Source organism: Falco rusticolus, chromosome 5 (genome assembly GCF_015220075.1).
Source record: "Falco rusticolus isolate bFalRus1 chromosome 5, bFalRus1.pri, whole genome shotgun sequence".
Lineage (NCBI taxonomy): Eukaryota > Metazoa > Chordata > Aves > Falconiformes > Falconidae > Falco > Falco rusticolus.
The window spans coordinates 81,068,055-81,356,198 of record NC_051191.1 but is presented as its reverse complement, the minus strand read 5'-3'; the positions used below and the strand labels follow the sequence as shown (position 1 = coordinate 81,356,198).

The window sequence follows — 288,144 nt, the reverse complement described above, 5'->3', positions numbered from 1 at the left end:
CCCAGCTCTGGACACATGCTTAGGTTCATGTCGCGATGGAGGGAAGACACAGTCACTCAATATGAGTGATCAGCAGACTTCATTTATTGTACCTTACAGTCACCTTTTATGCCTTGTTATAATTAGCTCATACATATTACAAAAGTTAAGCTCATTATGGGTTAGTTGCCTAAATACCAAGCCCGCCCCTAGTTTCTCTTCTGTAGTTATCTGTTCCCACCTGCAACATTCTTTTCCCACCGAAATCTTCCTGTTACTGTGTAACAAGGACAGCCAAAGACAGTGTATTTTGCTTTACTTCAGATAAGCTGAGAGCGATGCGCATTTTTGTTCAGCCAGCTGGACGATGTTTATGTGAACTTTTTCAGCTAGCCAGTTATCCACAGGTTCAGGCAGCTTTTTATTTTTCCCTCAGCATTTTGCAGTGAAATATTTTCCCTCCTTTTTTATTTCAGTCTCTGCCTCTTTATTAATTAATAGCTTCTTAATTAAGCTTCTTGTATTTGTAACAAATTTATCCTAAACTGTGTTTTCCCCTGGGAAATTACCAGTGCAGCAACCCCTCCCATCGCTCTCTTTCCTCTTTCTCGTTCTCTATTCCACGCCCCTGGGATCTCCCATCCTACTGCAGCTCTGGCTGCTCTCCCCCCCTGTCTCCTTAGCCAGGCCTGTGCAAGAGGAGGCACTTGGTCCTCCTGCTTCAGACAGTCTTCCTTGCTGGGGAAAGGAGGCTGCAGGGGACAGATGTCCAGACATGGGACCTTCCTTTCCCTAATTAAGTTCCCACTGCTAGGTGCTGGAGGATGTACCAGCTCTCTGGTTTTAACCCACTACTCTGAACACAAAGAGAAGATGCTTTTCCCACAGAAGGCAAGGTAACTCCTGGGTAATGGTCCCCTAAACACAGGAGGAAATCAGCCCCGACTCCCCTTCCCTTTGCTGGCTGTCAGAGCACAGCACTGGGGAAGGACAAAAGGAAGTAGGGGAGAGCATCCCAGCAGCAAAAGCCTCAGGGAAGGAGACAGTGAAAACCAAAATCTATCCATGTTACATCAAACACCTTGTGCCAAGAAAAACTTTCAGGTCAGGGCAACAACACGTGAGACAAAGCCAAGCTGCCACAGCTCAGTGAGGACTCTACTTTGTTTACCCAACCTGTAAGTGTGGACTAGACGGAGGAAGGGAGCAGGAGGAGAGGCTGAAGCAGTCGGGGTTACCCTGAGTCCCAGGGCACAAAGTGAAACCACTGCTTTGCAAAGCAGAGAATGTGCCACTTGTTTTTTGTGCTGCAGCACTTAGAGCATTTCCAAGCAAAACACACGTTGCTTTCATACGCCAGCAGATCATCTCTAGAGCATTTTCTAAACACATTTTGCACATTTCTCATTAACTGCTCACGGGTGGTGTCCAGACTACTAAAATGGCAAACTTTGATCTCTGCAGGACTTGACATTTAACTGCACAGGCTGGCAAAACTACAAGCAGATAAGCAAGCTACAAAGAACCCTCACTACTACACGTACCAGAGGACCTGTTTAGGCTCTCTGCATTCAGCCTCCCTTGATCCACTACTGATAAAGATGCAGCTAAACCAGGCACAATGCCATTTTGTTTCTGTGGCACAGAGTTGTGAAGTTCTTTAGGCCTTGTTTCTTGCATAAGGAGTAAGACAGGTGGCTGTAGAGAAGTTTAATGCTGCTGGGCATTTAAAGCAATCATTCATGATTGCGGTTTCCTGTTTGGTACCAGTGATGATTAACGAGTCCAAGCCTCTCCTCCCCTTCCCTCAAACAGTTTTTGCCTCTCATACTGACACAGCTGTTTGTGTGTCTGCAGAGTGGATTGAATCAGGAACTAATCCGGCTAAAAATAACCAAAGCTAGACTGGGGGACTATTACTCTTCAGCCACTGAAACTTTCCAATCTGTATCATAAAGCAGTTGCACACACGGTTGCACTGGCACAGTGAGCAGAGCACCGGAGTAAACGACCCCAAGGACACACAGAGGAGGGGATGAGGGACACTCATGCTGCTTTTGACAGAGAAGCAAGTGGAACCATAACTTCAGTGGGATAGTACAAACCTGGCAGCTCCACTCCTCAGTGGTACTTAGCAAGAGATGAGCACTGATACCAGCTGTGTAATGTACATTTGGAAAAGAAAAGATTCATAAGCCTGTCCTCCTCTGGAAATATTTGCGTGCAAAAAAAGGTACATTTCTGTTTAATGCCTTTTTTCTGCATTCTCTTAACTCGCTGCTCCCCCAGGGTTGCTGTTTCACACTGCAGATTGCACGGTGGCAATACCAGCTTAAGGAACTGCTGAGCTCTTCGGATGTTTGTTACCACCAGCCCCAGACTGCAATTTTCCCTCACTTGTGCCAACCCTGCTGTTTGTGGAGCTGTGCTGAGCGCTGGCAGGGAAGCAATCCAAGTTAAAAATAACCCAGAGGGTGGCTGGGGATGGCAAGAGCTTCAGCGATCCGATGTAATCACAAATCAGTGAGACCTGTTCACAACTGCAGGAACTCATGAAAGCCCAGCCTCAGAGATACCTATTTACTACAAGAAATACGAACTTTTCAGCCAGTTGAAGGAGCCCTGTGAATGAGGAGGCAGGAATCCTTCACCCATGTTCACAACGAACAAGAGAGCAGCCCTCATGGTGCACAGATGCCAGCACAAAATGCCTTCACACAAGCTTTACTTCAGTAGTACTTCACGTGACAGTTTTACAACAAAAGCTAATGGCAGTATACACTGTTCAGCTGACGTATGGCATTTACTCTGTGGATTAGGGAGAAAGTTACCATGATTTTTAAGTGCTGGAAGGATACTGCAGATATGGGGGCTACGCTAGCGCCAAGAAAGAGAATAGAAGAGTATTCTTTGCAGACATGAATCTAATAGCTTCATGGTACAGAGTGATGTACCAATTTGTGGATGTATTCCAGAACTCCTCTTCTTCTCAACTCTAGAAAAACAATACCACCACTGTGATGCACCAGCGCTAACCTATGTGATCACAGCAGAAGTGACATGATTTTCACCTACCCATAGGCTTGGAGGGGAACATCTGTAATTTGTCATTCTCCCTTATATTCCAAACCATACCTGTGTTTCTTCTGGCTTCTCTCTTCAGTTCATGGTTCGTGCCTCCTGGGCTGAGTATTTTTAAATACCCGTCATTTCCTTTTTTCTCCCCCTCCTACTTCTGACTTGGCACTTCACTGCTTCCCTCCCCAGGAATGCCCCTGCTGGGAGCTGGCTGGCTGCAGCACTGATGGCAGAGAAACTGAAGCATCAAGAGCCTCAGAGCCTGAGGAATTTCAGGATCTTCCTAGGTTACATTTCTTGAGAAAGGAATTGACCCTTTCTTCATGTGCATTAGTGGCTCTGTACACACCAAGGTGGAAGATGCAGCTGAAGCCCACCGTTACATCAACATTAGCAGCTATATCACATATTATCCAAGTGAAAACCAGTGCCTGAGGCTTAGGGCAGGATGTGGCTGCCCTAAGGCAGACTCTGAATGCTTTCAGACCAACCTCTGTGCTCAGAATAGGCCTGAGACATAACATCACTGTTGACGGTGCCAGGGAACTCCTTCTATTTCAAGGGTCCTGAACAAGTACCATCATATTTTGCCATGTTCTTTCACCTTTCTAAAAACATGAGGACTCATGTTCAGTGATTGTAATCCTTCTTTGTCTAGACATGAGGCAAAATATTCTGTTCTGCTCCCCTGCCCCCTGCATTCCCATTGTTGCTTCTCTTCTTGTGATCATTGTTGAAAGATCTTCCCGCTCCCCACCCCTAACAGAGCAGCTTGCGGTTCCTGTTTGACCATAGGTTCACATAAAGGTTTGGTCATCTGTCCAATGAATAGGGAAGATGTCTGCAATTTCTCTAATGCATACTATATGTAAACCATTTTCCTGTTTTGCTTGGTATTTCTGCCTGCCTGAAGGCGTAGAGAGAAATCAAAGGTCAGCTGTTAAAGAAAGCAGACAAGAAAAGAAAGCAGTTGACCAGCAAAAAGGCATATTCTTAAGCACAACAGCCAGGTGCAGAGCTGTGGGAAGCAACTTCTCCGGCCCTGTCCTAGAAAAGACCTTCAGTTAAGGCTAGGAAAAGGCAAATTAAATGACACAGGCCTGTCAAGAGCTCTGCCTTTGGTAAAAGTGCACGTGTAAAGATGCACGTTCTATGTGATTTGGGGTAAGCAAGGAGAGACTGCCCTTTTTTGAGGGGAAACCTTGACAGAATAGGGACTGACGGAGAGAAGCCTCCTCTGTGGTTCTGTGCTTAAAGATGGGAAAGTGCAAACACCTAAACCATAGCTAGGCTGAGTTCAGCAGTGTTGTGGTGAAGGTCAGCTTGAAGTAAAGATGAAGCAGGCAATGGCCCAAAGCAACCTACGATCAGCAGCAGGACAATTGCAAAAGCTCTGGAAAGCAAAAGAAAGAAGTCCAGATATGAGGGAGCAATTACTTGGGGGCTCTGGAGAATGGTGACCCTTTTCCCATGCAGCTGTTACCACCTCCAAATCACCTCATCTTCCCAGCAGCACCAGGAAATCCAACTCCCCAGTCTTTTTTCCTAGCTGCTCAGCCCATTTCAGCCTCTTCTGCTTACCCTTTCCCCTCACATGGTGGCTTCATTCAACCATTCACTTTCGCAATGCAAAATGCCTTGTGACACCTTTACTTTGGCTGTGTTGCCATTTTTAATAAAGCCATGCCATTACCCTTACCCTATACCCATGCCCAGGGCAGGGAGATAGTCTTGTGCAGGCCAGTTGTGCTTGCACTATTACCAGAGAAACCTTTCCAAGGAAGCTTTGTCAGGGGTCAGACCAGCTGCATTTCAAAGCAGCTTGCTTGTCTGGCCTCCTGAGGCTTGTTGCGAGTCCTGTGAGTAGCTTTGCTTTTTTGGAGGAAGGTTACTTCAGTCAATTCCTTAGGGCTGTGCAGCCAAGGTTTGCTGCGGTGTAGCAGAGTTATTTTGAACTGCCCGGGCATATGGCTGCTCAGACAAGTCTCTTCTAAGCAATGCTGATCTTTACATCCAAGAGAGCTGTGCTTTGCAGGGTGCCAAAGGGAAGGAAACAAAGGGGTTTGCACGACTTTGCACTCTCTTCATCCATGAGGATGTTTGGACCTAGTATGGCCTGCTTTAACTGGTGGGTGCTTTCACTTACCCTTAAAGAATTACTGTGCTCCGACCATCCTGTTCCACCCCCCACACTGTGTCCCCCAGGCACAGAGTCAGCTCTCTGCAGCTACAGATACCTCCATAGCAAGCCTCAAGAAGAAAAAGGAAAATTCTGTTTCCCCTAGGAAGCTCCTGTGCTCGCTGGTTTTTAGGCTCACACAAATGAGTGTCCCAAGCAGGCCAAGCCCTTGAGAAGAAAATGACAGTTGTCACAAGTCCATCAGGACTGCAAAAGAAGTGTTATCAGGTGGATTCATGTGTTTTCTACTAAGAAAGCCAGCAAGCACCTGAATGAGGAAAGGGATGGCTGAGCCATGGACCAGCCTACTCAAGAGATGTATCAGGTTTGGCACGGAAAGGCTCAAGGCCCTTCAGAGCCTGGGACATGGGGTCACAAGCAGCAAAAGTAGACTACTCCAGCAATGCTTCTTCTGGCCTCTGTTTGCTCCATTTCCTGTAATACCCTGTATCTTCCTTTTTTTTGGAGGTGATGGCTCCTGCTGTTGTGTCTCTGGCTATTCAGAACCAGTGTTGTTAGGGTAAAGGGGAAACAGGGCCAGAAAGAACAGTATGCTGTGCATCCAGGGGCATTTTTGTTTGCTGGTGTGCTGTTTGCACGTATGCTTTCAAGATTACACATAAAATACTTTTTACAATTTATTACACACACAAAATATCTCTTGTCCAAGGTCAAAATAAATTCATTTTCCCAATCATAAACAATGAAGCAGAGGAATGTAAAAGAAGCTGTATTTCAGTCATCGCTATTACACATATTTTTTCAGCAGGAGAACAGAAACCTGGATCCCATATAACCCAGGTGACAGAACTGGGTAGGTACCTCGTCAGAGCAGCTGCAGCTCTGCTAGAACCAGGTTCATCTACCAGCAGGACAGTGTGTCATTGCAGAATAAGGTCCTGCACTCTCTCATAAAGGAATGGTGAGCACTGTGTGCCATCCTCTGGCTTTTCAGATTCACATTATTAAGACGAATTCTAAGAATACCCCTCACCTATGGAATCTTATTTGCATTGCACAGCAGCTGTGTAAGTAAGTCATCGCTCTGTGAAGGATGACACATTATTTCCAAACCTGGTCCTGCCAGGGGCCAAGAAACTGATGCTCAGGAGGTCACTCTGGGGAGAAAGAAAGAAAAAAACATGGGCTAACGAAAAACACTAGGGTGAAAAATTTTATTTCAGAGATGTCATTCATCCATTTGTCTATCTTGGGTATTTCTAATGTGCCATCGTCTCACTGTAGTATCTAAGCACAATTAGCACAACAGGAATTTACAGTATTCTACAGAGCTCCCCAGCTGGTAGGAGGATCTGGGCACCAGCTGGTGACCACGGGTCTGGGATGGAGTGTGCTACAGATGGTCTGCTGGAGTGATAGTAGCTAATTACCTTTTCCTTTTTCCAGTAGTCTCCCACCATGATCCTGGGGAGGAGACAGCTGGTAGAGAAGCCAGTGAGCTAGCTGCTGTGGAAGTAAACCTTCTCGTTCTTGAATTTTTGCACATGCCCGTACCTCTGTCTTCTGAATGTGACTCATGAATTTGCACTGCCCACAAAACAATTAAATTCCTGGAAGAAGAGGAACATACCCTGTAACTTCTGCAACAGCAAAGGAAGGGTGGTACCCAGATTCTTCTCTCCAGCTAGATGATCACAAACAGTAAAGGGCAGACAGGCTCGGGGAAGTGAATTATTTCAGCCAAGTGACACTGAACAGAGAAAACTAACAGTGGCTGTGGAAAGGAACTCCAGAAATGTGCTTACACTGATGAGCAATCCAATCCTAGCTGCTAAGATACTGCACTGGCAATGTGCTGCGAACCCTAAGGCCACTTTGATTTGGCATACAGTTTTAAGTTCATAAAGATCTTAGAAATAAATGCAAGTCAATCCTTTTGATTTATAGAGCACTGTTAAGTATACACAGCACTTCACAAAGCATGTAGGAAAGAAAAGAAATGCTCAAAGGACTGCTGCAAAAGCATATTCAGGGGCAGCTTGCTTCTCAAACCAGAATCTTGATGTAAGGGTTTCCCTCTGAGTTGAGCTCAGCTATGTGCAGATGTAGGTTTGATTTCATTGCAACTCTGTTCAGATAGCCAAAAGAAAAGTTGCATTCACATGATGCCTTTCTCTGGCAAACAGGGTTTCTTAGCCAAACAGTTTTAGTGCTGTAGATTACCTTTAGGGAAAGTAATCTGCAATGGGACAGACCCACATCAGTTCTACAGCTGGACTGAAGCACAACCTCTGAATTTGGTTAAAAATGAGCCTACAAACTGAGGCTTTGTAGTATCCCTTCTGAAAGTCTGCTAGCAAATGAAAATCTTGATGCTTCTGGAACCAACCTGATGACCCTTAGTTCACTTTCCAGAAGTGGAACTGAAATTGAGAAGTCATTGGTTTGAAGCTGTTCATAAAAAATAAATAAAAAAAAAACAAAAAAACCCACAAACACAAAACTAAAAGCAAAAATGGGCATTTGCAAATGAAGGCTTTGGTTCCTGTGTAAACAAAGCCCACCCCATTTCTGAAAGCTCCTTCTACTTCCCTGAGCAGCTGCAAATAAAGGTGCCTTGTTCCTCTAGGAGCTGCAAACAATTTCATGCTCCCCCTACAGCTCCTTTTTATTAAACTGTACGAAAATAACATTTTATCAGCAGTTAAGTGTCAAGAAGTGGGGCTGGCAGAAAGGATCCCTGCAATCCCTTGGAGAGTAGCAAGGTCTGTAAGGCAAGCCATTCACAAGCATCCCTGGCCAGCAGCTGCTCAAATCCATGGATCTTCTTAGCATCTTTATTTCCTTCATCTCTTCCCCACCACAGCTCTGGTCCTTTCACTGGCTTCAGTCTGCATTCCTTTTTCCAGAGACCTACTGAAGCCATGGAGCCAGTTGCAGGATTAGTAAGGTACACTGCAAATCAGAAATCTTTTCTAAGCTCCAGCAGTGCTGGTACCGCCACTAAAACGATCAGCAGCAAAACAGCCAAAAATATAAACAATGTAAAGTGTTGCACTGCAATTCCTTGTAGTTAAAACCATGAGGGGGGTACACCCTACAAATGCCACTGACATGTACCTGTGTAAAACAAGGGGGAGAGCACTACACTGAATGACATTTAGAAGTCACTCCTTGCAACCACAGAGGCCACACATTTTTTATAGATATATAAATAAAACAACTCTATTCCAGATCTTATACACACACACACGAAGTAATCAGTGTAAAACTGAATGTCCTGATATGAAAAATCAGATGTTTTGGTAAAAAACCTATTTCTCCCAGCTTGTTATTGAGAAATGCTAGGATATACAGTATGCTTAGCATTCTGAGAAGTACTGATATGGCGAAGTTCGTACAGCTGACCATTTTGACTACTGCCATGGTGTGTGCACACATGATCACTCACATGAGTGTGAAGATACATGTAGTATAAAAGCTAGTTCACACGTATGTGACTACATACATACGGATCTTATTCATACACACGCACACACACTGGTCAAAATAGGACTTGAGAAATACTGGTATGGAATCAGGTCTGTCCTAGTACACTATTGCTTTGTCCCATTTTGCAACTGTATCTGTAAACCCAAATTCTGTAGAATGAGGAGGCTACCAGCACAAACTCACAGGTGACCTCCACACACCTGTCAAGTTGCGTACCACGGTTTTAGCAGCACAAGTATAATTATATTTTTTTATTTTTAAAGCCTTCAAGTATGATAGTTTTCTACATCAGTTACCCACCAGTTCTGAGATCCCAGAACAGGCCATGCCCCTATCCTACAGCTCCCTCATTTCTTTCATCCAAGCAGCATTTGCAGAAAACCTTTGCAGGCATGCCTTCCTTCTCTGCTCAGGGTATGCCTACACGTTCCTTTCACAAGCAGACTCAAGTGGTCTTTGCCTGTGCTTCAAGTTGGCCCACACACTGTGTACACATAATGCAGTCTCCAGCTTCTCACCAGGACTTACTCAGCTTTAACCTTCCTGACTGCTGTATGAGACACAGAGCTGGCTTTGACCACAAGCATGGTGAGCTTCCACAGACCTGTGCGATATTACATAGGTCACATTTCATCTGAGAGTGGGACAAAGCCCCGTAAGGACCTCATCTCCCATCTTACTTTCCTTGACATGACTACACATGCATACGTTGCATGACCGAGCAGGTTCTCATCATGTGACCTGACATCGTGTATTCTCTCCTAAGGCTCCCAGGCAGACAGACACCTCAGACGGGGAGGTGGGAGAAAACATCTGCACTTATTCATTTGGCAGATGGCATCCAATCCTAGTACCAGGGAAAGAGGATGACGAGGCCTTGGGATGCAGAACTACCCATCACAACCACTACACACCTTCTGTCTATGCCCAAAGTGCACTGGGAGGATGAGGTGACTGAAAAGGGCAACATGGGCCAAAGGCATTACCCGGGCCAGCAGCCCCAGTGTAGTCACACTCTTGTCCGCCCCCTTGTCCCTTAGGCACATTGTGGACAGGCCTGGACCAGGAGTTCCTTCCTAGATCACCCTCAAACCACACCTAGGGATGCTGCCTACCACACATGCACCCGCTGGTGTGAGACTAAGTAAGAGTTACGACTGAAGCTCTTCCCACAGTGGGAGCACTTGAAAGGTTTCTCCCCAGTGTGGGTACGACGATGACGTATGAGGGTAGAGTTGTCACTGAAGCAGGTCCCACACTCGGCACACTTGTAGGGCTTCTCTCCAGTGTGGGTGCGACGGTGCTGGACAAGGTGCGAGCGCTGGCTGAAACTCTTCCCGCAGTCAGGGCACAAGTATGGCTTCTCACCTGTGTGGACACGCCGGTGAATGACCAGCTTCGAGCTCTCACTGAAGCACTTGTTGCAGTCAGCACACTTGTAGGGCTTCTCACCCGTGTGGAGCCGCTGGTGGGCAATGAGGTTGGAGCTGTCGCTGAAGCGCTTCCCGCACTGGGGGCACTTGTAGGGTTTCTCGCCTGTGTGAAAGTTTGCGTGGCGGAGCAGGCCTGAGTTCTGGTAGAAGTTCCTTCCACACTTGGCGCAGACATAAGGCCTCTCGCCAGTGTGGTTGCGCTGGTGCTGCACCAGGTGTGTGCTCTGGCTGAAGCTCTTCCCGCAGTCCTTACATTGGTATGGCCGCTCGCCCGTGTGGACACGCTGGTGCTGGATAAGGTGGGAGCGGCGGCTGAAGCTCTTGCCACAGTCAGCACACATGTACGGCTTCTCCCCAGTGTGGATCCTCTGGTGCCGGATCAGGTCAGAGCTGCGGTTGAAGCTCTGCCCGCACTCGATGCAGATGTAGGGCTTCTCTCCCATGAATGCTCGCTGGTGCACCACCGTCTCCTTACGCTTCCGGAAGCCGCAGCGAGAAGTTTTCTCCGGCTCCGGCTCTGGGGGGAAAAAGTCTGGCCTTGGATGGGATGCTGCCCCGTCGCAGCTTGGCAGAGAGGCTTCCCTCATGAAAAAGTCCGAAATGGCCCCAGGGGGCTCAGCTGCCTGCAGCCCATCTGGCTGGAGATCCCCCTCATTCTCGCTCATGCTCCCATCACCTGCCAGGACAGAGGGACAGTCCAGACACCACCAGCGCGGCCACCCGCGGCCCGCACCCCCTCCTCCCCCCGCGGCCTGGCAACCGCAACGGCCCCGCACGGCCCCCGGCCAGATGCTGCCTCCCCCCGCACAGCCCGTACCGGCTCCGCCGCTTCCCGGCGACAGGCGCCGACGCCGGGACCGGCTCCATCCCCCCCCGGCTGTCACCCGCCTGCGCGGCCACCCGTCACCCCCGACCGTCGCGGGCGCTGGGCAAGGGGCGCCCGCCCGCAGCTCCCCCCGCCGCTCGCTCCCCCTGCGGGGCTGGGCCGGGGCGCGGGAGGCCGCGGCGCCGCGCCGGGGGGAAGGCGCTGCCGGCAGCGAGGAGGAGGCGGCGGAGCGGCGGAGGCCCCCGGCCGGCCCTCCCGAGCCCCGCCGCCCTCTCCCGGGGGCAGCACGGTGCGGGAAAACCAACCCCCGTCCCGGGCGCGCCCCCGCAGCCCGGCCCCCGGTCCCTCGGCCGCCGCGGCCCGGGGCCGGCGACCCGCCGTGCCCGCCTCACCTCCGCCCGGCGGCACGGCCCCGGCCCGATCCGGGCGGGGCGGAGGGGGCGCCGGGCGCAGCCCCGGCTGGGCGCGGTGCGGCCACCGGCCGCGGGGAGGGGACGTTCCCCGCGCGGGCCCGCCCCGCCGGCGCTTCCTGCGGCTCCCGGGAGGCGGCCGGCCGGCCTCCGCGGCTGTAACCCTTCCGGCCCCGGCCCCTGCCCTGCGCCGCTCACCGCGGCAGCAGGAGGTGCCCCCGGCCGGGCGCGGGGCTGCGGGGGGCCCCGGCGGGCAAAGCCCAGCCGGCCGGTTGGGCCGGCCCGGGCTCGGCCGCCGGTGGAGCCCCTCCCCGCCCGCGGCGCCGGCCGCTGCCGAGCCGGGGCGCAGCTCGCCGCCGGCCCCGCTCCCCCCGGGGCTGTGCGGCCCGCCCCGCCCCGGCCTCTCCCTGCCGCTCGGCCCTGCCTGCCCCCGGGTGTGATCCCTGCGCCGGGCCCTGGCGCCGTGCGGGGGTGGGAAGGAGCGAGCAGAGCCTGGAGCGGGCCTGGCCGCGCAGCAGGGCCTGGGGGCGGCTGGGGCGAGGCGCGGGGCTCGGGGCGGCGGGCTGGCAGGGAGCGGCGCACCGCGGGCCTCGCCGGGCTGGCCTGTGTCCGGCCCGTGCCAGGCTGCCAGTGCCTGCAGTGCTGCCCGCGGCGTCGCCTCTGCTCGGCGGCCTTCCCTTATGCTGCCACCTTTTTCTGTGGCCTCAGATGTTGTTTTCACCCTGGTGTATCTTTGTGCCACAGCTGTCTCTGTTTTCTCCCTCATATTTCTTTATGCTGGTTCCAGAATAAAGAGCAGGCTCTGGGGTGACCTTATTGTGGCCTTGCGATATATGAAGGGAGCTTATAAGAAAAGCTTTTTACCAGGGCCTGTAGTGAAAGGACAAGAAACGATGGTTTTAAACTGAAAGAGGGTAGATTTGGATTGAACATAAGGAATACATGTTTTTATCATGAGGGTGGTGAGGCACTGGAACAAGTTGCCCAGAGAAGTTGTGGATGCCCCATTATTGGAAGTGTTCAAGGTCAGGTTGCATAGGGCTGTGAGCCACCTACCTGGTGAAGGATGCTCCTGCAGGACTAGATGATCTTTGAAGGTCCCTTCCGACCCAAACCATTTGATCTGAAAGGTGTATGTGTGTCTCTTCTCCTAGATAACAAGCGACAGGACAAGAGGAAATGGCCCCAAGATGCACCAGGGGAGGTTTATGGTGGATATTAGGAAAAACTTCTTCATTGAAAGGGTGGTTAAGCACTGCAGGCTGCCCTGGAGATGGTAGTATCACCATCCCTGGAGGTGTTTACAAACCACGTGGTGGATTTGGCAGTCATGGGTTAACAATTGGACTCAATGATTTTTAAGGTCTTTTCGAACCTAAATGATTCTATGATTCCCGAATTCCAGCACCTGGTGCATTCCCATACTGCTCTATAAATGAGGAACAGTGGCTGTTTTGGTGAAAGAAAACTCAGAGCGCATAGGAGAAAATAAAAGCATTTTGGATTTGCCAAAAGGTAAGAAAGAAGCCTAGATTTTCATAAGACTTTCATGCAGTTGAGTCACATCATGTGGAAGTACTGAGTCAACCAAGAGGAGGACAGGACACACCATTCTTTGGCTCAGGATGCAAAGATTTGCAGAACCTGAACTGACACTTGTCTCTATGCTTAAATACTGACATGAATATTCATTAAAAATTGTCTGTGATTGTTAAATAATTGGAGTTAAATGTTAGAGTTTTCCACAGTTATTCAAAGCAGAAGGAACAAAAGACTTTTATGCTTTGGTGGCCTCGAACACACAACTTTTCCTTCTGATCTGATATGGTAGCAAAACAGTTCTGTAGTTCCCACCATGCACTCTGAATTGTTTTCTGACGTATTTCCAGTCCCTTTTAAACAACTCTGTCTAGTAACTGTTCTGCAGACCTTATACCCAAATGTTGCTTCATTGAGATAAGTGGTGCTGAGGAGAATTAGCTATTGCAAGAGAGAAATGAAGTTGTGTAAATAAGAAAAAGTGTTTCATGAGCTGGAAAAACAAAAGGAAGGACCAGTGAACTACATACCCACAGAGTGCCTGGTATAGTCAGCTGGAGGAGGAGAAAGCGTTTGCTAAAGTCTTTCACAGGGGCTGTGAAAAATAAATTTTCAGGAACAAATAGTAAATGGGAGAAATGTGGTAGTGATTGTGTGCAGCCTGTTCTTTGCAAGTTGGAGATCTGGTACTTGGAATGTATACCTGGAAAATTATTAGAGGTAGGGAAGATGGAACATGGGATCAAATTGTCAGTAAGGCAGCTGTAGGAGTGCAGCACAGAGGAAAGTTACATTAATATGTACGTGCCGATGCAAAAGAAGATGCTGATCTTAAGGCAGGACAACATCAACCTCACAGAGAGTAGAGGCACAAAGGAGGTGGGTATGAAAAAGAAAGAGGACCTACAGATGTCTGTTGCTCAGAAAAAGTACTTCCATATCTTTGGAGTGGCATGGCTGAAGGAAATGGAAGTGAAGCCTGGCAAGTCACTCACTGGGTAAGGAAAAGCTGGGAAGATGGCCAGGGACGCATTGCTAAAGCTTTGAAACACAATACAGAGGTGAGCATCATCAAAATAACCGCAATAAAGCTGGAGGATGACAGCCGAATGGGTTGTTGTGAACAGCTTATAGTACTTTATTTCATACAAACCAGTTTATAATAAGGATTTTAATCCTAGTTTAAATCACCAAGTGAGCAAATTTGAACTGAATAAGCAATGTTAATCATATTTTGTAGGCATACTTTTCAAGGGTTTTCTTCCCTACAGGAAAGATTGATTCTCATTGCTGAACGTTCAGAAATCTTAAACTAATTCAGACAGTAACCCTTTTTTTGTTAGTGAGAAGAATACACTACATATACACACAAGTAGTTCTATAAATTAACATGCATTTAATTATTTATTTAACCCACAAATTTTCAGTGTCATGATTTTGTAAACTGTTGAATTACACTTCCTATTTATTAAATAAGTCCTCTGTTATTCCAGACTTGACAAAATATTTGGAAATGGAACAGTGGAAAAGAAAAAACTAGAATTTTCAATTTGTCTTGTAAGTGCAATATGATGACTAGAGTTAAGAAATGTTTTATGTTTAAAGGTGAGATATTTATTAAACAAAGCTTAAGAAAGTGAGATAATTATAATAAATCCCACACCTAATGATAATTCAGATTGGAAGGGGAAACTAAGCTTTCTGGCTTTAATATTGTCTAAGTTTGTGGATGATTTTCTTTAAGTCCTTGGCAATAGGTATACTGTGCTTCAATTTATTTTTTAAGGTAACTTAAGCCAAATTATTTTCATAGGTTACTGTGAATCTGAGCTTTAAAATGGATGGCCGTCTTCTCATCATTCTCATCTCATCTATAATTTAAATAGATGTAACTGGGGAAAAATACACAATTTTTTAAAAAATAAATTAAAATAGTTCTAGTTTAAAAAAACAAAACCAGAACCACTTAACAACTTGGCTGCTGCTCATGCTTTCACACCATTCCTTTCCCAGACTGTCTCCCATTTCAAGTGTTCTGTGTCCTCCAATACATTGACAAATAACATTCAGCCTTCTAATTCCCAAACTGAATTGTCTTGTTACTAAGATAAGGTTTTACAGGAGGACTGGGTCACAGATACTGGCTTCTTGATAGCTCCCCAAGTTCTTCCTTCCTCTCCTTCTCCTTTGAAATGCTGTGCAGATTCCTCCGTCTTTCTTTTTAGCAATTCATGCTGTGTCATGTGTACCAGTCTGTGGTGGTTTGCTGTGTTTCCCAGGGTGTGATCCATCACAGGTTTGTGGCCATCAGTTACATTCAGCTGTGGCTCTCCAGGTCTCTCAGACCTTCACACAGAGGAGCAGGAACACTTGCTCCTTACCATAAGGTGGAATGAAAAACGTGCAATTTTAGTCAGTATCATCCCATGCAGTTTGAAATGTGGAATCTCCCACACAGTAATAATCTTGTCATCTACAGTCTTGATGACTGAGGGTCTTCCTTGTGCTTGGGTTCAGTTTTCACATCCAGAGTTTAGCTGACATCGTTATGGACAGATGTAGCTAGTAAATGATTGCCAGCTGTGTAGATGTCTTATGCAGCTCAGGATTACAGAGTTAATTTTTGATCTCACAGGCAATGAACCCTCCGCACTGGATACATCAGGTGATTTTTTTGTTGGTCCTGGTCCTTATTATTGCTCCACTCAACTCTGCTCCTGGAATATGGACCTGGAGCCTTACTGTGCAGTAGGTGAAACACTTCACAGTTGTAGATGAGTTATATTCTCAATCTTAGACAAGTTACTCCTTCCCTGGGAGGTAAGGAATGTGGGTTTTACTAATACCTAACTAGGGAACAGAGACTAAGCTTTAGTTGCACCAATCAACAAATGGCAGATGGTTAAATATGAGTATCTCTGGCACTACACAGCTTGTGCAAGGTACCACTGGCAGGGCAGAAAAACGAAGCTGGCACTCCAGAGCCTGTAGGGAGCATCCCAAAACACTTCTCTCATTTGTGGATATGAGTATTATTATTAGTGAATCAGCCTGTGCCTTTTCTGTGTGAGACTTGTGGCATGTATCAATAGTGCTATAGTCCTGGAGAGCGAGTCCCCGAGCAGGGACACTGACACGTACCCATCAGTAGGTACTGCTAAATGAGTCAGTTGATTTCTCACCTAAACTGTAAGCAGATCCAAATATAGCTGAGCACAGGTGGACAGTGTGCTGATGGTTCTGTAAGCAGGTCTGTGTGTTCAAGTGTATTTGCATGTAACTAACGTAGTGTGTGTTGGCACACGGATTTATGGGCTTCTGTCTTCACTGGAGAACCTGGGAATGAATCCTACTCCCTCTTTTTGTTGAATAAATAAAGAGAAGGAATGGGTAGTGGAAGTCAGGCTTTGTATAGTGTCACTAAATACCTGTTTAGTGCAGGAACTCCCTCTCTCTCCTGTATTTTGGTCCCAATTCAGCCAGAAAAAATTGATTATCTGGAATTGAGCAAACTTTGAGAAGCATTATCTGGAGAAGACCTTCCTGGGACTTCAGACATGAAATAGGGATGCATCTGCTAGATTAATGCTAACAGCACAACTCCGTTTTTCTAATATATATGTGTGTGTGTGTGTCACAACACATCTTTGCAAGTTACATGCTCTAGTATGCAGGTGCAAATGAAGATGTGTCACTATTTCAGGTCAAGGCTTTGTTGGGCTAGACTGTGACTTCAAGACTGCATTACCATCTACCCTGTCAGTGATTCTCTGTCTCCCCAGTCATGACAATGGCTACACCAAAATCAATGATAGTTTCAGATAATTCTCCTTTCAATCACTTTCTTTAAGCACAAAAGAAGAGGCCCTTTTGCTTACTCTGACACTAAATCAATTTATTGGCTTCTTTACTGGAAGGCTGGCAAAGGAGTTGTTTTCTGGTCTTTTATTAAAAATACTCCTTTTATTAATGTAGATTATAAATCCAATTATATCCTGGTCTCAGGACATACGGGGTAGGTGTGGAATGCTAGTGCATCCCTGCTGAGAAGCCAAAGGATTCTAAAGGCTTTAGATCCCTGTGTCCCCCTGAGATTTACCTGGAACATGGGATGACTTCTGGAAACCTCTGAAGTGCCAGACTTAATGTTTTCAACACAGGGGAAATCTTACCTGGCTTTTCAGAATTTACCAATGTTTTCAGAACCGCCTGGCTTTTCAAGTGGGACATTTCAGAATTATGCCATGACTTTGGCGGGGTTTTTTTTCTGCCAGACCTGGCAAGGCTGAGAGCAATTGTCTGCCTGCGTTTGACTGAAACGCAGTTTCCTGGATTGCCCAGGTGGTGGCAGATGTGGAGGAGATGAAATCAGTCTTCAACCTGTTTTGCGATGGAACCGAATTGTTTCCTGCACGGGTTAAAGACGCCCTCTTCTGAGACTGTTACTCTTTCATACCTCTGAAGCCATTTAAATGGCTTTCATTTAAAATGGAAAGTCTCTGCTTTCAAGTATAATTAGTTCTTAACACAAGTGTTATCTGCCATTATTTTTCTTGTTAAATTTCTGCTAAATCAAAGTTTAATGACTTGTTGGGGAAGGGTTTTTTATTAATTTGTTGACTTATTTAAACCAATGAAGTGCTATTGATTTACAGAGTGTGTTGTACAGAGGTAACTCCTGCATCTGTTGTACCACACAGAAAACCCACAGATTGTTTCAAAAATTCTGGTGGGTCAGGACTTGCTCCTAGAAGGAAGTATCTGTCCATTGGTGCTGGGAATGCTCCCTGAAGCTTTTAAATGAGAACTTCCCGTGTAGCCACACAATCTTCTGGCCTCTGGAGCTCCTTGAAGAAGTAAGTTCTTGAAGGCAGAACTTATTATATCTTTCCGCATTTTCACCTTCTTCCCACTACTGAAGTTCAGTCAAATCTGCAAGGCTCTGGTATCCTTTGTCAATATTTCCATAGATTTTCAGGTGGTACCAGCAAATTAAGTGCCACAGGGTTTTGGGAGGGAGGGTGGGCAGAAATGATGACTGTGATAGTTTGACTTCTTGCTTAATACATGCCAAGGAACTTCTTTGTATTAGTTTGTTCTTCAAACCCAGCAGCTAATCTGTTATTGCTGTAGTAATTGCTTGAGTGACAAATATGGGGTAAATATTTTGAGTATCTTTGGTTTTATGCAGTGTTCCCTGTTTTATGCTTCTGTGGGTTATGTTAGCCATTTCATCCCAGCATCGCCACTGGAGCTTCTGTTCTGCCAATATTCACCATGGCTTTTGAAGTCTTCCTGAGTCTGTGCTTCCCATGATAGATTCTCCTATCCTGTAAATGTGGTCTACAATCACAAAAAATCAAATCCTTTGCGTCTGAGAAATTAACTTCCTTATTCTTCCTTGAAAAACAAGAAAATCCTCAAAACCAGGGAGTCTGCCAAACTCCAAAATGCATCTACAATATACTACCAAAACCAAAATGCATGAAGTAAAAATAAATGTGGTGAATCACACTTTAATCCTAATCTTAAACCCTTTTGATGCTTTTCCAATTATTTGCACATTACAATTTTTCAAGTGTTTTTAAGTACCGTTCTTGGCATCCTCAGTTATTCTAATAGCCACATTGTGTATAGCCATGCTTTGTGTAATTCCTTAGTTTCCTTGGGAATGTGGTGAGCCTTTTTTTGTCCTGGATGATTTTTGAAAGCTGGAATTTGGGCAAAATGGCAAAACCATGCAATAAATCATGCTAGAATTTATTATATACAAAACTGCTTTCCATTTGAGGGAATTGCATTAATTCTAGTCTAGACTGATAGTTATTTGTGGAAGGAAACAGCTTTCCATTTTGTATTTGTACAAGACCAGAGTACAGTCATGTCTCTGTCCAGTACGAGGTCACCGAAAAGCTATTATAATACAAATATAGTACAATGGTAGGGCTCCATCTGCTGGTCTTTGTCATGCATTACAGCTAAAGTCAGACCACTGAATTTTAAAGAGGAAAAAATTATTTTGGCCATAACTTCTGCATCTTCATTTAAGGAAAGAAAGGACTGACACAATACCCAAACTGATAAATCTGTTATCCTCTGGTGACCTGACAGATGCCACTGAGGTCCTGGGCACCTCCACACTCCAAACAGCTCTGCACTGCTGAGATGGAAAAGCAATCAGTTTGACTTTTCAATGGGGAAGATAGTAAGTTGCAACAGTTTTGTCTCCATTCTGTATTTAAGCTCTGTGTAAGCAAAGAGCAAATACACAGGTCTTTCCCTCGCTGTTGTTTTAAGCTTTATGTGGGTAGAAATGTAACAGTTTGTAGGTTACAGCAGGACAGTCTCTGGGGGTTGTACTTGGGGCATTATTATGGCCGTAATTATTTGCAGGTCACCCTTGGCTCTGTTCTCTGACAGGTCAGTCAAGATGTCTACTTAGACACTGGCTGCTTTATTTCTCCCATAGTAAGTGTTTGCCTTTCAGAAAGAAAGAAGGAGGGAAGAATAGGCTCCTGTAGAAGAAGGAAGGATTGTCAGAAAGATTTAGTCTTCCTCTGAACTCTTGCCTTGAGAGTAAGGTGAACTGACACTTCCTGGGAAAATTTCTTCATTTTTTTCTTCCCCCTGAAGATGAGGGCAGTAAGAGATGTGGTAGGAAGGAGTGGCATCTAAGTCTTGTGGCCTTTGCAAGAAAATACAATATTTTTATGTTTTAACTTAATTTTTTTGAGTTATGTGATTATCTTTTACTCTCAGGTATAATAACAAAGAGAGTTTTTACAGCAAGTATTTCTGTTTCTAAAAGCTGTTTTAACAAAACTGAAATAGTTTTTGGAATGTATCAGTTTTGACAGACTATAACCGTCTTTTGGAAAGGAACAGCTGTTGAAAGCAAACAGAATATTCTGTTATGATGTGCATGTGGAGAATATTTTGTTTCCACATTCAGATTGTTCACTGAGCTCTCGATCTGTGTGCACATGGTATGGAAATGAGGGCCAGTGAAAAAGAACTGAGGATATCCCTGGATAAAATGGTGAAGCATAACTATGGGGCAATTAAAGCTGTGCAAAAGGCCAGCTTGTGGGAAAACTGCCGGTGAAGCTCAGTACCCGGAGAACCCAGGAAAGGAAGGAGCAGAGCCACAGTGTCACTTCTCTTGCCCTTCACTGCAAGCCTGGAGCATTCTATTTGCAGCACGACGTGCAAGTCTGTAGAACACCACTCATCCAGGCATGTTTTGGAGGAAGTGTGTGCTGTTAGGGAGGCGTGACTAACTCAAAGAGCTGGCAGAAAGGGTGAGGAGCACAGCACCCAGCACATGCCTTCCAGCATGTTTCCTCACCCACAGCTTCTGCCTGCTGGCAAGGGAGCCCACGGGGAGGGGAGAGGCACTGCTGGGTTGTTAGGTCCTGAAGCTCCACGTGAAAGAGTGATCACCATGTCCATCTCTCTGTTGTTTCAGAAATCTTGAGTTTCAGGGCCCTCTCTTTGCAGCAGTAGCTGCTGCATGTTCTCCATTGGTACAGGGCAGCTCTTCCTCTTCGCCTGCCTTTCTCACCTTGCCAAGCTGCGTCTGACGTGTGGAATCGAGCCTTACAACTTGAGGAGAGTTATAAAGCAGGTATGTTTATTGCTGCACCGGGTGCAAGGGGGATCGCTCCTCCTAACTTGCACACCGTTTCAACAAGCAGTCCGATATTTATTATACAAAGTCATGCATATACATAAGGTTTCCAAACCTTATTCAGAATCTCCTCCCTCTGGCGCCTCTTCAAGATGTACTTTTCATCTCCTTGGGCAGTTACCTGAAGTTATTGTTTGTCTTTGCATACATTAGCAGTCTTTGTTATTGAGTTTCTGTTATCTTAAAACATCTGCTAGCTAACGATTAGTCCACTCTAAACAATCAAGATAATACATGGCCACTGGGCTGGTTTTAATCTATAGCAGCATGACCCCCAGGCAGGGGATGCACCTTTGGGGTGGGGGCCGTTTGAGTAGGAAGTCGCTGATCTATTACTACCACAATTATTTTACCCCAGAGCACGTCCCCGTCAGACGGCTCCTTCTTTACATTCTTGTTGAGCTCATCTACGTTGGTACTAACTGTCCCTTCTTAAAGTGCTAAGCTCCCGCCCTTCCTTCTTTCTCGGGTGTTAATGTTTCTGTTAGCTATGCAGTTCCTGTCTGCAGCAGAGTTTTAGGGGGTTTTCACTCTATCACATCCCAGCAGGCACAGAAGCCTGTGGAGAAAAGCTAGCACTTCTGCTAGGGCAACACTCCATCCTCAGTGGGGGTGCGGAGCCTTGCTCCTGCGCTGTGCCGTCCAGGTGGTGAGTAAAACAGTTCCCCTCTCACAGTGATGCCATGGCGAGGGCTGGATGGGCCCAACGGGTAGACGTGGCCAGAATGCAAGGCAAAAGAACCACAAAGTCAATATGTTGTCCAAAAAGCAGGTTTGTGGCCTGGCGTGCAATAAGTCAATCTTCATACATCAGGGAGACGCTGCTTATTTACTTCAGGTTTGTACAAAGTTTGGGGCTAGGTGATATTCCACAAAGCAAAGAGGATCTTCCATGATATATTTATATGCAGTTAGTAAGTTTCCAAATCCATCCTCTTTATGCTGATTGATTAGTAATTTACATGTAATTATAATGCGGTTGCACAACTATTTCTATTGTCACTCACGCTCAGGGGAGGGGTCTTCACCAGGCCAAAGGTCTTTTTGACCTAGAGGTGTGATTTTTAGTGTTATAACGAGGGTAGTTCAGTTAGGCATACACGGCCTTGAGTGTTCTTGCCCAGCTGGCAAGGCACCCTCAGAGTATCCTTATTAACTGCTTCCTCAGGGCCTAGCTGCTCCGGGCGGCCCTTGCTCAGACGGCTCAGCGGCCAGCTGCCTGCTTTCCCGCTGGCAGCCTGAGCTTGCCAGCTTCCCGCGTACACAGTACACCTTGCACGAAACCATCAGACCGCCTAAATTTTCCGAGTTACCCTTCAACAACCAGAGCGCACCGCGGCCGCGCCGCGGGCCAGCTGAGAGACACCCCCCGCCCCGCGCCTGCCGGGTCGGTCCGAGGGGCAGCCGCCCCGCCTGGCCGGGCAGGTCCCCGCTCCCCACCTCCCGGCGGCGCCGACGAAGCTGGGCTCCCCGGGGCGGCTCGGCCGGCACGACCGGCAAGCGCTCCGCTGCCGGTCGCTGCGCTCCCCTCGCCACGGAGAGCCCGCAGCAGGCCCGGCGGGGGCGAAGGCCGGGCCCTGGCGCGGCAGCCGGGCGGCCCGCGGGAGGGAAGGCGCGGGCCCGGGGCGGCGCCGGGAGTAGGCCCGGGGTGGGCTGCGGTGCTGCTGCGGGAGGGGGCGGAGGGGCGCTGGAGGGAAGGGCGAAGCTGTTAGCTGGGAGGGGGCGGCGGAGGGGGTGTATTAAAGGTTGGGAAGAAGGACGAGCGAGGGATGAGGGATGAGCAGGGCTCCGGTGCCAGCAGCTAAAGCAGCCCTCAGGGCACAGCTTGGCGCTGCAGGGGAAAGAGGTTGGAAAACATTGCTTTTTCTCACACAGGCCTCCACCTTGCAAGTCACCAAACTTCAGGTGTTTACAGCAGATTCATCTCTCTGTTTAGGTGGTGTCCACCAGTGAGTGCAGGTTTGCCCATTTTTAGGCAGCCAAAATGTGCTGCACCTGTGTCTGCCCTCCCTGCCCCTCACATCTGTGTGGGGAAGGTTTCACACTCCACGTCTCCTCTCCTTTTCTAGATGGAGCCAGAAATAGAGTCTGTAGTCCTTCCCCAGGAACCTGGGATGAGTGATATTGCAGGAACAGGTGAGTTGTGAACTTTTCTAGTTAAATCCCTAAATAGGGAAGCTTGAGGCTCCAAGTGGTGCTGGGGACGTTGTGTTCCTTCTCAGCTGGCTGCTCTGCCCTGGGTTGTTAGGATGGTATGGCACGCTAGGCTGGGGCAAGGCCGTCAGTGCTATTTTACGTTTCTTTCTGCTGTGGGTTTCTAGAAACTGTTCTAAAATAAGACAGTGCAGTTCATCCGAAGTGAAGGAAAGACAGTACACTTCTCTTTTTTCAGGCTTTTTCGTGGGTGAGTAGGGTCTGAGGGGGTTGCACAGCCACATCTGAAATGTGTGACTCCCCAGAGTCAGCACCAACTGTGGATGGGAATTGGAGGGGTGGTTCAGTTCCTGTGGCAATGTATTTGGGAGAAAAGGGACATGTGGCCTATCAAAAAGTCACTCTTGCTTTAGCAGCTTGATATCATTAAAAGCTTTGTCTGATCAGCAAGGCTGCAAGGTTCTGTGAGAAAGACACCGAGGTTAAAGAAAACAGGATCTTTGACAGTTAAGCAGGCAGGAAAACAGGAGCTGAGTTGGGAGCTGATAACCGCAGGAATGTCAACAATTTTAAAGATGGGACCAACCTCTTGTATGCTTTTAACCAATTAGTATCTGTATAGCAGCATTTGAACAGTGTATGTAACCAATAGAATTAAGGTGTGATGTGTGTACGAATATGAAAATTGTATATAAGCTTGCCGAAACTTAAGTAAAGCGTCTTCAACTAGGATCATATTGGTAGGTCTTTGAGTCCATGATTTTGCTCCTGCAAGTTCCCATTTCAGTGTTAGACTTGAGGTCCCTGCATGGGCCTCTGGGAATAGTCAGCTGCTCGATTGTAGAGTGAGGGAATGACTGCTCCTGCAGGAGTAGCCTTCATCCTCCTGGATGCAAGCTACTTCTTGGGTATAATTCCTTAACGTAAGAAATGAGCTCCTCTCCCACATTAAGTATTTGGTTTTTTTGTGGTATTTTTTGATTGTTTGGGTTTTTTTTTTGGTTGGTTGGTTGCTGGTTTCTTTTTTTTGTTTTGTTTTGTTTTATCACAGGTATTTAGATCTTGGCAGTTGTGAATATGGAGAGAGCATTTTGTCTCTTCAAGGGCATGTTACTTAAAAACTGTATTATTGTATTCCTTGATGTCATAGAGGTGGGACTGGAATTGCACTGCAGGGTTTTACTTTGAATGTAGAAATCCTAGGGGGTTTTGTTAGAGGAATAATCGAACTTGATGTATTAAATGGAAGTATATGTAGCGTAACTGAATATTTTTATGCTAGATCAGAGATACTAATGGTTAAGTCCTTTATTTGAAAGAAATCAAGCTTGGATAAGTGTGCATGCCAAACTGATGTAAGTGTAAGATATCCAAAGCTTACCGTGGGGTTCATGATCATACATACTCATTTGTGAAATACATAGGTTGCATTCCTTAGGAAGGAAGGGGCCATGTTTGAATGTTTCCTGTGAGCTTTTTTGGAATACAATGTATTTTAGCTTGTCACTACGAGAAAAGTAGGTGTTATGCTAGATCTAGATATGAAAGAGGTAGTAATAGTTAATTGGCAATTAGTTTTTTTATCAGTAACGATTTAACTCCTTTGACTTATGATGCATGAATATATGGTATCCTTATAATAATTAAAACTGTTCTTGTGATAATTAGGGATAAAAACTGACATGCCCACCTGTAAAAGAAGTAATTTCAAAGTTTTCAGTAAATACTAATTAACACAAATGAGAAACAACCTAGAACTCCTTGTTGATTTTGCCTAATGAAGGTTAAGGGGATGACTTCTGTGATGAACCATCCCCACCCAAACACACAGCTTTAAAACGGAGTGTTAATACTACTTTAGCAGGCTGGAAGGCTTTTTAGCAAAGTCTGCAGGAATAAATAGCTGGGAGTAGATATTTGTGATGGGTGAGATGTTCCAGCGTGTTCTCTTTCCTTCCTTCATTTTGACAGTCTTCCTTTGTCATTCCCTGAGGGGAGGAAGAACAAGGAAGCAGGGAGGGGAAGGAGAAGAGATAGGTTTCTCACCTGTTTTTCTTCCCTGTGCCACTTCTTCTTTTCCTTCTCGGCTCAATCTTCATTATTTCCCTTCCTCTTTGGGAAAGGGCAGTTGGGTACAAGTTGATGCTAGGCCTGAGAATCTTGTTATTTTACAAGGAGCAGCTTATCTGTCTTGGGGAAGGAGGAGTGTCAGGTTGCTCTATTATTCCAACAGGGGACTGCATTTTGCCTGACAACGAGGAAGAGAGAGGCATCCCCGAAGACCTTAAGCAAGATGTACTGTCTCAGCTACCTGAAGCCCACAGCCCAGACAGGGACGCAGCCAGTCTGCAAAGGCAGCAGAGGGCAGCCTGTAATAAACCCCCTCACCAAAAAAGAGGCTCCAAGAAAGCCCTCATCGCTGATGGCCAGAAACTTCACACAGAAGAGAAACCCTACAAGTGTACGGAATGTGGGAAGGACTTTAAAGGGTACTCCAGGCTCCTGAACCACCTGCAGACCCACATGAGAGAGAAAATGTTTGAGTGTGTAGAATGTGGGAAGAGCTTTAGAAGGAAGGGCAACCTGGCTGTGCACCAGAGAGTCCATACCGGGGAGAGGCCCTATGAGTGCAAGGAATGTGAGAAAACCTTCTGCAGTACCTCAAGCCTTATTGCTCACCGCAGAACCCACGCAAAAAAGAAAGCCTTCGGCATCATGTGCAGGAAAAGCTTCAGTGGAAGCAAAGCTGTCTTCCAGCATCAGAGAGGCCATGTGGATGCAAAGCCCTGTAGGTGTACCAAGTGTGGAAGTAACTTCTCTCTGTGCTCAAACTTCATCAAACATAAACGAATTCATTTGAGAGAAAGACACAGTGAACACATAGCAGGTAACTGAATTAAGATCTGTTGAGTTTTATTTCAAGCTGTACAGACTCACAGGGGATTATCAGGTAACTCTGGTCTCTGTTCTTAAACACTTCTCCCTCCATGTGGATTTGGGTGGGGTTTATTTTTTCCCCTTCCTATATAATATATTTATCTCTGTCATTTGAAGAAGTGCCTTGAAAATGCCAAAGTTGAAATTTAGACTTTGCAATGAAGGTTGCCTGGGACCTTAGACTCTGCCAACTCTCAGATCCCACTAGTTCCTGCTTCGTAGTGTTGCCTGATGTCTAGTTGTAGATCCGCTAAAGTGTTTAGCCAACAAAATACTAAGCTTAGTGGAGTGAATCAGGGCCTTGGTAATCTCTAGCAGCTAATTTTTGTTGTATGTGGATACTAAATGAGCAACTTTTAGTTATTTGCAGTGGAAAGTCTGCTGGCCATCACTCCATAATACTCTTAGCATAGAACAAGCTGTCAGGCAGGGTGACTGTTTAAAGTAGGGAGTTTTTCTGGATTTTGCAATATTTCATGTTCTTGTAATAACCAGAAATTCTGGGATAAAAACTGACGTGGTTTTTTTCTGTTGTTGTAGCTTTTCATGGACAGTCCTTTTATACTTGGTCAAAAATGTTTTAATTTTTAACTTTGGGTCTTGCCTAGCCACCAATAGAATTGTTCTGGGTGTTGGGGTCATGACCACCAGAACATGTAACAGCAGGGCAATTAAGACATGAGCCCCAAATGAGAAGGTGTTTTGTGTGTGAGTTTTTTATTTAATTGTTTTTCCTCCTGAAAAAGTGTCTGAGCAGGAGAGCCTTTCATCTTAACAATGGAAATAATAATGAAGTTATAATGAATAATGATGAAGTTGTAATGAAATGGCAAAACTGAATTCTTAAGGTAGGTTTTGAGACCACTCAGTCCACAGGTACAGAAGGTGGCCTAGTAACTGCTAATGAGCCCTAAAGATGGGACCTTATGCCCGCACTTTTTTCTTGAAGGCTTTTAATGGTTTTTTTAGATTTAAGACTTTGTAATTAATAAGAAAAAAAAGTCTCATCTTTAGCCTGGTAGTTGGCCAATAATTAATATCAGATCAGCGTAATACTGTACCAGCTTCAAAAGGAAGTGTGGAAACTTGTTCTGAAGTAACTATTAGCTACTGCGTAATTGTAACAGAAGCTCCTAAATAAAATTACTTTTATGATCAAACATATGCCACATTGGCCTCACAATGTGTGGATTAGGAATGAAACTTGAACTCTGTATCTGATATATTGTCAAAGAAGAGGTTTATGTGTTTAACTTAAGTATATTTTTACTAAATCTCAGCTGCTCTTATTCCTTAACAGCTCCCTTGCTCCAGCTTTGCTTCCCACCACCACCCCTCCCCCCCAAAAAAAAGGTATGGGGGAAGCAAGAGGAAGGTGTCTTGATTGTGATAAATCCTATGTCTGTAATGTTTCAGGGAGCTATATCTGCCAAGTTTTCGTTCTGGTTTGGCTTAATTTGAGCCAACATGTGATTTAAACTTAAAACTTCATTAACATGTGGGTGAGAGGAAGGGTTGTTACTGAGCTGTCTTTTCCTTGTGTGAAAGCATATGCCCTAGCAATTGGTGATAAAGTGGGCTCTTGACTTACGCTATCTTCCTTTTAGATGCAAACAATTCTGGGTTTACATCTCTGCATCATAAAGGAGAGCAAAGGTGCAGTGCAGAGAAATGTGAGACGGGTTACTTGACTTTTGTTCTTGAAGAGTGTAAGTATAAAAAGGCTTCTAAACTGTCATGCAAACTATTTTTACATAGCAAGCGTTAACATTCTCTTCTCTCTGTACAGTGAAGAAAACGAGGGAAAATATGGATATGCTTCTTCTAAACCAGCAGAGTCAGCTGCAGGTCCTGCAAGAAATTCAGAAACAACTGAATATACTCCTTCCAGGCAATGATCTCATTAATTCAAACGTCTATAGTTTAGGACTTATGCTAGGACGGCAGGCAGCTGCAGTGGCATCTCTTTCTTTTCCCCTTCTTAATCCCAGCAGTCTTCTCCCTGAAAATGCCAGTCTCTTATCCCAGTCATCTGCTCCTGGAATTCTGCCTCCCACTCAGCTCCCGGTCTCTCAATATCCTGCAACTTCTACAATTTGATCAGCTTTGTGCTGTGAATGTGTCCAATGTAAACAAATGTGATACTGTTTTATACTGTTTTCTCACTCAACATGTGATGTCTGTGGTGTAATGTTGAAATTGTAGTACTTGTGAAGATGCTGACCATAAGTGCTCAGACTTGGAATGATACATGCCTCAGATGTGTTGGCAAACAGCATTTGATGAATCCACTGGCAAATCTTTTGTTGCAGCTTGCAAACGTTTCAGCCAGTAATGTATTTTGTCAGCGCAGTTCAAGAGATCTTTATCACTGGGTGTTAAGTGTAACATCCATGTATAAGATAATGCATAAACCTGAAGCATATTTTTCTACTTGATATGTTTTTAATATGTACTTGGGCACTTGGACCTCTTCTAATGAGCTGAAGCTAATAATAAAATCATCAGGGATGCTTTAATAAACTCCTATTAAGTCTGATTTTTATAGAGGTAAGCAACATGCTTATGTAAAGGTGCTCAATTTAACTGCACCTCAATTTCCAGCATCCATTTGCAAAAGCTTGCTTCATTCAAGGAGGCTTTAAATTAGGTGACCTTAGCTTAGATTCTTAGGCCAGCATCACTACTAAAACTACAAAAAGATATTTTCTGGTTTTTGTTTAAAATGAACAAACAACTTTCTGCTGCCCACCCCCTCCACCCCCCCACGCCTGCTCCCCCAAGGGAAAAAAAAAAAAGGAAACAAAATGCCACCATTCAGGTCTACCTTGCTTACTAGGAGTTTAAGAGGAAAAGCAACATTTGTTTATAGGACACTTGTTCTGTTGTTCAGAGATGAGCTCACTTGAGTCTGTTTTAGATATTCTGTCATATTCTATTTGGATTATTACTGTTGACTGTTATGTATTAGTTCATTCGGGGACAGGACTGGAATAAATTATCACTGTTTGGGGAGGAATATTGAGCAGCTCAGGTGCACCATCTTGTGAAGTCTGTGGAGGAAAAAAAATTCTACCGCCCCATTCCTGTAGGACTCTGACGTGGGGCCTTTTAGGGCTATGAAGTACAGTTTCAAGAAGTGTTGGTCCTTTCCACATCATTGCTTCTATCAGTGACACAGGCTAGTAATAATGTTGGAGCCTTTGAGCTTCAAAATTGCAAAAAATCTAACCGATTTACCTTTGAACAGCTGGTGGGATAAAGAAACGGGCTTGCGCCTATACCAAACAGTCTTTCTCTTGAATGGACGTTGTGTTTGTGCATCCTTTTAACAAGGCATCATAAAAAACCACTGTTGGTAATTAATAACATATGATTTAGATTTTAAGAATTTAAGAATGGGAAACGCTGCTTCTCTTAAGAAGTCATCTTGTTGTAATCTGTGCAATGATGTCAGATTCTGGTCCAAAGATAAAACTCTGGGGTCAGGTATGAATCTGTTTGTGTGCATAAAGACTGAAAATCGCACACTGGTTCTTACCAGATAGGATTTTCTATTAGTCTTAGCTCAGTAGGATAGTCACTTAAGCCAAGCTGAGAGGCCTTAAAGGGTGCTCCTTCAATGTGAACTTGTATTGAAATGTTTGGGGTGTGTTTTCTGTCAGTTGAGCATATCGGAGTCATGTGGCTCTAGATTTAAGAGCTCCAATAACAGTTGTTAACATTCTATGGAAACTCTGGGGTATTGTTTATAATTACTTGGATGTTTCATTTCATGTTGCTTAGAAGCAGAATCCCCTCTTCAAAGTAATGGTTAGAGTTTGTATTTTAGTGGGTTTTTTTAAGATGTTCAGTATTAAAATGTTGCATTTTTGTTAGAAATGAATCTTTGATGAGCTTTTGTCCTTTTTATAAAAAGAGCACCAGTGCTTAGACTTTGATACTTGAATTGGAGAACAGTTGCTGAAATGTATACGCCTTCTCTGGCTCCTCCTGCTTTTCTCCTTCTATCTTCTCCTTTCCCTGCATGTAGGCATCTCCTTACATTTCTGTCTTTGGAAACTCCTAAAAAAGAAAACATAGCTAAGTCTGCCACTTCTGCAACTTAGACCAGGTAGGAGCAATCTCCTGTTTGTGTTGTTTGTGTTGTTTGTTGTCTTGTTTGTTGGGTCCCATCTGAACTTGAGGATAAAGTCCTGAAATACCTCTGAACTGCAGATGTACTGGGGACTGGAAGAAGTGTTGATAAAGAGAAGCATAAACAACCATCGTACTTGTTATTTTTGGGTTACTTCTCTCTCGCCTATGTAAGTGAGAGTGGATGCCAGAAGTCTTTTTCCTGCTATCCTCCAAAGCACTTGCGTGGTTCTGAAAAGCACCTCTAATGCTAAAAATAGGCCTATTCCTAGGTGGGATGGGGCTTGGAGGCTTCTTGACTATATTGGAAGGTATCTAGAATGCTTCTTGCCTCCTTTTCTTTCTTGCAGTGCTCTGGCAATGATATAAAAGGGCGTGCAGGGCAACATCTGATTGCCTACCAGGAATACTGCAGAGCTTTGCAGTGTCCAAGAATATGGAAGAGGATACCAGAGATACTGCCCTGGTGAACTTTGAGTCTGTGGTCTGTGCAGGTGTATTTGATGCTGGGGACTGGAGAATGTGTAGACAAGTGAAAGGTAATCTTGAGGAGGTGTGAGATTCTCTGACAGCTGTCAAGTCCTAGGACTGGAAGTTTAGTATCTTACATCATGTCCATCTGCTTCTCTAAGGCATGTTAAAGAACCCAAACCCAACTATCTGTACACAAGGAAAGGGCTGGAATTCATTCCATGCTCACAATGTTGGAATTCTGCAGGCAGGAAAATGCAGTCCTTTTTACAATCTGTCTTCTGAAGAAAAGGTCTGCTAAAACATCCTGGTTTTAGCCACGTGAAGGAACTGGGAGTCTAAGATCATGTATCTGTATTTCCATCCCAGGAACCTGGCGCTAGTGAGAAAGTATTTGTGAATACAAGTCCTCTCTGCCTCAGCACTGTTCTTATGACAAACCATAAATAGCTTGCTCACAGCCTCTGAGAGGTGGGGATTTGGTGTTTTTCTCCACCTCGTTCTTCCACGATTAACTTGTGTTACTCTGCTCAGATCTTACTGTTTCAGTTCCTGCAATGATTTTTTTTTGTTTTGTTTTGTTTTAAGCTTTTGGATTTTTTTGTAAAAACACCTTGTAGTTGCCCAACATCAAGCAACAAATCAGTGCAAATCAAAATTCAGTGCCTAGTAGAGACAGTGCTGTTTCCAGAAAAGTATCAGAGCAGAGCTGCCATGGGTGTGAAGTCCTTAAAGAAGGACTTGTCCTTGAGAAGAGGGGTGTTGTGTCAGAGTTTGGAGACAATTTTCTTTTGTCCAGGAGTCCTCCTTGGTGAAGTCCACTGCCCTATCACCAATGACACTAGTACCTGCAAGAAGGAGCATGATCACTCAGCAGGCCTGTGCTGAGTAATCCTGCTGTACTGTCACAGGCAGCATAAATACCGTTGTCAGTGCAGCAGAGAGCGGTACCTAGCTGACCTAAATGTGTCTCTGGACCTGTTTTGTGCAGGAAGGTATAAAACAGGTAGAGGAGTGACAAGAAGAATGAGACGCTGTGGGTAGAGTTGTAGCAGATGCAGAGAGGTAAAGACAGGAAAAGTACCGAATACCAATACTTTTAAAAAAATTCAGCTGATTATAGGAAATTATTTTTATTTTTTATTTTTATTATTTTTAAATATTTTTTAAGTAATTATTATTATACTACAGTCTTTTCATTAATCTGATAATCTGGTAGTCTTCTTCACTGTGGGGCAGCTCAAGAATGACCTGCTCTCTGATACTTATTTTGGACTAGTTGGGGACTACTGTTGTCATTTTCTTTATCAAGGCTCATTTGCAAAGTGCCAGAAGCATATTAATCTTTCAATCCCATTATCAGTTTCCCTACCTGCCACACCTCCTGCAATCTTAGCATGTTGTCTTCCTCCAGATATTTGGAAATTGCAGTCTCAGCTAAGTAAAGGTGGCAGCAAGATCCTTAAGCATGCTAGATTCTCTCTGGGTACAGAGTTACCTAACAAGGGAAAAAAAAAAAAAAAGTAGGTTTAGCTGCAACAGTAATGGTTTTCTGTGATAAATTAAGAGTTTACTCCGGAACTTGTTAACAGCACTCTCCCTGATTTCATTCCTAAACTCTGTTGTTAAGATCAGTGGATAAATTCCATCAGTGTTACACAATCCCTTGGTGACTTATCTGGAAATCGGAAATAATGTTAACACTAACCTCACGTCATTGCATGTCTACATTTTACTTGTATTATTCAGACTGGATATTTTTTACCATACTTAGTATCATGCTCACGGACAGTTTTCTAATGAAAGCATAGTTTTTGATGTGACTTTTAGATATTTTTTTCATCATCTGCAGAAGACAACCTTGTTAGTCCATGTGAACTATACTCCAAGAAAGACATGCCAAAGCAGGTACCAGATATTTTTGAGAACCTTCTTCAGTTGTATATTCTCCAAGATTCTTCAAGAACTGCAACACCTTTGTCTTTATTGGTATCTGTCTTTAGGGGTTCTTAGAGGGGTTTTGCTGCTGTCCTTAGGGGTTTTTTTTTTCTTGAGTTACCAGATTTGATTTCACCTTTATAAATAGTATGCAGGATATGCATAAAAACTCCACTAAGTTTGGCAGAATCTGATCAGCATTAAACTACTGTAGGAAGAAGGTGGTGCATGTCTTATGATGTAACTCTTTATTATTCTTTATTCTTTATAGATATTCTAGCTAGGTGTTACAGTGCATTACTTTTTGTTCCTACTACAGTAAAAATAGCAACTGGTGTGCCCCCTCTTTATAAACCCTACAAGTACTTAACAAAAATAGTAGTTCTTGTTTTGAAAAGAAAGCCATTCTTTATGTATTTGTAAAAAAACCCATGAAAAATAAAGCAAATCTGGGAAAATATGCATGTTCCCTGTGTGCACAACAAGGCAAAGAAAGGAAGTGTGGGAAGAAATGGGAGAAGGCAGCGTAGGAAGAGCAGCCTCAAGAAGCCTTAGCTATGTTGGGAGAAACGGAAGAGGAGATGTATATTGTATTCCAAAAGCTGAAGAAGGAGAGTATAATGACTACAAAATACTTGCTCAGCCAGCTGATAGTTCTGTGTAGGTAGCCTTTCTCCTTGATGCCCGCAGAATTCAAGCTGCAGGAGGTAGCACTGTAAGAAAGCCCTGGTGCTTTCAGCCCACATCCTCTTCCCCTGTTCCTGGCAGCCCCTTCCCGGTTCCCTTAGCAAACAGCCTTAATGCCTAGCCCGTCTCTTGGAGTCCCACCAGTCCCCCCACAGTTCACTTGCCCTCGTGCCCTTCCCCTTCAGCACTGCAGCCTGGATGGTCACCCACAGGTACCTCTTTCTATGTTGGGGCTGGCCTGGAAACACACTTAAGTGGGCAAAGCTCATGGTTGTGAGAACAGGAACAGCTGGGAACAAAAATCCTCTCTGTGGCTGCAGAGCTCTGTGGTTTAACCTTTTCTCAGCGTGGATATTAAAGTATGCAGAAAACGTTTCCAGTGGCGGGCAGGTTTTCGATGTTCATTGCAACATGAAAATATCCTGTTTTCCTTAGGACTGTGCAGGAAATCCTGAGGATCTAACCTGTGAGGGCTCTAGGTATAAAGCATGCAGAGCTGGGGGCTACTTAAAAAAAAATAAAATAAATTGGTGTTACATTAAGCTATTAGCATGATTTTATGCATTTAGTCAGTGCTTGGATGCATCTGTTTTTATTTTTTCCTGCTGACTTGGTTTCTGTACTCAGAGGCCTACTGTTCTCTGAATAATTATTATTTATAAATGCTAGCATAGCAAAGAAATCTTGTTTGCCTGCTTTTTCCTCCAGGTGTGTAATCTTAAAAATACTCTGTAGCACCCCTTTCAGTAATAAGGCTTCATTATTATTTAAGTGTCTTCAAATGCAGACTTTAAAAATTCTAATTTCACTGCTCTGAGAGCAAATATTGAAAAGACTTCTAAACAGACATATTTTTGTTGAAGTTTATGTGTTCATAGAAATCAAAACTTTTAGAAACAATTTAATTTAAATGAATCTCTGTGGGAATGCCAAGAAGTTTCAAAATCCGATTTCTTCCAGCATGTCTCCCTGACGGCTCGGCAATTGTCCTGGGATTTTGAGTCCCTCTAGCTCAGAGGTGCATGTTTGGATGTTCTTGTGTCTTACACTGTGTCTTCTGGTCTGTCCAAATTTATTTTTAGATCTGCCTTCCCCAGTTCGATCTTTCTTCCCATATCACTCAGATTCCCTTCTTGGCTCCCCAAGGCAACTTTGGGGTCCTTATCTTCACTTACAAGGTAATAAGGATCCTTAACTCTTAATTCTGAAGCCTACGGTTGCAGCTGCTGGAGGGGTGGGAATGTAAGGGTGAGTTTGGATATGGACAGAAATCTTAGTGGGTGTAATTATCACAGCACAGAAGCAACTGAAGTGGGTTAATGCATTGCCCTGTCCCTCTCCTAGGAGGTAATTAGGTGCCAGATCCCATCTGGAAGGCAGTGAAGGCTAGATGCATCCTTGACTGAGCACCTGGGCTTCCTTTCTAATCTGGCTGCTCTGTGCTTTGGGAAGCTTTGCACCATTTTGTATCAGCACAGCTGAAGTTGTATGGTTTCCTGGACGAGAAGAGTCTGTACTGAGGCCATGTTTGAGCTGTCAGGGGGCCTACATTGCTGTTCAGTTACTGAAAAAGTCCCTTCCATCCTCTACGTTGCTCATTTTGAGAACTTGTCTTGCAAGGATCTGTTGACAGACCGTTTTGTGTGAGGCGGCTGAAGTCAGTGATGGAAGGCTTTTATTTTTGCTGATCACATTTATGCAGGATTCCAAATGGTATAAAATACGCTCCATTTTGCCACTTCAGCTCTGCCCTTCAGCAGGGTCGCACGTGTATGGCTGTGGCATGCTCCTAACAACGCAATTGTGGCAGTCAAGCTCCTGCTCATTGAGCTACAAGTTTTGGTTTTGCCGCATTTCTGGAAGTGCTTGGTCCCCGTATTTCTTCATTACTCCTGGTTACCATTGGTTTAGCAGATTCCTTTCTTCCACTTCTCTTCAGTTCCAAACCCACCTTCCGTGTCATTTGTTTGTTGCCGTTTGCCTTGTAGTATTTAGTCTGTAAGATTGCCAGAACGTGTTTAAACAACAACTCCAAATAAATAATTGTTGACCATAGTAACATCCTCTGATAATGTTTTAGGAGCTTTTCTTTGTCTTTTGTTCATGTGAAATTACTCCTATTTTTATTTCTCCTTTTTGTATGCTTTTATGAATCCATGTATAATGAAATCTTTAGAAAGTAATAAGAACTGCAAGATAAAAAGTCATTCATTTACAGTAGCCTCTTGGAACCAGGCACAACTAAAATGGGAATGAATAAATCAATAATCCAATAGCAAGAACTGTCCCTTGTACTATCACCCTTTAAATAGATCTTTTCCCAAAGAGCAATTAATATTTTAACAACTGAAATGAGCATAGAAGCAGAGCTGAAGGAACTGCAAGCTTAAGTTAGGGAAGTTTGGATAGTCATTGGGATTCTAGAGCCTTAAACAGGCAAAGTATTGTTCCAGATAATAATCTTCCATCTGCAATACATTCCTCTTGCTTGTGTGTGGTAAGGGGTGGTTGTTGGTGTGTTTTTGTGTGTGGGGTTTTTTTTGGGTTTTTTTGTGTGTGGGTTTTTTTTTTTTTTTTTTTTTTTGGAATAGGTGGAGCTTGAGAATTTTAAGTGGGTCAAATAAAAATCTAATTATCTATCACAGTCAGGTTTCATTTCATGCACTTCTTTCATCTCTGAAGCACAGCTGTTTATCAGCATCCATTGACTAGGAAAAAAAAAAAAGAAACTACTTGCTTTCAGGCCTTTTCTAACAAAAAAAAGGCAAAACAGCACACAAATTCTGGTTTTACTTTTTTTCTGCTTATCTTTAAAGATATTTACCATTTCCACTGTGTCATTTCACACACAAGTATCATCTTTTAAGTGACTGTTATACTTTACATCTATAATTGTGTTTTGACATCTTTCCTTTCCTGCACATTAATGTTTCTGTTGAAATGATCCCAGTACGCATTTCATGGTAGCAAAGTGCTTGAATACTTAGGGCTCAGCTATTTTAAAAAGTGAAGCTATTTGAAAACCTCATTGTTTTGCCCGTGTTTTAACAAGGGCGTATCCTCAAGAACTCTTCATTAAATACTTCCAATGTTCCCGTGTTGTGGAGCAGGAATCTCCAATATTTCCCGCGCGGCTCTGTGTTCCTGTCTCTTTGTCTAACACACCTGATTTCAGTTTCCTTCCCGATGCACTTGTTTTCTGTCCCCACTGCCCTTTTTTCTTCTGTCTTGGTCACCCCGTTTCCCTCACGGTTTCTGAATGTCAGATGTCTTGCCTGACTGCTGTCAGCTGTTCAGCTTTCAATCACAGTTTCTCTCTTTGCTGAGCACATCAGTACTGTCACCTCCAAAGGCTTGAACTGAGAGGTAAGACATGGGCTTTTTGGGAAAGACAGCAGCCTAACTAGGCAGAGGTGGTAAGACTGCTGGGCAAGCACACGAGGGAGGTTAGCAGAGCGGGGAGAACGGTGGGGTGCTGTTTAGATTCAGCTGCAGCAGTGGATAGCCTAGAGGACAGGTTGTGATACAGTTATGCTCACCAGCAACATCTTCAGCTTGAAGGACTGGTGGCAGGCACATGCTGGCAGTGTTGGTGGGACTCCCTCATCGTGTCCCCAGAACGACATTGATTTGGGAAGCGGAGGTGGAAGATGATTTGCTCAAGTGCAAGGCTGCAATTCAGAAAGACCTAATGAAGCTAGAGGAATGGGTTAACAGGAACATCATTAATGAAAAAAATGCAAATGCAGTGTTTTGCACCTGGGATGGACCAACCTCGTGCAACAGCAGGGACCTGACTGGCTGTGTAGCAGCTCTGATGATAAGGTCTTTGCCAGGCCTGGGGGACATGAAGGATAACAGCTTTGTGGCCCCCTTCAGCACAAATATAGCCAGTAGATCCAGGAAAGTCATTATTCTTTTTTGACCTGGCACTTGTTAGACAGCATCTAGCATGCTGCATCCAGTTTGGGGGCCCTTAGTACAAGTAATATATTAATAAACTTCTGTGAGTACAAGTGAGGTCCAGAAAGGCTCCATAAGTGACCTGTGTGGAGAGGTGGAGGGAACCGGGCTGGTTGAACTGAGGGAAGGGGTGGTGTTGGGGAAGGCATAGGAGAGACCTAATAAGCAGCCTTCTACTACTCACAGGGTATTGAGAAGACTAAGTGAGAGATAATAGTCATAAGTTGATACAAGGGATGTTCCTACTGTATGTAATGAAAGTGTCTTACCAGGATGATAAAAAAGCTTAGGAACAGGTTGCCCAGAGAGGTAGTGAAGTCTCCATCCTTTGAGATTTTCAGGACCTCACTTTTGACAAAGCTCTGAGCAACCTTTTCTGAACTCAGTGTTGAGCCTACTTTGAGTAGGAGTTTGGACTAGAAACCCCCTGAGGTCCCTTTCAACCTGAATGACTTTGTGTGTCTGTGAACGGGAACACCTCACCTCATAGCTGTGGTATATCCATTACCATAGTATCTTGAAAACCTCTGTAAAATAGACTTGGAGAAGACACTGTCCAAACTCTAGGAAAGGAGCTGTTGCAGTGATCTATCAAACTAGCACTGGCACAGCCATTACTGGTGCTGGAATCCTTATCCCAGACCTGGGTAGGGATGTAATAATTCTGGGGCTATTGCTGGAAATGCTGTGGGCTACAGAAAATTCTAAATGAATCTAGCCTATAGGTATTGCAGTAATGAGTGTTACAGAAAAACTGATAAATTATTTTGTTGGCTTAGCAGAATCTGAAGTGCGTGGCATGATAACTTGTAAGACCACATGTAGATAATAGAGGTGCAAAATAGATTTTGAAGAGTTTTCTCATTCATCCATCCACCGAGTTCACTGAAGAAACCAGTGGTTCTTCATGCAAAAATAGTACGCAAGTAATTAAAGAGCCTGTCATAATACATCGATTGGATAGAAAGCTTTGATGTGGCATTTCATGATTTTAAATTCTTGAGTCTGGAAAACTAACAGTGTTCATTTATATAAAACCCTTTCAAAATTATCTCTGAAATTAGCCTAATAACTCTATATTAGATACCTGTGCAAGTATTTTTTATTTGAAAGACATAATTTTCACTAACTTAAGTAGAAGCCCAGTGTTCCAATTTAACCCGCATATTCTGAGTTCTAACTACCCCTGCCGGCTGCAGGGATTGCAGCCTTACCACCTTGTGGTCAGTTGCCGTTTTAAAGAACGTATTCTGTATGCCATCCTTCAAATCATTAATGGTTCTGTCAAATCCTTCTGCTCTGGGGTAACACATAGTATAGTTTCCCAGGCTAGCGTTGAATTGCAAATAAATATTATGATTTCCTGATGCATTTTGTATTAATTTTATATTATCCTTGCCTCAGCTTATTCATGAGAATAATCATGTGCGATAGTATCAAAAATCATTTAAAGCATAGACTGTATGCTTCATACCAACTTCAACTCCTCCGGTTTTAACAATGCTTCTCTATTGTAAGAGAAAACTTGATAGGACATAATTTGGCTTTGGAAATCTATGCTGTCTGTTGTTAATTTCCCTTTTAACTGCCATGTGACTGCTAAGTCTTGTTTCAGTATTGTTCTTGTATTGAATCAGGCCAACTAAAATTAGTTTCTAGGTTCTTCCTTTTCCTTTCATGTTTCCTTCAGTCTGTCTTTTCCAATCTTGCCCACTTTTCCTGAGCTGTCCATGACATCCACCAGCCTACCTCAGCTTGCTCAAGCCTACAGGTAACATTGACAAATCTAACCTAAGTATTCTGTAGCTTCTTCTCTATCTGTTCTGACCCAAGTTCTTACCTTTTAGTTGCTGATATTAATTGTGTTAATTATGTAATTTCTGCAGTTCTTTCTAGCAAAGATACAGATCTCGATTTTTTTCTTTTCTTTTCTGTTGATGCTTCCCCCATCTCACCGAACAGTCAGCTCTTCCTATACTCATGTCTTCCGATCAATAGTATTACAGACTGTTTTCACACTCTTCTACTTTATAGCTATGTTACCTTTTGTTGCCTGGCTGTACTTGCAGTTAACTTTTTTTTTTTAAAAAAAAACATTATTTTACATAATCTGACCTACTTGTCACCTCCTGTGTGGCTCCTGTTTGTGACTTCAGACCAGTGGGAAAAATCTGTAGCTTGTCAGATTTACTCTCTTCACCTTTTGTCCTTCCATTGGTTTGAGATGGCACATACTTGCACACTTAATGTCACTTAAGAAACTGCTAATCTTTCCCACTGCCTGTTGTCCAAGGATTTACTTGCCTTGTGATTTTCCTGTCAGTTCTCTAAGACTGCAAATAACTAATTTCTGGAAATAAAGTGTCCTTTATTGTTTCCCTCTTTCCATTGGTTCAGGCATGTTTCCAGATACCACTCAGCAGCTCTATAATGGTTGTAGTGTAGGCTTAAGAGGGACAAATACTACTATCCTGTGGTGAGGGAAATGCAACTGATTTCATATGCCTTGGAAAATGGAAAAAAAAAAAAAAGTCTAGGTAATTTTATGGTACAGTGCTTAAAGACAACACACAACTGTCTGTCTAGCAAATGCAGTGTCCAGCAGCCAACTTCCAAGACTTCATACGAAGATATAAAATCTTTCCATGCTGTAGTGGTTTGGTAATCATTGTAGAAAGATGGAAACAAAATAATGTGCACTGGATTCTTTTCATTTAGATATGTTTGAGTTTTAAATATTTACTTCAAGTATTTCCTGTGTTGTTATTTCGCTGTATGAAAATACTTGTGTGTGCTACACCTGCTGTACTTTCCCATATCCATATTTGTATATTCATTTTCACGCAGCCAAATATTCAAATGGCAATATCTTTAAATATATTCCTCAGGCACTTACACCACGTTGTTATATTTAGAGTCACTCCACAGAACATTTATAATAACGTGTATAAAATGCTTTCCTTATATCTGTTTCATAGGGACCTCTTTCAAAATAATACACAATCTTTCCAGTGGCAATTTTTCTGTCTCCAGTTACCTTTCTCAGTTTGTTTTATATATGATCTGCACATACAAATAAAAAGTTAGAAAAGAGGGAAGCTAAGCAGCAAAATAACTATTGCTACTGAACATACTTAAATTCTTTTCCCTTGCATTTTAAAGCCACTGAAGCAAGTCAACGTAATCATCCTTGGTTATTTTAAAATTAAAATATACTGTTTATATAATAATGGCCAATACTAACATTACCTGATTTGTTCACAAATGTATACAAAGTCTGTCTTATAAAGGCAAAATATAGCCAGACTAGGAAATAGAGAACTGTCAAATCAAACTTGTTATACATGTTACCACAGATGGACAGAACAAAAACCAATTTATCAGTAATTTTGCTGCTTCTGCAGCTGTCAGGCTCAGAGTTGTCAACCCTGGGGTGTTCTCGCCTGCTTTATTTGCAAAATATATCCTCCTTTTACCATCCTGAACTGGACAAACTAACTTTTCAGAAGGTTGCTTTCTGTCCAGCTGTTCTTAAATACTTTCAAAATGCTTTGGAGAAAACCAAAAGGGCTCCAGCTGCCTTTTGGTAAGGAAAAGCTACAGGGAAAGAGCCTGTCATGATTCATCTCCTTGCCTTTTTTATTTTGGCTTTTCTCAAGTGTTCAGATCACTGGCTCATAAATAAAAAAATTGAGACTGGTTTGGATTCCCAAGGTCTAGAATTTTGAATAAGGAAATGACAATTTTTGGAAATGTTTCATGCTTCAACTTCCCACTTCACAAATGTATTTTTTTAATGTTAAACACTTTTAAGCCCTTAAAGATACAAAATGGTATTTCTCATTCTTTAAAAAGTGCTAACTTTTTTTTTTATACAGTGACACAAAACTTCAGACCTTTAAAAATAGCAGAACTAATACTTCCATAGCAGAAAAATGTAGTCTTATTTTATTAAAAAAATAAAGCACTTATGACTAGAAAGTTCAGTGTCTAATTGCTACTGTACAAGGCAGCATTATCATTAAGTTAGGAATTACATCAAAATCAAACAAAATGTGAATATTATCAGTGTCTTTCTGTAATTTTGCAAACTAATACATTAATTTATCCAGTAATAAATACATATTTATTTTTTTTTAAAATCGGCTAGGTCTTTTAAATTATGATCATTGACTATTCTGTTGGCATTGTTGTGACATTGGTATGATGTTTTTGTGAGAATGGTGATTTAGGTTTTGTTTCACAGAAAACATTTTTTAAGTTTCTTCCCACCAGCCATGCACAGCTCTTAAAAAAGAAGAAAAAAAAAAGGGGGGGGGGGGGCACAATCACCAAATAATCCTTGTCATAGACCAAGTAATTCATGCCAAATTTTAAGATTTTGGAAGGCATAAAGGACTGTCGCATCAGGGATTTGATTCAGTTCGCACATTTCTCCTTTGCAGTAAAAGGAGGATGGTGAGCAGCCTTTGCTTTGGTAGATATGCATTTTATATAGCACAGAAACATAATCCGTTCGCTGCTGAAGTCAGTGGGAATTCTGCCATTAAAATGTAACTGCATTAAGTGTACATGGGTTTCTGATTACTTAGCTGCCATCTGGAGAAAAAACAGCTTAAAAAAAAAATCTGACTACCTTTCACTGTGTGTACTCTTTAAAAGTCCTTTCATGATAAGTTTTGAAAGATCATTTCATGTAGTTGCTTTTTATAGTAATCCCCTTTTCTGCTGAGCAAGAGAATGTCTCTGAATATTACTGGGATTAAAAGAAGGCTCTTGCTTAACTCATTTTGTAAGAATGGTATCCTCTATTTCTTATCCCTTGGTAGTTCTGTGTATCATTAATACTCATCAATCATCCTCTGTCAGCTGCTGCCCCTTTTCTACCTTATCACAGGAAAAGACGACACGGCGTTTTCCTATTCCATGGCTTTCCTTAGCACCAATTCAGCCACGTTATCCTTTTGCTGTATAGATGAGGGCTAATGTAGGATATTAGCATAACTCATTGTAAGAATTTATGGAAATGGGAAGGTGTTTTTCTGTTGGTTTTGTTGGCTTACTTTTTTTAATGAACTCTAAGCAATTTGTTTTTACCCATTCACATGAATTCTTGCATGGATTTAATTCACTCATACTCACACACATGTACTCACAAACACCGAAATAGATGTGTGCAAGTGTGGCCTGGCCCAAACAATGTGTGCAGCGTGGAGGCAAAGGGATGGTGGACAGCAAATTCTCATCATGTCTTTTGCATTCTTGAGCAGAAGCGAGGAGTACACTTTGGACAAGCCTTTTGTTCCCTGTGGCAGTGGATGTTGTCTGGGACCTTTTCTCTCATTTTGTCTCACTTCTCATAAGTCATAGGCAGAATTCTTGAATTTGATAGTTATCCTGTTTCCTTATGTGGGTATCTGATGGATCCAGTACTGTTCTCTGTTTTCTTGTTACCTTCTCAAATTTATCTGCAGATAAATTTGTTCCTTTTGCTGTCATTTGCATGAAAGCACACAGATGGCACTCTGTATAAAAACACAATAAATGTAAAAGAGAAGGCATTTTTAAAGGACCTAAAATGAAACAAATGCACACAGTTTTAAAAGTAATTTTTTTCTAGAAGTGGCATTGTGCCTTGTTACCATGCATATTTCTTTCTTTTCATGAAGTGGTGGCAGTATTGGCATGTAGCCTTAGGAATGATGCCAGCACAGAGATTTACATTTTCTATGAAAGGGAATGATGGGTTCTGATGTAGTGATGAGATGTGCACACTCGTATCTATCTACATCATGTTGGTCTTCTTCGAGAACCTGACTGGTTCCAATAAATTCTTTCTTGCAGCTGCTTTGTGGGCAATACTATGATGGTGACTAGATAAGAATATCATCATGTCAAAGCAGGTAGATTTTGATCTCAACACCATTAAATAGCTTGGTCCTGGAGGCTGGAGAATTGTGGTGAGTCCTAAGACGTGTGGGACTCAATTTCTTAAGACATATGATCGGTTAAAAATCTTACAGGCAATGGACAAGGTAAACATCTACTGTTCTCATTTCTCTGTTAACCAAGAAGTTGAGAAAAGCCACAATGTCATGGCATGTAGGAAGAGTCGGCTTAGGGACTTCTAGATTAATGATTGTAATATTCTAGTGGATTTTCTGGACAGTTAAACTGTGCCCTGTAGGTTCAGCATCCTGAATTGTGGCCTTCTCAAGTCAGTTTCCTCAGTGCAGGGCCATGTTCACAATCTGATCCATTTTTCTTCTAAGGCTCTTCCCTGCCCTGACGTGTTTGCCAGTTATAAACTAGACTCCTTTCCACTTGCATGGGCAAGTCGGGTTTCGTTTGGATAACCGAAACAGAGCAGAGCGTGGAAGTGTTCCCACTGCCCTCCGTGACCTCCCATTCATCATGATAGGTGTTTCTGGAGGAGGATGAGAAGATGCAAGTCTCCTGTCTCTGCTGCACTGCAGTGGCCCAAGCCCACCTGAGGAAGGTAGCTGCTTGTTCAGGACAGCTATCTAAGGGACTTGGGCTGACCAGCATCTACTGTCTGGTGCAGGAGGCCAGTTACCAAGATCATTTTCAAGACAAAACCTGCTGAGAACTCCACATGGAAAACCTAGACCTTTTGCTGAACCACCGGCAGCAGAAAATGACAGCAGTTGCCACACTGTCACGTATGTCGGGACAGCCAGAAGACACTGTTGTGGAGGGTTTCCCTCCACACAATTGCAGTGGTCACAAATGGGAGTTAAGCAGGCTCAGTGGCAAAGGCTCTTGAAGAGGAGACCTGGAAATTTAAGTCCTGCAGTTCCTCTGCTTCCATTCAAGTCTGGTGTCTGGACAGGTCACTTATAGGGCTTCAAGTGGGTGATTTTTAGATGTGCTGAAATTTAGACATGCAGCTGCCCATCTGGCATCCTTGCTTAGCGAATGCCTCATCTGGAAAATACCTAAACTCTGTAGGAAACCCATTAAGCAGTTACTGAAAAGAATGAGTAAATAGTAGCACAGGCTCCTTGCTCCACAGTATCTGAAGCACTGAACCACCAAGTTTTGAACGATACCTGCCGCCTTCCTACTTTCCTTCCTTGCTTTTCCTATGGATCCCTGCTGGTGGCATGGTGACACAGATTTTCTGTAAGCCTGAAATCCTATCCCATCCCTCGTCAAGATCAGTTGACAGGAGGTTGTGTAGAGTGAGTTCGTTCTTTGAAATGTCATTACAACATCTTTCTTTGGGATTAATTCAGTCTTTAAAATAAATAATGATACCGGGTGGTCCTCAGCAGTGCTTCTAATGTGCTTTATCAGTCCAGTAGGCGTGGAGTAGAAGCAGCAGAGCAAGAGATGACAGCGTGTTCTAAGAACAATTAAAACATTGCAGATTCTCTGCCTAGGGGGAGGATGATAAATTACGTACATCCACTTACCATATTTGCCATAACTCAATCCATAATAATTCAGCTTTTTATAAGTGATTAGAGAACAAGAGACGGGCTTTGCCCCAGAGCAGTGTTCTTCTGGCAGTGAACTCGTGTTCTTACTGAGGTTTTTACCTGCAGGTAGCAAAAGATTCTGTTTTCCTTGCACCTTCGCCTCACTGATGTACAGGTAAGGTTTAATCCCAGTTGGCTGGTCACCCACTGCTATTTATTGCCATCCTAAAAGAATTTATATGTACAGGCTTCCCCCCCGGTTTCTTTATAAAATTAAACTCTGTATTTTTTCATACAATATTTTTATTACAGTATTTTGACTTTTCTAGTCAATAATTAATATTTCTAAGTAATATTGTTTAAAACTTAGTTCTTTGGAATACTTCTGTGGGGTTTTTGTTGTTTGGGGTTTTTTTTCTTTTTTTTTTTTTTTTCTTCCCTAAAATTTGTTTCTCAAACCTATGGTTCTGAATTTGTGTCAGTGAATGAGTAGAATTAGTGCCCAGATAAGGAACATTTGCTTCCAGCTTTGCTAGGGCCAGAGCTTGAAGGATTGTTCCCTCTTGTTTAGCTGAATGAGAAATTGTGGAATTCATGGATAAACTGGTTCTTTTTACCAGGAGGAACAGGTAAAAATTCTTCATGTTGTAACAAAATGAATTTTTGTTCTCTGTGAGGGAAATGATTCTTCAATATGTAAGATGAATTGAATATAATTTTTACAGTACTAGGCACATTAATTAAAATAATGAAAAAACAATAATGCAACTATGTATATTTGGACACTTAGGAAAAGTGGGGTATGTAAGGATCTGTTATATAGAAGGTTCTGTGTGTAAAAAAACCAAACAACAAATGCCAAACCCGAAATGATCTAAGGCATATGACTTTGATGATAATTTTATAGTGGTGACTGAATGAAGAGTAGTCTTACAGTTTCTGTAAGTCTTACCAGAGAATTGTGGGGTTAGAAAGGTAATTTCTGCCAGGGAAATTTGATTTTTTTTTTATTTGGAATGCTGCAGGCTAGATTTTATTGTAGAAAGTAATTAACGTATAAAGATCTTGTAGTTGTGCCATATAGAAAACTAGAAAAGGTTTAAGTTGTCAAAATCAGTGTGCTGAAGTGAATTCCACTGTTATCTAGGGATAAGTTTGTAATTAATTGTTTCATTTTATAATGACACATATGCAGATGTTCGTGAAAATAGATAATTGCACAGCTGAAAGGTGTGATTCTGACAATGATAAAACACCTGTACAACATGAGATTTAACACCTGGCTCCCCACAGTTGTGCCACTCAGCCAGGGCAAGTGTCACGCCCCTAGTCACGGCCAGCCTGGCAGGAAAGCAAACATTTGGGTTTAGCATCTTCTGTCAGTACTGAGTGTGCGGTTCCGTCTTGTCTCAGTTTTGGAGCTTGTCCAAGCCATTTTAGCCTGTAAAATCACGTTACTTTGCAAATGCCATCTCTTAAGAATGATACTTAAATATGCACTGCCTACGTGCTGAAAAAGGTATTGTTCGGTCGGTTTTTGCTAATGGCAGTGATGACTGGATCTTCCATTACTTGTACGTCTCAGAGCCCGGTTAGAGAAGCCTGATCTGTCTTCCCATGAGAATGCTATTTCTGTCTCTCTGAATTTACCATGAGATCTAAAACTTTGCTCTGGTATTTTTAAGTGTAACTGGTGTAAAAAGGTGTGGGTAGTGAGCATCTTGACCTCTAACTTATGTTCCTGCATTTTTTTGTGTGTAACTATCTTGGTTCTTTACTTGATCGTGGAAGACTGCCAGTGCATGCAGAGTCAGAGGGTTCATGCCCATTTCTGTAACTGAGAAGCAAGTAAAAATGAAATACGTGTCTAGTTTAGTAAAACTTTCCAACGCCTCAGTTCCATATTTATCATAGAACATAGTGCTTCCAAATAAAATGCCAATTGCTATAATAAAACAAATCCTGACAAACAACTTATCAGCAGAGAATTCTTGCTTTACATACCAAAACATATCTGCTATTTTGTATTGCTCGTTGGCTGCTTTTATACGGCTTTCTAAGGCTAAAGAATCTCTTGTTTAGAAGAAATTCTAATAGAACCTAGTTTTAATGCATATTAGATCTAGTTAATTCTTTTGCTTTCTTTCATGTTCTTTATTTTGGGCCAGCAAACATGCGAATAAAGCCTAGGAAAAAGATTTTTTTTAAAGTCTTCCTAGAAATATTAGATTTACCTTAATGCTAAAGATTAAAAAATAAATAACAATAATGTAGCTATTGCTTTTATTATCCCACCTCTGGGACTGTCAATTTATCAAATGCCTAAGCTCGTGTTCTCTCTCCCAGCTTTCTCCTTCCTTTTGCTATTACTCATTAAAGCTTTTCAAAATCTTGCTGATGGAGGGATTGTTTGGTCGTGAATCAGGAAAATACCATCACTTTCTTAGTTTCATCTTGTTATCTCTCACTTTCACTTTTTTCTTAAATAAATCTTAATATATAGAAATTTAAGAATATGGTTTGATTTTTAAACATCAGCTCCTTCCATCCTAATCTTCAGCATCTTTTGCACCATCCTCTTTTGCTCACTGATGTACAGACCATTTGATCACGTCTAGACCTAACAGGGTATATTTTGGGCTGTTACCACTGAGCCTCAGAACTAGTACTCATAACTGAAACCTAGTAATGGAATAGGCTATAGTAACAACAAAAATATAAATATGATGTTGCTTCTGCTGAAGTTCTCATTGAAATAAATTAAAACAAAACAATGTTAAGGTGTACTATGTTTGGACAAAGCACCTGGAGTTATTTCTGATAAAACTGCTTGTTTTACCTAATGGTATTGTACACGTTAAATGTTTTGGTGGTAATTCAACAGTTCTTTTCATGTAGCCGGTGGACCTGAACTTTCACTAGCTGTTTATTGTTTAGTATTTGTTGTAGTATTAGGCTACCAACCTAGAGTTAAGCTTGTTGTAGCTTGGATATTTTTTTCCCCTGTCCTTTTCTTTTGTTCATTTGTTTGTTTGTATCCCTCTTGCCCCAGCGATAAGCCAAAACCTGTGTAAATCCACTTAGATCCAACAGATCGAAGCAAAATCTGGACCGGCAATTCACTGCCTTACTGATAAGTTCTCCCAGAGCCTTTGGTCTTTGATAGTTTTGATCACAGGCTAGAAATCCTAGCTCAAGATCCAGTTTTACTTTGTCCATCTCCATCCCTGCAAACAGTATTTCAGAGCAGATAAGGCTGCACGCACAGTATTGTCAGAGAAGTTCTCAGAACTTCTGATAAGCAGGCTCCATCAGCTAAGGAACTGAGCACAGCATGTTATATTGATTCTCAGGCTTTGTGATGAGAAAACTTTTTGATCCCTTGAACACTGTACTGACGTATTACTTGATATCAGTAATTATGCTGGTAAGGGAGGCACTGGACCACAAAAAGATAGGTAATAATATATAATAAGGTGATAAGTGTAAAAGGACTATGTCTAAAATGTTTTTCTCTCTTTTGTTTACCAAAATAATATATACAGGACCAAAAATGCTTACGGTATAAAAGTAAGTAAAATACAGTAAATGGTTGGTGATGCAGTATTTTGATTTGAGGGGGAGGGTTAGTTATCCCCTGGTTATGCATTATTAGCATATTTTAGAAAATGGGAAGCTTGTATTAAAATCTGAAGGTTGGAAATAATTTTTGATAAAAGGATTTTTCCTGCTAAAACCTGAAATTAAAACCTTCCGAAAGAGAAATTGTGTCAATTACTGGGAAAAAAATAAAATAATCCTCTAATGTTTCAGTTTGTGTTCTGCTATGTCTTGTATGAGTTCCTTAACTCAATTTCACATATATTTCAGCAAACCAAAGGAAAAAGAAAACTGAGTTTCATTGAGTTTCAGGCTGGTTCATCCAGCCTGCCACACCGTTTCTTTGCTCTCTGGTTGAACTGGTCACAAGGAGATTCTTCTGCTTGGTGGCCTTGCCAGCATCCTGGGCTGAGCCACCATCCTCCCTTGTTGCAAAGGATGTTTAATTGACCTGAACCTGGCAGTCAGTGATTCAAAGCACAGACTCAGGGAAGATTTTAAGCTGATTTCTGATCTCAGGCATATGTTTTGACCCTTACCTCAATGGACATGGGACAACCTGGGTCTTTTTCTTGGGACGACTCCTAAGTGACCGTGTAGAGCTCCACAAATGGAAGGTCTGTGCATGGTGGGTACAAAAGGCACTCCCTGTGAGGCTGTCTTCTAGGGAGATGAGCTCTGTGCTCCCGGTGATGTGCGTGGAGATGTGCCACTTGGCTCCTGAGCAGATCCACCGGGCAGGGGGGCATCAGATGAGTCTGGAGGTGGAGCAGGGTTAGCAGAGCAGAGGTCTGGGCAGACCCAGCCTGGCGCAGGTGGTGCTGACTAGGGAGGGAGAAGACCTTTTGTGTTTTTTGGGACTATTCCTGGGGTGAGGTCCTTATAATGGTGGGAGGAATCCTCTTAGGCTGTGTAGCTGTTGGTCATGCAGCATGGGGTGAGTCTTTCTGTTTCTCCTCTCTGCTGGCCTTTCCCTCAAGTGCCCTGGTTCATCTGGCCTGCCACACCATTTCTTTGCTCTCTGGTTGAACTGGTCACAAGGAGGCTCTTCTGCTTGGTGGCCTTGCCAGAATCCTGGGCTGAGCCACCATCCTCCCTTGTTGCAAAGGATGTTTAATTGACCTGAACCTGGCAGTCAGTGTTACATCCATCTGTACATCTCTTGGTGCTTGTGGTTTGAGATGGGACTGGAAGGGCTCCTCAACCTGCCCCTTCTCTCAAGAGAAAGAAGTTGCCCCCATCTCCTCAGCTACTCCCCACAGTATCCACTACCACTGCTGCAGCTGATCATCTCCACCATCACCAGCAGCTAGATCACAGCCTCAGACAGCCCCACAATGGAAGGGCCAAAGCTGAATGGTACATCTCCTGGTTTCAATGTGGTCCCCATCTCACGGCCGTGACCCTTGTCACTCTCACAGTTCTCCACTCCATCCCACTTTATTTCTCCAGAAAGAGACCTGGCTTCCCTTACTGCTACTTTGCATGTTTTGTTCACCTCCCCCTTCCCCTTGTTTAGTTAAAAATTAGGAAGGCTTCCCTGCCTTTCGTATTTATTATTTTTTTTTTTTTGAAGTAGTAGCTATATTCCAGCCATGCTTTGTTTCCCGTTTTTGATAGGCAAATACCAACCCATCTGGCTGCCTTTTGGAAGACTCATCTAGGGGAAAGAGCAGCTGCTCAGAGGCACCCCAGAAGTTCACGAAGCAGCACTGAGCCACGCGAGGGGAGCTTTAAGCTAACCCTTCCCCAGGCTGGCACAGCCCCACGCCAGCGAGGGCAGGCAGTGTTCCTTTGGGAAGGGGCTCCATGCCTGTAGGGTGGGTGGTGGCAGGAGGGCTGGGGGGGGGGCGAGGGGGGCTGGTGCGTGTGGAGCTGTGCGGGCTGGGGAGGGACGCATCTGCAACAGCGCGGGCACGAGCAGCTTTGCTGAGCACTGTCATCTCCTGTGGAAGAGAGCAAGGATTTGTGCTTGGCCCGGAGTGTTGGCTGTCAACAGCAGCTAAGCGCAAGCTTCCCCATGAAGGACGTGAGGGTAAAAGGGGGAGGATAAGGGAGAAAAGGGGTAATGTGGGAAAATGAGAGGGTTTGGCACTGCCTAGGAGTTTAATTTATGATCTAAATGTTGGAGTACAGTGTGTGCTTTTCAACTTTGTAGATGACATCAGGCTGGCAGTGAGAGCTAAAACATCAGAGGATGTGATTAGAATTTGAAATGACCTTGATGAATTGGGAAGAATGCCCTGAAGACCTCGGGGATAATTCAATACAGAGACACTCAGGCTTGGTGCTGAGGTGGAAATAATGAGCTGCACAGCTCCAGGAGGGGAGTCGAGGTAAGGAGGCCTTGCAGTGGCTCACAAGGGAGAGTACGTGACCAAGCTGGAAAGAGAGTGTGATGGAAGGGGAGAAAAAACCTGGGAAGGTGATTAAAGTGTTTAGTGACTCAGGGTAATCTGAACTGAACAGAAGCTAACTGTTGTGCTTGGCTTTCATCTTATTTTCAACATATTGTCATCCCACAAGCTTTATTATGAACGTAAATGGGTGGTAGATAAACTCAACATAAACTAAATCCTTTTGCAGGTGATGTTGCACCGTGGCTCAGTTGTATCACAGAATTCAGTTTCGCCAGGGTTAATTCTCGGTCATAAATATCTGACCGGATTTACAAAACAAAAAAATATTCCTTTCACAGCAAAGGAGAAACTTTAAGCCTCTGATGCCTTTTTCCCTGGTAATGTAATTAAAAATATGAATCAAAACCTCAACAAATACAAACCCAGTGCAAGACTACAACATATTTTTCAGGACAGCATACTGGGAATGTGTGGCTCAGACTGCCCAGAAGCAGCCATTTGACTGACTTGTTGGGCTAGATACAAATAGATGTAATTTTCTTTAAAGCTGCTGCCTAGCTAGTTACTTACGCATGTGAATGTCTGCTAAATCCCAAAACTGGCTTGTGAGGTTTGTCTAAGGGCTCCCCGTCAGAGGACGTGGCCGTATCTATGAGAAGTCACTTGTGCAATGCAGTGAGTAACTTTGAGTGCTTTTGTACTGGGGGACTGTGGTATTTGGGAAACGCAACCCTGGCTACTTCCCAGACAGCAGATCGGTGATGTGGAGTAGAGTCACAAATAAAAAGGGTTGCATGTCCTGCACAGCTCCCTGGAGGTTCGTTTCTGCTGCTGAGGCAGGCAGCTGGCTTTCTAACACCCTACGCAATCAAAGAGGGCAAGGGCTGGAGGGGTGGGCTCCAGGAGCAGAGCAAGGGGTTTGGAGGATGTCTCTTCTTCCTGTCCCTCTCTGTGGCACTGCAGGATATAAAGGTATCTGGGCCCAGAGGAGAAACCTGTGTTTTCTAGCTCCCCTTCCTTCACTGTCAGCTTGGATGGATGAACACATCCATGTTCCCTAGCAGGTCTGGGAGGAGTTGTTCAAATGTGTTTGGGACATAATGATGCACAAAATTACAAATCATCCCGTGCTTTGACTTGCTTATAAATGAGTTGGCTTTCATATGAAAGCAGTATATTTAGGTTAGTGCTCTGCCAAGCCAAGACCAGGGTTTACCGCCAGCAGGGCTGAGGGCTCTTTTAGCACGAGGTGGTACAGCCAGAATCGCACCGCGGGCTGGCCCTGTCTCCCGTGGGGACTGGGCTTTCTTCATTAACCTGTGTGGGAGCAGAGCTGTGCTAGACCCGGGACGGCTCATGTGGAGCATCGGCAGTGTGGCTATAGGGCAGATAAACAGCGTGTATGGAGGCTTCCCAAATCAGTCCTTACGTACCATTACAAACCCCAGAACCTGAAAGGTTTTGTTTATGACACCTTGCTCGCCAGTGTCACAGCTAATCAAAGGTCTGTTGTCCGGCTGGGGTTATAAACTGGCACGTGAAGTCTATCTGTGTCACTTGAGTTTAATACTAAATGAAGCTGTAAGTTATAGGTACTATGGTAGTGTATATCTGCTTTCTTTCATTCGAGCAAGATGAAAAATTTGTTTATTTCTCTCTTTTACTTTCTAACTTACTGTGTTTGGCTTTGCTTTAGTGTAACTGTTCTCCCAGCCTGCAGAGTGTCAAATCCCTCACTTAAGCCTCACTCGCCATTTCAAGCTAGCTTACCTTGTTAGTCTGTTCACTGCTGAATTTGCACTCACTGACTTAGTCTTTTTTAGTACTTTTCTTCAAGTATCCTATCTGGCAGCCCTTTATTTATCAATGAAGTTTCCGCAGAGGTGTTAAGTGGTAGCAAATTTTCTGGAGACCTCCATAGGCAACTGACATTTCTCTTTTTCCAGACCAATCGTCACGTCAGCCTCTGCTGGCAGGGGAGTAAAAAACTGTGCTAAAATGATCAATAATCATGAATTGTGAAGGCAGGACTAACTGAAGGAAAAATTTCCCCTTACACTCAGAGCTGCATAAACATAGTCATTGGTGAATAAGTTACTCATTCACACTTCCAAGTAGCCAAACTTTTATTTATTACTCTACAGTTACAAACTCTAGTTTTTACCATCTATAGTTGTAAATTTTTCTTCAGTTCCTCAAGTTCCAAAACATCTTCATTTTTGACAGCCTGAGGCAATGAGGAAGAAGAAGATACATTTCAATCCACCTTCCTTTCCCAGCAAGATTGTGCTATACTGTAGGTTTCTATTGCTTTCTTGTCACGATGTGATGGGCAGGGGCACTGGGGTACTCACCCATTCTTTTGGGGGGTTTTCAGTGTCTTGTACAGCAGATACTGTCAGAAACAGTGCCAAGGAGCAGCATTATAACTAGCAAAATATTTGCCTTGCATGCCTCAAATCTTGCCTGTTCTCTTGATTACATTTACTGATCTACATACCAGCACCACCTCTTCCTACAAACCTGTTTACTATTTTTGCTGGCATTTTCATCAGCCCTTCTTTCTCTAACCAGTTTATGTACATTTAATCCAATTAATTATGTTGCACTTCGGCAGTAGCTTTCCCTAAGTACCTTCCCAAGCCAGTGGCTCTCCAGGGGTTGTGCTCTCTGGAGTGGTTATGAGCCCAAACAGCTCAGTTGGAGAGGAGCTTGCAGTGGAAGTGAATCAGAAATACAGAAGTCTGGTCAGCAGCTGAGGTGGGAATTTCTGTCGAAAGCCCTCTGCAAAGCGCTCTGCATACTCTGTTCAGGGAAAATTGAAGCAGGGTGGATTTAGCTGAGCAGTAGCATTCAAAGTCACTTTCTTCCCTAGCCCCAAATCTAGTTATGGGCAGACTGCTCTCTGTGCAGGTAGACTTGTCACTTGTATCCATGTGCCTGCAATCCCTGTCAGCAGACCTTCATCTGTGGTGTTCTCTTTTCACTCCCTCCTCTTCCTTAGTGGTAGTTGAACACATGCCGGGACACAGACAAGGCCCGTGGGTAGAGATGCAGAATAATGGTGTTAAGGCGATTTGGTGTATTTTCCCCTGTTGTGTTTTGTTTTGGCAGCCTATGGAAATCACTGCTTAGGTGGCTTTTCAAAGGCAGCTTCAGAGTTATTGCCTTGATGATGTCTTGCCTAATCTTCATTCTGAGTAATTTTTATAGAATATGCATTTCTTTGATGCGTACTTTTGATGTGGTTTTTACATCTGGGTCTGGTGAAGCTCAGATGAGCAGCAGCATAGTGTGTGTTCTTTCCCTGGAAGAAGCAAGTCACCTCTAAGGTTGCAGTGCTGGGAGTCAGGAGCATTTGTAGCATCAGGTCACTTCTGGCAAGAGAAGCAGACGAGTGTGTGCCCCTTTCAGAGCTTTGAATGGGGATATGGGTTAATTCAACTGACCTGCAGGCAGCTGTTCTTCCTTTGCTTTGGTATCCCATTCAATAGGTAGGGCATGAAGGCCGGAGTCCAAAAATCTACTTTATTACTGTGCCACAGCACTTTTCAGAGCCAAATTCTGACTCAGGCAGTTGTGAAGTGGGACCTGTGGCATCTGTTCTTAGTGAACACGAGTAACTTCTGGTTGTCCTGAGTTGAGGGAGGCGGGGACAGTTGGCTGGGATCCCTTCCCTTGAGACCTGGTGCTTATTCTGTCATCTAAGCTACGGGGCATCAGCTAAGGATTGGTTGTCCTACATTACATAATTTTCCTCATCCCTGTTTTGCTTCCCTTAGAAAATGAATAATAATAAAATTTCCCTGGTTTATGTAATTGACTATTTGGCTTGATAATACTATGTCATCAGAATGTCAGTAGAAAAGCTTTAAATACTGAAGTCCGCAGGTTGACCTTTAAGTCTTTGTTCTTTAGAATGAATTTGAACCTTCTTGCTGATGGCTTTAATTCATTGATGCATCTTAGCGGAAAATTGATTTTTTTTTCCTCCCTAAAGATCACATTTACATAAAAAAATGGGAAATGATATTTTAAGAAAATATTTGCTAACAAAATGGAAACAGTGTCTTTGATGTATGTCCTGGATTTCAGGATTTGAAATAATCTTCATTAAGGAAAGGCTCATGGTAATGCTGTGACTTTTTCCTCTCATTAAACCCTGCTATGTTGCAAGGAAGTGAGAGATGATTACTGGATATTATCTATTCTTGCTTCAGAGAAGACCAACATCATGAGCCGTGGTCTCTATCGATAATTTTCAAAACTAGTAGGGCTGAAAGCTTATCTTTCACTTGGTATCTAAAAACAAACAAAACCCAGAAACCAACAAACAGGAAGTCCTCAACATCCTTCTCTTTTCTTATCGGACTAGGACATGTAGTATAAATCTTACAAAGCCTAGAGTGAGACTGACAAAATGCTGTTCAGATGAAAGAGCATCGTTATAAAGTCAATACCAAACGGCACTGAGTGCCACCAGCTTGAAAAGAAGAATGAAATAATATTTCTGTCTAATCTGAATAGCATAGGTCAGGTTTTGTTTTTCATGCTAAATTCTGTTAGGCAAGACTGGAATTAAGGTCACTGTGGCCACAGCAATGCAGAAGCTTATGCAAAGGTTGAGAAATCGTCACTCTTATCTGGCATCCTTCAATGCAAACTGGGACAGCTCCCCTCTTCTTTCTGCCCTCACCCCTGCTTTGGCTTTACCCTACGTCAAATAGCTATGGACAATCAAGTGGATATTCTGGGGACTGAGAAACGTCAAACTCAACCCTTTCTTCTCCTCTCACAGTGAAGCTGTGACGAGCCAGTTTCCTTTTAATCTTGGCCCACAGACACCTCAGGGCCTTTCTGGACCCTCCTCTATTTCTTCCTCATCTCTGATACGGAAATCTTCTTATCGTAAAGGAATTTTAATCAAAAGGGTTTGGGAGATGTGTGTGGGGTGAGGAAAGAGAACAGATTGTGAGGAGGGAGGCAATTTGGGAGCTGCATGACTTCTGGAAGAATGCGAAAAATGTGACATTGGGGTAGCAGTATCGTTGGGGTTGGGGACAACAGAACGAGAGACAAACTGGCTGGCTGGGCAAAGCAGCGCCTGTGGGTTTGGCTGTAGTGGTGGTGTGGGTCAAGTTCCCTTGTCTGCAGCAGTGGATTAGACCTGCAGAATTTGTGGCACCCACACTTTACACACATGTTTTTATGTCTTTTTAGCCTGTGTTGTTGAGAAGAGGTCACTGCCTGTATTTGCCAGCACTCTATGTGCTGCATGTTCCACGAGACCACTTCTACCACGGGGTTCAGGAGAAATCAGCCATCTGATGATGAGGAACATGCTGCTTGCATGATTGTTTACATGGCAGGAAGAAAGACTTCTCATCCAGAATTAGTCATGCATGCTAAATATCACCTCACTTTTCATGTCTTTTTTTCAGTTTGTATGGTTGGTTCCGTTTTGCTTTTATCAAGGTATGTAGTTTCTCAATTAACAAAAAAAGAAAAGCCTTTTGGAGAAATCTAAAGGAAAATATATTTGCAATTTGGTGAAATGAGTCCAGGATGATAAATTTTCTACAAAAAATAAGATTTTTGGAAAGGAGTTAGTACAGTGATCTCTTGACAAAAACATTTTTATCAATAATACATGGTGAAAATATTTCATAGTGTGCTTTTTGATAAACAATTTTTTTGAAAACTAACAAACTTGTTTTTTAAAAAAATTATGATAATGAAATGCTTTTTTTCTTGAATAGCGTTGGACCAAAACTGAAAAATACTAATCCATCCACATCTACCATCTCCAAGTCTTGGTCCCCCATAGCCCCGCTGGAATTTAGCAACAGATGTTTTTGAAATACATTTTAACTTCTAGCATTCAAAATACTGTCTGGGGAAAAAAAAGCTAAAAGTTTTGGTCACTGAGTATGTATGATTTGAAAAATTAGGTAAGATATGGCCTACTTTTATACTGAAATTAAGGCAGCTCTGGCTACATTTTCTGTTAAATTAGTTTCCCATTACATCTATTGGCAGTGCATAGCATACCACTATTTACAGCATGCTTGCACCTTGCTACCCACCTGTTGCAACTAATTGTAATGGCGATTGATATTAAAACTCTCTTCCTCTCCCTTACCAGAAGCCCAGCCATACGGGGATTTGGCCCTACTCAGATTAGATCTGCCTCTTTCCTCCTTTCCAAAATTGTATGCGTGTGTCTGTGACTTGTATATTCATTCATAGATATATAAATGCCAAAGATTTTGACCAGTCCTGTCTTGAGACATAATATACGTATTATTTATTATACATGTGTATCTAGAAATATATGCATACATATACTTATAACATTAAAAGTTTCTGAAAATGAGATTACTGCAAGGCATTGCAGTCACTGGAATTAAAATGGAAGTACTGACACACAGAACAATTACAGTTTGTGCTCAGTGCTCAGGGTGTCTGATCCCGCTGTGATCCCGCTGAGCACTGGAAGAAGCGCAGGTAATCCTGTCATGAATCTTCCTGAAGTGTTGGGGAATGAGCCAAGATCTAGCAGGCCAGCTAGGGGGAATGTGAGTGGACTGGTGCTAGGCTGTGCTGTGCCTATGTACTTGAAAGCAGAATTGCTGGAGCAGCCAAGGGAAGGGAGGTGTTTTCATTTCAGGCTCTTCCAATGCAGATAGCTGGAAACATTTTCTAGACTAAAGCTTTAATGATAAAATACAAGCAGTGGCTGGTATTTTTTTTTTTTTTTTCCTTTCTTGAAGAATTGATAGCTGAGACCTCAGAGGGATGTGACATTCTCTTTGTCCACAAATACACTGACAGAGTGCCACCTTCAGACAGTGTCTTTGCATTGGGCACCTTGAGATTTTTGACTGTTGAAGTTCCCAACCGTGAAGATTTTATTTCAGTAAGAAAGAATTATTCCCCCCCCCCCCCCCCCCCAAACTGGAAAAGGCAACAACTGTTCTACTTGTAAAACAAACAACTTTCAAGTTACTCCTGCTCTCTGTCAAGGTGATTTCATTATCTTACTGTGCTGCTGCTTCCAAATGGTTTTGGAGACATCATGTAAAGCACAGTTGTCATAAAGTCAGAATGTTCTTGGCAATCCTGAGAATTGCTAGGTTAGGTTTACCCAACAGCCTGAAGCATTGCTGTGTACACTTCTTGGAAACACATATAAACCATGATTATTTCTCACCCTTCCAGGCATGCCTATGCAATAACATTTTAAAACTTTTCTCACCTTGTGCTGAGGTCTTGAAATAAAAGCATACGATACTTCTTGAGACTTTAAAAGCTTTTTATGCCAGATTAATATTATGGAGCATTATGGTATTCATACCAAGTGTAAATTCACATCCTTATCTACCTTGTAAAACTAAGAAATTGGGGTAATATTCTCAGGTGCAAATGGGATGTTGTTCAGGAAGTTGGTTGGGTTATTACCAACTTGTCCTTGCTGAAGACCTGTCCCTATCGCTTTCTGGAGGACACTTATCAGAGATGGACCCTTCCAGGTCCTACGTATCCGGGTTAGAGTCTTATAGGCACTGCTTTTAAAAGCGTGGATCGCCCCCTCCTTGTTTTCCCTCTCCTTGCCTGTGCGGGCAGCTGCCTGTAGGTGGGGCTGCCGGGCCACGCAGGCTGGGACACCGGCAGCTGTGGTACAGCTGTGGTACAGCTGTGGTACAGCTCTATACAGATGTGGTATTGATGCAGCCTGTTCTGAACTGCGAGTTCAGCAAGATGGACAGCAAGTAGCCATCTCCTTTAACAACTTAAGGGATGCAAAGTGACCATAGGTTTAAAATATTTTGTTTTATTAAATGTTTAAAATAACATAAACATCATATTAACAATTTTATGGCTGAGGTTCTCATAATTTGTGACTTTACCATTTTATATGATTCGAGAGCTCAAAAGATTACATCTTAACATTAGAAACTTTGTAATTAAGATTTGTAACAGTAAGTGGTCTTGTAGCTAACAAGAGAATAGAAATAGCAGATAGAGCCGTACAAACTTTGGAGAGTGGAAGAGTACAGATTTTACTATAAACTGGGGTCTGCTGAGATTATGTAAAGACAAGAAACTTTTTATAAGTAGTTTTCATGTTAATCTGAACAAACCAACTCAATTCATAGTTGACTTTCAAGCAATAGAGAAAAGTGGGATAGTACATCTTTAAATTATTCCCCAAATACCTATTTTTTTTTTTTTAATTCTCTTAAGTTAGTCTGTACCACCTTCATACTGATATTTAGCACCATGTAATGGGATGTTCACCATTTAACTTCTGGGGAATGTACAGAATGTTATTTACTCTGCACTAGAATAAAGGGTCCAATTGTAATATAAGTTCATCCTTGCTTTCTGCGGCAGAACATCAACGCTGGAAAAGCAACAGCATGCTTTCAACCATGAAGCTGTAGCTTATTTACAAACAAAAGAATGCCCCCCTCCCTCTTTTCCCAGTTGCTTATTCATGAGGATGATTTGAGTAATAGTACTACAGGTCAAGTTTCCTTTACAATGGAAACTAGGGTAGGTTTTAATCACTTCATCTTAAACTGAATTGGAACAGTGCATACCAAACAAGTACAGCCTGGCATTTCAATATGAGCTCTACTACTTTTACCATCTCTGTATGTTGTATGAGAAGGCTGGTGCCGAAAGATGTAACTATATACACAGGAATATATAATAATGTTTTCTTAGAAAATGTAAAATAACAAATTTCTTCAGGAGGTGGGTAATGGGCCAACAACCTGTAATATACCAGTATGTCTGTTAGCCCCTGCTGCCTCTACCAAGAAAGAATTTTATTTTCTTAACAAAGTTGTTGGGATAGAGGGTGGAGGGGTAAGAAATTTTTTTTTTTTTTTGGTAACAGACATGCTGGAGATAAACAGCTTTGGTAGTCAGTCAAAAGGCAGTTTAAACTCAGATTGTGGATGTTGGGTTTTTTTTTTTTTTGTTATCACAATTTAATTTTTAAAAAGCTACTTCTTAATTGCAAGCTTATGCCCATTGCTCTTTAACAGTGAAATGATATTCAGTGTATCATTGCTTTTGCACAGCAGTTCACAGCTATAGCCTACAGACTAGTGTATATGCACAGTATTAACAAAACATTAGTACATTGGGTTCAGCAGTGGTCCATGTTATTTCTGTAGCAGCACTGCAGGCTTCTGACACCGCGAAGGGGCAGATACACTGCAAGTTCATAGGGTACAAATAATCCCATTATACTGTCTTGTGGCAGGTATTTTCTTTTGTGGTGGTGCAGAAGGGCTGCCAGTATTGTTCTCTATGCTGCCTGTTGGTAGCTGGGGGAAGGATTCATTATGTGCTATTACGAGACCAAACTGACAACAAAACGCTGATGGCACTCTTCCCCCACTCCTTGGGAGGCAGAGTCCTCCGAGTTTGGCAGCTCATACTTCTCTGGTCCCTTGAGCCCCCTTTGCTTGGTTGAGCTGGATGCTCTGGGCCTAGCAATGCTTCTGCTGCCCATCAGCAGAGGCTGCAGGAATGCACCTCCTTCTCCTCTGTCCTCCCCACAGCCCCCTGACCATGCTGCCTCTGTAAGGGGAAAAAACCCAACCTCGAGTCCTGCTTCAACCTTTACAGGTATTAAAAGCTCTAGCCTTCAGCCATGAGTAACACCCGCTCCTGAGCTGTTCACGTTGATTTGTGCATGGTCACCACAGGGCCTCCACTTCAAATTAATAACAACCGTATTTGGCTTTTCTTTTTGTCAAAAGCTTGTTGAGTATACGTGAAAGAGCAAGAGAGAGAATAGGGAAGAAAAGACATGGCTGTCACTCAGTGTCTCTTTTAGATATTTTCCCCAAGGCTTGGGGTTTTTCAGAGCACATACAAATACACTGAGGAGCACATAGTAAAATATCAAAGATAAAGTCACTGTTTGAGGTGAGAACAAGTACTTATGCCAGGTCCAGCTGTCCGTGATGACAGTCCCGACTGGCAACCAAAGGCCGTGGCCACGTGTCAGTCTCTGCATTGAGGTTTTTCGGAAATATTTCTGTGGTTCAGACAATCACCTGAAAACACCTCAAGCCACAAGAAAATGGATTCAAGTTTTGCTGCATGTTATGTCTGTGTTAAGAAAAGCTTGATCCCTGCCCAGGCAAGGCCAGAGCTCTGGAGCCAGCTGCTGGCAATGCCACGTGGGCTATGAAAGGTCTCCAGAAGGGCTTACACCATCTGCAACGGCTATGGTTCGACAACATCCCAAGCAGTTCTTGCTGCTTTTTCAGGGCTGCATAGTAGCTTTGCTGTGGCTGTTACCTTCAGCAGAATGTTGAACAGTTTTAAAACGCGATACCACCATTGTTCTGAGTGAAACCCTGAAGCATCTTTTTTTGCATGTGCAGAAAACAGGTCTGGATATGCTCAGGTGAGCAAAGATGCATCTCAGACTTGTTGGGACAATACAGCCTGTGCAAATAGCTGTGAATGCCTACAGGCATAGGCGAGGAATGCATGGCATGACTAGCATTGGGGAAGAGAAGGCAGGACACTTTACTCATAGTAGACCTAGCTGATGTAGACAAGACATCGTAGGTGTAACAGGTCTGCAGTATTTGACTTTTCTGTGAGACTCAAGTTTTTGTCTGTCACGTGCACAGCATAAGACTTATGATCCCCTTGGCTGTTGCTTCTCATTGTACATAAGGCAGGCACTTAAAAAGACTTTTAGGGTATGAGTTGAAACTCTTTCCTCATTTTTTAATGGGATTTTGTTTCAAAATAATCTGCAGTGTTGTTTTGTTATGTAGCCTTTCCTATGAGAAGACTGGAAGCTGGCTGATGACCTGATTATGTACTTGGGGGAATGCAGTCTTCCTAGAGGAATCCGTACAGCAACCTGCCTCACCCTGCCAAGGTAGCCACAGTCTTTGCATCAACAAGTTAGCAAAGCGTAATGCAGCTAACCTTCACCACATACACTGCTATGGAAGCACTATACATGAAAGGTCTGGTCCCCAGTACCCGAACCTGGAGCTCCTAGTTTCCCAGGCAGCAACACCTTGCTAATGTGCAATGCACAGCATGCACTGCCGGCTGTCTGAAGTTGGAAAACACATAGCTAACAACCAGCACAGTTTCATTTTGAAAGTACATTTTCAAGGCAAGAGCTTAAAAATTTTGCATCTTTGCAAACTGGGTGCTTGACCTAATTAAGCGTAGATCAGAAGTAGTGTGTGACAAACACAGGAGCCTTTGCTAGGGAATGCCAGAGCCCTGCTGTTGTGGACACCATGTTTCTGGTCGGGTTCTGTTGCAGACATCCTTTGGCAATTGCTTGAATCTAGACCTCTGGGGCATACAGGGCAAGATTAATTCCTTGCACCTTTAGAAATACTTCTGAACTAGCTTGGAGGCCTAAGATATAAATATACTGTCATCATAACTTGCTTTTGCATTCACTGCCAAAAACAAGTATACTTTTTGAAGAATGTCAGCTTTGTAAATACTCTGCTATTCTTGGCTCTCAAAAGAGCAACTGTGTCATTTTTTTTTCCCATGTAGCATTACTTTTCCAGACAGCTAGGATGATACAAGACTAGAGCAACTGGATGCTGCATTGTTTCAAAAACTAGCTGCTTTTAAGCCTGGTAATCGTAAAGTGCTTATTCAGTGTTATCTGAATAAAAAATATTCCAATATTAGATGTGACTTTGAAAATCTGATAGCATGATAAAATTGTTGCTGTTGCACTGAGGCCGTTGTTGCACCAGCTACTTTGAAGAAGGCTCTCTTTCCCCCAATGGCATTCGTACTTCAATAGGTGAAACAAGTATCTCCAATAGCCATAAGTGTTTGGAAGGTCCTTGGGTTCCTTTCTAAACAACAATGTAGGACAAAACGCATTGCCTTCACAGTGCATGACTGTTGTTATACAGAAGTCATAGAATCATAGAATTGCTTAGGTTGGAAAAGACCTTTAAGATCATTGAGTCCAACCATTAACCTATTCTCAGCAAAAACAAATCTCAGACTTTTTAAATTCCTAATGACAGGAGTGGCAGCAGAACTGGCCCAATGCGTTCCTCCATACATATCTTTACACTTTCTTTGCCAGTGGAAGTGATCAACTGCAAAGTGATGTAGCTGTAATGAAAGCGTGAAGGACAGCATCAGGCTGTTTTTGAGCTACAGGGAGAGAGGTTTTCTGCAGACAAATCCAAGGGGGAAAAAGACCTTGGAAATAACAAAGAGTTTCTGAATTCTTCTTCAATCTTTTAAGAAGCCTTCTCTTCATTCTCAGATTAAATACAGCATTTTTCAAGCCAAAAAAAAAATTCCAAGCAAACGTGATAAATGCAAGAACAGGGCTTTTTAATAGATTGCAACCTTAACCACAGAGAGAAAAAAAACCTCTCCATAAGAAAGCAGCTTGTGAGTGGGTAGAGTTAACACAGGTACATGAATTCTATGTCTGTCTTCAGTTATGGCTTGAAAGTATCAGTCCTCAGTAGCAGTATAAGACAGGATCTGAAAACTGTTCAGTGTGCTCACTGGCCCAGTGTAACTGGTTGTTTTGTCCCTCTAAGTTTTGAAAAACTGAAAATGTGAAATCATGTTTTTTAATAAGGTACCATTTCACTGAATGAGAATGAAGGAACAGCCTCTTTAGGAAGACCTTTTACAGGTTAATTTCCTTAATTTCCTTGGCTGGGTCTTCTCTGATGGCATCCTTTTTTGTCCAAGGTTGTATGCTTTAAATTTGCCTCTTTTGAGGAAGAGGATGGGATTAAGATAGCCTAGGTAGTACGTGGGAAGACCATGACTTTGGTTAATCCTTACTCTTGCACATGAGACTCTAGATGAATGGTTCCAGCTTGACCTGTTCCTAAAGCTTCAGTTATGGCTTAAAAAATTGGCCTGGTCCTATGGAAGAAAGACCACCATGTATTAAAGCATTAGGTAAAACTAAAAAGGTGAACATAACAGTGCACAGTAAATGCAGGCTGCTGTTGGAGGGAGTGGGTTTTTCTGCTACTTTCAGACCCCGATGCCCACAGTTGCTGATTAGGAGGAGATGGAGGTCCTTCTGGAAGAGGCTGGCTGCTCTGATGGATGGCTTCAGTGCCTGAGGGTGCTGGATGCCCTGAAGTAGGAAAGGAACTTGTAGCAGAGGCTCACCACAAAGTACCAGATGTTTCGAGCCATCTGTGACCTTGCAATGAAAATGCGCCAGATGATCACAAGGAGGGTGGTGTTGAATGCATATCGGATGTTCCTCAGCCTGAGAAAGAGAAAGAGGCGTCTTGGGGAGGAAGACGAAAACAACAAAAGGCTTACCAGCTTGCTTCATTTGCTACAGGTAATTTTGTAATAAATCCTGTTTACCAGTGGCCCTTGGGCTTTTTGCCATTTCTATTTTAGTGAAAAACTTGTGCCTAAGATGTCCCTACTGTCTTGCAAAAGCTACGTTGAAGTCAGAGTATAGCAAATAATTATTGGGATAGGTGGAATACCTGTATTGCAAATCTCTCTTGTTCTGTTCTGGTTTGAAATGAGAGCACACAGAAGTCATACTGAGAGTTTTTTCTTTATGATAGTCTAGTTCCAACACTTTCTGTTCTGTTTGGGTGTGTTGGCTATTTTTTACTTTGCAGGATTGGTACCAGGCTAGAGGACCTTTGCAGCAGCTGATGAATAGTGTTCTCCTATTTGGGTGAAACCTTGCCTTTAATGACAGTTGTCAAAAATGGTCTTCACTTTTGCAGTACTGCAGCACTGGGGTTTTGGAGGGCGGGGGGAGATGGAGTTTGCACCATATATTTAAATGGTATTAATGGAACTTTAAGATGCTAATCATTCTGTCCTCTTTCTCTCAAGCAAAAGTTTCTGCAGTTCTCAGTTTCTCAGTGTCCAAGGGACAAAAACTTTGTACCTAATGTCCCCAGGACTGGTTTAATTTTTGTAAGAGTCTGCCTGTTTGGACTATGAGGCAGTTATGAGCCTGTTACAGAGGTTCTTATAAATCCTTTAAAATGACCCACGAATAAAGAACTTGTTTAGGATTCCTTGCTATGGCAACAGCCTGTTTTATGCTTCTAGCATTTAAAGTACACAAGACTGGTTTTCTTAAAGGAAACAACCAGTTTCTTACTCCAAGAGAGCTGCTACTTCTCCTTTTGTCTCCACTTCTCAGTAAAAGGGCTGGAGAAGAAGAGCATAATTTTAACTGAATAGAAGGATAATCTCAAATGGCTCACTGAGACTCTCTTAAACTGTCACCAGGGATTAAATGCATAAGCTCTCCACTGATTTTGAAGATTTTTTGCCCATTACCCCCAAGGAATTAGAAACTTTGTCTTTAAAATGAAATATAAAATCATAGAAATGCTTAAAGCTTTTATGCAATATCTTTGAATTACTAAAAACTTCCAGGAACATCACCAAATTTAATCCCGACCCTTATTTTGTTATTGTAATTCTGAATGATCAAGGTCATCTGTATCCACGTATTCCTCTTATGAACTGTAATTTTGTTACTTGGTCACCTGCTGGGAAGGTGTAATAACTACCTCTAATTGTTAGTGTCATCAAAAGCCCTCCTTTTCTTATGGGGTGGAAAAATGAAGTACTGACAGTCCTCTGCCATAAGAAACAAATTATGATATGTTTATATCCACATTATTCAACAGTAATTACTGCAAGGTAACTAGAATAATTTTCCTCAAAAGCTGTTCAAGGTAGCCAAGAGCTCTTGTCGCTGAGTATGACTTACTTTCGTAAGTGCTGCTTTGCTGCTGGAATGCCAGCCATATCCTCATTTAGCAAGTACTTCTTAGCACCTAGGCAGTAGCTTTCAATGTATTCTGACCAGTGCAGCTGACGAACATCAAAGTTGTATAACTGGGATTTAAAGACAAAGAGCAGAAGTTATTTTCAGGATTCAGACCAAATTTACTTTAAGCATCAATTCTTTATTGACCTCCATTCCTGTCTGAAGTTCTTAAAGCCACCAAGTTTCCAAGAAGATGTGGGCACTAACAGACTATATTTCACAGCTATCAATTAATGTCTTACCCAGCTGGGAATCTGGGAAAAGCAGGCAGAAATGTAGTGCTAGCTGGCAGAAAATAGAGGTAAGTTTGTCTTGCAGGTGGCAATTTTTGCATAAATACAAGTATTTGCACACATACGTACGCACACACAGTTGTGGAAGAAAAATGACATTCCACTCAGGTGAATGGATTCATATGAAAACCTCCATGCAGTTTTCGATGTGTCACTAGAATTATATGTAAATAAATGAACTGGACATTGAGTCAATGCGTGCCTCTACGTCAGTACTACTCTCTGCTTGGATGCCTTCTCTCATGGCAGCTAGACCGACAGAAGTCCAAGAAATGGGTTACTGTTGTGTTTGGCATAAAAAAAATATCTAATTTTAGAGCTAATTACTGCAGTTAGTTTCAGATGCTTGTACTGGAAAAACTGTTAGCAAGCTCTCAGGCGGTTGTCTGTCTATTTGAGCAAAGAAAGGATTTGTAAAGAGGAAGAGGTTTTGTTGTCAAGATTTATTTTTTTTAAATGAATGAGCGAAGTGAATGGTATTTTTTATTTACAGGGCCTTAATGGGAAGATACTCAGAAAAATACCTTCCTTTAACTGCCGTGCCCATCCAGGCCATTGGATGTGGTCTAAGTGCTTTGGTATCAGACCAGCAATAGCTTGGGCAGAGAGGGGTTAGCTAACTCGGTCTAACACAGGGGGCTGGCTACTGTGCAGATCCCAGCGTCTGTCAGATATGTATAGCCAAGTGTGCTGCCCACAAACTATCTAGCTTGAGCACTGCTCCCAGTGTGGCACCACTGGATGCAGTGCATCTCACAAAGTTCTCATAAGCAGCTTGGTAAGCTTGAAACTCTGTCTAGCTTGCACTCAGGCCTTGATGCTGTAATTTTTTATATGCCTCAGAACTAGCTCCTATCATACTATTTAGGTTCCCTCTGCATCTGCTGTAGTCAGAGCTCTGCCACTGCCCTTACAAGTCAGAATTTGCTACATGCACTCCCTCTGCAGACTAGGGAATAAAACTCTTGATTCTGCTACTGGGAGTCTGTGCAAGAATTTTATGATGTGACTGAGGCCAATTTGATGTGAACACCTGTGTCTCTTTGCAAGGAGATACTGACCAAAGGTGCATTCAAGCTTGTCACAAGTCTACTTTTTGTATTCATTCAGTTTTTCAGTTGCAATCCCATTCCTAAGGAGTATTTCAAACTTATAAAGACTACAACATATCTTTGGGGACTTGAATAAAACAGGAACTTTTATTATATTGTTCAGTGAAAGACACTATGTGTTAACTAAATTTCCCTGTGCAGTGCCCGTTAAAACCAATGGATGAAAATGTCAAATTTCCATCTAGATCACCCACCACAGCTGCCACGTTAACTGGAAAGAATTCAGTGATTGACCTGACAAAGAGCAACACACCTCAGGAGAAAACATTCTCCTGTAATAAATGGAAGGTTTCTGAGAAGTGATTTAATAAAACAAGGAGGAAATAAGTTATTACAGGTTAAATTCAATTCCAGTCATCTGAATGTCATGTGATACACCAAAAATAATTGCTGCAGATGAACAGAACTGGAGATTAGTAATCCATATTCAGGACATACCTTTTTATCCTCTGTGTTAAGGTGACTCATTAACATATTCATATTATCTGAAGACCAGTCCCAGGACTGAGTGGAGAAATACTGCAGGAGCAGCATAGACTTGTGTAGTCGATTGATAATCTTCATCATTCTGCAAAACAGGAGGATTGTCAGAGGTGGAGAGGATTTCTGACCTTATGCAAAACCTGTTGATTTGCTCTGTAGGTGTTTTCACCAAGCCAGATGAACAGGCATTGCAATTCCTCATCAGCACTGCAAAGGTACAGAACCTGCTCAGCAAGTCTAACTGCTCCAGCGGAGGTCTCCAGTTAACCAGCTTCTATTAGCGGCCTAAACGTGGATGCAAATATGCATTTCCCAGGGCAGAACTGATGCCTAACTTACTGGTCTGAACCAAACAAGGGTTGGAGGCCATATCTACATCATGTACCATGTACGAGGTGAAGAGCCCATTGGAACTAGTAGTGAGCCTGCACAGCACACTGCAGACCCACAAAGGTATATTGCTTGCTTCCTGATGTGGAGACCTCTCTTTCTACCTGTCTCCTGCTTTCAGCTGGGATAGAGTTAATTTTTCTTTCTAGTAGCTGGTACAGCACTGTTTTGGATTTAGTATGAGAATAATGTTGGTAACACACTGATGTTTTGCTGTTGCTGAGCAGTGCGTACTCCAAGTCAGGGACTTTTCAGCTTCCCACGCTCTGCCAGTGAGCAGGTGCACAAGAAGCCGGGAGGGAGCAGAGCCGGGACAGCTGACCTGAACTAGCCAAAGGGATATTCCATACCACAGAATGTCATGCTCAGTGTATAGACTGGGGGGAGGTGACTGGAAGGGGCCAGTCGCTGGTCGGGGACTGGCTGGGCCATCGGTCAGTGGGTGGTGAGCAACTGTATTGTGCATCACTTGCTTTTCTCGGGGTTTATTCCTCTCTCTTTTTACGTTTTGTTATTATTATTTATTATTAACATGATCACTATTATTTTATGTTATATTGTTATTATTATCATCATCATTATATGTTTTATTAAACTGTTCTTACCTCAGCTCATGGGTTTTAACTTTTTTTCCAGTTTTCTTCCCCATCTCACCAGGGCGGGGAGTGACCGAGCGGGTGTGTGGTACTTAGTTACTGGCTGGGGTTAAACCACAACACTACCACACAAGTTCTCTAATGTTCTCAAGCCTGAGTTGGCTCCCAAAGCAGAGCTTTGATTTTTGGAGCTACCTCCAGTACAGAGGTGACTGCATCTGCAGCATGGACAAGCTCTGAAGTAAGTTGCTCATCTTCGGTTTTTCAGATATAATCATAGAATCGTAGAATGCTTTGGGCAGGGACATTAAAGACCAGCTAGTTCCAACTCCCCTGCAGGGACACCTTCCACTAGACCAGGTTGCTCAAAACCCCATCCAGCCTGGCTTTGACCACTTCCAGGGATGGGGCATCCACAACCTCTCTGGGCAACCTGCTCCAGTGTATCACCACCCTCAGAGTAACAAACTTCTTCCTAATATTTAATCTAAATCTACCCTCTTCCAGTTTTAAAACTGTTTACCCACTACCCACGTCCCCCCCCCCCCCCCATTACTACACTCTGTGATCCCCCCATTACTACACTCTGTGATAAAGAGTCCCTCCCCATCTTTCCTGTAGGCCCCCTTTAAGTACCAGGTCACTATATGGTCTCCCTGGAGCCTTCGCCAGGCTAAACAACCCCAACTCTCTCAACCTGTCCTGACAGAAGTGCTCCAGCCCCTGATCATCTTCATTGTCCTCCTCTGGACCTGCTTGAACAGGTCCACGTCTGTCTTATGTTGGAGGCCCCAGAGCTGAACCCACTCCAGGTGGGCCCTCACCAAAACAGAGTAGAGGGGGAGACTCGCCTCCCTCGACCTGCTGGCCACGCTTCTGTTGATGCATCCCAGATGTTGTTGGCTTTCTGGGCTGCGAGTGTACATTGCCAGTTTGGGTGATTACCCTGACCCAAGTGCAGGACCTTACACTTGGCCTTATTGAACTTCATGAGGTTCGGATGGACCCACCTCGCTGGCCTGTCAAGGTCCCTCCCTCTGGACAGCATCCCTTCCCTCTAGAATATCAACCACACCACATAACTTGGTGGCATGCTTTTTGTATCTCTGGGCTTCTTTGATCTCTCTTTCTCAAAAAAAATTGTTTTCTCAGCCATTCCTCTCCCTGTATAATACAGTGGCTGTTTGGAGTGGGTTTTGTGTCCTTCCTTATACAGGAAGGGTCTCATAGCATGCACTCCTGGTGGATGACCTTGAAAATCAGCCAAGTCCATAAGCTTTGGTTTTGGGTGGATGGGGAGCTGTTTGAATGTCTTCCTGGAGTGTGAGTGTCCCAGTAAAGATGAAAGCTGCTTCAGGGGCACAGCTACTGTAACGGTGACTTTGGTAATGTAGGTTCACATCTCTCCTCTGCCTTGGCCTTTTTTTGTTACTCATTTTTGTATATAAAAGGGATGCCTACCTTGCAGGATTATTTTACAATTGTCCCAATGGTCAGGAGTACAAAAGGCCTGCGGGAGGCAGTTTTAAAGTGTGATGTACAGTGTTCAGTCCATTTTGAGAGAACACCATGTTCTCTCAGACTAGATAAGGGCAAGAGAAAGCACTAAAAGGCTGATTTCTGTGGAAAACAGAGCTATTTTCATGAGAAATTTTGAGCTGCCCAGAGGGTAACACAGTTGCTGTGACAAATAAAAGGCAGCAGTCTGGGGAAGAATGGTGCCAGGCTGGCCTCTCCCCCTGCAGATGTGACTGCCACGACATAAGCACTAAGCATAGCAGGAAAAGACACAATGAGTACATCAGTTCAGAGGAGAACTGCACAGCTTACCCAAAGCGAATTGAAAAAGCACTAAAACCTTACACAGGCACTCCTACTCAGAATTAAAGTGGTTTTCATTTTAGAAGCAAAGCATACCATCAGATTAAGGGAACCTTTATTCCGAATAATTATGTGCACATTGATTGAATGCAGTTTATCTAAACGACTTTAAAATTGCTTCAGATTAATCTTCCTGATTGTGCCTGTGTAGGCAAGTCCTACGGGTCAAAGCTTTGCAAATATTTTAGTACTTTCTAGGAACTTGGGAAACAACGTATATGGCTAGATTGCAAGGATCTGAAGTTGCCCCTCAAACTGGCTTCCCCAAAGCCATCAGTATCTTTAAAGCACTTAAGGCTAATGGAATCTGTCATCAAAAAATGATAAGAGAATCAACTGTGTGTCCCTACTTATGTTCTGAAAATAGACTATCCACGTTGCCTCCTGTCAATGTAGGCAGAATAAGCTCTGACTGTAGATCTACCCAAAGCAACGTATCTGGGTGGCTAAAAGTATGGGTCAAATAGAGAAGTGAAGCATCTGAAGAGCCATGTATGAAAACTGTGTTTCATGTTAACTGACTGAGCTCAAATGTTATGACCACATTCAAAATATTGACTGCTTTGGATGAAGGAGTGGTCTACTGAAAAACATCAACTGAGTAGAAATGTGCTTTTCTTCAGATTTCCTATAGAAAATCTTATTCTCCGCTATGGAGGAACTGACAGGAAGAAATCAAGTATTAGCTGTCATTGATAGCCTGATTAATTACATTTCAGAAACGTATCTTGTTTTCTAGAAAACTCTTTACAGCAATGCTTTATTTGCTCCCATACTGAGCCTTGCATGCGCAGATTCTCAGGTGTGACAGATTGCCCCAGGAGGCTACTAATGGTAGAAACCACATTATTTTCTAAGTCATGGATGGATGTGCAGCAATAACAGTAAGCCGTTTAGGGCAATTTTGCTAGACATCTGGCAATTTACTGAAATGATCTAACACTTAAAGTTAACTTCTCAGGAGAGGCATTATAGGAAAGGCTAAAGCTGAAGGAGAGGACTCTTGTACCTAGCCTTTGGTAAACAGGGTACTGCATGCGGTTACTACAGGAGGAACTACAACCAAGGTCCTCTGAACTACTCTGCAATTCAAATTATTGAAGGTCATAGGCTGGTCCTGAATAAACAGTAGATTTGCAGAACCATAACCAGCTCCCAGATAGCCTATTCTATATGATAACCCATCACCTTATGATGAGCTGAGTATGGATACAGTAGAGAACTGAAGTTTGGGTCTTGGTCCTGGCAAAGAACTTTCTCCTTTCTGCTTGCAAACCTGGCACAGGGTCATGGAGAAAATTCAAGAAACTGCCATGAAGATGGCTCGTACTTCTATAGAGGGAGCGATAAATAGGAAGAAAGTTAAGCCTAGCTGCTTTCTCTGAAGAAGAGGGAAAAATTAAAGGGAAATATTAAAGCAGGTTCATTGACACATTCAACTTTTTTTTTTCATTTGATGTGGCCTTAGACCACAGATGTCTTATAGGTAGCGGTGAAGAAAAGAATGAATGAGCTGCTACTATGCTTTCTACCACACTGCAGCAGTACCTGGATGAGCTTATGTAGCATGTAAAAAGAAAAGGGGAATTATAAGAAAAAAAAGATAAAAGACTTGGTGAGCTCACAAGTTCATTGCTGAGCCATGTTCGCTCAGGTTGCAAATCTTAAAGTTCAGAAGAAGATATCTTTCTCAGCATGAGTTCATGCTGAGCTCTATTTGAAGTTTAAGTACAGTATTACAGCCAATGTCCATTTGGCTATTTATGCCAATCAACTTTATGAAAAGAAATGTCAATAGTAATGGCAACGCCAAGACCTAACTGCTGCTTATTTCAACAGTTAGCAGATTCCAAACTGTTCTTGCTCATACTCAGTTTACTTCTATTTCTAGATTCCTGGATAACTGGAAGGTTTTTTATGGACCAATCCCCCTGGGTAGCAGAATGTCAGAGAGAAATCAGAGTAACACATCAGCCAGGGATTTCCCTGCAAACAGCTGAAGCCAGCTTTCTAACTAGCAGAAGAGCACAGAACAGCTGGTATCAACACAGTGCTGTCATACCGTTCCTGTGTTGCACAATAAATTCTCCTCTGTGGTGGCAGGGAGTAAAGGAGGATGTTGGCCAAGTTAAGTTACTTACACCAGCATCCATTCCACCCACACGGGACATGCGTGCTGCCTGTTCCTCCTAGCCACGACATTGCCAAAGCTCAAATATACTAATTGCAATGATAAACTGCCCTTGTAAATACAATTCAGGATTTATTCACACTCAGAAACCACTGCTTCCTAGATTTCAGGGTGCTGAGCCAGTGCTGCCAAATGATAATAATGCATCTGATTTATGGGGAAAAAAAAATATTAGCTGGAGTGTTCTAAACCTTGCAGGTTTCAAGTCCTTATGCAAGCTCACAACAGATAGAAGCAACCACATCAGAAAGTTGCAATAGCAGAACTCTTGCTATACAGAGGACAGCGTAACTACCAGTCCTCCTCTTCTGTCTTGGGAACCTCTGAGGTGTAAAAAGTTGAATTTAAAAGATGTGCTGTTTCCCAGGTACTGGAAACGGTGGGAACCTTAGACTACACTTAGCTACAGCCGTGCGGTTCCTTTTCTTTTTTGGCAATTTCCTCCAGATGAGGAGATGGGAAAAAGACCAGGGACTCCAGGCTGAGGCAGCCAGGTCTCAGAACTTGTTAGAGGTCTGCTCTCCATGACAGTGGCAGATGTGCAGGAGGCTGAAAGCATGTGTCTTCTTACCTGGGCTTTCTCCCCGTGAGCCTCATGTACAGGTCGTAGAGGATGGCCGGTGCCTTGTGACTGACGGTTATCCAGTACTGATTTATCAAGTAGCTGGAAGTCAAATGAGTGTTGGGTGTTCGGAAGGCCTGCTCCAGTGGGTTCCTTTTAAATGTGGACATAACATACTGCTCTGTAAAGGAACAGGCATTTAACTTAAAGTCAGGCACTTAATTTCAGTTGAGTTGGGCAAAACCATACCAACGTGCTGCAGTAAAGCCCAAGTTACAGTGCTTAATATGTTCAACCTACAGTTCTGCTAACTATGTAACCACCGGTTGGAATCATCTCACGATCCCTTCTGGCATTAAAATTGATTGCCATCTATTGCCTATTAGAAACACAATCCGACTCTAGACTTCATAGTGGCACACAAAAACTTCCTTATCAAAACACCAAAACGTAACGGAGGAACAACAGGCAGTGGAAGCCTGAAACACTTCAAAATAAGGTACCGCAGTTTTGCTTTCACCTGCAGTGTATGCAAAAGAAATTGATAAGTGCTAATATATCTTCAGATCACTGAAGGCAAACTTTTATCTGCTAGCATAAAACAAAAATGACATTTCTAGTTTCTCATTAAATTTTCAAAAGGGCTGATGTCAATATTAGTCTGAGTCAGGGACAGGTTGCTAGCACTCACAGGATGCTGCTTCCAGAAAGACTTTGTTATATCCTTTCAAACCACATCTGACCCACAACACCAAATACCTCAGCCTGTTTTCTGAGGAGCTCTGGATGCACTAAAGCAGCAAATTGCCATGCATTAACTTGAAAACTAATGGTAGGGCCGTAATCTTTCATTCCCTTTGAATGTTAAGGCACGAAATAGGTTTGGTCTGATTCTGAGCTCTTGCTGGAACTGTGCCACAGAAGTGGCATCTAGACATGCATATCTGGGGCATTTGCATACTGCAGAGGCTTAATAGAAATGCAGTAGTTGAATATAAGGCTATCATCCTAGGGACTGAAAAACAGATGGTGCTCCTATTTCTGAGCACCAGTGAGCTCAACAAAGAAGAGTATGTGGGCTTTCTTTACTTTTTTAAAAATGAATTTGAGAGTTATGACATCTATCTGTGTCCATATTATAGTTTACTTTCTAAGCTTATGTTACAAATAGAAAATCAGATGAGAATTTGCAAGTCACAAGAAAAATCCAGATCATCCTCAGATAAGCAGATTCCAATCATAATATTCAGACAGTTACTGTCATGTATCTGTGGTCGGCTCATTACTGCACTTCAAGTAGTGACTTTTGCTGTACTCATTCTAAGTAACAGCAGTTAGAGGACACTTGTTAGCCACTTAGCTGCTAAGTTTAGACAACAAAGAATTTTACAAAATACAATTTAGTTTTAGTGCAAGTTCATTGTTGTTTTTGTGTCCCATATGCTGCAAATGTAGTGGCTGATAAACAGCTCCCCTGAAACTCATCTTGCATCTGAATAGCTGGAACTGACTGCCATCCTTTCTGTTCCACGTGGCCACACTGCAATGATGTGGTTATCTTGTGGTCATCTTGTGGGCTGCGGTATGGAAATCTTATCCTTTGCATCCTTTGCAGCACGCTCTCTCAAAATGGCAAGGATTAGCAAAAAACCTCCTATTTAGTCTTTCCCCTGTAGTTGTGCCTGGCAGGGAGGGCTTGCTGGAGCAGTTTCAGTGAAGATTTGGAAAGGTGTTTACTCCTGGCAGTGGAGTGGCGATAGGCAGTTTGGGATGGGCTAACTGAGAAGGAAGCTGCTGTCCTGACCCAGCTCTTGGCACAGTTTGTGTCTAGGCAGTGCGTGAGGAGTTTCTTTCATCCGTGTTAGCAGCATGGCCGTTTACTACAGTTACACTTTGACAAAGTCACAGCTGACTTAAATACAAATAGATCTGCTTCCAGGTTGGAGAGGGCTGTATATCTGTGCCCATTCAAGTAGCTCATGAACCAGGAGAGCAATCCCATGAACTCTGCTGCTCCTCCCCTTAAGGAAGTTTCTCCAACAGGCACTTTAAATCCCAGTTTATTTACAAACTCTAATCTGCTTATCAATATTTAAGTTCATTTAGTTTCATTTGGTCACTTCATTTCCTAATGGAAACCTATCAGTGTAACTGGGAACCACTGATATTTTGGCATTGTGATAGTTTTGTTATTGTCTGCAGCAAATATTTATAGCTCTGTTTACTCATATCGTGATGTTAATATATGCAAATCTAGTTTTCAGCTGTAAATTGGTTGAGAAGGTTTCCTTTTGGAAACATGTTAAAGACATTACTGCCTTTCTTTTCGCTTTGCATTTTTGGCATCTTTGGCCAGGATAGCAAGAAAGAACTGATCAGTAAGTGGAAAATGCAGACCACTGGGTGTACACCAGATTCACACAAATCAGCAGCACCCTTATCGTCTTGGTTACTTCAGGCTTGTAGCAGAGAATGCAGCTGTAGTAAAGGAGCGACAGTATTATGCTGTGATACTACTTGGTGTGAGAAGCACATATGTCAAGAGCAGGTATCTGCTGAAAACTCAAGAAAAATTCTGAAAGTCAGGAATGACAGTGGTTTTGTTCTAGAATGCAAATAAAAAGGCAATGAGACCAACTTGACTTACTGGAAGGACATCAGGAAAACACCAGTGTTGCGTAATTTGGGACTGGTATGGAATGGAATTTGGAATGCTACGGGCATTTTCTTTACGAACCTGCCTTACCCTGACTTGCACCGACTCAGCTCAACTGCTCTGTCTTCTAATTTCTGGGAAGTGTTCAACTTCACAAGCATAGCAAATCTCCTACGCTCCAACAGTTTGTTTTGGAGGGAGAGAGAAAGAATCAGACAGACAGACGGGTCAGGCCGGTAGAAAACCCCAAACCACAGACATCACCTCTAGGAGCTACTGAACCAATTTAGCAGGTGGGTGGTCTTGCCCCTGCACAAAAACACAGCAGCAATTTCTACAACCCAAAGGCAGATTCAGAAGAGGGAGAATCAGACAGTAGTCTCACCTAGGCAGACTGTCAAGGATAAGTTTAAATTAAGTTTTCCCACACTGGACACCGTTTTAAAGCCTGCTTTAAGGTTCAGTTTTGAGCAGAAATTGCAAAATGTACTTCACAAAGTCAGACGAGTACCTACATTGCAGCAAAGCAAAATACGCTTCTTCAGATTAATACTCAGTTGTCTGACCACAGCAAAAAGCAAGGAAAATAACAAGAAAGTAAGAAAAAATCTCAGGGCATAGCATTATTTGGAAAAGAAAGAAGTCAGTTAACGTTCCTTTTAACACTAGAGGTTTGTCTGTATCTGGAGATCTGTAGAATAAACTGGTTTGCAATGGACGTTTAAACATAAGTTTTTAAGTAGACATATTTTTCAAATAATTATCTTCTAGATCTCTTTCACCTCCCTCCAAACTCATCACCTTTGTACTCAAAATGTCCCCATCTCAGTCAATTCTGTTCCCTACCCAGGGCATCCTCAGCCCACTTCAGTCTCAATTTCGCTGTTCAATTTTTCTCTCCTTTCCTCCTGCAGAATCCCTACTCTGCTGTCTTTCCCTGTCATTCCTACAGAATGACTACAGAAGATTTTAGAATTACATGTATTTACCAAATAGAAATTGCTAGGAGACTGAATTGAGAATTCAAACTGGATGGCTGCAGTCGTAACATCCTAATGCGATAAAACTTTCCCAAACTAATTTCTTAAATCATGCAAAAAAAAAAAGCAAAATTTTGCTCTTTGATACTCTATCCTAATTCTCTGTGGCCTGCTGCTCTCAGGAAAACTGTGGGTACATGTGGTAGAAAGAGGTCCACAGTGTCACCCAAGGAGAAAATTTTGCCTTCAGTTCCATCACACAGCTCAACTGCTTATGCAAGCTGCTGCTGCACCCGGGTGATTTCATTGCTAAATCCACTGCTATAAGCGAAGTAACAGAATAAAATCAATTACAATGCATTAATACATTGCTGTTTCCATCAGTAAAGTTACATTGAAAACAAGTTAAGAAAGGCAGACCTCAGGTAGTAGTACTACGGTGGCTGTTGCCTGAAGTAGCAGCCTGTGAAGAGCTTTGCATTTACTCCTGTGAAAAAGCCACAGAAGATCTGTGACTAAACACAACATTATCTCTCCCACCAAAAAAAAGCCAGGAACTTGGTGTGACGTTCTCACTGCTCAGCCGATTGCTGAAACGTCTTCCCTGCTCGATCACTGATCAATATCATGGTTAGGACATTAATAGGATTTTCAGACAAGCTTTGTTCTGAACATGCAGTTATGGTCTGATTCTCTACTGACTTACAGTTTGCCTACTTAAATAATGCAAAGACAAATGTAAAGCAAAGGCTGTTTAGAAGTTAGAAGTCCATGCACGCACTGACTGTATGCAGTATTTTACAGTATACACCTGAGCAGAGTTCTGCTGCTTGGCTTCAGCATCAGTTTTCCACTGTAAAGGTGTCAGGATTTGTCTCCTTTTCTTTCACCTCTGCCTTGCCTCAGAAGCACATCCACTTGAAGAAAAGTCAGCCACAAAAATAATTTGAATTCTTCCACTGATAAAATTCATGATCAAAAGGGAAACTGTTCTTGAAGCGCACCCGTCATTTCAAGGTTTGCCTTCTCAAGTCTACACCAATTATTTCTGTTCAGAATTTTCTGCACAGAAAGAGGAAGAAATGCTACTTTGCTTCCATAATATACTAGTTTTGATTTACTATCAAGGTTCTCCAAGTGATTTCAAAGCACAAAAACAACCTCAAACCCAGCAACCCCAGCAGCCAGAAAAGGAAGATGTTGTGTTAGGGCTACACAGAGCATCTTCTCATAGAATTAAGGGGCTGGTTCTCCATTCCTTTTCCCACCAGCGCAACACCTCAGTGCAGCACTTTGCTGGGTTGTTCTGTGATTACGCCCACAACGAAAAGCGAATCGATGCTTTCCTGCGCTGAACGCCCAGCACCAGGAACTTTGCCCACAGGACCTCACTGACTGCAGCTGGGTCTCCCACATGCAGTTTGAATGGCAGATGCTGAATGCCACCTAAATATAGGAAACCACCACTTCAAAGCCTGGCTGGGGAATGCTATTGACGTTTGACACGTTCTAGATTTAAATTAGAACTTACCCATTTCTCCCCAGAAGAAAGGGTTGATTCCGCCTGTTGTGCAGTTGTACACCAACAGGTTTTTTGGTCTGGAAAAGAGAAATTATTATTATTATTATAAGGTTTGAAGAAAAGCACCGAAAGCTTTATTAATGGAGCATGAAATCTAACAGCCCAAGAAACAGTAACATCAGCTTATTTAAAAAAATGCAGAAAAGTGCATTTTTCATAAATATGAAAATACAGTATAAACCACAATTTTTTTATACCATTTTTATACCATTCAGTCAGATTCTGGAAAGCGTATGTGATTTGAGAAAAATCATATATCACTTATAAAAAATAAAAATAATAAGGAAAGCATACATACTGACACATTTCTGGGTTTTTTAAAAATAGTTTATCTGAATATATTGTAAATAACAGGCCCAAGGCAACCTCAGGGACACACTGTGTATTTTACAGTCATTTACTTAAAGGATATGATTTGTGCTACTTTCAAACTCCATTTGTTAGGGTGGTGATTACGAATCCATTTCAACAAAATTCTCATTTTAATACCAAATAAAGTTTGATGTTATTTGGGTGTGGAACTTAACGTAGATCATACTGCTTTTCATTTCTTCCTTTGATATAAGGCAAGAATTAGTCAAACAGCTTTTTCGATCCCAGCCTGCCTTGCCAAGGGTGCAAGTGATGCCATCAGCACAGCATTTTTCTTACAGTACATCTGGAGCCATCTGCCAAAATGCTAAAAGAAGTGAGATCTGGCCTTGAACAGGGGCTGGCAGCGTGGCTGGAGGATACAGCACCTCAGTGCTTCTAGGGTGCACGTGGTGCTCAGAGCCGGAGCCACCGGAGGAGGCTGCCCATGAGGAACCTCTCTTTTACAAACTCCTGTGACTGAAGAGACTGGGAGACAGAACCCCTAAACCTGCGACAGAAAATCTCACACAGCAAAACTTGAAAATGGCATTTGGATAGTGAACAGTTTTAATGGTGCTTTTTGTAATAATGCTTTGAATTCATGGCATTTGGCTGTATACTGTCATTATTACTAATTCCTAGCAGACTTCTAGGGATGGTTAGGACTGAAAGACATGTGTCAAGCTCCGAATCCATGATCTCCTGTAACCGAATTGCTGAGTGCAAGTCTGATAGAGTGTTGAACATAGAAACGCCCAGTAGTGCTTAATGTGGGAAACTGCGTTATACAGATCAATACAGCAACTCACTACAGACTAAATCTGCAATATGTACCCATACCAAAATCTCACGTAGTGCTGAGCTACGCCCATGGCCTGATGGAAAACGCACTGATGTGAAAGTGCAGGCTTCCACTTACTCCATGGGTCAGGCCCATTAAACACCAAGGAAGAGGATTTCTCTGTTTTCCCAGCTTCTAGTGAAGAGTCTCTCCTTGTTGGTTTTTTTTTTTTTTTCCCATTCTCCACCTTCCAGCTGAGTTGATGGCCTTGGTAGTGTAGGGGTTTGTACAGCTTCTATTTCTATGCTATGTAATGAAAATTGCAGCTCTCTGCTAAGTTTTAGAATCTAATTTCTGTGGGTAATGTCAGCTGCCCTGAAGGACACTGACTTTCTTATTAGATGATTTGAAAAAAAATAATCATAAACCACACATGCTGTTCTTCAGGACAGCACCTAAACCCAAAATTCTCTCAGAGAAATCAAATTTACAGAAGGCTCAGGCTCTTGATTTTTGTATACAGATTGCTGATCTTGGGGTTGTGCCCAGCTACACAAAGCTTTAAATCAAGATCCTCAGTTGCTCCTTTAGCCTAATAATTATTTGTGTGGGAACCAGACTAAAACTATGTATCTTTTGCCAATGAAAAGTTAGAAAACATGGCCCTTCTCCCACCACGGCCAGAGCTGGGAATTCTACCTGTGGGCTGATATACTGCTCATCAACATGTGCTCTTCTCCTTTTCCAGCTTTATGGACAGGCCATAGCCCTCTTCATCTGGAGGCTCTCAGAGGTGTGTGGGTAAGGGGAAGCTGTATCTATTTTTCCCAGCCTGTGCTGCTGTGTCTGATGCTGATGGAGGGGGAGAAAAAGATGAGAAAAATAAATCTGAAGAGCTGGCGAGCTGCCTTTTAAGAATCCCTGTATTTAGGGTACTGTACACAGCTCTTCCCTACTCTCAGCTCAGAGGGCTTATTCTGTCTTTTCCATGTAAAATATTTCTGCCTTTTATTTGCCTGGTATTGATTTCTCAGAATGACATACACCTCCAGAATAATTCATGTGGATTACACTCTACCACTTCCTACCTAACGATTAAAGATCAGAGCTAGAGGTTCACAGGGAAAGATCTTAAATCCTTAATGTCACTTATACATACCCTTCTCCACAATGCAAAGAATAGGTTTTAGATCCTCTCCCCATCATATGAGCCCATAATATATTTATATTGTGCAGCATTTTCCAAGGAACACAGGCAGAGCATTTTCACCAGGAAAACTCTGGAAGACACTGGAAAAATGACTTAATGCAGCTGCCTGAGAAAGGAGGCCTGAAAAGTAGCTGCTGCAAAGCCACAGTAAAGTTCTTGTCCTTCAGAAAAGTCACTTCTGAGAGACAGACTTGTCAGCTGAGCCTATGTTGTACTGAGAAACAGATCTCACCTGCAGCTTTGGAGATTTCCTAACTCTAAACCCCTGCCTTTATTGCTTCTGCTGTGCTCTTAGCCCTTGCCGACATGGAGGAGGAAACCTGAACCAGAAAACAGATCAGCCAGGCTCTTGCACAGGTTTTCCATTAGCTTCTGGTTCCCTTTCAAGTCCTGGTGCAGGCAGGAAATGCCCAAGCCCCGCAAAACAGGAGCAGCTGCCCACCTGTGCACGGCAGTGTACCACCCGGCCGCAAGGGTGAGGTTGATGGCGACGTCTACTGGAATCATATCGGCCACCGCTTCGTTGTTGGCGATGACAGTCCGCAGAATCCCTTTGCCTGCCTGTGGGACAAAGGAAAACGGTCACTAACGTAAGGCCATAGTGAGATTTGATCGGCTTGGACTGAGGACAGACCATCACATTAGCAGTTTTCAGGCTGGCACCTGCTGCAGAAGATTATTTGGGTTCTGTGAAAACAAAGATGGATCTCAGGCAGATCCCACTGTTCTGTGTTTTCAGAGGATGTCTAAAACATGATAACATCTGTGCTGTGTACAAGAAAAGCTGTGACTTATTTAACTCAATATGAAAAAAATACCTTAGGAAAAAATGTATTTGAATTTACTAAAGTAAAATTCCCAGTGATACCTGAAGTTACATTTTTGTAAGTGACACAGGCAGACAGAGGGCTGAGTGTCCCTCAAAGACAGCAGTCACTTTGGAAATGATACCAATAGGCTTTTTGAAAAGTTTACTCCATTTCCTTTGGATGTATTCACACTCTTCTCTTTTACAAAGCTGTGTCTGTTAAGCCCAAAGATACAGTTGAGACACGGCCCCTGCCTTGAAGAGATTGCAACCCAATGACAATCAGGAGATTAATGAGTGAAAATACAGAGTACTGACAACCAAAGAGAAGAGGCAGACAACAACAAAGAATAGAAGATTTTCATTTTGCTTTGGTTGGAAGTACCAAATTTGTCAGGGGATCAGGCTTCCCAAAATATATATATTTAACCTGAATGCTTATCAAGGGTTTTCCTTGATGACCAATTAATCTTTGGAGGTTCCACAGCAGACACACGGCAACAGATGGCAAAAACATGGCAGACTAAATCAGGGAGGACAATTCAATAATACAGAAATGTAGAGGTGAAACAGGGTGAAGGAACTTCACCTAGTGTCAGGTATGAGGGCTGAAGGGAGCAAATAAGAAAAGAAACCTCCAATGGCAGAGTCAAGGTTGCAATCAAGTTACCTAGCACGTGAGAAATAAAATGCAATGATGCTGAGGACCCAGTGGAAAAGCTAGGAGGATACAAGCACTAGTGAAGCAAGGAAGGAAAAACGCTCTTATAATTTAGATCCATGCAAAGCCAGAGGGAAGGACTCAGTGACGGGGCAAAGAATATGCTCTACAGATCCATGAATATTTAAAAGTTAGGGCAAAGGAAATGTTATAGCATTTATTTTCTTACAACCCAAGACTCCCATTTCATGATAAAATAGCTCTCCATCAGTTAAAGACAAAGTTTTACTACAGCAACTGGACAGGAAATGCCTAGTTGTGGAAAAACCCTTGCCTGAAGTCTGGGGAGAAGAAAGATGTGATGGAAAAAGCATTTCAGACTTGATATCAACTTGTAAAGTACACACCACTGTCTACACCATCACTGGGGGATTTTAAGGGACACTGCATCCCCCTGTTTGGGAGGTGTTTATCTGGGGTTTGTTGTTCTGTCTCTCTCCCCCTCTTTTCCCCTTCTTATAATCAGACGGTTTTGTTACACTTCATAGCTTGCAAGTAAGGCAATACCACTTACGACTGATTTAATTTTCATGAGCTAAGACTCCTGAGCAGTCACATCTCATCCTTTTTTGCAGCTGGCAGAAGGATCATAGACTGAGACACAGGCAGCCGTGTAAGCTTCCCCACACAACTCCATCCTCCTCAAACCTATGGCATGCACTTAACTTCTGCTGTCCTAAGCCCAACCACAGTTATGCTTAGACATTTAAACCTTAACTTGCAACAACACTATGATTTTTCTGTTGTTGTTCTGACTGGTGGTTTTTTAAAGAGAAAAAAAAGAAAGTAGAATCAAAGGTGGTAATCAAGCTCAGCCATGAGTTTTCCACTGCTGTGTACACATGCCCACTAGACACCACTGCGTGATAAACTATCACGTGTTCACAGGTACACGAAAGACATTTTTGAGGTCTTCAAAACTATTAAATCTGATGGATGTGCTGCAAACTTGCCTGTATTCAGAGAAGCATGCGATGTTTGTGTACACATGAATGAATTAGAGATTTAATATATTGTGTATTTTAGTAAAGACTTCAGGTTTAAGTGTTTTAAGTTACTTTTTTACATTGGAAATGGTTTGGTACTTAATTACCGGGTAAATATTTCTATTTATGATTGCCGACTTTTTTCTCTTGAGTGAAATAGAAGCTATTGTAGCTAAAGCCTCCAAAATCATTTCCCAGTCTGAGTCTGACATTTCTGGACAGACTCCCAGATGAGGCACTTTGATGTCAGCCACTGTCCGGAACATGAATTACACCACGGTTCTGCCCTACAGCTTCACTGCCTTGCAGGGAGGAAGGTCTTTACATATCATATGGAGCAGCGAGACAAAATGCGTCAATTACAGTCCAGTGAAAATGTAATTAATTTAATTTTGTTCTTAAATCAACAAAGTTTCTCCCTACAGCAGCTGGAGCAACTGTAGGTAAAATAATTATATAATCAAGAACAACCCGAACTCCCATACGACATGAATATTTAAAGGAAATATATCTATTTATGGAATGAAATGATCAGTCAAATATTGTAGTGGTAGCTGAGGAAAAAAAAAAAAAAAAAAGTCTTTGCAAGGTTTGGAGTTTGGATTCTCCCCTGATGATCCCAAAGATCATCTGAACCAAATCTGAATCTGGAGGTTGTTCTCCATATAGGATAATCTTTGGGTAGAAGTTGAAAGTGAGTACTTCGGTATTGGGGGGGACACTATTAAAAAAAAACCAACCAAACCACCAAAACACTTCCCTTTCACTTTTTCCATCCTTAATTAAGGCAAATAAAGCTACTTGACTAATAAATACAGTTTGAAATAACAGCTGGCCATGAGAGCTGGCTGTAATCACACAACTTCCAGGTAATCAAACTAATTTATAACCTGGATTTCAAGGGCTAATTTTCAAACTGCCAAACAGGAATTACTGATTCACCATATACCAATACATTAATTCAAACCATGTGTTGTTTTTTTTTTTTTTTTTTTTTCCCTCAGATGACTGAGCATCTCTTGAGCTCCCTAACAATAAATACTTTTCACTTCCAAAAACCTAGCATCAGTCCAATCAAGCTCAGTAGCATCCAGAGACAGTTCAAGACAAATGCTGTGTCAGCACTGGCAATTCCCCCCTCACTTCTCCACACCACAGGGACTCTGCTCCTGACTCGTGCCAGCCAGCACTGCTGCCTGCAGGGACAGAGAGCTACTGGACACAGACTCTACAAAGTCTCTACACCCTGCACCTATTGTCATTGCTTTTTGTCTTTTTTTTGGTTAAGTCTTGATATAGTTACATATCAAATTGTCGTGTTTCATCACTGGAGAGCTCAGTGCAGGTGACACAAATTTCCTTGTCTCTATTTCTTATATTGAAGAACCTCAGAGCTTCAAACCTGAACCAAAAATACTACCTCTATTTCAAAACTATTCCAGTGCAAGTCAAAGCTTTTACTCAAAAGGGTAGTTATTCACTACAGTGATCCTAGAATTTCAAAATCTTTCCTTTCCACAGAGTTAATCTGGAAATAAAGACACAACCTGGCATCTGCATGTGAAACCTGGTCTTCGTGAAACGGCCGTTAGGTTTGCTGTTGCATTTGGTAAGGTTAGAAATTTTTTGCTTTGAAAAGTAGAAAATATTAGTTACTGGTATGAGTGGCAAAGGATAACTGTATAAAACATGCAAGCTCTAGTGTAAGTTCCTGAAGTGAACACTATTGAAAAAAGACTGAAAAGGGGGCAAAATTTCCCAATACTTAACCATTAGTGTTATATACTTGTTGGCAGATTAAAAGAAAAGAAAAAAGGAGGGGGGAAAAATGCTTTTTAAAAAATTAAAGATTTAATTGGCTTGTTTTTATATGGCTGAAAGCATATGAATTTGGCCTGTGTTTCATAACATACTGGCATATGATACACATATGACAGACAGCAAGCTGCTGTAATTGTTACTGAGGTAATTCACTTCTGGGGAATGAAAAGCAATGCGATGAAACTTTTTTGTATAACATCTTCCTTGCAAATCAATTCTAGACAATTTTTTGTGATGGACATCTTTAGTGCTCAAAAGTAATAAAAAAAATATATCAAAAATCAGAGATACCACTACAAAAATTAGAACCTGTCACATGAAAATCTAAGGAGTGGATCTGCAAAATTAAGGAACTGCAAAAACTTTCTTTATCGTGATGATGACAAGACATCATGAAAGAACACAGAAAACAGCACAAGATGCAGGGAGTAGAGCAGAGAGGCGGTACAAGCTTTATAAGCAGTCAGCAATGAGTAAGAGGTTGATAATTATTTTAAAGAAGCTGTGACATGAAGAGAAGCTAATAACACGTTGTGAACACAAGTGATGTGTTTGGGGGCTCTTGAATCTCTCCGAAACATTTAACTATGGTTTCAGGTAAAAGCATTAGCTGGGATATACCCACTACTTTCACTGGTCCTGTGGATTCCAGAAGTAACTGTAATAGTTACTGTTTAAGCTCTACTTCATGTATAAATGAGCTTTTCTAACAAGATGATATTTGGGTTTTATTCTCTTCTCCTAGGATTGTAGACTACTAATCCTTTTATACACTGCATCACACCGATTACAATGTAGTTTTTACAAAGTAATCGAGTTGGACGAATGTTACATGAACAAAAATATCTGCCCATAGCTATACAGCAGTAAGCATTGACAGACGGACCTAAGGCAGCAATTTGAGTTCAGAAAAGAAATGTAAGCCAAGAGAAAAAGGTATGCAGCTTTACTGATTTCATTTGTTAAACTGTAATGATTGTTTTCATATTACAGGGAATCTTTTATCAAGTTATTCATTATTTATCTTATGGGTTTGTTAGTCACCATTTTGCACCATAGTTATTTACACAAGTGTTAAGCAAGAATATGGTGAACTATTGATGTAACTGGCAGAGTCTGTATTGATGGTTACGCGCATTATTTAGGTGTACTCTGTACATGCAGAAATCCTGTATATAGCAATGGCAAATGAGACCCAGAATCTTTGTTATTGAGGAGTGGTCACAAACTATAGCAGTGGACTTAGAAACAATACATGTGAAAGGATAAATGAAGCTGCCTCCTATTGACAGTATGGTAATCTGGCCTAGAAAATTAAGTTCTATTATAAGATTCAAGCTTTGACATCAGTGAGTTATCCTAGTTTCAAGAATGCCTCTTTTGCATTTTCTTTGACAATTTGGCCAAATTTATCCAAAACTTTAGGTTTTTTTAGAGTTTTTAGAAACTGCAATTCACATTTAGCGAACCAGCAACATGAATACTCCCTCAGTGTCCTTTTTTGAGTGCAGCATAAACAGACACTCTTCTGGGTCCTACAGGCACATGGATGTATGGTAAGCGTGTGGTATCTTTCTACCAGATTCAGAAAATCACTATGATTCTTTTTTGCATACAATTTCTAAGAGGGGCTGTAGAGTAACTTCAGAGTTGCTATTTTAGTAACGGACTCCACTTTAAGGGGAGCTTAAAAAGTAACTAGACATACCGCAACAAATATTCCACTTGTCCCATTGAAGCTGTCAATCCAACCCTGCAAGAAAGAAGAATGATTACTATTTCTTTCGATGATATATTGCTTACACAGGCTTCGAAATGGTGAAAGGGTTATAACGCTGTGGTGTAGACAAAGAAGCAATGAGACACCAGTTAAGACAGATGCCAGCCTATCTGGGACAGCTGCCAGGAAGCTAACCAGTACCAAGTACCTAATTGATTTTAAATAGTGGAGACATTGTATGATACCTCATTCTGTCTGCAATTACCCGTCAACAACAGAATCTGATTTTGTTTTTAGAAACCACTTCTTTCCTATATGACTTGGCTACAGGAATAAACTCTGGCTTTAAACACTGCAGTGCCTTGGTGCTGTCACACTTGCTGAAAACAGGCAGCGTGTTACATACCCTCCGACATACAACACACAGATGTCACTGAGACTGATTTGGTTACTCCAGCCAAGTTCTAAGGCAAGGAAAAACAACAACCCCCAAAACCACGCCACTTTTGAATCCCATCCTACCTCACATCAGGGAAACTGCCACTTGTGGGAGCTGGAGTTAAGAGCAGTGATGAGCTGTCTGACCTGAAGCAGGTTATGACACCTGACAGAGTTCACTCTGTCTTTCAAAGATGGGGAGCTTGGCCCAGAGCCTTGGCTATATCTCAGCCTGTTTGGCACACTTTGAGCTTGAAAGCCAAGGGTGACTTGATGTTGCCTTTCCAATTTGGCTGCAATGTTAGGGCACACTATTCCTACCAGTATATTTAGCTTAGTGAATTATTTCAGTCCAAAAGTACAGCTGCATTTAATTACTGTGTGGCTGACATTTGTATCTGCAACAGGCCCATACAAGCGTCAATCCAGTGAATCCAATGACTGCCAACATAAGACAGAGATACTAGGTAACTGCACATGACATTATCAAATGCTTTCATGGACCATGTGAAGTCTAGGGTGCTCATCAGGACCTCATTAATAGAATGCCTAAACCACACAAAGACTCAAACCAGAATGCAGCAGGACTACAGCTGACCCTCAGATGTTGTGTTTCCCCAGCTAGCACAGAAAGTCCCCTGTGTGTCTATCTGGGCACGATCCTCTGCGTGTAAGACTGTCAGTTCCAAGTCCAGCATTTTGCACCGTTATTATCCCAGCTCTTGTTACTATTGCTTAAATGTGTTCTTTGCACTTGGAGCCAAGAGTCTTTCCTGAAAATGCTGATAGAGGCTTCCTGTTCTACTCCAGCACTGGTCCACCTCCTCCACACACTCGCCTATGGACTGGAGTACCTGTTTCTCAAGCGGACTCTGCTACAAGCAGGGAGAGATGCCCGACAGTACCGCAGCTCCAGCTGTATCAAAGGGCTCTCAGTAGGGATGTGCTATGTATTCATGCTTACTGGGAAAGGCTCATGCCAGCTAGCTCCCACGATGGATGGCCTGATGATAGCAATGTTCAAGTTTCCTTTCTCTTGCTGAATCAGGTATTCTGACAAGGCTTTGGTGTAGGTGTATGTGTTGGGCCAGTCCCCAAGCAGCTTGGGTGTGATGTCTTGAATGATGGATTCATCCAACCACCTACAGGAAACAAGGAAAATGTCATTATCCGCCGTGCAGAGAGAGAAAAGGCTGAGGCAAAAAGAGACCAGTGAGACAGGAATCCTCACCTGAAACAAAGAATAAGCAAGTCAAAGCCGTTTAAGACAAAGCAGGGAGCAACTGGTTTGGATTTAAAACATCTCTTTGGGAGAAACATTACTTCTGTCTTCAAAGTGCAAAACATGGATGACCTGGTGAGCTTCACGCTATGATGTCCAGATCAACTTCAGGTCTACACAATCTCATGTGCTTTATTTTTCACTACAATCTGTAATATAGCCATGGTCTACAGATTGATGGAGCTTTTCAGCCCAGCACTCTCACTACATAGCACTCATCCTTAGCCAACACAGTCCCTATATACTCCCAAATAGGTTTCAGGAGATTCTTGGTAACCTTGAGTTACTGAGTCGAGTAGGATTACAAAGTTCTCAAATGCTAGAACAATGTACTACAGAGATATTACTCTAGTAGGACTATTTACAGTGTTAAAAGTTCCTTCCAACTGGTTTTCCACAGGCTTGTCCACATAAGAAATTAAGAAACTCAGTGCTGCTGCTTAAAAAAATGCCCAAACAAACCAAAAAGACCTCACTGAGGTGTGTGTGTGGTTTTTTTTTTTTTTTTTATATGTTATTCAAGTATCTAATCCATCAGAAGTAGTTTTGCATATACCTTCTAAAAGGTGGCCCTTACCACCGTGGTGCTGCAGCAAGGGCTCAAAGGCTCTTCCCTGGCACACCACCAAGACTTTGCCGGTCCTGCCAGCACTTGGGTCTAAAGGACAGGAACTGGCTGTACTGCCAGAGCACTTGCACGCTGCTGCCAATCCCCAACAGGCTTTCAGCAGTCTGGTGTTACACCGCAGAACCAAAGATTAACTCCTCTAATCCAATTTGTAATTAAGTCAATGGATTTATAGCCCAGACTGCATGGGTGCACTCTTCCCAGGGGCATCATAAGGATACTGCTTCCTGCGGATCCTTGCTTCACCCCTCCGTATCTTGAATTTCAGAAACAGGTGGAGGTCAAAGGGAGAGGAATAAGGTGGAGACTGTCACACCTGAAGAATTAATTTATCATATTGACTTAAATGTGCAAACACCTGATGGCTCAGGTGGCACACTGCTTTTCAGGTGACTCTCCTTAGATACAGATGGAAGCATTTCAGGAAAACTGTTGTATGAGAAAATATTGATTCACTGAAACTGCAAAACAGTTTGCAGAGGAGGGTTAAAATCAGTCAGTCAGTTTTAGAATGAGTTAAAAGGCATCTGACAGTTTTTAGTATATAGATTTTTACATATATATATATATAAGCGCCTTATAGAGGCACAAATACTTTCCTTTGCAACCCTAGTCCCATGCTTTAGAAATAAGGCAGAAAAATTATTTAAGCATAAAATATGAAGTAGAATTATGCAGAGGCTACAAGCATAATTCTACAATACACAATATTGACTTAATTTACAAAGTCCATTTAGGCAGCCATTGAACCCAGCTTCCTCAGGGTCTCAGCTAAATTGCCATTGTTTGAATCTGTCGTGTAATTAATTACCAGCCTACCAAAAGAAGATGTCTGTTTCTGCAGAGCCTGGAGGAAGACTAGGTTCATCTGGGAACTCAGATTAAGCTGCATGCAAGTATTTTTTCCCTTCTCTTTCTTTGTGTGTTAACTTTTATTGGAATAATAGGGGCTTACAGGTTAGCATTCTCACAAAGCAAAGACAGGGGCAGAAGTACAAGAGGAAGCAATTTCTCCTTGCCCTCATCCTCCCAGACAGGCCTCTGCATCACTTTAAGTGATCATCAAGAGGACCATACTCCTGCATATCTTAAGGGTACCATCCTACGTGGTGATCGGATCCACCAGCATTACAATCACAGCAGCAGAGCTGACAGTTCAGCGAGGCAGACCGCTCCTGCTCCTCTGTGACCTACTTTGAAGATTTTAAAATGCCAAATCACAAAGCTACTGCTTTTGCTCACTGCTGCAACTGCCCCATAGAAACAAGAGACACAATTAGTAACCTCTTCTTTCACCACATATATGCACCAAATTACTCTGCCATAGGAAAACATAATTTCCTTTGTTAATCACTTTGTATTAATAAAACAGTCTCTTGTAAGTGGTGATTGATCTACATTTTCTGCAATAACAAAACCAGTTCTGCTTCAGCCCACACTTCACTGTGTGCTGTGCTCCTTACCTCAGCACACCCTTCAAAGCTGATTTCCCTCAGCTTTAGATTAAGGCAAACCTTGCTTGATGTGGCAGATTATATGTTTCCTCTATTGGCCCGCCAGCACTTAGAAGTGTGACTTTTGGTTTACGCAGATTAAGCCTAAGGCTTTACTTGCAGGTTAAATATCAAAATACTGGAAAGCAGAAATATAATAGGGCAATAAGAACAGGAAAAGAAACAGCTGGGAGTCCTGCTTGGGATTTCAACTGGATAAAGAATCATAAGCATATTTCAAGTGCATGGCCAAAAGCATCATTAAACACATCTGTTACTGCATCCAGTTGTGTGACCAAGCCTCTTAATGCACTTGCAGAAGAGCGCTTTAAAACAAGGGATGTTTGTGAAATGAATCTTTCACAGCTGGCTGACATAAAACATGACCTGTATTTCTTCCCCCTTTTTGAAGAGAGTTTGTATTTCCGTGTCTGCTTTTTTCCTCCTCCCCTTTTTGAAGGTAAAATTCTGGTATCTGTTAATCTCCTTTCTCTGAAACCTTCTGTACCCAGATACCCACATATTACTTCTTCAGCTTACATGGTGAATAATAAAAGGTGCATCTCCCATCTTCTCCCAATTGCTTTGTCTTCTTTTTCTCTTCCTCCAAGTAATCCCCTGCCTTTCATTACCTCTCACTATCCCATTCTGCCTGTATCATGTCATCCCATCCCAAGGACCTTCCCAATCTTGCTCCTTCATATGCTCTGCAACCCCACACAGCTGTTTCATATATTGCCTTTGATTTGCAGATCACCTTCCAAATCAGTGATCCTGGAGACAAGTGATTTTCAACAAGGCCCACCTGATTTCAATGCCTGGGAAAGCAGTGGTTGCCTTTGCTGTGAGCAAATATAATGCTACCTGCAACCACAGTAAAGAAACACAGACCATCCTAGGTGAGGGTATGCTGTGATTTCTATGTTATTGACAGTACTGGGAGGTGGTGAATTTTTGGAGTATGGGACATAGAACAAGCAGCAAAACAAATTGAAATAACTGGTCAAAAAAAAAAAGCAAGAAAACCCATCTCTAATGTGGGTAAGAAAAACCAACCAAATATACCACCAAGATAAACACATCTGAAAGCCCATCCTCTGTCACTCAACCTTTCTTTCAAACATTCTCTCTGCTGCACATGCAAGCTATGATAAATAAATTTCTAGTGTCTTATACAAAAGCAGCTGGAGTAGCAACCTTTGGGGTAGCCAGGCACTACTGCACATTTCTGATTGGCATTCAGTTCTTCCCTGGAGTCTATTTTTATTGGAGTCATCAACCCTAATTGTTGTCAAAGTTGCAAGCAATGGTAAGCTTTTTGGGGCAGTGAAATGTAATATTGATAGTGATGAACTCCAAAGGACATTGTAAAACTGAATCAGTGGGCAAAAAGGTGGCAGGTCAGAGTCACTGTAAATAAAGATGTGGTAATGCATTTAGGGAAAAGCAGTCTAAAGTGGTTTTAGAGGTTGCTAAACTCAGAACTGGCAGTTGCAGCTCAGCAAGAGCTCTTGGAAGCACGGCTGACAGCTCTATGAAATCTCCAAGTCAATGAGCAGCAGCAGACAAAAAAAAGTCAATGAAATGTTGGACATAATCAGATACTGAGAACAAGACCAATGGTGTCATTTGAAGCTGTTTAAATAAAACTTTGAGTGACCACACCTTGCGTACTGCATGCAGTTCTGTCTGGCCCCTGCACCTCAGGGAATAAATGGAGTTAAAAAAAGGCAGGGAGGAAGGGCAACTAAAATCAAGCAGACAGATATGTTGGCATATGAGAAGATATTAAAAAGGCTGACACTCTTCAGTCTCCAGAAGAGAAGGTCCAGGGTGAATGCAATACAAACTTACAGAACCGGAGAGGCAGAGAATAGGGCAAATCCTGCAGATACTGCAATGCTAGAACTATGGAACATGCTATGAAATTGCTAGCACGACAGTTTGAAACAGGGAAAAGAAAGCTTGTCTTTACACGGCAGTTAGTAACCTTCTGGAACCTGCTGCCACAGGCAGTCGCAGGGGCACAGGACTAGAAAGTTCAAAAAGAATTGAACAAAGTAGTGGATTAAAAAAGAGATCAGAAAAGAATAGGACCTAACACCCCTCAATACAACAGTTCTGGTTTCTGGGAGGCTACAAGGGAAACGGATTGCAAAAAGTATCCAGCCTGGTGTACTTACTCAGAACAGCATCTCCCAGTGCCACTGCTGAGGGCAAAATACTGGGCCAGACAGTCCACTGCTCTAATGCACTATGGCATTTCTTATGTTTTTATCATGCTCCACTTGCTGAACAAATGATAAATGATAGATCACTACTAGCTGGAAGTAAACATATCCAAGAATATGGGCTACTGGAGAAATTCAAATTTATACTAAACTTTCTGGAGTAGCACTCAGTGAAATTATTCCTTTAAACAAATATTTTTTTGAAATACAAACCCAGTGATTCTCCAAAGGGACATTAATTAATCTCATCTCTTATTACCCTATATCAAGGAGAAGAAGAGATTTTAATCAGATCTTTGGGTTACTAGTTCACAGGTCAGTTGCTTATATCACACAAGAGAAATACCACTAGAAAATAAATGAAAACACAGTTACAGCTGTGGGAAAATTCATCTAAGGAGAAGGTTTCCCGGGGCCTTTATCAGCAGATTTTGTTATTTTTTCTAATTAGTCTTAAGTAAATTCTGTTAAACCAAGCTTTTTTGTTGTTCCTTCAGAGTCCTGGATTCCTCCCACTGAAGTCTCTAAACCAGCCTGATTTTGACTCATTTCTGTTTAATATCACAGGACTGTTCAAATAAGGGGAAACAATGTTGGGAAGCTGAAGAGATAAAGAAACAAATATAAGATATATGAAAAATTTCATTTCTTACTAAGGTAGCAAGCAACAGAGCCGAGTCTTACAGAAAGCAGCGACACAGCATTCACTCCTCATAGTAAATACACTAGCGCATAACTTAGTGCTGGACTTTCATGAAATCACAGTCCTTTTAAAAATGGTGTGTGAAAAAATTTAGAGGTAGCTGAAATCACAGGGTTATTAAATGTGGTTTATGCTATTGCCCAATACCTTTGCATTTGGAAAAAAGCTCAACCAAATGTTTACAAAGCAGCAGTTGACTGCAGCAGCTCTCTGGATACAAAGGCTCCAGAGCAGAGTCTATTTCTTCTGTTTTCATAAAGACCCAGTAAAGCTTGTTTCAAGACAAAATCCAGAAAGGACAGACTTACTGGATGACACTCCGTGGACAGTACCCCTCAAACCCACTCTGAATGAAAGCTCTCTCTTCCCTTGGTCTCACTCTCATGGACAGCATTTCTTGCTGGCATGGGTGTGTGTGGGCAAGATCATACAGCAGTAACAGCAACTACGCACAGAAATCCCACTGGATACGTTACATGGACAACTAAGAGGTCTTCTGCAGAATGGAACAGAACCAATATCAGAAGAGGCACCACGGTTCCTACTTACTCTACTAAATCAAAGAGCTTCTTCGGTTCAGCTGGGGGTGGGTAGATGACCTCATCTATGCATTTGCGCACACAGTTTGCATAGGCGGTGGAGATGTGGATGAAGGCCTCCAGGTTCTGCATCTGCCGGGCCAGCTCCAGGAGCCGCTGCGTGCCCATGGCATTCAGTTGCACTGCATGCCTGAAGAAGGCAGGGGAAAGAAAGAAAATGCATTTCACTGGAAAGAATATACAAAAGTTGAGCATTATCCAAACCCCAAATAATGAAAAGGGAAGGAAGGGAAGGGATCACTGCAGAGCAGAAAGCTTCAATGGAATGCAAGGGCTAAACCAGCCTTCAGAGCAATGCTGTTGGATTCACTGTTCTGGCCACTGAATGTCTCTCAAATATTTTTTGATACTCAAGTCAAAGGATCAGAGGCAACATTTCACTAACGTCTCAATATCTGTCATATTTGCCACCCCTTCCTGGAATAAATATTTCCAACACACATGACCACTGAGGCATGGTTCCTACAGTACCCATTCAGCCTTCTCCTTAAGGGACCACGGCTACAGCAGATAAACATGCGGTTTCAGTAAGCAGCAAAGGGTCCTTGGGCCCAGAAAAACAGTTTCATACTGAAATAAGACAGAATTAGGTGTCTAAAGCTGTGTCAACAGCTTAAATTCCTAAGGAATGGAGGAGAGAACTGATAAGAGTAAGAGACAAAGAGTCCTGGTTAGCAAGGTTGATCTTGATGCACCCAGCACAGCTAGAAGTTGTCGTAGAGGCTATCTGCAATGGATCTCAGTGAACAGACGTTCCACTTTGTTGCACGCTTTGTACTGGAAGAAAGACACTTTCCTGCACAGAAGGGAAAGGCTAAGGAATATGCAATCTGTTCAGCCCAGGAGTAGAAGCTTTCAACAACACATACAAGATTATGAATAATGCTATCAATACAGTGTACACGAAAGAAATGACGCTAATGTTGAAGAGAAATTGTAAATAGTCCAGATGAATGAAAACAGAAGCTAAGAATATGATTAATGCTTGGATCACAATATCTAAAGCCAGAGGTACTTATTATTTTTAGCCTCCTGCTACTATAGAATAGCATTTTCTATAGATTTCTATTTCCTCCTGCCCTCCTAGCAGGATGAATACTTCTACTTTAGCTACCCTTCCATCTGAAAGTTACTCTTCCGTGTATATTTCTGTTTGATTTTATACCTTCTGAGAGGGGATGAGCAGAATTGCACTTAGAATACAGGCCCAGAACATATTTCTCCTGACACTTCAGAGCTCCTTTAGCCTTCTAGGGGAATATCATCTAATTCGGTGATTTGTTAGTCTTTATTTTTTCTATTTAGATTAAAACTACATCTACTAATATTTCAATATAACAGAGTTTCTCAGATTTCTGCCCTCAAGAGTTCCATCTGGAGAATTCCCTAAATGTACTGCATGTTGATGCCAATAATTCATTTAGTTTCCCTGTTGCTGTTTTTCTAGTATCTTCACAGCACTGCTTTTGCACCTCCCTTTTCTATCGGATCTACATGTTCTGCAGTAGGCTTTGGACTTCTGCCATGTTTTAAAAATATTTTTATTTTTTTGTGTCATTAGCAAGTTGCTGCTCAAATTTCTTATTTGAGCGGCCATATTGTGCTTTCAAATTTAACTTGCTAGATCTTTTACCCATATGATATATTTTATTATTTAGACAGGAATAATTTTATTTTAACAACTTCTTGTATTTTGCGGTTTAATCATACTGGATTTTCCTTGTTCTGTTAGAGAGATGCTGACAGATCACATGCTATCAGCTTTTAAATAGTTTCTACACTGCCTGCAAGCAGCTGACCATTTTAACTTTTTAACTTCTTTCTAGTTAATTCTCCTTATTAAAAACATAGTTTCCTTTTGATGTTACATGCCACTGACTATTTTCATAGCATCTTCATTTGTGTATTGATTTAACAACACTTATGGCTATTAATACAGCGCAGTGCTTTACTACTTTTATCTTGAGCCAAGTTCTACACATTGCTCAAGATTAAATTGAGAACTGCTTCCTTTCTGGTGACTGTAATTGTTGTAAAAAAATTATTTATGGTGGACACAGTGGGTATCTATTTAGCCTATGTATGAGTAAATGGAGACTGATATTAATAACTCTGTTTTCTACTCTCACAGCTTTGGTGTTTTTCAAAAAACTGTGAAGACCTGGCAATCCAAATCACCCCCTCGTTTTGGTGACCTTTTTGGTTTGCACAGAAGACCTACACATCTAATCTTGGTTTAGTGGCTTAATTCTCCTGTTCTTTCTTAATAGAAAGTCTGCCTAGATGGGCGCTCCCAAGGGAGCTCCTTCAGACACTAAGCATTTATTGCAAATGGTTAATTACACAAAGCGATGGGTATTTTAAAGCTATTTTCCTAGCTATTTTCTTAAACAACATCTCATTTCCCTCTTCAGTTACTCAGTGACAAAGAAAGGCCATTAACACTAGCTTTAGAGACAGACACAACATAGTTTCACTTCAAGCTGTCTCCAGCTAGTCCTGCCAAAACATCTCCCTCTTGACCTAAAACACACTTCTTCCTATTCCAGTTTTAGGTCATACTTAACTCCCTTACTACACTACAACCCAAGCTTGCAGTACTTCCTTCTGTTCCCGTGGAAATCTGCCAAGATACTTCACTTTTGACATGCATATGCACATGACATTTTCAGAGCATTTACATTGCACATTCAGCGCAGAACCGCATGTAGCATGGGAACCCAAGTGGGGACTTGTTACCGCAGTTCTACGAGAGATTCACTGAACGGGGTGTTACGGGTTATCGTGCGTTCTGAATCACGCTTAGCAAATACAGAAAGCAGGACATACTTCAGGGGTTCATCAAAGCGAACTGTTGCTGCACAGTGGAAGACAATATTGACCCGGGTCAGAAGCTCCTCCTCATCTTCAGCACTGATGGCCAGCTTGGGCTGAGTGAGTTCAGCATTAATAGGCTTAATCTTCTCATGGAAATTAGGGCAATCTTCTCGGACCCTGTCAAAGACCTTGAAGCACAAACAGAGAGAGAGATCAGATACAGAATCAGGCTGCTGAGATCACTTTGATTAGTAGCCAGTCTGATTATATCAATCAATAAAATTGGCACAAAAAAGAACGCTAGGTTCTGTCGGAGGGAGGACACAGGTGAGATGATTAAATAGTTGATTCACTTGTTCCCTCCAATGGGAAAACCTCACAGGGGAAACTGAACAAAAATGTAGGAGGTAACACACTGCGCTGAAGAGATGAATGAATCTTCGTTGCACCACAAATTTCCTGGGACAGTCACTGAAATTCCTGTACCCCCGCATCTCCTGCAACCACTTGCTATTTGACCTCAAAGGCTGCCTGTAGGACCAGAGGCAGCTAAAGAGGAGAAGGGCAGAGTATGGGGTGGGAAAGCCTGTGAAGCATTAGATGCAAGCGGTTGTCTTGGTAATTCTACAAAGGACTTGAGGAAAGGAGGGAACAGGGCACATTCTGGCTCCTCCTCTTCCTTTGCTGCTCCTTGCCTGCTGTCACTCTTCATGTCAGATGAATCCTGTGGGGAACTGCCTTTGGGATGGAAAGATGGGGAATCTCAATAACCCACGCTGCTAAAGCTCTTGACTGCCACCAGCAATTTTGCATGATGACAAGTGTGCAGCTAGTTGGCCTGTCAACCTGTCTCCCAGACTTCTTTTCCTGTGATAATGATCCTCATCTCTTTCCAATACACATTTTCTGCCCAGCCTTCTGCAGAATGCAAGACTGTACATCTATCCACTAAAAAGATCCCTACATTTCCATATACTGTTCTGTCTGGTGACTTGTTCAAACCCAGCATTTGGCACCCTGCTTTGCCTAAGATGCAAATATGAGGTACCCTGACAGCAAGACAACTGTGCACAAAGCTTCTGAAAGGACAAGGGAATCAATACTGCCATCACCTGAAAGGTGCCTATGTGAAAACAGCAGTTACCTCCATTCCCATTTTTACTCTGTGAGTAGCTCAGAGTCACTGCTAACAGTACAGCAGGTCTGGGTGCAGTTCTGCTTGCACCGTGAAAGCAGGCAGCTGCTGCAGGTTCCACCTGGAGACCTTTTATTTGGTAAATCTCACAGGCAAAGAAGATGAAGCCTGAATTTCAAAACACTTAGGCGAGTTTGCTGGGGTACGATTTGAAAAAATCGCCTTAAGTTTTAGAAGCGTCTGTTCCAAGGGTTTTGCATTGCTGGCCAGCATTAGTTTATTTGAGCAATGTCAATTGAAATAATAGTAACAGGTAAGTCCAGAAAGCTCCTCCCTTTTGGGGGCAGAGTGACAAAAAGGATGGAAAGAATACAATAGAGAGGCTGTGGGATGTGAAGAGGTAAAATCTAGATTTCAAAGGATAGCCACACTCCTAAAGGGGGCTTATAAGAAAGAAGGGACAGACTTTTTAGTAGGACATGTAGTGACAGGGCAAGGGTAATGGTTTTAAACTGAAAGAAGGTAGGTTTAGATTACATATGAGGAAGAAATTCTTTACTGTGAGGGTAGCAAGGCACTGTAACAGGTTGCCCAGAGAAGTTGTGGATGCCCCATCCCTGGAAGTGTTCAAGGCCAGGTTGGATGGGACTTGGAGCAACCTGGTCTAGTGGAAGGTGTCCCTGCCCATGGAGTGGGGTTGGAACTAGCTGATCTTTAAGGTCCTTTCCAACTTAAACCATTCTATGATCCTATGATTCAAAGGTAAGTAGCCTACTGACAGGAATGTCCAAGTACTGGGACAGATTGCTGGTGGATGCTGTGGGCCACTGCCTTTGGACGCGTTTAAGAATCATCTCGATAAGGATTGCCAGGAAAGGCAGGGAACAGCTGAACTTGCCTTGGGGCAGGAGGGTGGGCCAGCTGGCTTCTCAGTAGCTCTGTGTTTTTTCGGTGTACACTGTGTTTGTAAATCTCTTTACTATCATGGCCTCTTGTTTTCCTAGAGATTTTGTTGTCTCTGATTTGCCCAGTGTTTATGTATGAGTGGAAATTGTGTGACATAAACGTACTAAAAGAAAAAGACATATGAAACATTACATTGATACCAATAGCAGTATTTTCTTATTTGGCTTTTTGGCTGCTTCTCTGACAATCAATCTGGATAAACCTCCATGTTCTTAGGCATAAAGAAGAGCCAAGAAAATCATTACCCTTCCCCACTATGCACTTGACAACATGTGTTTTTCTTTAACACACCGCTGCACATCCATCATACACCTGAAACTTGAGCAAGTTAACAGAAGTTAGGACATGATAATGTCATTTAGTCTCTCTCATGAGAGTTGCACCCAATTACATGTGTGTTTCAGTGCTGTAGTCCAGGCCAGAGAACAGATCTCTAGACGGAGAAAGCTAATCATGGGCAAAGACATTGGTGAGAGCCAGCTGGGCTGTAGGAACTCCATTCTCAACAACTTATGTTCAGAACCGGGTACCAGCAGCATTAATGTCTGTAAAAAGCTTGTCTTCTAACAAAAGGATGCTAGATTGGCTGTCCAAATACGTATCATCTCATGAGAGATTGCACATTGAGCGAACCCTGACAAAACACAAAATGGAAATGTTTTAGGAATTTTTTTTTTGTTCTACTGCAAAGAGAATGTAGAACTCCACCCAATGAGACTTATTTTATACTTGTTTTACTTTGGCATAAATAATGCAAAGGCAGAGAAAGAATGAATCAGCCCTTTCTCCATTTCAGTCGTGGCATATAAAAAGGAGAGTAGTATTTCTGCAGTGCCAGCCTTGCTCGAATCTGAACAGTTATATTCTGCCAACATGGCATCTCCTTCTGATGTTCCCACTGCAGATAATATCCCCTTCAGTTTCTGTGCCAACTGCTAGGTATTGCCTACTACCACATGCCACTCAACAGCTGTAGTTTTTCACCCCCTCCAATGATTCACTACATTTCTCTGAAGGATGAAGGCAATTTCTAAACGCAAGCTCACAAATCAGCATACTGCTTTGGAAAGCTTCTGGATCAGAAGAACATTCAGTTCATCATCACCATTAAATCAGATAACAGGAGCAGCTGTTTAATCAAAGTCTGCTGCCTCTTTTGTGGAATCTCAAGATTTCAGACTTGTCAGTGCTTTATAGGGAAGTGCAGGAAGATTTAAAGACAAAACAAATGCACCTTATTTCACACTGTTTCTTACAGTCCAGGGAGTGCATAACATAAAGGTGATGCTCAGTCTGCAGGGAAACAATAATTGAATCTCTAAATTCTGATTAACTCACCCAGGACATATATAATAAATTCCTAATAATTGCATGAGGCCTAAGGATAGTTCTGCCTTTCCTTTTTAGAAGCTGCCCGCCAACACAAAACGTACTGAATGGACAGCAGTGGGCTGCCATGCTGTACTGTTGGAACCGCATGAAAACACTGGCCAAGTCAGCAATACTCCAGAAGTGATATATGAATTGCCACAGAATTATGGTGAAAAGGAAGGCTATTTGATTTCAAATTGTCCAATGTTAATGAAACTGATGGAAATCAGGAATAATGTATCCTGGTTTCGGTGTCTTTTTGAGCATCCTAATGCACTCAAGTGGCAACGCTGCTTGCCTCGACCAAAAGAACATACATGAACATAATACCTTTTGCTCTCATTTTAAATCTCAAAATAGGATGCAAGTTCTGCATAGGCTGTGCTGCCCCCCGACAGAGGGGAGAATTTCACTCTGAAATTTGCTGAATTTTTCTTATTTTAAAACCAGGCAATTCCATTTATAATAATCCAATCTTAGTGACTTCAACTGACATTGTCAAGCAATTATTACAAAGCCAGGACATCTAGAATTTCTTCCAACATTATATTTGAGTGTGTTTGATGGGCACCTCTTTCCCTATTCCTGCCCACTTAAGCTTTGACCTCCCTTCCCAAAGGACATCTGTAACTGTCTGTGTTCTCTGCTCTTGACTTAAAATGTGTAATAGTTCAGAGAAATTTCTGCTCATCAATCCTTCAATCAGAAATTTTTCCATACCACAAAGATGAAAAAAAATCTCAAAGACAGGGCAAATTGCACATCTATGGAACAGCACAGCTGAAAAATAAAGGAACCACTGAACAATGTAAAATGCCAAAGGCTTCGCATCTTCCTCAGGAGATGTTTTCACTGAAGCAAATACAAAATAATGAAAAGTAGAGTGCTTAAGCCATGGTCTACTTTAAAAAGGAACTTTTAAATTCATCTTCCAAAGTGCTGAATAAATATGTCCCAGCAACGCAAGCTGTGGTGAAGGTGGGCTACGGCTCTTCATCCCGTTATCAATGGAACCTGTAACTTGCTGTGCCTCCTTTCTGCAACAAACTGCCTCTTCAGCGGCAGCATTCACGGCTCTCCTCTGTCATGGCAGGGTCAAACGCTTTGGTGACTGACCCAGAAAGCATCAACTTTTTAAGCGTGGCCTAGAACAGTAACTTTTTTTCCTCCTATGGTACAAAACCAATGATCAATGGAGGCATCCAAATTACACTACTTTAAGCAGATGTTGCCAGCTTTTTATTTTTATTTTTCTAAGACCAATTAAAAAACAGTCTTCTCTGGTGCACAGTGGGGCCAGGTATGTTTAATGGGTACTGGGATATTGGCTTCTCTAGGAGGATTAGAAGAAGATGGTAATTTACATTATAGTATGCACATTTCAAATCATTACTATATGAGAACATTTAAAATGGAGAAAAATCAGAGAATTCCCAGAAAATGAATCTCATGTATGAGGAACTACTGAAAAAATTAAGGTTGAGAGATTTCAATTAAAAAAAAAAAAGCAAAAAGCTTCTGCCTCTTCAGATAAAGAAACAGAAGGGATTGCTTAGCATAATTCAGGAGAATATAAGCACTAATTGCTTCTGTAAAGGAAATACAATATATTCTAAGCAAGACATAGGCCAAGGGGTAAAACATTGTGGCAACAATTCCTTTGAAGAACAAGGTGTTAATTGGGTGTGTGGAATAACTTTAAAAACGAGGTGTTTGAAATCCCTCTTCTGAACAGAGAATTGGTGTATAAATGCTAGGGAACAGCCTATATATACACACAACGTAACACCCTGCCACGTATATCCATCCCTCTGTGATTTCAGTGGCAGTATCATAAATGCATATAAGTGACCACCACAAATTTCAAATGCTGAAGGTACCAAAGTGACGAAAATAACTCCTTAAAAAACACCTGATCTCTGCAGTTCTATTCTGATGAAAAGGCTTATCCCAGTTGTGTTTGCCACTGATAAAATCCTCCAAAACAGTCTTGAAGGAAGGAAGGTACATAACTACTTTTAGAACTGCCACTGTAGCAAATTTGAGAAATAACTGGGCAGCTTCTTGACATAAAGTAATTACCCTGCAATTAATTTTTAGCCTGGTACATTTCCAGCAATAAGCATCAGGATTGTTCAGTCATGAAATGTGTGAAAATGCAGCTCATGAAGCTTTAATTGGGATAGAGCCTTTTTTTTTTTTTCCCCCTTATGCACCCTCTGCCTCATTTCCTTTTTCAGAAAGTTGCTTTTAAGAATGGTTCTTCTCAAGGCAAATAAAGCATAATTCATCTAATCAGTTAGAAAGCATGCAGCAGAGTGTTCCTCATTATAGGAAAACAAATGGCTTATGCTTCAATCTAGAGCTATTACTTTCCCCTGAGTAGAGCTAATGTAGTGGAAATACAGTACCCATAACCAACATCTAGTAAACAAAGCAGCTGATTATTTAAAGATAAAGACTACAGAAACAAAGAGATGTCAGACAGTAAATTTCAATATAGGTCAGCTAAGGCTAATATGTATAGCCAGCTACTTAGGATGTGGTTTTAGACAGCCAATTTCCTTGAAAATTGGCTGCTGACAAAGCCCACTGTTCTTTAGCAAGAATACTTGGGTTATGTGTCAGCGTACCTGGAGCAAAGGAGCTCTTTCAGAGACAGGCACTGTAGACAGGAGCGCTGGGGACTTGACAGACATGGAAAAGCTTTCTGTGGTCTCTAGTACCATCTTATAAGTGGGTGGACAAGTCACGGACAGAATATGGAGCTTTCTTACATTCATCACAGACATTTCTTGTGCCCCTGTGTGGTACTTAAACAGGTATCGCTATCAGCATTTGATCGTATGCTTGACATTTAAAACGGGAAGAATTGAAGTGCAGGGAAGGAGGATGGTAACATTTGGAGCTTTTTCTACACAGACCATTTAACATGCTTCTTACCATGCATTTTCAGGAGCTATTTTCCTCCTCATCCTTCCTCCACAGCTATGCCCCAATGTGGGCATAGGTACAAGGGGAGTCAGTTGCCCAAAGGATGGCAGGAGCACTTGGCTACAACCAGAGTCCTGTGCAGCTCCCCCACCTCAACTCCTGCCATGCAGAATTCACTACTGATTACTTAGAGAATCACTGTATGTACTTGAAAATATTAATAAATAAGGAGTTATCCAGGCATAAGTTCTCAATCTGCTTTTCCAAACCCCTTGCCTTAATTACAGATCTTTGAAGTTTCACTGCTGGATTTGCTTGGGCACCAAGGAACTTCAGGGTTGTTTGCCAAGACCCCAAGGCTAACCAGCAAGGAGTAAAGGTTGTGTCAAACACAGATGCCTACTTCTTAGAGACGTTTAAAGAAATGACCAAGAAAGACTTTGAAAGACTTTTAAAGAAATGACCAAAAATTACTTTTCCATTTGAAAGTACCTAACAAAAATCAATTTGATTTTTAGGAGTCTATGGAGATTGGCACAGCAGCTAGACAGTGTGATCTCTAATGCATTCCCACTTATAATTACATTAAATATGTTATATATCGCAGGTGTAGAACTCTGAGGTTCCTCCCCTCTGAAAATATAAGTTTCATATGTATAGTCATGCAGATGGTGAGGAGTTGTGTTTCGGGGAAGTGAGAGGATGGCATGTAGGCAGCAGCTGCAGTGTGCTCTTAGATATGACTCCCTTTCAGGGGGAGCCTTAGCAGAGGAGACAGGCCAGACAGAGCTACCTACACCTGGCCGACCAGGTATGCCTGGCTCATTAGATCACACAGAAGGAAAGAAGACATGGTGCGGCCTGCAGATGAGTGAGATGCAGTCCTGTCTGCAGAGTCACTCTCAGTTGTGAAGCTTCACAGGATGGAAGGATGTGAGAAAAAGGTGACCGTCGCAGATGAAATACAGCAGGATGGCATCCTCAGCCAGCTGCAAAACCGCTGACCCAGCACAACACAACCAGCTCTGCAGGGCAGGCCTTGTTTACACAAACAATCATATTCTCTGATGGCTGGAATGGATTGAGCCCCACAGAAATCTTGGGGTCTGCAGGGCAGTGTCTCTGTACGTTAGACCACACAGTAACTCACAGTGTCATTTTTAGTGAAAAAAGAGCTGTGCCGAAAAGTCACTGAGGGATCCCCATGACTAGAGACATTCAGGCAACCTCATCTCAGCCAGACCTTGAGGGTATTTCTCCTGCTAAAATGCTGTTTCCAAAGAGGATAGCCAGGCGCATTGGCTGTCACACAGATACAGCTGAGGCAACCAGCACATAACCTGTATAACACAGCATGCAAACCAAAATTTTGTTTCAAGGACAACCCCATGGATGCATCTGGGCCCTACAACTCCCCAAAGTGCATCTGGGAAAGTTTTGAGATACACTGCTCTGAACTTGGGCCCCTCCAAAAAGCTCTTCCAAAGGAATGACTGCAGCATTTGTGGCAGCATAGGGTGGATGTCCTGCAATTCCATACACCCGTATTTAAGATCCTGACCTCTTCCTGAGGCATAAAGGAGAGAATGTCATTGTGAAGAGGTTCACAGGTAACGTGGGTACTGAGGTTCACTTTGATTAAAAGTGTAAGGGAGGTAAAAATCCTTTCATGCCACACACAACAGAAGGTGAACAAATCCAGGCAAACACATCAAATATTTAAAGCTAATCAAATAAAAAATATTTTGTAAACACTGTAGTGAGATGGCACTCGAGCGTAGAGAGCTGAACATCTGGGAAATGAGTACAGTAGAAGACTAAGTCACTCTTCTAGCATGAAACATGCTACAAGTTTCTGGGATGTGAGGAGCAGGCAGTCAACAAATGGTAAGAGCCTTGTGCTGAACCTCCACCACCCAAGACAGCCAATGATTTCTGTGTAAATATCTATTCCTGGAAATTTAACTGTGTGTCCCATTATGCCCTGGGCACTGGAACTGAATCATCTATATTGCTCCACTGTTAGAGGGGTCTTAGCACAACTTTGGCCTGAACCCAAGCAAAAATACTGGCTGGGTGGAGAATGGATTGTGAGCAACCCTGAGGAGAAGGACTTGGGGGTGTTGGATGAGAAGCTCAACATGACTGGGCAATGTGTGTTTGCAGCCCAGAAACCCAACTGTATCCTGGGCTGTATCAAATGAAAAATGGCCATCAGGTGAGGGAAGCAACTCTTCTCCTCTACTTTGCTCTCATAGACCCCACCTGAAGAACTGCATTCAGCTCTGGGTCCCCCAACTCCTGTTGGAGTGAGTCCAGAGAAGGGCCACAAAGGGCTGGAGCACTTCTCCTATGAAGGCAGGCTGAGAGAGTTGGGGTTGTCCAGCCTGGAGAAGAGAAGGCTCCGGGGAGATGCTGTAGCAGCCTTCAGTAGCTAAAAGGGCTGACAGGAAAGCTGGAGAGGGACTTCTTACAAGGGTATGTAGCAATAGGACAAGGGTGAATGGCTTTAAATTGAAAGAGGGTAGATCTAGATTATATTTAAGGAAGACATTCTTTATTATGGGGGTGGTCAGGCACTGGAACAGGTTTCCCAGAGGAGCTGTGGATGCCCCATCCCTGGAAGTGTTCCAGGCCAGGCTGGAGGGGGCTTGGAGCAACCTGGTCTAGTGGAAGGTGTCCTTGACCATGGCAGTGGGTTGGAACTAGATGATCTTTAAGGTCCTTTCCAACCCCAACCAGCCTATGATTCTATTATTTACCTAGGACAATTTCCAATTTCATAATTTTTCTTTTGTGTTCATGTCTGATACAAATATATTGGCCTCCTTATGCCATTCTACATATATTTTTGTTATGTTCATCATGACAATGTAATTTTTTCATTGGTGGTTAAAGAAAAGCACTAAGCCCAGGCACCTCAGCCTGTCAAATACCTGCTTCCTTTCTGTGCTGTCACTTAACTATAATCATATTCTCATAGTAAGGCTACATGCAGCGCACACCACAAGTAAACAAACTGGAAAATTACTGGGACATGATCAGAAGGTAATGCAATTTATGAGACTAAGAGGAAGGGCAGGAATACTACAAGAAATAAAGGCACTTGTGAAAAAGAGACGAAGTCCAGTGAGGAAGAAAACAGTTGAGATTCTAAGAAAACATCTAATAAAGGATGACTTAACCATTATAATCCGATTTTCTGTAGTGTCACTATTCCAAGCAAGCAAGGAAGTAGAGAGTTACAAGTAATCCTTGATTTCCATCCAAGGAGCCTTCAGCTTAGGGGATTTCAAACTTCCTTAAGAAGATAGAACCATCTGTCCAAATAGTGTCCAGCTACTTACAATGCAGTGTAGCTCTGCAAGTACCGCTTTTACTGGACACCAGCTGTAATTAATGCTTCTGACTATGGCTAGTTCTCAGAATAATCCATGGAAACCCTTCAGAAATGGTTGAAGAAGCCCACATGCAAGCCTGACAACTGGATTCGCTGCTCAGTCCCTCTCTCTGAATCCAACTTCTCTGCACGGTACACAAAACATGGACCCCTTTCTATATTTGAGACCTTCTTTGACAGTGCTTGGATAAATTAGTTCTGCCCATAATAAACATTCTAAAAATTCACCTCTTTCTGGCACGGGTATAAAAAAATATAAGCAGTGCCACTGAACTGTATCAAATCATCCTGATATAAAGAAAAGGTAAATTTGGTCCATGAAGTCCATTGCAGCCTTCTGGCACGTGTACTCCCTTTTCCGCTAGCTTGGGTCTCATCCAACAGGAGATGTAGTCTTGTTTTGGAATAAAGATACCTGTTGTTAGGAGGGCCATTTAACGTCAGCTTGTGATAGTAACACTTCTACCAGGAGCAGATGTTGCTCACTTCCCGGTACAAAGATCAGAGCGTTGCTGCAGATGGCTTAGTCACACCACGTGAAAATTTCCTCCCTACCCTGCCGTTGCAGTTGTACCTGACTAGAATGCTCTGACAGGGCTGATGGCAAGAGACAAGCCAGACGATGTTTCACACACCCTGCCAGTCTGTTCCTCTTTAAGGCAGTAAAATATAAGAATGAGTTTTGTTTGCAATCAGGTAGGAGGTTTTTTTTTGGTTTTTTTTTTTTTTTTTTTTTTAATGGTAGAGAAATCCAGATATTTTAATATGGAAGGAAACACACATGCATTTGTGAGGATCAGGAAAGCCCTATCAAGTGTCCTTAAGCCAGGCTCGGGTTTTAGCTTGCTCTGGCATCTCTCAGAGACTGTTGAAGGCTAATCAACCATTACAAGCCTCACTCATCATCTCTGGCACTCCTATCAATTGTTCCAGCTAAAGCCATAATATTCAAACTTTCTGATCAGAGGATATGTGACTCAAGACATCTTTCACATAGATATACAGTTTTTATCCCACTCACAAAATACCCCAAATACTGTACATCTATTAATAGAAAAGTTACTTTTCTCTACAAGTATATTTTCAGCTCATACTGCTTCCAATGGAGACCAAAGAGAATTCATGTAAACTGAAATGGGATTCCTGTTTTCTGCATGTCCTGCCCTTAGCTTCTAGACTGAGATTGCACCAATTAATTTTATGCCACCCAGTCCACACAAGGCAGAAAAGTTAGCACTTGGGCTAATTATGCTTCAGTTGTAACAAAGCACTTGCCCATGTGCCACTAGAATGAGCCATGTTCCCAACCAGGTTGAAGAACAAAAAGTTGTTTGTACACGAAAGTCTCCCCATCCGTCTGGGTAGGGATTACTGTTAATGAGCCTGTGTCCTTGGCCTAAGTCCTAGAAGGTTATAAATTACTTTAATGCTTTAATCTACCAACAAAACCCCCTGGCTGAAGGAATGGAGAAGTAACAAGCAGAACACACCACAACCAACTACCTGTAGTGAAAAGCACCTCTCATCCCACATAGTGATTTCACAAATAAGAAATACACAATATTCAGCAAATACTACTGGCACGAGGTTATACATCCTAACTATATTTTTAACTGAGGGAAGTACAACTCATCTCTGCATTAAGTCACCTGTTCCACCATATTTGGTAGAGGCAGCCTACCAATTTCCCAGATTCCCTGGAGAAAAAAACACACCAATACTTAAAGATCTCCTCCAAACTAGACAGCCTGTAAAGTCAGCATCTTTAGGGCATATGGCTTTCTGTAGACACTACTAGAGAGTGATAAGGTCTAAGCAGGAGGTCCTGATGGAGCATCAAGCCTTTGTTCTACTACCTTATTATTCTACTGGGAATGAGGAAAGTGATTAAAAGAGTTTAAGGACAACAAGGCTGCATGAGCACAAAACCAGAGTGTGAAACACATGTTACCCTGGTGCTGTGGTATGCAGGCTGCACACGAGGTAAACTGCTTGTGCTTAGTTGGAACTAGGTAGAAGAGTCAAGGCTAAAATAAAAAGATTTGTCTTACTGAGTGCATATGGTAAATAATATGATGCCAGTATGAACTGGACACTGGTAGGGGAGTTTTGGGGTGCAAAGTCTTCCAACAACACCTGTACCCAGGCAACCATATAAGTAATACCATAGAAATTCAAGATTGCCTAAGTAACAGCACTGAAAAAACCCACCCAACTTGGTAAATGGGAACAGACTTTGTTTGAGAGGAGTTTGGATGGAGAAACAGAGGTGCAACGGTGCTGAAAAGATGCATCCAGAAATAGAAAACTTGGAGGTAAGATATGAAATCACATACAGAATAAAGGACAGGATTTTTTGTCGGTAGGAGTGTGGACATGTACAGATGGTGATGAAGCTGATCTTTGAATCCAAGTCCACGATGATGCTGGAGGGTCCCCTATTCGACAACCTGCTGGAGCGTCCATCATGTCTTTCAAAGACTTGGTGTGGGAGAGTGGAAAAAGGAGGGATAGACTTCTAGTGGGAAGGGAAGGGAAGGGAAATAGAATTGTAATTCAATAATAGTTGGGTGTGATTCATAAGACTTAAGAATGATAATTAGTAGCTTTATAGTTGAGTGTGCTTATAGATTAATTATAATTTAATTGCTTTATTAGTCTCTCAGTAGTGTATTTCTTAATTTAAAGACATTATAGTCTCTTAATTCAGTTATGCCTCAAGCCTGCAACCTGAAGGGGAGAGTCAGACTCAAAGCAACATATAGCTACCACCTTTGGCTCACCAGCCTGAAAGGCCAGCTCTATCCATTAACCAACAGACAGCCTTCACCCCACCTCTAGATGGATGCTCAGACTCGCACCCAACAGTGTCTTCATGGTGTCATCCCTGTCAACCTGAGGGAACCATGACCGCATGAATAGATCTTCCCCACTGAACTCGTAACTGTGATGGAAGGACTCTCATACTCTCTTGGTCCCATGCCTTCCCCTATGCTTTCCTTTTGCAGTACTTTTTTCTTGTACTGCAATATCACTTCCTTTCCACCTCTTTGGGACACCAAGTACCACATGCAATTTGTGAGCCCCTGAGCAGCCATATGGGGTGCCCAAGCAGGAAAGTGGAAATATTGCTCTGTTACAGCTGTGGGAAGTTATATCTGAGGTGGCACATGCCCTAATGGTGAACTTGTGTCTTGGATTCTCCAGTAGTATGGGGACTAATGGCCAAGTAGCTCATGTATGGATTTCTCTGACTTCAGAGGTCTGCTGTTTTCAGACTCATTTTTGCAGCAAAAGTGTTTTTAACTCACCGGGTTAGTGGGGCTCTGAGGAAAGAACAAGGAAAATCCTAGTCTGTGCAATTTTCCTTATGTTGAACATTTTATGACTGCTCATCCCTTTCAAATGAAAGGCATTCAGTTTTGGCATCTTCTCTCCAGGGATAATAGCACAGCTATTATCTCCCCGTCATTTACTCAATTCATCACTCATAGCACGGCAATTTTATCTAATTCAGAGAGTAAAATCATACAAAACCAAGAATATCTTCTTCCCTTTTACATTGGAAGAGATGACTCTCCAAAACTCTGTGTTTCCTTCCCTCCCACATGCCTAAAAGCATCCCCTGAAGAGGCTCAAATTATATAGTAATATCTGATCACTGCTCTCTGAACCAAGAAAAATAAGAACTAATGAACAATGACACTGGCAATGCCGGAGCCATCTATGTCTTATGAAGTATAGAGATCAGCAACGTGCCATTACAGAAAAAAGAAGCTCAGGAGATCTTCTCCAAGATTGAAGTCAACTTCTGAAGGGATGCTAATCTATGGTAGAGGTTGCAGCCATGGAAATATGCATTTCCTTGCACGTTGCTCAAAAGACCTTGCCAGTTTAGACATGATTTTACAAGGCCAGATGCCAATTCTAAAACATTACTGCAGGATGTTTTGTACGGATAGCCTTTAGCTCTGCAGTTAAACACCAGTTATTGTAGCTAAGGATGGTTCAGAGCACATACAGTAATTTATTTTAAAAATGGACATTTTTACTGTGATGCTAAAGGAGAGTAGAATTAAGTCTCAGACTGCTCCTATTAAACCCAAGTGAAACTCTGCCTTGTCTGCTTCATATTTAGTAGCAGCAGCAGAGTATCTTAGACAACTGGTTTATGTCTGGTTGAGAATTTCCCACTACACTGTGAACATCTCTAAATGAAAAAATTTGCTGTAGATATGGACTTTAAAATAACCTCCCTTGAGCTGTGCTAGGTCTGCAGGCCTAATAGATTTCAAATTGCATTTCAGTCAATATAGCGATCAAATGAGTCCTGAAAAAATACTGCCAAGTACGAAGGGGCCATTCATTTAACCACTTTCAGTTCTCACACTGGTAAAATTGAGAAGCTGTTTATCTAATTCTCAGCTGGTGGGATGGTTAAACACCCTGAAAATGAAACACCAACATATCAAATGGCTGGCAAGGAGCTCTTAAGAGATTACTCATGACTGAGCAAACAGCCCACAGTATCGGGTACTTCTTTTGTAGAGGAAAATCTCTTTCATGGGGAGAGACTTTAACCCACCCACTCAGCAACCTGGTGTCAGAAATCATTCTGTATTGGTCATTAAATTAATTACCAACACTGATAATTAAACCATGACCTTTAAGGAATAAGTATGTTTTTATCACCACTAGTGGACTAAAATGAGCTTAACTGAAGAATCTGTTCATTCTAACTGTACGTATTAGTGGGTCTACAGGATGATGTTTTATGAAATCCTTCTTTATGCGAACCACCACTCCCCTGGGGAGCTGCAGGAAGGCACACTTCTAGCCTCACAGACAGGCAATTAGTACCACACCTTTGCAGTTCTCACAGCTCTGCAGCAGGACTCATCTGGGACAGACATGCAGCACAGTCTCTTGCTGCTTCAGTTCCTCCCGTGTTTGTGGATCCACACAACGGGGCAGTTGTCTAGTGAATGGAGCTGTGTTGCTGGTCATAGAAGGCATCCCAGGCAAGGCAACCACATTTGAATCACTACCAGTGGCTCAAAGGTACCTACCGCTCATCCCATGTATGATTTATCACTGTTTATTCTATCAAGATCTTTGGAGATATCATGTAAAAACTAGACTTATGTTGACCTCCATCAGTGTCCTGGTTTTGGCTGGGATAGAGTTAATTTTCTTCCTGGAAGCTGGTCCCATGCTACGTTTTTTTTGATTTAATAAGAGAATATTGTTGATAGCACACTGATGTTTTGCTGTTGCTGAGCAGTGCGTACTCCAAGTCAGGGACTTTTCAGCTTCCCACGCTCTGCCAGTGAGCAGGTGCACAAGAAGCCGGGAGGGAGCAGAGCCGGGACAGCTGACCTGAACTAGCCAAAGGGATATTCCATACCACAGAATAAACTGGAGAGAGCTGGCTGGGAAGGGCTGATTGCTGCTTGGGGACTGGCTGGGCATCAGTCAGCGGGTGGTGAGGGGTTGTATTGTGCATCACTCATTTTTCTTGGGGTTTATTCCTCTCTTTTTCCTTTTCATTATTATTATTATTTACTTTTTTTCAGTTATTAAACTGTTCTTATCTCAGCCCATGAGTTTTACTTTCTTCCAATTCTCTCCCCATCCCATCGGGGTAGGGCAGGGGAGTGAGAGAGCAGCTGCAAGGTACATAGTTGTCAGCTGGGGTTAAACCACACAATCAGAAATTCTCAGTGGTTTCCTATACCACCTTGAAGTAGATAGATGCAAATCTGTAGAGGCAAAATTTATGCTAGCACAAAATTCTTTATTTTCATTCTGAGTTTCAAGTGTCTGGTTTTCTGCCCTCCTGTGCTCAATGATAAATACATCAGCATTTTAAAAAGAAACAGCTCAGAGAATCCTTTCCATAGAAGAGCTATTAAAAAGCAATTTCTTTACAAGGGAGAAATACCACTGTCATGTATACAACAGGCAGCCTTGCTTCATAGTTCATTTTTGTATTTATATTATGGTTATCCTTCGTATTTCTATTCTTCAGCAAATCAGCTTGATAGATTCATTCTTTTTTGAGAGTTGGTCTTAGTCACTAGAGTCTGTTCACCAAGAACCATCTGTTCCCCAAGATTTCCCTCCCACACACCATGGCAGAATTACGCCTACAATGAGTTTCTTCCATTAGGAAAGAAATGACTATAACAAGCTGGATGACATGAGTCCTTAGGGAGACAACACAAGGACTAATGTCTTTGTTCATAATCATGATAAAGCATTTATGTGCAACACCCATTACTCAAGGACTGACTCTGGAGGGTAAGTGGATCTGCCTACCCTTCCTTCCCAGAGTCAAGAGTTTAATCCTAGAAATGATGCTGTAAGCCATGGTGATATCATCACAAGCAACGAATGAGGAAATCTGTCCAACTTCTGTTTGTCAGTCACCTGAGAAACATTTAAGAGAGGAAACACTGTGTTTTGATTGTCTTCCTCTTCATGCATAATGGAGACAGTCTGATCACACAGCCTGTGTCATTGTGCGGCCAGCGCAAATGGGAATAGCTCCATTGAGAGCATGTATTGAACTGAGGACATAGCTCTTACTTTTTTTAATGTGAAAGTTCATATCGAAGGTTTCCCTGCAGTAAAATATCCACACTTCAGTTAGAGAGGGCAGCTGGCCCCGAGGTTAACACACTGACCTGCGATTTAGATACCCATTCACAGCTTCAGCTCCCTGCTCTGTACTGATCGCCAGCTCCCACTCTCTTGCTATACTACTAAAAGCTCAAGATCTGTGCAAGAAGTGGGGATGGGTAGCAAGTGAGTGATGCTGCACCAGCGCTGCTTCCCCTCCCACAGCCTGCGCCCTAATTTCATTGAGTGTGTTTATATGTGAGTTAAGGGTGATGTCCCTCAAATTCCTTCCTCTGCCTCCAACCCTTTTGTGATTATGCAGAAGTCACCTAATCTTTCTGACTCAGACTCATCCCATCTACCTTACCTAAGTAAGTGTCTGGCAGAGTTTAATCAGATTAAACTGAAAGAGCTCATAGAACTATTATGAAGGTATCATCTCATGTCAAATCCATTACATCTGCCAAATAATAACAATAAATTGTGGGCCCTGTCTTGGGGGCCTTATCCAAAGTGCAGGATGAAGACAACGGACAAGTAGCTAGACTGCAGCCTGCCCCACATGTTCATGCTTCACCACAAACCAGCATCAAGTGCGCCCTGGGTAGCTGTCACTTTCATCTATGTCACCCCAGCAAGAAGACAAATTGCAGTGGAGAAGTGAGTAAGTAAATACATGCCATGCCTTCAACAAACTTCAACCAACTGGGAAGGAGTGAGGAAAACAATTGTGGGGTTTTTTTCAGATTAAAGGGGATACTATCAAAGAAACAGCACTTACATTCCACTTTACCTATACAGTATTTTCACTCAGTCCCTAAAGTGACCTGCTGAACCAACCCCCGGGTGTGCTGCTGGCCTTAGAGAAAATCTAATCTCTTGTAACAACATGTTAGCTTTTTTCAGAATAGAAATGGCATTTCTTGGCATTTTCTCTTTCCAGTGTTGCAGCTGAGGAGCCCTGGCACCTTACCAGTGCATGGGCTCAGCTATGCCTTTGGAGCTGTAATCCATCTAGCCTTGCTGTTAGAATGAAAACTAATGAAAAGAAGGGAAAAGGAGCGCTGAGTAAATTAAATGCAGATCCTGTTGGAGGAAAGGAGCACAAAACAAGGTGTAGGCAGAGAAATTATCCAGGGGCACAAGGACCACCGTGCAGGAGCAGACCTAAGGTGTATTTGTTCTTGGCCACCGTCTGAAAATAGCTACAAGGGACGTTTCAAAGAAAGATCTAAGTAGTCTGCATCAAGCAGCTGGGAAATCACCTCTTCCCAGTTAGGTCTCATCATGGTTAAAATGAGGAAGGGATTGGTTTATGTGTGTAAGTTACAACACTATATTTCTCTATATATTTTCCTTGTAATATATTTTATATCCATATAAATGTTTAGTACAGTTTAAAGCCTCATTTCATTGCCTCGATAGCAACATACATAATTACCTTCAAAACTTAGTTACTCTTTTGTAACAGTCTTTCCTTCTTCAGCACTTGCTTTTACTTTCACTGAATGTCCCCTTTTCTGGACACCAAGTTTATCTTATGTTGGTTTTGTTTATTTTTAGCATAGATGTCTTTGGCCACTCTGCTTTCACATTCTGCTGATTCTCCTGATGCCAGGGATTTGAACATCTATTAGTACATGAGTGATCTGTAGCCAAGCTTACAAAGCTGACTGCTTTCCTAGAGAGCATCTGCATTCCAAGGAACTCACTGTTTCCATAGGCACGCAGCCCATGGAAGGCAAATTGAAGGATGGTCTCAAAGCTACATGAGTGGAAAGGGAATGATACTGGTTAAATATCCCTGAACCTTCCAGATTAGATTTGAGGCAGCTACAGGAAGGTAACTAAAGGTCCCCAGACATATTTTTTGGATTGCAAATAGTTTTTTTGATTAAATATCCCATTAATACCTAACAATCACATAGCCTTTTTCTTCAGTAAGTTATTTATAAAGAAGAGACATAATTTTTCAGGGAAGGACACAGACACACAGATTTGAGGTGATTTACCCAAGGTCACATAACTAAGCAGCAGCAGAACTGGAAGGAGAACCTAGCTATTTTCAAGCCCTTCAAGAGGTGAAACTCCTTCCTTAACTAAGTGCTTCTTTCCTGAGAGCTGCCATTTGAGTGCCAAATTTACATGAAAATTACGGCACTGACTCAAAGTGAAACTTACATTTTAAAAAAAAAAAAAAAAAGGCACACACATTTTAGGATTAGGAATATTGTCTATTTGTAACTGGAGCATAAGAAAAATTGTGTTTAATAAAAGGCAGGATACATTGGGGTGAACAGTAACAAACCTGGGTGACAGGCCTGTGAATCTATTCTTTTTGTAGGTACCACGTGCTCTCCTCTGTCCCTGCTCATTGTTCTTCTGCCTGACCGCCTGGAGACCACAGGCCCCCAGGGAAAAGGAAGGTGGAAGCACATAGGTAAGGCAGAGAAACGCCAGCCCAGAGAGTACCAGCCCGTGGGGAAAAAGTCAAAGGTGATGTTAACTGCGGAAGGTCTCTGCCTCCAAGCAGGCTGGGAAGATCACTCCTTCCAGCTCCAAGCGTACAAAGAAACAGGGTACAAATAACTGCTTTGCTCTTCAAGCTGTCGCCACATCGTCCCCCCGTGTCATGTTGTCATGTCTCCCCCGCACTGGTTTTGACCCATTCTAATCAGGAGCTAACATCTATGTGGAGGAAAACTGCCTAGAGGTACCAATCCTAGTGTGTTCTGCACAGTTAACGTTGTTAGGAGATGTGGAAATTGCCACTTGGTGATCCAGGAGTTTCACCTAAAGAAGAGGAAAGCGGTAAAAACTGTCCTCAGAGGACACGTCTGAGAGGGACTGAGGAGTGACTGATGTGTGAGGCAGACAGTACACATGTACGTATGTACAGCAACTACGGAAGAAAATCAAAAGAATTTTCTCTGCAACTCACAGATCAACACAGAGGCAGCTGTGTCAACTCTCGTTTGATACCGTATGGATGCCAAATCAGCGCTGAAGTAGGAGCATAATGGCACATGGAAAACATTTACAGAAACAATCTCAGGTATCAAAAGCACCTCTTCAGGAGCTTTTCATGTTGCCCATTTTGTGTAAACGGATGGGTAATGTTCAATCGCATTAGGCTAGATGTATGTCACTGCTATAAACACCAGCAGGGAACTGATGCCTTAAAATTGCTACAGCTTGTTTTTTCGTGTTCCCTTCAGCAGGAGGTTAACCTTTGCACTTTATTACAGACAGAAGCAAGGCTTTGGTTTAGCCATATCTTTGGACCTTCAGCATCAAAAATATTTGCTCGCTCTTGCAATAGTTGCTCAGCTCCCCAGTTCTTATGCTAAATAACGAATCAAGCACATTCTCCAAAATATCTTTTTGGAACCTCCCAAGGAAACTAACAGCATATTTAACTTTGACAAATTACATAAAAATGCATTTCATCTCCAACTGATTCAGCCCAGGACAAAGGGCAATTTAACAGCATGTATTTCTGTGTAAAAGTTGTAGCTTCTACTTTAATTATTTGCTTTCTCCTACTGTCACTGGGGAAATGTTCACCTCTGAATTAAAGACAATGTTCTGATTCACAGAAACACAGAAACATGCCCCATTTATGTACCCCTACTTTAGGTTATTCACTGCTATTTAAAATACACAATGGCACAATAGAGAGTTAATATCACATACAATTGGCTTTTCAGTTAAATGGAAAATTTAATATGAGAGAATTTGGTTTTCAGCCTGGTTGCCAAGGAAACATTTCCAGCTACTACTGGTGGAGGTTGCATGTTGATTGTCAAGCCAATGATTTCCTTTGTTCCTGGTCCATCAGTTTGATTTCTTTTATCATCTGGTCTTCTGTACTTAAGTACATGCTAATATAGGGGGAAGGGTTTCTTAATACATACAAAAGAATCACTATTTCCCAAACAGCTTCTCTGAAAGAAAGACACTCAAAAAACAGTAGCAGTGATTTAAGGAGAATAAATTAAAAGAATGTATTTGAATTAATTTCAAACGTGATATCCAGATCTGTATATGTACAAGTCTGCGCAATGTTGATAATTTACAATTTTACTATTTATCCCTAACAAGCAGATGGGCTCCCACATTGCCATTTTCAGGAGTACAAACACATTCCGAAAACAAAAACAAAACAAGGAAGAATATGTATACAGGTTTTTAACCCAACACACCATTACTGAGGTGAGATTTCATAACCCTTTAGGATACTGGCATTTGCTAAAATTACAGCATTAGCAGATGATGAGGACCGCAGAAAATCAATCACCAATGTCACTGCTTTTTGAAGACAAGCGGCAATACACACTGGAGTGCATATTTAGGACAGAAAAGAGGTCCCAGCCCCACAGGCAGGCACTGACCTGGCCTGGAGGCACGCTGCCTTAGTCCGGTCCCTTCCTGGCTTTGTTTCTTACTAAAAAAGTGGTTGGTACAGAGGAAGAGAGGGCAGCTGGATATTTTCATGCACGCAGAAATGAAGCCTTGCTTGTAATGCTTAATGGATTTATACAGACTCAAAGACATTATCACTGCTGCTGTTTCTACCTTTGTCCTTACTCATGTTTCTGCTCACTCTTTCTTTGTGCCTTGGCAAGCGAAAACACGGGGAATTGTGGTGGTTCCCCTCTTCTTCCCAGGTGGAAGGGGACTAGACTCTCCTCTTCTTCCCAGGATGTTCCCATGAGCTCAGTCTGCAGTATTTTTGCTCTTTTTTACCTTTTCCAAAAGCTCTGTATTGGCAGAAGAAGAGCTGGTATGGCTCTTCTTCAAGGACACTTAATACCCTTTGGACACTAGAGAAGATTTCTAGGAGCTATTCCCTCTCTGCCCAAGTAACATCCAGTCACCCCTCAAGCCCCGTCAGTCATAAAGTATGGACATAGAGGTGGGTGCTGGGTTTCACTTTAACAGCTATAGTTCAATCTTTTCCTGGACTGCAATATGCTCTTCTCCTAAGTGCCTTGTGCAGCAATTGCCCCAGCTCATGCTTTCTCTACCTTTCTCCTCCCATCTAAATAGCATACTAGTGTACATCTTCCTCTGCTCTGCATAGTACACTTCTACCTACGTTTGATTAAAAAGCTCAAAATTTCTCTTCTTGGCCATGCACAATGTCTCCAGTGTCCTTCCATTGTACTTTCCAGGATACCTTCAGCTCATGCACCCTGTAATGATTATGGCAACCAGGAGGTTAAGGACTGCGCTTTATTATGTTAATAACTGGATGTCGAATTAGGACTAATAGCCTCAAAACTGCAGCCAGACATGCCCTGCTTGTGTAAAAGCACATGCAACAATCCTGCTGTGAGCTGAACCTGCCCCTGTGAAATGGCCACCTTGTTTGCTACAGAGCAACATGTACTCTGTGAATCTTCCCTTTAGACATTCATAATTCAAGAAGAAGTCTATGTCAATTTCCCTCAAATTTGGGAACTAATGTTCTATCCCTTCCCTCCTATTATATATAAACAGAGTTAATTCCTTCCTCTGTGGTCTACACTGAAATTAGGAAAAGACTGGAAGGGGAGAAAGGATAATACTATTTCATTTCTGCAAAAAGATGATAAAGGAGTCTTCCTCTGAAGATGTGGTGCTAGACACCAAAGGAAATGCAAACAGAAATGATGGGTCATCTCAGGGGGATGGCTGAGGAGTGCAGGCTGGAGGGGTCACGGGGGTGCCCGATGTTGGCACTTTGTTTCACTGACATAATTAGCGCATCACTGTAACTTTGACAGCAGAGAGCCCATATCCAAAGGCAGTGCTGAAGGGAGGCTGCTTATGATCTGGATGCTGGCTGTTTCCACCTTTAACCCTCCCGGCCTGCTCCTGGCACTTCCCCAGTGCCACCCAGCCCGGTACCTGCCAGCAGCTCCTGCAGCACAGCATGCTGAGGCAACCAGTACCCTTACTTCCAGGTGGTTATTGCAGCTTTTTTGTTGTTCCAGGATACTCCTCCCTTACTGTCCTTGTTACTGCTTTGTTTTGTTGGTAATAAACACTGTTTTATTACTCATTTCCTTTGCAGCAGGTGTGTGATGGTGCTGGGAAGGCACAAAAGACACCGATGCAGGAGAACTGGACCACTTGATGATGTGGGTAACCCCATCACATTGCTCCCATGACTTCAAGGCATATGGTCTTGAGGGAGACAAAGGCAAGGGATCGTGTCCCATGGACACGATTGTTTATGATTCACTGAGATGTTGCTTAGAAAACTTTTAACTGTCATCCTAATGTTACCACTGGCAGTGCTTAATGCTTGATTTGCCCCTATTTGCACGATGAATTTTAAGTAATTTGTGTGGGTCTGGGGGCTGATCTACCAAATTTTGACACAATGTCCTAGCAGCATAATTAAAAATGGAGGTCCTGATAAATTCTGACTTTGCTCTAATTTTATTCTAGTGTGAATCCACATAAATTGAGCCAATTTAGATCACCTGGGATAAAGGTGAAACTTTTCCAATTAGGTCATCTAAACAGGAATGTCAGAACATCACAAGGGCTCACGTTCCTCTCCTGAACTGAACTAGGTGGAGTTATTATGATATTATGGAAAAACTGTGGATAGCTGCAGAGCACTATAATAATTTGATACTAATCAGCACTGAAATTGCTAGAGAAATAAAAAGCTGTCATTTTGCTTAAAGCCTGCAGCAAAATTTGCTCAGTTAATAGTAAAGTGAACATTATACAGGTTCATTTATTTTATGCGTTTCAGTTCTCAGTGTGATATGCCTTATATCCAGAGATATATTTGCAGTGTACCTCAGGAGATGGGAGCATGCCCATCAACAAATTCCATTGTAGTGGAATCACTTTATGGTTAATATTTTACAGCAAATTAACGTTAAATACATTCGTCTCTGATAAGATAACAATCTGAGGGCAACACCTTCTCTTTCAAGGCTCCCAGTAAAATGATAACCTTTGAAACCTGTCAGCTGACTGATGTAAAAACTGAGAACTGTCTCCATCAGGCAATTTAACAACTGATCTATATCTTTATGACTACAACTACAATTATAGAGATATATACTGCCTTAACCACTTCTGGAAAGACACAAGCAGAAGTGAAAAAGTTGTTCTAGGCCCCCATGTTGGGCTAGCTCAGTGTATCAAGATACTGATGGAGTTCTACTGGGAAGACTTCCTGACTGGAAAAAGCTTGAAACACATACCATTTACTCTGGTTAGTATAGATGGGCTGCATGGCTACTATACCTGCAGTGCACTTAAGCTATGCATTTGACTATTTGACTATCTTGTTTTCTTTCTAGGGGGCTGTAAATTTTACAAGTTCTAGTTGTCTTTTTCCCCCCAGAACTGCTAAGGGCTCTTGGACTCATATTATGGCATTCAGGTAAGTGACACAGCATCTTGCATGGGTAGACTGTGGTCTCAGTGTGCATGTGTACCAAAAGAAAAATAGCATTTTTTATCATTTACAGGTATAAATGAAGAAAAATAGGGTTGGAAGTGACCTCATAAGATTATCCTCTGTCCCAGTGAAATACCAAACTCTGACACGGTTGAATATGGGGTTTCTGTTGCAGCTGCAGTTGGAAAATATAAATGTACTTAAGCTGGTTGACCTGTTGTGATTACAATGCTAGTTGAAATCTTACTCTACTCTGAAACAGGTGTTTGTACTCTGTAGTGCAATACAGAAACACAGGAGATAACCAGTGCATACAGGTTAGGCAGACCCAAGCCACAGCAATTAAAATAGGAACTCAAAGAGAAGGATGAAAACGAAGATGAGAAATAAGTTTCTATCATGTCCAGGTACCAGGAAGACAGGCATGCAGAAAACTCCTTACCTGAGGGAGGGAGAAAAGGATAGTAAGTAGTTAATCCCATTTGGAAAAAGGGTAGGCATCCAGAAGTAAGGGATGCGTATTATGCTGAGAGGGAGAAATGACATACAAAGGGGTATGGAATAAATTTCTTTGCTTCCTAAAGGGACATGGCCTTTAAGGTCAACTGGCCAGGTCCTCCTGGACACGTTCTTATTGGGTATATATTTGATCAGTATCCATGAGAGTAAGCATGAGATGAGTTAGCACTGTGTTACAGAACATGCCTGATACAGCTGTAAAAACGCTATTTTAAGACTTTGTTTCTAACAAGGGACTGCTGTTGAACAATTGACATAATTCTCGCCCTCTATGAAATGCATTGTTTTATTCAAACCTCAAAAGATATCAATGATGCTAATGGCTGCCTCTTGAGTTGCAAACTAGGCTATAAAAAACATTATTTGACACTTGCCAGGGCATAGGCAACTAGCCGAAGAAAACAGTACAGCAGTCTCTCAGCAAGGTGGATGTGTAACGTGGATGGACCAGGGGACAGCACACTGCCTGGTTAGTGCCATCACTCAGTTGCCTCGTTTCAAATGTGACATATGTCCAGCCATATGCACACAGTGCACCAGTTGTAACAACTGCCAAGTTAAGATAGAACCAAACATCCTCCTTCTAAGCATCTTTGTTCCATCATATCAAAGCGTAAGAAGTGTAAGGAAAGTTCTTTGGGGAGCCCTCTGGGGCTGGCACACTCAGACTGACACATCAGCCCTAAACGAGCCAGCGGTGGCTGTGAAAGCTGTCTTAGCCTTCAGTGCTTCAGGCAAGCTGCTTTATTTCAGTTCTTCAGAAGAAGCAGGTAGGTGGAAACTATCAGTTGTGCATGATGAACAGCACTCTCCAGCCCAAATCCAAGACATACATTCATTTTCTGCAACTTTCACAAAGACAACCCTTAAAACTCCAGGTTGCTGATAGGAAAGAGCACCGCTCTACCACCTTGTTTAAAGGGTGACCTCTGAAAGCGGGGAGCGTGAGCTGTGGAAGTGTAGGTTGGTGAGGAAAGGGAACTGGGAAGCATTGCTGGCTATCACCCAAACGTGGTGATGGCTCCCTCTCAGCAGGAACACACAGCTGGCAGGCCCTGAATCTCAGCAAATTCACCTCTGATTTCTCCCCTTTCTGTACCTGCAATGATGTGCTAAATGGCAAAGAACGAACTTACTGTAGACTATACTAGCTGAGATATATGGGAGGGACAGGTGACCTGACAATGCTGGGAGCTGCAGGAGATATGGGAAGAAGGAACCGAGCAGAGGATGGCTGTAATGCTCTACAGAACATTAAACAGAAAACAGAAGTAGAGCTGGACACAACATTTGGGTCAGAGTTGACTTCGAAATGTAATGGTGCAGTTAGGATGGCTGATGGGAAGTGACGTGATCAAAACCTTTGCTGGAGATTTCCAGGGCTAGTGGAAAGCAGGGAAATGGGTTGCTAGTCCCTGAAGCAGCTAACCTTGGCTGTTGGAAAGAAACAGAAGAAGCAGTAGGGGAAGGGCAGAAAGAATTATAATCTTCCAAGTTTCAAAAGGAAGGACTGCAAGGAAGAATTCTGGAAGGATGACAAAATGATTTACTGCTTCCATGCCCTTTTGAAGCTCAAGGTCTCTGTGCTGCCAAGAATGGTTACTGCCCTCTCACCCAGTGTACCATGCACATGGAAAAATGTGACAAGGAAGAATCTAATTACTGCTCCCTAAAGGCTCAGAGACTCTCCACTGATAAAACTCTGTGAAAATCATACAGGCACTACATAAACAATTCTGAATTGTTATATATATATATACACACAATAAAACATCATTTATTCTTTGGTATTCAGGCTACAGTATACAAAGTCTCGATGCCCTTTGGACGTTGCTACCAAAACTAGCACATTGACTTTGATCACAGTTTGTATTTCTGCTGGTGCTGAAACAGAGGCAAGCAAAATCAGCACTCAGGATTTGCAGCAGACATCAAGCTTTTAAAGAATCAGGTATACTGAGTTAGAAATATTAAAATGAAAGTAATATCTACAGAGAACATGCAACAATATATTTTTAGCACATGTAAGTCTTCACATACAAGAATTTCCCTCGCCTCTGAACTTCCATGCCTCTTTTGCATCCTTTCTTAGTGTAAATCCTTCAAATGGATTGTATTTAAACAACTATATATTTGACGCTTGGAAGAGAAGCTAAAGTAGTATTTTGGCATGTATTTATAAAGTGATTAAAATCTTCTATTTATTCCATACAGATTAAAAAAAAAAAGATGGTCACATATTTTGATAATGATATGAAATGGTAAGGACTAGTATTTTACATCAGTGGAAAGAAAGCAACCAAAACCCGACTGTCCTTTCTTTAATGAACATAGCCCAGTGCAGCGAAAATCCCTTGAAGAACTTGTTACGATGACAACACGCAGCAGATGGATGAAACAAAAAGGATGGAGATGAAGATGACAGTCTTGTCTCTCAGTGCTTTGGGCAAATTTATATTTTCTCTGTTTATCTTTCTGGATATTTCTAGTCATGTTACACATCCTTCTCAAAATTCTTATCTACAATACAGGTTATCTCCGTGGGCTATTTCTGTATTTACCCCCACTCTTCATGACAAGGACCATTAACAGTTACATGTGCATGTATTCATGGTTCTCTGCCCTTTCTGACAAAAAGACCCCCAAACCCACTTCAGCTTTTCTACTGTCTTGAAAATAACAAAATAGCAAGCCCTGCTTTCACAGAGGCATCTCAGGTATCTCAGAGAAGGCGTGTTGTGGGTTTAGGACTTAGCTCCCCAAAAGATGCACCATTCTCCTAATACCATGTATGTGGAAAGTGTGTGAGGTAGTAGGTAGTGAAGTGGTAACAATGGCAGTATTTTACAAGAAGTTACTAGCTCCACCTCCACATTCTTAGAAACTTGGGTATCTTGAATAGCGTACCTAGAAAGCTGAGCTGCATCTTGGGCATGAAGTTTTATAGAGAAAGCAGCTGGCAAGAGCATATTTGAACAAGCTGCCACACGAACACACTCTGAAACACATTCTGATTATCTTTGACCGTGCAATGTGGAATTCTGTGGCTGGGTAAGAGCTTCTACCCACAGCACAGGAAAAGATATCACAGCTTAGTATTCTTTCATTGGCATGTTCTTTTCCGTGTCTCTCACACTTGTAACATCTTTTCTGGCTTTTGGTATCCAAAAGCTAGGCATTCAGCCTAAAATGCTGCCCAGATCAGGCTAAAGACTTAAGAGTAAATGCATGTATACCTCAGCTACCCTGATTCTCTGTGAGAGCCTAAGTTCAACTCCACATTGCCACTGACAGCCCGGGCATCTCCCCTGCCTCCCCGCCGACTGCTGCCAGTGCTGGATGGCCACAGCAGGAGCTGAACCAGCACAGGCAGCAACTGCCTTTTCAGCCAGAGGGTGGGTATTTCTCGTTATTGTTGCCAGGTTTGGGGGCTGTTTTTTGTTTAGGGGATGGAGAGTGTTGCCTGTGGGTTTTCAGCCAGACCAACTGCTTACCCAATTTGCTATAGCTGTGTGTAAGGCTAAGAGCACCTTATGGGAAGTAGCCAGATCACGTGGCCCATGGAGAAGCCATCCTTTTTGGTGGAGTCAGCAGGAACTTTGATTGGCTTAGGTCAATCATGAATCTGCACCCTTTAAGTAAATGCCTCTTTTAGAAGCTAAAGCTAGGGCAGATTAACCTTGCTTTTAAAGGTCTTTAGGTTAAAGCCACAACTCAGAACTCATGAGACAGAAGCTCCCTTCCTTGCTTTCTGCTGACCGGCTGTGAAGCTTGACACAGGTCAATTAAACCTTGCTTCAGGAAAATGCCTAAGCAGGTATTTTATTTGAAGTGTGTTCATTGTAATGGGAACTCACTGCAAGTTTCATATCAGGTCAGCTTTTTGACACGCTGGAAGCTGTTATCTGTTTTGCCCTTCATTAAAACTGGGAAAATAATATTAATTTATTTGACAGAAGGGACAGACTGAAATTATGATGCACGCAGATATTTAAAAGTTGTCCTGAAGGAAGAATATGAAGTTCTGATATGTATCTTTCACATATCTACATTAAAGCAGGTGCATAGTCCCTTCATGGAGTCAGACCTTAACACCACCAGCCCCCCGGTGTGCCATTGACACCTTTGGCTGGAAGCTCCAATTAGTATTGTTGATGGCACTGCGCCTGTTTTAATCTGCTGCCAGCCACTCACTCGCTTCACTCACAAATTGCAGTAATTCCTGTGACTTAAAACACCCCGCCAGGATGCGCCTGATGCACTTGGAAGCACTTATTGGACTAAGATCTGTTTAGCGAGTGACCCCTTGCACTCAGCAACTTCCTTGAATTGAACACTGCCCATCAGTGGCAAGAAAGTAGAAGCCAAGAGATGTATAAAAAGACCAGGGCAAGCTACCAGCTCTCAGGAGCACAGAGATGCAGAATAGGGTTATTAGTCTGTTTCCCTTCTCCAGGTTCCTAAGTTAGATATTATTTATAAAAGCACTGCCAGTAGCATAGCATAGAGAATGCATATATAGCCTGGAGATTTTTTTTTAAGGTATTAAACAGGGCAGGTCCCCAGATAAACCCCTAGGGACTTCTACTTATAACTGGCCTCTAGGCAGAGCATTAACCATTAAGCCCATGCAGTCCGACTGTTCAGCCAGGTTTCTTTTCCTTATCTTGACTGTAACATCCTAGTTTGGATGCATACTGTTGGAGACATGCTGAAAGCTTTGCTAACGTCAGGGTAAATTATATCCATGGCTTTCCCATCACCCACAGATTCAGTCATTTTGTCACAGAGTACAATCTGGTTGGTCAAGCCAAGGGTACCAAGGGTAAATCCCTGCCGACCAGTCTCGGTCACCACCTTCTTCACATATCCCAAAATGTGCTCCAAGAAAACACGCCACGATGTTTTCCAGGGACAGAAGTGAAACTGCCTGGTCTGCAGCTCCCTGAACTGCTCCTCTTGCCCTTTCTGATGATGGGTACAACATTTGCCTTTCTCCAGCCGTTAGTGCCCCCTAGGACCTAGAAATCCTAGAGGCTTCCAAAATAAATGAAATAGGTAGTTTTTCATACTCTGCCCCTGTGGCAAAGAAATTTGCTGCAAAACATACACACATACACCCTTTTAATAGTCAGCTTGGAGATTGTAGAAGGACAGCAGCTTGGCAAATGCCCTTGTACAATGGGGAGTCAAACATCAGGGAGTCAGAGTGCCTTCAAGCACAGATACAACACAGTCGGCAACAGATCTGATTTTTGAATAGGTTGTTTCCTTTATGCAAGAAACCTCCCCACTATAGAAATGTTTTCCACTGATCTGATGTTGAAAATTTTGTCACGCTTTGTAATCAAATGCTCTTTGCAGTGCTCAAATTATTTGTGGATGGATAGTTCAGGTGGTCAATTCCTTTGGTGTGAGTACACATGCAGTGCCAGAAGTAGTACAGCTGTATGCACCTGGTCTTCTGAAACATGGCCTTACCCCTCGGTTCAGGGGTAACCATGCAAAAAACAGTACGATAAAACCTTTTGTTACCTTACTGCATGCCTATTGTGTGTTCTTACAGCCTAGTTTACACTTGAATATCTTGAATAGTAAGCAAGGTACTTTTAAAAATGTTTAAAGAGGTTAGACTAAGATGTGTTACAGACAGGATCATTTGGAGTGAGGAGTCTAACTACATACTTACAGTGTGTGTTACCAGTTTTTGATACATCTTTCATAAACAAAACATTAGTTTAAACTTGAGACCACTACAGAGTCCTCTGGACACCTTATTTTTCAAGATGCTTTCACTATCAAAAAGAGAACCTATATAACTTAATTCTTGCTTGATCTGAAGGGGAAATTTTCAAAGACATGAAAAAAACCTGTCAACTGACTAGAAAATTTTGCTGTAATTTTGAGCTCTGGTTCTGCAATTTAAAAATAAAAATATGAACTTTTAAAAAAAATCTTTCTGAATCAAAGAAGTGAATTGCTATTTTAGAAGAGATCATCCCAAAATATTTCGCAGTTTGTTTTTTTCCCCCTCTTTCTAGGACCCTCTTTCTAGCTCCACCAAAGCAATCCAGGTAACTCAATACAAAAGTGCATTTTGCTTGTCCTTATCCATGTTTACTTTGCTGAAAAATATTTTGGGGAATTTTTCCCCCTCCCTACTAGAAGATACTGACTGTTCACCATAAATATTTGACTATATATATGAAATACTCTTAGTATTTTAAACAGTTGTAATGCCCAATAATACCTAGCTTGGAGCCAGATTAGGGTTCCCATTTTGCTGAGCTCAGCAACAGTAAAAAGGTTTGGAAACAGAGTTTAGTGTTTTCCAGATACAAAACTAAAGTAAGAGACCTTGTCCCTAAACTAAGCCCTGGAATCCCACTTTTAAGACAAGATGGCAACAAAAGGAGACACTAGCAGAGTAGACAAAAGAGGTGAGAAGAAAACACATCATAATGCAGATCAAATGTGCACACACAGTTAGCTAGTACCAAAGGTTTGGTTTTTAAACAAGCAACATGTCATTCTTTGGTTTTCTTATTACCTGGACACACCAAGCTCAGTCCCTGCCTTTACATCTTGCTGCAATCAGACATGGACAAATGCAAATTACTAGAATCGTAATTTCTCCTAGCAAATGTACACCTCCAACAGACTGGGTGAAAAATGATGACTGTAGACTTTTGATAAATTCTGCCATTCTAGTGACCAGCCTTGGTTTTTGTTATTACAAGTAGCATGTGCTGTGCATTGCAGGTATACACCTGCCTTGGTCTCAGTTTACAGCCTTTATCTTTTGCTAATTCCCCTTGGTGCACCCTCTGTCCTTCTGCTGTTCTCCAGTTTTATGTCTTTATAATCCTGCACTCTTTCAAGCATTGCAGTGTGCTGCCACTGTGGGAGCAGATTAGTACTGGCATCAGCTGGTTTCCCAGCTTTGATTTTTCCTTACTGTACCTAGCACTAAACAAACTACTGATTCTCCAAGCTCAGGCTGTTGACCCTACCAATTTATTTTTTGGCACATCTGAACTCTTCCAACACTGCTGCCCATCACATGCCTGCTGGGATATTTTAGGAACTGTCAGGCAAACTAGTTACTTAATCCAGTGATTATCCCAAAGGTTAATGTATGAGAAGGAGGTAATTCTGAATTTTCTCTCTCTCATCTAAATTACGCCCATAAGTAATGAGCCATACACTTGGCAAAACTCACCCAATTCAGTCTGTATCAATGCAAGACAAGGCTCTGTTAACTCTTCAGTGTCACCCACTTCAACAAAACCTCAAGTTTAGGATAAACCAGAGCCAAACTAACAGCACAAGACTGATGCACCAGTGAAAGATACACCAGCTTTCTCCAAAGAAAACGAATACTGCAAGGCTCGTAAAATTTTTGTCATCACATAACCCAGACTCTTTAGGTACCTCTCAGCATCACAGCCTCCACCAGCACGATCCATGTCAGTAACCACAGCAGTGGTTGCTTAGTAAAATAGACTTGCTTAGAAACCACCGTCACTTCGCTTGCTGCAGGTTCCCAGCAGATCTGCAAGTATTTTAACTTTCTGTGATAAGGTGACATAAATACACAGGACAACAAACACATGGGAAATCACGTAATTCCATCTCAGAAGTACAGGCACAAGCTGTGACATCCAGGCAGGAACAGAGATGCACAAGACCCCATCACACCGACACGAAGTGCCACTGGGCATGGCACGGCACTAGGTGCTGTTATGTAGGGAAACATTCAATCCCGAAAACACATCTTGGAAGCAGTCATCTTACAGTTAGGATTTCTAAAGTGGAAGCTTACAGTAACTAAACAAATACAGGATCAAAAATCAGTCTAATGATAATTTTTGACAGAGTGCATAAGGCACGCCTTGATTTTAAAAATATGTAGCTAGACCAGTAACTCTTTCCTTATGCCAGGTCCAGATCAAACACAGGACTGGTCGTCACAAACAACAGGCTCTGGACAGCCACCTCCACGGTCGAGAGCGTGGCAGTGATTCATCTTGCTCACAGAAATAACTGTTTTCTCCTCTGCAAAATCAGACCAGCTCACTCTGAGTGTTTGGCTGCAGTCAGTCAGTTGGTGCTCCTAATCGCACCATCATTCACATTTAATTATGAATGGAAGAGCTGCTTCGCCACAGCAGTTTTTCTTTCAAGAAGCAAAACTAATTTACAACGGGCTAACACTAATAATGCTCTCACCCCCAGCTCCCTTAAAAGAAAACAAAAGGCCTTATACAAGCCCCCTGAAAATTACCAAAACCCAGTTTTCACACTTGGGTTCCTTGGCACAATTCAGACATTTTGATTTGTGCATGCAGTGATGCGATTCAGAACTTCACTTTTTTAAAACATTCTCTCTCATATATCTGGCAGTCCTAATGGGTTTGGTAAATGAAATAAAGAGAAGAGGCTGGATTTGCTAGGATAAACTGCAGTCAAAGGTGACCTTCAGCCAACTTTAAAGCTGTCTTTTCTGGAGAATCGATTTTAGGGTCAATGTTTTGGTGCCTAATACAATGATCAGTACCTGTATGGACAGCCTTGTAAGTGCCTCCTGGCAATCACGGCATTCTGGTGTCTAGGGATACCTTGAATTTGTTTCCATTTCTCCAGTCACAGCTCAATGCCAGAGAGTGGGAGAAGGATGATGCATGGGCCAGCTGCTCTTCTTTGCAGGCAGGACAGCTAGAAGGTCGAATGCTCTGGGCTGTGCATATCAAGATGTACCACTGTGGCACAGGTGGAGGCTCTCTCTTAAGGGTCTTAAGGCTCAGTGTATTCTCCTTCATCTCCCCAATATTCTAACAACTTCTTTTGTAGAAAGTATTACCCAGTGATCAGGTCTGAAGTTTTTGACTGGGATTTCAAAACAGAAGATTAAAGATGCTGGCCCACTATACCTAGGATTTCTTCTTAAATCGCAGTGTTTTGTTTACAAAACCCTTTTTACTTTGAAAGGTCTTCTGACATAAAATTGGTTTCAGCATCCACCGTTCAGTTACAGCTGAATAAGAAAAACCACAGGTGGGGAAGGTCAGGGTCAAATTTAGGAAAACAGAAAAACTTTCTTTAAGAAAAAAAATGGAATAAGCAGTTGGGGAAAGAATGTAATAAAATTAGACATGAAGGATGAAACATGAGTTAACTTTATATTTTGTTGAATCCCTAAATAGCAAATTCTGCTCTTTGGGTGCTGACTGATAGCTCCATTACTGACCCACTGCAGGCCAAGACGTTCCCAGCAGAGGTTGTCTGAGGATAGGTGTCCTTATTCAGCCCCGATTCAAAACAAAGAACCCAAGCCCACATATAAGCTTAGTATATGAGCAGCTCCATTGGTGTCCAAAGCAGTTCTGAAGTGCAACAGCCCAAAAAGAAATTGTGCCAGCTCACACACGTCAAAAGCCAAGCTATGGGCTCCAGCAAAATGACAAATATTGTTTAAAAACATATTTGCTGAAGGCCTTGTTGGTGAATGGGTCACTTGGCAAAACTGTGAACACAAAGCATGCTGTGCAGCTGCCTAAAAGCTCAGCTCTCTTGTGTACCCGAGCAAAACTGGGATATAGGAGAAATCGGAGGGTTACAAAGGATGCCCAACAGGACTTCTCTAATGATGTTGTTCCTTGGCCTTGATACTAGCAAAAGCTGCTGGGACATAGTTCTGTTTTCTGTTACTGATGTAAAATCTCAAGCCTGTGGAGTGGAGCTTTTCTCTTCAATGCTCTTTGTACTTTTCCTGTCCTTTTTGAAAATGCCATGCTGAACTCTTTACCATTATTCTCCCCTGCACCATATTTCTTCCATACCTCTAATGCATACTCTCCCGCTTCCTTGACTTTTACCACTTTGGATATACAGACAGTAGTGGTAGTGAAGCTGAAAGCTCTCTGCAAGGAGACTGACATTCAAAAAGGGATGATTTTCTGGACGGACAGATCTCTGACTAGCATGAAAGTAAATTTTGTGGGTTAGAGAATCTAAATCTTCCTTCTACTCACTTGCAAAATTCTAACATTAGGATACTACTTCCATTTCCAACTTGACACATAAGGTCAAGTTCAGATGCAATCACATGGGCAAAAGATGGGAGTCAGCAGTATCCATAAAATCACTGCATCTTGGTAGCTTCCAAACTCAGAAACTACCTAGCTTGCTTATCCTCCAAGGCTTTTAGGCTGGGGTCACACAGTATTGGCTTCCTAGGTACAGCAGAGTGATTAACCGCATTTGCATTCCTGTATCAAGCACTTCTTACTGTGTTTAAATTGCTATCATCTGAAGCTGAAACACTGGCAGAGAAATCAAACTCATAAATACATTTTTTCTATAAGAAACAAAATTATTCAGAGCAAAAAGAAAATCCACGACAATAACATACAACTGAAAGGACAACTGCAAATTACTTATTTGGGCCCATCATCTTTTCAAAATCCACACTTCACGAGATACTCAACCAAAGCTAAATGAAGATACCAAGAGAAATTCTATTGATTTCAGGAACTGGGCCTTGGATACAAACCAGAAAGCATGCAGGCATAAATGGAAATTCAAGCAATATTGTGGAGATCCTTTAAAGTTGTGACTCAAACTGCAATCTTAGTTTGCTAACTCCCTGAATCTCACTTTCTTCTGTAAGACACCCTTGCACATTAAATAAAAAGTATCATGAAGTAGATACAGGCTACAAGTGTTCCAAAATATCACTGCTTATAGAGAAGTAAAAATGCATTTCATTTTACATACAGTAGCAAATGCAGCCTGACTGCAACCTTTTGGCTGTTACGGACAAGAGAAAATCTTACTTTGGAGGTTTTTTTCTTAAATTGCAACATTCTAAATGTACTGCCTGCTCATCTGCTTCAAGGGCTGAACCTTTTTTATTTTGTCATTTATCAGCTGTCAGAACTCGTCACTGCAGAACATGAGTCCATTGTGTGTGAATCCCCACGTGAAATAAGCCAAAAATGGCTAGCTTAAAAGAGAGTACCTTTATACATATATGTGTGTTTGTATGTGTGCAAATGTGTATAGACTAATTGGACTGCAGAGCACAGTTCTGTGTTTACTGCATAAGAGGTTTATCCATAATGTTCCTTAGATAAAAGGAGGTCCCTGACCATCTTCTCAAAGAATTGCATAAAATTAACCATATCTTTATAAATTTAGCAGAATACTTGAATATTTATATTTAAACTTGTGCATAAGTCTCTTGTTAGCTATCTAATGTGAAACTGAGAGATTTCTCCTCTGTTTTCAGCTGTTTTTTTCTTACGTTGCATTAGCAACACATACATTAGCATAGAGTTGGCTAGAGGGATTTTTCTGAAACATTTATATGTGAGGCTCTGTATTCTGCCCTGTAAGCGTTCCTGTTTAGACCATGATCTACTGAACATTGTGAAGTGATTTTAAGTAAAAAAACAACCAATCAAAAAATCCTTTTGAAATTTGATGATTTATTGTGACTCTAGTCCAGGCTGGTGAAGTGTCGTAAGAAACCAAGAAGTAAAGATAAAAATTAAGGCCAGCTTTTAAACATCATTCTGTAGGTGGTGGGTATTTGTGTAGGATGACACGCAAGACAGAAACCATTAACTCCATTGCTGTTGCAGCCAATCAAGTAGGCGCATCGAAAGCTCGAGAAAAAGATCTTGCTAGACTCTTTGCAGAAGACATATTTTCTGTGCATGCACCTAGCAGAGATCACACGCACCTTGTGATAAGAGGCTGGAAGAGAGATGGACTTCCCGCACAGCAGGGCTGCAAAGCAGTGCTCTGCTGAGATGGCAGCTCCTGCCAGGCAGGCATCTCTGCCCAGACCCTGATGGTGGGTCACCATACTTCATGCTGGGTTTGTCTTGCAAGTACCTGAGCACCTGGACAAGCATCAGTGTTACTGTCGTTCTGCTGGTCTCAGCGGATGTGCCACATCAACACCTCTAACAGCTGTTTTGAGTGAAAATGACGCACCAGGTTTTGACACCAAAACTTTTTAATTCACAAAATGAAAGACAAACACTCTTGAAATGAACTGTGAAGCATTTTTGCTTTCAAGAAATTAATCATTTGAGAATAATTCACCTTGCTTCTACAATTTCATTTAACAGTGTGTCTGTTTTTCATGTAGTATTTTATGCCAATTAAACAATCTTGAGTTCATTGAGATTTGTTGCGTACCTATTGCAAGTAATATATAACTGGAGTAAACTGAAAAGTGCAGTCTCTTGGAAAATAAAGAAACACAGTTGACTTTACTACTGCAAATACTTCCAGGTATACAAATACCTCTGTGAAGTGCCAAAGACAGTTTGCAAAGCTGGAGCGTTAAGCTGTGAACTCTCCCCAGCAGTGACAAAACTGAAGTTTCTATTCCGTACCACCTAGCACACTTGTGACCAGTAGACAGAGCCTTGGCAGACCCCATGGCTCATCTGCATTTCAGCAGCATCACTTGTTGTAATGAAAGACAATGCATCACAGGATCAGACCATAATCATTCCTAGAGATTCCAAGGACTGTGAGTTCTGCTTTTAAGGGACAGCATCAGCAGGAACCATTTTTGATGACACTGGAGAACTGCACCTGTAAGTGACCAAAGCCTGGTGTTTCAGGGAGACATTCAGGCAGGAGTACAAGGAGAATCCATGTAATAAGGCACCCAACTTCTCCCAGTGGGAGAAGCCTTTGTGAATGGTCTAGAGAACAAGTCTTAGGAGGAGCAGCTGAAGGAACTGAGGTTGTTCAGTCTGTAGAAAAGGAGGCTCAGGGGAGACCTTATCGCTCTCTACAACTACCTGAAAGGAGGTTGCAGTGAGGTGGCTGTCAGTCTCTTTTCCCAAGCAACAAGCAATGGGACAAGAGGAAACGGCCTCAAATTGCACCAGGGGAGGTTTAGATTGGGTATTAGGAAAATTTTCTTAATTGAAAGTTTTATCAAGCATTAGACAGGCTGCCCAGGGAAGTGGTTGAGTCATCATCCCTGGAGGTATTTAAAAGACATGTAGATTTGGCACTTAGGGACACGGTTTAGTGATGGATTTGGCAGAGTTAGGTTAATGTTGGACTCGATGATCTTAAAGGACTTTTCCAGCCTCAATGGTTCTACGATTCTATAGCTAATTTGTGCTTCGAACACATAGAGATAGAAAAAATATTATTTCTGTCTTGGCCTATAGTCTGAAACTCCTGGGGACAGTCTTGTTCTGCCTCCATTGCTACTGTTAAAAGAGAATCTATAGAGTGCTCTGGAGGTCAGATTTCATGGATGGAGTTTTCCTCCTCAGAAGGAAGCACTTCAGAACTGATTAGCCCGACATTTAGCTGCCAGCAGCACTGCCCAGATGATTAACCTTCCTTGCTAATTAGCACTGGTGAGGTCACATCTGGAAAGCAGTGTCCAGTTGTGCGATCCCCAGCACAAGAGAGAGGTGGACGTACTGGTGCAAGTTCAGCAAGGTCCATGAAGATGATGAAGGGACTGAAGCACCTCTCCTGTGAGGAAAGGCTGAGACAGTTGGGACTGTTCAGCCTGAAGAAGAAAAATCTCAGGGGGATCTTACCAATGTTTATAAATACCTGACAGCATGCAGTAAAGAAAAAGGTGGAGCCAGGCTCTTCTCAGGGGTATCCAGTGACAAGACAAGAGACAATGGGTGAAAAATGAAGCACATTAAATTCTTCCTGATTATAAGAAAACACTTTTTTACTGTGAGAGTGATGGAGCGCTAGCACAGGTGCCCACATAGGTTGTGGATTCTCTCTCCTTGGGGATTCAAACCCCTGCTGGACACGGTCCTGGGCAGCTGGCTCTATCTGACCTGCTCTGAGCAGGCGTTTCAATGTATGCATTCCCATGGGCTCTCTTATCCCCTAACCTACTCTCCTTTCTGCTCATGACCTTACCAAGCTCTTCATTTGGACAGAAGGACCTTTTGTGCTTGCATAGCTATGGCTCCTGAATGCCAACATAAGGCAAATAAATTTTATCATATACCAATAGCAGAAAAGAAGGTTTCCTCTTCTCCCTCATCCCTACCAACATCCTTTTCTAGTTCTCCACTGCTTTTTTCCTCCATCTAGCTCTCAACCCCATTCTTTTCCAGATCCTTGCCCTGACTTTCACCAACGATAATGTCTACTCCTGACACTTTCCTTCTGATGCTTTTTACAAACTTTTTTTCCAAATGTTATCTCTGATAGTCTCTGCAGACCTGCTGTCTTCTCTTTTTTCCTCCAATTGTTTCTTCAGAATCTCATCCTAAATTTTCATATTACTGCAGCCTTTTATTAGTCCTTTTATCTTCTGTCTGTATTGTTTTTCTTCCATTACTAAGATCTGCACTGGTGTCACCATTGTCATAAACTTATCCCCTTACTCTACTGTTCCTGACCCACTTCTCTCTGCCATCTCTAAGCTTAGTGGACACCTCTCCTTTTGGATATCTTGATGTTCATTGTAACCAAAACATAAGTCCTTGCTTTAGCAGTATCACCAACTCAGTATTTAACTGCTTCCACTCTCTGTCCCTGGATGTCTAATTTGCATCACAGTCCTGTCACCTGCATTTTCTCTCTTGCTTCATGAAAAAAGATGCGGGCTTACGTTTTGATACCTCCCCTCATTTTTTCATGTGAGCTTTTGTATGGACGTAGAACCTTGCAGAAGAAGTTTGTGGTTTTGCAAAAGGAATATGGACACAGCAACACATTTTCAAATATGCAAGCATTTTAAAACCGACTGTTGATCTGAGGTGCTCCATTTTTAACATTTCTAAATTAAAGTATCCCAAAGGGAACCAGTCTGCAAAAGGGCACTGAGATGAATCAGAATCACTGGAAAATGTTAGCAAAGGAATTTATTATATACAGAAAAGTATAGTTATTATTATTTCTAATACTGACATTAGTCACATAGAAGTGTAACAAAACGGGCATAGCAGACAAGATTTAGGGTTGTTCTAAATCCGTAACTCTGAATGCATCTGTGATCAACTTACCAGGTGGAGAAATTCTAAATGACTGTGCAGCATCCATGTGTACTCAGTAGTGATGGAAACTGCATTATGACTATGAAACACTGCAATGAGCCTATTTTCTCTGGAAATTGCCTCAGTCACACAAAGACATTCTTTCTTCCTCAGAAGACTTCGGCCTGAATTTATCTGATGGATGCAATGGAGGACACCATTTCAACCACCACGGTTTCTCCTCTGACATCTGAGTATGCATTAAAAAAACACAAAAAACCCATGCCATTTCCACCTAGCTGCACCTCCAGCACTTCTGCAGAATGCGGTCTGTGCTGTCTGTGCTGACTGACATGCAAGCGCAAAGGAGAAAGGAACTATAGGAAACAAAGCTCTGCTGACGCTGATTGATAAGAAGATGGGCCTTTGTGCTTCTCAGCTTCTCCATTAGCCTCCTGGTAGCAATGGCTTTGCATGCAGAACAGATGAAAGAGTAGTTAGGTCTGCCAGATCTCCCAACTTAGCTGAAAGCTGACAGGTAAGATTCTACACCCTTAGTCATGACACGGGTTGGATGTCCATCAAATGAGGAGAAGCTGTCACCATACCAGGCTGCAGCTTTGGCACAGCACCCAGAAAAGGCAATGCCATTGCACTTTGCTTGTTCCAGATGCCCATGTGCCAGCAGAGCCTAAAGCCAAGGAGCAGCAGCAGCAGCATGGCTGCAAGCATCCAACAGCAGAAAGTAACATGAGTGAGTGTGGAGCTCAGGACTAATGGTGGCTTCTTTTTTGTCCAGTGTGAAAGGTTAACTTGCTGGAAGCACCAGCTGTCTTGCTGGCCCTTCCTTGTGCTTTAGGACACAGGCTATTAGCTGCTAACATATAAAGCAAAATCTTACCAGCCTTCTTCAAACAGAAACACAAATTGGAGAAGAATAAGAAATGAAATGAAACAAGGCAACAGATGGCATTAGCTTAGGAAAGAGGAACAGGATGGTTCAAGCCCCCTGCCTGCATTCGTGTCAGTTATGTTACTGCCCTTAAGATTTAGCTCCTCTCTACCACATGGATGACAAATCATGAGGTCAAGTACGAAACAAGTTTTTTGTTAAAATGAGAGATTTGTTCCTTAGGTACACAAATACCAGAGTTATTTCTGTTAATTTACTGACAAAAGCGAGGGAAATCTAAAATAATAAAACAGAAAACATCTTCAGCTCAGTTTTGCTCCAAGTAGCAGTTTCCAGACCTCTTACTGAATAGTGGGATTCTGTTCCATCAACCAGAGAAAGTAATTAATCTGAGCCAGGTACTGATCCATGCACCACTGTAGTAGTTGCAGCAGATGTAGGGGATGCTGTTCCAGAGGGAGTGACACTGGACTGGTTTGGCATGGAGAACCTTTACTGCTTATGGTGATGAGCAAGAGCGTGAGCAAGGGAGTGGAGAAAGGCATAGTCAAGGGAGGTAGGAAAAGAGAAATCTGGCATGATTTGGTGAAATTTGTAGGTCTAACAAAGGGTCTTGCTGTATGTTTGCTGATAAGCATAGCACACTTGACAAGGAAATACTGAAGAGGCAAAAGTGTCTGCTAACGCTGAAATTCTGCTGTTTCCAGTAGTCAGTCCCATCACACTGCGTAGTTCCAGACAAAGCTTTGCAGGGAAGAGATGGTCTATCTGTACCATCCAGTGTAACTATAAGGGTTAACCGTAAGGGTTAACTGGCTGGACAATATGAAAATGCGGTAGCATTTTACAGTGTTTCTGATCACACCCAGCAATATCTGTTCCCCATTTTCAGCAGCCTCACAGCCTCCCCGTTTTTCCTCTGAATTATAAGAGACGTTAACAAGAGTTTTCCACTCCCCACTTTGACTGATCTTTCTAATTAGGAGCACTGAACAAACAGATCGGAGAAACAGCCTGGCAGCAGCAAGAGCCTGGGTTCACTGCACACAGGGCATGGAAAATGCTCTGCTCTCCCAGGGACAACGTGAAAGCTACAACCAGTGACTCAGTGTTAGCCCAGTAACTGCTCTCCAGGGAATCTGAGACAACTCCTCCAAGCATTCCTGCCTATTTTTGCACACAACAAAAAAAACACTCTTTGAAAGAATTCCCTACCTCTGATAAATATACACCTCCCATCAACTAATGATTAAACAGTTCTGTCGAGCTTTGCCTTGTGATCCACATCTACGGACACAACCAGGGTGAAGCCAAAACTGAATTATTTTTTTTTTTTTGTGTAACAGCTGTGCTCTGTGCCATGCAGACATGGCATTTCATTAAGCACAGGGTAATAGCCCGATTCCCTTAGGGACTCACTGCTGGAAAATAGAACATCTCCTTTCATAAATAGGCAAGGTCACCATGCACCACACAGTTGTCAATGCACATGCTCATTTTGGAGTTGAAGCTGAGATAATTGAGTATCCGTTCATTATGGTTCATATTAACGCAATAACACGTCTTCACGTAAAACTAATTTTACAAGATCTGAGGAAAACCAGCATTATATTACATTTCCATGCCATCTGTTCAGCTGCTCCAGAATACAGTGGAAGAAATCTGATTTATGCCCAATTTTTTTATATTTTACTCTTCATCTTGGATTTAGAATTTGAAAAATTCTATGTAATAAACATTTGAAAAGTTTGAAAAGTACAAATGAAGATATTTTGCCCCTTCATAGTCCACCACCCTTTTGTAAATTACAGTTGTTTTTTTATTTAACAGGAGTTGTCTTCCAGCATACTCACTTGTACACACTGTGAACAAGAGTTCACAAATGTGACATCTCAAAGTTTAAAACCCCTGTAGTTATAATGATAGAAACCACAAAAAATTTGCAGATCTATATGAAGAGAGATCAAAATTATAGGCCATTTATTTCAAAATACCAAGTACTACCAAAAATCAGGAGTGCCCAGAGGACCTTACCTGAAGAACCTAAGCATTATGCAGCGCAACTAATTCCTGCCAATCTACTCTGCTTTCAACTTACTTCATCCCAAATACTATTTTTATCTGTTTGTCTAGAGTATTTAGAAGCTGGCAACCTCTTTTTCTCTGTTCCTCTGATTCCTGGGATGCTTCCCTTCTGGATGTGAAAATGAGAAATTCCAGAGGATAATAAGTGGTCAAAGCATAACGTAATAGAATAAAAGAGTTACCTTTGAAGTGAATGTGTGGTTGGTCAGTAAAGAAGATTATATAGGTAGCATACGGAAACAGAAATATTTCTCGTAAACCCAGATACAAATACTGTATTGCATTAAATCCAACGGTTCATGGGGGAGAAGAATAATTATGCAGTAGAGATTAGAAATTCTATACGTACACGTAAGGAAGAGAAGCGATTTTATTCTGAATTTTCCTGTGTATTCTTCATCAGAGATTATGATCAGGAATGTCAAATGCAAATGTTGCCTGAAGACTAGGAATAAGCTTTTTCTGCATTTTTATTTGTTATATAGCTCAAGGATTTCCCCAACTGGAGAATGAAAACCACAACTGTAAATGAAAATGTAGTGTCTAGACTATGTCTTAAAGACATACAGCAAACAACTGGAAACAATCCACAAAAATGTTAACAATAATGTTTTCATCTTCCGTGACATTAACAGTTACTGGAATTAACAGTTTCACTTCTAGGAAAAAACCAAAGGCTGTCAACAATTTCACATGGAAATAACCTTTGAAGAGTCAGGTTTCTGCCTTAGGGAAGTATTTTTGCCTTATTTTTAAAAGATCAGCATCAAAAAGACACTTTCTTCCTTGAAGGGACCTGATGAGTTGCGACCATACCCCTAGAGTTTTTTTCTTTTCAAGGCTGCAGCCACCTTAGAGACTTGCCTTCTTTTGTTCATTTGAACCACACCAAGCAGGCTGCTGAAGGTTCAAGGAGAGGTTATCAAGTCTTGTTTGCCATTGGCATGTTTAAAATTGCTGACACATGCTAAGAAAAAAAGGGTTCACCTAGAACAGCTGCAACAATAAAACAGTTACTGGGGAGCCTCACCTAGAGCTAACACCAGCACCAAGCTGTGCTGGCAAACTGCACAGATTAGCCAGTAATATTTATACATAAATGCAAAAAAATAAAAAAGCTTACAGAAGTCCTGAAAAATGGTGAGGTTTGTCATTTTCTTAGTGGTTAAAAAAAAAAAGAAAAGGCAAAACTCCCTTGCAAACACACCATATTTTGTTGTTGCATGATGAAAACCAGTATCCACAGTCTTCAGTGATAAAGCTGTAGAAATAGCTAAAAAATGTTCATTCAAAGGAAAAGTAATGAAAAATTGTGTACTTGACAGAATTGCAAAAAGCAACCAATGTGATGGTTTCCTTTCATATCACTCACAAATTTTCCTGAACATGAAAATAACCGACCCTTCGTAGAAAACACACACACAAAAAATCAAACTCTGTTGTTGGACATACTTAAGATTTTCCTGGCTTGATGCCTCAGAACATTAGAAGGGAAAATGCATGCTTTCTCCCAGACCTACTTGTCTCTAAGTAAGTTATCTGAAGACCTATTTTACCTCCGACTCCAGCAGGAGGAGGAGCACTTTTCCAGTCAAGTCTTGTTCAAAGTTTTAGACCAATACTCTAAAGATACATTGACATTTCTCAGATTAAATCCAAGGAAATCCTTGCCTACTAAGGCCAGATCTGTCCCTTCCCCTCATTTCACATCACCTACGTACAAATCCACACTAGCAGTAAACATTAGCTTGAACTCTCTGGCACTTATAGCTGGAGGAGTCTGAGCAAGTTCATGACCTCACCACTGGACTAAGCTCCTGAGGACCTTGAGGACCCTGAGGTCCTCAGGCCAAATCCACTCTAAATAACTGGTCTAGCAGTTTCTCCTTACAAATCTTTACATTAAATGCAGCAATGGGCTTTGACATTCTTCTTGACACTAGAGATCTGGATTTCCTCACTGGGGTGGCAAGCTAAAAGTTCAGCAGAAACAAGCTGTATGGGTGGAGGTCACAGAGGTCTGTTCTTCAGCTCACAGGTCTGACTTAGCCTTTGTGTTCTGCTGCAAGCAACCTTGGAAAACACTCCTTTGGAATGCAGCAGTATTTTATTACTTCATAACTAAGGTTAAACTGGAGCTGACAGCAGAAGGTGGCAGATGCCCTACTGTACTGCAGCGATGCACAGCCCACTTTTGTTTTATGAAATAAATTCAATGCCCCAATAAGGGCAAGGAGGAGGTGAGATGGGCTCACACTCAGTTTTATTTTTGAATGGTAATGTTTGAATATCGAGCTTTGAAAGTGGAGGAGGAAAAGTGTTCATGAAAGCAAAATGCTGCTCTTGTTGCAAAAAGGTAATTTGCTAAAGTAACATGCTTTTCAAAAAATTAATTCTCAAGAATCAGCAATGCAAAAAGGAATGAAAACCATTACATCACTACAATGTGAACTGCTGCATCACCTATCAAAATCAGACAGATCCAGGTTCATTTATGTACAATTTTTTTGCTTGAGACACAACAAAAATATATAACGGTTACAGCAGAAGATGGTATTTTGTTCTCCATGAACTGCAAAAAAGTTATAAACTTTTCTAAACTGCAGAGAAACTAAAGAAAAGCAGAAGTCCTTTGCTTCACCCAGCTAAACAGATTTTAGATTAGACTCTAGAATAAAATACTGAAACTTACCTTGCATTTCAACATGTTGGCCACTCTCTCTTGCATTGATTGTCCAGCCTTTGGCCTGACAAGTATATAAACTGCTTTCACTTCAGGGCTGGAGCGCAGAAGCTTTTCCACCAGTACTTTGCCCATGAAACCTGTAGCTCCTGTGATAAGTACGGTCTTCCCATTGTAATAAGCTGAGACTGAAGACATGGTGTTTTCTTGTTCTGTCCTTCCTTCAGCTTCCTGCAGGACGTACCTGAGAAGATGCAGAAATAATGTTTTAAGGGATTTTGAGTCAAGACATAGACCAGTCTGAGATTACCCTTCCTAGTCAGCTACGGCAGCTCACATTAGTTCAGTCAATGGCAATTTTAAAGATGATTTTTTTAGAAGCCTTTATTAAGAAAATAAACCACAAAAATTAAAAACAGTAAGCAGAGAAGCTGAACAAACCAAGCTCTGTCTTATCCTCCACACTACACCACAGCTGCACCCTGCAGTCAGTTTAGAGCACAGCTTGTGCTGTCCAAGACTCCTAGCACTAGACGCTCACTGCGGTGTTGAATAGCATTTATCTCCTACACTGCGAAGTGGCAGTCATGAAGATATGCAGCTATTATCCCTACAAGACAAAGCTGAAACAGATCTCCTCACAAACACTGCAGGTACAAATGCTGCATTTCCCACTTCATTTCCACTGTGCCAAGCTGTTGGATTTGTTGTCAGCCATCACTCAGTAATGCGCTCAATCTTTTCCTGTTGTCTTGTCTTGAAATACAACCATGAAGAAAGCTCTTCTTCATGGAAGAGACAGTGCAATGACATTGCTCTGCAAGACTGCAATACCATACTCCTGTGTGCAGGTCATCACCCATTACTGGCTGTTAAGGCCAAAATTCATCCCACTGAACTCTAAGGAGCATAGATGTCATATGCTTTCTCTGGAGAGCTGAGGTTGTTTGAACTGCCCTTTGGAGGTCCACCGACTATATAAGGGGGCTGACATGACTAGGCTCCCACACAAAATGTCCCAGTTAATTGTTTTAATTAGATACAGTGGTTTCAGGCCTACATGTCCCCAGCCATCCCCAATTCAAACTCTAAGTTGATTAAATGACAAACAAAGCTGGGCTGAATCCTCTTGGAATAGCCCCTCTCTCTATGAGACTAATGGAAAGAAAAAAACACCTGCTGTCTTTGAAGTGCTGCAGATCACAGCACACACAAACTGCTTACATTGCAAGGAAAAGGCTCATAAAGAGTGTAAATAAATGTTTTGGAAAAAGCCTAGTAAATTTGAAACAAAAAGAAACAAGAAGTGTAGAATGCTGTCAATCAAGTATTCAAGAACAAGATAATGATCTGCAGGTACCCCAGAAAACCTCTTCCTCCTGCAGAAACTTTAGAAACGCTCTTGTCCATTTCACATCTCTCAACATGATGTGACTCAACTGCATGCTAATAAAATGCAAATACATCAAAACAGAAATCCAGTATTTGCTGCATTTTTGCAGTCTTCCAAGATTCCCTGTTCTCAGCAACACTTGCATTTCTGAAACCTAGTAGAACCATGCAGGGACAGTGAAGTAGTCTAACAGAGCAAAACCCACAAGCCTTCATACAGAAAGCTATATAATGAATTCTTGGCTTGGACCAACACAAATGAACAACACCAAAGAGTTTAGAGTACTGTAAGAACCTTGGGTACATGTGATGGTAGGTTAAATTCGCTTCACCACATGGGACCATAAAAGAAATACAGCTTGTCCTACAGCCCCTCCTTCCTCAGGATGGAGTGAGGTATCTTGCCCCAGAAAACTGGCCACCAGCTATGTGAATCAAGAGAAGTACCATGGGTCAACCCTTACAAGGGTTGCGTCCACTGAAACATCCAGCAATGTGCTCAGCTAGACTGCGATTCCCAAGGTGTTACCTCTCACAACAGTGAAAAGTGATCCACAGTCTGTGTTGATATGCTATCATTATCTGGGTCTACAACTGATGCATCTACCCAGACCTGACTTTGCATCCCTACCGATCCACCAGTTTTCGCAGTCACTGTGCGGCTACATGGAAACATTGAATGTGCATTTCTAAATGACACGTACACATGAACCAGGCGCTGAAGCCCAACAACATAATGCTCTTCTTTCCCAGTGCTGCCAGGGACTGCAGTACATAGGACCAAACAAATGAAAAAAACCCCAAATTTCTTCATCCATAACAAATCATCAGGTGTGCATCCAATTTAGAAAGTGGGTCAAGCAGAATAACTTCTGAGGGACGGACACTATTTTATAAATTAATAGCTGTGGGTATTCTGGCTCAGTGAATTTGGGTATTAGCCTACTTTCAGACATGGCCTAGATTATAATTTAAATGAATGCAGCAGGCTCATCTAGGCCTATTAAAATCCTGTTCTTATTAAAGAGCTGGCCACTTGGGAAGTTAAACAAACAGTTTAAACTATTAGATAATTAACATAACAAAATGTCACATCTCATTCAGGTTAAGAAAATGAGTGACATTGGAAGAGAGGAACTTGCAGAACCTGCAAGTGTGTGAAAGGCTGTGTGAGTCCAAAAGCAGGTATTAGTTTGGCCAGATTAAGATGGACATGACAAAAGACTTAAGAAATTTGGTACAACACATGCCCTGCAAAACAGAAAAATTAAGCAGAGAAATCCTTAGTCACTACAGCCCGTACAAATTCTACTGAACGTAAGGAAATGAAAAGGTGAAATATAAGACCACTTCCAGTCACTGCATACTTGCTTTGAACTCATATTCAGAAGATTGTACCTACCTAACCTCACCTAATACTCTGCTAGAAAAACGGTACATTTATAAAGCACTTTGCACCACAAACCTGGAGATTACTAGTGTTTAACAGGAATTACTTTCCTTCCCACATTTCAGCAGTTGAGAACATTTCTAACCTGCATCACGAAAACATTAGTGCTTCGCACGATAGTTGTAAACTACTGCAAAAATAACTGTTAAGATTTCCAGATGTGGATATCAATCTATTATGTTGTTTCATTTGGGTTCTGTTTGAGTTATCCAAATGGGGCTTCGTTTGTTTTGGCCCCACGTTCAATACCTAGTAGAAGAGTTTAAAAAAAAAAATAATCACACTACTTTAAAGTATCCCTAAAATTAGCTGAGCAGCCACATTTCATTAAGTATTTCTGGCAAGGACTACATACACATAACTGACGTTTTTTCCCCATGTAGTCTAAGACCATTTTGAATGTTTGACTCCGAAAAGTCAGGAAAACAATTGCATCTCCCGAACCATTCTGGTATGACAAAAATGGAAGCACCAAACACAGCCACAGAAGAACTTAATTTCTAAGGCAATCTGCTGTTCCTCTTGATTAATGGCTTAACCCTATAGGGGTCACATCCTTTTTATTTTCTATAATAAAGCAGTCCAAGTCAGGCAGCATATAGCTCACAGGGCCAGTTTCAGAGTTGGATCCGGTTGCTCAGGGCCTCATACACAATAAGAAACCATAAGGAATGCGATGGTGTTTGCTTATTACGGGATCAGATTTGTGTCTTCTTGCAGTACATTTTTTCCTCTTTCCTAAGTTAGCTTTAGAAGAAAATACAATAATTTGTACCCATCTGATGCCTTGCTAATTATTGGCAAAGAAAATCTGTGAATTTGTTTAAAGTGCACAAACACATTTATGTTTTGAGGTCATGACACAAAAGCCACAGTGCTGCAATCTGCTGTGTTCAGACAGATCCCTGAATCTCCACTAGCCAAGCAAATTTAAAGAGGCTTTTACTAGGTTCCAAATTCAAAAGCAGATTTCAGTTTATATTCAGGATTGCTAAAGATACTTTCCTTTCAACGTAGTCTTGACTTGACTTTATTTTTCAGAACCAGCTTTGGTTTTTTTTAATATTTAAGAGTGTGATTTTATAACAAAATTTATTCTTCTCTGTTTCTATTGATTATGCTTAGACTTTGTAAAGAAAGTACTGAAAAAGTTACAGAGATTTTAAGGAACCAGAGGATTTCTAAGGTTGAGGGGTGTGATGCAAGTAATGACTGTTGACCTGACCCTTTGGATGTCAGCTTCAAAATATAGAGAACTACATGCATGCCTCTGACTTTTTACGCTCAGTCAAATGAAGAAAAGTTGTTTCCTGCAGAAGCTTATACTTTGCTTTTCATTTTAAGGAATAAGGAGTCAGTACTGGGCATTGACTATTTCCCAGTCAATTAAGCTGCAAGGCATTAAGTGTCTGGTAAGAGAAAACCATTCAAAGTCTGAACCAGTCAGTCTCACAGCAGGTGCAGTGAGCTGACCCTGACTGAGGCAAAGAAGAATAAAGACCGTTTCAGAGCCTGAGGTTCCTGACTCTTCCAAAGCTGACTGAAGGTGAGAAAGCCACTGAATTGTGGAGAAAAGCCCACACAAGGGCTTCTTGAAGCACAATTCAAGTGAGTAATTACAGGCAACCCTGACAGTTTAGGCACTGATCGGAGCAGGAAAGTAATCACTGATGCCATCTGAATTACTGAATGCAGCGTCTTTGCAGCAGTATGGAACTCACTGATGCTGACTCATCTTCAACCACAGCATGAAAAAAACCCCACCTTTTGGATAGTCAGCCAGGAATCACACGAAGCATCTCTGCAAACACAAGTACCCGAGCTGCTTTAAGGGTAGAGCTCTGTTGCTGATGCCTGTAACAGTCTCCTCTGGATCAGACACAGAGGACGGTCTACAGTGCTGTGTTACAAACAAAGCCATGATCTTGTGCCAGGGGCATATGTCAAAGGACAAGCAAAGAGAAAGGTGGGAATCCTACCAACATAATACTGTCCTCCTGCAAAAGAAAACCCTCACATCCTCAACAGAAAAAAGAGAGCTTTCCCCCACCAAGAGCAGATACGCTTGAGCTGGTATTTAACAAAACAAATACACGGTACTCATCTTGGACATACCTTAATGATGCCAAATCTGCATTCAGATTACAATGGTGTAATGCCAGGAGTTAGACTGCTATCAGAGCCATGGCAGCGGGAAGGAAAATGCATAGCTGAACCTCACTGCCTGCTGCTACTGCCTTTGTCCAGAGCAGGTCTGTGGCTGCAGGGTGCTAACAAGAGATGGCAAAATGGAGCACGAGCAACGAAGGATGGGTAGACAGGAACATGTTAATATTTCTCTATGGTTTGGATCACTACTGAGATTTCTGTGCCCTACTCAACTAGGACAGTGGCCATTTCAGAAGCTTATCTGTTGAGATACTTGCCCTTTCAACTCAACTGCATAAAATGAAGAAGAAAAAAAAAAAGAGATATATTTAGTTTTGTGCAAAAGCAAAAGACTGTATGCCTGTAAATATACATCTAGATTCACGAACAGCCTCTCTGGCATCTCCTTCTACTTAGTCTGTTTTTGATGAGTTTTCTCATGTCTGGTGCATTTTCACAACTTTATGCAGGGATGTGATTTCTGCAAACAAGAGGGTCGGGCTGTTCAGATGAGTCATTTAGACATCATATTAAATGTAATGAACAAGCTTCACTAAAATTACAATTAATGACAAATAACATTTTTTTTAAAGAAAGCTACAGACAGCAAAGCTCCTTTAAGACAAAGTAATTTTTGCCACTTTCTGAATATAAAATTTTGATCTTGGGTACAAATATTCAATCATACATAAGATAGTCAACTTTAATCAGAATTTTGGAGGAGTCATAATTAACCTGGCACATGCAGAAAAAGAAAATTCCATCTGTCGCTTTGCAGAACTTGTACAGCTGAGGCCAGAAGAAGCAATATAAAGTGGTCACAGACTACTTCAATCTCATCAGTTTGCTTCCTCAGTCTATTAATTATTTTATGAGTTTAAAATAGACTGAACACTGGGGATGCCTGAGCAATGTATCTTCATATAATTATTTTCTTTTTCATTTTTTGCCCCAGGATGTGTGACAGAGACTCCACAAACTATGCACATAATTACAATACATAAAGCATTTCTTTTTAATATGTGTTCTTTGCTTGAAAGTGTTTGTGATTTCTTGTTAGTTAATCATCATCAAGCAAATAATCTCATGACTATGACTGTAGCAGGAACCACCTGATCTTTTCACTTCAGTGGCCAGTAAAGGTGGATACTTGAACAACAAACAGTTTTCCTCCAATGCTAATGCATATATAGCAATTATATGGTTTGAAGCAAATCAGTATAAACAGCAAGGACAGCATGTACATGGAGGAAGAGGCAGGAATAGTGTTAAAAGTTCAGTATCTGCACACTGACTCCTATGAAGCAAAGTCCAGTCTGAAACAAAGCAACCTCCCAGCCTTCTGATTCCTGGAGTAACAGAATGCTCCATTCCCATTCCAGGCTTAAAGAATAAAAATTAAAAAGATAAAAATGCAATAAGCATCTCTATGTTTATGTGCTGGCACTAGAAACATGGAATATCACAGCATCTGTCGATTCACAGTGAAATCTCAGGTGTATGCAGGTGCATTAGTTGTGCACGCTCTATCATTTGAGATGCTTTATATGGATGTCAAGGTTTTGTTGAGCACCAGGCTCTGCTTCAGAGATTTCACAGCTTATTTTTAGCCCCAGGACATCTGGAAGTAATAGAGCATGCTGTGGCCTTACAGTCACAGAGCAGAGTCCCAAACCATGCATGCCCAGCAATAGCTGAAGTAGTGACTTGCTTTTCATCACAGTGACTTAAGTCCTGGCTTCTTGGTAACACCAGTTTACGTCACTCAGCTCCACTGATTTGATGTTCTGGGCCAAACTCACAATCAGGGTAGTTCCACTGCAATGACCAATGTTTCAGGTAGGGTTAACATGAATTAGCTTAGATTTGAGCCTTTATATTTAAAATATTTTCTGCTTTCTCAGTAATCAGTAACAGTGACTCAGAATGGAAAAGGGCTGCATTTCAACACTGACAACATTTTTGACAACGCTGCTGCTAACACAAACAAGCAGACAGTACCAACAATGATGCACTGAAGTTACATAATATATTTTCGAAGGTCTCCAGGCACATAGAGATCTGTGTAGTACACGATGTTTGGGAAGAGGTAGGGGAAATTGTACTGATGCCAGAAAATGCTAGAAAATAAAGCAAAGAGGATGTTAAAATGGCTGATAGAGGCACAAATTAAAAATCCTTACCATTTGCTAAACTTCCATAGTTATTTTATAGCACTAACAACCTAACAACAATTACAAACTGGCAACAGTAAACCTTCTCTCACTTTGCTACAGAATTAAAAGGAAGGTCATAATCCATCCTTTGTACAGGCACTACAGATGCTAATACGGTGCAAAGAAAGAAAATCCTGTGGTTCGAAGATGGGCTCATTTACAGCCAGACTGAACTCCTGATGATAATCCTCTTTACAAAAGAGATTTTGCTCTAACCAATTTACACCAAATATAAATGTTGTTGCTAGAAGCCTGAAGGTTGAATCAGTTTTCTTCAGCTAATAAACTTCAAATCATTTTTTGTTTGCCATAACAGCACACCCAAGTAGCAACAAGCAAGGAGAAACTATCATTGCTCCCAGAAATCCTTCATGACTTGAAAAATGACTGGTTTTGCAATCCATTTAATGTATAACAGTTAAATCTAAAGAGACGGTGCAGTGTGACAGCATAATTAAGAGCCAGAGACAACAAGCAGCATGCACAGCTGGATCTTGCAAACTACTGAATGTTACATGACATGCACACAGAGTCTCCTTTGGAAAGCACTGGGAGTTGTAGCTTCTGGTCTAGAGATCTGCCCACAGAATCGGATGCAGGGCTAAAGCTTGAATTTCAAGATCTGGTCGTTGCTTAAGCATTACCTGTACAGTTCACAGATTGTCTGACTCTTCTAAGGAGCTCAAACTGTTCAGCCACCATTAAGAATTAGAGAAGAGTGAACGAAGCACAAGGCCCACCAATGTAACACAACCCAGGAGGAGCCTCTTGACTTTTTAGTGAAACCTGTTAGTCTGTCTCCATCTCACTATGTTCACTCTAAAATTGATGAAAAGGAGCCTGTAAGCATTTTAGAGCTAAGACAGGGCAACTGTGGTAAGGACATACCTACGTGAGTGATATTCAAGAACAAATATTTCTCAGTAGCTCGGATATGGATATATTCTGCCTCACCCCTATATAATTAGTGTACTAGCAGGAACAGCACCTCCCAGAGACATCAAAGGAGCAGCTTCTGCAGGCTCCTTTCAGTATCACACAGGTCAGTATCTGTACCCATTCACCCTTTTTTTTTTTAGCTGTGTTCACTTAGAGCTGGCTGTTGCAAAGCCATTGAGCAGGTTACAGGATCAAAGCTATAGGGCTGTGCATAAATCAAGACTAGAAGAGAGTTTCTGCTTTGCCTCAGCATAATTAAATACAGACATTCTAAGTCAGAGCACTTCTGCAGATGATCCTTCCCCTTCTCTTTCCACTAGTTCCCTCTTCACAGCCATTATCACCTTGCTCTTTCTCCTTTAGCTGTGGCTGGGATCTCTACAACCAGCAGCCCTCTCCCAAACCCCAAAACCAAACCCTTGCCATACCCACTGCACACCAATCTCACTGCACCTGAGCACTGCAAAAGGGGGGCCTCTCTGTGATTAAGTCAAAGTTCTGTGAATCTCTCCGTGATATCTGGGTGGTCTGGCACATTTATTTTCTTTTAGAGCTCTCAGCTGATAACTTTGTACTAGCATCCAGCATGTCTTAGCACAGTATTCAAAGATTTTCTGTCCTTTTCCACCACTTGTTCTTGCCCCTCACCAAAAAACAGTGGCGTTACTATTTATGGCTTTTGTGGGAAGAGCTGGACTTGGAGATACCATGTTGGGTGGGAGCGTTGATCTGCCTAAGGATGGAAAAGCTCTACAGAGGGATCTGGACAAGCTGGATCAATGGGCAGAGGCTAATTAATTGTATGAGGTTCCACAAGGAGAAGTGCTGGGTCTTGCACTTGGGTCACAACAACCCCACACAATGCTACAGGCTTGGGGAAGAGTGGCTGGAAAGCTGCCTGGTGGGAAAGGACCTGCGGGTGCTGGTTGAGAGCCGGCTGAATGTGAGCCAGCAGTGTGCCCAGGTGGCCAAGAAGGCCAACAGCATCCTGGCTTGTGTCAGAAAGAGTGACCACCAGGACAAGGAAAGTGACCGTCCCCCTGTCACTTCACCCCGGCACTGGTGAGGCTGTACCTCAAACACTGTGTTCAGTTCTGGGCCCCTCACTGCAAGAGGGACGTGGAGGTGCTGGAGCATGTCCAGAGAAGGGCAGCAAAGTGGGTGAACGGTTTAGTGAACAAGTCTTACGAGGGTCAGCTGAGGGAAAGAAGGTTCAGAGGAAACCTTATCACTCTCTACAACCACCCGGAAGGAGGTTGTAGTGAGGTGGGTGCCAGTCTCTATTCCCAAATGGCAATCAATAGGACAAGAGGAAAAGGCCTCAAGTTGCGCCGGAGGAGGTTTACACTGGGTATTAGGAAAAACTTCGTCACCAAAAGGATTATTAGGCATTGGATCAGGCTGCCCAGGGATGTCATCATCCCTGGGGGTATTTAAAAGAAGTGTAGACCTCGCACTCAGGGACATGGTTTAGTGACAGACTTGGCAGAGGTAGGTTAATGGTTGGACTGAATGATCTTAAAGGTCTTTTCCAGCCTAAATGATTCTGTGACTCCATGATTCATCCAGTTTAAGAATACTTGCATACAGTTTGAGGGTAACAGGAGGCTGAAATGTTTTGGACTTTTTTTCAAGCCCCACTTTTGGAACAGTCCAGCTAGCACAGCTGGTGTGAAGGACAGCAGCAGTAGGACTGCTACCTCCTCACCAATTTCCACATTCCAGCACCCATGGAAAACCATTCCTTAGTGGCCCTAAAATAGATTGGGTAACTAAACCCAAAAGTATTTAGAAACTGCCTGCATTTCTGTAAGAAATGAAAAAAAAAAGGCAGTGATTGATAGTAGAAATGCAAATATTCATGTGATTACAGCTCCCACATTCTTCACAAAGGCAGTCACAACACAAAGGAGAATGGTCTTCACTCAGATTTTGAGTCAGCAGCAATATTGATCCAAGTAGAGCATTATCTAGCAAGTAAATCTATGTCATGTAATAATGGAGAGACTACCTTCCTAAGGGATTCCTCCTTTACCCTTAATTCTCCCTCTTCTACCGTCACTCCATGCAGCTCTCTTACCAGGCAAATACCTAAGCACAATGCTTAGAAGTCTTAATGAAATCAAACAGAACTGCATTTATGTTTTCATAACAAAACCTAAAAAATGCAGAAAACAACGGAAGAAACTGATCACAATGTACTAGGAACATGGTCAAAGTGAAGACCCCTTAATAATCGTGTCTTTAAAAACTGAACACTTAGCTAAGACATGTTACCTTCCTATTGTTAGAACTGTTTTTACAGCTATGAGCAGTGGAAGCTGTAAACAGAAAAGATGAGTAACTCTGTAATCCTGTGCAGATTTATCAGAATACATACATATTTTTTGTTTAGATTAAGCTTCAAAACAAATGCAAAATAGTTAATAATTGACTGAATAACACTAGCTGCAAGAAAGAAAGAAAGAAAAATAATCTGTAGGGATTCAAGCATACACACCCTCTCCTATTTCTGATGACCTCAGAGTTCCCTATTCAATCACTCCGAATTTCCCAAAGCACACAGGCTTTTACTGAAGAAGACTTTTCTTTTGTAATGTGTATGCATGTACTTGTGTAGTACATTCACACATACGTAGAAAACCATTTTAAGGCTGCAGATACAACAATCTGTTAACTGCTTTTCCCCTCCAGTCACAACCATTTTTGGGTCATCAAAACCACAACTAACTTTTACATGGTAGTGGCTACAGAAGACCTCTGTAAACTTTTACAAGCTATAACACAGCAAAAATTCCTTTTCCTCCATAAATGTCTAAATTGCTAACACCTCCCTATAAGGCAGAGGAAACTACGTATCGGCTGAGAAACTCTTGACATGTTTGTTGTCAGTGAAACCTCTTGATGAGCTCAGACAATACAGGAGCATCATGTATGCGGCTTACCAGAAAAATGTGGTGACTACGCTAAGCCTAGCAGTCCTGTGACAGCAAGCTAAAATGAAATTTCACACTTTAGATCTCAGATCTAACAGAGTGGAAAAAATTACCTGCTGTGTTCGGACTCAGGTTTAAGGTTAATTAAATAACTGTATTTTTCTTTCAAATGAAAAGCTAAGTGCAGCAGTCTGAGCATTTTTATATTCAGGTTTTATTAAGAAGCGCAGCCCAGAGCACTACTCTTGCCTTGACTGGGGCTGAAAGACAAAAATACTTGGAATACTTCCCACCAAGAGGAGTCGTTTTAAAGGGATGATCAGATGGATATGACAGTCTATACTATCAATTTCATAGCAAAACATATATAAATACAAATAGATATTTTCAAAACCAAAGATTTAAGATACCATCAAGTCTTCTTTTAATATGGAAACCTAAAAGACAGCATTATCAATGGAAATACCACAGTTTTGCCTTCTACCTCATCACTGCATCAAAACTCAGATAGGCTAAATAAAAAAAACACATTTTTTTTCATTTCTCTCACATTTCTCTGTTGTTCACACTTAGAGCATTTGATGACACCTGTCAATCCCCCAGACAACAGCAGCAGTCTCATTTGTTCTGTCCAGCTACCGAAATAGGACAGAAGCTATCCAGGCTTTGGCTATGCAAAATTCTCTTGTCAAGTGAAGTTCTCAGGAGACAGAGAAGGATCAAGCTCCCCAGGAACAGGGAAGAAATGCAGCCAAAGCAAATTTTGTTCCAGGAAGTCCACAGGGAGTTTTGTGGTGCTTAGTGCATGCTGCTAGCTGGCTTATTCCACAGCAAGCCAGAAAATCAACATCAGTGACCAGCGCTCCAATAATTCCCTGTACCCCCTGTTTTGTTGAAGACAGTTCTGGCACTACCTGCATCAGAACCGCAATACACTGACAAATTTGCTGCCAGAGTCCTTGGCACTAAGATAACGCCCTCGCACAGGCGGTGTAAGGATGGATGCTAGGGAAGCCACAGCAGCAGAGGTGCAGCTGCTCCTGTCTGGCAGGTTGCTGCCTGCCATGTCGTGACTCTCGCTGCGCAAATGTGATCGACTGACAAAACATCTCATTCTCCCTTTGGAAATGCAGAGAAACCCCAGCAAGAGTAATCTAGCAGGCTGCTTCCTTCTACAAGGACCCATGTATGGAGCGTTGGGAAGGGGCAATGGAGACAGCGGTATGGGGCTTGCCTGCTTCTGAAGAGAGGGTGAAGACACGCAACCGCAAAAAAAGTTCAGACTTTACATATATATATATATATATATATATATGAAATGTAGGAAAAACATAAAGCATACTAGTTCTTAAGACAGAAGTCAGTGAGACAGAAGGCACTTCAGAGAGATGCAGCAGTGTTTCTGCCTCGCATTACACCTCACCATTCTGGGTAGACTTTTCTCCCTGTTTTGTCTGACTCTCCATGGGGCTGCACTTCCAACCTCTTCAATCCTTGATCTATTGCTTCCAGCAAGACAAAAGAAGCACAGAGTTACAATGTAGAGCTGATTCCTGCTGCTCCTCCTTAGGCTGCAGGATAACCTGGGGTCAGAGGATGAAAGTTTCAGAGGCTACATGTGCACAGCAAGACCACTAGTTTTGCCTCTGCCCCTTCCAACAGCAAATGTAATATTAAGAGTTTGAGTTTGGAAGTTTTTTTTTCCTTGGCATCAACCACCACAGCATTTGGGCAGTAAAAGTGAGAATGCCTCCTACCCTGGAAACTTGAACCGGGAGTACAGAAGACCCCCAGCTAAGCCAGAAGCTTCACTAGCTGTAGGAAAACGAGTGGTGTGTATTAAAAGGTAGCTTCAAGGTAGCGGCTAGGATTTTCAACAGAATAAACTATTGTTGATCAAAGTGGAACACTGAAGGAAATCTACTGAAATTTACTGAAGGAAATCTACTGAATATGGGTGAACATATCCTGGATGCTGACTGCTACCAACAGAAAGATGAGACTGCAAAATGTAGCTTCTTAAAAAAAAAAAAAAAAAAAGGCAAGAGAGCATCAAAGAGAAAATTCTGTAGGACTTTTCTGTGATTAGTATCTGAGTCATTCTGTTTACAGAGGACTTCCCATTCAGCTTCCACCAGTAGGCTTGCATCTCACAATGAATGGGGTGTGCAAATGCAAAAGCCCTCCGCACTGTGCTATGCCCAGAACTACCCACAGCCGCCAAAAACTTACAGTAGTTCTGTGACCTCTGCACACACTGAGCCAAATTACCCCTGGGTGATACCCTAGTGATCTTCAGCACTGATGACATGGAAGCTGAACTCTTGTGAAAAACAGTTTCCTTAAGACTGAGACCAATAGCTGAAAGAAATTAAAAACAACTTACAAGGGTCTCCTCATGTGCCTTGGAAAATTCATATTATTGTAGAAGTTGCCAACTGGCACGCTGTGGCTAGCTGGCAAGCGTCTGCTAACATGGGTGCTGCTCACAGCTTGCAGTGAAGGCAGGCTTTTGTCAAGCAGGAACTAGTGCAGTAGGAAATGGACTTAGGCTCTCTCATGTCTCGACATATGACAGCCACTGCCACAGTATTTTGGCATAGTTTAAAGGTGCAGTTCGTAAGAAGATATCAACAAAACACAGAAATCATAGTCTTATTTGCTTTTATAAATATTCCAAAAATTCTTTTTCTATCCCCCATCAGCTCTTCCATTGCTTGAAACGCATCCACAAGCAAGCAGAACTCATTCTACTAACAGCAAGAATATTTTCACAAAATCTTTAACAATTCAACTGATTGCATTCTTGATACTAAATATTATTTTACTTAATTTCTGAAAGTTTAGTTACTCTCAGAAGGTAGTTTTGCTACCTCCTGATCCTTATCAGATATCTTTAAGGATTTCTGACTCTTCTAGTTAGTACATCTCTCCCTATCCTACCAGGATAAACAGACTGAGAAAACATGAACTCAAAAGCAAATGTGAGGCAAGTCTGAGTGTGCTGTTTAAAAATACAGAGAGAGGTGCAATATTCTGAAACATACATGCCTCCAGCAGAGACTACAGATTTGCTACATCCCAAGCCATTTGGGATGGGAACCAAGCAAGTGCAATAGTACCAGTCAGAAAAGGTCGCTGATCACAGCTGAGTCACCTAGAAGTTACCAGAGTAGAAACAGTTTTTTTCTGGATTTGTGTATGTGAATCAATAGTACAGCAAACGGACAAAGCAAACACAGCATAGCAATATTTATCCCTCCCTTACTCTGTTAAAAATACTTTCTTTTCTTGTGTTAGTGTATTTGCTCATGCACTGTTTTATATACATTCATTAATGATCTCTGGAATACCCCAGAGTAACAAAGTAGATGTGTATTTTATAATTCCCATGATTAGAGAAACAAGGCAATTCACAGAGGCTGTTAATGAATTGGAGTTAATGGTGCAGCCACTTCTTTGCTCTTTTTGTGCGTTGTGTTTAGTTGTTTGAAATTGCTTAGGTCATACTATAACAGGGATCAGAAGTAACTGCCATTTCACAAGCCAAAGAGCACAACAGCAGGAAAGACCATCTATGTGGTAAGATACATTGATTTTATCAAAATAAGTTCTTGCAGTATTGCTATTTCATTGGTATCGTGTGCATATGTAAATAAAAAAGTCTTTAACTTTTTGTTGTTGTTGGGTTGGGTTTGGGGTTGTTTTTTTTTTACTTGATTTTGGTGGGTTATGGTTTGTTGCTTGATTTTTTTTTATTATTATTTTTATTTTTTTGCCACACAGTTATTCCTCTCACTTAAGAGTGTACAGACCAAATTGTCGATTCAGGAAGGAAATAACAATTATATGTGGAAGAAGCCAAACTAGAAGATGAAAATAATACCCTTCCAAATTAGATTTTCGCACAGACTCCTCACTCAGTTTCTGTGGAAGATAGGCAGCAGATTTCTGCCCCCAAAGTTCTCCAAGAAACACAAACATTTACTCTTCAGATAATGGGAAAACTGCAGGAAGAGGAAACTAAAGAGAATTCCCTGGAGTTCCTGAAAGCTGCATTAAGGAACTTTGCTCAGCACATCAGCAGCTCTGAATAATGAGGCATCAGAGAGATCTGCAGCACTGGGACTTTTGAAACACATTTCTCCAGAAAGAAGAGACAATAAAACGTAAATAGAAAATGCCTCTTGGCTGGCACATACTGGCACAGAGAAAATTTTTCCTCCTTTTCCACATACAGGGACCAATATTTTTCTTCCTCCCTTCTCCAATATTTAGAAGACAAGCTGAGGCGAGGTGACAAGGCACATTTATAGAAGTTCAAAAAACCCTGTAATTGAATGAAATGTAAGTGCTGCATCACAAAAGGATGGTCAGGCTGTGATAATGTTTTCTAATACATCCTCTGTGCACTGAAATGCAAGAAAGGAAAGAAGTCATTCAATGCTGATTTGGCTCTAAACATTCAAGAAAAATTTGAGTTAAGTTTAAAGCACTTGAACTGTTGTGATGAGTGCCAGGTTCCAATTAGTGCACATGTGTTTTCCTGAATGACAAATTACCTTCTTGTCCTTAAGAAGCTCTGCACTGAAAATCTACATGCTCCTATACTGAATGAAGTTTTGTCTTTTCTTTTTTTGTCTTCAGTAATTAACAGTTAAAATCTTCATTATCTGGTAAAGAAAAATATCCACTGATTTATCAATGCTGGCTTCCCCCCCTCCCCCCAGATTTCATCCTACCATGATCTATAAGATAATGAAATTATTCCTATTTCCAAGGAATACCACACAGTCTTTTTAAGGTCAACCCACTGTTTAAATTTTGGAATAATTTTAAAACAGGTTACAGAGCCACAAATACATCCTGGAAATGAAACATGTGCACTGATTTCACACAGCTCGTGAAGCACAATCTTGTGGACCAGCATCCAGCCAGTCTCCTGCCACCACCATGATCCCTGCCCCCCAAGCAGGGCGATGTCAGGCCATACAGCCTACCCAGTGGCAGCGCCTCTGGATTGATTAATATGTTCCTGCCCTCAAAATGCACAAGACCACTCAAAGGTGGTATATTAGCATAGCTCCACGTAGCACAGAGCACAGAAATAATCATGCAAAGGCACATGGCATGCTTCACATGAAGTCAGGTATGCTCCCAGATTTTTCCATGCATTACACAGCCTACAGATGTACTGAGCCTTACTGCTAACTGTCCATCAAAATGTGACAGCTTTCTCCCTTGACAACAGTCTTCTCCTAACATCAATGTAGCTACTGCTGCTTCAGAAAGTTAGTTACAAAATATACACGAGGTGCAAAATCTCAAAATAGATGCAAGTCGCTCAATTAATTACATTATGCTTGTAGAAAGCACTGCAGTAAATGCTGCACTATTGTGCATCAGTGATTTCAAGCTCAGGTGGAAGTACAGTGTTGGTGACTCCTGATTATTATTTTTGTTAAAAACATTTTTTAAGCCTCTCTTGTGGAGACAGGAAATTGTTATTTCCAAGATAAAGGTATTTAGCTGTGTTGTGACTACACAAGCACTAATGTTGCTCAAACATAAGAGTAGAAATATAGGGCTATTGAGGACCCTTCTAAAAGTAAGGATTTATCCATATCATTTAAGAAAAAATAACATGGTTCAATTTTGCTTCAATAATTTTTTGTTGCATTTTCCAAGAAATTATGCTCTTTTTTACTTTCGTATGACCTCATGATCTTGGAGGCAAAGCTCACCATCTGAAGTTATAAAGACCAAGCAAACATTACTAGTTCTGAAACTCAAACACTACCAAGGTGCTTCAGTGCTTTTAGCTCCATTGCACTGACACCCAAAACAGCCTCACTCTATCATACATCTCCCAGTTTTGTGTATTTACAGTTTTGATATTCCAAATAAGCTCAACAACTCTCTCTTAATCAACTAGTGCCAAGCAGAACACAAAAGATTTGCACCTCAAGTCAGATCTCTCAGGCCCTGGATCTTTGCAACGCATCAAAAGTCCCACACAGGTTCAGCCTGTCCTCAGCCCAGACCCCAGAGGTGCTGTGAAAGTAAATATCAAGTGACCTGGTGTAACAACTACTATGCACGGCTGGAGCCTCTCAATAAAAAAAATGTTATCAGTTCTTGCTCCTCTCAACTGTAGCCAAAAGGTGCAATGTCCTCTTGAAAGTATCAAAAATTGCCTTATCCTCCCGAGTTTGCAGACAGAAATTATCCACCTCCAAACCTTGCAACATTTGTTGCATATCCCCCATCTTGAATTTTGTACTGCTAATCTCTGGTCCAGATAAAAGTCCTATTAAGAACGATTGAAGTGAGGTACATGCAGATAGTCAGGCTGGAAATTCTTTGCCAAAATACACAGCTTAACTAGGCGGGGATGTAGTAAGTAGCGTTATCTGCATTAGGCTTGCCACACAAAAGAAAAAGCTTGTGTTATTAACAGCCAAAACGTACTAACCTTGCCAAAAAGCAGGCTTTGAGGCAGGACGCTTCCTGCAATACAGAGATATTACTAAAGTGAGCACACAGAGTAAGGTTGCTGCTCAATTACATCTCTTAGGGAAAAGAGTAGCTGGGAACAAACGTGCCTACAGGTAGTAGCAACCATTTTTTCCCTCCAGTGTAATAGTATAGAAGTGGTACCACTCTGCTGCTTGTGAAAACAAAGCAAAAAAAAAAAAAACCCACAAACCCCAACCAGGAGAAGTGTTTCACTCTGCTCCAAGTTCTATTTCTTGAAATCTCTGTAGCATAAAACCCTATTTTCAGAGAAACCTTTTTTTTCTCCCCTGGCAGCGCAAACCAGCCCAACCCTCTGCGTATTTGGCTTCCTGAGCATTTTCCCTGGCTGAGTACTTACAGCCTACAGAGGCGCTCTGCTGTGATTTCTGCCAATTCCCTTTCTTGACACCTTTCCAACAGGATGACCAGAGAAAAAAGGTGATAGTCAGAGAAACTGTATGACCCAAGGATCCTCATTTTATCAGAAGGGTGTTTGAAGACACAGAAAACAATGCACTGAGGCACCCTTAATTTGCACTGGGAGCCAGCGTAGGGTTTGGGGAGATTTAATGGCTTTGTCACCACGTTCATCCTCTTTAATCTTACATTGAACACACCCCAAGAAATCTGGATCTTAACAATTGAAAGGCAGAGATGTCCTGCAAGAGATACAGCCCTAAATAACCAGAAAGGAAAGAAATCAGGCCTGTAAATAGAATGTGAGTCTTTTGACAGAAGAAAGCTTAACCATAGATAAGTAGGGGCATGGTAGGTGATTCTTGCTTGGAGAAAAAATGAATTTAGATTATACTTACTTGCAAATAATTTGATCTAGTTGAAATCTTCTAGTAACACAGATGATAAAAATGTTGCTGACAAGACATACATGTTGAGGGGGTGAAGAATAAATGCAATATAGTGATCCTGTGTATCCAAAACTCAAACAGTATAAAATGACCACTTCTAAAGAGATTGGATGATCGGTTGCTTACAAAGAAAAGTTGGGCATTGTTTTTGATTTTCAAGAACTTTAGAAAACTTCAACTTCAAAGTCAGGTTAGAAAGTCATACTGTTTAGCAGGAGAGAGAAAACTTCAGAGTATTTCATAGAACAAGTAGATCATCCTTAGAAACAGTCACAGAAAATGAAAACTACGATCTAAAAGACAAAAATGAGCAGCAAGGGAAAGCAGAAGAGAGGCACCTTTGCACTGCCAGGCTTCCCAGCTGGCTGTGAGATGTCAGGTTTCCCAGGTTTCAAATGCTCCATGCCACTAATCACTATATAGCACAAAGATGCCCATAGGTGATACTGAAGCTCTTAGATCATCTTTACACTACAGGAACAATTTTTTTTTACAGCAGGTTGATCCTTCCAAATCTACAACACCTGAAGTTTAACTCCAAGGGACAGCTTAGGCTGATTAATTTGATAAATGTGTACAATCATAAGCCTTAATTGCAACATTTTTCAGTTCTGACAATAAGACTGAGACAATCAATACAGTGTGTTTCACAGGGAAAAACCATCACTGATGCTCAATTCCTCTCTTTCGTGAATCTCTAGAGTTGCACTGTGGTTAAAACACAGAGGGTTTGGCAGAAGCTTTCATTTTTTTAGAAGTTCTTACCTTTTGCAACGCAGGCTGTGTTTTTCTTGCCCCTTCACTTGTGCAGGAAAAATTCTTGTGGGATCAAATTGTGAGCTAAACAAATTCACTGGACTGGTTTACAATGTGGCTTGAGAAAGAATTGTGTCAGCACTACCGAGGAGATCATGAGACAGTGGTGGGATGAAAGGTAGGAGCAGGAAAAAACAAGAATTTGTTTGTCCTGTGTCATTGCCAAGGCCTTCACACCGTGAAACATTTAATCTCCCTTTCTTAGGAAGTACTCCAATTTTAAAATTTAACAGTCGTAACAGTTAGAAGCAACTTTCCCCAGGATGTGCACGAAGTCATACCTGAATACTATCAGGCCACCCCTCCAACTCTGTGGGTGTTTTGCCAATACTCTGCTATCCCCCTTCAAAGCCCTTCTTTTCTTTCCTCTCAGTTATGCTTCAGTCCAACCTGCAATGCTGTCTTCTGAACTGGGAGAATTATAATAGAAACAGATCCTCCAGGGCCACCAAACGAGGAGGAGTAACCCAAAACCCTGGTAGCCACCATCAGCCTTAACCCATCTACGAGAGAGTCCCAGCTGAGATGGTAATGGAGAAGAACGAACTGTGGGGATCACTTAAAAGGGAGAATCCCAACTCCGTATGGAAGAGAAGGTCTAGCATCACTTACAGAGCAAGGATTTAGGAACATGGCTTACCTGAAAAACTCAACTCTTACAGAACTTTCTCTGCACGCAGTTAGTTTAGTCAGGGAAGTCGGCCAAACTCTCTAGCAACACGGGAAACTTTATAGCATAGGACAGGCACCAGCTAGTCCCTCCTTTCTATTTGCTATAAGGGAGGTACTGCAAGGTTTTCAGGAAGTAGAAAAGCCATTAGTTATTAGGAAATGAAATGGCTCTAAGATATATTGGACACAGAGAGTAATGGCACACTATAATAGGAGAATTGGAACAGCTACATACAAGTTGACGCAATAGCTAAGATGAGGTAACACGACCAGGTTTTTATTTGACAGCTATTTCTAGACGATATAGCCTGTTCTTTGTGCAATGGGCTTAGCATTTTTGTTAAGTTGCAGTTGGACGGAAAGATGAGTCATGTTAGCACAAAAAGACTTCATCATAACTCAGGTTTCACCCTGTGAGAGCAGAACCACTGCGCATACAACACAATCTGTTAAGATAATTTAGCACTCCTTTCCTAATGCCTAGAAAAAAGAGTCCCTTTATTCCAGAGATCACTATATCTTCATTTTCACTGAAATAGCCTAATATGATGCTTTCAGTTCTTCTCCACGTATCAGAGCAAAAAGATTTCAGGCTGTAGTTCTTCCTTATGCCCTATCCTAGTGCAAAGCCAGTCAGTCCAACAAGAAAGCAGAAGAAATTCAGAATAAAAATAAAAATTACTTTATCTCCCCACAGAAGATACACCTATCTCAGCTGTGTCCAAAGTGCTTTCTTGAAAAGCCTGGCAAACTACAAGTGAAATAAAATTTGTCCTCCTGCTTACAAAGGGCAATATTCCACACAGCAGAAGTGACAAGCTCTTTTCAATATAAGGACCTTAAAGCACAATCCTAACCAAACAGACCGAGTAGCTCGTAATGTCCTGTTGAAACAAGCCTCCCTTGACTCACAGGGGGTTGTAGGGAGGAAAATGGGAGGAGAAGGGCATGAACCACCTCGAAAAGAAAAGGAGCTCAGTGATCTCCACCCTGGGTCTCCTCTTTGTGCTACACATCAGTGTGGGGAACCTCCCTGCTCAGAGACCCAGGAAGGTCCTTTCGTTCCTGCGGGGCTCCTGACAGCTGGTTGAATGCTGCTCCACCGGAGCAAAGCTCTGTATTGAGGGGCCAGCTCTGACCCCTCTGCACTTCACTATTCGGTATCCACCATAACATCCATTTCTCCTGCAGGAATTGCTTTAGTCCACAGGCTAAAAAAAATCAAGTACCAGTATGATATCTTTGCAGCATGACACCTGAAATAAGCTAATTATTTCTTTCCTGTTATTGTGACTTCTAGAGCCGGTGTTTGATAGATTGCCAATGAAGAGAGAATTTTTGTGCAAGCTATTATGGAGGCCTCAAAATTACATAAAGCCCATCCTGATTAAATACTATCCCACAGGAATAAATACCCGTTTCATAGAAGTATTCATTGCAGGGTAACAGCTGTTAGCAATTGTACAGCTGATGAACTACACATGATAGATCTGCATGACATGGTTGAATTCAACCTGAACTTTATAAACTGTTGCATAAATGTCCTGCTTCTGTCTCTATGAAATCTACTTTTCATCTTAATAACCTTCAATAAACTCTCTATTTTACTTTTCCTTTTCTCCCTAGACCACCACATGCTGCAGTTTTCCTTGGAGAGCACACACAGCTTCCTAAACCTTTCACATGTAACATGAAAATATTCCACCATGTCACAACATACAATAACTGTGATGATGCTATATTTACGTGGGAAAGCCAGCTTGGGAATTGATGGGTCATTTTCTCTCTCTCTTTTTTTTTTTTCCCCTTTCCCTCTTTAATTTACAAACATATTTTCAGTCATTTTACTGTAATATTTAGATTCTTTCCATCAAAAATCCTGAAGCAAAATGTTTCTCCTTTAGCCAAGGTCACTCAGAATCAACTGGGATCTGTCACTTCATCAAATCTTGTCTCATTTTGACATTGATCTGCATCCACCTGTATTGCCACTGTGCCAAATGACAGGTATAGCTTACGTAGGTCTTGTTTGCATTATCACTATCAATTGGGCCTCTCCATCTCCCAAGAGACACACACTCATGCAAATCCTGGTGTATGCTGTGACCTCCACTCTGCTAGACCTCTTTGGATGCAGAGAAAGAGGCACATAAATGTGATTCACCAGGACAAAAGTGCTTGGTCGGAGACCTCAGCTTGTAGTCATCAATGAAGACATCTCTGGATCGCCATTCCCAGGACTCATCAAAAGCAGCGGAGGAAGACATTGTGTCAAAATAGTCTTTTAAAAAACTCCCCTATCATCCTTTTGAAAACCAAAACTTTCCATAACCTTCCATTCTAGCACAAAAATGATTTTTTTTTTTTTTAATTCCTATCCAGCATAAAGATAAATGCTGAAGCTAGCAGAATTCCCTGAGGGAAGGAAACACAGAGTTTTAAATCAGCTCTAGTTATTCCTCCTCCTCATTCCATCTCAATCAATGCTGGCTATGTATTCTACTATTAAAATTTTCCTCATATATCTTTCCCAGCCAAATGTTTTACTTAAGCTGCTCTTTAAAAACTCTCTCTGGTTTGCTGTTATCACAGATAGATCAGACAGATCATCATGCTCTTTGTCATGGGAAAGCATCACAACGTCTTTCCCTAATTAGATGAAACTATATTGGGTTCATCTCAATTTCACATTTGCTCTCAGTAGCTTGAGCACTTCTCCTGACCAGTTACCACTGAGCTGCATCCGTCTTTTTCTCATCCCTGCTCCCTCTCTCTCACCACCATCCCACAAAGCCAAACCGCATTTTATTACCTGCTGTCAACCTTTAACTTCTTTGGAGTGCCTATGTGGGAAGTGAAATGGGTTTAGGCTGCTCATTCTCTCAGAGGAGTGTCTCCTCGCTCATACCAGGTAATATGCAAGTTACAGGGACTGGAGAGTCCTAGCACGGGAGATGCTCTGAGCACCACACTCTCCTGGCATAGTGCAATCACGGAAGTAAAATTAGCCAGAACTGCAAAGGGAGATTAAGATAAAAGTCTTCATCTTGGAAGTAAAAAAAAAAAATAGCTTCACAAGCCTTTTAAAACCACTTTGTTTCCTACAACCTAAAGGTCAAATAAAACTCTTAATTTTGCAAGCTTCTTCAGACCAACTTCACACAGAGGTGTCTACATTTAAAATACAGTACTTTAAATTGCATATTCTTGTACAATATGTGAAAGTATATTTAACATAAGAGGTTGTCTTTTTCTAATTACCTTTGTATTTTGTTTCCCCATTTCCTTCTCCTTCCCTTTTGCTTACACACTGTGACAGCTCACACATCACATTCCAGGATAATTGCAATCTTTCAAAACATCTGATGAAGTAACAGGCAGTCTTGTCCAGTTTGAGGAGAATAACTCAGGTTATTTACAAAAAAATACCAACCCTAATGCATGGGATCTGAGAAACTGGGGTTCTATCACTTTCTTCTTTTGTTTCTTACTTATATACTGAAGTCCTGATGACCATACAGAGATATTTGGATAGCAAACAATAACTTCAGTAGAGGAAATATTCTAAATTTCTACTAAGTGTGTGTAGAAAATACAAATTTACAGTCTTTACTTGCAGGTTCTGCCCTCAGACCTCCCAGGTGCCTCTGTCGCATAGCAGAGTCTGGGGGAGCAAAGTGTCACCCCCGGTAGAGGAATACGGCGTGAGGGGCCCAGGCACAACAGATCTACACAGCTCCGTGGCACCAGACGAGATGCATCCAAGGGGGATGAACAAGCTTGCCAGTGTCACCAGGAGAAAACAGTCTAGTGTTATGGGAAAGTCATGGAGACTGAGAACAGACCCATGGACAGTAAAAGGCAAATGACGAGACCGTCTTCAGAACGGGCAAGAAGAAAAAGACTTCCAGAGGCAGAAGATATACCACACTATGTTTCTATAATTATTGATTAATCTGATTATAACTACATTCCATATCACTTTTCCTTTGAAAAAGACAAGGGGGGGGGGGGGGGGAAAGCCACATAAAAGGGGGAAGGGGAGCTGAAGATGTTTTTTCTGTGCTGGCATTCAGTTTTGCTTGATGTAAAGGGCAGGGTGACCTCTGGCCAATATCCCTGAGTGCAGGCCTTAGAAACCGTCTTCATTAACACTTGTGAAGATGATGAACAAAACCCAATACAAGTTATCCTGTCATTTAAGTAAAACCAACTTAGACACCATAGACAGACACAAACGCAGCAAATTCTTCCAAGGTACATGAAGAACTCTTTCCAGAATGAAAAAAATACCTTCAAAAACACTGAATTTCAGGGAATTATGCAACTTGTCTATACATTTTTTTCTTAGTGCACTAATCAGACATCTAGCTTCTTATTTCAACAAATCCTGGGTTTGAACAATAGATTACCATGGAGCCTAATAATTATTTTGGCCAGAGAGGCTTTCCTGAGATGTCTCAGCCTCCTGCCTCAACCTGCTGCCCAGAAAACAATTCCTTTCACTGCCTGCTTAATGACAGGCTTATGAAAACCCAAATGAAATATTTTTTATCTTTTCAGCATCAGGAAAGCCTCCAAATAGCTACTGAACAACTAAAATCAGGGAGTGTCTGAGCAGGGAGACTGATTCAGAAAGTAAAAGGCTTTGCCTTCACCCTCTGGAAGCCACAGCCTGTCAGCTGGCTTGTTCTATTTCTTTCACCCTGAGAGCAGATTTTTACGTCTTTCTGAAGTGCTGTTTTAACAGAATGATAACCCAAAACGTCTTCTTACTACTCCTGTCATATTTCCGTTCAGGTTTGTGTGGGAAGCTGGGATGAGCAGTGGTCCCTTTGCATTCACAGCCACTGCTCTCCCTTCTGCTGCTGCCTGCATCGATAGTTCTGTCTGCTCCCCCAAGGTCAGTAATGGGGACAGCTCCCCCCCATACCCTTCCCACCCCCCACCCCCCCCCCAAAAAAAAAAAAAAAAAAAAAAAAGACCCAAAAACTAATGGGACGAGACTCTGACTCTCCATCTGGTATCTGTTGGATACTTGGATACTTGTATCCTGTCTCTCTGCACTGAATATATGAGGAGCAAGAACTATTTGGCCCTTAACTGAGGTGCCTCAGATGGGCTGAGCGACTACATCGTACTACTTTACTGTTACTGACACTGGCCCAAAAAGGGTCAAAAAGGGAGAGGGAAAAGAGTACACAAAGTAAGAAACCAGGACCCCCGGGCAGCAAACCACCCCAGAGTCCATCTGGGAAAGGCAGTTTCAGCCAAGGGACATTCAGGGAGGCTTGGCTCCCCACTTCTGCCTGAGCTTCTCACCAAGAGCCAGGAACAAAGACCATTGCTCCCCACTCGACATTTATTAAGGAAATGTTAAAAATGTTAAAAATAAAAAAAATGTTAAAAAAAAAATGTTAAAAAGGAAAGATCTTTTACTGAAGCAGAAGAAAGGACACCTGGAATTTGGCAGAAGGGAAATCTTTTATATAAAGATAATACTATCAACAAAACCACCAGGGTATACTGACCTCTAACTGCTAACAGAAGAAATAAATCAGTTTTTTTCCCACCTAGAGCAGAGGGAGGATTAGAGATGAATGAGAGTTTCAGATAGATACTATATGAATCAAAAAAAGAGGCTTAATTGAAGATATTCTGATATGTCAAAAAACAAAAGCAAAAGGTATTCATCAGCAAGTTTTTTTTTTTCTGAGTAGTTCTGAGAAGTTTTTTGAAGGGAAAATATTTTCCTGACCAGCAAAAGATAAACAAAAAGATACTTTGTCTTCGCTTTGTGAAATACTTATTAGTTGTCTTAGCTGCTCTCTGTCTTTCTACTGGCCATCACACTTCTGCTGCTCTGCGCTTCTCCTTTTCTGCAGATTTCCTTCCTTCTCCCTGAGTGCTTTTTCCATTAGCTTTCTAATATTTCACTTTTAAAATAAATATAGAGAAACTGCTGCTTGCCTAGAGCATTCCCAGGGGCAGCTATATAGGAGTTTCAATGAAATGCTGCTTCCTGGGTCATCAGCATGACCTGACTTTTTTTTTTTTCCTTTCATTTTTTCTTGTCTTCATAAAGTCAAACCAGAAAAGACACAACATTTAAAAGCCCTGTACAGTGGAAAACCTGTACGGTTGAAACTCAGAACTGGATTTTCAGCAAAAGACGACTGCTGAGAAATGGTACCATAATAAATTATGAAATCTGAGTTTCCAGGTAGCTTGGATAGCTTTGGTAGACTTTAATTAAATTACTTTAAAATACACGAAATGCATCTTTGTTGTTAAGAAGTGCAACAGTATCCACTGGAATGCGATTTACATCAAATTATTTCGTATCACTCTGCAGCTTCATATTTTCACCCTCTGACCTCCCCACTGAGGAAAATTATGAGGAATTTCACAGTTAAAGAATGAGTGAAGGTACAACTACTTGCTTTTGGAACGGTCAAAGATGCAAGACAGCTGGCTGTATTTATTAAATACACACTGTAGTAATTAATTTAACCTCATGCTATGGGCTTTTACTTCGAGAATGGCCTCTGCCAGACTAGACCCGACAACAACTGGGCTCTAATCCTATTCATTGCACACTTTCTGGACAACCTTACACAAAGCCAAATCCACAAAAGCTTGTGACTTTCACGATATCTTGCTATAGCTCCCATATTTTGTTGTTGGGGTTTTTTTTTGTTTGTTTTTGTTCTGTGGTTTTTGGTTTTTTTTCTAATCCAAGCAATATAAAGCAGTTTCCAGCTCCCCGCATCATTGTAAGGTAAAGAAATACTATTGTACTTAATTTATATTTAGGCAGTGGGAAATTAAGGGATCTGATCAAAGATGCGCAGAAATAGTCCAGGAGACAGTTGGAAACCAAATGGGAGAAAACGGAGCAGAAACGATCTGCTCTGGTGGATTTCATTCTTCTACAGGATCCATTCAGTGCCTAGTCATTCAGGCTGGAATGAGGGTGCACCTACCTGGGTTTGAGTGCAATCCCTCTGCTGTATTAGGAACACTGTAAAGCATGAAACTTCTAAAAAACATATGCAAACCCATTTCTTAGTTGCTGCCCAGGTATGAGTAAATCCTCATTCTTAGCTGCTCGGAGAAAATACAGAAAGTGAAAACAGCTGCTGGAGTTGCTGAAGATGCTGAGGAACTGTTGGATAAAATTCTGATGGCAATTAATAAAATCAGGCTGCATCCTGCATATGCAACAGAAGGAAGCCAGGGGGGAAAGTGCAGGAAGAACTCATACAAGATGATAGTTGAAGTAAATGTGTTCCTCTAGATCTTTATTCCCAAACTACAGCTGTAAATGGGGTCCACAGAAGACATCTGAGATAAGATTAAAATTTCCAGATCTGCCTGTAGAATCAGCTCCACGCTGACCCCTCAGTAGTGACCTCCTCCTCTGAATTTAGGCAGTGTTTTTTGTTATTATTTGTGATATTAATAAAGGAAGGAGCTTATTATTTCCTCCCATACATGTCCCAAATGCCCACTGTACCCTTTTCCTTTTTTTTCTCTATACGATTGAAGGAGGTCACCTTTGGTGAAAAGGCCAAATGGGCTTTGATTCCCTTACAGCTTCTGCAAGGGGATGGAACCTGCCCTAATAAGAAAAATCTGTTACTGTAAATCCAGGCTTGTTATCGGTTTACAGCCTAGACAGAAGACAGTGAGAGGATCTGTGAATGTGCAGCAGTAAAGAATGATACTACAGAAAACAAAAAATGTGTGGACAAGGACTGAGGATAATATCCTACTGGGGAGGCATGGTGTGAAACTGGGAGACTTTGGGCAAAAAAAGAGCCTGGTGCTCAAGAAATACAGTTTGAAGGAGGGTTTCCAGAGTAAGTGGAGGAGGAACAAATCTGGAGTGAGAAGCAGAGGACAAGGCAGTGTTAACAGGGCAGACAGTTTAACGCACCAGCTGTATACTTGGGGGAGCTGTGAACAGGGAGGCTAGAAGGCTACAGAGCGAGGAGGGGGACAGAGGGTGGCTATGAGTGCAGCCGGAGCTTGCTGGAGACTAAATGAAGCTCAGGGGTTAAGGGAGGGTAAGTAAAGTCACTGACCTCTGAGGAGTCTTCAGAAAAAAACAAATTTTTCTGTGCACTTGAATTTTTCTGTTCGCTTGAAAATTCTAATTGTACAAAGACCAGTTGAAGAGCCTGTCCTGCAAAGTTAATAAGCTCAAAAGGCGTCATGAAGCACGCAGCTTCTTATCATTTCAGATCTCATCGGAGGGAGGAAAATAGGAACAGGATGATAACATGACTCATGACTTTCCAATATTAGGCATGACAATTCTGCAGTTGTAGAGGCTGAGACTTGTGTACCCTACTTCTAACTTTGAAATGAAATAGCTAAAATTGCCAGTGCAGCTGGACAGGGTATGTGTTGGTTTGTCTATTCTTTCCCCAAAGCTACACTTAGTGTAGAAAGGTAGCCACAGAGGTTGATGTTCAGCTGCAACCTACACTGAGTAATTATAATCTGAAACAGGATTTCCTTACCTGTCCCGGTTAACATGCCACACTCAGACAGCATTACACACACTTAAACCCAGCCATCTAAAATAAAGTTGTACCTGCAGCTCCTCCTACTCAGGGAGGTTGTTGTTACTACCAGATACTTGGTATACAAACAGATTTCATTGAATAGTGGCAAAAGGAAAATCTGTAGATATAAAAAAAACCACTAAGGCAAAGTGACATCAGAGTGATGTTTCCTTCAATCACCTGTAGCATCAAATCTGTTATGAGGCTGCTCCCCTCTTCAGTGAGGAGCAAGATGAATTTAGCTGAGCATTGGGATGGAAAACTTGCTCCACCTGCGCAGCATTAAGTACCAATTAAAGCCAGGGATGGGGCAGGGAGCATGGAAGGATAAGGAGAGCAGGCTGCAAGGTGGGGAGATACAAGACAGAGAAAAATTAAGTGTTTCAACAGCATTCACCTGAAAACTCAGGAAGGTTGAAAAGCCTGACATTTATTGCCAGTGAAGCTGCTCTGGAGGTGCTGATCCCAAACTCACTCAACATGATGCATCCCTCATCCAGAGCTGAGCTTTGGGCAGACCTAGGAATGCTCTTGAGCCAATCGCTCCAAAAAATCCATGCCTAGGTTTACAGTTGTTGTAATCCAGAATTCAGAAATGCACTTTGCTGGATAACTGCATCTGGCAGAATCTGTGAAAAGCCTCAGACTGCCTTGACATGTGTACTGAAGGCAGGACTGGACACAGGCTTTTTCTCTGGCATCAAGCATATATTAAAAATACTGGTTTTAATCTTCTGGCAGTATTAAGGGAATATTTTTTTCTTAATAGCCAGGTTCATTTAAGGTTTTATATGGAAACAATTAAGTAGGGAGCTCTTAAAAAAACCTGATACAATATAAATATTTAATCCTTAAATGAAATATTTGGACCTTGCTCTACTATTCTCAAGCCTAGTATCCCATTAAGCTCATGGAAATGCAACAACAGGAGTTATAAAGTTCTGTCCCTGTTCCTAAGACATTGAAGGACCTCCTCCGCAGGCCAGGTGTTTAACAAGCATATGCATAGACAGCAATACACACGGCAAGGTTCAAGTCCGAGTCTCCATGCACATCAGCAAAGGTTACACTCACGCATGGGCATCTGTGGGATGCAGGGGATGAGGTCTGCTGGTCAGAACACACTGCAAAGGTTCAGTCAGTGGCAGCATGTTGCAGCCAGTAAGGTATCGCTTGTACCAGGACTTTCAGAGATAGACAGCATATGACTGCTTTTATAGAAATACTTCAAACCTTGGAATGCTGAAAAAACTGACTGACTTCATGATGGTACATTATTTACCATTTCATCTGAGCATGGATGTTCAATCTTTCCTTGAATTTCTCAATTCCAAATATTACTGCAAAATAAAATACTCATTACCTCATTAAAATAATCCCCTTGCTGTGCTTAGAAAGAGACAGAAATAGGATAAAATCCTATGACAGGCCTGTCACTTATTTCATAATTGGGTACTTACTATATTTCTTGTTGATTAAATCAGAACAACATTAAAGGTACTTTAAGAAGTTTCCCATCCTAAAAACTGATGATTTCTCTGACATGAAAGTTAAAGCCATTACAATACCCGGTGATCTGATCGTACTATGTGTTCAAAGGGGCCTTCCAAATGTGTTTGTGCAAAGGAACATCTGTTCAGGCAAGGCAGCTTTCCAAATCTGCTCATTTGCCTGGCTGCCCTACCAGCTACACTGTCATCCATCACCTGCCACCAAAGCTGTGAATGACCAAAAAGTTCATGAAAGAAAAATGGTCTTATCTTACAGCTGCCCATGGAAAAATCAACTGTGTTTGAAAATATTTGCAATACTTTACCTCCCAGTCCCTTCCTGAGATGGACAGATGGTGAAATACGCACAGACACAAAAATCCTGGCTCCAATGCAGGCAGTGGTGAAGGACTGCTCCTTTCAACAGGACCAAGGATTCATACCGTGTCTCTGAGCTACCTGATATTTGTCACCACCGCAAACTACTCTTCAGCCTTTTGCAATAGCTTGGAAAAAAAGGAGTGGATTTGCCTGTTTTAAGTTGCAACAGTCATCTAACTGGGAGGAGACTCAAAAATCTTTGTTGCCCAAGACAGCTCATGTGGCATTGAAGGAGTTACTTCCTTCTCTTCAGCAAGGCCCTCCTTGATCCACAGTGAAGTGGTCTTCTGTTGGAGCACATCTTTGACTCTTCTGGTGTGGCAGACACACTCGTTTTGCTGAGCACCAGCTGCGCTCTTCAGAAATCTGATGTCACCATCAATGGCTGAATTGCTATGATTCTCTGCAGTGAACCAGCTGTGGTCCCTCACAGCACGAAGTATGGCAAGTCCTGCATAACTGCATGTGAGCAACCATCACGTTAACCATTGGGTTACTGGCCAGTTTTAAAATTTTTCATGCAAATAGAAATGTGACCACTCAATCTGTCGTCTTGCTGCTGGCAACCCTGCCTCCTGCGATAGCATACCTGTAACCCTTCTCCTTCTTTCCCAGCTGTTAGGGTTTTTTTTATCTGCCCCAGCTCAAAACACAGTGGGGTGTGGGGCAGAAGTAGCAGGAACCACCAGGAGCCCTGGGTGACTGAAGAGCTATGGAGAAAAGCACAAAGCTCACTGGCAGTGAACAAGAAATATTGTAAAATATTTTGAGAATATAGGAAGAGAGGAACGGAAAAGAGGGATGAAAGCTGACCTTGCTTCTTCAACTGAATCAGCAGATTGCAGCTAGAGAGGAGGGACACGTTTGTATGCAAAGCAATAAAATACCACCAGCACACATCATTCCACATGTACTATCCTTAACAGCACTCTTCACACAGTGCTCTTCTGTTACGCACAACAACCAGATCCTTTGTTTTTTCTAATTAAAAAAAAAATCCACCAAAACACCAGTGTAAGAAAACAACAAACCAACCCCAAAAGACAATCCCTTCTCCCCACAAGACAATAATAATGCCTGAAGGCTATCCCAATACTGTCAGTACTCTAGAGAAACGATACGCTCACCACAGCAAAACAGTTGGCTTTCTGTAGAGCTGTGTTTACCAAATCCTTTCATTTGTAGCACCCGAACCACCAGCCAAGGCAAAAACGGAGCAGACCTGAACCTTGCAGCAGAGGATTGCAGCAATGCCCTGGTCTAGCTGTGAGCAAGCTGCTTTCAGAATTGGCAGTGATAAAATCAGCTCCAGGCAGCACTGCTCCTTGCTTAATTAACATTGCTCCCATAACCCATGTGCAATGCTGCCAGCTGACAGTTTTGAACGTACCTTTGAAGATCTCAGCTCTGAACGTCCCACGGCATTGCTGTGACACAGACAGAAGTACCAGCTCAATGACTGCTCTTCGGGTGGTGCAGCACAGACATACCCTTAACTAACATAACCTCTTAGCTGTCTTTTTCTTTTTTTTTATTGTCTTGATTTAACAGTGATCTCCTTGCACAAGGGACAGAGAGCACCTTAGCCAGCAAGTGCCACAAAAGTAATAGACTTGGAGCAAACTGATCCTCCCACTTGCCTGAAGTCAAGGGGAGCAATGAATGTGGAGGCATGCACAGTCGGTTTTGGATTTGTGTGAAAAATGCCACGGCTGGAAAACAAACAGATATGAGAGAAAGAACATAAATGCGAATATGTGTGACTTCAAGGGCTGCAAAAGACTTAGAGCTGTAGGCAGCTCCTTACTATTCTACATTCAAGGAAACGGGTCTTTGCAGCAGGGAGACAATTTCTCTTCCAGACCAGGAAGACTGCTAACTTTTAATCCTTATTTTAGCAAAACCAGCCTTTGACTAGATGAAATGATGTCACCTTATGAAGGTATCAAAATGAACTCCACGCCTCTGCCATTTCCTGGGCGTACCTGTGGAATGGCAGCATGCCCTGTTCGCTAGCAACACCAGAGAACAGTTTTGTAAAGACAGCTGAAAAAGCTCACCAACACAAACACACAAAAAAATCTCCTAAATCTTGTCAGATTCTGCCAGGAGTTTGCCAAGCAAGTTAGGGGTGGTGGGATGGTGGCAGGTTTTCCTCCTCCTGGCATTTTCAGGATTGATTTTGTCAATAAGTCCAAGAAAGTTGAAATAATAAAACTTTTTTTTGCTTAGTCACGACTTTATTTGAATGTAGTAAATGTCCTGATGAGCAAAGTGTGTAACTACAAGGGTAAATGCTGCTTGCTAGGAAGTCCTTCCACATGGGTACCCTTGCAGCAGCAACGGGGCCGGAACAGAAGATTCTCACAAGGAAAACAAATGCAGCTTGCTTAGGAGGAAATGCAGCTGGGATAAAAAAAATCAAATAAATACTATTAATAGTAGAAGGGATTTTTAAACAACACAGTTTTACTCAGTGCTGGTATTTAGAGGATTTTGGAAAACCTGTCTGTTATCTTTTTCAAAGTTTATGATACTTTTAGAGAAAACTATTAGAATTTTGGTGATTTTCTCATAATAAAATCAAAAGTAGAAGTTTTGTTTCATTTATGGAATACGTAATAAATTTAGGGGGAGTCTTCCCACCCTAAAGGCTGCATGCCAGTTAGCAGCAGTGTGAGTGCTTATAGTGCATTATGCCTAAGAAAATGTCCCGAGGGCATAGTGACAGAGGCTTTAAAGCTGGTCACTACAGGTCAGCCCTCGCACTGAGGACTCTCCCCAAACTTGATTCACCTTGAAACAGGTATCTCAGCTATTGAGTCAAACCTAGATAGATACGATCTGGTTTTGGCTACGGAAATTAAAGTTCTTTACCCTTTTCAAACTAATACTTCACCAGAATTGCCTTAGGACCCTTTTCCTAGCCTCAGAACTTTAACAGACTGCTCTCCAGAGCCAGTGCCTTTCTGAAAATACAGCAGGAGGGGTCCCAAGCAAAACGGAGGAGGAGATGAAGTTTTGCAAGAAAAAGGGTGTAGGAGCAGGACGACAGCTGTGGTGCACTCTGTAATGAAGCATTATTCAGGTGCAGGGAATGAGCCATGTGGTCTGATTCTCAGTTAACAGACAAACATGTTCCCAGCCCTGAGGGTTAGGAGTATGTTTCAAAAACAGCTGGCTGGCTATATAGGAAGTTTTCCTAAGGTGAGGAGAATTTTCTCAGGGCTGACTGAATGATAGAACTAGTACTCCTTACCATCTGCTGGGATTAATCAAGTCTACATGCTTGATTTAATGTAAAACCTGGATGATGCATTTACTAGGGCAGCTATGGCATTGTCCTGGTGTGAAAGGAAGACTTTTCAACATGTGATGCTCTCACAAGACTGGGTATTTGCTCCTCAAGCAGAAATTGAAAAACAAACCATAGCATATTATAGAGTAGATTTTAGAGTCACAATTTCACTTGCAAAGCCAAGACAGACAAGCATCTAAACTGTCACTGCGATCTCTGGAATATAAACAGATATTCTCTGATGATCCTAAAATGTGCTGGAAGAGGTCCCCATTGGACTGCTAGGGACAGGTGGATGTGGCAGATGAGGGGCTGCAACATGGAGCTACATCCATATTTGTCAGCCTTTATGCCCCTGATTTAGCTCCCTGGTGTGCTCATCAGAGTACACCTTCATTGTGTGAAACAGGCTGCTCGTGCAGTGTGGTTTCCTTACGGTATATTAAGTGTCAGACACGAGGTGTTGCTGAGAGCACAATACGCACGTACCTTGAAACACCGTCCTCACCACTGAGCTCAGCTATCTTACAGTTAAGAGCAATCTGATGCATCCATTGACTTCTCCCCACATTTTGTTAAAAAAGTTTATAGGGAAGTGCTACCAGGGGCAAGCAAGAACTTTTGACTGAAATTTTCTTGGTGAAAAGTTAAGAACTTGGTGATGTCAATGGTTTTAGAATTACGTCACTTTTGGTTCCAATTTCATACAGTTATGGTGGGGAAGGAGATGATAAAGCCCCCCAGACCCTAAATATTTTATTTCAAGATTTTTTAAATGAAACACCTTTCCTTTACTGTCTATTACTTTTGTTTATCACTTGGGAGGAGGTGGGACAGCAAACCTGAACAGTTTATTTTAACCAGAACAGTTTTCCTCCTCAAATTCACAGGCCAGTGATCTTTCCTCTCTGATTTTTCAGAGCTAGCACGGATCTGCACATGGCTTAGCCTGAATTCTATTAGCAAATAGTCCTTATCCAACAACTGCACCTTCACCTGCGTAAAACTGCCCGGAGATGAGACATTTTCTTCCAAGTTTCAAAATACTGTAGAAAACCAACTTGTCTTAGGAAAGGAAAAGAACAAGTAGACTTGTAGAAGCAGATCCTTCTCATTTGCCCAGCTTCCACCTTCACACATAGACATTACCAAGAGCAGAACTGGGGGTGCTGGCCCAGAATGAGGGATGGAAACATTTCCAGCCTGTACCGCAGCCCTCCACATCTGAGTTGCGATGCATTCCCTCTTCCTCCCCAGATGGGTGTGAAAATCAAAGCACAAAAGAACTGCTTGGGCTCTGGCTTCTCCCAGCATATCCACACAGGAACAGGAATACAGCCTCTTTGCTTATCTCCAGGCTTTTCTTATCTGCCCGTGCAAGTATCGTGGCACAGCAAGGTGGAGGACATTTAATAGATATGCTATAGTAAGCTGCAATCTTTGCAAAATGCTGTCAAGAGCAGAGATTCTTCCCTTCTGTATCTCCTGTGTTAATGAAACATTCCTTTAGCCATCTGAAAATTTACAAACTGTAGTATTGCTTCTGCTATTTTAGCATCTTGGAATAATACGCTTGTATTATGTATGTGCCTCCAGCTCTAGTTTAAGACCATGGAGTCTCCAAAGATGCAACAATTTTAATAAAAAAGTAAATATCTCCTAACCTTGACTCCAATTATATTATCCTTAAATATTATTAACATGGCATCAGTGTTGTCTGTCTCCTGCTGGACAGGTGGCTACGGGCACCCTTCTGCTTCTGTACACCCAGCTGCATCCTTGGTTGATGTGAAAGCAGTGATGGCACAACTCACCTGAACCTCCCTTGCCTGTTACACCTTGTGCTCAACCATCTGAAATACAAAAATCTTTCCCTTTTAGCATTCCTGACTGTGCTGATCACCTCTGAAACAACTGATCTACAAAGCGAATACTCACCACACACACACAGTTCTAGGGTTCTCCAGCCCTTTACTGGTATTTACATGGTGACTAAATTGCCATCAGTAGCACCCGACTTTGCTGGCAGCATTTTTACACACCTGCCCATCACACAACCCCTCCAACAGCATGTCAAGACTGACTGGTTATGTTACCTTAGTTTTATGAGTATTGCTGCTCAGTCTAGATGGTCTCTGAGGGTAAAGTGAGCCTCACACATGCAGCATGAAGATGCTCCCAGTATGGTGCGCAGCAGACTCTCATCCAGATGGACCTCTGCTGACCTTATGCAAACACCTCTGCGCTGCACTCCCAAAAGCAGGGAGGTGGGGAAGCCCATTGCATAGCCAGCCAAGAGGCTCCAAGTGGTCTTGGCCATGTTCTCAGGCTTTATCACCCAAGGCAGTGGTCTCGAAGTCTTCAGCAAAGAAATGGCAGATGGCAATCATGCTCGCTAGAGGCAAAAAGGATGGAGAGAGCAGGCAGAGGAAAAACAGACGAACAGAAACCGAACCAGTTAAGTACAGAACATAACCAGCTTTCTCAGGTAATAATCAGAGAAAAGGTGGATGAGACTCACCTCCACTGGAACAAGATAAAGCATTACAGGTACCTGCCCACACACACTCATTTTGACTTGTACACTGCAACCCATGGCTCAGCACACCAAAGCAGAAGCTCATTTTTGGTGTATCTTTCACGGACAACATTGATGAAAGATCAAAGTACCTGCTCCCAGTTGGAAGCATCTGCTGAGCAAAGTGGTTGGCTGGCTACAGACCATCAGAATAATACATGTCTCCCAACAATGTTTTCCTCACTCGGCATACAGGTCTTCAAAACCTAGATATGGTAATACGAGCAGCATCTCCATAGGAGGCTGCAGGAAGAAGAAAACAGTGGCAGCAGGCTCCCTAGTGGCATGGCTTCACCACGTCATCAGGCCTGAAACACAGCTGGTGAAAAAATACCAGACCAGGCTGAACCCTTCACATTGCATGTGGAAATATGGAGCAAGGGAATGATTGTGGCACTGCCCTGAAAAGTACTTAGTGAGGCACTGATAATACTACAGAGCTCAGCGTAGTGGTGCAGCGTATGAAATTTGTTTGGTCCACATGTACCTTGCGCTATTTGTTACATCCTCCAGTGTTTCACAAGTGCCCCAAATTACGTTAGGAACTTTGCCTTATCACAGGTGTGTGCTGCTGCACCCACAGAAAGTGGATAGACAGAACAGCAATTTTTTTCCAAACAAACCCAAGATAGGTGGACTGAATCCATGCATCAGTGCTTTTGTAATGTAGAGTTTATAGTGCACTGCCCAATTATGATGGCCTGGTCTTGCTGGTGTGCAAGGATGAGCAGTCTCTTCCTGACAGCTACACCTAGATCACTTTCTCCTGTCATGGAAAAGCAGGGTAACAAACACTGCATCATACAAGGATGATGGCTGCTGTGACAAGAGTTGCCTGGAGGCACTTGCCTCAAGGAACAAGCTATCATCTTCTTCTATGCTAGCATGCCTTTGTACCGCAGCATGGCCCCATGCCATGTACCTGACAAAAGGAAAGCCCTGTGCCATGGAAAGGCGCAAGCAACCAGTACAACATCAAAGCTGCAGATTAACATTTTGAGGCTGATATAATGGGTGTGATGATAGCAGCTGATAAAGGGATAGAGTAGCAAGACCGTGCAAAACAGACAGTGATGCATAAGGAAGGGTGGAGGATTACAAGATGAAAGGTTCATCACTTTGTTAGTGCTGTTACCTGACATCAGGATGAAAAAGGGTGGAAGAACACATTATGGATATCTGATACAAGATGCATAGTCTCTCACACTTTACACCCCCTGCAACCTTAACTCTTAATTACAGTCTTACTAGTAGATTAATCAGGTGGGAAAAGAAGAAGTAAAATAGCTGGCAGGCAAAGTTTTTATATAAACACCTATCTACCAGTATCTTAAGAAAAAAGGACAAAGAAAACAATGGAAAGATATCGCAGCTAAGCTAAGCGCACACCATGTTTGTTAAGCATAAATATGCTTTTTCTCAAGGAAGACCTTTAACTTGTAGCCTCATCTTGGAGGAAAGAGAAGGAACTTACAGCTCCAACTCTGATGCTAATGATTTTTTCAGTGATTTAAGAACCTCCCTTCTAACAGTTTGGTATTCTGTGTGCTCTTGGGCTTCTGTACCTAACACGTGGAGATGACCATGAATCACGTAATTTCATGTGTGTGATTTAGGACTATGATTCCTTTATAGGTAAATTTACATGAGTAAAAATATCTCTTTTGAAAAGGTGAAAAAGGTGAAAAGGTACGGTTCTCAGCCCAGCTAAGAATCCACACAAATCCAAAACCCAAGGAGATAACATTATGGCTTGCAGAAAATTAAAAGGTGTCTTTCTTCAGAGAAACAATGTTTTCCGCTCTGTTAACCTGTTTCACAAAGTTTAACTGCTTGGTATAGAAAGCTGATTAAAAAAACCCCTATTTTCCAATTTGCATTGCTAAATTGCAGACATGGGTCCAGGAACTCATCATTCAAGTCTGCACCAACATAAACCAAGAACACAGTTCTTGATCAGAAGACCCCAACTGTTTAAAGTAGTAGCTGGAAGGACATTTTGACAGTGAAAGTATGCATATGTGGAAGAACATATATACCAATTAGCTCTACTTAATACTTTATAGCAGGAACAATGATTTCTGTATGGCAGTTTTTGTAATTAATTGCGTGTACTGATTGGACACATCCAGTGTGACACAGTATCACATAAGCTTTTATAATACCTACCTGGAAAAAAATAACCATACCTGTAAATACCATGTATTTGCAATCTTCTTTTGCTAGTAGGGAAACATGTATAGAAATGAAAAATCTATTTAATATCTGCTATTCAATAACAAAAAATAGCCACAAGCTAGCAATCTACAAGACATAGGCTTCTATTTATTTTAGGACATTGGGGGAGAAGGGGGAGCAAAGGATAAGCTTTCTGTAAATCTCATTCATGAAAAATATCGCATTACATAAAAAGCCAGTCACAGCAGGATTCCTTCCATTTCTCAGATACCATGAAATGTTTCTACTCCGTGTACCTGGACAGGCAGAATTAGGAAGTCACATTAAGAATTGTTTTTAAGAAAGACTTGTTAACAACTTCTAATTAAGCCTCCCACTCTTCTATGGTATTGCTATGAAACATCTTAAACGAGCATTCAAGGAATGCCTCCAGCTGTCCCTGCCTGGCTGCTTTTTAGGTTTCATCTTTCACAGAGGCACTCCAGCTACTATGGATAGTAACTTAGTTTACCTCACAACTTAAAAAACCCAGTCACTGATTTTCCCTTCCTGCTGGTGGGCAGACATGATAGGTGACTGAAACAGTTAATTTCTTACCATCTCTGGCAGCTAGATTTGTTATGTGCACACCCTGCCCATCAGCAACAATAAAACTCAAGGTAGTACCAGTGATGTGCAAAATCACCAGCTCTGAAGGAAGAGCCAGAAGCTACTCAAGTCTTCTTTGCTGGAAATCACTCTTTGCATATCTTAAAGATGTTCTTAGCTTGACACTACTGAATTAGCAGACAACAAACAGTCTTCTTTTATGACATCTCTTCCCTGGTTTTCTGCCACTGATCCAGATGCCCTAGACTGTGGCCAAAGACTACTCCTAAAAGGGTCTATGAATGACTGCCAAAATATAGAGGTAGAAAGAATATATATAGATGTATATGTTTTATTTTTCACAAATTAAAAAAGGTTCAGAAACATTGCTTATGCCAATTTGATCAATTTACTGCTTGGGAAAGGAGCCGGTTCATACTGTGTACCACATTAGGTGTTGAGATTGGAAGGCAGGGAGAGTAACATCAGGTACCAGTCTGGAGATTTTACAGATGTCAGTACCTTCTGTTCTTTTCCACTTCATCCTAGCTTGGGGCAACATGAAATACATAAAACGGCCAGTAAATTGAGTAGACAACAAGTCTTGGCACTTACGTGAACTCCCATGTCTTTGCCCTCAGGTTTGATGTTGTAATTCAGGCTTGCTCTCATGTTATCACTCCTACATACTCTATCTAAACATACCCCCCTCTGAAGTTTTAATGCCAGGATTCATTAATAACTACAAATCAAAATATTCTAGTTTTCCTATTTTGGTAGATGCACAGTTTAGAGAGAAATATAAAATAAAACCAGAGTCCAAGATGAAAAAACCCCGAAATGAACAGCTACCACTAAATATAAACACAGTTATCTTTTCAGGCTCTCTGAGAGAGAGGTCACAGCAACCTTGACGTATTGCCACCACTGAGACACAAGATGAAGTTCCCATGGTGTTTATTGTCATATGCAGTTTGCTTCTTTTCAGCCTGTCATGCTGGGATGCTGCATACACATTAAGAACTACTGCTTTTCACAAGAAAGGTAAAATACCATGTTTGGCAGAAGTTGAGGCAATTTTTACAGCATAATGCTTGGGGGCAAAACAAGTCTCTTCTTTTCCCTTCTATGGTGAAAATTCTTCAAAAGCTGGTAAAAGAGTGCATTCTTGTTCATATTTTCTTACACTCACAGGTAAAAAAAATAAAAATAAAAAAATCCCTTAATAAATGAAAAGATCTCAGGAAACACAAGGCATGTAACAAATATGAAACACACCCAAATGAAAAAAAAAAAATTGCAAACCCCCTTCCTAGTTTATTCACCTTTGACTTTTGTATTAAGTACATTTCCATCCCTGAGACCTGCTAGAGAGCAAAACATGTGGGAGGATAATGGGACAATTAAAGTTTTATCAGGATTTTTAAAAAAGAGAGACAAAGCAGTATGCCCTAAATTGCATGACAAATGCTAAAGAACAAACAAAATTATTAAGTCAGTCTGAATACACAGTCTTGCTTGCACTGTGGTTAAGTGGTACATTTCTCCCTAATTCCAATAACCATTAACTGTAACAACTGTTCAACTGAACCAAAAAACTTCAGAGGTGAAAAAACCAGGGTTAGCAGCCTGGTAGGGCTGTAAAGCTCCCCCACTGTCTATCCCCTTACAGATGTTACACAAATCAGGAAAGAGGTATTTAGCTTACATGCAGGTGCACATACACATTGTATGGTCACGCTCTATTCAGTGCTAGTTTGCAGGATTACTATGCTCCTGTAGGTGGATAGTCAGTAACTCCTAGGCAAAGACTTTTCTAATCATTTGTAATTACTATTTTCATCAGTATTTGTATTCAAAAATGCTACTGTATATTCACAGCAAAATGTAAGGAACACCCAGCAGCTCTCAGCTGCTGTGCCTTTCCAGGAAGACTAATGGTGCCAGGAGCAAAACAACCCCCACAGCCCTTTAAAACAAGATAAAATAAAACAAAAAAAGGACGACAATAACCAAAAAACCTTTTAAGTTATGCCAAACACCTGCAATTTCAGGTCTCAGTCTGCCCCTCCCAAGAAAAACCCATAAATATCTTAGTCTGCAGGTCAAGGATCCTCAGCAGGGACCCTGCAAGCTCTCTGCACCATTGCTCCAGGTGAGGGAACACTTGTAGATTTGAGGGCTGAGATCACAGCCTCCCCGCGAGCTGCTGCTCCCAGGGTTTTGTCTCTTTCCCTCTCCGTGACAAATAGCCTCCTGTGTCAGGGCAGGTGATGCCAGCACTGCCTACAGAGCAACAATGTTCAGGTGCTGCAGATGCTTCAGAGGCAGGCAGAAATGTGCCAGAGCAGACAATTTGCAAAACTGGTTTTGTTGGAATTTTTCTAACTAGATCTGATTATTAGATCTCCTTTTGCCGTATATGTAAATGTATCGGCGTAGGCTGTAAGACACAGCAGCCAGCCAAATGTCAAAGCAGTTTCAAAGGCACCATTCTGAATAGTGACTTTGAAGTTAAGGTAGTTGTTTTCATTCTCTCTGGCACCTTCCTGATATGGAATTGTCTGATGTTTATAAATTCAGAAATTGTTCAGAGTTAAAAATCAGAAAGACAGCATGACAAACCAAGTTACTATATTCTCTTCAAGCCAAACTGAAAACTGACCTTCCAAAGGAATTTTTCCTTCTGCACAGTTCCACTTAGAATCAGTAAAATACAAATTCCTAGCTTTTCTATTTCTAGTCCGAGCCTGACTTGCAAAATGAATTTTTAACAAGTAGCTGTAAAAACCTGATCAGTTGTCTGAAAGGAAGCCTGTGAGAGATATGACTATGTTCCATAATGTTATGTAGTTTTAGCTGTTCTCATTAATCACAGCAATAACACAGTAGTGCTCAGCTTCAAACCTAGTTAGGAATTATGGAGAGGGTGCTGCCCTTTCAAATGTCCAAATGCACATTTACCAGGTCTTGCAGGCCTTTTACATTCTAGTGAAGTTTTAATTCTAAAAGATGCAGACATACAGCTTGGTGGAAGCAGCATCTTCTTTCTCTGTTTTCTTATCTTCTCAAAAACAGCTTTGAGAGCTAAGCACATGGATTTTGCAAAGTGCTGCGCTCTCATCTTCAATTTGTATCAGCTGTTCAGCTTTGAATAGCAGTTTGGTATTCACCATGTCAGCAGAACTGCCCTCCAGGAGTTGCATCTCTAGCCAAACCTCAAAAGAAAGAATCACTTCTTGGCACAGGCAGCTCCTCACAAGCATGCTCTGCTTCCTGCCAGCCGCTTTAGGTTGAGCCTCAGCCTCCAGCACTCTGTGACAGAAGATGCTGCCGACAGGAGCACCACTGATGCTCTCGACCCTTCCAGTTCCTCCCTTGTCTCAGAGCCATATCCAGAAATAGCAGCAAAGGTCTACAGTGACCTAGAAGAGCAACTCGTGCTCCAGTGGGACTTTTAGGGCTCTCATCAGCTGGAAGGCATCTTTTCGCAGTCCCTTGACTTTAGCCTTGGAGGGAAATGCTCAGTGGAAGCTGGTTGCTTTTAAAACCCGTTCCACAACATTGTCTGTGGCACCCAAAGTTTACTAACTCAACAAGGACAGTGCAAAATTCCTTTCTGTTGTCAAACATCTGTTTGACTCAGATCACACTGAAGCATGTTTTGCACGCATGTGTAAAAGTGGTTTTGCTTTAATGCACTGCTTGGCAAGGAAAAAGAAAAACAACATAACCCAGAGCAAACCACATCTGAAACTAGGCTTAATTGCAAATTAGCAAGAACAGTTGAGTGGCAATTAGTGCAGCCACAATTCTAAGTAGGAGAGTCAATGGTTCACCACAGACTCATCCAAGGTACAAAATTTTTCAATTAATGAAACTGCTGAATTTTAGGGTACAGTGTGTAACACTTCCTGGAGCGAAACACAGGTTTTGTTTCATGGTTTTACTTAGGCCCATTGTTGACCACAGTAAAAGGACAAGAAATTATGAAAATATATTTCCTCTGAACTAATTGTTTTGAGAAGTCTTCCAAATTTCCCATGTGCCACGTTAACAAATCAAGTACTGCAAGTAACTCAAGCATGCTATAGACTGCACCCTACATAGCAGCATGCCACTTAATAGAGTAAAACCAAATCAAAACAGAAAAACCTCATAATCAGGTTGGTTAACCCTGTTTCCACTAGAAGAACACAGCAGAAGCAAAGGGGTGAGCAGCAGTAAGTTTATCGCAGGAAGGCTTGTGAAGGCCTTGGGGCATGAAATGGAAGGGTGTTTCCAAGTCCATCTTGAACTTAAGCTTAGCACTAATAAAAGCTCACACAAACAAAAGATGATGGTGGGAAGGAGAGAAGAGAAGAGAAGAGAAGAGAAGAGAAGAGAAGAGAAGAGAAGAGAAGAGAAGAGAAGAGAAGAGAAGAGTAGAGAAGAGAAGAGAAGAGAAGAGAAGAGAAGAGAGAAGAGAGAAGAGAAGAGAGAAGAGAGAAGAGAGAAGAGAGAAGAGAAGAGAGAAGAGAGAAGAGAGAAGAGAGAAGAGAAGAGAGAAGAGAGAAGAGAAGAGAGAAGAGAGAAGAGAAGAGAGAAGAGAGAAGAGAGAAGAGAAGAGAGAAGAGAAGAGAGAAGAGAAGAGAGAAGAGAGAAGAGAGAAGAGAAGAGAGAAGAGAAGAGAGAAGAGAAGAGAAGAGAGAAGAGAAGAGAAGAGAGAAGAGAAGAGAAGAGAAGAGAGAAGAGAAGAGAGAAGAGAGAAGAGAAGAGAGGAGAGAGAAGAGAAGAGAAAGAAGAGAAGAGAGAAGAGAAGAGAGAAGAGAAGAGAGAAGAGAAGAGAGAAGAGGAGAAGAGAAGAGAGAAGAGAAGAGAGAAGAGAAGAGAGAAGAGAAGAGAGAAAAGAGAGGCAATTCATATGATGATAAAGCCCTAGGTCTGCTGAAATGGGTGCTGGTGGTCTATGGTTAGAGTAGTACTGAACTCCCACAGGTTCAGCTGCTATACCAAAATTGTAGCATCCCTTAGCCAGATTGTTAATACCTTCTTTTTCCTGGAAATGGATGTCCTTTAATTATTTCTGGCAGACTGCCAATCATCTTTAAGACAGGTCACATTATACACAGCTGCTGTAAATGCTCCATAACTGTTAGGATGCCTTTCCACTTCACGTATTATTTTCTGTACACATTTCTTTTGTAGGAAATAATGCAGCTGAATTTCTTACATCTGGAATCCATAATTTTTTTGCTATGAGTATAGGGAGTTGAAAAAAATCACTACAGAAAGGACTCTGTTGTTAGGAAACCTCTTCAAAACAATTACAGAGAAATTTCATACCACTCATTTTTAGCACATACTTTCTCTTTGCTCAACTACACAAACTGGTTTAATTTCATTGGCCTCATATTTGAAAAATCACTGCTAGACTTTCAGAATGAAAGAGCTAGTAAGAGAACTCCAAGGACATAACACATGCCATAAAATAGCAAGGAATAAGTCAAGATGACCTTATTAAATCCATGATTTTGGGAAGTGTTCCTGTTCAGGACAGTATCCGAAGCACATCTTTCAAATAGAAACAAATCACAATGTTCTAAAAGGTTATCACCTCAAAGAGATTTAGGACTATATGTACCTTTTTAGACCACAGGACTTCACCTGAACACGAATCACAGGTGTAGACAGAAGACACACAGTATTCAAAAGCTCAAGATGCTTAAACATAAAAATATTTATAAGTAAAATATAATGCTGCCTGCAACTCCTATGATAATTAGCACTTTGAATAAACTTCAGCATCTTTGCACCTTACAATTGGATATAGACCACAATTACCGCATATCTGCATGAAATGAACTACGCTGACACTCCAAATGGTTGTTGTTGTGCATTCCCCCCTTTAGTCCTGTCTTTCCCTGCTGATAAATGCCCGTCTGCTTGCTCTTAGAGGAAACTTGTCAGACAGCAAAATCAAGGTGTTCCAAAACATCTCATTTCACTTGGGCAAACAGTGGCAAATAGTCATAACAAAGACTACATCACTACATGCCAGTCCAAATTTGAAACTAAAAACAATAACACTCCATGATTCTTTTTTAATGAAAAAGAAAACACAAATAATCGCTTTGTAAACCAAAACATTATATATTAGATGTGGAAGTTCTTGGAACAGAGACAATAAACATTCCCTTCTCAGGAAAAAGAAGTAACCAAACAAACCCCTCAGGAGGTGCCTATATATAGGATTGCTAAATCTTAACTTTAAAAGTTCACCATGACTGTGTTGAAACACCTGACTCTAGGAGTTGTAAGATTAACTAAGATGAAATCATTAGCAGTTAAATGGTGTTTATTAGAAAATCAAATTGCACAATGCCTACAATCTCACACTAGAAGCCACATAAAATAATCTGGTTTGAAATGCTAACTACCCAAACCTAATTTGTTTAGATCTATACTTCTTAAATCTGAAGTTTACAGGTGAATGTCACGCGAGGCTGAGTAAAACTTGTTAAACTTCCCTTTCCATCTTTGGCAACGTTCAAAAGACAAGCTTAAAATGAAAACTGAGGAAAAGAAGAGATTGTAAGAAGACTGATGATAAATTAAGATTCTTGCTCATGCATGAACTAGTTGCAACAACTAGCTCTTCTCATCCCTTTCTACTTCTAACATATAAGAAATCAAATTCTAGGGTACAAAAGAGCATTTGACCACACACCACCAAAAACTCAGAGTTATTTATAGTATCAGCTTTGAGCTAACACCAACAAGGCAAAGTATGCTGGGCTCAAAGGAAACAAGGTGCTTAAGTTTCCCTAAACCAAACAAACCAGTAAGATCAAAATGAAACCTCTACAAAGTTCAGCTGCCCCTTGTCATCATCTTTTTGTGTCAGCTGTGATTGTATTTTGCACCACGAGTAACCCAGAAGAAATAATAAGCTACATATTCTGGCAAGTTTTGTACCCACAGAATAATAATTTTTGCAATAAATGAATTACATTATTTCAGTGGCTTCTTCCCTCAGCTAAAAAAACCACAAACAACCCCAAAAAACCCCTTGGCCTTGCTTATAAGCAAAATGAATTAACAGCTTATGTATGGAGAAAGTTGCATGATATTTAAGAACCAGTAAACATCATCCATCACAACATATATTGCGTTTAGCTATAGCTAAGTACTGTTACAGACTATGCCCATATTATAGTATGCCTGCCCTTACCAATACCTTTCACCAGTGTTTTTGTTGAATAGCCAGTTCCTGGACTCCTTGATTGCATATGAATTCTGCTTTTATAGCCTCAATTACTGCAGAGAAGACTAAAGATCATGATTTCAAACAGATTTTCTCATTTGTCCTATTGCTTTCTTATTCAGTACTTTTTCATGGGTTTTTTTTTGAGGACGTGATTTATGTTTCCTGAATAGCTGAGCCTGGCAAAACTACTGCCACCCGGGGATAACAGAATCCAAGAGGAATCACCTGTGAAGCTAAATCAAAATGTCTACGAGTCAGGCACAGAGGAAGGGTTCCAAGGTTATATGCTCCCAAATTATCTGCTCAGTTTATAGGCTTCATTAAAAAAAGTAAAATTTACAGTGGACAAATTTAAAAAGGAAAGTGAAAGTTTACTGCCCAGTTGTATTTACGCAGCATTTCATACACTTCCTTTAAGCTAGAAATTGAAGCATTTTCGACAACTTTAAAAAAATCTAAACTACTACTGTTGACAAGTTTAATACCTGAATGAAAACTATTTACTTAAGTCAATTAATAAACCAGCACTGTAATGCATTTCCCTTCCAGTCTGCAGCATACAGAAATTATTACCTACTGGCACTTGGAGGAGATGCAAGGCATTTTTGAGACATCGAATCTATCCATTTAACTACCAGGTAGGACAGTGCACTCCCTTTACTGAGCTTTGGAATTATTCTGGCTCACAAAAACGCACTGATTGCCTTCACAATTAGGAGATTTAATAAGACAGTATAGGAAAATCAAAGAAAGTATTCCCTTCAAACTTTGCCAAATTGCATTTCTGCAGTTTGCTGCACTTGGAGTGTGCAGACTGACTCCACTTCATGGTAGAAGGCCATAGAAACGCAGACTGCTGGTCTAATAATGCTTTGTGGTTCGGGTTTTTGCTGTCGCTTAGCAGTTACGAAAACAATCTACTTGGCATTGTCAGAATTCACAGCCAAGAAATGTGGTGAGCAGAGCAAAAGTTACATTTACAGCCCTACCTTTTGAAGTATGAGCTAAGGGCTTAGAATGTTGCTATAGTCACATTAAAGTTGGAAATATTGTATTCCCTAGTAGGAAATCAGAACAAACATTGACACTTGTTTGTTTCCCTAAATCATCCTGCATTTTTGCACAAAAAAGATTTCTGTAGCCTGGTTATCAAGTTCTCTGCAACTGTCATTTTCTATAACACCTTTATTAACCATGTGAAAAAAAGTAAAACAAAAATCTTCAATTACCATAAACCAATGCAGATAATTCATTCTGCCAAACTTCCACTGCAGATCTAACCTAATACTCCTAAAAATAATAACAAAATGTTACATGACATGATCTAGGTTATTCTAACACTAATGTGAAAGAGGGACTCCACAGGAGCATAGAGAAAAGATGCAATACAGCAGGGTGCTGTGACCCATGCACTGAGTTTTCAGATCATGAAAAAAAGTAAGCATCCAACGCCCAACATCACACAGGTAGGCTTTGCTGGGAGGCAAAACCTGGCTGGCAGCAGTCCCCTGTAGTGATGCCTTTTCAACTCTGCCAACTCTTGCCATCTGGTGTAGCCTGGAGCTGGAGAGAAGCCATCCACAAATACAGAATTTTAGAGGAGACCAACAGATGAAGCCTCACCTGTAAAGCACGGGACTTGACAGACTTGTGTGAATAGGTAGCTCACTGTCTTCAGGACCCACTTTTAGGTATGTTTTTGCACATAAAAAGTTTTGCTTACAAATGCTGTGTTATCCTTTGTAATCCCATGCTGGTATTTATATAAAAATTCCATTACGAACAGTGTTCCAAATATGGAGCAGACTGTCTGCTTATTATATATATGAAATCCATGCTGAGTCCTATGATAACTAGCTTGCAACCAGCTTAACTACAAGATTTAGAGGTAAAGGTGTGTTCCTGATACAGTGCTGCTGCTAATCACACAGCAACCAGCTTTGTTTCAAACATTTTCAGGTTGCAAAAAACATTCGTGCAATGTGATGCTCCCTGATGATAAAGCGTTACCCATTCGCTGCACTCCCTCTCCCTCTCCAGAGGCACAAGAGATTTTATACCAACTCTACATATTTTTATGGCATAACAACAATCTTTTTTTTTTCTTCATGGTCTAGGATGCCAAGCACATTGAGAGAAAGGCATTACTGGGGCTCTTCTGCAGGGGCAATTTCAGGAGAGAAGCAAGTCAAGTTACAGCCTGAGGTTCAGATGAGTCTGTTCTCAGTAACTCACTGAAAACAGATAGAAGGGGTGGGATCGTATTAACCGGGTCACTTTGGTACAAGGGGCCCAGGAACACTTCTTACCTATACTACCCACGTCCCAACTTAAAAGCCTTGAATCTCTCAAATAAAACCCACTCCAAAGTCTAAGCACAAAGTGGGACTTAAAACAACTCAAACCAACAAGCTACATATTACAAGACAAACAGGAGCAAGAAATCCAGGTGAAGTTACAATTAATTTCGAAGCTACGTGCCTATCACTCACGACTGCAAACCCAGAGGGGATTTACCGGCTGGGCTGCTCAGAGGTGGATGAAACAGCAGATCATAACCAAGGAATTCGAACAGGTTTATGCTTTTGTTTTCACAACAATGACCCCTCGGCTTCTAGGTCTAATCGTGATTACATGCTATGGCACTCTTATCCTAGCTGCCGTCACTCTGTAATTTTTAAGCTAATTTCATAAATGCTCTTGCACAATGTATGGGGTTTAAGCATAACTAGGTTTATTTACTGTGATTTCTAGAGGCTTGGGGGTTTATACATGTGGTCTAACAATGAGATTCGGATTCACTGGCTCCAGTCGAATACAGTCCACTTTCAGGCAGCACATCCAAGATGACAGGTAAAAGGCATATTAGCGACAACAGTGCAGAGTCACCCAAACAGCAGGAGAGGCAGCACAGCTGAACCAGCAAACCCAACCAAATGCAGGCTGATGCCTGCTGGAGTGAGTGAGCCGCTCCAAGCTCTGACTTACTGAAAAACACTTGCCTGGATGCAGTGCCAGACCAGGTATAGCCCCAAGCTATTACGGCTCCCAGACCACACTGCAGAAAAGCCTGAGTTTTGCTGGTTGAATTTACAAGGCCCCACTAAAGGCTGACACCATATGGGTCAATACCAAACAACCAGAGATCTTCTGCATTTTCCCCCTCATCCCCTCTGTTCTCAGGCTCTCCATGTTCTCATGGATATGGAAACTCCCCAGCTGGCAGCAAGCTTTTGGCTCAGACTGCAGGGGAACTCTGCAAAGCTGCTTTTGGGCTAGCACTGGCTCCAGGGGTTGAAGAGATGCATCAGCATGGCAGTGCAATGAATGAGCACGCACGGGAGCCAGCACGCCTCAGTGGCACGCTTCATCTGGAACGGGAAGTTGAGTAACGCAGCCCTCAGACAGGGCTGTTTCACCGCGCTGTTTATATTGCCACCACAATACTGAAGCGCACAAGAAAACAGACGTTTCTCAGCAAAGTTATCACTGCCCAAGACTAAATAAAAAACATCTGGAAGCCCCAGTGAAGATCACCAGAAGAAATCTGGTATCTTAGTGCTGATTTCCTGCCCACACTCTCTATTTAGACAGCTCTTGTGCATACACTTACTCCCTGGTTGCTGCTTCTAATTCTGGATTGAAAACAAATATGAACATACACATCCTCCTATTACATGAGATTTAAGTTTACACATGAAATGTTAGCCAGAAATATATTCTCTTTGAAATACATTTTCAAGATATTCCACATGTAAATAATTCCTTTTTTCATATTTGCCTCCACAGAAATCTAGACTAGATCCTAATTACCCTCTTGTGAAAATTTATCTAGCAGAGGCAGAGACATTCCTACCCAGAATCTTTTAGTAAAACTGCCACAGCAAATGCTGATGCTTAAACTGAGCTGCAACAAATGTATTAAACCCTGAGAGTGAAAAACTGTGTTTGCATCTAGCAACAACTTCCTGAAATACTGATAAAGGAAATTTCCTAAAAATAGAATTATTTGGTTGAAATGTAAGTCAAGGTTTGGTGGGGGATGAATTAGAAAAGTAAGTATTTATTTCATTTGATATTAGGGTGTTCATTACTAAATACAGATATAATTTACCACATCTGAAATCAATGTCAACTTTTGTAACTACAGTCAAGGTTTGGAGGGAAGTGTTGCTATAGCAATACCAACCATAGGAAGGAAATCCACATCAACAGAGAGCATTATTTCTACATACCATTATTTTTATGGCATAGCACTTTAGCAGAAAAGGGTGCAGTAAATCAATAGCAATGCCTATTTTAATCACATAGGTGTAGTTTGGAAAATATTTCATAGAAACACACTGAATAAGGAAATGAAAGACCATGACCACACATTATAACGCTTTGTTTCTTAGTTACTTCAGTGTTGTCCCTCGAATCAGCTTATGTCAGCTAATGTCAAGGGTTTAAATCCAGGCTTCCCCAAACCGAGTCCTGGATTTAGAACATAAAATGTTTTGGATTTAGTTTTAGGATTTTTTTTCTCCTTTTCTCTATGTAATCATAAGCAACCTAAATGAGATCTGATACCCCCTAAACTGGTTTGTCCCCCAGCAGTCTCAGGTCTGCACGGTTTCTTGGCTCAGGCATTAAGTTAAAGAAATAAAACTGGTTTGGGACTGGAAGTGATATAGCCACATTTGCACGGCCATACCCCTGATGCAACTGGCATTGGTCTTAATCTGGGAGTCAGGTAAATGACAAAAGGTGACCAATGTAGGACTGCAATACCTTTTCTTGCCAGCCCCAGGGAGTGCTGGTGCCCAGGGCATGCTGTGGCATTCCCACCCACAGGCTTCTGGCAATGGGACTTGGCTGTGGGTTGGGCAAACCTGGACTTTGGGTGTTTCTTTCTTGTGCAAAGGTTGACCCCATTCTGTCTGTCTCCACTCCTACCTTGGATTACCGATGAAATCATACTCCCATTATCCTGGCTTTTAGTTGACCGGTTTTTTGCCTTTCCATGAGTTGCCTCCTTCAATTAAATCTTGCAGCGCTCACAATTGCAGTCAGATTTAAAAGAAGAAATCAACTCAATTGAAAACAAACAGTCATCAACACTGATCCATGAAAACAGATTTCTAATGGTCCTGACAGCTGATTTTCTCATGTGTCTCTTATTTTGGACAGATCAGTTTGAACAACAGATTTCTATACAGTTCTACAGCTCCCAGCATACCTAGGAAGAGAGAAGGAGTGGCTAAGAGAGATGTAAGTCTTAATAAATAATCTTAATTCAACTGAAATACAAATTAATTGGATTCCTATGGTCATGTGAAGATTGTGGTTTTCCCAAAGGCATGTCAAAAAGGCAGAAAATTTCAAAATGGCTAAGCAACTTAAGCCTACCTAATATCACATAGTGTTAAGGATGACTTGTACATAGATACAATTCAAGTTGATGGCAAGGAGGAAATCTTTGTAGAAGAGGCACTTCCATTGTCCACCATTCCAAATCCACCATTGCGGACACAGAAATGTCAGAACCTTACAAAATTGCACAGCCCTGCTGCCCTGGGCAGGCTCTAACTACTTTGACGTTAGAATCACAGAAAAGCTGGTTGGGAGGGACCTCTGCAGATCACCAGTTAAAGCCTCTGCTTGAAGAGGGACTGTCACCAATTATAGATCAGGTTATCCACAGCTTGGTCCAGCTGAGTCTTGAAAACCTCCGAGGAAAGATTCCACCACCTCTCTGGGTGAAATATTAAAAAAGTCCTGCCACTATTCCTTAGTGAAAAACTATTTTTCTAATGGCCAATCTGAACTTCTCAATCTGCAACTTCTGACAGTCACCCCTTGTTTTTATGATCTGCCACTCATAAGATTTCAGCTCCATAGTTATTGCAACTCCTTTTCAAGCAGCTACAGGCTTCTACAAGACTGCCCCTTAGCCTCTTTTTTGGCCAGACTAAACTAGCCCAATTCCTTCAACCTCTCCTCATAGCTCATGGGTCCCATGGCTCAAATAATCTTAGCAGTCCTCTGTTGCATCCTCTTTCCATTTTTTAAGCACTGTCCTTTTCATTTGACTAACCTCAAAACTAACTGGAAAAGCACAGTACACAACGGTGATGAGGAGGACTGTAACTCCCCCTGATCGGCTGGCCACGCTTTTGGTGTAGACCACTATGCCGTTTGCCTTATTTGCAATGAAAACATGTCACTGGCTCACTTTCCACCTGGTAGCAACCATAAGATCCCATTGCTTTCCCACAGATGTTCTCTTCAGCCAGCAGTTTCCCAGCCTGTACCGTTGCACAGAGTTCATCTGCACAGGCACAGAACTGTGATTATTCTCATGGAACTTCATGAGGTTTCTGTTGGTCCAAAGCTCAGGTTTCTTAAGGTCTAGCTGAATTGAATCTCTACCATTTGGTGTATTAAAATCTCTCTCCTGCCAATTTAATGTGATCTATGACTTTTCTCAGGGTGCACTCTGTTCAACAGAGATGTAGCACTACTGGCCCAAGCCCTCACAGGCTACTTATTACTTGTCTCTTAATGGGACACTGAGCTATTGAAGACTACCCTTTGAACCCAGATATCCATGCAATCTATGGATCTAACAATCCATATCTCCAGCCCATTCTTCCACAGCCTCCTCAGTGAGAGACAGCAAAAACCTCACTGAAGTCAAAGTCAGACAATGCTATATCCACTGATGTCCCCGCATCCACACAGCTGGTCATTTAATTGCAAAATTTAGAACAGAACTACAATTGCATCACCCATGTCCTTCAGAATCCTAGCATAGATCCCATCCAACCTGCTGGATTTGAAGATAACCAGCTTTTCTAAGTAGTTCTGAAGGGCAAAATATTCTCTGTTTCCTGTGCAACACTGCTTAATTATGTTCTCCTAGACAATCTTTGCTTTTGTACAGTATCGTATTTGGAATAGGAATTTATCACGCCTCTGGCTCGGTGGGCCACATTGCAAAACAGGTCATCCCTTGCCCGCACGCTCAATGCCATGCTGCTTGGGCTCTGAGAACAAAGTATTTATCCTCACCCTGCCCTTATAAAATATGGAAGTGCTGTACCCCTTGACCTTAATTAACAGCCATCTAGCAAACAGTACTTCTCACAAGTAGCCAGCTATATCGGAAGGAAGAAAGCCCAAATCTTCAGAGCACTAGGCCTCTAAATATTGATTAAGGGAGAAGAACAGAAAGCTGAGAAATACTCACAGCACAAAGAGAAAACTTTTGACCCTAACCTTAACAGCATCTCCAAAATAACTGAAGGAATGAAGAACTCACCCTTCTGACACATGACCTTACACTTGCTTAACAGGGCTAAAATTACTATGCTCTATGTGGATTCTGCTAGGATGTGGTTCCTTCAGGGTGTTTTGCTGATTGACTACATACCAAGCAAAATGAATTCCAAATCAAATATAAGAGTAAATGCAGTTTATTATAATATAATACAGGAAAACAGCACACAATATGATAAAAGGAAATAGTACTAGTTATTATGCACAATATGATAAAAGAGCAATAGGAGCAAAGCATGAGATCATTACTGCAAAGCGTTACAGACTAAGAAAAGGATACGTCACCTAATTCCCACCTTAGCATTATCCAGGCCCACACTTTGGCTGGGCAGCACCATTTCAGCTGGTGCCAGGGGTCTCTTGGTAACTGGGAAAATTCCTAAGCGGTCTGTCCACCCGTAGGTGAAGCTTCTGGACCAGTCCCGGAGCTGGCCCGGCTTTATACTCAGTGAAAAACAAAAATAGTTTACATACCTAGTATATGTAAACTTTCAAGTTTAGGCTAAGTGCAGGTGCGCGCTGTCTCATGATTCGTAAGGTTCACACGCGCCGGGGCCGTTGGCCAGGCACCCGAGCGCAGTGGAGTTACCGTCATGACAGAGCTGCACACAGGATTTATCATCTGGATGGTCCTGCTCACACCTTGCTTGTTCAAAAGATGCGCAGGACAAACACCACCTGCTCATTACAGTTGTTCTTGAGCTCCCTGAGCTCCCTATCCAAGTTAGATGATTCCTAATTAAAGACAAAGACTTTTTCAAGAGTAGTAATCAGTTTTATTAATTGATTTTAATTAATTTATTAATTAATTTTCACCACACGGGAAGGAAGGACACCCAGTATGAGTCCCCTTCGCTGACGCAGAGAACTCACCGCTGCCTTGGCAAACCTGCCAGGTTACCTTCCTGAACGCTCAGTGCACAACTACTACATACCCTCTGAATTTACCAGGGACCCACAGAGTTGTCACTGCTTGCTTCTGTGTCAAGAAACATGAGGACCAGAATGTTCTCTTATGGCACTGCTGCCAGGGGTCTTGAGACAAACCCCACTGTGCTGCTGCTAGCTCTCAGTGCTAGGTTGGAACAAAAGAAGGCAAGCCATTCCCACCACAGGCAGCTTTTAAACACCACTCCCTACCATATATGTTAATGCAACGCGTGTCTACTGTGTTAATCTTATTTTCATTGTTAACAGTCAAACGGGAAACAAGCACAAATCACTACCTTACTACTCTTCATTTAGCATGTGGCGCACTGGCAGACCTCTTTATCTGATTTGAAAACTATCGCTTTTACTGAAACTCTACATACCTTGTACCATGGATTATCACTCGTGTCCTCTGCTATGCTCCCTTTGCTTTCAAGGACTAATGCCGCACGATTATAAGGAAAACGCACAGCTCCAATGAGCATGCGAGTAAACACAAAGTGCAGAGGCAAGAGACTTACTATAGCAATAAAATCAACGTGTTCTGGCAAAAAACATTCTCAAGATGATAAGAGGACACTTCACCTGTGGCCCAGTGTATTTTGTTGTCACATCATGCAGTTCTGGTGGAGACACATTATTTTTACGTTTATCCTAAGACATCAGAACATATGGTGCCTTGCTAACACTACACCAGGTATTTATTTGCAATATATTAAAGAGATGATTTAATCAATGGAGATGCGCTGAACAAGTGGCTTCTACAGTTGTAGGTTTACAATTTATGAATAGGAGATTCAGAATTTGCTTTTTAAAGAAGGTAATTTTCCATAAAATATGGAGAACATGGCATTTTAAAAATATAAAGCAATGAAGTATGACCTCTTTGTCACAGAATTATAGTTAACAGCGTATTCTCCTGGCCTTAATCTTCCTAAACCTTCAAAGCAAGTGTCAAATAGATGCAATACCTCTACCAGTACAAGTGGAAAGTTCTGTTTTGATAAGAGTTTTGCACAGCACTGTACAGAATAAAAAAACAACTACCTATGGGACATCCTAGAAAAAATTCTATCATGAGTTTAAAGGAAGCTGCTGCTGGCAATTATTGAGCACTTTAGATTAAAAGTAGCCCTGAAAGGATATTTTGGGCACTATATGTTGCAGGGACAGGACACACAGTTGCACATAGCAGGTAAGAATTTCAAAGACAGAAAGAGACAATAAAAGAAAATTTGGAGGTACTCTTTTTTTATTAAAGAGTCGGCAGTACGGTGTGGTATTTGTATAAAGCTACATGGAGCAAAGCACCAAATGCTGCCAATGCTACTCCAGAATGAAAACACAGACAACACAATGAAAAAATATGTTTAGAGTGAAAAAATATGAGGACTTGCATGCATCATGTGAAAAAGAATCTTATTATCTTGATTACTTCCAATTATCAGACATAATTTTAGCTTACTCTTGTTACCCATGAGACAAGATTCAAGTTTCCTGATATATATCTAGGAATGCTACAAGACCTACTTCTAGAATTCCACTTTTTATTTTTATTTAAGGGCTCACAATCACTTTAGTCACATTAGATGTAGACATATGTGGAAAAGAAGAGAATTGCTCTCTTTGAAGGCACCCTGTCACTCAATGAAAGACAGCTTTACTTTTACAGTATCGTGACTGTTTTAACATTTCAAACACATGAACCTTAGACCACAGACCAGTTCTTATGAAGGGCTCTGGATCAATTTACTTCATCTCCCAGAACAAGAGTTATGTAGGTTGCCATGGAAATTAAATGTTAGTGATGAGTAAAGTACTTGGGTTTTGATAAATGCAGATTATGTTGCTTCAGAAGGCAAGAACTTCCCCATCTTCAAGGATGCAATCTATGGTCAGCTACGGAAACTGGCACTGCATATTATTTTTTTCATTTTTCAACATAACTATCCATTTGTTAAGGTGAAATATTGACAGTTAGATGTGCCAACCTATAACCTTTAAGACTACAAGTTTAAAATCATATTTAGCTTTAAGAACAAAGGAGAGACAGTCAAAAAGCAACCTGTCCTCCTATGTATGTCACCATCCTGGTCTGGGGGAAACCCAGCCCTTCAGAAAAGATGACAGAAATGTGTGCAGTATTAATGCAACTTCAGCCTGTTTATGATTCACCAGCAGAAAGGTGGCTACTGAAATACAACCATTTATTACTTGAAAACCAAAGCTGTAGTAAACGTAACATTAACAGGCAAAAGGTTTATGAGAGAAACCTGAGAAGTAAGACCCCCTCCAGGTGGTGTGGTATGAACAGCTAATGCACCTGTATGCTGTGACTGACTTGCTGTCAGATCAAAGTTTAGTTTTGCATATGCGGTTGGTTCAAGAGTATTACTCCGTTGGCAGAATCCAGAGACTTCGTATTTAAATATGGGATGTTATCACATCGTCTTGGAAGCATATAGTTTCATCTGATCCCCGACTTGCTTGCTGGAAATTCTTTGTGGGTGAGTTCATCAGCAGTAAGCAATGCCTAATCAGTTCTTGAAAAACCCTGAGCTAGTCAAAGCAAGACTTGCCATTGGTAGAGAATTCAGTGTTAACATCTGCAGGTCAACAACTGCCTGCATCTCAGTTGTATATGGTCCAATACAAATGTTCAGCAGAAAAAAACCCACTGGACCAAAACACCTGATGCCCCTTGAAACACATGTAGGGAGCAGCATTCCAGTACCAGGAACTGAACAACTCTTCTCCATGTATCAACTGACTTGGATTCTGCAGCACCCAGGATTTGAGCCAGGTGTCTGTAAAGCACTCATTTTAGCATAAATGAGTTCAGAACATGGTAGAGATGGGTTGAATTCTTTTGTGAGCCACAGGGATTAATGCACAGCCAGTAGTTTGCCTGATGCTACACAGCAATGAAGGGTCAGTGTCAGGCCAAAATGAAGGTGAAGTGATACATCTCAGGCATGAAATCAGTCTTTGTGGATACAGTTAGATACTTTATCTCCTTCCTCAGTTTAGTGACAGCAGAGTGAGGAAAAGGAACAAAACAAAATCCTGGGAGAGAACACAGGGGTTAGGAAACAGGGGAGGTAAAATATTAACTGAGAAACGCATCAAGATCAACATTTCCCATCAAATAAATATTTTGTTTAGGATGCTCTGAAACATTGAATTCAAGTATAGTAGAAACCCACAGGCTGCTTTGAGGGTACATGGTACAAGGCAGCAATCACTGAACATAAACATAAGAATGAAGAAAAAATAAAACTACAGCTAGACAGTGCTATAGCGAAAGTTACCAGTTACCTGCAGAACCCTGAGTTTCCCACTGAGTTGACATGTTTGACTCCTGCACCAAGGTGCAAGATTTGATGGTTGTTTTGATACATACAACAGAGCAACCCTGGTACCTTGGGGCTCCTTGCCCTCTCCTCTCTGCAGCGGTGTCATTAAGTTTATTTCAGATGCAAAGAAAGGCACAAAAATGCACAGAGGAGATCACTGACACTTTGTTCCACACTAGGAGTGTATTAGCTTAGTCAGTTTGCTGTGGAGTATCTAATAAAGATAGCAGCAATGAGGGCTTGAAGGAGGTCACTGGTAGAAGATAATGTCATTCAATGTCTGCAACGTCTTGATCTCGGATTTAATTTCTTCCTGCAGATGGCAAACTGAAGGGCTCCATAGGGAGGTACAAGCAGAACCATATCAAAGCAATAACATACGTTACTGGAGAAAGGATCATAGGGCACGTAAAAAGCTAGGCTGCGAAGTTCCAGCTGCACTCACAGGAATAAAGTGGAATTTACCGCATGTAACATTAGACTACATGGCTATGAGAGCTCTGAGTTTGCATAAACAGATCTTTTGTCAGCAAAGCAAGTAAATTGTTTCTTTGCAGTCTGCAGGATGAGAAGTAAAGCAGTGAAGCCGCAGTTATATGAAGCGAGGGTTAACTAAGGGTATAATTCTGCCTGTCACATTCGATTTAGAAATGTGAATACATGAAAGTTCGGGTGTCTAATTAATGGCCTGGGGACAAACAGTCTCAGCCTCTTCAAAAATTTTTCATCCAACACAGAGGCTGGGTGCTTTACAGCAATAACATTCAATTCAATAGCCAAAGGAAATCTGTAAGTGGTCCTACACTGTGATGTTCTCCTTGACTTAAAGCTAGAAGCAATGAATAAGCTGATATCAGTGCATGCAATAGAAGTTTTGCTAAGGGCTCCTTGTGTATCAAAATTCCACCCTCAAAACTGTCCTTAAAATTAGGTTTCAGCAGAATCATGTCGTCCATTTCAGACCAGCTGATAACAAAGATAAGTCCCACTGACAGCACTGTGAGCATGTACAACATCAGAAAGTGTTTTATGTTTGGCCGGCAAGTCCTTTCCTCTCTCTTCCCCCCTTTCCCTCACAACAGAGCACTTCTGTAGTCCCCGACTTAGCTATGGGCATATAATGGGGGAATTGCAGAAGAAACATACATTTTTATGCTTGAGCTATGGGCATATAATGGGGGAATTGCAGAAGAAACATACATTTTATGCTTGAGCTATGGGCATATAATGGGGGAATTTCAGAAGAAACATACATTTTTATGCTTGAGCTATGGGCATATAATGGGGGAATTTCAGAAGAAACATACATTTTTATGCTTGAGCTATGGGCATATAATGGGGGAATTTCAGGAAGAACATACATTTTTATGCTTGAGCTATGGATGCTTGAGCTATGGGCATATAATGGGGGAATTGCAGAAGAAACATACATTTTTATGCTTGAGCTATGGGCATATAATGGGGGAATTCAGAAGAAACATACATTTTTATGCTTGAGCTATGGGCATATAATGGGGGAATTTCAGAAGAAACATACATTTTTATGCTTGAGCTATGGGCATATAATGGGGGAATTTCAGAAGAAACATACATTTTTATGCTTGAGCTATGGGCATATAATGGGGGAATTTCAGAAGAAACATACATTTTTATGCTTGAGCTATGGGCATATAATGGGGGAATTTCAGAAGAGACTTTTTTTACACTTCAAGAGAAAGATTTTTAATACTAATGCCCAGTAAGACTATGTGTTTGTGAATAAGCAAAGACAGGTGGTAAAAGCAGATGGTTTTGAAAAGATCTGCGGCAGTCCCTGGCTCCACCATCCTAGCAGCTCTGCAGGATACTGGCAGAAAAAGCAGTTCCCCTTTTCTTTCCTTGCCTCAATCAAGAAAACCCGCAGCAGCTGACCTCACGGGCTGCCACAATGCCAGGATAGGACCGGCAAAGCTTACTCACTCATGTTCATCCCACCTCCAAACTGCTTCTGCCTTACTGCAGAAGCCCAGCCAAATGCAAGCCAATACAGGCCAACCAGCCACGTCGTCATATGACTGGAGCCACAAAACCACCTCTGTTTCCTGGTCCCAGCCAGGAAAAGAAGGGGCAGAGCTTCTGGTTTCAGCAGTCTAGCACTGTGATTCACCACGGATCACGACCACTTTGCTTCTGGGAGTTGCTTCTGAACGTGTTACTTCTGACCACATCAGAGGACAGTACCTAAGAGTGAGGCATCACTGAATGCTCCAGCGCTGAATCCAGGCGCAAACACGTGCCTTCCTGTACAGACCTCTGCCAAAAGCACTAGCTCATGTTTCTGAAGGCTTTGGTGATGAAGGAGGCATGTCAGAGGCTTCAACCCTGCATAATCAAACAAACTTTCACAAATGGTGAATAATCTTGTCTCGTTAGTCGTAGAGTGACACTGCAATGGGGAGCAATGCTCAGAGAAGCACAATTATTCACACTGTATCTCAAAACAGAGAGAGCAGGTAAAAAAAAGTTTCATATGTCAACGAGAGCAGTAACAGAGAAACATATTTCCAAATGAATCTTGTGTGTTTGGCCAAAACAGTGATGGCTGCTGCAGCTACAACCTTCTCCAAATTATCATTACTTTACTTAGGGAGCAAAGACCCACTACTAATGAGAAAACAGTGCTAGCATCAGGCTGTTGTTTTCTGCACGCCGCATCAGCTGTGTAGCACACCACTAGTTAGTCAATTGTAACTCCCTTTTGAGATATCACAGTACACCTATTAAGATGACTCAGGCAATTTCATGTCCCACCAATGAATCACTAAATGGTACCACCTTTGGCTGTTATCAAACCCATCTGTACAGCCCACTGTTAACGGCACGCCCATCTCAAAGAACCTTTCAGAAGACTGCTGTGCTCTTAATTCCCAAGCATTTAGTGAATAAATTAAGAATCTCTCTTTTAAGATTTACTAAGATATATTGTAGGAATTACGCTCCTGAAGAGGGTTGGTACCTTTTCTACATAGCATCTCTGCTTTTCAGATTTTCCTCAGAAGCAGGTTAATGGATTGACTCGATGTCAACATTAGACTTACACTACTTAAACAAGTAGAAAATAAGAATAAGTGTATAGCTTTGTAAGAATATTTTCCTTATTTTTCATATATAGCACTGTTTACAAATTGCAATCAATTTACATTTTCATAATTTCTATCACAGTATCAAGATATTTTATGAAGGAATATTCTACAGAGGGTTGTGACACTACCATGTATTTATATTCAGCATCCCCTGAATAAGAAAAGACCCTCCCGAACTATCTATGGCAAAATGAATCCACGCTCTTTACGGGAAATCAGGGAACCTTTCTTTCCTTCAGTCACCAGGGTTTATGGTTGCTTTCAGGAAGGTAAAATTAAAAAAAAAAAAAAAAAGGAATTGTCAATCTAGCTGGCACCAACCTTATACAGCATTGCAGAAACAGTAGTAAAAACTGAGTCTACAATGAAGGTGGACACAAGCTATTCAAACTTGGAATCAAAAACTTACATTTGTTTCCAGAGAACACCCTGTGGTAAAATCGCCTCTCACCTTTGGGTGCAATAAAATGCAGATCTGGGTTTGGATAAGGCAAGGCTGAAAGCTTTAGAAATTACCTGTAAGTATCCAGGTTTGTGATCAGTCCTGCCATCCTTGCATGAGTTAACCAGTTGTTAAGCTTCGTATTTGTTCTGTTAATGCCACAGGACAACTTATTGCTTCTCAAAGCAGATACATGTGATGGATACTGGCATAATGGGTTAAAAATGAAATGAAGTATGAGGAAAACCTATAATATGCATCTCTTAGGGGCACAGCTGCTCCACAATTACTTTCAGGAAGGAGAAAACACTGGAGTTAAACACAATAGTATATTCTTATGGCACAAGGTATCCTTTTCTGTGAGCATGAGTGGAAGAACAGAGCCCTATGCAATTTCCAGTCACTTGAAACTGCCTAGGCATAGGTACAAACAAAAAGAGAGAAATACATGTACAAGCAACTCTTTCAAAAGACAGCTAATATAAGCTTAGAACCAAACACAACTGTAGTTGAATTACAGGTATTTTTGCTAAAACTTCAATATGCCTCGTGCTTTAACAAAAGTGAATGTAGCCAGAGATTTGCGGGAGAGTGGATTTCCAGTTTCCAATAATTACCAATAGAAAATTATATGCCTACACACAAGATCCTACTATTAACTATTTCACTATGTAAAGACCTAATTACCTGTAATTTTAACACTGTATACCACCCAAAGACAACTACATTTTCTAAAGAAAGTCTGAAAGTACTATTTATATGAGAATTTAAAAAAACAACCAACCAACAGATAAAATGTCTACCTTAGATGGTGCTAAAAAAAATAAATAGTTACAGTCTTACCATTCAAAATTCAAATGGAAAAAATGCAATAAAAGGCAAAGCACCTGCTGTAGTATACTCTTTGCTGTGATAACAAATGAAAATGGACTTTTGCCAGACATGGCTCCATATAAAGAAGGCTGAGATGCTACAAGTGCATGGTGACACTATACAGCAGTCCATGGGGACTGATTCACAGCAGTCCAGTAGACATCACACAAGACAGCGAATGAGGGAAACGCTGCCCCATGACTGCTCCCTATGGCTATGACCATCCCGTGCTGAGAAATCATTGTTGTCAGCATCACCACAGCAACAAAGAACTCATGCCTCAACCCTCGCCTTTATCAGCACAGGCCATGAGCAAAAGAGAAAGACTGTAGCTGAAGTTGTCTGCAATTTAAATACAGGGCAGGCAGACTTAGAAGCAACAGGAGTGGTGGTAAAGGTCATTGGCAAAACTGACCCCAAACCTCAATTCAGAGCTCCACATCCTGAGCAGCAGGAGGTAATTTTTAGCATGCCAGAGTAAGGTCCCACCTCCTTCAAGAACACATGTGTTTAAACCAACTTTTGGTCGTCCAAGTTTCCTCTTCCACTCGGTTCATCAAGCCCTTGAATAGTAGAGTACGTCTACACAGGTGACTGGAGACAGACAGCTACCTCTCCTTGCTCTCCAAATTGGCCAGATACAAGCCAAACCAAATCTGGAAGCCATGCAGAAGTGTTAACACAGCACTGAGTGAGCTTGTCAGGCTGCAGGTCCACCCTTATTTTAATCTGGTCCAAATGGGGCTCCTACCGAGTGCGATGAGAATTGGCCTGCTCTTCCCCCAAGTGCATGCCTCAGCTGACTCCTTGATGCATTTTAGTCATGCATTGAGTCAGAGCCAGGAACTCATCCAACTGAAAGCCAGGCCAACAGCAACACCAAGAGCGGATTTGCATTTGGCTGTGATAGTACCAGCACAAGGGAGAGATCAGGAATGCGTTGCCAGAGGTGAGGCGGGCAGGCTGACCCTTTGGCAGGAGCCCACATTTATGCCAAATTAAAATGACCACTGAGTCACACCCTTTGCCTTGTGGAGAGGCCAGTTTTGGTTAGTTCCAGCACAGCTCCACATTAATGCAGGTGAACAGCTCCCAGACAAGGACTGCCTTTGGGTATGAGCTTGTTCAGCCAGGAAACTGAACATGCTTCAGATGATACTTATTTCTAGGTATGTCTGGAGATGCCTAACTCCTTCCATAACCTACCACTAACAACTTAGATAATGTTAATCTCATTGGACAGCATTGCAAAATTGAAACTTTCATTTCTTAAGCCTCCTTTGTGGACCCAGGACCCTCAGGGAATAAGAATGCTATAATTTTTTTATAGTAATAATGCAGCTACTGAGCAATGCTAATACTATCCCCTGCAGCAATTATCCCCAAACATTTTTCCTACAAATGCAGCAAACCCAAACACCACCACAGTAAGATAAGCAACTGTCCCCAGGTGAGCTGAATACTTATTAGTGGAGTTCCCCCAACCCCACAGTTACTCTCCACTGCCCTTCAGCTTCTGTTAACTACTCAGACCTGTGGTTATCACCAGGAAGAAAAAAAAAAAAAAAAAAAGGGTGTGCCTCTGCGCTTTCCATTTCAAAACATGTATTTGTTTTCTCCTTCCTTATGCCCTCATCTATGTGATCTGTCACTTGTATAGATCTAAATGATTTGTCACTGGGGAAAAAAAAAAAAAAACAAAACAAACAACTGGCAAATCGATCGATTCCTGTGTGGAATGTAAGGAAAAAAAAATTGAAAAGTTTTTGTACAATGACAGTCTAATGCTGCAAACTGGGCCCTCAGAGCAAGGATCTACATTCTGCCACAGGAATTGAAATCGTCAATATCCAAGAGATTTCTGAAGACACTGGCCACTCACTGTGTGCCTCTACCATACCATGCAGACCAAATGGCAGTCTCTGTGCCTTTGGTCATAATACCCATGTTCCCTGCCATAATTCTTCTGCCCTGTGATTACCAATGTTCTCCCTGCCAGCATCCCCACATCACCCACCTGCCCACCCACCTGGAGATCCAGGCCTGTCAGATCTGAACTGACTTTGGGGTGAGCATGGGAAATTTATCAGTCAAAGCTGCCTCCTTAACAGAGCCACAAAGTTTGTGCCTGTTAACAGGTCATTTTCTACTACTTTTCAGGCAGTTTATCTCTAGATTCTTCTTTTTCTGTCCAGCTGACATACTATGTGTTTTACTCAGCCTTTCTTACACAGCCTTCAGGATGTTTTAAAACTACATTTCCCCACCACTAATTTAAACAAGCCTTAATAGGGATCAGAATTGAAACCCAAATGGGCAAAGAGAGGAATTTGCAGCTTTGTTACAGTATCAGATGCATCCTCCAACATCCCCTAAATATAGCCAAAGGCCAGCCTAAGTCTGCTATTGCTTCATGTTTAATTCAGATACCTTTGAGTGAGTGCATCTCCCCCCGCCCCCCCAATTTTCTATTATCATCACCTATGTATTGAAGTTTATGGTGACTTCAACTTAGGCAAACACCCCAAAACACAGAGGAAATGTTTTAAAAACTTGTTTCTACAAAACTATAGCTTATCAGAGCAAGAGAACACAATAGATCTGGAGATTAAAGCACTACATCATAGCAGGGATTTTACAACTTCTCTACAGCAACTATCAGTGTAATTTTTAAACTATGCAGTTACTTTAAAGAGAAGATGAGTACATTATACAGTAATGAACAGAACTTGCACTTTCCTGCTCAAGAACATTACAGGGTAAGCAGGAAAATGACGGGTGCTTTTGATACCGTAGATGCAAATGAAACAAACCACCGTAGGCAGGTCTCTAAACTGCTATCAGCTCCTTATCAAGTGGAGATGAAGGTTCCCAGAATGCCAGCACATGCAGAAAGTTGCACTGTAATTTGCCAAAGCAATGTGAGCTTTGGTTATCAAACGCTTCTGAAAAGCCAGCATTTTATTACACCTTTGAGATCACCAATAGTTCATTTTACACTACTTCAATACAAATTTAAGCGAACCAGGATTAGACCAGATATGGATTTTTGAAGTATACTTTGTTCTAGCCTAATAACGACCTTCACTGACAGTAAAATCTCAGTCTAAACAAAGATCCCAAACTCGTCTTTTAAGTGAATTCATAGTCCATATTTCTGGGTTGAAACAACCCCATTTAGCTTTACTGCTTCCCACTGCAAGATAATGGTCTGTCATTAGTATTCGTCTCTCTAGTTATGCCCTTAAAAGGCTCTGAGGCAAAGGACCTAAAAGCAAATGTTCCGAGTAGCCACATTACTGTAAGAACTCTGTAAGACAGGACAAGGTCATGTCTTTAGTTTCTAGAAAACCGAGGATACCCTCACAGGATCCTGTACCACATTTGGGTTAGATCTCAGTGGTGCCCTGTGGGTGGGCGGGCAGCCGGGGTATCCAGTAATTTCCCAATCAAGGGACAGAAAACAGCACCAAGGCTCAGTAATAAGGAGCCCTCCCCATATGATTAAAACTGTATTGCTGTCAAATACTACACTTTAAAAAAAAAAAGTATGGGCCTAATAGCAGGGAAAACAAAAAGGCAAGCCTCCCCTAAAATTATATTAGACATTTTTTTTTTTTTTTTATAGCATCGCACTGAGGATTACCGCTACCCGGAGCTAAACCCGCGGTGAAAGGGCTCAGTCGCCCGCAGGGCTGCAGCCCGGCTCGCCCGGAGCGCCGGCTGGGCTGGGGCGGCCGCTGCCCCGGGGCACCACCCGGGTCCGGGCGGTCCGGGGCTCCGCTCGGCTCCGCGCTGCCCCGAGGCGGGGCTCGCCCCCGGCCCGCCGTACCTGCCCGGCACGGCCCGGCACGGCCCCGGCGGAGCCTCCTACAGCCGCGGGCGCTGCAGCCGGCCCGGCCCCACCGCCCCGGCCGGCTCCCCGCCGCCCCCTCGCCTCTTGGGCATCATCCCTACAGCGTCGCCTCATCCTCCTCCTGTGTGTCCGCCCGTCGTCGTCCCCCGTCCCCAGCGGGTTGTTACCTTCAATTACCGCTTTTCCGACCAATTCCTCTCTCCAAACCGCTGCCCCCACCTTCCCTAGCACAAAAGCAACTCCCGGCAAATAAACGGAGGAGGAAAAAGAAAAAGAAAGAAAGAAAGAAAAAAAAAAAACCCACAAACCTCTCCTCCCCTCTGGGTCTGATACTATATATCCGGCCGGGTGAGGGAGGAGCAGCTCCTCTGCGCTGCCGTCTCCGCTGCCGCCGCTCGCAGCCGCTGCCGTGCGGCCGGGGAGGCGGCTGCCGGCCCGCCCGGGGATGCGGAGCGGCTCAGGCCGCCCGCGCTCCGCTCCGCCGCCGCGCCCGGCCCCGCTTGCCCGTGGCCGCGCTCAGGGTGAGCGGCGAGCGGCGTGGCTCTGCAGCGGGAGCCGGTCGGCACGCCAGGCGCACCGGGGGTGGGCGAGCGGGGCCATCACCGGCAGGACTCGGCGCCGCGTCCGCCCCCGCCTCAGGCCGCCCCCTCTCCCCCGGTCCCCGCCGCTGCCGGCATCGCCCAGCAGCAGCGAGGCGAAGCCGCGTCCCGCTGTCCCCCCCTGCGCAGCCGCCGCCCCCCCGCTCGCCGTGCCGCAGGGTACCCGCGCACGCCGCAGCAGCCCTCGGAGGAAGTCAGAGGAGCCCGCGAGAAAAGGCTCCCTCCCGGAGGCTCCTCGCCTTACCGGAGCGGCGGGCTCTCCTGCCGGCGCGGCCCCGCCTCCGGCTCCCCGGGTCGCTGGGGCCGGGGCGGCGCGCAGGGGGCGACCGGCGGCGGTGGCGGCCTTGCGGCGGCTCCTCAGCGCCTCCCCGAGCCCCCGCCCGGCCCGCGCCCGCCCCCCGCCCCCGCCCTGCCCGGAGCGCGCGGCGCATCGGGCAGCGAGGGGCTCGGGCGGGGGGCTGGGCTGCGGCCCCCGCACGCGCTGGGAGGGGAAGGGACACGACGACACCGAAACCTTCCTGAATCCGCAACCAAGGGCAGCAGAAGTGGTCCCTCGGGGGTCCCCCGCGGTGATTACACCTTCGCTCTTCAGGTTACAGCAGAATTTACCTCTGGGCTTACAGTGAGCAGGAAGAACGTTGCCACGCAGAAACAGAGTTATAAAACCGGCACATTAAGTTAATTACACAATTTGTCTTACAAGCAATAGGAAAATAGAAGGTGCACAGCATACCTCCTGAGCCGCAAAGCCCTACCTGTGCCGCCAACACTAGTTTTACCACTTTGGCTGTGGAAAATACACCCTCAGAAAGATCTTTTCAACCCAATGTGAGAATCAGCAAGACATGACGCTTTACATCCTCTTATTACACCTACAGTATGTACAAGCATTAATTAATCTTAAAACATTGCATTTATCTAATTACTGTCTTCAGTATATTAGTTCTGAAAAAAACCAGTCCCAGAGAGGTTGGGTAAGATGCCCACTGATGACTGAATCGGTATCAGAGCCATCAGAACTCCACACACAAAGGGATTAGCTACTACACCCACAGCCACAGTTCTCCAGGCCTTGTCTCCTTTGTCGAGAAGCTGAAAGGCTACAGGTGCCTGCCATTTCCACATGACAACTCCCTGCACGTCCCTCTGCATACCTGGGCACCAGCAGCTGAAGCCTAAGACTAGGTGAAGTCTCCAAAACCTTCACATGTTCACCTCATTCTGGCTGGCGTCTTTAGAGAACATGTCCTGCTACCCTTAACGTGATACCTGGGTGTAGGGGTCTCAGATCAATGTGGACCATAAAAGTTCAGATCGCCTGGGACACAAGATCTGTGTTGACCCCTCTCCACACTACACCTACCGAGTTGGAGTAGGCTTCTATGTGTGGGGTCAGACAGAGCCCTTCAGGGAATTCACCCAGTGCAAAGGGGTGGGATGTGGAGTACACTGACTTCATCATTTGTACGGCTGGAAGCACAGCTGCTGCCTTCACAAACAACCAGGTGCTGCCTATCTCAATGGACTGGAGCACTCGACAGGACAGGGGAAGCTCTGGGTTCAAGTTCATTTTTTCCTTTACAAGGAAAAACAACCTACACCACCTTTTACAGTTAGACTCGATGATCTTAAGGGTCTTTGCCAACCTAAATGATTCTAGCAAAGGAGTTTCAGATTCAGTCATTGGAAATGTAGCCAGTGGGAACTTGCAAGGAAAGAAACCAGAGGAAGTGGTTCTTACCCAAGGAAGTCCCAGCTATTTGCAGAGAGTGACTGATGGTTCCCTGGATAGTTCTGAGTAAACAGGGTTTTGGTTCCCTACATCTCAGGCATACTCTTTAACATAAACATCTGCCTTGAAGACTGGCCAGGCCTCTGGCTAAACTGAAAAAGCCACACCTGAATTACCTGCTGGAGGTGACTACTTGGCACCAAAATGGGGAACAAGTAGACAAAGGTGTGAATTAAAAGAATAGGCAGTCAGAGGTGGCTTTGTTCAAAACCTGTGATCTTGCAGTTTGGAAAATATCCAGGAAGAAAGTTTCTGGAAAGCACAGAGAGAGAACTGTCGCTAGTTAGTTATCTTTCAGGACATTGAATAGAGAGCTCGATAAGCATCAGTTCTTGCAGAAACTCTTTCAAGAGATGTTGCATGGGAGACAAAGTACATTCAAATGTACAAACCTACAGAAACTGCTTTGTGAAGTTTCGAAACAGCAGGCAGGCTTGAAGAGCAGTTCCCAACTATGAGCCAATTAGGACATTGAACAAGTAGCGTGTCAGAGACAGTTCATGACAGCTTCCCAGAAATCTCTGGGAAAAGTTAGGGGGTAATTCGATTAAGGAGATGAAGAAACAAGAAAGAATCATTAAAACAGTGCCAACCTGAGAAGGTTACCCTTTAAACTAATGAACTGAAGGTAGTAATGCAGCTCTCAAATGTGTCAAGGGCTGGGGGAAATCTAGACTTGGCTGAGAAAAATGCCTTTTAGCTATAGTAGTACATCACACATGCTTAAAAGGAGTACCAAATGTAAACTCTGTAGGGTACTCTGCCCTCAGGGAAGAACGAGATACCAGCCTTCCTTGCTCTTTCTTGAGTACCCTCTTAATTCTGTCACTAATTGCAGTGGCTGAGCTGATGAAAGAGCTGATGCAAGCCTGGGACTTTAGTCTGTATCACAAGGATGAGGCATGAGTTTGAAACCAACCTTGTTAGAGATTGCATAAATCTGAAGTGGTATCTAAAGCAATATAAAGAAAATGTAAAGGTAGGAAAGTTAAATTTTATATCAAAGTACCATTAAATGATTTGATGCAAAACTGCTTAAGGGAAGTTGCCTGGTGAGGGTCCATGAAGCTAGTTTGGAAGAATCGGAATGGCACTTCCCTCACTTCCTTTGACGATGTGCCCTAACTCTACATCTAATGGATTACTGAGGGGCGGAAGATCAGGATGAAAGAGTTGAATGTTTGTAACACATAACTGAGTACCTTTGGGACAGACAACAGACTAGTCTCAGTACAAAACCTCTCATCTTTCATGGATGATGAACTAAGGAACAATTGCTTCACAGAAATTAGGGACAGTTGAGCAGCTTAATACCTCCAAGGTCTGTCAATAATCTTTCTGTTGCATTTACTGATCTCTACCAGATGCAATAATGCCTTACTGTAACCTGTTGACACAGTCTTCTTACCCAGTATCCCATTTCAACACAGGCCAAAGCACAAACTTCATCTCGTGAGGACTTCTTGTTCTTTCCCCCTTCATATGCCAAATTCACGAGTATGGATTAGGTACGGGAAGTTTTGTTTCAAATAGCCCATGGATTCAAAATGAAGTGGCCCTCTTTTGCAGGTTTAACATACTGTCTCCTTGAAAAAAAGCCAAAAACTTAGAAACTCATTTTTTCTGGAGCTTGATTGACATACCTTTACATCATTAAAATTTTAGAGACCTCAAGAGAGTGTCAACAAAGTCTTCGGAGCACAAACCCAATGAGGCATCTAAACAGAATAATAACTTAAATGCCTAACAAGAAACCTCAAGTAATTCACAGGTCATTAGTGAAAGGATCCTATCCTAGCAGTAGTAAAGTTTTATTTAAATGCAGGAGCGAAGTGCTTAATCTGCTTATTTTACACAAGAAGATGAATTGCATACAATTTCTTAAGAAATTAATTTATAGTCAAGTAACTGGCCTAGTTGCAGCTTATCTGTGGTATATCTTAGTTTTACGAGAAAAAAAATCCTACAACAGCTGATTACTTTAAAAGCCACTCTATGACGCTGATGGCTTTTAATATAAGCACTAAAGAACTTCATTGCTGTTAAAATAAACATCACTGACAGTAACTCTGTATGGTTCCCACACTTGGTTAAACCCCCCAAATCAGTATAGTACTCATCTTGAGTCTTTACAGGCTGGACAGAACATTTGTGACCAGCTCTTGAAAAATATTATTGCTTGTTTTCAGGTTAGGTGTTGTCCTGAACATGGAATTACTATTACCCACAAAAATCTGTTCAACAACTTTGGAAAAAATAAGCACAGATATGGGGTTTTGTTTGGGTTGGTTTGTTTGTTATATAGGCAAAGCAGCTTAGTCTGAAGAAACAGTGCAAAAGTCCAGATGATCTGTAAACTGGAAAAAAAAAAATCCAGATCCTTAGGGCTATCAATGTATCAGAAATCTAAAGGAATCAAGGGTAAAGGTTCAAGTCATTTTAATATTACTGTTATTTTTGAAGTAGAGATTGCCAAAGTTGTCTGAGTGCTGAAATTTATTTTATCCCTGCTTTTTAGTGGCTCTTAACCTTCTTCAACAACTTCTTTTAAGCTTGCCTTTTCATGCCTCATTTGAACAGAGAAAAATACTTTTATTTTATTGAAAGCTTGAGGAAACTGAGTTGGATTATTCTGGGAAACGTATATACTCTCAGTTATGAGCACTTTACAGGTTGAATTAGGTGTTACGGACATTGACCTCAAAAAGAGTAGAAATTGGCACCTTTATCCTTAATTAGGAAGATCTGATGCCCTTAGATCAACCAAGGAAGTATTAACATTTACACTCCTCCTTATTAATGTCTATGTGAATCTTATTTGTTACCTCTGAGTTTGTGCTGTTTCATCTACCTGAGACCAGAGCTAAACAGAGGAGACCTCAACTTTAACAGCAGCAGCAAGGCAAGAAACATAAACTACACTTCTTCCCAAGTTCAGCTACGTGATGGTATGAAGGCAGGTCCTCAGTTCAAAGGCTGCTCCAGCTCCTGGCTTTAGCTGCAGTGCTGACCAGCATCCATGGTTTACTTTATATAGGCAAAGGCATATTCTGATTTCCCCACTTGAGATCACGCTTCCAGCTACAATGATGCTGTCTTGCAATAGATCCTGTTGCCACCTAAGCATACACTACTCACATCAGGGAAAAGCTTAAAATATTGCACGCTTTGCAGGTTTAACAACTATCTTTGAAAGTTTCACTTTCAGAGAGACTTACTGCCTGCTAGTTAGTAGGTGGGGAAATCTGGGGTTCACATCATATCCAGAGGCCCCAAACAAAACATCTCTCCATTCTGAGGCATGCTGTTAGCAAAGGCTCCCTTAACCAGGATCAAGATCTTGTCAAAGAACATCTCAAGAAGCATGTGAGACAACTCAGGTAGGGAAGGATTAGGCCATGTTATAAAACTCCTTCTGCTTGTTAAGTACACACAGCTTGTACTGTTCTAGCTCCTTCACTGTGCTCATGGCACAACCTTCTGGGCAAGAAAGAGGCCATACAACTCTCAAATTTCACAGCCTGCGTGAAACACCCTTCACTCTTTTTCTAAGCAAATGGAAAAAAGACATTGTGATAACATTTCTGGTTTTATACTTGCTTGAGAAAGTAAGCTTTATGAGTAATAAATACATTGGTGTTCACAAGGGATGATTCATGACATTTTAAAGAAATTATTTTCCTAAGGACATTTGAGGCTTAATTTTGTGTCCTCTCTTTTAGTTAGAAGGACTTGTTTCACACTATCAAACTTATGCAATGGTGAGTACTGTTTTGAAAGTACCCTTTAAGAAAATTCTGTGTCAGTCTTTTCCTTGTGCTTCCATCAAGGTAAGTTTTAATACCACCTTCCTCTCTCATATAAAAATTATTTTCTTCCAAGTCCCTTGAGTAAAACAGAACATGGAGAGTAACTCAGAGGTAGGGGCAGGTCCAGCCACTGCCTCCGAAGTGTTTCCACGTAGTGTCGGGAGCTCCATTCACTCTTTAGACCAGAACCTTACCTGGTGCTGATCGGTACAGCTCTGTCAATTCCCGTTCACTGGCATAACAGAAGAGAAAGGAGAAAGGGAGCCAGCAAGGCGTTTGCAGTATAAACCCACAATTTAGAGACTGCTGCAGAGACATACAGTTACTGATGCAAGACCATCTCCTGCAGGAGCATCCAGGAGATGCTAAGTGCAATACACACGTGCAGTCACTCACGTGCACGCCATTCAGCATGAGCTTGTCAGGTTCACAATGGAGCTTTCCCAGATGGATGCAGAGAATCTTTTTAACCAAATGTTTAAAAGGCCATATCTGAAATATTTATTTCAAATTCCATTTTCTAACCATGATGGATATAAATGATAAAGTTTATTGCTTGCTGAGAAAAACTGCAGCATCTGTATTACCGCTGCCTTATTTTGAGATTGTATTCCTGTCTAAAGAACCCTGAGAGAGTATGTCAAGGTCTCAGATATGGTTGTTCCATATGCACTATCCAGATGCTGATCAGCTTGAGAAGCAATATTAATCTGTCCCAAGTCTTGTGGGAGGGCATAGAAAACAAATGTTACATGCTTTTTTAGGGTAAGATGGACAAGGATGAACAGCATGAAAGAGTACGGAGTCAAAAGATCTGTAGTTTCCTCTGAAGATGACTGCAAGTACTTTGATAGACTGGGAAACTCATGCTACAGGTTCTCAAAATTCACTCTTGAGCATCAATTTTTTTGTTGTTTTGTTTCCATTTTATTAAGATATAAGCTTTCTTTGGCTCCTTCCCAGACATCAGAGTTTCTCTGAATTCTTGCCAATGAGAGCAATTCAATCTTTGTGAGGTATTCTGACCAAAGCAATCATTTTCCACTAGGTATCCAGAGAGGAAAAGAAATATAACAGAAAACTCACAAAGTTAATTAACCTTGTTTTTTCTACCTGTAACTTTAAAAAGTTGCAGTTTGACCGATGATATTTATGTAGCTTCAAGGTTGAAGTTGCCCTGTTGCCACTGCTGTATAGGAAAGGAACTTCTGAGAAGAGGAGCTGATTTTAGGTAATAAATAATTCTATATTTACCTTTCACTTGCATTTTGGTAACACAGTGCTTATTCAGATGAAGATTCTGAACCACAGCTAGCAGGATCACCTGCTCCAAGTATAAAACAGACTGCAGAGCAGCACAGAGAGAGTTCAGCTGCCATGAAAAACCTGACTATGGGTGGAGGCCTATAGGAAAAAAAAACCACCAACACAAACTAAACGAAATAACTATGAAATTTATTCTAATCCCTGTGTGATGATGCCAGAAAATCATGTCTTTATTAAAATAACTTTAACCAGCCACTCATTCCTACTTATGGCTGCCCAGCTTCTTTGATCCAAGGGACAGGATTGAAATTTCTTTTACATAATGCTTATTTAGCAACTAGATCTTAAATGAACACCTGTTATCTTTATGGCTTCCAGTACATAATTCTGATATTTCTGATGTAGCAAGTCAGCTTGCCCTCTAATCTTTTCTCTGATACGGTTGTTACACTGCATTTGGAAAGGCTTTACCTTCTACAACTTTTATGAGACTCACGGTTACAACATGGCCGGTGTGCATACACATTACACACAATTATCATCCCATTAGTTTTTAGAGTGCTGTTAACACCATTTTTATTGAGTCAGTGCCATGATCTGTGTTGCTGGGTGATGGCACAAATGAAGCAAAATGAAGGAAAGAGAACGACTCAAGACTTGTTCACCGGACTTTCTGCTCTGCCGCTGCCCATGTGGGAGGTTGCAAGCACACTCACAGCGCTGCCTGCACAGAGCTTCCAGCGTGCTCTGCTTTCAGGGCTGCGGGGACTTCAGCCAACGTGTCCTCACACAAACACTCTCTGGGTTGTGACTATGCTCCAGTTCTGCTGATGTGACAGCAGTCACACAGATGCACAGCCCCTCTTTCCTGGCCACGCTGAGCCAGGACAAGTCAGCTAATCTTCAAAGTTCACACACCCATCGCTACACCCCACTTAATACCCATCACTGTACCCCACCCCACCTTTATGGTTGGACTCGATGATCTTAAAGTTTTTTTCTGAACTAAATGATTCTATGATTCTTTAATATACACCGAGTGAATGAAGCAAACTGAAACATAGTGGAAGGTGTGTTTTTTGAGTTATCTTTTAGACAAATCCTAAAATTCTCATTAATGGAGTAACAGACATTTGAAAAGTACTAAATGAGTCAGACTCCAAACAGAAAAATGTTTGCCACGTATTACAAACAAGTTTAAAAAAAACATTTTGCTACTGATATATATTTAGCTTTTTTTGTTTGTTTGTTTGTTTGAGGGAGGAAATTGGTTCATTTAAGTAATGTTGCTTTTATTTTTTTCATACAAGGAATCCACATTTTCATTTTTTCCCCAATAATTTATAAGCCTTCACCCAGGGTACAGGAGAAGGTTAGGGAGTCTGAGAAGAAACTTAAAAATTAAGTCTACAATTAATGTTTAAAAGTAAGAAGATGATATTAACAGATCTTGTCACCTGTCATGCTGAGTAAATTTAGTTCAAACCTAGTGTTTATGATGAAGGAAAGTCATAGTTCTGCAACGGGAAGTAGCCAAAAGGCTCTGGACAGGTTGATTTTTTAAATAACAGTAATCTAAACCACTTGTATCTTCCTCATCTGTCATAATACCTTAGGAGACAGAGAAGATGGCAAAATGTTGAGTGCAAATAAAAAAAAAAGAGAAATGTTGTTTTTTCAAGAAAAATCTTATTTATGCAGAAACTGCTGTGCATGGAGGCTTAAACGTTAACAAGTTTCAAGGAAATCAGAAACCTGAGAGATTCAGAATAACACCATGATGAACTCCTGCTGGCCACACTACTTCTGATACAAGCCAGGATGCTATTGTCCTTCTTGGCCATCTGGGCACTCTACTGGCTCACGTTCATCTGGTTGTTGACCAGCACCCCCAGACCCTTTCCTCCAGGCAGCTTTCCAGGCAGTCTTCTCCAGGGCTATAGCATTGCGTGGGGCTGTTGTGACCCAAGGGCAGGACCCCACGCTTAGGTAGCTCCCCTGTACAAGGTGAGGCCACACCTTGAATACTCTCCTCAGTTTTGGGCCCCGCACTGCAATAAGGACATTGAGATGTTGGAGTGCATCCAAAGAAGAGCAACGAAGCTGGTAAAGGGTCTAGAGAACAAGTCCTATAGAGAAGTGGCTGAGGGGACTGGGGTTGTTTAGTCTGGAGAAAAGGAGGCTCAGGGGAGGCCTTACCGATTTCTACAACTACCTGAAAGGCAGTTGAAGGAAGGTGGGTGTTAGTCTCTTTGTCCAAGTAACAAGTGATAGGACAAGAGGGAACGGCCTCAAGTTGCGCCAGAGGAGGTTTACGTTAGATATTAGGAAACATTTCTTCGCCGCAAGGGTTCTCAGGCATTGGAACAGGCTGCCCAGGGAGGTGGTTGAGTCACCATCCCTGGAAGTGTTTAAAAGACATGTAGACCTCGCACTTAGGGACACGGTTTGGTGATGGACTTGGCAGTGTTGGATTTACAGCTGGACTCGATGATCTTAAAGGTCTTTTCCAACTTTAATGATTCTATGATTTGAAATTAGCTGCTTTTTTTTCACCAATTCAATGTCAGCACTGAATACTGAACGGCAGTGAAACATCATAGCACTACAAAGAATTAACAAAATAGCTCATGTTTTCAGGACAAATTATGCCTGAACAAATAACGTTCTACATGTCTGAAGTGCCTTACACCACAAAAAGTCAAGCCAGTTCACATGAAGTGATTGATGCCAGCCAGAAATAAGTTCTTTGTCACATGAGCTTTAATCCTACTTTTTTAATCATAGACCTTACCATATTTGTGCTGTAACCTTTCAACTTTTTAATAGGAGTCCAAAGCTGGAATTGGTTATTTCCTGATCAACCAATCTGTAAATATGTAAATCTCCAAGTGATAGACACATATTAGGTGTTTTCTCCTATGGCATATTTTTTATTATTTCACAGAATTATGTTGATCTTTATCCAAGACAGTATGATCTGGAAATCAGATTAATACTGCACAGAAATATGAGCTGACAACACCCTGATATTTCCTGTGTTTCAGAAATGAAGCTGAGCTTCAAAAACCTTTACAGAACTAAAGCCAAAAATCAGTTCTGGGGTATGCATTTACAAAGATTTTTCATTCATTGGATTTCCAGTCCCTGAATACAATTAGATACGTATTAAAGGAGTACAGTTACTATGAGAGGACACCTAGTGGCATTTTGCAGAAAGTCAGAGATGTACACTAGATCTTTTGAAGGCACTCGCCTTTATATGTATGAGATCATGCTATTCATTATTCCCTACCGATGTCTAGGTTATGAAATAGAGTACCAGATATTCCTTAGGAATACTAGAGAAAATGTTAGATACCTGGACAACTAATCTAAAGAAAACACAAACCCAATTTATTCATATATTTACTATGGAATATTATAACATTCTGTCCACACCTTTGTGGATGAAGCAATATTCTATAACGAAATGGCTTAGTGTGTGAGGCCACTATGCCTCACAAGCAAGCAAGCAAGCAAGACCAAGCTCAGCTATGAGAAAGCCACACAAAAGAAGGCAAAGACAGTCTAACCAGATTTGGAAGAGCAACAGTAACGAAGCTGAAGGTGACTGTGCAGCAGTGCCGTATTTAGACAAGGAGGTCTTTGGCCATGATGGAGCCATCACCCACTTCAGTGCAGTGGTGTCTAGATAAGCTAGATACATCAACAACCCAGAGAATCAAATAAAGGAAGCTAACAGCAAGGTGGAACAGCACAAACAAGTAGGTTATAGTCCAGTAAGCATACTGGTGTTAAGTCTGTGAGGCAGGCTGTGCAAGATGATTTGAAAGCCCCTTCTCAGTTGTTTGTAATATTTGTAATGCCATTGCAAAACAAGGGACAAACAAGAGTAAATACTAGCACAAAAGGTGGTTAAAGTGAATTGCAAAAAAGAGAAGATATAGCAGATGTCTTGCTTGAAGCTTGCCAAGAAAGACGAATTTGGTGGAGCTACCAGGGAGGTAGATCAAGGCCTAACTGCTCTGGTACATTTGAAGTACTTCTGCTAGCAAAGATACAAATCAGATTAAAAAAATCCAGATCCATATCAGAAATACAGAGCTCTGCTACAAAAAAGGCAGTATTTAACATGTTCATTTATCTGATTTCCTGGTACTCATTTCTATGTCTCATTTGATAGTATTAATTTCTTACACATGCAGATGTTTCCTCTTTGTGCAGCTTGATAGCGCAGGCTCTTCCTTCAAATATTTTCTGTTTCCCGATGTAATCCTTGCTATAAACTGTCTTGCCATGAATAAGGGGTGTCAGCATTTCAGCAAAAGGATTTAAAGTGTGACAAACTCTCAGTAAAACACTAGAAGCAGGCTTAAAACCCAATTAACTGGTAAACATTGTTAATTACAAGGCTCCAGAACACATACAAAGTTCCAGAACAAATGACTGTTGCATGATCTACAGTACAGGGGCTCACCTACCCCTGACCGTTAGCCCCCTTCTGCGAAGCACAGGCTCTATGATCTTGGCAAGCTTTGCAGAAAGACTTTTTTATTGTTGAGCTGTAGAAAAGCATCCCATGCAAGGTAAGAAAAGTAAAGATCAAAGTGAAATTGAGACAGTGATAATGACTCAAGAGAAAAAATAACACGGAAAGTGTCAGACGTCAAGATAAAACACTGAAAAGTCAGAAGGCAACTCAGCAAGAATAAGGTTGATCTTGTTTAAATAGCACAGACCAACAGCTTCCCACTGGATTGTCAGCTGCTCAGCAAGCCGACTTTAGAACTCCCTGCACGGGAGTGGAAGGCATACCAGTGCTTAGCCTAGTATCACATTAGTTCTAGCTATCTACTGTATTAGCCAATAAATGATTGATTTGTACCTAAAAGTATAATCCTGCTTGCAGGAACTCTGAACACACTGAAAGATGCTCAAAGAAAAGTACCTGTTGGAATAGTTTACAGCAGGGCTGTGTTACAGAGAAAACAAGCTTTTTGTTCTTCCCTGTTGTCAAAAGTGGTGATAAATTTGATGAATAGAGGACTGAAAAATGAAAGCTTTTGTTCTTATTTAATAGCTTCCAGTTTTGTGGCTTTGATTCTCAAGTAGCTTTTTTGAGAAGATTTATGTGATTCCTTTGGCTCTGGAGCTGTCTGTTCTCGACATTTGCCCAATCTAATTCTTCAGTAAGAAGAAACAAAGAAAGGAACATATTAAAGTAGATAACAATCCTTGTGTTATTATATAAAAAAATAATCTATATATCATCTAAATAATATTCTATATATTAATCTAAACACTATAGAGAAAAATAAACAAGTCAGTGAAAAGGTGTGTGGGTTTTAGGAGACACCCTGAAGCAGCACTGCTCATCACTTACTTTTTTTTACTGGGACATTCTACACATCCCAACAGTCAAATCCTTGGGCTGCCTGAAGAACTTAACTAAATAAAACCCTTTAGTAGAAAATGATTGAACCTAACAAGTCGAGTTTTCAGGCAGCTAAAATTGCTCTGATGAGTTTCCATCATTCATTGTTTTCACTGCAGTAAAATATCCAGTCCTTGTGTAGATCACAGTCAACACAGCTGAACTAAGATAGCCACAATTTAACAAAAACAAACCTTAGTTTACTTATCATGAAGAACTGTGGAAATGATTTGTCACAAAAAAATTGAACAAAGATTTTTCAGTTCTCAATTTTTCAGAATCCAATAGGCTTCTCAGCTCTTTTGACTATACTCTTTCAAACTGCTCTGTTATTGAATTGGCAAAAATAAAGATGACCAGAACAAGAGGAAAAAAGCCATATCCAATCAACTGTGGAACCGAGGCAAAGATCAGAAAGCTCAAGTACCAGTGGTAATTTGGACAGCTGGGCTAAGATGTTGAAGAGATGACTAGATGGTTTTGCCTTTTTAATTACCACTCAACAGCAACATAGTGAGAGAAAGAATATATATGTAAACACTTTTCAATCCTACATATTGCAGCCCAGACACAACCTTCTGAGTTCAATGGGATAATAGGTACAGTTCTCAAGTGCTGCCCAGGATCATTTTTTTTTCTTAGTTTGGTAGCAATGTTTTGTATCATTTGGGCAAAACAGTATTTTGCCTTTAGAAAACATCACTGATAACACACAATTCCATTCCAAATCAGCTACTTCATTCTCTTCTATACTACTGTATTTAATTCCTACAGTATGGTTAGGTATTATGAATTAATGAAAGATCTGTCTTTTGATATTAAAAATTCACTTGTATTTGAACCGGTTAAACGGTGGAATATATCTGCAGAAAGATGTTTTTCCTCAACAGGTATCCATCTATTTTATTTATTTACACTTTTCCTCAACAGATATCCATATATTTTGTTTATTTACCCGTGCTGGCAATTTTTCTAGTGCTGCACAAAGCCTGGCCAAGCTCTTATGTTCAAGTCAAACACATTTTGGGGGGTGGGATGGGGACAGAAGAGGGGAGAGAACCTGGGTTTATCAATACCTCATTAGAATAATGAATAACTATTTATTGAAGCATGAGGGTCAATGGCTTTAAAGCTCATTTTGAGACACAAAGCAAGCAATACAAAGTGATATTCATTTCCATACCAGGGCACCATGTGCACACATGAAACAGAGCACTGAGCCTAAAATAGCTCAGAAAGTCACATGTGTGTGGACTTCCAGCAAGTCCATTGCCTACAAAATGCTACCATCTCTTCAGCGTTCAGTGATGCTTATCAGATTTGCGATGAGGTTTGTTACTCAAGCTCTCATTTTGACTACCTTGTGTTAAAGAGTTCAGCTATAACAGAAGTTGATAGCGTGGCACATTGAATCAAGCTGCATCAGACCTTGACTGAAGTAACACAAGTCGGTTGTCAGAGGGCAACATAGCAAGGCACTAAATAGCCATTCTCATGGCAAGGAGAGAAATGCATCGGCCTCCTCTATACATAAGTACTTTCTTACCAAGTGTTTTTTTGGGCTATCAGGATGCATGGCTCTTGCAGGACATATACAGGACTGGAAACATATTTACTGATAATTGTGGTGCTTGTTAGATACTAATGTTTAAACTGTAGAGGCGCGGCCACAGGAAGTTTCCGAGTATGTAAATCCAGATTGAGTTTTAGCACTTAGAATTGTAAAAAAATCAAAGCCGAATAAAACAAAAAAAACCTCCCAAACTGCTCGTATGGTTTTGTAATTGGTTACTGAGAATACCCACTCCATCCCTCTTGCATAAAAATAAATTGTTTGTGCATGTGAAAAAGAAAGAAAGCTTGAGAGGATGGTAAATTTGCCTGTCTATAATCATACAGAAACACAGAGGGAGGAAATACTTTTCAGAAATTACAGATAGCAATGATAGAAAGCAATGAAACCAACACAATGGTAAGCTTGTATGGATTTCACTCTTAACAAGGTTAAAAAAAAATAAGGAAGAAGTATATTTGAAATAAAGTTTTAAAAGTTTTGTTGTTATTTGCAGCTTTTTTGAGTTTAGTAGTCCTTACATAATGAATTCTGGACAACAGAGGCAATTTCAGCAATCCAGGCTTCTTGCAAGATTGCTTTTCCTACTTCTAAATCAAGTCTGGGAAAAAGATCAGATTTCACAGCAAAGACGAATGTAGATAAAAATTCTGGGAGGAGAGGCTCTACTTGAACTGAATTATTCCATCATGTCCAAGAGGATGCTTCAGGGAAAAAAAAATCACCAAAACCCCCAGGAAATGCTGTTTATGTGGGAAGTAGGGAGAGCAAAGGCCTAAGATGCATGGGTGTGCTTCTGTAAAACAAGTGGATTATTGATTTTTACTGCCATAACAGCCAGAGACTTCAGTGATGGGTCAAGGCACCAGACAAAGTAAGAGAGGAGTCTCTGCCCCACCAAGCTCATAGTCCCCTGGAAGACAGACTCCCTGCAGTAATAAAATGCTGAAGTGGATTGCAGGCATGGGGCATGGTGATATTCACCAAGGTTATAGCATTAAAACCATATGATATTTTATTGGGTGTAGGTAGCAAGGTTTCAGAAGCAGGGGGGCTATGGGGGTGACCTTGTGAGAAGACACCAGGGGCTGCTCTGTGTCAGACACAGCCTGTCCTAGCTGGCTCCAAAGGGCTGTGACCGTAGGTGGGCACAACATGAAGTAGTCTTCATCACAGCTGTGATTGTATCTCGGCTTCTTTGCTGTCGTTCACCTGCTCCCACTCTGAGCTCAGACCTTGCTGTTCCCCACAGGATGGGGTGTGCTTCCCCTTACCCGGCTCTACCCCAGCCCAAATGGCTCAGGCTTTAGACTGCCATCCTCCAGTGGGGGTGGTATTAAGATACAACTTTCTCTTGCGTCAACTTGATTTCCAGCTCCAGCCACACTTTGCTTTATATGCCAGCATGGTCTGTACTCCACCCTTGCCTGTCCCACCTCAGTAAGCAAGCATCTTTTTGGGACCTCTTCCAGAAAGCATGTTTAAAGGTACTCTTCACAGTGCTCCCCTCTATAAGACCATATCAGACATGCATATCTCCCCTCAGTGTGTTTTAGACCCAAGCTGAGTGCTGCTGTAAATCTCCTTATGCCTAAACATCCCGATCCGGTTGGACAACCCCACCTTCCTGCTATTGAGAGATGGGAGGCAAGCTTACCTTCTTTTGTTGGAAACCCCTTACCACAGAAGGTGGCCAGCAGAAGAAAAAGCCCCTATTCTGAGTGTTTTAAACAGAGGTAAAAAGCAGCCAGCACCACTGCACGGCAAATCTGTCCTGGCATGAGGCAGAGGTGTTTAGCACTGAAACAAAGGTTTATGTTTTAGAAGTGAAGTTTAACATTTGCTACAGACGCTACTGCTTCTTTTAAAGTACATAAACATCCATTATTTAAGGTAGTGTGGTGCCTCTGTTAGACAGGATTTCAAGTAATATTCTTTTCTGCCTTCCAAAATTTTAAAAAATGTTAAAGATTTTGAGTCTAAACTTATGCTTCTAAAATAATTTTAGCATTCTTCCCAGCTTAGAACTGAACATCCAACAGCTGCCAAGGGCAGTGAGCAGGTTTCAGTTGTGAGAGCAAAATAGTTGATGCTTTGAAAGGCTGCATCCAAAGGAATTTTGGTCTGCCTAATGGCCAAGAGGAAGATTTTCACATATCAGTATGTAAGCTGAAATTTGACAGGAATCAAGATAGCAGTACAGGTTTAGTTTGTGGGGAGAGGCTGAAGAGCCCCATAGAAGCTGTTAGACCCCACCTGGGATGGCTGGTGGACTTTTGCATTATCTGACGTGGGCAGAGTGCCCCGTCTCTATCCACTCCTTCTTGTTCAGATTACAGCTAGGTCTAGCTTTGCAATATATGGCTTAGAAATCATGCCCCTTAAAAACTGCAATACAGAAGGCCAAATGGTCTCCTTCCTGAAGGTATGGGGTCTGATGCAAAAAGGACAATTATTTATCATTCAGCTTTGAAAGAAATTGGAAAGAGAAAACAATTGCCTACCCCTCAGAAGGAAAACGCATTGCATGACTCAGCTTTTCTGTTTAGTTGCTGAGAGCAGTTTGGGTCTGAAGTCAATGATGCTGAAGCATTGAGCAAAAGAAGAAGCTCACTCTGAGTGGCCTTGCATGCCAACGACAAGGTACCATCTAGACCTTTCTTATAGTGGTGGGGTGAAGAGCAGGGGATATGAGTCTTCAGGACATATGCAAATGTCCTACGTTTGCTTGACGTCCAAAGTATTAAAAAAACATGGATTGCATGCTCACCATCATCAGGCAGAAAGGAAGGGAAGTCCTAACAGGGGCAGGATGACAGCTTTCCACTCCAAAGGGGAAATTTACTTGGCAACAGTAGCCTCTCTTTTCCTGGACTCCTCACAATCCTCATCCTCACCAGGCATCTGGCATGGGCTTTAAACATCAATTCATCATTATTCACTGTACTACTAGCATGACATTTTCTTCATCAGAATTTCATATGGTATCTGTGGCATTTCATTATTGTTTCTAATGTTAATAAGATTTTCTTAAAGGGAACTGGGGAAAAAAAAAAGAAAAAGGAAATTGAGCTTCTGAGGTAAACAGAAAGGAATAAAATGAAAAAAAAAAAAAGGATAAACTAACCAAGAAAAATATATCTAAATTTTATATGAAAAAATTGTACCTTCATGTACTTAGAACTAGTATACTAAAACATTATCCTAGGATCTTACACTTCAAAAGTTAACATGGAAGAGAGAACTAGTATCATGTTGACAATGTTAGAAATACAAGTAACTGAAAGAAAGGTTGTTAAAATGTTTAAGATTAAATTTGTCTTTCATCATTCATACTACTTTCAAGATTCAATCATCACTGTCGCTTCAGTAAAAATGTGAAGGCTCAGAGTACATCTGTGAAATGTTGCGGTCCAAGGAGGAAAGGAAGGAAAATCTAACATAATGTTCCTGGGGCTTCTGAGGGAACAAAAAAAGAGCACTCATGCCATGACTTTAAACTGCAGTGAAAATACATGCCTTCTCTATTCATCACTACAAAGTTCAAAGCCATGTGAAAAAGAAATCTGAACCCTGCATATAAACCAGCATTTTTCATCATACTACAGAAAAGCAAAAATGCTTATACACAACAGTGGTTTGTAAGTATACGTTCAGTAAGGATTCTACTGGTGTAGGTTCACTGGGGGAGATGAAATTCTCAAGGTTTCTGCTGTTTCCAAAGCAGCATTTCTTACATTTCCCTGGTGATGTGCCATCAGTGTTTGGGGCTGCACAGTAATATAATCTTTGTGCTGTGATGAAAATATGCCCTTGGGGTTAGAATGCTCACATAATGAATTGCTTCTAATATACCTTGTCTGACTATTAGCCAAAGCTTTCTTCATTCTTGAGCACAGAAGAACCTTTTATATGGTGAGTAGAGACGCAAAGTATTTTAGGTTTTTTGACTGTTACACATTTACTAAGATGTCTTTGCTTTGTTTTATTTAAACCTCAGTTTCTCCCTCTGGAAAATAAATATATCAGCCTCCTCAATGTCACAGGAGAATTAATCAATCTGCTTTTACAAAAAGACTCAAATGGAACATGAAAGAATAGGAATTTTTGAAATTGTTTACTTCCATAAACTTTTTTCTTCCCCAGCTGCCTACCATTTTCAAACGTGTTGCTCCAGCTTTTGAGAAATATTTTTTTAAGCTGTAGATAATTTAAAGCAGAGGAAAATTCTAAAAATACTCTCAATGTGTGAATATAGTCCATCAAAGCTTATTTTCTTAGCTGTATTTACTAAAGCTGTAGCAATTTGGCAATGATGTAAAAATACACATGAAGACTTGCAGACATTTTCCTGACATATACTCTTCCTGACAAACGGAACTGTGAACCTTTACAAGTGTATTAGCTAAAACTGTACAGCTAGGCACAAGTTCATGTGGATTTAAAGGCCTGTTGGATCAAAATCTAAATTATTTTTTAAAATATGGGTTGCTATAAATAAGCAAGACTACCTCTGTTTTGTAAGAATAAAATCTGTGCATACAATCAAGCAAGCAAACTTCCAGCATTTTTCCAAACAATGTGAAATAAATGGTTTACAACATACTTTCAGAAACTCAAAGGAATTTCCACAGGAGAGACAGTATACATATATGGGCATGCATGTCCCATCAGGGCTCTAAGGAAAGCTAGGTAAAAAATATTTTATGTTTTCATTAGAAATATTAATAACAGGTAAACCTTGGACATGCTTTTTAGAACTGAGCCTTTAAAATCACACCTAGCAGTAGCTTTGGCAGCTTCAAAAAGGACACAACACAGAACTTAAAAAACCTGCCCCAAAGTCATTATTAAATGGATTTAAAAAAATAAATAAATAAAAAATCTCTATGTCAGGAAAAAGAAAAGGCTTGAAAAAGCCTCATTGGGCACAAGATGCACAAACGTCTTGATAACAGGTTGCAATAGGAAATACCAGATAAAGATGCTGTTTCAATTCTTGCTGTGAGTTCAAAAGAACAGTTAACAGGGTGAGTTAAATACACCACTGTCAGTGATGATGTTTAGACACATATTTTGGCAACCTTCAGCTACCACAAACTTCATTACATTCTCAGAGTCGAATTTAATATTGTAGGCTGGGACATTTTCTGTCTTTGGGGCCCCATTCTTCCAGATTTTATAAGGAAAATCTGATTAATCTTCTCTAGATCAATATTTTAATGCATTTCTTTAATTGTTCTGCTTGTTACTGTAAGATAGCCTAGAAACAGGCTTTTGTGACTCAATCATTTCTGTATTCTAAGTGGAGATGAGAAGAGAGAAAAGAAATAGCATGAATAAAATATAAAAATGCATTGCTTTGTCTGACTTGCTTGAAATGCCAGACTAATGTCAACTTGATTTAGGTTTGGTTTTTTTTTTCCTTGTTCATCTAACAAATTGTTTCAAAGCACCATGTTGAACACAGTTTATTTTTGTCACTAAAGATTTGGACCCCAGTAGGGCTTACTAGTACTGTGATGTGAGTTTTAGAAGATCAATACCATGAACACAAATCTTTTTAAAGAGGAAAGATTTCATGTGCATTGCTCCTGAATCTATTTAACTCTAAAGCACCTTCTCTAAATTGGAATATGTTGCCTATTCCTTTCATGAGCTATTGTGTTTAAATAAAAGCTTCCTCATGGTCCATTTAGTTTTACTACCTGTACTCTAACCACTAGACCAAGTAACAAAAGACCTGGAAGTCATGATGCCTGCTTTCTGTACCCACCTCTGCGATCCTCCAAGGGATCCCTGCTGTTTCAATTTCCTCAACAGAAAGAGAAGGGCTGACAAAACTTTCAGATATTGAAATAATTTTATACCAGGTTTGTGGTTGTTATTAAATTCCAAAAGGTCGGCTTGTATTTTATATCTTATCATACCAAATTCCAGTGCATATCTCAGGACATTTGTGCCCTGATAGGTGATAGGTTTATTGCAGATCTTCTGTGTAAAAAAAGCAAGAAGGGATCATATAATCTGGCTGTACAATAGGCAAGTCTGCAGGGATTCATTAGTAGAGCTGATCAAAATTTGAATTTCTATTTTCTGATTAAATTTTGAAAATTGTCTTTGTCTGAAATTCGTTCAAGCTGGGAATGAAAACCAGTTTGGTGAACCAGTTTTCCTTTGGTTTTGTTTTGCAGAGCTCAGAAAATACATAGTGATGATGAAGGAGATGCAGATGCATACTCTAGGGAAAGTGATCCTCGGACTTTTGTGACTTACGATGTATTTGCAAATGAAATATGGCCAAAAATGATAAAAGGTAAAAGCTTGTACAATCCAGCACTGGTTTGGAAAGAAATAAAATCGTTTCTAAAAGGCTCTTTTGAGGCACTGAGTTGCTTTGGAGGTAAACTTACTGAGGAGCAGTACAAAAAGTTAGGCCGAAAGAGATCACCAAACTTCACAGAAGACAGGAGTGAAATCTATCACCTCTTTTGTCTTTATCAGCAGATACGGTCACAGAGAGGTTACTTTGATGAAGAAGATTTGCTCTATAACTTATCTCAAAGACTCTCAAAGCTCAGGGAGCTGCCATGGTCCATCCATGAGTTCTATGGTGATGAGATACAGGATTTCACCCAATTTTTCATTGAAGAAAATTGCTTTAGCGAATCTGCCATTTATAAAAGTTCAGTTTGGAATATGAAGTATCAACCAGAACATTACTTTTAAAAGGAGAATTATTATGTATTTATTTTTCATTAGTAACAATAACAACATTAGACCAATGGTATTGCTGATGACCTGACTTGATGTGAAATAAAACAGTAGAGTTTTTTTTAAGCATTATGGGCAGTTGTCTCTTAATGATGCCTGCGATATCTTCTCTAAATCAAATAACAGTATACCAGACCAGTACTACTACAGCATAAATGTGCAAGTGTTTAGAAGGGAAAAAAAAAGTATTTCACCTAGTACTAATTAGCTACTGTATTTAATTATCTTGTGGAGAAAAGGAATATCGCAATATTTTAAACATACATTGAAATGACACAGTACACCGTTAAGATCATGCAAAAATAAAATTCCATGCATAAAAAACAAAGCTATTTCTGGACTGAATATTATCTATGTTAGATAATTCTTTTGAAATAAACACTTTTCCTCTTTATTTGGTTTGCTCAGTTGTCTTGAACCACTCCATTTTTCTTCCCTTCCACTCCTTGCTCAGAAAGGTTCCTCAGCTGGGGTGCATGGCATTCTTATCCAGATTCCCACATTTAATTGTCAAATATATCGTTCTAAGTAGAAAAGTAATAACCCAAGATGTCATCCAAGCCTCAGTCTGCAGCCACCTAACCTCATCTCTGAACCTCTGTTCAGCTTCTTTTTATTCCTTTTACCATACTGACTTTGTATGAAGGTAAATCTGTCACACTACAGAGCACTGCAAAAATAGCAAGGTCACCTTTAACTATACAGAGTTCTGGAAGAGTTCATATATGCTTAATATGTGTTGTAAAACATGAATATCAAGAGAACATCTTATCCAAGTGATTACGGTGTCCTATATCTGATCTGAGTAAGGCCAAATGAAAGAGAAAACAAACAAATGAGAAAAACAACGTAGGAATAACTCTCCTCTGCCCTCCTCAATACTATTCATTAGATAAATAAACCCTTGCATTCAGATCTGTGAGCAAGTTGTTCCTTTTCAGGAAGAGCCTGGAACGTGTGTATGCCAAATTTCTGTGAAGTGCAGATAATGGTTAAATGATTAGGGTAGGAAATGATATTTTTAATCTTCACCACCACCACCACCACCCCTCCCCCGCCTTACACTCACACACACAAATACTGAGTAGCTTCAGAAAGAGTGGACCTATCTTCACATAGCCCTTCTACGGTTAATGAAGAGGGAATCTCCCCACCGAGGCTGACATAGCAGATCAGTTCAGCCCTGAATGGCACACTAGAGCAACCTTTTTTCCTCAACTGTAAAGCAATAATCTCATCCTGTGATCCACGGATACTTCCAAGGGTGCTGCAAGGTGTACCTAAATGCAGCAAACCTGTTCACAGTATATTTGAATTCAGTTTATAGGAGTTTGCACCTGCACTGAAAAATTGTTAAGGACTGCAACTAAAAGAAATCGAAAATCACTGCTTTAGATACAGCCTAATAAGATTGTCCTTGAGGATCTAAAGTTAGCTGCTGTGAGAAAGCCTTATCTACTGTTTTCCATTTTCAGAGCTGTGTAAACAGATAAGATCTAATCAACTGAATTAACTGTTAGGTGAAAAATTAGATCAACCTGCAGCATTGTACTACACAGTGATGCACTTACATAGCAGATGTAGGATGCTCTTAGTTACGCCATGCCTTCCTTTGAACTGTGGTTTCAGTTTATTACCCTGTCATGCTTTGGTAAACTGTCTCTCTGATTTTTTGTACTTAAAAGGATTCTTTGCTGCCATCTACTTGGCATGGCCAATTACAGCAGCACAAATTGCTACCCGAAACAGAGCAGTAGCATCCGACCTGCACTTGAATAGGGTGCAAAGCAACAGTACAGAATATTTTACATTGTTCTTTTTCTTCTCTTGAACCCCTTTTAATCAGAATCAAATTCATTCAGCAGAACACTGAGGTGACTATACTGCTGCTGTATAGTTCATCAAAAGCAGTTTTTGATAGTGTTGTGTTAGAGCAGGGTATATCTCCTTTTAAACCAATGATAATTTACAGTTGCTTCCTGCTACATGGGCAGGCAGGTGTTCAGCCACCTCCAGGAAAGCAGGGCTCCATCACACATAATGGTTACTTGGGAAGACAAATGCCATCACTCCAAACATACCTGCCCATTCCTCCTCCTTCCCCCTGCTTCATATGCTGAGCATGGCATCATACAGAATGAGACATCCCTTTGGCCAGTTGGGGTCAGCTGTCCCAGCTGTGTCCCCTCCCAGCTTCTCAGGCACCCCCCCCAGCCTGCTCGCTGCTGGGGTGGGGTGAGCAGCAGAAAAGCCCTCGGCTCTGTGCAAGCACTGCTCAGCAGGAACTAAACCATCCCTGTGCTATCAACCCTGTTTTCAGCACAAATCCAGAACATAGCCCCATACTAGCTACTATGAAGAAAATAAACTCTACCCCAGCCAAAATCAGCTCATTCTCCACCCCTTATCTGTACCATTTACATCATGCTCAGGTCCCACACTATCTGACACCTCCTCATTAACCACCACCCCTCTTCCCATCCTTTGATATAACACACAAATATCTTTCCCCTAGTCTATGGACCACCCATGTAAAATATCTGTAAAATGTCCACAAAATGTGTACTCGGACTCTAGTTCATGAATTTAGGATCCATCTGTCATGGTGGTCGCTCAGGACAGGAGAGGTGGTGTGTTGTGTGGATTTACTAGGCACCAAAGCCAGCTCAGGTTGGGTCACTGCTGCACTTGCACTGCTTGTTTTAAGGCTTGTCCTCCGTTGGTTCAGGTAATTCCCGCTATAGTAATTCCTATAACATGCAACTCAAATAACGAGTTGCAACAATTTAAAGGTATATCCATTACAATCTCCACTCCTGGTCCCTTTGGGCCAGGTTACAGGGTTTAACACTGCAATGAACTTCTCCCCTTGTTCTTAGCCCAGCTAGCAACAAGGGGTTCTTGCTACAGTAATTCTCACAACACGCAACTCAAATCCCAGGTTACAACAATTTAAAGGTATTTCCATTACAATCTCCATCCCGGTCCCTTTGGGCCATGTTACAGGGTTTAACATTGCAATGAACTCCTCCCTTTGCTCCTAACCTGGCTAGCAACAAAGGGTTCCTGCTACAGTAATTCTTATAACATGCAACTCAAATCCCAAGTTACAACAATTGAAAGGTATTTCCATTACAATCTCTACACCTGGTCCCTTTGGACCAGACCATACGGTTTAACATTGCAATGAATTCCTTCTCTTGCCCCTGCTCCGGCTTGGACTTACCCACAGACTGCTGTCCCTTAGGGTTGTACCTGCTCCAAGCAGAGCCTCAGCTATAAGCCAGTCTTTCCAGTGGTATGTCTACCACAGCATAGACTTATCCACAGCTGCAGCTGCTTTGAGGTGCACCTTTTCCAATGTGGCCTTATCCATGGGGCACAATGCCTTCAGAGGTTGACCTGCTCCAGCATGGCTTTACCCACAGCCACAGTCTGTTCAGAAGTAAACCTCGTTCAGCATGGCCTTACCCCTGGCTGCAGTTCCTCCAGGGTTGTACCTGCTCATCATGGGTTTATCCATGGCCACACGCTTTGAGGTGCTTCAGCCTGACCTCATGCACAGCCACTGATGCTTCAAGCTGTACCTGCTGCAGCGTGGACTTATCCACAGATGCTTTGAGGTGTACCTTCTCCAGGGTGGACTTACCCTTGGGCCACAATCCTATCAGAGGTATACATGCTGTGGCACAGCCGTAACCACAGCCACAGATGTTTTGATATATACCTGCTCTGCCATGGACTTATTCATGGCTGCAGGCACTTTGGGGTGTCCTGCTCCCATGTGGACTCGTTTGCAGGTCACAGTCCCAACTCAAGTTCAAGCTGGAGTTCCAGCTTGTTTGGTACAGCAGCACAGAAACAGCCATGATGTCCTGGACATCTGCCACCCTGGTGCATCAACATTGCTGTTCTCAAAATGGTCCCAGCTACACTAGAGTAAGATGATAAGCAGTGCAGTGGTACAGCAAGCAGCAAAAGTAAAAAGACTCTGATATAGAGCAACACAATCAAGCCCCATGGCAAGCAGAGAAACCTGCCCTTTAATAGATAAACAGCAATAACAGCTATCAATTCGATCTCACAATCCAATCAAATCTGTTCTTATATCGAACCTTTCAAGCCCCATGTTGGGTGCCAAAAAATACTGTCACGGTTTAACCCCAGCTGGTAAAAAAGCACCACCCAGCTGCTCATTCACTTCCCTCCCCCAGTGGGATGGGGGAGAGAATTGGAAGAGTAAAAGTGAGATAACTCATGGGTTGAGATAAAGACAGTTTAATAGGTAAAACAAAAGCTGGGTGTGCAAGCAAAGGAAAACATGGAATTCATGCACCACTTCCCAATGGAGGGCAGGTGTTCAGCAACCTCCAGGAAAGCAGGGCTCCATCAAGTGTAACAGTTACTTGGGAAGACAGACACCATCACCCTGAACATCTCCATGCACCTCCTTCTTCCCCCAGGTTTATATGCTAAGCATGGCATCATACAGAATGAGACATCCCTTTGGCCAGTTGGGGTCAGCTGTCCCAGCTGTGTCCCCTCCCAGCTTCTCATACACCCCCAGCCTGGTCGCTGCTGGGGTGGGGTGAGAAGCAGAAAAGCCCTTGGCTCTGTGCAAGCACTGCTCAGCAGGAACTAAAACATCCCTGTGCTATCAACCCTGTTTGCAGCACAAATCCAGAACATAGCTCCATGCTAGCTACTATGAAGAAAATTAATTCCACCCCAGCAAAACCAGCTTTGCTTTGCTTGCATGTGTGGCTTTTCTTTGCTTATCAAACTGTTTTTATCTCAACCCATGAGTTTTCTCACTTTTACTCTTCCAATTTTCACCCCCATCCCACCAGAGCAGGGGCAAAGTGAGTGAGGAGCTGGATGGAGCTCAGTTGCCATCTGGGTTTAAACCAGGACACTAGTTAACTCAGTTCCGTCCCAGACAGAATGCTAACCTTCTATCTCCCTCATCCATCAGCAGCACAGCTGGCTCTGCCAGTTTCTACAATGAGGTCCAATTAAACTATTTGTAACAAAATACGTTAGTCGAGGAAATTAAGGCATCTTTCCCCTTGCTGGGTCTGTGTTTGCAACACACAAGGCATGTCTGAACAGCCCTGCCTGATGGCTGTGGCTTGTTCTGTGGACACAAGAGGATGAATGAAATGTAGTGTTTCAGAATTTGGCTACTTTTGAAACCAAACCAAACAAAAATTCAACCCCAAATAAACAAAAAACCCAACCAAACAAGATGTGTTCAGATTATTTAACTTACTAGTCAATATGTGTTAAATGACCGTGATAAAGCAACTCTTGCTTTATCTGGGGTTAGAGGCTTTAGCTGTCACAATTAGATGTGCTTGATGGGCAAGGGTGGTGGGGGAAGAGGTTGTGCAGCCTCTTCCCTATCATGTGACACACAGCATGCATCCCACCAAATTATCCCAATGGAATAGAGAGAGCTAACATACCTTTTTCACATCATACTTTGTAACTAACGTTTCCATAAAAGCAGATGCCTTTCAACAGGGAGACAGGACTCGAACACATCAAGATAAGCAATTATTTATGGGTTTTTTTGGGGATTCATACAAGTGCAGAATCTCATCAGTCCTCTAAAATGATGCTCAGAAGATTGATCTTTCTCAACAATAACTCTTAGCCTAAAGAACAAAAATAGCAAGAGAGCAGTATTGCCATTACCTGTTACACACATTACCAGGAGTGGATTTGATGAGTGCTAACAGTAAATAGTACCAATGACAAATAACCATTTTTGGGAAGTTTTGACTACCCAGGAACTTGAGGAGTTAAGAAAATTTTTTACCAAGGGGTGTAAAGTTTGCTGCCCCTTACAACTTTTATTTTTTAAAATGTATTTAAATAAGTTTAGGGCCTTTCCTTTTCTGAGGTCAGTAGTTTCAGTTTATCTGGTCATTAGCACGGACACTAAAGTGAGGAAGGATGCTTGTCAGCATCAAAACCTGTTGTATCACACTTGCTGGTGATATCCCACAACAGAGAGTGTTCCAGAAACCAAACTTTTAGATATTTGTACAGGCTGCTGAACACTGCCTAGTAGCCCCACATTTTAACTTTCCTGATTTTTGCTTGATATCTGCAGTATATGAGAAGCCAGATGTGACCTGCTTCTTTAAAGGATTTATGCATAAGGGGGATGAGAGGAGGGAAGGGAATAACAAGCCCTCTCCCAAATAGTAAAGACAGACAGACACACACCCCACCACCCCTCCCGAGCATCCAGAAAATCCGTCAGAGAAACAGAAGAGAGGAACACAGTTAACAAGCATGGTCTGCCTAGTGACAGGTAGGAAAGGAGTATCGGACAGCATACAGGTTCCTTGTGACTTGTGAAGGAAAAGCTGACAGACAAGAAATGGTGTTCTGTAAGGGATTGCTGTCCCCTCTCTTCTAATGCATCAGGTCACATCAGAAGGTGGCTGACTAAAGCACAAGGGCTGCCATCAGGTCTCTTTAGAAGACCATCCCTCACTGTGGGACCTTCCCTTTTCCCCTGGGGTTCTCCAGAGCCACAGGTGCTCCCTAGCCCTTCTCCAGAGCTGCCTTTGGAACTCAGGGCTCAGGAGGGATGTGGCATGTGCTAGGTACAGGACTTTCTAGCAGTTTGACAAGTGCTCAGAAGGTAGGCCAGATGAGCAATTCCAATGCTGAGCGCACTGCCAGATCCAGACCAGATCCCAGAGGTGTCTACAGATGCCCACAGTGCCCTGGTCCTGGGGAGAACGCAGCATCCTGATGTCTCTATAAGGTGTTGACTGAGTGATCCGAGACCACTGGAAAGCCAAGGAAGTATTTTTATATTCATTTCTTTGAGCTGCGGAGGGGATGGAAAAACACAAGAGGACCCTGATCCACAGTGGTTTTGGGGCAAGGGAAATAGAGGTCTGAACCTTGGATTCCTTGCAGCTGCTCTATACTGAGCTCCTGCTATGCTGCACATGCGGTGTGCACTTTCATGACTTTACCTCTGTGACTTAGCTGATCTTGTTACCCATACAACACATGGAGTCTCGTTGCTCTCTCTCTTGTGACCAGCAGTCATGATATGGAAATGTATGTATAGAATTATGCTACATGCATTCCAAATACCTACGGCCTTCCAGGCCATATGAAGCTGAGGAAGCTGCAGCAGTATGCTGCTGTCCAAAAAAATTGTCTTCCAGTGAGGTACTGCTAGAAGGAAGATCACCATGGCACTTCTCCTAGTTCAGGATGCTACTCATCAGGAACTGCCTGGAGTCAGAACGAGGCCCTGGAAGAGGGGAAAGTGGGGGGAAGAAAGTCAAAGATTCCTGCTGGGTGAATCTTGATGCACAGGGCCTTGCCTGACCTTCACGCTAGGTGGACTAAGAGTGGTGAGTAAGCCCTGAAGGAAGCCAGCTTGCACTCTGGAATAATACACACGTCCTCTGCACAACCTCCGCCCAATGGCTGAAGTAAAGCTATACTTGCAGCAGTCAGCTGATGTTTTCATCCGTGAGGCTGGAGGATGCAGGTCTGCTTGCTTGGCACGAGCATTAGGGATTCTAGTACACAACGACTTCCATATCTGTGTAGGAACGTATGGAACCTTGCTTTTAGAAAGAGGCTGCCATGACTGCCTTTGGAGCCACAATGAAAGAAATTTGTGCTTTTTTGATGGAAATTAATAGCATCATTTACCGTGCTAGCTTCTCCTGTGAGGTTTGTAGACATATTAAGGACAAAACAAAATCTGATGGTACTGAATAGTATGGAAAGAAACATATTTGAGCAAAAAAGTGAGTTTTGAACTCAATCTCATGATTAGAAGCCTCTATTCTTAATCTGCATACTTTTGGGAATATTAGAAAAATAGTGTAGGCTAGTACACTAGAGCTAAACATTTGACTTAAGTTTGTGTACAGCAAAAGATGTACATTAAAGGAAGAAAAAACATTATTTTTATAAAATGGCCAAACCTCAACATTAATTGAAAGAAACTGGACAAATAATGAAACTTCAGTGACAGATACATCTCTGCTTTCAAAGAACATCCCTCACGCACCCTACCATATAAAAAGTGATGAAGAACATGAATAACAGGCGCCATACTTTTCAATAACCATTTGGAAAACACTCTGGAAGTGAGAGCAACACCATTACATCAGTGAAAATTTACACGTCCCTTGGTGGATGCTAACAGACAAGCAACTACTCTTGACATAGAGCCCAAAGCTAAAAAACAACTTTTCTGCTTCAGTTAACCTTTGTCTGTAAAATCATCTCAGTGTTTCCCATCCACTGGCAATCAGAGTCAACTTATTCAAGTACTAAACCTATAAATGGAAATGGAAAATTAAATCCCTCAGGACTGTAAATAACTAGGGTGCTGCATCCTGAAACATGAAATATTAAGCAACGCACTATCATTTCCTGGAAAAAAAAATCATGGAAATTCTAATTTGAGGATTAAATCCTCCTTTTAGAATTGTTTAAAACTCTTAAAATTAGTGGGTGAGATACTGTTTTTTAAATATATTTGTAAGTGGAAGAGAAGTTCTGGCCCTGATGCCCTGAGGAGCTACAAAAATAATAAATGTTAAATAGTAGATGGAATCTGTATAAACAAAGACATTTGCCATTAATTAATAGCTCAGCAATGGCACTTGTGAAAAAAAAAAAAAAAAAAAGAGAAAAAGACAAAGACATTAAACAAGACAAGAAGAGAGAGAACAAGATGCCACAAAATATGAAAACCACGTGTTCAGCTAGAGATTTTTATAGTCTCTTAGCATCACAAACAGGCATTGTACTGGGTAAGTCAAAACAACAGCAGTGCTGTCAATTGGAACAAAAAAAAAAGGAGAGTAAAACCCTGGACCTGTATTTATTTTGAATGCTTAAGTGTCTTTTGCTCAGAGGCTTTTTTCTTCTGCAGTTGTCTTTCATTTCCAGAGGCATCAGGGCAGGGGTGTGCATCCAGCTCAGTGAAGACATGCTCTTGAGAAGCATGGGCAGAGACTCAGCTCTGACTTCTAGCACTCACCAGGAGCACCAGGGTTTCCAAAGAAACCTGATGCTCTTATGTTAGTTTGTATTGGGTTTGGGTGGCAAGGCTTTGGTAGCGGGGGGGCTGCAGGGGTGGCTTCTGTGAGAAGCTGCTGGCAGCTGCCCCCATGTCCGACAGCCGATGCCCGCCGGCTCCAGGCCGGGCCCGCCGCTGGCCGAGGCCAAGTGATGGTGGCAGCATCTCTGGGAGAACGTATTTAAGAAGGTGGGGGAAAAACCTGTGCATTTTGCAGCCAGAGGAATGAGAATATGTGAGAGCAACAGCCCTGCAGACACCAAGGTCAGTGAAGAAGGGAGGAGTTGCTCTGCACAGTGGAGCAGAGTTTGCCCAGCAGTCTGTGGTGAAGCCCACGGTGAGGCCGGCTGTGCCCCTCTGCCCATGGAGGTCCGTGGTGGAGCAGGTATCCACCTGCAGCCCCTGGAGGACCCCACGCTGGAGCAGGGGGATGTGCCTGAAGGAGGCTGTGACCCCATGGGCAGCCCACGCTGGAGCAGGGTCCTGGCAGGACCCGTGGCCCTGTGGGGAGAGGAGCCCAGGCTGGAGCAGGTTTGCTGGAAGGACTTGTGACCCCGTGGGGACCCACGGTGGAGTGGCCTGTTCCTGAAGGATTGTGTCCCATGGAAGGGACCCACACTAGGGCAGTTCACAAAGAACTGCAGCTCGTGGGAAGGACTCATATTGGAAAAGTTCATGGAGGACGGTCTGCCAGGGGAGGGACCCCACGCTGGAGCAGGGGAAGAGTGTGAGGAGGAAGGAGCAGCAGAGACAGTGTGTGATGAACTGACTGTAACCCCCATTCCCTGTCCGCCTGCGCCACTTGGGGGATGAGGTAGAGAAAATCAGGAGAGAAGTTAAGCCTAGGAAGAAGGGAGGAGTGGGAGAAAATGTTTCAATATTTGGCTTTATTTCTCATTTTCCTACTCTGATTTGATTGGTAATGAATTAAATTGATTTCCCCAAGTCAGGTTTGTTTTTCCCTTAATGGTAATTGGTGAACAATCTGTCCCTGCCATTCTCTTGACCCACAAGCCTTTCGTTATGTTTTCTCTCCCCTGTCCAGTTGAGAAGGGGGAGTGATAAAGTGGCTTTGGTGGGCATCTGGCATCCAGCCAGCATCAACCCACCACATAGATATAAGATTATTGTCACAAATGCACACTAGACAGCAAATCTCTGCACAGCCTTTATAAAATTGTTCATAATCATCCAGAAGTGAAAGCCCAGGGACTGACTGTTCTGTCTGCCTTCGCTTAGTTGGATCAAGTGGAGGTGCTCAGATCTCTCCTGGAATCATTTAAGCATGGCACCTGAAGTATCACAGGAAAAAGGGTATTGCTTTCTACCAACCCGATTAAAGACTGCTCTCAGCTATACATGTTTTGACCACTACTGTTAACTCCTCCAAACGCCTAAGCAAAAGGAATTAACTTCAGAACCAAAGCTTCTACATCCTTTGTCTCCCACCTAAAACTCTACAGAGACATGCTATGCAGCACGACACCAAGGGTCTGGGTCTGGGTCTGCATCTGCAACAGCAACAGCTTCAGCTCCAGCTCCAGAGGCTAGAGAGGGACATGAGCAGAGAATAAGTGCAGTAGGCAGCACTTCATGTGATGTGGCTTATGTTATTATTACCAGCTAACTACTAGTGATGAGGTCCTAATGAGTTTGGGATTTTTTAAAATCAATTACAATTCTCATGGCACTTACAGAAAAATGTATTATCCTGTCTTCTACTAATGAAACTGCTCAGCTCAGAATTTGGTATCTAGCATGGGCTTGTAGCTGACATCTCATCAAGATTTGTTTGTGGGTTTTTACTAGCATGATGGGTAGCTAAGTGGATATTCTTTGAGACAGCCATGTCCTGAATTTTGCAATTTAAACTTTGAGGTATGATATCAAATAGCTTAGAGCTTACCACAAGGGAGATAAACTCTTGGACTCTTCTGCTGGACGTAGCTAGACAACATCTTCTTTAACATGCAAAAGATTTAGAATATAGAAACACTCAGCTTTGGCGCTCAAACCTCGTTTGAGTTAGGAATACCACAGGCTGTTACTGGCCCTATTGTGTTACTGGCCTTATTTGTTACTGGCAAATTGTGCCTGACTAACCTAGTGGCCGTCTACATTGGAGTGATTGCATCAGTGGACAAGGGAAGAGCTATGAATATCATCTACCTGGACTTCTGTAAGCCCTTTGATATGGACCCCATAACATTCTTTGCTCTAAATTGCTAAGACAGACGGGTTTGATGGATGGACTGTTAGATGGATAACGAATTGGCTGGACGGCCATATCCGAAGAGTTACAGCCAATGGCTCAATGTCCTAGTGGAAACCAGTAATGAGCAGTGCCCTTCAACAGTTTGTGCTGGGACCAATACTATTTAATATCTTCATCAATGACATAGACAGTAGGATTGAACACACCCTCAGCAAGACTGCAGATGACACCAGGCTGAGTGGTGCAGCTGATTCACTAGAAGGAAGGGATGCCATCCAGAGGAGCCTTGATGGGCTTGAGGAGTGGGCCCATGCAAACCTCATGAAGTTCAACAAGGCCAAGTACAAGGTCCTGCACCTGAGTTTGGGTAATCCCCAGTATCAGTACAGACTGAGGGATGAATTGATTGAGAGCAGCCCTGCAGAAAAGGACTTGGGGTTACTGGTGGATGTAAAATTGGACATGAGCTGGCAATGTGCACTCACAGCCCAAAAGCTGTGTCCTGAATTGCCTAAAAAGAAGTGTGTCCAGCAGGTTCAGGGAGGTGATTCTGCCCCTCTACTCTGTTCTAGTGAGACCCTAGGGTACTGTGTCCAGCTCTGGGGTCCCCAGCACAAGAAAGACATGGACTTGTTAGAGCAGGTCCAGAGAAGGCCTACAAAAATGATCAGAGGGATGGAACACCTCTCCTGTGAGGACAGGCTGAGAGTTGTTCAGCCTGGAAAAAAGAAGGCTCCAGGGAGGCCTTATGGTGGCCTTTCAATTCTTAAAGGAGACTTACGTGAAAGATAGACTACCTAGGTCTGTATTGACAGAACAAGAGTCAACAGTTTTAAACTGAAAGAGGGTAGATTTAGATTGGACATAAGAAAGAAATTTTTTATGATGAAAGTTATGAAACACTGTAGCAGATTGACCAGAGAAGTTGAGAATGCTTCGTCACTGAAAGTGTTCAAAGTCAGGTTGGATGACATGTAGAGCATAAGACTTTGGCCTGGTAATCAAGATAATTCACCTCCCCCATCCCAGTGTCCCAAGCGCATATTATCTTTTTGTCACAGTAACCCAGGATAGTTCATTTCCCCCCATCTGTACATACCCTTGCATGGGTGCCAGCGTGATGGTCAGCTGCAGATCTCAGAATCTGGATAACAGCACCTGCATTACATCAGCTAGTTTGCTAATGAGCAAAACAAGACATATGCATGATATGTTAATTTATTTTGTTTTACTATCCACCCCTGTGGGGCTTCCTCTTGAGCTTCACCCTCAAGAAGGGCTCCACTGTCTTGGGTCACCATTTTTACTAGTGTTGGTGACCCAGGGCTGACGCTGTAGTAATGGTACACTTGCAATAAAGGCAAAGCTTTCACTCACTCAGTGTCATGCTTCTTCTCTGAGGGATCTGCATCTGCTTTTTGCTCTTAACATGGGGCTTTGAGCCACCCAGTCTAGTGAAAGATGTCCCTACCCATGGCAGGGTGCTGGACTACATGATCTTTAAAGGTCCCTCCCGTCCCAAACCATTCTGTGATTCTATGACAAGGGGATTTTATTGGAACTATTGTTAGTTTGGGAACTAAAGAAAGGTGGAGACAATAGGTTGGTGAAAGATGAAAAGTTTGGAGAAAGGACATTTTTCTCTATCAGGCATTCGTTAATTTTCTGAGTGGCTAAACTGAGAAAAGCACTGATATCTCCTTTAACTTTTAAGATGCAGCCAGCATTGTTGAGGTTACCCAAGAATATGGAAAACAGAAACTGCTTCTACTTTTTGTTCCTGTGTTGTACAAACAGTGGGACACTGTGTTTTTCCTTGCATAGAACAATTCCTTTTGTATAAAACAGAGTTATGCTTAGTGGGAAGCTAGCAATAGCTTTTCTTTATAACAGGCTTTCTGCCAAACCTCATTTTAACTGCTATCTTTTAGAAAAATCAGTACAATTCACAAACTGTTATTCTTTTCCTCATTGAACGTCTTTTCTATCTTTGCAGCGGTCATGTAGGAGCACTCCCTCCGCCTATAGGCTGTCATGATTTGTCTCAGTTGCTCCATCACTTCAGGGCTTCTCCAGACCCCCTTTTGTAGAGTCTTTTCCCTTGCCCATCTTCAGGCAAATCTATCTCTTTTCTGATGACTTGCAACTTTAATATCCCTGAAAAATAAAAATCCAGGCTCCTTCATGAACAACAGAACTAATGAAATGTGGTTTCCTATACTTCCAGTTTCAGAATGGGTTTTTTTGGTGTTAAGAGAGTGCAAAATTTGAAACTTATTTTAGGGGTGTGTGTCCCCCGTGTTGAGTCTCTAAGGTCTCATAGGAACTTAGAGCTGTTCTTGCAGTGAGTTCCTGAGAGCCTGTCCTCACTCTTCCCAGCCATTTCTTTCCACTCATTATAGGCTCTTACTCCTCTGTCACTTTCGGTTGACATGGACAGTGTGATCACCTGATTTTCCTGCTTGGTTTTGTTTGTTTGTTTTTAAATCTCTGCCTTTGTTGGTGTACTTTTTCAGAGACACATGTTTTTATGGACATCATAATAGTTACAGAGTGCTTTTGTGTAGAGAGGGTTTAATTTCAGTATATGGCAGCATTCTCTTTTCAGAGGGAGGAAATATTGAATACAAAAAGAAATGTATTTTTCCTATTGAAAGCTGGAAAAAAATGGAATTGCTCATACGATGTTTATTGTAAATGGCATTTTACTTTGAAGTTATACTGCTTTAGAAAGCCAAGCAGAACAAACATGAGATCTTTTGGGATGAAAGTCTTTGTAGTAAGCACTCTTACACAGTTGTTCCATTTTATATTTCTGTTTAATAGCTGCTCCATATAAACAGAAAATTTCTGGCTGACTCCTTCCATCCTTCTCCCCAAAAGAGAGTTAAGTAAAATCCAGGGCAGGTACCTAATCACTGAGTTGTTTATGCTGAAATACATACCTGATTCTAATGTTGCTTCAGAAGTAGCTGATTGTTACTTTTGTTGGTGTTTTTGTTTTGTTTTGGTTGAGGAATTTGATTTGCTACTCTCTGTAATACCTGTATGGTATTGCAGATAAATACCTCATTGCAAATATTAAGGAGTAATTGGAAGATGTGAATGCTGGACTGGATTGCAGGTGAGCACAGTGACTACTAGGGCATGGTGATTGTCTGTTCATTATGGGAGGGACAATATTTTTATTTTAGCTTTTGAAACTTGTGTTCCAGGATTAAAATTTCTTAGCCAAATATTTATGTTACAATTTGTTGAAAAAACTTTGTAGAATTTTAAAATATTTTTTAATGGGAAACATTGGCACATCTTACTGTAGAAACAGAATACACATAAGCAATGGCATATCAACAACACCCTCTAAATTATCCAGAATTATTATCAAAGGAGAACTGCTCTTGGAAAAGGAGAGCATACATATAGTAGGGCCTTCTCCCTGAACTGCATGCAGCTAAATTCTGTGAAAGCTGCATCTATAACATGACTGCATCACAAACACCCACATTCCATAGATGATAAAACATTTCAACACATCTAACCAAGCCAAACAATTCACTACAAAAGATTCAAATCCACAAAAATAATGTTTCATGGAAAAAGAGCAAGAGATTTTTGGGTGTTGCAGTGGTTCTCAGTCCTTTTAATACCATGGAATTTTCCTAGATTAAGATGTTCATCCAGATGATGTCAACAGTATCTCCCATACCTTCATGAACAAACAGCGTTGTGCAATTTTGTAATTACTTATATAGAACTTGCTTAGCATAACTACTTAAATTTAGTAGCTAAATTTGCTGAAGCCTTAGGCTGCAAGCTGCTAACTCAGATATGGTAAACTTTTACCTAGTTAGGTAAAAGAAGACCCCAGAGCTGGTTTGAGCTGGAAGATAAGGAAGGCCACTACAAGCATCAACTGATGCAGCAACCCTGGAGATAAAAGAAGCAGGCCACCCGCAGACAATGAAGGGACCCAGTGAAGAGTGGGAATACCCCAGTCCCTAATCTGATCAGAACTATTGCATGAGGGGTGGGGAATTTAGATTGTAAGGGTATAATTGCCCAGGGACTTCTTTGATGGGGGTCTTTCTTCAGAGGCACCCAGCTTGAGGTGCTCTGCATGGTGGATAAATAAATCAGTTACTCAGTATATTGGCACCTCATCTTCTCTGAGCAGGAACCTAGGGCTGATCCCTGTTGATGATGGTGTAATTCCTGGCAGGTGGCATTAATTTCCTCAACAATCAGACTACATCAGTGGACAGTCAAGTGAATTAAGAACTGATGAACTACTGAGCTCAAAGTGTTTTGGTCAGTTGCATAAAGTCCATCTAGGGGTCAGTCACCAGTGGTGTACCCCGGCGGTTGATACTGGATCCAGTACTCTTCACATCTTCATAAATGGCCTGGTTGATGGGGCAGGGTACACCCTCAGGAAATTTGCAGAAGTGCCAAAAGTGGGAGGAGTGTCTGATGCACCAAATGACTGTGCTAATGGCCAGAGGGACCTTAACAGGCTGGAGTAATGGGCTGACAGACTCTGATGAAGTTTAACAAAGGGAATTGCAAAGTCCTTCTGGTGAGGAGGAATGACTCCATGCACCAGTTCAGGCTGTGGACTGACCAAATCGAAAGCACCTTTGCAGAAAAGGACTCGTGGTCATGCTCGACAAGTTGAACATGAGTCAGCAATGTGCACTCGCAGCAACGGAGGACGATATCCTGGGCTGCGTTAGGAAGAGTGATGCCAGCAGGCTGAGGGAGGTGATTTGCCACCTTCACTCAGCACTGGTGAGGCCACATTCGGAGTTCTGTGCCCAGTGCTTGGCTCCCCGTCACAAATGAGACATGGTTGTATTGGAACAAGTCCAGTAGAGACCCACAAAGATGTTTAAGAGACTGGAGATTCTGTTGCACAAGGAGTGGCTGAGAGAGCTGCCGTGTTTTACCTGAACAAGAGCAGGCTCGGGGTTCTTATCAGTGTGTATACATACCTGCCGGGGAATTAAATGAGGTGGAACCAGACTCTTCTCAGGGGTGTCCAGTGATAGGCAAGAGGTAATGGATACAAATTGCAATATCAAAAGAAATACATTAATTTAACGCAAGACAAAAACATTTTTACTGGGAGAGTGATTCAGCACTGGCAGAGATTTCCCAGAGAGGTCATGGAGTCTCCATCCTCGGGGATATTCAAAACATGACTTAACATGTAGCTGGGCAACCTGGTCCAGCTGACCCTGCTTTCAGCGGGGGTTTGGACTAAGTGATCTCTAGAGGTCCCTCCCAGTATCAGTAGTTCTGTGATCCTGTGAGTTAGATGTACTTGTAAGTAGGTAAAGTTTATGCAAGTGATTTTATGCATTAATAAAAATAAACAGATGGAGCTCATTTGTAGCCATTCTACCAAGCTTATGTGGTATCATCAAAAGCTCATTGTAGCAATCATTAGCAAACAACTCCTCAGCTCCACTCAAAATCTTAGAAAATTAGATGAAACTTGCTAACTCATCTGTTTTTACTTTGAAAAAAATAATCTAATAAAAGTACTTGGACACAAAGAAGACAAAAGCAGAACAACATAATACATAAACAACAAAAATATAACGAATACATGTACCCCTCTGAGCCATGCATACCTTTTAAAAGTCTCTCTCTGATTTCTTGGTGGGAAAACTATGTGGGCAGCTGGCTGTCAGCCCCTTTCTGTGACAGCAGTAATCGTAGAAGCATAGAAACAGAATGGTTTGGGTTGGAATGGACCTTTTAAAGTCATCTAATGCAACCCCCAATCTTCCTCAAAGGCTATTGGCATCAATTTCTGAGGCTCTGTTGTCTACCCCAAGGTGCCTACTCAGTGAAGATTTTTCCAAACTGCAGTTCCTCCTGAATTGCAAGCCTCCTCCAAACATGTTTTCTCCTGGAAGAGGAGTTAGCTGTTCTTCTTCCTTACAAAATGTTTTTTGTTGACTCTCTGCAACTCAGCAGGAGAACCATTACATACTAGATCACTCACAGTTCTTACTGCTCCCAGGAAGCTTAAACAATTTTTTCTTCAGTCACTGGTCCTGCCGCTATTATACTGCTATTATGATAGATGAGGGTGGTTACTTACCAAAATTCATTTAGGCCTGGCATGTTTGCCCAAACTTTTGTAAATATGTAACTATCTCAGCCTTATGACCTGATTAATTTTTGGAAATACTTTTGGTGTATCATAAAATGTCAGACAAACATTTCATGGTCCATGGTCATTTCATAGCCAGTGCTAGTGCAAGCAATTTATTGATTCTGCATGAAAGAAACAGCTAAAGTCATCTTACGTTTGAGTCAGTACAGAGGAGGGGACAGTACATTTAAGGGAAAATACAGAACAACAGTGCAATGACAAGGGATGAGGTCTATCGCTGAAAATTCTCATCACTGGGATGTTGTTTAGTGAGACTGATAGAACTTACATTGCCACTTCAATTGACTTCCCTGATGCAGCTTATGGTAGGCCAGATATTCAGCTGGTTTCTATGGCTGTACCTCCACTGATTCAATATAAGTGCTCAGATTCACTATAGCTGAGGATCTAGCCTATAGCTTTTGAACCATCACTATAACTTCTGAAAGTGGATGTATCCTCTCTTTAGAAGAAGGGGCAGGAAGGAAACACTGAAAACATTTACACCGAATTTTAACATTTTCAGCCAGTCACAACAAGGGAATGACTTAAAAACACACTAATTAGTATCTCCATTTGCCTCTGAAATATTCTTTAACTTGTTTCAATCTCATTTCATCCTTCCCCAAACTGCATTTATTATTTTCCACCTGTAAAATCCTTAGGGTCTTTTGACTGTAAAGAAGGAAGAACTAAATGTTGACATCTGGTAATTGTTTCTTTTCTCTTGAAAGCCATTTTAGCACATGAAGTAGTGGTTTGTCCACTGGATGGGATATCAGTTGAGAACATGTTAAGCCTAAAGCAGGACATACAGCAGAGTGTGAATAGAGTGCTCTCCCACAGAAACTGAAACACTAGCAGCAATAGCTGGCAGACTCAGGGAATCACAACAGTGTACAATGTGGAGAAATCTGGCTGACTGAGGACAATGTATGGATGACTCCTGCTCTTTCATTTACCACCTCTGGCTGGAGCCAACAACCATTCCAATAGTCCCTCCCAAGTCCCCATGGGACCATTTATTCCTCTGGTCCCTTCCTTTTTATTTCATTCTGAAGGCATTTCTGCCTTGAAAATTATGAGCTACATCACAGCAGGTTTTGGTGAGGGTGGTCCCTATTCCATACACATGTGGTCTGCCTGATGGAAAGGGCATGCCACATACATATTAGTTTACTCAGAATAATTTTGACCAGCCTTCAGGGTATGTGGAAATGCTGGATAAATGTCACAACCTCTCAGATTCCTGCCAGACATGACAAAACTCCAAGGGAACCAAAACATTTACAGGTTGCTTGCTTGTCCCCATCTTTGATTTACATCTCAAAACACAAATAATTGAGTGAAAATAGTGAGCAAAAACACCACCATAGCTTATTTTCACCTTTTCTTACCAGTGTCCTCCATTGGATCATTCCTCCTGCATTAAATGAATGAGAAAGTTGTGGGTAAGTGAAAAAAAATCTGGCTACAGAGGAGTATAAAAGAACATCTACCCAAATAATTTTTATGTGTGGATCCTTCCTTAAAAAAATGGAGGAAATATCTGCTTGGTTATCAGTGGAAAATAGGGGTGGGGGTGAGGAAGAGAGAGAATAAATTACTTTTACATTTCTTCCCTTTTCTAAGCAATTGTATCGAAAAGTTAAAGATGGACATCCAAAAGAAAGGAAATACAAAAAATAAACATCAGAACCCAGATACAGGTCTATAGTACTTAGTCACTTAATTATTTAATTTTAAAGACAATGTGAACTAGCTGTTTATGTTATGTTCGGGGACCTGGATCCCAGCTCCGGTTTTCCTGCTACGCCACTGCCTACCTTTCACTCTAGCGAACTTCTTAGCACCAGACCAGTGGTGAGGCTGGAAATGCTCCACAGTGTCCTGACCTGAAAGCACAGGTGATATTACACCTCTGAATTACCTCTCTGACCAGTCACCACACGGCCCCTCCTGTACAAATAGCTCCAGTCCTGCTCTCCAGCCACAACCTGCTGTGCCTTGACACTGAACCGTGACACTGAAACCAAAGGTCCAGCTAGTCCAGTGTTCTCCTTCTGACAGTGCTCCACAGTCAAGGCTTTGGAAAAAAGTCTTAGACCAGAGCAAAGATGGAGGTAACCTCTACCATGCCAAACTTTTGCAGCCTAGAGCAGGAGGTATTTTAAGGGCTTCCTCAGTAGAAGGTTAAAGCTGGAGCATGCCAGTTAAATTACTCCTTAGGGGTCTATTCTCCATGAACTTTCCTAGTTCCCTTTTTAACCAGACTATACTTTTGGCTTTCACAATGTCCTGTATCAATGTGTTCCACAACTTATGCTCTTTGTAAAGGAGAGTTTCCCTTTGTTTGCTTTGGCCCTTAGGCCTGATAATTTCTTTGGGTGTTCCCTACTTCTTGTACTATGAGAAACAGCAAATAATTATTTCTAAATTACCTCCTTTTCTGCCACTATTAAACGGATATTTGTCCTGTAGGGCCTCCACCTCCTTTCCTATTATCTCTTTTCCAGGCTGAAAAAACCTGTTCCATACAGTTTTGATACATATGTCCTGTGTTTTATGTCTTTCTGTCATGACAACTGGAAGGCCATCATGTGAAGGCCAGATACCACAGACATTCCTTCTCATGGTACAAGTGCGGATTTTCCTGTAAAACTCAAGCATGGAGAGTGACCATAGGAAGGTGTTCAGTATGGCTGGGGGAGAAAAGATACACAGTAGTCCAAGTGGGCTCAGTGGCTGTGGAGGTCAGGTCCAGGTTTTGGGCCATCCTTCCTGCCACAGGCCAAACCCTCCAAGCAGTTTGGTCTGTCCTCCCTCCATAGAGGAGGAACTTAGGCCTACCTCTCCACTGCATTGCCACATTCCTCTGCTCTGCCACAGCCCCACATCCTGCACCTTCCAGATGGAGATGTCATGAGCATGAAGGGAGAGGCGTGGACTGAAGTGCAAGCACTACTGCAAGACAGTAGTGATACAAATTGTGCATATTGTGGGGATGCTGTTGTCAAAGGCACCCAAATGTTACTTGAAGGCAAACCTTTTTGTTCTCTGACAGCTCCATATATTCCTCCTCCCCGCTCCCCCCCCGCCCCCCCATCCCCATCCCTCTAACTTAGCACTTCCCTGTGCACTGAAATTGCTTCCTCATAGCCTTTTCAGTCATGACTTGAGAGCATTGGTCCAGTCACACTTCTGTTAGGGAGTCAAAGCTGCTCAGTTAGATCTTAACACTACTTGATGAGTAATCCTATCAGCACCCAGTAGCTGCTGTTAAAATTTTCCCAGAAGGAAAGACGGTATCATCTCCTGCTCCACTGGCTCTGCAAACCTGTCCCCTCGCCTGGGGACCTTACCCGTGCACCGCAAGTTGATCCTTAAAAAAATAAGCATATCGACAGAAGTGTAAGCTTTCCCACAGGAATCCTGGATATACAGATATATGACCTTTATAAAGCCTCCATGGGGTCTGGGCAAAATATACTTTGGGTCTGGACCTAGACAAGTGCCATTGGAGCAGCACTAACCTACAACCCAGCTGAATTTTTCAGATGAACCATCTTCCTGTGCTGTATAAATAAAGTACAGTGAATTCTTGTATTTAAGAGTCCTACACAATTATTTGAGTGATGTCCACCCAGTATTATTATACTTACCTTCTCTCTATGGACACAGATGCTAATGTTTATGTTAACTGGTCTGAATTTTCTACTACCATTTATCAGGAAGTAAGCACTAAGCTGAATTTGGGAGCAGTTCCAAATTCAGCCAGGGCAGTTTATTTTCCAAAGAAAACAGTGTTGACAATAGAATTGGAGTTTAGAGACTGGATCTTCTAAAGGCACAGATTCAAAAGTTGCTCCCTGACATATGGAGCAAGTACACTAATTAGCCTTTACATACCATCCTAACACAGTCTCTACTATTTGTATACATTAGACTGTAGTTTTTCTGGAGCTTTTGAAAAAGGTTTGAGGTGAGGGATTTCAGGAGTTCACAAGGTTTAATGTTACATGGCACAGTCTGATTTTTTTGCAGGTTTATATTGGCCAATATTTATTGAATTTTATTGAAGAACTGTATTTTGTTTACATTCTGGCTGGGATTTTGAGATCCCTTCGCCAGACACCCACAAATACCTTACTACTTCTAAAAGTACAGGTTGTACAAAAAGAAGCAATATGTAGCCTGTCAAAACCACGTTAAAGGGAACAGGCTGTTACTGAAACTCAAAGGGATCCAAAGAGCTCCACAATCTCACTATTTCAGCCTTGGTAATTTAGCACAGATCATAGGAGAAAGACCACTCAGCTTTCTGAAGTCTCCAGGAGCATGCAACGACAAAGAAAGGAGGAGGTACAAGGCTATAGCTGGGGTAGACACCTCCTTGCTTCAGCAGCAGGGCTTGCTGTGTCTACGTGCTTGATACCCAACTCACAAAGAATGGCAAAGAGCCCATCCTACCTTGAAACCTCCCAAGGAGCAAAATCACAGCAAAACAACAATAGGAAAAGAGCCTTGAAAACTTTTTCTTATTTCTTAAAATAGCTCTCTCCCCTGTGTGCCCCCCACCCCCCCCCCCCCCCCCACCCCCCCCCCCCCCCCCATTTCTGGCAGGGAGCTAGCTGTAGCAAGTAATTAAAGAGGGACTTTCATGCTGGGACAAACATGCAGAAATGAAAACATTTTACATTTTTCCTTGCCAGTACGTACGTTTCTGAGTAAATATTATTAAAGATACTTGCATGAGCAGCAGAGCTTCTTCTCTTGGAAGCCAGATGACTTTTTCTGTTTTTATTCTGCAGTTAACAAGGTCATGTCTGATCATGAGTAATTATTCCCTGATAAAATTATAAGGCAAGGCTTCATTTTACAATTATCCATGAAAGGTGGGAAGGATATGATACTGTCTAAATCAGAAAGAGCATTTGTCAAATGTCAGTCACTATAACATTTTGCATGGAATAGAAAACTGGCTTCCACTTTTTTTAAGACTCGGCCTTGTCATTTTCATTTTTCCATTTAATTTAATTTCAATTTTGAAATGACAAAAACTTGACACAGTTTTAGAAGACTTTAAAGCATCACATACAGCAAAAATCCTTTCCAGAAAGAATTTTGGCTGGATAAAGGAATCTGGACCAGTCCTGGTCGGACATGCTAAACCCTTCTAGAACCATTACTCTCCTTGAAGGATTTCCTTTATAATGTTAGAGCACATCCCAATCTTCCACTTTAGTTTACTGCTTTTTTTTTTTTTTTGTGTGTGTGTGTGTGTGTGTGTGTGACGGGAAATTGTTCTTACACAACAGCATCATCAGACCTAATTTTGTAAATATCAATCTGCATAATCAAGATTTACATTTATAAAAATATTTATACTTCCTCCTCTCTGTTAGGAGAGGAAAATTATATTTTATAATTAGGCAGTGGCAACAAACAAGATGTGTAATTGCGTTATTAGCATGTGTGAATTCAGAATAGGAAGCCCTGTGAAACTTTGCTTGGGAAAAAAATGTCCTGGGCTTGCACAGTAGGTGACTGTTAACTTGCCAGCTGTTGCCAGTCTCAAAATACCAAGACTCACCATATTAGTTCACTATGGGTCAGATTCATTCCTCAGCAGCGTACACTTAAGCATTAGTTAAGTTTCACTGAAGCCTTTTCCATGTGATCTCTTCATGCATGAACTTCTCTGCCAGATACATTTGCATAAGAGCAAAGGAAGACATAAAGGAAGAAAAATTAAATACAATCAAAAGAAAACAGCATTAAAGAGATTTTTATTTATGCATCTGTACATATATATTTGTGCATGTGTTTATCCACAACAACAGGAAAATCTTACCTTCAATGGTTTTCACAATTAGCTTTACCGAAGGTGCAAATTCATTAACCCAGAGAAATTAAAACATCTTCCCAAACATTTGCTAATGGCTGAACTATATTTTATATTCTTTAATACAGCACCTAAGGTTGGAGAAACAGTTTTACTTAATTGTCATCATATAGTGCTGCACACTAAAATTATTGTTTTGAGCATCTAAGACAAAAACAGGTCCTTTACATCAAAATTCCTGGAAACTGAGATTCAGTCCGTTGGATGCTGCTACCTTCAACAGGGAAACTGAAGTTTGTTTTAGCTCTAACTTAACCAGGTGAGTTTCAGAACACGGTCTGGAACCTGCATAAAAGTGGGTGCTGGTTAACCAGTGTGTACATTTGCAGTATGTGGCAATATATGTTACTTCTGTTCAAAAGGCTTTTTGATTGTTCATTAAAATTTAACAATTTTGTGACTTTGGGCATAAATATTCTGATATTCCTGACTTTACTGACTTTAGAGAGATGCTTTAAAGTCTTCTTCTTAGTGAGGTATCAATAATTAATAATATCTGTTTCAGTTAAAACACATCGTTGTTAATAGGACACAGCCATGACAGTGGTTTGTGCACGCCAACGCAGGCGTGAAGCCACCATCCTTACAAAGTGACCAGCTTATGTGGTTTTAAATGTGTGATGCTCCTAAAAGGATGACTCCTGCCCTCCCTCCCTCCCTCCCAGATACCAAGAAACCAGTATTTAGTCTGCTGACAAACATGATCCGCCCAGGGTGGCCAGAGCCATGAGTCTCCAGCGCAAGCCCTGGGGGCAGACTGTAATGCCAGCAGCCGTGGCAAAATCAGCCACTGTGAATTCAGCAGAGAATGAAGTGCCCAAGAAGCCCTGTCTGATCACTCTGCACAGCTGGACAGGTAATTATCCCTGCTGTAATGCTGGCGAGCACTGGGTAGGTGAGTGGTTTGCAATCCTTGGCAGCACCTGCACCGACACCCAATGTGATGGAGCTCCAGGCAGCAGTGATCACTGCTGGGGGCTCCTAACCCTGTGTGCTCTCTTGTAACTGCTCAGCCACATCTGCAAATCCACCAGCAGCAGCGCGGCATGACTTCGGGCTCAGACAGGCCATCTGTCTCTCTTACAGGCTTCAAATAAGTCCTGGAAGTCACACATCAGCTTCGGACCAGACTTCCGGGCAGGGGTAACTTCAAGCACAGCATTCAGCCTTCCCCTGCTGCCTGGTTCACCTTGAAACTCCGGGTGCACGGAGCATATGTCTTAGCCTCAAACCTTTCAAACAAACAGGAGCAGTGGCTCTGTGCTTGCAGTAAGCATGTCAGACTCAGGCAGGTGCAAACGGCTTTAATGTTCAGGGCTGAGCTTAATTTGCTGAGTTGTCATGGGGTTGGTCGGGTTAAATTTTGTGACCTGCCCAACACAGGCAACATGTGGTTGGCTTGCCTGCTGACATTTAGTAGCTGTGTAGACATGCACGCTCATACCTACTGTGCACACGTACAGGCTTCTTTCGTGACCATGTTGCTTTCTACGTGGACTTCAGCGCATGTCGGGTGACTGCTTTATCCTGGTGAAAAGCATGCTTCTGAAGAACTACCACAGGAGGGCTCCCACGTTTAAGCTTTCCAAATATGAATGCCTGGGGTGTGGGCAATACCTGGGGCTTTGTTTCCCCCACTCTTCCCTTTAACATTAGCGACGTCTTGCTCAGGCAAGTCAGGGGACAAACAGTCGTACTCTGAGCCACTCATAGTGGCTACTATGAGGAGTTAATGCATTAGGTTACGCTGAATCTTGCCTCCATGTCTTTCCCGTCGTATCATCTGTCTCCTGACCTACAGCATTCCCTGACATTCCCAGGCTTGAACTCCTTGGGAGATAAGTTGGGTGACATTCTTAAAGAAGTGCATGATGGAGGCCTGTGTTTGCCCAATTCACTTTCACTGGCCAAGCAATTTCTTTGCCCCAGGCAAATCAAATGCTATGGCTTTATCCTCCTGGCCTCCCCGTCACATAGGACTGGCCATGCTGACCACTCGGAAGCAGCTCAGTGAAGCAAGACAGAGCTCCAGAAATGCCATAGCCCACTTTGTTCGTAAGATAAGGATAAAAGAGCTCAGCAGTGCTGAAGGCTCTGACACAGGATTCCTGTAGTAAGGATGAACCCCACAGAATGATTTTATGAAACGGTTTCTTGTCCAAAGCTGTAAATACTAAATATCTTCTTTGGAAAAGACCCATTTGTTTAAAGACTAGAAGACAAAAAGCAGAAAAAAGACTTGTGGAAATGTGAACTTAACTTTTGCCTGTTTTTTTTTTTTTTTTTTTTTACTTTACGAAAACTTCTAACAGATCTTCAAAATTCTAACACAAAAGCTTTTTCATGTATTTCTCACTAAGTCAGTTTTTCTCTAGACTCAGCAAAACAAGCTCTGTTTATTAATGTGAGCTCATCCCAAGACCTGGTTTTGCCAAGTCTTGAGCATTAGAAATCCCCTAAAAATCCTTTCCTTCTCATCCATCCTCCTAGTCTTGCTCTCCCACAACATACACAAGGCACTTCCTTCAGGTTTGCTCTGAGATCAGAGTTTCCTCAGGATGTTCAGCCTCAAAGCTTCAGAAACACTGTGCCACACATTAGTCACCTCCATCACCACAGTTCCCAAATACACCAGCAAGCCAGACTTCCAGCTGATGCAATTCATCAGCATTACCCTGTTAACTTTCACTGGAGACCTGATCCACAGCATCCACCGCAGCGAATGACTACACCACGGCCACTTGCCGGCCTCATTTTATGGGTAACTTGAGCGGCACCATGACCAAAACAAAAGTGTGGGAAACTCATCCCTTATGTTTAGGGTCATCTGAATATTAAATTTTTGCTCAGAGTCAGATACAGGTAAAGGAAGGGGACATGTATGCCTGTTTGCTATTGAGATTTGTAGAAATGTGGACAAAATAGTGTTATTCTGTGCGAACATCTATTTGCCTCTTGTGTACCTCATTACCTAGGGGTTAGTATATGAACACAAATCAACAGAGGCAGTACATACCAAACTATTTACTTTATCATAATCACGTGTGAGAGCTCTGCATTAGATATAATTCACCCAAGAGGAGGTGTTTTGTTTTTTGTTCATGTGTCTTCTCTGGATTTCCAGGTTTTGAATGATACTTGTAACAGGACAGTTTTTTCGGCAGATCCATGGTGTCACAAAGTGGGGCAGCTCTGCATGTCACAACACAGGTCAAAGGGTAGGAAATATACGTGCTGCTTATGCAGTGATGATACATTCCTCTAAGAAACAGCACATTTGCATTCACAGAGCACGCCAAAAGATAATTCTATTGCCGTGGTAAAATAGTATCTAACTCCATTGTCACCTAAATCTGTACAAGTGAAGAGTGATACCAGGAGAGATACATCAGGGTAAATCTAGTATAAGTGAATGAGAATCATGTCCTTAAAATATTTGAATCAGCTTCCTAACCGAAGCACAGCTGTGTTTTCTGCTCCTGTTTTCCTCACTGTATGTGCAAGTTAATATATTTCTAAATAATTTTCCAGAGAAGTTTTGTTTTGTTTTCCACTTTCACAGAATAGTCAAATGGATTTTCCTCAGGCTTTCTCCCAGAAACCATTGGCTGAGCTCAGTGATGGAAAATTTCAGCCTAGAAAGTAGAACCTTTCAGAAACTCAGCAAGGGAAAGGGAGCAAGGGAAAACACTGGACTTGGAGCAAAAACTGTTTTGCAGCCTGAACTACAATACTACGTCAGCGTCCGTGTGGATGCTGTGATACAAACATAGCATTGATTTACACACGCAATTTTTGAAGCTGAGGCAATCAGTGTTAGTTATTTTTTTGACCAGTAACACAAGAAAAAACAGAAGATGCACACAGCTGGGATGTGCTACTGGCCTGAGTTGACTCACCAGACTTTCTCAGGAAATGCTTGAGCATGTTTCATTCAGTAGGCGCAGCCGGCATGCCTGGACATAGCACACCTCTTCTTTTTGATGTGGTTTCATAGGGCTTGCACATCCTTTGTATCACACAGACCTGTGGACGCTCAGGGCAAAATGAAATTGGCTGATGAGTAAATGGCAAGCATATGCAGTGGCACCCTTCAAAAGCCCTCTGATACCATAAGGCCATATAAATCAGGGCCCTGGTGACAAATTAATTTATCACAGTTCTTAGCCCCCTGTAACCACATGATGGCAAAGTTGTTGGGAGACCTCCTAGCTGTGTGATACAGCCCTTCTGTTTTGCTTTTCACCACCTGTAAAACACTTCTGTTGACACGTAAGACAGGGTTTGCTAACGTAGCCTTAGCAGTTCAATTGCAGCTCACGCTGAGCACCTACCCTGGTTCATATGAAAGAACTCTTCAGATTAATTGTGCAAGAATAAGTGCCCACATAATAGTAACTACTGTATCCTGCCATGTTGTTTGCCAGTTGTTGCTCTCTTAGAGCACCAAGAGCAGCTCAGAAGCCAATTTGCTGCTGATGCTGTTTGCAGCAGGCAAAATAGCTAACCAAGCAACCTCAAGGTGGGCTCTGGCCTCCTCAGCAGCCAGAGCTCCTGTGCTAGCTTACAGCTGGGATCAGAAGGCACCAAGATCCTATCAGCCTTTCAGGTTGGTGAAGTGTTTTTTGGATTCTGAGTAGAAGGTAGATATTTTTCTATAAGCTTTGATCTGCAGTGAAAAAAGTTCTTCTCCGTTTTACATTAAAAAGCGCAGGATATCTAACCATTCCTTTGAGAATAGGAGAGGAATTGATTCTTGCCTAAAAGTTAGCGTAAATACTCAAGGAGAAAATGTATGTTCCCTACTGTAGCTGTCTGTGGTCGCTCTTTCCTCCTCCTTTCCATTAGAGGGTGCCCTTGTTTCAAAAATCCCCCAAAGCAGGGTTTCTGCCATCAAAGAGTTGCCTTTAAAGCCAGTCTTCAAGTTAGGTGGTCCAGTCCAGTCACTAAATGCTAAGCAAGGTAGAAGACAGCATGATTAAACAAGATAGCATTACTTATTTTCCTTGCTGTACAAGTCAGGAGCACTGCAGACATTAAAGATCAAGAGGCAGCAGCTGTGTAGAAACTGTTCTCCTTGGAGTCTTTCATTACACAGACCCTGCACAGCGCCTCACCAACAGGCTAAAACCATGCTTCGTTTTTTCTGTCTTATAAAAGGGAAGAGGCAAAAGGATTGTTTACATTTGCATTTTAAAGTCCCTTTATACAAAAGCCTTCTACTTTGTACGGAAGCTTGGAAAGAAGCTGAATCTGATATTTATAAGACAACTAGGTGCATTTTAAACAATCCAAATAGAGCACAAACAAGCACAGGATAGGTTTTTCTGCAGTCACATTGGCAATGATGACTCAGTGCAAGCTATTCTTTGCTGGAAGAGGAGAAGCTTGATCTCTGCAGCTGTCCCTTCCAACAGGCCACATATGATAACCTCCTTCCCACAGAACCTCCCATCTAGACGGCAGCAGGACATTACCTGGGGTAGGTGCTGGCACTTGCACAAAAGGCACAACAGAGCCACTTTCCATTCCTCTCTTCACTTCCTTTGTTCCCTTCACACTTTCTGTACATCAAGAAAATCGCCCTCAACTGTCCTCAATGGCTGGCCTTCCTCTTCACCCCAGCACGTGGTGTCATGAAGCCCGTACCCCAGCTCCATCCTGGCAGCCCATACGGATACATTTTTTAACTGCTGAAATTTGAATGATTTTAAGAGAAGACAGCAACAATAACAACAGGTTCCTGGAAGTAAAGTGTTAGCTAAGCACTGTCAATATTTGAGAATCTCTTACAGCTCAACATGTCTACATCTGCCTCAGAGGAGAGACAGTTGACCCTGCAGGCGTTGTGGAAGTCTCCCCCCGCCTTACTCCAAGATCCAGCTGCAGACTAAGGAGAAACAAAACTCTCCCACCACTTCAGCTGCAGGCTGCTGCATTTACAACTGACACTCCTGGCTATGATTTCTATTAGTGTTTAGCAGCAGCTGTGCCCCCAGCTGGGAGCTTTCACTTTCTATTTTTAAAATCAGTGAAATCGGGAGCATATGGGGTCTATAATTTACCATGTAGTTTTAATAATAAAATCCAGTCAGCAGCATATCAGACTGTAATTCTACCCTGGAGATGCTTTGCTCCCTAGGAGATCCTTTATCAGGGCTTAATATACCTGATTATATTGGGTGTGTGACATTCTCTGCAACTTGCTATCACCAAAGTGTGCAGTATGTTACACAAAAGCCTGTGCCATATAGTGTTCCCCAGAATTTTCTCAGAAGCAAATAAGCGATAATAGCTTCACACATTGTTGCAAAATTGGAAATTGTGCATGACAGCCAGGCACCTCCAAGATACCTTCTTATTCCTGTGTTGTGACAATAGTGAATACAATATATTTGGATTCATAGCACATTTGTGCACATAAGTAGTTTGTGCGTTTAAGCATATATATATTTTAAGCAAAGCTATATTGTCAGGGGGTAACTATTTCCAGCTAGAAGACAAAACTAAATAGTAGAATAAGGAAGAGGAAGAATTTCAGTAGTATCTGGCTAGGGGTGAGAAGAAAACTGAGACGGATTGCAAAGGAATAATGTAGGTGATAAAACTTTCCCTTGCTATAAACAAGAAAAAAAGCTTTTGGGACTTAAAGAGTCAATTAATTTTGTTGTTTTTCCCCTTGCCCCTTAAAACCAAGAGCACTTTTCTTCATTTCAGTAGAGGTCTAAACTTAATGCCCTACAGCCCAATACAGAAGTCCATCAGAACTAGGCTGACTCCTGACTTAGGCAGCTCTAATCTTTTCATTGAAAGGATTGGGGATATTTTTTTGCTGAAATCAGGAGAGCTATACTAATGTATAGCCAGTAGAAAATGTTAGAATGGCAAATTACTTAAGTCTTGGAAGTAAGGTCTTGAAAGAAACACAGTGGTTTCACAAATGTGCTTTTTAACTAACTGCACAGCAACCCTTCTGGCGTTCCCACATGTGTAAAGATTTTCTTTTTTGCCAGAGGACCTTTTTATGACAATTGCCTTCCACGTGTGAGCTTAAAAGGCAACCCAGAGCTTTCTAGTTTCTGTCCCATGGATACCTAGAAGGCCTAAGTAGGTGTATGGCATTGTTTGATCTCTGACTTTCAAAGAGTACCTATTTCTCATTTGTTTTACCTGATTATAATCTGGTGGAACCAGCTAACCCTTCAAGGTTTCCTTCAGGAACCATCCATCCTCCCTTGAAGTGCCAACGCAGAGGAAACACATGTCCCTGGGATGCCTCTGAACCACAAAGGCACCAGCTCTCGCACAGGTTTCTCTGACATCTCTCTGTATTTGCTGTTGGACTAAGCTGTCAGCCCAACCAGCTTTCCTCTTTCTGGAGATATTATGTAAATTAAAATGTGCATCACTAGTGTACCTGATAATTGCCATATCATCACATGAATAAAATGAAGCTCAGCTACAGTTGGTGGTGATCTACTTCAATGACTAATTAAGTTTATATTAAGTTTCTCAGTAGCACTTATGTTGCAACACTACACTATATTGTAATTTTTGTTGTTGCCTGGGATGGAGAGTGGAGAAGGGGTTATAAAAATCCTGCCTACCTACCTGTGTAGAAGTTGTTACTTGTCATTTATAATGGGATATACTACAGTGCAGGTGACAAGAATAAATGTTCAGAATGATCATTCTAGGGCCTTAAAATCTAAGGATCTATAAAATGATGACTTTGACTTAGTGACCTGAGGATGAATAAGATGGGTAAGAGTTCTGTTCTCAGGACTAGGATGTCCTGGCAGGCCAGCTGCGGGAAGCTTGCTGAGCTGCTGCCTAGCTCATAGGTATAAAGAGAAACCAGCATCTAAGACAGAGAAGCCAATGCCTTTCAACAGCTCTAAATTCGTGTGAAATAAAATTATGTCAAATAGAAAAGCCTGGATCCTGTTGGCAAACACCAGGAATGGAACAAAACCAGTGAGAACAATGCGGGCAAAGCTACTGAGCTGAGCACCTCCAGACCGTGGAGCCATAATTGTTTTCCTAGTGCAATCTTCCTTTTTGTGAAGCTTCTATGGAGGGAATTGCTGACTGGTTAAACCCAAAGGTTAGCTGGTGTGAAATAAAGAAATACAGCATCATATTTGGCTTCTGCTCAGTCATCAAGTTCTGAAGTTCTGTTTGTGACTTCTCTGAAACTGTTTCCAACTTCATTGTCTTGGGTTTTTGTTAGTGGTTTTACCCTTCATACTCAGCCAGTTATCCATAGAACTCCTCACTAATAACTATCACTGTTTAGTTATTCAGCTGTTAGTTAGTGCTCATCATCCACAGCCATCTTGTCAGCTGAACTTAGTAAAAAAAGGCTCTGGAGAGCCAAGCAAAGGCTTTAGCTTTTAAATCATTAGGCTGTTCTCCTCTGGCACTATCTGATGTAGATACAATCAACTCACTTAAAAGACCAAACTGGAAATGGAAAAGTAGCTTTGCTAATAATGTCCCATACTTGAACCTGGTTTGGCAGTAGGAAAGATATGATTACTTAATAGGGCTTTTCCATCTCTGGTTTCTAAATTCCCCATTGATTTCAGGAAATGGTGAGTCAATAGGTTAGGAGATACTTCTGTGTGTCTGTTTTGCTGGTTCCTTTATTTGCTCTATATCTCTTGGTTACTCTGGGAGTCAAAGAAAACCCCCAAAACACATTACGCAAGTAGGGAGACACAGAGGTCGAAGTCAAATGAGGTTAAATAAAAATTTCTTATAACACAGTTCAGAAGGTAATGACTTCTGAGCTGCTTTTCAGGTTGTCTGGGGGATCTGGCTCAAAAATTATTTCTTCTTCCTGAACCAGATGCATGGTTCAGAAACAGAGTTTTCATCCACATCAAACACCTTCCATATCAAGACAGCAAATTGATTGGCTTTCAGACCACAAAGGCAGCATCCTACCCATAGCTGGACATGCATGAGGATTGCCTGATTTTTATTAGTTAGGACAGGAAAGTGAAGGATTAGCAGCTGGAGTAAGAGTTTGTCAAAGACCTGGGATAGTTTGTGTACAAAGATACACACAACGTTGCCAATGCATGACAAGCTTTCTTGTGGTGTTTGAAGCCTGAAGTTTTCCTACACAAGAGGTTACCAACTGGTTTAATTTCCCTGACAAATGAAAACCTGCTAGGAGCTAAGAAGAAAGTAACGTAGTTATTTTCATGTTTTGACTTGAGGTAGAAGTTCAGCTCATGTTTCTGGCATTGAATCAGCCTTAAAGCTTCCATCTTCCCTGTCACATTCATAGTGATGTTCCAAGAACAAAAAAAAGACAAAAGAGCCCACCCATCTCATAAGACATGACTTTGAGGTGATTAAACCCTCTGGTAAAACACAGGAAGATGACTCAAGGTTGAATATTGGGACAGAGGCTTACAAATGTCTCAACTGATGATACAGAAGAATGCACCCCTTTCTTATCTCCCCCTGTGACAGGAGAGGCTACCGCTCTGACGAAGCAGTGGAAGGGCAGAGGGACTGAGAAGACTGAGCAAAACGGTGAGTGTGGATGTCGGCAGCAGGCAAGGCAGCACACAGCAGAAGGCACCAAGCCGCTCCTGTCAAGCTGGCACATCCACATGGCACAATGCCTTTCTGTGATACTAGATCAGGTCCAGAAATACAGCTCAGCAGCCCTACCTCTCCTGCTCGTTCCATGGCGCGGTGAAAATAAACCCATTGTACCAGTGAAGCTGAAATGCTGAGCCATTATTTTTCTTTCATAATGTCCGTTTCCAAGCTGGCTATGTTTCTGTGCCAGGTATAATGTGGGTAATATTCACTGTGAAACACTGGCAGCGGGTGGTTTTCTAGGAGGCTTCTCTGTTCGTTGGCAAAGAGAAAATACCTCCTTCACACCACCATGCATGCTTTACCAGAGGAACAAAGAACAGAGCAGTGCCTTCTCCAGACATACACTTGCCAGGTCGGTCCTTTAAAGGGCCTGCAAGTCCCCAGGAGCACCCAAAGCACTGCCTTGAACGCCATGTATATCCTAGCTTACAAGATGTATCCACGCATGGATGTGCAGTCCTCCCACCAAGACTTTGTGCCTGTAGCCTCCTGTAGCCTCTTCTGAGCCCCTGTCCCAGAAGGAAGCTACTCCTGGGCTGATATCCAACCAAAGCCCCAAACAATACAGCATGACCTTGCCAGGGAGCACTGACAATGTCACCGACTGGTTGTAAACTGCCAAACTGAAAAGCAATATCCCTCTGTATCCACATTACTACTTCCATCCCTGGCTCGGACTGTGGTATCATCTGCTCAGAAGCTGTTCAGAGAAGCTCTGCAAAACACAGCTCTGCCTCTCACAACAGAGGCTGAGGAGGGTGGGAGATGGTCTGGATTAAGCCTGTTTAGAAAGATTAGAGAGTAAGAAATATTAGAGTATTTTGTTTCCTGCCTCCCTTTGTGCAAGTAAATGAGGTCTAGATTGCTTCTGAGAGGCGGAAGACCTCAAGGTAAGCATTTTCCAGAAAGTAAGCAAGCAAGCCCCCCCTACACACTCCCCTCCCCAAGTCTGCCTATTAGTGTAAATTTTCAGGAATTATCCTTTTAAGAGATAAAGGGGAGAGAAGGAACAGAGAATATGATTATGCCTTCCAGCCAATTTGAGAAGGGAGCTGAGCTGGATTGGGCATAATGCCAATTTGCTGGCTCAAATTTCACCTGTAAAAGCCCTGTAGACATTAAAAAAGCATTCATTATCCACCCAGACACAAAAAACTCATTATACTCTATTTTTCCAATCCTGCTAACTATGCATGAACTGTTCCTGCTGAAGGACAGTATTACCTGTTTCCTTCAGATTACTTGTTGATCGTGGCAGCTCACAGGGTTTTGTTTTTAATGAGATGGAAGGTTCTTTGACTGGACTTCTCCCAGATGACCATGGACCTACCTGTGTGGATTCCTGGTCCTTCTTTAAAGTGCTCAGCTACCAGCATGAGCCCAAGGCCTGCTTCTCTCTCCCGCTTAGAACGTACACACACAACAGTCAAGTGACTTGTTGCTCATAACCACCTAAGTTCAACTAGAACCTGGTAGCCCCTGAGTGAGACATTTTCCACCATTTCTACGTATCACAAACTTTGTGCTGACTCAATGGGTACTAAGTTTCTTCCATAATGTATTTAGGAATTTTTGCACAAATTTGCTTTCTGCACAGTACAGATAGGTCTATCTTGAATTTAATGGTGAATGTAGACATCCCCATAAAAAGGCTTAGCTGAACCCTATAATTAGATTTATTTCAGTTCTACATATACTTTTATTAACACTTTGGCTTCAAGAGGAAATGTGTTGTAGCCACCCTTAGCTATGACATCACAGCTGCCAGCACAGCAATAACCTCTAAGCACCACAGTTAGCACTTTTTTCTAAGCAAAGGCAATGCTTGTATCTGGTGGGCAGACACTAAGATAAACTTTGGCAGTGAATTATCAGGCTGCACCACACAGGTGCTGCGCTGGGTGCACTCCTTACCATTTACTTAGAGGCTGAAATCAGGATCCTTGTGATCTGAAGACAGCAAGTCCATCCAATTACCCCAGAGTGCGTATGCAGGACCTTACCTCAGCTATCACCTGGCTTTGTTTCAGTCAGATGACTCGTATGAAATTACCACCTAAGTTACACTACTGGAAAATGCCACAAGTTGTTCTGTGGCTGCTGTGCAAAACCCTTACACCAGAGCCACAGTTCTAGGAGAGCAGTAAGTGTGCGGTACATGGCAATGAAATTGTTCTGGGGCCGGGGTTCCCGAAGAGGCGGCACGTTCTTATTCTGTGAAAAGCCAAATGCCTCCTCCTGCTCACACATGTGTGTGCAGCCGCTGCCCTTTCCGATATCAGAGCCAAGTGCTTTTGGGAACCCTGGCTCTAAGGCATGCTACAGCTTTTCCCTCAGTACCCAAGGATAACTTGGGACCCTGTTTTTTTCTAAGGAGGGATACTTCAGCTTGCACACACTCTTCTGTGCAGCCCTGATTTCACAATAGCAGGCACTGGCAGTGAGCAATGCTTAATAAAACACCTAAACACAGTTCAGGCTCCCCTAAAGTGAAAGCACAACAGAAACAGAGGGGTAGGGCAAGCTTTTCTTGCCATTGCTAAAGGCATCCTGCACCGAAGGGGCTTTTCTCTATGCAGATTCCTTGGAAAAGACTAGGACGGTAGAGTCAGAGTGACATAGTCTCGGTAGATGAATAACCTCTTATCTGGAGACCCAGGTCCCAGACTGGATGGTGGGTGTGGCCAGTTGGCTCCATCCCATATAAGAGTGTCCCAAAGCCAGGGAGGAGTTGTGATGCGAGGCTGAGTGAGGTGCTGGCCCTGTGGCGAGGGGCTGTGAGGCAGGAGCCATCTGCTGAATCTTCAACCAGAGGCTGTGAGACTTGGCAGGTCTGGGACTGGCACTGCAAATCTGTTGCAAAACTAGCCTGAGTGACAGCGGGGTGTATAAAGAATCTTGTACTCTTCTCACAAAGACTACTGAGAAATCACCAGCCCCAGGCTTTCTTCAGCTCTACAGTCACTTGAAAACTGTAGCAGAACTGTAGCAAAACTGTATTTTGAGGCAAAGACAAAAACCTAGCAAAGTGAATGGAGAAGATCTGATTGTTTTCATGCAGTTTTTGGCCCATGCCTCTCTAACTAGGTGGCTGAATTCTTGTTAAAGAAATAAGATTACAAATCTTTGCACGTACATGCATGACGTGTGAGGATTAAAACAAATGTTCTTCGATCCCATGTTTATTTCTCCAAAGGGCATGGAGGCAACCAGCAAGAAAAGTCTTCAATGGTGAGAAGCAGTTGGAGCTGGATCCCCTGCAGACACTACCAGAGGTTCTTTCCCTCCATAGCTGCTGCCTTCTCCCACACTTGGCCTTATCTGTTTTTTCTCTCGATCCCTAGGTTTTTTTTCACACAAGTTCCCATGGTGTACACTTACAATGTTACAATTTAAGAGTAGGAGAAAGGAGTTCCTATTTTTAGTTCCAGCATAAAAAATATTATCTAGGGACAGGTCATTTTGTCCTAAGTGATTAAGCAGAAAAAGGATATGGCAACAAATAAAACCTTAGAAATTATATTCATGTGGTTAAGGCATTAGCCTGTTAATCCTGGAGATTTGTGTTCCTTTTCTGGCTCTCCTACAGTCTCCTTAGGCCCCTCATGGGTTAATTTCTGTTCCTCACTTCTCTTCCTGTAATAGGGGATAAAGCTAACCTATCTAACAGCTTGGTGCAATGAGGATAAATTAATTACTGTGTGACAGATTTTCAAACACTTTAATGCTTAATGCCATAACAAAGACTTTTATGTAAACAAATACCCCTGGGAAAACAAGAGGCTGGATTTAAAGGTTGCTTTTGAGGTAAATTCCTATACCAGCACTCCCACCATGGGCACACACCCACACCAAAGGAAAAAATAGGACAAATGTACGGTGTCATGCTTTAAAGATCTTGAAAATTGGCCAAATCTGTAAAATGCTAAGGAGACTTAATGCAATACTTATACATCCTGGGGCTAATTCTCAGGAATGCTGAGTACCCTCTGCTCCCCACTGATTCCAGAGTTGTGGGCACTCAGCAAATTCAGATGTAAAATAATAATTCAGTGAACAAAAGGCATTTGAATGAAGCCTTATTCCTCAGCCTGCATATTTTCAAGAATGCAAACACCCTTACCATAAGAAGTTCCACAAAGTTCAGCTGCTACAGCATCTGCATGCTAGGTGCAAAATTTGGAGATCTGTACCTTAAAAAACCAAAAAAATGTTGGGATTACCGATTTTCTCCCTACCTGATTGTTCCCCCAACCATTAAAATGTCCTTGTGTGGCTCCTAAGAATACAGCCAGGAAGGAAAAAAAGGTGAGGATTTTGCCATTACTTTATCCAGTCTATAGGGTAGCCTTGGGTTTCCCCTTCCCTCTCATATGCATCCCTGAGTCTGTAGAGCTTCAGCAGCATGTGAGCACGCTCCAGAAACCACTGGCAGATGGGAATCCTTCTCCCTTGCACCAGATTTTCTTCATAAGGTGAGGCATGAAGGGCGTTATTTTCCACCCAGTCAAAACCCATATGGCAGCTTTGAGTTGGGGAGGTATTTGGTCCTTCCTCAGAAAAGCAGCTGGTTTGTTTCTACTTGAAAATGGAGCTTAATTCCTCTCTGGGCTGAGACAGCCTTTAAAACTCAATTAACAGTAACACCTGGCTTTTGGGGATGTGATTGAACCAACGCTTCCCTGTCTGGAAACACTTCGCCTTTGAGGAAGTTAGCATCCAGACCTGTGCTCGCTGTACACCCGTAGTTAAATGCTTCCTTTGAGGGTGCGTTGAAGTCAGTTTTTATAGGTGCAGAAGAGGCACTAAGGTGCGATGGTGTGAACTGCTAAGCGGGGAAGCGGTGTGGGACCGGCCCTGGCCACACAGCGGCTGGAGGGCCAGCAAGCCAGCGCGACACTACAGTGGGGTGCGATGTGTCACCACTCCCCTGGCTGGCAAAGTGTCCAGCCAAGCCTGGGTGGATCAAAACCTGAAAAACATATCAAAGTAAATTCCAGCCTGGAAGGCACACAAAGCTCGTGCCCAGTATGCGAGCCCCCATCCTTCATCCACGCATCATGGAACATTTGCTCGTAGCAGCGCGTGCTGAGCGCGCAGCGCGCTGGAAGGGAAATACCGGAGGGGCAGTCAACACTGCCGTCCCTGTTTGCCAACCGGGGCACGCTCCTTCGGGCTTGGCCGCGTCACCGCTCCTCGCTGGTGACCAGCTTCGCCTCAGACCCACCTCAGAGCTCTCTGTTGTTTTTGGCGGGGTCTGCGACCCCGGGCAACCTAGCCCGGTGTTTGAGCCTTGCCCGGTGTGTTGCAGAACGAACACATGTTTTTTTGTTTGAAAGATATTGCTTAAAATAACTCCATCTCTAGAAAGTTGAAGTTGGACACCACCTTCCCCCCACCCCTTTCCCCTCACTCTCCCCTCTTTGCACAGCTGTGGCTCCCATGAGGACACAAAGACAGATGTGCCATGAGGATCTGGTTATCATTCCTCTTTCCCACTCCCTACCAAAAAAGAAATATATATGTATATATATATATATACACACACACACATATTTTTTTTTCTTTCTCTGGGCTGCTGGACAACAGCAAGCGTCTTTGAGAAGGGGGGAAGGAAAGCACTGGCTGAAAAACATCCCCTACTCCCTCTCCTCCCTCCCTGTCATCCTGTGCTCTCTTCAAACACGTTTTTAAACATACCAGTTTTGGTCTGGTTTCCTGGATGGCACATCTTCATGTCTAGCTGGGCTCCATCCATTACCTCATGAGACAGGGTAGGACCAAGGTGACAAGATTGATGAAACGTTTTGAGCGAGGGGAATGGGTGAGGAAACCCTCCCAGGACAGCAGTGGAAATGGGGTGAGGGGGCACTTTTACATTTTAAAGTCATTGAGCAAATCTGTTCCAGGAGGGAAAAAGTAATTTATATTCTAAAGAGATAATTTGGCATTCCCTCTTGTTTGTCCTACCAAAATGATGAACTGACTCGTTTCATTTTATTTTGTTTATTTTTTATTTTAAATTCAGTACCTGAATTTGTCCATGTTTCATTTTTTTGAGGTTTGGAGGGGGGTGAGTTAAAATGCCTGCCTTACCTAGAGTTCAGAAGTAACCAAGTTACTTCCACTTCTGGAGGGTCCTATATTTTATTCCAAATTGGCACAAGATCTGTTCAGTTATTCTTAGCCTTCCTGACACCTTTTTGCTTTTGTTACATTAATGCATGGATGTGAAGAGGGAAGGGACTTTGAGTTCTGGATCCTGTTCCACTGAGCTGCTAATTCACATTAAGAAAGGTCAAGCCTAATAGAGCACTGCCTTATATTGAGGCCAAGAGGAAAAGGAATTCATTTGAAAACTCACTTTCCAGGTGTATTAACCCCTTCAAGTGCCATTAGGCTGCACATGTGTCACAGCAGCTGATCTTTCATGGAGGAGCCCAGATAAACTGGTTTATTACCCGGCTTTTAACTCCAGTTCTCTATAGCTCAGATCACAGCTCTGCTATGGTTCCTACTGCTGCTTAATCTCACCCTGTATCAGGCTGTTGCCTGCCAGGAGTAAAGACACTCCTCTCTACTAGGGTGTGTGGTTTGTACACATCTGTTTATCTATCAAGGCATTCTTTGCAGAGTGAAGAAAGGCAGCAAAACTAACTATACAGGATCATTTAATCAAAACTTTTGGAGTTTTATAGGCAAACACAAAGGCACCCTCACAGGGGAGAGTCAAGACTTTTGCTTCTTGCAGGAAGCTAGAAAGGTGAGGAGCTATTATCCAGAAGAAATTGACCTTTGTTACTTGTATTCCAGCATGATGTGCAGTAAAGGACCTGAGTAGACTAGAGGTACTGGCTTCTGAAGAGTGTCTGCCTGAAACCCTACATGTGTGGTTGCCAGATATGAAGAGGAAAGAGAGAGGACGGTGAGATGACTGCTCCGAAGATGCTCAGGGACATGGAAACACAGTTTACCATTGCTAGCTGATAGAAAAACCTCTGTTTATCTTGAGCAGGGGTAAGAGGTATAGGGAGTGGAAGAAAATTTGCTGTTGTTAAAACAGAGAAATACGGATCATGGTATTTGGCCACATCACAAAACCTGAAGCTCATTTGAACACTTCAAGAAAACAAAACTCTGGGCTCAGCCTCAAGGGAAAGAGCAAATAATTTACTTTTCACTCTGTCTGAGTTCAGACCAAGTTAAGAAACCCCTTCCTATGACAGGGGCAGAACATGATGAACAAAGCAAAGCAAAATTACCACTACCAGAGTCTGGGTGGTTCTACACAGAGCTTGGTATTGATCTGAATTCTGTAAGGGAAGAGCCCGAGGCAGTTTAGTGCATGTAGGTGCACAGCCAACATTGGCTTGCAGTGCCCAAATTAACTTGTTAAAATGCAAAAAGACTGCAAAAAGAAATGAAAACTAAACAAGAGACATACCCTATTTGTGTATGTTCTACTCTTTCAGGATGTCTACTTCTACAGTTTACCATGTAAATCTTTTTCATGAACCTCAAAACAGTTAATTTTCAAATCTTTTTTGAAGAAGAGCTACCTTTATGGTGGATTTTTCTTCTAAACAAATACAAAGTTTCATTTGTGTCTCCAGTGAGACTACATGTGTGACATAGGGCAAATTTCTAATGTATATTTCTATGCATATGGAAATATAACAGTTCCTGAAACATTTAATGAGAGCTCTGTATGATCTTTTCTAAAGCTTCTCTGAACAGTGGTGATCTCAAATAAAGCATAGAGCTAGCACTAGTGTTGACAAAGTACACCAGAAAAGCCATGCCTTTCTTCATGAGCAAGGGCAGGAGACAAACCACACTGACCAGGTGATACAATGGGTGACAGGGGTGACGTTAGGAGGTGCCACTGGAGAGCAAAGGGATGAATCCCCGGGCAGCAACACATGGTGCTCTCGGTTGCTGCTGCCCTTTTCCAGGCACTCTGATGCCCCGCAAGCCTGGCAAGCGCCCTCTCTCCAGGTGGGGAACTCCCTCAGTGTTGGCTGGGAGAAGAAATTCAAGACTTTGCCCTGTGTCCTTCGAGAAAACAAGAATCTCTCAGTTTGCATTTATGAGAAGATTTCACATTTCATTCCAGCTGGAGGGGAAAAGAGAGAGAAAAAACACACTCTTTTCTTAGCCAGGCTGGAGGTTGTCTGCGCACACAGCCTGGGACTGTAGGTCATTCCACAATGGTTTGAGTGTACCCCACTTCCCACCCCTGATGAGAAAGTCTCAAGTCCCAGGGGAAAGCACCACATCCTATGGTGTAAAGGCCTCAGAGGTAGGCAAAGCGTGAAGCCTGACTGAGGCAGGCTTGGTGCGGCTCCGTTTGGCACAGCTAATGATAAGGTTCCCCTTTGGCTTGCCAAAAGGGGCTGTTGCCTGCGGAGCACCTTCGGCGTGTAGCTCAGCTGTGACAACACGCGTGTTCGGAAAGTCTTTTTGGGTCCTCTGTCACCAGTTATTAGTTACACAGAGGCCAAGGCATTTTTGCACAGAATCAGAAAACCTAGAAAGAGTCCCAATGCACAAAGTTGTTCAAGATCTGAACTACTTCTGGGGGAAGAATCTGAGTTCAGGCCATTACAGACTGAGGATGCCAAGTCTGGGTCCAGACACAGCTTTCTGGGGAGGATGCTCAGGTCTGGGGCTGCAATCTGTTTCCCAGAGGAAATAAGGGTGAGATACACAATTCCAATTTTGCCACACCTTATATGTTTATAGATGCGAAGCTCCAGGTGAGACCTCTCTGCGTAAACCAACCAGGGACTCCCCAGGTGCACGGACAGGACAAGAGCCAGTGGTCCAGCTGCCTTCACAGCCCTCTAGCTTGGAAAGGCTGGATCTGCTTTGGAGATGAATGGAAACAGGATGGGAACCAAAGTGAGTGCTAACTGTGCAGGAGTGGGAGAAAGCAGGAGGGTCTAACAAATGTCCTGAAGTCCCAGTTCTTCCTAATTGTCCTTAATGTGCTGCTGTGAGTAAAAGACCTGGAAAATGTCATTTTGTATCACCCCTTTCCCTTTCTCCCCCTGCCTCTCCACCATACCTACACCCCTCCTGGGTAAGAAGAGAGCATCTGTTACAGCAGTCTGGTCTGAACTAGTGGGTGGGTAAGTGGTTTCATGCAACACCAGCTGTGGGCTCCAGCAGGATTATATTTAAACTCCTATATGCTATTTTTTTCTGCCTTCCGTTGTTCTACATTCTGCTGGGGCCTGCGGCAAGGGCGGGGAGGAGGGCAGGACAATTAGATTCAGAGCAATAATGATTGTGATAAGAAGAAGAACCGATGCTGAATGCAATTCCCATTTCTCATTACTATGCTACTGTAGCTATGGTTTGGCTCTCCTCCTGGCCTTGGCAAACACAATCCACTTCATCTCCTGCTTCTCCTGTTGGCTGGGCTCCCATCCTCCTCTTGGCTCCTACAGCTGAACTCCTGGCTGGCTGCAGTAATCCCACATAATATTTCACGCAAATTTATATGAACCCCATTACAAAGCTCAGCAAGGAGACACTGTTTCTTTTTCTTGATACAATTAATCATTTGTAGCCTTGCTCCAAGGATCAGCCTGTCTCCCATGTAACTGCTCCTTTCTGTCAAGAAGGCTGAGAAAGTGCAGTACCCAGGGAAGGCAGGGATAAACCTGGCTTCCCCTCCCTCTCCCACACAAGCCCAGGTGAAATCACTCTGACTCTTGCAAATCCCCCCTGCCTCCCTGCTACCCACCTCCCCCAGTGTCTTACTCGGGGTGGCACCAAAGCAAGTGCCAGCAGGCAGCCCCCCGTGCTGCAGCCCAGCCCACCCCCCCTGCAGCCTGGTTTGGCCACCTGGTTTGCCCTCCTGTCTGCACGAGGACTTGCTGAGCACGCTCCAGCTGCTCCCATTTCTCAGCCTGCTGCTGGGAATATTCTATGGGATTGCTCTTGCCTCCTTTGGTTCCCCTTGCTTTGTTTTGTTGAGTTGATATTTTGGTACAACTCCCTCTTCTCCCCTTCTCTCCCCAGCTTCTTTTGAAGTGCTTCTAGTGTTGTGGCTGTTTTTTTGGGAAAACTGAAAGCTGACTTACAGTATAACGTTTCTGTGGCTAAACAGGAGACCCAAGTCTCTGGGCTTGTCAATCCAGGACCTCACACTAGTACTGAAATTCAGAGAAACAGAAAAAGGGGATCTCTTTTCTGCTTGTAACTGTGGGTGTCCACCTCTTCACTCAGTATTTCCTTGCTTGAGTCCATCTGGCACATCACCCAATTTTTTCTCTTCCTCCTAGTCTCAAGTATAACATCAAGAAGATAATTAAGAAATGTATGCATAAAAACCCCCTATATCCCTCTTTTTAGCATTAGGCACAGAAAGAGGTTGAAAGCCACAATCTGTTTCACTATCTTTTTTCTGATATTCCTAAAAAATTCCTGGTACTCTGGTTCAGTAAGAGATAGTAAAGAAAAAGGTAGCTTATGTGTTTAATAATTCTTAAGACAAATGCTAGAAGAACTGGATTTATTTCTTTTTTAAGCTGAGTACCCAGAAGGTCCCATTTTCCCATCCAGAGCAAACTCAGGCCATGTGTGGTAAAAGAAAGAAACCCAATAAGAAATTGGTCTTTTTCTCCTTCCCACTCCACAGTTTCACTACGGGAATATGCTGTATTTTCTGAAGCACAACCACTGATTAAATGAAATACTCTTGCCTAATAAGTGCAGTTCCTTTGTTCAAAGCATATTTCCCAGTTCCCAAGGAATCTGGGGAATAAATTTTAAATCTATTATACTCCAGAAATCTTTTCCAGTTGTCACGGCCTTACCTGCCAGGTAAGTATTTCCTCTAGGCAGATAGTTATCTTTCACTGGCTGTCCAAATTGCTGCATGTCAGGATCCTATCCGCAATCTGAGATTAGAACTGTAACCAAAACATTAGGAAGAGAGGCTGCAGTCATACCTCCAAGGTAACAGCACCTCTGGAGGAAGACTCTTGTACTCAGAAATAATAAGCTGCCAACAAACAAAACAGAAAACTTCTGTCACAGGATAAGAAACCATTCTCATTTTTTGTTCTTTTAAAATAGTATGCTGTATACTCAGTTTGGTGTTCCCCCCGCCTTCCTTCAGCTTCTGACCAATGTATCCTACTCTATAAATACTCAGATCTTTGCAAGACAACTGGCTGGTGACTGGTTTATATACTGGGAAGTTCTCCAAGTGAGAAAACTGCTCCAGTGCCTGTGTCCTCCTGTCCAGTGTCAGATGAAAAATGGCAGTGACATGGTACGGCATGCTGCCCTCCTGCACCTGGGCTCTGAAGCTTGCCTTGTACCCTTTCAAAGGTGAATCACAAGAGGTCTGATCTTCAGGAAAGATTTTTGAAAGTATTGTTAAAATATTTGACTTTTTATCCTCTTTTGCCGTCAAAAGAAAGACAGAATTTAACATGAAACTGTTGATCTTTTAGCTGGGAAGGAATAGCAATTGTCTTTGATCGCCATGGCTGGGGCTCCTTATTCCTGGAGAGTGACTGTTGCCAGCTGTGCTTGATCTGGGTGATGTATAGAGAAACTGGGGAGGGCTTCTGGATGTAAACCAGCCAGTACAGCGTGAAAGGAAATAGCCCAGCCTTTATTTTTGAGCCAACTGCATGTGATTTCAGGGGCTACCTCGAGATTTAGCTTAAGTGCTGTCTTCTGTACATCAAAGATGTGAATCCTGACTGGATGATATAGAGAGCTGTTGCCTGCAATATGATATATGCATCCACTTTAGACACGCCAGGAAGTCCATCTGTTTACTTAACTTTTTATGAAAACAGTTGGGAGGAAGAACTCGTATTTGACTGGGGAGTTATTTTATATATTTATTTGCTTATATTTATAAAACTAAGTACAAATGATGTGAAAAGAAAATCACTCTTCTGGTAACAGAAAATATCAAAATAGTCTTTCAAACAGCAGTGTGTAGCAACAGTAGTGACAGAGACTCCACTAAGAACTCACCACAAAACATAACCCACCACTACTCTTTTCTAGGGAATTACCTTTACAAACTGCACTTTCTCCTTCTTTTGCCCTCTCCCTTCCCTGAGGCTATCTTTTTCCCAAGAAACAACCTAAGCTTTGCCAGGCTTCCAGGATGCTCATGAACAGGATACTGGGGAAGACTGGAAGCAGGAACACACAGCATCTCTCCAAGTGGAGGAAGGCACATCAGAAAACTGTATGTCGCAGGCTGTATCTAATGTCAAGTAGTTTGATGGTGAGGGACTATAGTAGCTCAAAAGGTGGAAGGGATGTTCAGAGCACAGTAGCTGCAGAGCAAGCTTCTGGCACTACTTAATACAAAATATTTTCTAGGACAGCATGTGACCAGCTGCAATGCAGTGCTACCACTTCTTCAATATTCTGGGTGCCACAGGCTCTGTTTGTGGCTTTAGGCAGTTCACTTAATGCAGTAGTGTTTTAACCATCCATCTGCCTCCGGACACTGACAGAAAAGTCCTCTGGGCATATTGGCAATCCATCCCATGGATGACCCATCCCAACACGGGGCACTGCTGCTCTGTGGCAGAGGTAAAAGAATGGTCTACAAGTTCTTGCCTTGCATCATCTTCATTAGTAATCTATTATACTGCAGGAGAAGGAAACCTTGCACTAATATTTTGGACTCAGAAATGAGTAGTTTGAGCCATAGACATAATCCCACAACTCCCTCTACTTGGCAGCAAACCCTGCCAGGTGGCCATGGCATGCTAAAGCCATCAGTGCACATGAGTTGGTCCCTTGAATAACCAAGCGGTGGCAGCTGGCTACTGCACCGCATACACCATGACAGCAGTAAAACTTTTAATGAAACAACACACTTCTTATCAGAACTTTTTTGAATAGCTTTTTTGGGGAAAAAAAAAAAAAAAAGGTTATTGGCATCTTTCTGGTAAGAAAAAAGAGGAGTTCATTTCTTGAGATGTAACAGAATTTTGATAGAAAAGAGGCTGTAGTTATTTGTACAGTTTTACTTGTGCAGACACCCAGGTACAGATGCTTTCATGGAAACTCTGGCTACATAACGGTATTAATTTTGGCTGAGTCTTAAGACTATTTTCAGCAGCTTTCAGAAATTTACAGGAAGTACCTTTCCTTTTCATTTATGTACAGTGTTATTGTTATTTTCATGTATTAAACAAATAAACAGAGATACTTTTACTTTGCTTCTGCTAGATTTCATGCTGTGGAAGGAGGTGTGGTGGAGGGGAGAAAAATCTTGGCTTAACTAGTTCAAAAAAAAGGCTCATGGCAACCCAAAAGTTGAATGCTCTTTCTAGAAAACCTGGTCTTAAGAGCAGTGGTCTCCTCTGAGACTGCCTGGGCTACTGTTTGTGTTGTGGCAAAATAAACAAACAGAGTAAAGTAAAGATGAGAGGGTCCCCTGAGATTTGGGTCTTTTGCCGTCTCTTTTCGTGAGTAATGAATGGGGTGACCGCACAGACTTGGAAAGCCCTGCAATGCTTGCATCTGCTGCTGACTTTCAAGCAGGCAGAGGGCAGGATTATATGGGATTCACTGGCAGTATTAGGGAGTCAATTAGGGGGGATTCAAGGTAAACCAGGGGTTTTTATTACTTACACACAGGGGGAAAAAAAAATTAACAGCTGCTCTTTACTCTCACCGGTGGTATGTAAGCAGAAACTTGAATTATACAAGAGAGTCCTAAGAAACTCCTGGAAAGGGCATCTCTCCAGCTTGGGTGTCCAGATCTGCTGTCTTGAGACCCTTTTATGAGTATGAATTCAATTCTCAGCAGCAGTAGGAAAACTCCTGTTCAGCAGGTCTGCCTGAGGTGACTGTATATCCCAAGGTACTTTCCCGTTTATCTGGGTGGTCTCAGCCCCCTGAAAGGCTCTTTCTACAGAGAAATGACACACAAGGTACATCGAGCACATGCTGGCCAGTACAATAATACAAGGTCTCCAATAAGCACACTATGTTACTCTGGTCATGGCTCTTTGTTCTGTTTTCTCCTTGAGTTCTCTCAGCCTATTCTCAGAGCTCTCTAATTAAGGCTTTAAGTACTTACTGGATCAAGCTAAAGGGATTTTCTTCCAAGCTACACATGGAGTAATGGGAAGAGCTGTTTACTAGGCAAAGAACATTTAGTCCTGTCCTTCATGCCTACCACAGAAGACAATACAGATCCTCTTGATTGCATTTTGCGGTTACAGCACCAGTTCTTTCTTTACTGACGGCAAATTACTTGGATACATCCTCTGTTTCCCTGTTTAAGTTCCTTCTTTGTGCTTTTTTGCCTCCCCTGAGAGGGTATCAGCAAAACTTTAAAGATCAGGCACAGCCTTTGTGGTTAATAAGACCTTCACACAATCTGTTCATGAAGGTAAAAATACTGTCTTTTTCTAAGCACATGGAGGTTTATACGGTATTTGAGGTAGTTCTGAAGACAGAAAACTTTATAGAAGTGCCTCGTGTTGTAGAATTCAAATAGAGATTCTAAGGGTAGCAGGAAGAGAAGATTTCTGTCTCCAGTGCTGTCATGGTCTGGTACCTTTCATGAGCAGCAAATACTTTTTTCAAACCACTATAAAGAATAAAAAGTCAAAGCCGATAAACATTTTAAAATATACTATGAAAGAAAGCCAACGTTAGAAACATGCCATGAATGAAATCCAATTTCTTTTGAAGCAAGCAACAGTATCATAAAGAGGAAAAACATAAGAAAAATGGAGAAAACTAAATCAAGTAATTAATGAGTAAAAGAAAACCTAACCCTAGAGCTGCAACAAAAGGAGGCTGCATGCTGAAAACTGTACACATTAAAAGAGGAATTAAAACAAAACCAAACAATAATGTTGCAGTCTTCTCTACCAGCACAGAGCTTGTCCTGACCACGTGCTCTGTGCCTGGTGGGAATGCAGAACAATGGAGCGCTTTGAAAATTATTGGTTGTTAAAGTCAGAAGGGACTTGGACTTTCCACAGAAAATAAGTTATGGATCTTCAGCCAGTAAGAGGCCACAAAATGTCACTCAATATCAAGACTAAAATATAAAGATTGAGGCCTTAGATTGGTTCTATATTCAACTAACTATAGGTTTTGCAAAGAAAACTAGATAGCTAGATATAGGAAATTTACAATAACCAGGACTGCTATTTATGAAGTGAATCATAATGACTAATTCTGAATCCATTAGGCTAGCCTTAGTCTTTTTTTCCCAATTGCAAATGGAAAGGATGTTTTTTGGTTTGCTTTGTGTTTTGTGGTCAGAAATATTTGGCTTTCAGAAGAAAATCAAAGCTACAGACGGTCATAAATTTTTGAGACCAGATTTATTTTGTTGAAGACCACATTATATTAGAAGACAGTTTTTTGAAGAGCTTCTTTCCCCCCAAAACAGATTCACCTCACTAGCTGCTGAGTTCAGATGAATATCAACTAAATCTCTTGCCGTTTTAGAGATGGCTAATTATTTATGTGCTGTGAGAGTCATAGGGAATAGTGGATCTTTGCAACACAGTTTCATGTTGCCATCAGGAACACCCTCTAACTGTGGAACGGAGCAACAGATTTACATACATGTTTTCAGCTCCCAAGGGTTTAGGAGAGCAAGAATCACAAAATCGTACAATCGTAGAATCATAGAATCTTTTAGGTTGGAAAAGCCCTTTAATATCATCAAGCCCAACCATTAACCTAACACTGCCAAGTCCACCACTAAAGCCTGTCTGTAAGTGCCATATCTACACATCTTTTAAATGCCTACAGGAACGGTGATCATAAATCTGAGCAAAGACAGAAAAATAACCAACTTTCTCAGCTTAATCAAACCTATTCTCCTGAGGAAGGCCAGCAGAAATCCTATATGAAACACGGAGGAAATTCTCAACAATATAGACACCACGATGTTACTAGGAGCCACAGATTCTCCCATTCTTGCTGTTTCTTTGTCCTGATAGATGTATGGGCTTTAGGGTGCTGGCAGTGCTGAGCTGTAGATGGCCATATTTAAGCTCTGCAGTGATTTGCAGAGCAGCAGTTGACATGCTGGGTGATAATGGGCAACAGTTAATTGTTGGGTGCTCTGGAGGGTGAGGAGCAGACATAACTGTGGGAGGCTTCCTTCCTGGAATGAGACATTCACTATCAGTAAGAGCCTCAAATGCTCTCATCTCTGTAACTAACCAAAGTTATAGTACACAGCAGTCACTTTTTCTGCAATGTTTCTATGACTTTCTGCTCTTGGAACCAGCTGGATTCGGAAAGAGAATGTTTTATGTTATCTGGCATATATCCATTGTCCACTTCCAAGAGACCATCTCAAGTATGGATGATTTTCTCTGAAAAGTGGGATGTAAGTTTTATCCTGGTTTAAATGCACAAGGCTGGTGTCCTTAACACACATTACTGCAAAATGAGAAGGAAACCAACTTTTATTTCTCAGAGCTTGCCAACTGTGATAACATCTTGACTTGTTCCACACGTTCCCTACACTGTACAGAGAGCCCTGAGTAACCTGACACAGTGTCACAAATTAAAATAAGAAATACTGCTTTAATTAAAACACTAGAGTGAATTTGTTCAATAATTAGCAGTTGCATTTGTCAGGAAGGTGGTAGGGTCTACTGTGTATGTTCAGAAAGGGACCACAGCTTAACATATATGCTACCTCCCTTGAGGGCATAAAGTAAATTGATTAAACAGTGCTACAGGTCATGCTAAGATTTATAGCCAAGGTCTCTAATGTTTTTTTTTTGAATGAAAAAGTAATACCCCTATGGTTTTCACTTCAAAATTTTTGGCAAGCATTCTATTAACTCCACTCACATGCCAGCATGGTGGGCAGTACTGGGAGGGTACTTTATTCTAGGGTACTAAAATCTGTGATTAGACAATGATTTATGGCTTTCCTTAGACTCTGAAGTGACTTTTTTTAATAGGAGTATTTTTGGCTGGGCTAATTGAAGTAAAATTATTTGACTGATTTATGATTTAATTTACAAAACCTTTTGCCACACCTTTAATGATGAAACCTCCTTCTTTTTTTTTTTTTTTTTTTTTTCCACTAAGGCATATTTTCCATTACTGCTATGCCAGTATGGCATTAGAAAAGCAGTTGCCATCTCAGACATCACTGAAAGGCTCCATTTCTTCTTGGAAGCTGTTTAAATTATGTATTTAAACTCCTCTTTCCTCACCTCCTTCTCTCCCCAAACTGTAAAAAAAAACATTCCTAGAACATTTTAAAAGATTGCATGAAACTTTACCTTCTATCTTGCATAGAGAAAGTCAGTTAGATTAAGGCTTGTTTTGTTCTTTATAGAATATGTAAACTTCTTGTGTTCTGGTACACACACCCAAAGTTTAAATCTTTTGAGCAACCTCTTTAATAAACCACTTCAAGCTGCTGTAAATGCATAACAAACTCTTCTCCAGAGACAGTTCAGTGTGGTAGTGACTACACTACTGTCATTTAGTGATTTCACAGCGGTATTTCTGAAGTGAGAGGAGGGCACAGGCATGACACCAGGCTGAAATCTGCCAGTTCCTTTGGCCTACACACGAAGCTCTGGAAAGTCAATCTTGATGTGGCAAGTGCTCTACCAGAGAGTGACAGTGACTCATCCCTAGCTATTCCTTTTCCTGGAAACTGAAGTGGAGGATGATGATACGGAATAGAGGATGCAAAGATCAAAATCTCCCACTCCCCTACTTCAGTTGTGTCAAGTCCATGTCTTTTGAAAATCCACCCAAACTTTTTGGAAACCTACTCAATTTTAACTATGCTACAGGCATTTCAGACACCATGGAATGCAATTCTACTGTTTTACAAACTTTTCACAGTTTGGCTTTTACTGCTCATCCACATTCCTGCTATCATCTTTAATATGCACCATTCAACCAAGTGATCACAGGGTTCCTCACTTTTCGGAGATGCTGCTCTGAATTTATTAGTTATGTTTTGCAAAAGGATGTCTTGTGCTGCCAGTGAGGTCACATCGGAAACAGATTTCAATGTTACATATATATGTATAATATCAGCAGTAAAATTAACTGACTAATTGAAGAATGGAGCAACTGTGGTCAAGTCAGACTTTCTAAGGTGTATGCAGGACAACTGATACTATTTTGAACAACATCTTAGTCTGTATCTGTAAACAAAAGATACCAACTGTAGAGACCCTTGGATAGTAATCTGAATTTTGTCAGTAATTACTTTTGATGTACTTGCTGGTTTTGGTACTCTCTGGCTATTTCATTACAGAACAACATTAAAGACATGAGAAAGGGAAGCACAAGCAAAATGGTTTAAAAACAAAACTATAAAACAAGTTGGACTCCTCTAAGGAAAGTGCCAAAGCTGTAAAAAATGGGCCTGGGGGAGCGTTGAAAACAGAGATTTGTAGCAGAATGCCTTGCAGACCTTGTCAGAAGTCACAAAAAACAGTAAACAGAGCTGTGACACACATCACAGTCCCTGACAGTGATCAGTATTTGGAGAAAGACAAGAGGACTCTGAAAGATTTTACTGTCAAAGATTCATGTTCATTAGACAAATTGTTCATAGCCGGAACAGGCCATAAGCCTGCAAATGAAATTAATTTCTTTTTAATGGTCCAGACAGAAAGCCATTCTACCTTTACAATAAAGCTACAAGGTAATAGAAGTTAAATAGATGAAATTATAGGCTAAGCCACGCTGAAGAATAATATGAACTAAAAGTAAGTACCTTCATGGAAAACCCAGCATTTCTAATATTTCTTAGGGGGAAAAAATGAATGATGAGTTAAAAAAAAAAGAAGTGACAAGGCTTTTTTTGTTGGGGGGTGTGTGAATTTACGAAGCAGGACAGGGAAGATTTTCTTTGAAAAATTAGACAAGAAAGGGCTCAGGTGTCCCCCATTACGTCCTTTGTGACTGTAAAGGAGACATAAGAAAGGTACTGTGACAGGTAAGGCTGATTTTTGGGAATCAGAGAACTAATGGAAGACTCTCCAGAACTGATATATAACCTGGTAGAAAAGAACAGAAAATTTAATTTATGTGCAGATACAAATAACCTAAGAATGCAGTCCTCAGCAGGGAACTATGTCTTTGAAGGAAAATGGCACCAAATCTTTTTCTGTCTTCTGTGCACTTCCATGCTGCCTCCTGTTGTTTGGAAAGCAGAGCATCCACCTGCATGCACAGTAAGTTCCAGTTTTGGACAGCACTATTGAGGTGCTGTGACAGTAAACACAAAAGCAGAACTGCCTGCGACTATTTCCAGAGTTGAACAGAACAAATCAAATTAGTAGATTTGCTGTTGCTTCAGTCGGACAAAGGTGATACTGGGATTTTAGGGAGGCCTGAAGGCATACACAACACTGCAAGATACTGCAGGAACTTTACTAAACAGTGCTGGCTGGCTACTTACTCAACTGGATATAAACATCTGGAAAATCATGTAATTCTAATTTTGATTGTTAATCACTCTTTTTGTGATGCTTGGCCTGGAAGGGAGTATGTGAGGATGCTGCACCTTCACAAAGCACTGGTGTGAAATTTTTGGAAGCAGCTGTGGGAGGCTCCTAGCACACAAGAACAACTACAACTCAGACACTGAGCGAGACTGCCAGTCTGTGTTTACTTTGCAATTATCCGTGCATCCACCTTACGGTGGGTTTCTTCACTGTAGTTGTTAGGAGCTCAGTTAGAAAGGTAAAACTCAAAACCAGCTGAACTGAACAAATTAAAGACCTATATGGCTCATCAGTGTTACTGAGATTTTAAAATCAGATTGTCTGAAAAAAGTAGTCTCAATTACTACACAATTATGTGAGAAAACAAAGTCTACAAATCTTCAATGCCTATATCCCTTAATTAACATCCTCAGAAAGTGCATCAAGGATAAAGAATAGAAATGTCTTACTGTGTGAATTCAGATAATTATCTTTAACTCTCTTAATAAGATAATAACCGAACCATTTTCTCAAACTTGGCATTATTCACAAAATTAGACTTTAGAAAGCAACCTACCTTAAAGGTTTTTGCATCAGCCATTTTCAAACTACTTCACAGAGAAAGCATAGTCTCTTTTCTGTCCTTTTTTGTGTAACAGTTCAAGAATGAGGGGATAGCAACACATTTCCTTAACACATGGCTGTAAGTTTTGAAATTTCAGTTTCAGAGAAGAAACATATGATAATCTGAAATATTAGAATGGACTTTGGAGCTTTACTGGAGAAGATGTTCCCTTCACCTGTTATATTTAATAAAACAAGATTTAATTTGAAGTATTGTGTTTACCTGCTCCTTCTATGTGGAGATTATTATGTGTCATTGCAGATGTAGGATGTAGGAGAAAAAGGGAATTACAGAACAGCAGCGTTGTGGGTGTGAGTAAAAAGGGACTACGTAGCTCAGAATACTTAGGGGATAAAAAATTACAGCGTTGTTGGGCAGAAAGATTTAAGCTTGCTCTTTGAGAAGTCAGTGGCAGAATTCCCATTAACTTGGATGATATTACAGCTTCACTCTTTCTAGTCAAGGGCTGTGCTCAGGTTTTCAACATGACTTTTGCCCCAGTTTGGTTTGGTGAGTTTGAAAGATTGTTGCAGACACTGTGCAAGCCAATTTCTTACCTATACAGCAGTCACAGTTTTCTAGTTCACCTACACAGCAATCAGTTTTCTAGGTCCAAAGGAACAAAAATCAGCCTTTTTTCTTGCTTTCTGTCTCTCTTTTTTTTTTTTTTTTTTTTTTTTTTCTAAACAAAACCCCCACTTGCTGTAAGGCCTAAATAAAAAATATATTTTTGTCAACTACTTTCCAGGTATTACTAAGGATATCGGAAAGTCAACACAGAGGGAGAAAAAAAGGAGAATTTGGATCATAAGACTTTTTTTTTACTGGTGACTGGGAGAGCTGATGATCAGTCAGTATTTTCACAGGACTTTACCTCCAGTGAGTGGAATACATCACATATTTTCCACCCAAGCAATTCAGTTTAGGCTTTTAGGGAAAACTTTATGTCAAGTAAATGAAAGTGTTCATCATAAAGTCATAATAATTTTTTTTTTAAATACTTAAAAAAAAAAAAGAAATGAAAGCTTCTGGAATATTTGCTGAAAATATCTTAAAGTCTTCAGAGAAAACATAAAAATTGTCTTTTATCTGTACTTTTCACAAGAGAAGAGTCATGTCTAGTAAGAGGCTTTTGGGGCATTCATCAGCTACAGCGGTGTACATCCCCAACACGTACACTTGGGCAGGCACAGGCAGATAAAGCCTTGGGCGAGACACACATTCACATCAGAGGGCCATAAGAATGTACAGAACATCTGGTAGTTCTTCAGAGCAAGAATCACCATTCCTACAGGCTCGGTGGGAAAAATCACAGCCAGGCTATTTTGCATGGTGCGTTTGATGACCCTTTCACTGATAAACCTTATCAGTACTGTGTTTACCTTAGAAACTTCCTCCAGGATACCTACAAGCCTGCAGTTACAGCAGGTAGAGATTTCTTTCTCATCTAGAGCTTCACTGGTCCTTGGAGTGCACTGACTCTAGGGGTTTTTTTCTTTCTTCTTTTTGGTCTAGGTCCTACTTGCGTTGTTGAAAAGAGTGTGGCCAGATGTTGTGAAACAGATGTGCAGCAAAGGGAAAACCAAACAGCTGGTCACACAACAGCAAAGGCATCTCTATGTATTTGCAAGCAAGTGAAATATATATGAAGGCTTCTTTGTAGGCAGCTCATCTGTAAAGGCTTTTATGGTTTTCCAGGGGAGCACTAATCAAACAGCAGGTTCTATTGCAGTTGCTTCCATGCTTTGTCTGTGTTTGATATGAGAATTCGCTTGAAATCTAGAACTTACTTCAAACATTTTAGCTTAATACTGTTAATTAAAGGATCTTCCCGTGGAGAAAGCTCGAAGCTGTGTTCCCTGTTGATTTGTTAATACTATTAGCAGTTCAGAGGATTGGAGCCAGCAAGGCAGGCCCAAACAAGGCAATTTAGCAATCTAGCAATTTTAACATGTTGTAATTCATTCAAGGCCCATTTGTCACAGGGCATGAATGGTCTGAGGTGAACCTCAGTTGTATTTAAACAGGGAGAGCTAACTTCCCATCTCTAAGCTGATGGGACCGAGAGAAAAGGAAGGGTAATGGTCTCAGGAATAGACAGGAGATCAGGGAATAGTTCAATACTGAGATTTCCAGTTCAAACAGGAAGGATGGCTATGGTGAGAAATGCTTTCTCATTCCACAGACACATTCCCAGATCCAGTTCCCTGTGCAATTCTTACTCAGCAAAAGATCGGATCACGGACATCACTGTTAACTTTCACTGGTGGCCTTCACTGGCATATGAATTATTCTTGCAGCTGAAGAAGTGAGAGACTTTTTAGTTAAAAAGATGAACACATTGGCACAATTGTATGGAGATTATCTAAAAATAAATACAGATTAAACCCACTCTGTGATAGTTGCAATGTGACAGAGAACACTCTTCATGCAAGATGTCTCCTTCCCAACCCATTATTAAAAGCTGCTGTTATTTTAAGTCAAGCCTCAGTGAGCTTTCTCTAATTTGTGCATCACCACCCCTGCAGTCTGAAGGAAGAACTTAACAATTGCTGTTTTCTATCTGGACGAAAGGAGAATTCTGCCCGAAGAGACTGAGTCAAGAGTTTGTATAGGATCTTTCAGAAGTGCCCAGCTTTAAAAGTTAGATAGGTGGGCACGTTTGAAAATGTTTCTGGGCAGCCTGTGCATATTTATGTAACTGGATTAAACACTTGGCTTGCAATAAATTGACACCATTGTACAGAAACCCTCCAGAAGGACAAGGCAAAGAAAATGGGGAATCTCTCAAGTCCACAGCCAGTCGTCTTCTCTCCTGATATTGTATCTGACAAAAAAGCAGAATATTTAAAAGCTTGTGTGTACGTGTATCTATCTGCCTATATCTCTCTACGTGAGTAACCTATATTTATAAAATCCTGTTCAGAAAGTACTGCATCAAATACATCCCTGCTATACTTTATGGATCTGACAGAGGTTGCACAAGGAATTAAGGAAACCCAGTAAGCTTCAAAACATGTGTTTTATTACAGTTTTAAAGTTTTTTTTTTCTCCCGATTTTAATATAGTCTGGAGATGTGTCAGCTTCTTGCATTTGTGCAATTTAAAGACTAAAAAACTTCTAGGATTAGCGGGACACTCCCAGCTAGGTCAGAGCATGTTATTATGTGTCAAAATCTGAAGCAGCGAGGAGCAGTAATTGCTGAGCTTTGACTGCATCCTGTCTACGCTCTGGGCGGTTGAGGGTGTGTATATGTGTATTTGTTTTATGCATGTCTGTCATAACTTGCTTTAGGGATTCAACCAACCATTTGTCTGCAGCCTGGCTTAGTAATAACTAAGATAGAGGAAGGAGGGGGACCAGGGGGGAAAGATAAGGCTCTGCAGAAGCTTAAAAAATATAAACACTAGAAGGGAAAGAAATTACTTAGAGAGTTTACGCTGTGGAGTAATAGCATTAAATTCAGCTGGGAAAAATTGATGAGAAATAAGATAAGGATTCCTGTCACTGAAATGACATTTACAAACTGCTCTAGACAAAAGTGTAAATGAACAGTACAGAGCCAGTTTGAATAGATTGCCTGATTTTCTTGTACAGCCTTTATTATGATTATGGAGACCGATGTTGAAACAGAGAGATTTAAGGCCTCTTTCTTTCTCACAGTCAAACTACTGTCCTGCAGTTGTGCAATTGCTACATCGCCCAGCTTTGCTTCATCATCCAGCCTTTACACATGGCACATTTGCCTGTCAATCCATCTATGGAAAAACACTAGCTATTATCCATCCCCTACCTTGCACAAAAAAGGCTCTGTGGTCTAGGTGTTTTCAAACATGCATGAGACATGGAGTAAGTGCCCTGCATTATTGCTGTTCTGCTTGCCCCAGGCTTGTCCGAGGGTTTTGTAATCTGTCTATCTGTTTCACAGACCCTTTTCAGCTAGGCAGCTGTCCTCTTACGGATGCTGCTGTCCCATTTTTAGCCCTTCTGGAAGAGCACAGTAAGGGTCTCAGGGGACAAGCAGAAAGCATGTGTGTCCTATTTCATGAAGATATACTGATGAATATCTTGGTAGCCAGGGGGGCCTACCCCTTTGTTCATTACTGTATGCAATATCAAAATAAACCGAGTTTCTAGCAGAGTTTAAAATCTGGGTGAACAAAAGAACTGGCACAGCAGCTCAGCCAGCTGGCCTGGTATCTTGTCTCAACCAGCAGTTAAACTGAATGCCTTAGAATGGGTTTAATAGCACAAATACAGTGATACTTCCTCAGAATACTCTCCCATGTCTCCAGCAGTTTGTGGCACAGAGGTTTCCTCCGCCAGAGAGAGTGGGGAATGCAGGAGCTCACAGCTTCTCTTGGAGAGACTGCCAGCAGAATTTACAGTGATGCACCACAACTTCTCAGGCACTCCAGTGGAAATGATCACTGAGTGAAGTAAGGAAGAGAAACCAGATGTCTTTCCCTACAGCATGCAAAATAAATAAAATTTGGGGAAGTAAATGAGAGGAAAAGATGTGAGAAATGGTTGAGCCAATTTGCATTCCTTATTTTTGCCACAAGTTGTTTAAAATTTTAGCATATTCACATATAAAACTTTAGTATATTCTTTCTATAATTGTTCTGGATTTTATGCTCTTTCTTGCACCTTCACATAAAAGCAAGGGTACTCATATGTTTTAAGCATATAAGGATTACGCTTCATTCTTCCTGCCTAAACAGCGTTTTATCTGCATCGTGGTTTTCCCTCTATTTCACAATGTCACAGAACAGTAAGAAGTTTTTATTGTCTTCTGCAAATAATATAATGTGCCTGTGTGATGAGTAGACCAAAGGCAGGTGAAGAGTCACTCAGTGGAATTACAAAGTGGAACCTTGCACAGGTTCTTCTCCTTCATCTGTAAACACATGGCTCCAGATGTAACAAGAGCAGTCAAGGAAAATTTTAAATCTAGGAGATACTCAGGCTGCATGAATGATCCAGGGCAAAACTCTAACTCACCAGTTATGGGAGAAAGGTGTTTCATGTCCCCAGCTCTACTTGCTACATATCTATATCAAAACTGAAAAAGTCAACATCTGGAGTAAACTTCTTGTCAATTAATGGAAATAGCCACAAGTACCTGAGAAATGCTGCTGGTATCCTTCTAACACAGGTCTATGGGACTCATCTATTTGTTATGTTAGTAGGCTGTGCCCTGAGCTCATTTCAGCCAGCAGCTGGTAGAAACAACAGAAGGGAAGCTAGCAAATGTTTTAGCTACCCCTTAATAGTCTTAATAAAGTGTTAAGTCACCTTGTTTATTCTTCAGCCTTGACCAGACAGGTTGTTGAAAAATTTCAGGTATTTGCAAACACTTAACTGAACTATAAGGAGATTATTTTTCTACACTTGAGTAAGCATTTGAAAGTGTGAGAAGTGGCAGGGGCCTATCATTGAGGAGCAAAACTAGATATTGTCCTACAGATATACTTGAAGGGAAAAAAAAATCCCATAAAAGCAGACTTCAGCAACTTAAGACTGACAATACTTGAGATGAAACTGAGACCAAGATAGGTGGTGCTCTGTCCTGATCTGGAAAAGAGTAGTTTTCAGGGCCTGGCTGATGTGGCTGTCAAGCGTGGGGCAAAAGTTTTAGCAAGGCCAGCAGCAGGAAAGCTAACACTTCAGTCTAGGATGCAGAGTCAGATTTAATACAGAATTTAATTCTACTCACAACTTTGCTCAAAACATTTTAATATATCAATTGCTGAAATAAGAAATGGTCAAACATTATCACTTGTTTCTGTCTACATTGGCTTCTTTGGGAGGGTGCATTCAACCTACAGTCATAATGAGTCATTTCCTAGGGACTTCACACCAAGCATAAATAGATCCAGATGGTAGGTTTAAGGAAGGCAAGAGTAATGTCTTCTTGTTCCTACTCTGCCAAGAACACTTTGGCTCCTACTGCCCAATAAGTAACTTAACAGGATCCTAGGTTTCCCCAAAAGTGGTTGTAGGAACTTGTATATACACAAACCTTTGCTGCTGTTCTACGTGGCATGGCTCACCTTGATATAACACCTTAGGATGACATTTTGTGAATGGTCAAACTCTCTGTGAGTAGCTGGTTGGCTGGT

The 288,144-nt window shown here is 42.0% G+C and overlaps 2 protein-coding genes across 4 annotated transcripts; both read right to left on the bottom strand.

Annotated features, from left to right (window-relative positions):
* Window positions 1–5,951: 5,951 nt before the first annotated feature.
* LOC119148879 (zinc finger protein 239-like) lies at window positions 5,952–11,493 on the bottom strand. 2 transcript variants are annotated; one of them, XR_005104522.1, is made up of 2 exons: window positions 6,628–11,287; window positions 5,952–6,354 (listed from the first exon to the last, which is right to left on the bottom strand). XR_005104522.1 is itself a non-coding variant. In XM_037389510.1 (2 exons), the coding sequence occupies exon 2, from the start codon at window positions 10,785–10,787 to the stop codon at window positions 9,801–9,803; it is 987 nt and encodes a 328-aa protein (XP_037245407.1). In that variant the 5' UTR covers window positions 10,788–10,798; window positions 11,341–11,493; the 3' UTR covers window positions 5,952–9,800. The 2 variants fall into 2 exon arrangements, 1 of the variants encoding a protein (XP_037245407.1); XM_037389510.1 differs by adding an exon at window positions 11,341–11,493 and having other exon boundaries at window positions 5,952–10,798.
* Window positions 11,494–58,477: 46,984 nt separating this feature from the next.
* On the bottom strand, window positions 58,478–208,301 carry FAR2 (fatty acyl-CoA reductase 2). 2 transcript variants are annotated; one of them, XM_037390225.1, is made up of 12 exons: window positions 207,994–208,301; window positions 141,501–141,735; window positions 96,455–96,630; window positions 93,576–93,755; window positions 87,654–87,831; window positions 86,240–86,284; window positions 80,638–80,756; window positions 77,800–77,867; window positions 72,642–72,813; window positions 66,968–67,097; window positions 65,065–65,192; window positions 58,478–63,573 (listed from the first exon to the last, which is right to left on the bottom strand). In XM_037390225.1, exons 2-12 carry the CDS (start codon window positions 141,687–141,689, stop codon window positions 63,411–63,413), a joined length of 1,548 nt encoding a protein of 515 aa, XP_037246122.1. In that variant the 5' UTR covers window positions 141,690–141,735; window positions 207,994–208,301; the 3' UTR covers window positions 58,478–63,410. The 2 variants fall into 2 exon arrangements, with proteins under 2 accessions (XP_037246122.1, XP_037246123.1); XM_037390226.1 differs by lacking the exon at window positions 207,994–208,301 and adding an exon at window positions 207,853–207,947 and having other exon boundaries at window positions 63,302–63,573.
* Window positions 208,302–288,144: the final 79,843 nt, after the last annotated feature.

Coding starts and splice junctions, on each gene's coding strand:
- FAR2 (XM_037390225.1), bottom strand. CDS start 141,689: ATGTCTTCAGTCTCAGCTTATTACAATGGGAAGACCGTACTTATCACA. Junction 87,832..93,575: donor AAGCTCTTTGATTTAGTAGA/GTAAGTAGGAAC, acceptor TGTTTCCTGTAG/GTGGTTGGATGAATCCATCA. Junction 67,098..72,641: donor CTCACGGGGAGAAAGCCCAG/GTAAGAAGACAC, acceptor CCTGTTTTGCAG/AATGATGAAGATTATCAATC.
- LOC119148879 (XM_037389510.1), bottom strand. CDS start 10,787: ATGAGCGAGAATGAGGGGGATCTCCAGCCAGATGGGCTGCAGGCAGCT.